This window comes from Phyllostomus discolor, chromosome 14, assembly GCF_004126475.2.
Source record: "Phyllostomus discolor isolate MPI-MPIP mPhyDis1 chromosome 14, mPhyDis1.pri.v3, whole genome shotgun sequence".
Classification (NCBI taxonomy): domain Eukaryota; kingdom Metazoa; phylum Chordata; class Mammalia; order Chiroptera; family Phyllostomidae; genus Phyllostomus; species Phyllostomus discolor.
Window position 1 is genome coordinate 14,474,828 of NC_040916.2, and position 243,793 is coordinate 14,718,620.

Genomic DNA, 243,793 nt, shown 5'->3' on the forward strand with positions numbered 1-243,793 from the left:
CGCCTCCGCATCCTGGCGCCCGCGCCTGCGCTCTGTGGTTCGTCACGCAGGCCTGTCTCGTCTCCCTGCGGTCCGTTCCGGGAGCTCAGTGCAGACAGCAATCATGGGACTTTGCAGGGAGCCCCGGGCCTGGGGTGGAGGCCCAGTTGTCAGGCTCCTCTGGGCTCCGCATCCTGCCCAGCCAGACGGACTCTCCCTCAGTCTGTAGACATGGCCACAGGCAGGTGACAGACGTGCCTCTTTCGGCCACACTGACCCTAAAGAGTCTTCACCACAGATTTATTTCTTGCTTTTTTTTTTTAACTTTTTAAAATTGAGATATCAGCCCTGGCTGGCGTAGCTCAGTGGATTGAGCGCGGGCTGGGAACCAAAGTGTCCCAAGTTCAATTCCCAGCCAGGGTACATGCCTGGGTTGCAGGCCATAACCCCCAGCAACCGCACATTGATGTTTTTCTCTCTCTCTTTCTCCCTCCCTTCCCTCTCTGAAAATAAATAAATAAAATATTTTTAAAAATTGAGATATCACAACTTCATAATATATGAACTTCAGTTTCCAGACACCAGGCTAGGCAAGCTAGAGCCAGACACAGAGACTAGAGCGCCTCCCCACCACCCACCTGAAGGGGCCACCGCTGCCCGTCAACACCCCACTCATTCCACCCGTGTTTATTTTCTTCAGAGCACGGACCACTTTCTGAAACGAACGCCTTGTTTACTTGTTTACTGCCTTTCTTCCCACTAAAATATACCACTAGAGCAGGAATCTTGTCCCAAAGCCTAAGACAATATATGAGGCTACAGATGGAACAGTGAGAAAGAAGAAATGAATGAACGTGGAGTAAATGTGACCCCAAAATATGAATCACCATGACACAGCTCTGGGTGCTCAAGAAAGGAATGAGGTAACACTCGTGATCTCCAAAGCTCACAGTCTAATAAAGAGAGAGAATAAGAAAAATAATTGCAATACAGTGTAAAAAGCAAAATCTCAGATGTAGAAATAGGTACAGAGGTAGTGTAGAGGAAGGCACCTCCCTATTTTTCCGAAAGAAGTGATTTCTGAACTTGGTTTTAAAGAATGAATGGACATTTGCCAGGTAGGTAATGAGGGAAATACTTTCATTTAGCAGGGCCCCTCGGACCTTCACTCTGACCTGAACCTTGGCCTCATTTGCCTTCCCCACAGAAATTCAGGGTAAAAATACCCTTTCAGGTCATCGAGTCGAGCAGTTCTTAAAGAAGCCTGTTGTTTTAAAATATGTCCACAAGATACTCAGTCCTTCTGAGGAGGCCAGTTCTGCTTCCCTTGAGCATGGGCTGTACTTAGTGACTCACTTCTAATAAATAGGACGTGGTGAAATGACCAAGTGTGACCTCTGAGGCTAGGTCATAAAAGACAAGTGGTTTCTACTCTATTCTCTCTCTCTCTGTCTCTCTCATCATTCATTCTGGAGGCAGCCAGCTGCCACATCGTGAGGACTCACAGGGCAACACAGGGAGGCCCCGTGCCCGCAGCCAGTGAGACCCAGGTTCTCCAGCCCCAGGTAAGCCTGAGGATGGTGGCAGCTGTGGTCAAGGTCTTGACTGTAATCTCACGACCCCCAGAATCCATGGCTTAGCGGCTCCTGAACTCCAGACTAACAGAAACTATGAGATGATAACTACGGGGTTGGCCAAAAGGTTCATTTGGCTTTAGTAGCTCTTAGTTGTCTTTAACTTCATTCAAAGCAATTTTGTTAGATTGTATTGTGAAAGCTGTCATATCAGCATGCATTAAAATAAACATCAAAAGTGGCAAATTTTTGTGGAGCCATTTTAATACTGAAGATGGAAGAAACTAAGCAACATTTTTGGCATATTATGCTTTATTATTTCAAGAAAGGTAAAAATGCAGCTGAAATGCAAAAAAAAAAGACTTGTGCAGTGTATGGAGAAGGTGCTGTGACTAATCAATGTGTAAAAAGTGGTTTGTGAAGTTTCATGCTGGGGATTTCTCATTGGACAATGCTCTGTGGTTAAGTAGACCAGTTGAAGTTGATAGCGATCATATTAAGACATTGATTGAGAATAATCAATGTTGTATACCATGCAAGAGATAGCCAACCTACTCAAAATATCCAAATCAATACAGTTGTTTGGGAAAATGCAAAAAGTGTCTTCTATTTTACAGAAGGAACTAAAACTAACTGTTTGGCCAACACAATATTCCTTGTTTTTATTTTTTTAGTTAATTTGTTTATTTTTAGAGAGAAGGGAGGGGAAGGAGAAGGAGAGGGAGAGAAACATCAATGTGCGGTGGCCTCTTGCACACCCCACACGGGGGACCCAGTCTGCAACCCAGGCATGTGCCCTGACTGGGAATCAAACCACCGACCCTTTGGCTCACAGGCCTGCGCTCAGTCTGCTGAGCTACACCAGCCAGAGCCTCCAATATTCCTTGTTTTAGGCCATGAAGTTTGGAGGTAATTTGTTACACAGCAAAAGATAACAAATATCAGGACCTCAAATAGCTTGTGTTTGTGTGAACAATGACTGTTTATATTTACCTTATTAGAAATTAGAACTCAAAAGTGTTGAAAATATTTATGTATTCATTCATTAATAATAATGTAATAAATAGAGTACATGTTAACATAGATGACATTTTTATGAAAAATAGCAATTTTCCAAAACAAAAGTGAGAAGAGTGGCATCATTTTCATTTGTACAAATCTTTTCATTGTCCCATTTCATGGAAGATAACTGGATTCTTAGATTTATTTCAACATTTAATCATTTGTGAAGTCACAGATTATTACGTAGCTCTGAAAAACTCCACAAAACATTAGGAGTGAAAAAAATCACTGATCTTATCAGGGTTCTTTTTAACACCCATGACAAGTAGACACAGGTCACACTCAAACAGGCCCAGGGACTGGAAACTCAGAGTTCCCGTGAAAGCCCACTGCTCCCCGCAAACACCTCTGGTGATGAGAAAGGCCCCCCCTCCCCCACTGTCGCTCTCCCATCAGTTTTTGCATTCTCCTTAAGAGTGCATTCAGAATAGTCTAATCATTCCTTTAAGGCTCAGACCCTTGGGTAGTTTATTTAAGGGTTATTTAGAACTTTCCAGTGTATGGAGCACTTTTGTCCATGTTTCCTTTAAAAAAATCTCTAAGATAATTCAATTCTAAACGAATATCTCAAAAGAATTTACCACGAGTTATGCCCTCCTGCCAATTAGTTTCAAGGACGTCAGGGCCTTTTGCCAGACACAGATATCCCTGTAGGAGCTGTTTTCAAATATCAGACTGGCAGAACACATAGATTAGATGCCTCTGGGATGGTAAAATTAAAAGAACACCGAAAACAGTCAATGCAACCTAGAACAGAGATTTCTTTTTTCTGCCTAAGGCACAGCCCTCTGATTGCATTAGCCGTCCCAGCCCCGTGTTTGAAGTTCCCCCTACGACACTCCGAGAGCTCTGTGCGTGTTTCCACGTGCTTCTCATGAACACCCTGAGCTTAGCCGTTCATCTGAGCTGTCCACTGGGTCCCTGCTTGGAGGTGCCTGGGACATGAGGCCTGCTGGTTTGTGAGGCTAGAAAAGACATTTGTGGTTGGTTCTGAGACACCGAAATGGGTCCAGGAAACATTTCCCAAAAGCTGTTCAGAGAACAGAGAAAGGCGCTTCTCATTATGTGAACCGTACTCTCTGGGGAGAAAGAGCTATGCTCAGCCAGACTTAAAAACTGCATTTGAAATCCTCGTATAGCCACATCAAAACACTTGGCACACTCACGAGAAAGTACACTATTGGTGGGGATTATAAACTGGTAAAACCACTATGGACAAGAAAATGAGGTTCCTCAAAAAATTAAAAGTAAAACTTCCATGTGATCCAGCAATCCCACTTCTGGGCATTCATCCAAAGGAAATCAAATCACTATCTCAAAGAGACGTCTGCACCCCTGTGTTCAGTGCAGCATCATTCACAATAACCAAGGTATGGAAACCATCTACATGTCCATGTCTAGATGAATGGCTATAGGGCACATTATACAAACACACACAATGGGATGTTATTCATCCATAAGTAGGAAATCCCGGTGTTTATGACTCCATGAATGAACCTGGAGGGCATGATAATACAACAGATACTGTATGGTCTCATTTATATGGGGAATCTAAAACAAATAATAAAAGTTTTTTAGTTTTTTTAATTAAACTCATAGAAACAGAGTAGAATGGTGGTTAGAGGGGCAGTGGGGTGAGGAAATGGGAAGATGTCAGTTAAAGTGGACAAGCCTTCAGTTTTAAGTTCTGGGGATCTAGTGTGTAGTGTGGTGGCTATGGTTCACAATAATATATTGTGTACTTGACATTTACTAAGAGAGTAGATCTTAAGTAAGCATTAAGTAAGCACAAAAAAAAAGTATCTCCAAGGTCAAAGAAGTGTTCATTAACCTTACTGTGATAATGATTTCACTATATATATGTATATCAAATCATTATGGTGTACATTTTAAATATCTTATCATTGTCAATCATACCTTAGTAAAGCTGAAAATCACATTAAAAAGTGAATATATAGATATAGAAATCCTCCTGCGTTAAGTATATACGATTTCACTTGTCAGTTATATGTCACTAAAACTTGGAAAAACACATAACTAATATAATAAAAAAGAAGTAAGAGGGAAAGACAAAAGGAACCAGATGTATCTGTAAGCCACTTGCTGGTATTTTCCATCAAACTCAGAAGGATCCTTCCAGACCAGTCACTTCGTCTGACGTTACAGGGTTTGTTAGAACGTAATGCTGCCCCTGAAAAAAGCTTCAATTAATCTCACACGATTTAGAGAATTCATTCAGCCATTTCTTGCCTTCTCTCACTGTATAATAGAGAATAACACAAAATTAGTGTTTTACTCTTAACTGTAATAGCTAACATTTATTGAGAACTTACTATATCAAGGATTGTACTAAGAGCTTTTCAGCTTTAGGTCACTTAATCAGAGTAGATATACTAAGTGCTGTTGCTATACCCATTTTATAGATGGGAATACTAAAAGTTCAGAAAACATATAGCCAAGGTCACAGAACTGGAGAGTGGCAGAGAAGCAACTGAGGGAGACAAGAAATGACCTTTGGGGCATCTGAGGAAAGTGGCCACTTCGACAGTGATCGGAGATGTCTGAAGACTAACAAAAGGGGAAAGCAGCAACAGATGGACTGAGCTGCACAGGACTGGTATGAACCAGAATCATTTGTGTGTGCTCCCATTCACATTTACTGGGCAACAAGATAGCCAATCACACACATTTTGTATGTTTATAATACGTTTTGTCTTATGGCAACAAGCGCTTTCCACCGGACCCCTCAGGCCAAGAGCAAGTGCGAAGGAGCAGCAGACTTGGGCCTTGGGTGTTGCCCGGGCCTGTGTCTGAAACCTGCTCTGCAATTCACTGGCGGTGTGGCCCTGGGCAAGCTGTATGAACTCTCTGACCTCAGTTTTCTCACCTATAAAGCACAGGTTTGAAAAGAATGGGAGGACATGTCTTCAATACTCCACAGAATTTCACACACACAAAGCACATAGTACTTTACTACTATGTGTTTCATGATGATGGTAAGTATGGCCAGACGGTCCGTTTTGAAAACTTGGAGGCATTGTCCTCACTTCCCTCCACTCTGCTGCTGTGCCTCCAATTAATAGTCTCTCTCTCTCTCTCTCTTTCTCTCTCTCTCTCTCACACACACACACACACACACACACACACATTCCCCTGTGGGACTTCTGCATCCTTCAGCAAACAGCAATTTGCTGAGTAGAAAAAAGAATAAAGAAGGCAGAGGGCTGGAGTAACAGAAGAATGAGAATGAAAGGAGGAGGCTACTTTAAGTTTGTAAAAAACTTGCACTGACACGTGGCAGGAGCGGAGCCAGCACGGAAGGTCTCATCCAGTCTTTGGGCAACACTCCCCTCTGGTCACACGTAAATACCCCATGGCCACATGGGTTCCCCCATTGAAACAGCCAAGACGTCTAAATTGGGGCCAGAGGCATCCAAGAAATGGCCAGAGGCATCCAAGAAATTTGAGACAAATTACAAAAATGAAGAGAGGGAATACAAGAATATGAGACATAGATGGAAGCACGGTACGATATCCAAATAACAAAAGGGAAATACCACAATTGAGTTCCGCCACCCAAAGGCGTAAATAAAATTGGAAAGAAAGATGCAAACGGGGGAGGAGGAGTTAAAGTGAAAAAGACAATGTTAAGAAAATCTCAGAAGTTTATTTCAAAAAACAAAAACATGCAGAATTAAAGAAGGAACAAAAAGTAAAGCAGTCACGAATCCGGAGGATGTCCTTTTGGGGTCTTTCTCAATTCATTACATTTTAATTCCTTTTCCTTAAAGAAACAGTTTCAAATTATTGCCCATTTCTTTTCTGATTTTTCAAAACCGCCTTAACAGAGCCACGAAGACAGTATTTGGTTGTTTTAGGGGCAGATGTGAATTGACTAACTGGAGGATGGTGGTCTCTAAGGAGCGGAAGAAAACAGAGCTCAAGAAGCTGAAGAATAAGAGCGTATCTGTTTACCCAGCACCGTCCCTGGAGACAGACACTGGGAGTCATTTCTATCTGGACTTTACATCATTGCCTCAGAAGGTCACCTCAAGGCCAATCAATGAAATGGATTATTTTAATGTGTAACACTGAGTCCAAGTTCCTGGGCCCACTGTAAGGCACAAGAGAGAAGTAACCTTTACATCTCTCGATGGCAGGCTGTGACTGTCCCTGGAGGATTCTACAATGGATGAGGTGTCACCTGCCAGGTGTCATTACACAGCCACTGCTTGCCAGTCCCTGGTACCGACCGCAAACAGGTCAGAAATTCCTTCTATTCCTGGGTGACGTTCTTCCACTGTGCAACTTTAGGAGAAACAGATAAATTAGTTCTTTTTTCAATCACACGCTAGGCAAACTAATAAACCAAACCTACTACACAATTAGCTATAATTATCTCAATTAATTATAGATATTCCAAACACTGAATTTTTTTTCTAATGATACAGGTATCATTTTAGTTCTGGCCAACCATCTCTCTGGCCACAGGTAGCTGCGTCAGCATTTCAGATCGAATCTGTCTGCAGAGTCTTTACGTCTTCATCCATTGTCTGGTCCCAAGCCCCTCTCACACATATGTGTACGCTCACATGTATGTCACATACATACACACAACATTGTCCATCCACAGTCACCTTCCACAAGACCGCTGAGTTTACTTAGTGTCCAGTCACTCCATTTATAAGGCTTCACTACCCTAACTGAAGGGGGTTTTTAACTTTTTCTACTATCCTTTATTTCCCAATTCTGGTCTATAGGATTCATAGAAAAAAACTACTAGGGAACAAGTTAAAAATACAGATTCCTGGGACTCACATCCAAAGATTCAGATTCAGGAGCCTTGGAGTAAGGCCCAGAAATCTGTATTTTTAACACGTTTCCTATTCAGGGTACAAGAAGGGACAATGGACATGCAAATACGGTGTCATCGTGACCAGTACAAAGTGCTGAGTTCCAATAACAGCTCCCACGTTTGCCCTCTGTGTTGGGCAAGCCGCCTCTGCCTTGTACGCCCAACTTGGGGGGAGAGGGAGTGGCATCTGGGGCATTGTCTTGAGGGTTAAACAGGTCATTGTCTCGATGAATTAACACCTGGTAATCTTTGAAACAGGGTCAGTGAGTCCTCAAAAGTCTTAACAATTTCTGGCTTTATGCATGTTTATGTACTGCTTTAAGGGTTTGTGGGGGGTTTCAAATAAGCATGTAACTATTTTTACAACTGTTAAAAAAAGTAACCCTCCCTCCCCATGGGGACAGGGTTGGGCCAGCACTTGCCCCTCCCACCTCCTGCAGCTGGCCCAGGGGAGCTCCCACCCTCAGACCATCCCTGCCTGCTGCACTCCTGCTCCATTAGGGCTGGGCTCAAACCTCCTGGAAAACCGGGCAATGCCACCACTGTACCTGGGGGGGCACAAGGCCACGGGGCTGCTCCCTTTTTCTTCCCTCTTCCTCTCCTGCCCATTCCCTAGGCTCCTGCCCCTCCCCGCCCCATTATGCTCCATTATTCACACTCCTTCGCCTTCCTTGTAGAGCACTTGGCACAGGTTCTAATTACACGTTAGTTTGTTAAATTAACGGAGGCCGGATCCATGTCTACTTGGCTCACTCTTGCATTTTAGCTCCTACCACTGTTCTTGGCACATAGCTGATGCTCAGCAATGCACTTTAAAAGGATGGATGAGCAAACTGCTCCCCCATTCACCAGGCCGCTCCATGCTGTCTGACCCTCCTGACTGTCTCAGGCGACCCACGGTGGTCAGGTGCAGCCTGCACAACAGGAGGATTTATTTATCATTCCTATGGCTGACATAAAGGAAAAATTCACCTGCGCGTCCAGTACCACCAGAAGGGCTACTCCCCCAGGAAGCAGAGCAGCCCGTCTCTGGGCTGGTCCCTGAGATGCCACTCTGCAATTGTCCCTCCCACGGATGCAGGGACAGGAACGAAATCACTGCCCTTCAAAAGGAACCGGTTCTCTTCAACTGTCTCTGTCTCTCGGAGACACTGTCAGCATTTTAAACCCTCTCACTTCTTCCTGCTGCCCCAACCAGACTGACCCTGCCTACGAGGCCAGCGGGCCCACCACCTCCCCTGAGCCTCCCGATGGCAGGGCCTCTCCACTAATGAACCATTCGAATTAGCTACATCTGATAGACTACTGCTTCTCAGAAAAAAAACAAGGAATTTGTTTTCTAACCAAAATAATCCTCATATACCGGTGTTAGTTTCGAGCTTCTTGGATGAGGTGTCCTGAAACAAATATTATCTTTCATGGGAATGCAGTAGTGAAAGGGAAATGCTCCAAACTCTAATCTAAAAATGTAGGTATTTTATTCAGTTCCTGCTCTGAATCTTTAGCTCATTTATTTTCATCCTCAAGAAACTTACTGACTCATAATATCTAGTAAGAGAGAGGGAAGGTCGGCATAAATTCATCCTGGCTTACTGGCCACCCCGGATGTATTGTTTCCTCACCTGTTGAGTTTTGTTTCAATATCCTGAGTTCAACTCTGAGTCTCCCTATTTGGGCCTCAGGTGTTTACATAATTCCCTGGCACGGAGAAAAAAGAACAATTAAAATATGTGCTTGCTCACAAGTTATTCCTCTGATCCTGGGAACTGTCTTTGCTCCTCTTTAATCCTCCCTTCTTAAGTATACCTTGAAGAAGTGACTTCATGCGTCTTGCGACACACCACGCCCTTTACAGGGAGGGCTTCCGTGGGGTGGTGACTAACCCCTGTGCTGCTGTGCATGAGGCTGCCGGAGCCCTTACATAGAAGATAAGCATCGGCCACTGCCTCTTACTCTGTCGGTTACTAACATCACAGAGCATGACCTACATGTTGTGGGCTCTGTAGCAAAGCAGGAAGAGCCTTTACCACGAGATTTTCTACATTTGATTGATATCATTTTAAACTATTATAAATGTGGTTTCTTGACTCAGAAAGACAGCCACCACCACGGAGGATGCCCAGGGTGCCCTGGGACTTAGCCAGGTGACCGTGTCCCCCACCGCTGCTTCCATGCCTGCAGCAGCTCGTCTTTGCACAGATTCCTCTGTGCGAAGTCACCTTTTCCCTCTCGTTGCCCCTCTTCTGCAGCGTGAGTCAGTCTCTTTAGTCTGAGGGAATTTTGCTAGCAACACTTCCAAGTTTTTACCCATTTCAAAAAAAAAAAAGCTGGCAGAACACGGATGGTAACCTGAAGAAAGAATAAATTGAAGCAAATGCAAGTAACAAATTTTAATTTTTAATTTTTAATCCAATTTTTAGCTATGAAAAATATAGCAGATAAAGGGCACAAAGAAGAACAAACAAAAAGAATGAAAATTATACTGAATAATTAGTTTTTACCAGGACCCCACGATTTCTTGTTTTTTCTGATTTCTTGTTTTTTCCCGATACCGGCCACTTCTCCTCAAATATCCTTTACCAAGTGCTCCCTCATCTCTCGGAGTCCTTTTCCTTTCTAATGTATTTTTTTTAACAGCTCAGGGTGCTAATTTCAGGTACAATCTACAAACCATCAGCTTCATGTTTTAAGTTGTATCATTGATTTTCAGTAAATTTACAGTCATACAACCACACTAGTATCGAATTTTAGGACGTTTCCATCACCCCGAAAGGCCCCTCCTGTATGTTTCTTTGACTTCCTAGCAAGGAGCTTAGTCTTTGGACCACTTCTCTTTGTACTCACTTTCGATGATCTCATCTGGCCGCCACACTTAAGGACCAGGTATATTCCGGTGACTCTCAAATCTGCATCTCCACCCTGAACCTCCTCACTAACCCTCAGACTCAGCTCCTCTTAGATGTCTAATAGGCATCTCAAACGGCATGCCCAAAACCCAGTTTTGATCTTCTTCTAAAACTGCTGCTCCCACAGTCTTTCTTAATCAGTCGATAGCAGTCCTTTATTCCAGTTGCTCATGCCAAACCCCCTGGAGTCATCCTTGAGTCCATTCTTCCTTCTCATCCACCATCCAGTTCATCAAGAAATCCTGTGGCTCTACCTGTAAAACAGATCTAGCATCCAGCTACTTCTCATACCGACATGGCTCCCACCGGGGTCCAAGCCACCACATCTCCCAGCTCGACTATTGCAATAGCCTCATTACTCCTGCTCCTGCTCCTGTACTTACTCCCTGTCTCCTGTTCTCAACATAGGAACAGCCAGAGTGATTCTTTTAAAGCTTGTCAGACCATGTTACAACTCACACCCGGCGATGACTTCCCACCTCACACAGAGCACACACAAGCCAGCGCTTATCCAACCTCCTCTGCCCCCCCCCCCCACCATACACTCCGCTTCAGCCTCGCTGGACCACCTTGCCCTTCCCCCAAGCACATCCAGCTCAGGGCCTTTGCACTGCCTGTTCCTTCTGCCTACAAGAGTCTTCCCAGAAAATTGGCTTATTTCTTCACCTCTGATAAGTCTTCCCTCAGGCTGTGTTCTCAACGACTTCTACCTTCGTCACCCTGTTTAATCCCATAAATTTACCGCTGCACTCCCAAGCCCCCGTACCTTGTTCTACTTTTTCTTGTTGCATGAAATTTCCCCTCCTTTCACTTAACAAAGCTGCTTCTAAGATTAATAAGAAAAACGCAAGAAGAAGGATATAACCCCTAACAGATATGAAACCCATTATAAAGCTGCAGTCATTAAAAGGGTATGGCAATGGTAAAGGCATGGAAAAATGGAGCCAATCAAAGAGAATGAAGGGCCCAGAAATAAATGTGTTCTACATAGGAACTTGGGGTATGATGTGTTAGCATCATAAATCACTGAGAAATGAGATTATTTAACACAGGACAATTGGATTTCTATCTGGAAAAAGATGAAATGACTATAGAACACTAGTTTACATCATATACAAAGTAGGTTCCATAGTGATTAAGGAACTAGGTAGAAAAAAGAAAAACTTTCAAGCCTTACAAGAAACTATATGTAACATCTTGGTAGGAAAAAGTTTTCATAAACAAGATGAAAAATGTTCAACACTAAAGGAAAGTACTGAAATAATTGACAACATTAATATTAAAAGGGACCTATATTAAAAGGAGACACAATAAACCAAGCTAAAAGATATGTCACAATCTAAAAGATGATACGTATGGTTGAAAAAAGGACTGGTTTGTAGTATTTATATTTAGTTTTAACTGCCACTAATTTTGAAAAGACAAATAACTCAATGGAAACACTTTCAATGTTTCAAATAAAATTTAAATGTTGAAATAGATGAAGAGTCAATTAATTCACAAAAGAGGAAATTTATCTGGCTCTTTATACATGTGAAACATGTTCAACCTTACTAAATGAAAATGCAATTAAAATGATGATACCCTCCAACTGGCTCCACAGAATTAAAAATAACTCTGACCATACAAAGCATAGTTCATAAGAATGCAGCAGAATGAAGCTGCTATGTGCCCTGATTGGGTGTGTGCACTGGTCCTGACTACTTTGCAGAACAACTTGGCGAAATCCAGTAGAGCTGAGAATGCACGTGTTGTACATCCTAGTAGGTCCGTTTTTGGAGATGGACCTAGAGAAACTCTGATGTATGCACGTAAAGTCATGTACAAGCATGTTCACTGCAGCTTTGCTTCTGATTGGAAAAATAATGAGAAATAGTTTAAGTGTCCATCAACGATAGAATGTATGTAAGTTGTGATATTTTATGTGATATTTTATGTATTATATGTAATATGTATATTATGTATCATTAAATTCATCATAACAGTAAATTTTTAAAACATACTTGTGAGTTTTTTAAAAAACAATGTACAAAGCCACATATTGAATAGGATATTAACTATGTGAATTATTATAATACAAAATTTTATCTATAAGTATAAGCACATCTACTAAAAATGTAAGACACATACATGAAACAATGCATATGCTTTGCAGTAAATCACAGAAATGGCTACAGTTTTCCTCCCTTCTTAGAAAATCACTCCCTTACAATATGGCTTCACCACTCCTTCTACCAAGAAGCAAAGTCTATTTTCCCATCCCTGAATCTGGTGTCTGTGACGCTCCTTCTCACCGACAGAATGCAGAGGAAGCAATGTTTTGCCAGAGGGCTTCTACGCTTCCATTCTGCTCTCCCTCCAGAACCTTGCTGCTACCTGCAGAGTAAGCCTGGGCTAGCCTGCTGAGTGATAAACTCTGGGACTTAACTCTGGGTGATAAACTCCGGGTCAACCCCACTGGCCCAGCCTACAACCGGCTAGCCACCAGACACATGATTCAGCCCACACGAACTCAAGCCAGCACCCAGGTGACCTCCAAACTGACCAGAGACATGGGGACACACCCAGCGAAGATCAGCCCAGCCTACCTCCTATCAGCAGAACCACCCAGTGGACCTGTACACTCAGGGGCAATAATACTCAGTTGTTATTTCCAGTCACTGGGTGTTTGAGGTGATGTTTTTACCCAGAAATAGATACGTGATACATGCACCATCTTCAGAACAGTGCTCACTTAAGAAAAGAGGGAAGGGAGGAGTATCAAGGGGAGGGAGGCACCTTCACCTTTTACATTAATTTTTTAAAAGATTTTAAAGTCCTCAAATCCTGCATTAAATCTGGATCATAGTAACCTGAGAAAGTCCATCCTGTTATTTTCAGAATTATGCTGAACACTTGAAATGTTGCCTAATTTGTTTAAAAAAGCATGCCACCAGTCTTTCCATGCTTGTCATGGTCACACAAATATGGTAGACATAGACATAACGAAACGGCTTCCTTTACCAGTTGGTTCCCGTGCAGACTGGCTGCCGGAGACTTGGAAATACTAGACTGGCCTTATGTAACCGAACTCAGGAGCCGCGGTGACTCAGAGTGAACAAACATGACGGTCACACCTCATTCTGCGGTAGCACGTCAACAAGAGCAGGAGCAAAATATCAAACCCTCAATTAATCAAAACTCAAGACACAAACTTTCTTTCATTTAAAAATACTGCTTTCAGGAGCAAACAAAAACAAACTGCACTTGCCGATACTCTGAGACGTACAGGTTAAGCCCTCGGGTCAGACTGAGTAAAGCTGACCTCTTCATGTTCAATATTCAGGTAGGGGAGCAGATTACACTTCTGGGAAATTTTTTTCTTTTGAATTTTAAAGTAATTTTATTTTTTTAAAAGCATATATGAACAGGCCCAATAAGGCTGCAGGCTGAGAGGGCTGCAATCTTTCTAAAGAACTTAATGTCCAAAAAGACTGATACTTATTGCTGATTTAGCTCACAAGATCCACGCTCACAAGTAGAATGAGGGTCAAGATGGCAGAGCGAGCCAATAACAAAATCACCTATCTCAATATTTGAGAAAACAAAAATAAAGACATGTAACAACATTGAAATGTAAATAGTATGTAATATGTTCCCAGTATTATTTTAAGATTTTGCACATATTCACTCATTTAATAATATACCTTTATGAAAAATGATACAATTATTATCCCCATTTTACAGGTGCGAAAGCTGAAGCACAGGCCACAGCTGGTAACTGGTAGACCTGAGGTTCGATCCTAAGCAGCCTAAAGCCAGAGCTTGAGTCTCCCTTTTTTAAAAATTATAGTTGACATTCAATATTATATTAGTTTCTGGTGTACAGCATAGTAAACATTCATATAACTCACAAAGTGGACCCCCCCCCGTATGTTTAGTACACACCTGTACGTAACCACACACAGCTGTTACAATACCATTGACTATATTTCCTATGCTGTACTTTGTATCCCCATGCCTATTTTGCAACTGCCAGTTTGTACTTCTTAATATCTTCACCTTTTTCACCCAGCCACCAACCCCCTCCCACCTGGCAATCAACAGTGTGTTCTTTGTATCTATGTGTTTGCTTCTGTTTTGTTTGTCCATTTGTTTTCATTCTGCATATAGGAAATCATATGATATTTGTCTTTCTCTGATTTATTTCACTTAGTACAATACCCTCTAGGTCCATCATTTCTCATAATACTGGTTCGGTAGTAATGAACTCCTTTTGCTTTTTCTTGTCTGGGAAGCTCTTTATCGGTCCTTCCATTCTAGACGATAGCCTTGTTGGGGAATCTCAGTTACAGGTCCTTGCTTTTCATCACTTGGCCTACTTCACACCAATCCCTTCTGGCCTGAAATGTTTCTGTTGAGAGATCAGCTGACAGTCTTTTGGGAGCTCCCTTGTACATAACAAACTTTTTTCTTGCTGATTTTAAGATTACCTTTTTGTATTTAGTCTTTGGCATTTTAATTATGATGTGACTTGGTGTGGGCCTCTTTGGGTTCATCTCGTTTGGGACTCTGTGCTTCCTGGATCTGTATGTCCATTTCCTTTGCTAGGATAACAAAGTTTTCAGTCATTTTTTTCCTCAAATAGGTTTCCAACCCTTTGCTCCCTCTCTTCTCCTTCTGGAACTCCTATGACATGAATATTGTTAAGTTTGATGTTGTCCTAGATGCCCCTTAAACTATTCCCATTTTTTTATTCTTTTTGTTGCTGTTGTTGTTCTAATCATGAGTTTTCTGCTACCTTGTCCTCCAAATTGCTGACTCGATCTTCTACTCCATTAATCTGATGTTGATTCTATCTAATGTATTCTTTACTTCAGTTACTCTATTCTTCTTTATTGACTGGCTCTTTTTTAAGGGTTTTATGTCCTTTTTCTAATGTTTACTATCTCTTTGTTGAAGTTCTCACGGAGTTCATCTATTCTTCCCCTAAGGTCCTTGCACATCCTTGTAACCAGTGTTTGAACTGTGTATCTGGTGGAGCGCTTGCCTCCATTTTGTTTAGTTCTTTTTCTGTCCTTTTGTCTTGTTCTTTCACTTGGGACATGCTTCTTCATTTCCTCATTTGGTCTGCCTCCCTGTGTTTGTTTCTATGAATAGGTAGATGTGCTATATCTCCCAGTCTTGGCAGGGTGGCCTTATGTGGTAGGTGTCATATGCACAGTGGCACAGTCTCCCTGGTCACACGAGCTGGGTGCCCTAGGTGTGTCCCTGGTGTGGGTTGTGTGCGCCACCCTATTGGAGTTGAGCCCTGATTGCCATGGGCACATCAGCGGGTGGCACTGCCCCTCAGTCTGACTGGTTGTGAGGACGGGCCTTGACCACAGCAGATGAGCTGTTGTGTGGGGAGCTCACCCCACAGAACGGGATTCACCGCATGGGGGTTCTGGTGCTTGCTGAGTCCACACCTTTTGGGTGTGTCATTTGCAGAGCTAATTGGGTGGGACTCTAGTGTGGGCCCATGTTAGCCATTGCCAATGCCTGTCCCAGGGCCACTTGATAGGAGCCACAAAGTGATCTGTGGTTGGTAGTTGCCTGTGCGGGGCTGGGAGGCACCCGGAAGAGGCTGTGCTGTGAACCGAGGCCAGCTGCCACTAGTGCAGGGCTGGGCTGCTTAGTAAGATGCACAGGTCATGCCAAGGCCAGCAGCTTCTTGTTCAGGGATTGTGGTCCTTTCAGTTGTCTTAGGGAAGTCCCTGGCGTGGGCCAAGTTTGGTCCCTTGTGAGTAACAGCCTCTGAAACAGGCTTTGGCCTATGCACAAGTTGGGTGGAGTGAGTTCTCAGGGAATCACCCATCTCCTTGCTCTGTGTGGGGAGAGCTTAATAAAGAAACAAAACAGTGGAGACAACAGCCCCTCCACCCTTGCCCTGAAGCCAGACAGTTCAATTCCCTCCCCTAGGTCCCTGCCAGTTTTTGAGCTGCTGCCCAGCACTTGCTCAGGGCATGTGAGTCCATTAACAAGTAAATTCCTGTCTGAGCCCTTTAAGAGGAATGTACGGATTCCACCAGCTCTCCAACTCACTCAACAAAATCCCCACCGATTTTCACAGACAGATATTGTGGGGACTATTTTTCCTGGCACCAGTATCTGGGCTGGGGAGGCTGGTGTGGGGCTGGGACCCCTCGCTCCTCAAGGGGCACCTCCATGGCTGAGATATCCCCCCCAATTCTCAACTGCCACGTGTGGGTGTGAGACCGGCCCATGTCATGTCTCTGCCCGCCATAGCTGTCTCTACGTGGCTTCTTCTTTATAACCTTCACTATAAAAGTTTTGTTCAGCTAGTCTTCAGGTGGTTCTCTAATTAGCTGTCATTTTGATGGGGTCGTGGGAAGAGGTGAACACAGACTTTACCTACCCTGCCATCTCGGATGGCAGCTCCAGAGCTTGAGTCTTATCCACCACGCTAACCTCTCTCTCACTGACAAAATAGGCAAATAGGCAATATGAAAAGCAGGAAGAAAATAGCTCTCAGTCACCAGACAAGGAAACAGTCTATGCCTATGCCATAAATTTTAACAAGAGGCATTTAAAGGGTGGGGTGGGGATTGAGAGTGTCTACTAATCCTGTTCCCGCTTATCAGAAACAATATCAAATCAACCAAATGCAGAAAATCCTGGCTAACAACCCCCTCTCCCAAATTTGGAGATAAGTGACACAATGGAGTGCCTAGGCACTGTCAGGAGGAGAAAATGTCCAGAAAGAGTGTACCTACATCAGAGCAAACTAAAGTTCTCTGCAAATTAAAAATGAGCAAAATAAAAATCAATGGCATAACAATGGCAAGCATATATAGAGAGGATAAAACAACAAAATGAAAAAAGAATTGGTAAAGTTAGGAAAACTGAGCACCAGAACCACGCCGCTGGAGCAGGGGGTCCAGAAACTATGACCCGCGGGACAAACGCAGGACACCACCCACCTTATAAAACTGCTGGAACCCAGTCACTGCTGGTTGTTTGTGTACATGTGTGGTGGCTTCCTCACTGTAATGGCAGTGTTGAGTAGTTGCAACAGAAACCAAATGGCCCACAAAGTTCCAAATATTTACCAAGGGGTCCTTTACAGAAAGAGTTTGCCAGCACCTGCCCAAGAGAATTAATGCCGTATAAACAAGCTGGGCTTCCGGTCCTGAGCAACTCTATACCACCTCTGTGTTGCTGTTTTCCGGTCACACCCTGAAATCAAATGTGCATGAGTGCAATGCAGTGTGAGTTGGTGGGTCACACTTTGGCCCTTCCAACCAGGCCCCTGACGGCTTGGAAGATGTATCTTTTCACCCTCAGCTTCAGCCAAGGGTCTTTGATAACACACAAGAAGAGCTAGCATTCGCTCAGCGCTGTATGGTGGGGACCACTGTGCTTCTGTAAGAAAGCAGTCACATGCCACACACCGTCGCCAGGGTCAACAGCAAACAGCATACAGAACAGCAGTCCTGTAAGAATATAATGGAGCTAAAAATTTCCTATTGCCTAAGTGATGTCACGGCATAACACTACTCTATTTTTTAAATAAATTCAGTATAGCCTCAATGGGCACTATTGATAAAGTCTACAGTCGTGTACAGTAATGCCCTAGGTCTTTACACACACTCACACTCACACTCACACTCACTATCTCACTCATGCAGAGCAACTACCAGCTTTGGAAGCTCCATTCATGTAAGTGCCCTAAAGTTACTACCGGTATCATTTTTTACCTTTTCTTTCATATTTTACTGTACCTTTTCTATGATCAGATATGTTAAGATGCACAAACACGTGCCACTGTGTTATAATTGCCTGCAATATTCAGTACAGTAACATGCCATACAAGTTTGTAGTAGAGCAGCAGGCTGTACCATACAGCCTGGGTGTGCGGTGGGCTGTACCCTCTAGGTTTGGGCAAGTACACTCTGTGGTGTTCACACAGTGACGGGATCGCCTAATGACACATTTCTCAGAATGTATCTCTGTTCCTAAGTGACACATGACTGTACAGAAACAACAGGAAGGTGGCATACAAATAAAGTTTAGGCAATATCACTTCAGTGGACAATACTTCCCTGTTATATAATAATCCTCCTTTATCGAGCAATCTAAAAATAAGACAATGAGGAAGGAGAGAAATGGGTCTCAAAGTTTATAACGCTGTGTTCTACTTCTAGAAACATGTTGTACTGGAAGTATCTCTGTTGAAACATTTCAGAGATTTATTTACTTTGTTAACTTTAAGAAAAAAATATCAGGCTATAATCCTGATTGTTGAAGATTTATTTCTTTCAAAAGGTTACAAAATGGAGGGCAAAATTACATGTTACTGGTTTAACCTTGGCTAGGAATGGACGGGGAGCACATTTTATTCTCACTGGCCATTGGGTCGGAACTTACAACTTTGAGGAAACTACCCCACAGGATGAGCCTGTTACCACCTCCTCCTAACACCGGCTTCCACATGCCCCTTGGGTGTTGTTGTTTTTTTAATTGTCAAACAGATCTTAAGTTACTCATTTGACAATGGTTATACAATCTTGTATAGAAAGAATTTTTGTCCAGGAATCAAATTTCTCAAAATGTACATGCCTTGTTGTAAATGGTCACTATTTTGAATATTCTCTGTGATCACTGCATTTCAATTTTAACTGCATTTAAGCACCCAAGACATGTTAGATCATGCTTGGACACTGTGGGCGAATCAAATATCTTAGCGTTTATTCTTCAAATATTTATCCAACCCAAACCACTTTCTCCAGGCACGGTGGGAGGTACCAGAGACTGATAAAAAAGCCCCAGGATTTGGGGAATTTAAAGTCATGATACAGGTGAGCTCTTCCAAGATGGATATGTAAAATAGCATTGGAAAAAAGTGTCTTCTCATGTGCAAACTCAGATCATTTGGTGATTGAAGCATTTTTGAGAATTCTAGGATGGCCTTGAGGAAAGAGAAATATTGCCAAAATCAATTAGCAGTGTCTGCTGTGGGCATGTATGACTTGGATCATGTTGTATGTTCACAATTCCTTGTGGTAGTAAAAGAAAAAAGGACCAAGTGTGAGATAGTGGATGCCAATATATAACATACAGGGGAAGGACCAGGAAGAAAAGCAGAACACTATTCCATGGCAACATCAGGAAGCTAAAAAGAAGGGTTTCCAGGAGGAAGCAGACAAGAACATCAAATGTCGTACTCCTGGAAGGAGGAAGCTTGGCAAATTGTAATTCATTGGTGACTCTCCTGAGAGCAGTTTCAGTTGAGTGGTGGAGTGGAAACAAGTTCAGAGACTAAGGAAATAAGGAAGTGATGCAATCTACATTTCTAGAAATCAAAGATTCTTCACCCTCCCCACTGTTCCTTAATATATAATGTGCATATTCGGTTTGGGGTTATTTCTTTGTTCACAGTTACCTACCCTGAAATTGCAACTTCTAGGCAGTGTTCTGGCATATCCAAACCTCTATTATACTATTTTTCTCTATAAACACATATAATCTTAGGAGTCTGTCTTATTATTCTGATACTATATTCATATACCTAATATTGGTCTCTTTGCTAATTTTTTATTTTTATTTTTGCTAAACAGCAGCATCTGTTTCAATAACATAAACTATACTATTACTATTCAATATCTGTAGCTCCCAGGATGCCAGGTTAGCATTCAGAATGGCTCTCTACAACTAAAGATCAATAATGAGCTTTGGGTCTTTAGCATCTACATCATGAATCAATATTTTAGGTTTCTAAAAATCCACTTAGAATAAATAAAATTCTGCATTTGACTCCAGAATGTCTGTTTCATTAATTCACTAAGAAATACTTCATCCACGTCACATTGCAGTGAAAAAGGAGAAATAAACATAGTTTCTTGGTGTAAATATCCACTAACATTGGAGATAATTTTATACTCAACTTCCAAGAGTCGCAATACGAAAGATATAATGGAGTAAGTACAGCCAGTTCCAATGGCACACCCACAGCCAATTCGCCGCACCTCACTGGGCAGAATCTGGAAATACCAGTTTCCTCACACATCAAGGCTTGTTCTAGGGAAAGGATTGAACACAGTGTTTCAGGTTAATCTGATTTTACCACACTTTTATGCATCCGAACAAAAAAAATTAAATCTAGAGTCAGTGAAATAGAAAGCAGCTGAGCTGGGGGAGAAGGAATCCAGGAGGGCTGACACTTGTGACCTCGTGTGCTCTAAAACTCACGAAAATATTTGACTTGCCTGGGCCACAGTTTTCACATCGAATAACTGAAGCAGCAGAGTTGGAAGGTCTTTCAGGTTCTTCCCTGTTCTAACACCCATGCCACCGTGAGTCCACAATGATGGGAAATCGGAATAAATACTGAGAAAAATTAAAACACAGACGATCAGCTTCAAACTCAGGCCACAGGAGAGGAGGTCCTGTTTTCAAAATTAGATTTGTGCTTAGAACATCAAAGGGAAACGAGCACGTAAATTCACTCAGAAACAGAACTGGTCAGTCCTCTGGACGTTTTTTTCAGCTGCAGGCCTATGATGAAGGTAAATTATGATCAGCTAAAATGTGCTTATATAATCAAATCACTCTTGTGTAAATGAGGAAGAAGGAAATGCCAATCATGAGTCACTGAGCAATTTAGCTATGTTAATAGTTTGTGCAATAAAAAAATCATCTATTATTAAATATTAGGATAAGACTTGTGTCACATAATGTAAAAGTCAAGATCAAAGCTTTGTTGGGGCCCATGCAGACTGTCCACTCAGTACTTCATGATAGTATCTCATGACATTAGTCATGATGTCTAGTGAACATTAAGTCTTCATTTTGGGGACAGTTCTTAAATTGAGACCAGTCTAAAATACCAAAATATTCCATCTGTCAAGCTAGTCATTATTCATTCTCTAACTGAATGTTAAAAGATACCTACCTTTTTACTTCATTCTCAATAACTGGTATAGGATTAATCAAATAAAAGATGGAAGTTTGAATCACTTGTTTTTTTTTTAGAATCACTAAGTGAAATCCAGTTCTGAACCAGTGTATCCATTTCAGTTTGCATTTTCCAAAATGTTGAAAGAGTACCCCCACCATATTTACCATTGAAGTAATAATCATTTATTTGATTTTTACCATGTTCCAATCGTACCATGCATTTTACGTAAATTATCTCATTTATCCCCATAATAATTTAGAGGGTGAATATCATTATCCTCACTTTGCAGACAAGGGAACGAAGGTTTAAGAAAATGAGATGTCAAAGTGGCAACAGCAGGCTTTAAGTCACTTCTTGTGATCCCAGAGGGAGTGAAAGTGTGACAGATGGAAGCTGAGCAGTTGTTGAATTCAGAGCGAAAACTTGCTTGTTCTAGTGAAACCAGGAAAAGGAAAATTCTACTTAGCTGGTGAGGCTTTGGAATACCCATCAAGCCCTCAGTAACAATTCACAGCTGATGTCTCAAGCCAACAGGGTAATTGATGAGAAGAGCTTGGTTTGGTCATGATAGCAGTTGTGTTAGGTAGGCTTAAAGGTGTTATTGCCCTTGTTTTACAAAGAAGCAAACAGAAGCTCAACAAGTAAATAATCGACTGAAAGTCACCCAGCCGGTAAGGAAAGAGGCATGCGCACACATGCAGGTCTTCCAACACCATGTTCTTTCCTCAAGCCCACACAACCTTCCCCAAGACGCTGCTCTGTGCCATGTACCTGTTTTACTTCACTGTTTAGATTCTTGCTAACTTATCAAGGCAATCTTGGACTTTCCTCCAACCTTAAATACTCTGCTTGTCATACATATTCTATATATTAATCTTTGTGACCTTGAAGAGAGCCTTGAACTAGATGTAGCACTGCTCTGTGCCTGGAGAGGAACTGAACCCTCCTGCCCATAGAACCTGGACATAACAAAGTGTTTACCCACGATGAGGCGGTGATGTTAGTAGTGCTTCAATATGACAGACGGAGGTGATCACTCAGAGAGAGCACTCATGGCCTAGAACAGGCCTGCCACTTGGAAGGAACTCTCTAAATATTTGCTTAATAAGTGATTTCACAAGCACACATATAGTGATGACTTTTGGTTTAGCCAGCAGACTCTACGTGACATAAGGAGTATAAATCCCAAGGACACATCTTATGACCCACTGGGATGTGGGAAGAAAGTAGTAAAATGTTTACATAAAAATTTTATCTCCTCTTCTTAAATTGTCTACTTTGTTTTAGACTGTATATGATATATTAGACTAGCGGTACCTATAAATAATTTGAGTAAACACATAAATATAAACATACAGACAGACGTTAGTATTACATTACACAAAAGGCTTTATTGATGATGATGCATAATAAAATCTGTTTTGAAAATCCTGGGTAAGAACAGTTTAGCTGCCTTGCCCTCGGTGAGCCCCATAAGGGCTCCAAAACACCCGTGTGGTGATTCTCAAACGTTAGTGGGCACGCGACTTACTTGGGTGGCTTGTTAAAAATGCAGACTACAGGTTCCATCCCCAAATACACTGACTTAGTAAGCCTGTGGCAGGATCCAAGAGCCAGTTTTTGAACAACCGAGTGGTTCTGCTGCAAGTGATCTCAGGAGAAGGACGACTCCACGAGGCTGCAGTGGACTGAGGAATGTCCCCCGGCCCCACTGTCACCTTTCGAATCTCTCAGTGTAGTTTTGAGAACCAACAGGATGAGGGTTCTCTTAGGTAGGAATAAGCACATATTGGTTAGGCAATTCATCCCTTAAACAAAGAAATATAATGATAATAATGGTAAAATCAGCTACCATTTATCAAGCTCACACTCAGTATGCATTATTTCTAATCATCTCAAGAATCTTCTAAGGTTGCTACCATTAGCCTCATTTGGCAAAGGAGGAAATGGGTCTTCGCACAGAGAACAAACAAGTTGCCCAAGACTTTCCATTATACTTTTTCTAAAAGCTTTGAAGCCCCGAAGAAGAAACTTTCTTTACAATTCCCCGACAACCCACTACCCCATATGTGGAAGAATCAAGTTCATGATCCTGGTCCTATTTCCACATTTAGACTCACATGACTCAGAGATGGCTGAGAATCAAATTTCTGGGCTTTTCCTTGCCAGCCAATATCATGTCTTTGTTCTAGGCGAGTTTGGATAAATCCAGAGATGGCTTATCTATACTCTCCTGTAATAACCTACCCACAACAAAGGTTAATCCGAGATGACGGCTCCTTTAAATAAAAATGCTCTGAAACATTCACGTAGAATTTCACTTCTCATGCCCTCGAGTGCCATCTTTAAACTGGGAGGTTTGAGCTAAACACTAGCTCAAACCTCCCAGTACAACAGTCATTTGTACAACAGTCATTTATTTAAAAGGCATCTCCTGACTTCAGCTCCCACCTTCCACATCTTCCAACGCAGGCTCATTTGCTTCCCATATTAAAGCAAATGAGTCACCTTTAGAAAGTCCATACTATCCCCAACTATAGTGGCCATTAGGGGCATGAGGAAATGCAGCAATTTAGTGGTACGCGACTCTGGAGATCTCAAAAGTCCGATTCTGAACGCCACGTTAATTACAGTCATACCTCGTCCCTTGGATTATTCGCTTCGAAGGAAGCCAGGTGACTTGTGCAGACACTCAGGCAGGCCCACAGGCAGGTCGAAGGCAAAATGGAAGGAACTGAGACCACCAGCCAACAGCCATGTGACTGAGCCATTCAAGTCGATGACGCACCATCTTGGAGGTGGACCCTCGAGCCCCCGTGGAGCTGACGGCCACCCTGACTGACACTTTGACTGCAACTTCCGGAGAGACCCTAGGCCAGAAGCAGCCAGTCAAGCCACTCCCAGATTCCCGAACCTCAGAAATCATGTGAGATGACACATGTTTGGTACTTGAAGATTGAACATACACACACATATACAATGGTAGTATAACTCTTAGCACATACTCTATCTTGCCTCTGAAATAGAGTGCCCAAACTACCCACTCAGAGATTTGTCCTGGAAGGAAATCTGCCCTGAACACACACAAAGTGTGTTTTGTATTGTGTATTCTCGTCTCCTGCTCCTGTATCAGGGACTACCAAATGGTTATCAAGAACTAACACGATTGTCCCTCCTCACTGGTAAGTACTGAAGCAGCTGTGTGTCTGGTTGTTAATCATAAACTCTGTTAAGTGCTGGCCTCTCCTGTCAGATCATTCTGACCCTGAACTGGTTTTCCGGGATTATAGGTAAGTGGCCTACAACTACGCGCAACCCACCCACAATCAAGTCCAAGTGAACACAGGCCTCCAGCCTCTAGGAGCTCCTTAGAGTCTGCAAGGAAATAGGCTAGTCTGTTGGTGTGACAAGCACGCTCTTGGGCCATTGCTTCTATCCTACGCTGTTAAGGTTCCTAGGAATTTACACAAACAGGTGAGGAGATGAGCCATGTATTTCATTTTGGCTCAAAAGGAAGCAGGGACGATTCTAAGTATTCAAACAAGGAATTTGTGAGTCTTTGGACCTTAATGAAACCTCTGTGTGAGTGTGAATATGACCAGTAAGTTCTTTGGCTGGCACAGAATGCAGGTGCAATGAGGTATAAATCAGCCTTGTTTTTTTTTTGTTGTTGTACCTGGTAGCACGCCCTCATCACAGAGTTCACACTCTGACTTCAAAGAGAATTGTGCCGTGAAGGAACAATGCATTTACAGCTGAAGAATGAAGCCAAGTATATGCCATACATAATGATGGCTGAAAACACTCTTTTTAGACTTCCTTGTCTATGTTTTTCAAATCATAGATTTTCAGTCTGAAATGTCTTCTGCCCACAAGAAATGGCCCAGATACAACCCAGTAGCCTTTTTGATAGAGGACACTGCTTTCTGAGCTTCACTGTCCCTCACTTTATGCATTTGCACTGAGTTTCAACAACATGAGTACTCAGTGATTCGTCATCACTGAATTTCACACTCAGAAGGCAGAGTATGCAATAACTTCTGTTTTTAGATTTTAATGGTTATTTTCCTTTGTGCCATAAAACCTTAATTGCTGGAGATACATCCTAGAGGAGGTGAGTTGCTTTCCCTCATCACACTACTGGCCACCCACCCCATTCCAAAGAGGTCCAAGGTAAACCGTTCCACCACAAAATAGCTCCAGGACAGTGAGTCTCAATTTGACCAACTTTATATTGAAAGATTTGGACTACACAGTGTTTAAGCTCTCTTCTCCTGGTAATATTCTATGAACCCAAATCGTTTTTTTTTTAAAGAAAACTGCTATGAAAAAATAACCCTTATAGTTACAGTTACAAAATTTAAGTAGGCCCTGGCTGGGTAGCTCAGTTGGTTAAAGCATTGTCCCGATACATAAAGGTTGTGGGTTCAATCCCTGGCCAGGGCAAATACAAGAATCAACCAATGAATTCATAAACAAGTGGAACAACAAATCTCTCTCTCTTACTGTTTCTCTCTCAGCAATAAATAAAAAAATAAAAAGTAAAACTTAAGTAGAATAAAAAATTCTGGTCCAAGATACTCCTAGATAACCTTCCAATATTTCCTTCCATTTTTTGCATCGTTTCAGAGGACTCAGCCTCTCTCTTTCGCCCTCTGGGTCTCCTGCTGTCCAGGGTGGGGCTCCCTCTCCAGGGTGTTCCCCGGACGAACACAGTTCAGGATGGGCAGCTGGAAAAGAGACCCCTCCGGCACTGCAGCCAGTCGATGACAGTAGTTTCTAACCTGGCTGCAGCCATCAGCTACGGGCTGTGGGGCGAGCGGAAGGGAACCACCGAACGTGCTCTGGTCCATGCAAATACGTGTCCTCTATAACCAAACATCTCCCCCCCTCTGAAAATGTGACTGTGTGAGCCCTGTTCTAGTCTGCTGTCCTGTTCATCAGACCAGGGCAAATGCTGACCACCTACAGACTTTCTTCAGCCTATAGAGTCGGTGTCTTCAGCTCCCACATTCTAGAAAGACGCACTATGCCAGTTTGCCTGGGGCTCTCCCTGTTTTGGCATGAAAAGACCCATGACCCAGGAATCCCTCCAGTCCCAGACAAAACTGGATGAGTGGTCATACTATTAAAAGTGTTAGGCCCAAGAGTTTGTGTCATTGTGTTTTGAATTTTGAATCAGTTGCTAGATTTAAATATCAGGCGATTCACAGAAGAGTCCAGATTTCTGGCTTCTCTTTGAAAAATGAAATGCCTGGCACCACTGGGTCCTCTTTTATGGCAGCCACTGTCAGGAGCTCAGTAACCGCTACCCCACTGGGCAAGTCACCTTATTTCCAGGGACCCACAGGCCCAGCCACTCCAAACTGCTTCCCTGGAGTGAGGCTAAACACCAGCTACTCACCACTGCCCTGGAGCTGTTGTTTGCTATGGTGAAGTGGAAAGTGAAATGTTCCCTGTAGCTGTGCCTCTATTTGAAGAGACAGAGTGAAAGATCCACCGATAGGAGCAAACGTATTTCAGTGTATTTAAGTGAAGAATGTCCCTGCCTGGTCGTACACAGACCACTGGCCCCTCTAGCACTGAAGTCCTGACACACGCAATAGATTCTGTCATTTGTGTTTGGCTGGTGTGGTCAGCACCCTTGCTCAGGAACTGGCAGTGTTGGCCAGTGTACTCAGGGTACCAGCACCCCAGGGACAATATTAAACTATGTCTTAAATACTACTGGGTTGGCCCAAAATTTTGTTTGTTTTTTTTTTTCCGTAAGATGGTTCCAGTAGCACTTAGCTGTCTTTAACTTCATTTGGAATAATTTTGTTACAATGTATTGTGACAGCTGTCATATCAGCATGCATTTAAAAAAACTTATCAAAGCTGGTGAATTTTTACGCAGCCATTTTAATATTGACTATGGAAGAAAATATACAACATTTTCAGCATTCTATGCTTTATTATTTCAAGAAAGGTAAAAACGCAACTGAAATGCAAAAAAAAAGATTTGTGCTGTGTGTGGAAAAGGTGCTGTGACTGATCAAATGTGTCAAAAGTGGTTTGCGAAGTTTCATGCTGGAGATTTCTCACTGGACATGCTCCATAGCCAGGTAGACCAGTTGAAGTTGATAATGATCAAATTGAGATATCATTTGAGAACAATCAATGTTAGGCCATGTGGGAGATAACCAACATACTCCAAATATCCAAATCAATAAAGTTATTGCTGAACATTAAAAATGTATCCTTTATCTTACAAAAAAAAAATGGGTATTTTGACCAACCCAATAGATCCTTCCTGACAGGAACTCAATTTCTACCATTGCTTCTGCTTCATGTAAAAACCTGATAAGCCTTATTTTTCTCAGTAGGGATCATGGGTTTCAGCCTCTCTAATAAACTTCTGTGTTTCATTAATCTTAAAGTCATCCAGGACTCTAAGCAAACACACCTAACCTAGGGCTGGTAATCAATTTTAATATTCTTTCATGTGGGATTATTTATAAAATGGTCATCTCCTACATAAAAAAGGGAGGGGCAGATCTTTCCATTCTTGTCTGTGTTTGCAGGAAGTTAATCCTCATCTCTAAATCCTGAGTGAGCAAGCAACCTGGAAGGAGTAAGAGATTCTCAGCTTCATACAGGCATAAATGATGCCCTTATTTTTGCTCATCATTTTAATCCCAGCAAACAGCACATGCCGGCCCACAGGAAACACTTGAGAACATTAACTGAATGAATTAACAAATGCATGAGTGAATAAATAAATGTTGCAGAAGAAGTCAGCTTTGAGGTTGAACGGATAAGAGGTCAAATCCTGACGTCTAATCCTCGCTCTGCCTCTTCCTGGCCAAGTCTCTCTGAACAAGCAATTTCCCTGAGCCTTAGTGCTCATAATGCCATAAAAGAAATAATATCCACGCCTCATATGGAAGCTATGAGGATTAAATGAGAGTGTGTTCAAGGCCTAGCACACAGAAGGCGCTCAATAAAAAGTAACTATTTAGCCCTGAGCTGTGCTGGCTCAGTTGGCTGGGCGTCCTCAATGAAGGGAAAGGTTGCCGGCTGGATTCCTGGCGGGGCACATGCCGGGTTCTGGGGTTGGTGACTGACCAAGGTTGCTCTCTCACACCCGTGTTTCTGTCCCTCGCATTCTCCCTCCCTTCCCCTTTCTCTAAAAATGAATAAAATCTTTAAAAAATGTTTTAAAGTAGCTATTTAAAAAGTCCTTCACAAGGGAAACTGAGGAGAAAGAATGGAAGAAATCCTTAAGCAATTTTTGAGTGTAAAGGACTTAAAAGGAAGAAGGTAACCATGGCGGAGAGTCTGAAGTCTCCTAAAATTGATAAAAATCACATTCTTAAAAGCACATTCTAAACTTTGTTTAGTTTTTTATATCTCTACACTTTTAATTGAGCAGGGGCTCTCCAATTATCATTTCACACTGACTTTATTTAAACTTAGATTTTGAAGTGTATAAAACAGATAGACCAACATCTTTAATTGCAATGAGACTTTTAAATTCTTAAAAATCATGCAGATGTAAAGTTAATAAAAAGAATTTGTGACTTTTATCCTCCAATAAGTATTAAGAAAATATTTATACATATACATATATACACACACTGCATTATGTGATCTGATTAATGTATACAGTATATTTTATGAAAATAGATTCATTCAAATACATAAGCCCTTATGGATTTCAAATAATGAAAATTAAATCAAGCCATGGATTCTTTCTTAGGCAATATGAAAATGCTCAATGTGAGATTCTGTCCAATTTAAGCCTTTCCCAAAGAGCTGAGTTTACTAATCGCTGCCCTGACTTGGAAATGAACACACAAGGCCGGCTATGAGAAACAGTGTCCGGAATGAGCTGTCGCACTTCCTGGCAGGACTGTAGGTTAGACACAGTCCCAGTCTCCAGGAGAGCTCTGGTCACGGCTTCCTGAGCTTGGCTGGTCTGCGAGTGGTGCTTTAGGAACGGCGATGCTGTTCTGTCACAGGCTATTGCACCTTCAGGGAAAAGTAATTATCCTGAAACCGTAGGAATGCTTCCGATCAGGACTATGTATGAGGGACTCCATTATTTGACTTGAGTCTTTTGGGTGTTGTTGTTGTTGTTTTTTCAAGAGAAGGGAACAGAGGGAGAAAGAAAGGAAGAGAAACATCAGTATGTAGTTGCCTCTCAACGCGGCTCCCACTGGGGACCTGGCCCATAACCCAGGCATGTGCCCTGGCTGGGAATCAAACCAGTGACCCTTTGGTTCACAGCCTGTGCTCAATCCACTGAGCTACACCAGCCAGTGCCTGACTTGGTTTTAATGTAACCTCATTACCTGGAACTTGAAGATTCATTTGCCTTTTTTTTTTTTTTAAATCTCTGTCTCTGCATCCTGTCTTACCACCACACCTGTGTGTGGTGGAGCAGCCCTCCACATCCATTCTAACCTTCCACTGTGCCCTCCTGGGCAGCAGCAGAGACTGGAGAGCTGAAAGCCACACCTCCCAGGCCTCCTGGCAGCAGGGTTTTAGTTTTAACTTCGTCCATTCATCAGCAGCCCTGGCACGACAACTGGAAGATCAAGTAAGCTGGAGGACACGCTTCACCACTTGGCTCTTTCTGCTGGCTGAGAGTGGGGTGGCAGTGTCTGGTTTTGCTGGGGCGCTTTCCTGATCTGGACGGTTCCTGACAGTGCTGAGCTCCTTCTCATGCTAGCTTCCTGATCCTGGCAGAGGTGGTTGGGTCTCGGAGCCCGTAGATGGCACCTTGGCTTCCCAAATCAGGTAGAGGTCTCCCGGTTGAAGAGCAGTATCTCCCTCGGTGGTCCAGGCAGAGCGTACCTTTCAAGGTTGTTCTTGAAAGCTCAACCTTGTCAACAAATTTTGCCACCACCAGTCTAATGCCAACAGGACTCTCCAATTTGAGATGCGCACAAAGGGGAAATTTTATTCAGGTGAACCATGTGCAAACCAAAAAAAAAAAAAAATTGCTCCCCTGAGACAAAGGGGAGGCTGCCTTTTATAAAGAAAGTTCCTGCCCTGATCAGTTTTTATGAAAGTGAGGTTTCCAAATTTGTGCGGTCTGACAGATCGAAATAGCACAGTCCTAATTTGTTGACTTCACACATTCTGATTGGTTGTTATGAGCCACTCTGATTGGTCATTATAGATGCCAGTAGGGATATAGCTGCACAGTTCCGATTGGCCAGGCAGGTCTCAGCCCATTGGTCAAAAGATAATACTAGGAACTCCATTCTAAGGGTTGATTCAGACCCCAGGAACACTGTGCAGGAGGCTGAGGGTTCAGTCTGTAGTTTTTGCCTGGAATGCAGCTTGTGTGAGAGGCCTCCGTCAACCATGTCTGCTAGACTGACAATAAATTTGGGGCCAGTTAAACACAAGGAGTCCTTGGTGGATATACTCTTTCTCAAGGTCCACAACCTGGAGGACCTTGAGAAAGGACCTCCTCAAAGGTTCTATGATCCACACACTATAACGGATCCTTCTCTGTTTAAACTAGCTAACGGGGATTCTGTTCTTTGCAGCTGAACCCTGGCAGACATAACCCTTAGCTCCTATCTATTGGGAATCTCTTTCATGCTGAAGCACAAGGAGGGAGGGTTATTCATTCAATCAGTACACAGACTATGGTCCTGGAATTATTCTAGACATTGGAGATGCCGTGATAAACAAAGCAGATAAGGTCAAGTGCTCAGAGAATATCGATTTAAGAGGGAAAACCAGAAATTCCCCATGTAAATGCACAAGTTAACCTCAGAGGTAAGTGTAATAAAGAAACTAGCTCAGAGCAACACGACAGAGAGGAACTCTGGCAGACAGGGAGGGTTGTGTTGGGTGAGGTGATCAGGGAGAGGCTCTCTGGGCCTTGACATTTGAGTAGTGACGTGAGTAACAAGCTCAGGTCCACCATGTGATAACCCGTGGATAGAGGTTTCCAGGAGCGGAAACTAAAAGAAAAAGGTGGGAAGGTGAGGAGGAGCTCAGGATGTACAAGAGGCAGAAGAAAGGCCAGGGTGATGAAAGCTAAATGAGCGCAGACAACAAAATAGGACTCATTCACTAAATGTTTGTTGAGCCCCTACTATGCACTAAGCTGTAGTCTGGGTGCTTGCATTACAGCAGTGAAAAATAGAGAGGAAAATGTCTTTTCTCATGGAGCTTATATTCTAGTGGTAGAGAAAGAACAATAAACACATAGGTAAGATGCATATTATATTAGATCAGTGGCTCTCAACAGGTGATGAGTTTCCTCCCATGAGACATTTGACAATGGCTGGAGACATTTTCAGTTGTCACAACTGAGGAAGAGAGAGGGGGATGCTGGTATTTAGCGTGTGGAAGCTAGGGATGCTGCTAAACATCCCACAATGCACGGGGTGATTCCCCAGAACAAAGGGTTATCCTCAAACGTTCATCATGCCAAGGTCAAGAGACCCTGTATTTGGTGGTAACAAGAGTTACGGAGAAAAAAAGCAGAGAAAAATGATAGGAAATGCCAGGGGCAGGGCAGAGGAAGGTGGGGGTGGGTCAGTTCAGGGAGGAACACAGTAGAAATATACCATCTGATGACCCGGTTGGGTAGCTCATTTGACTAGTGAGTAATCCGGATAGGCCAAGGTTGCAGGATCGATCCCTGGTCAGGCCACATCCAAGAATCTGTCAACGGGCCTAGTTGCTCTAGTGGCTAGCTGGAAGGTAAGGATGTGAGTCAGCCTGGGGATGTGACTCGCTTAGCCCAAGATTTCGTTCTTACCGTGCAATGAAACAGCCAGCATTGAGAGAGCTGCTATTTATTTCCTTCCATTGCAGTTGGTGCCGCTGCAATGGAAGGAAAAGTGACTGAGCTTTGCCTGGAGACGACAAGAACCGGTCTCCTTCTTGTCCTTGTCGCACAGCACACTCCAAACACACACACATGTGTTTCCATGGAACGAAGAAAGGTGGTGAGGATGGCTAGGGCCCCACTGTGTACACGGGAACAGAAACGTCAGAAGGGGAAGTGAGCTGGCCCAGTCGTCTTGTGAGTCAGTGGAGCCAGAGGCAGCATCCTGTCCTGTGGCTTAGCCACGGCCATATCCCTCCTCCGCCCCGTAGGCAACTGCAGAGAGACAGAGCAGGTCCCAGTGTGGACCAGCCCGGGACTGGGGGAGACGAACCAGGCAGCTTAGATTCGGGCAGTGAGTAGTAACCCAGATGGTACGTTCAGAGAAGGCAAGTCAGACAGCCTCAGACCTCGGCCGTTCTAAGTACACCTGTGTCCTCCCTCTTAGGTGGCATTTGTGTGCCACAGGACAACACCTGGGTAGCTTGCCTTTTGTTCGTCCTGTTTTTAAAAACGCCTGAATAAAAGGAGCTTTAAAAATGTCTCCCTTGGATTTTTTTTTCCAAGAAGGGTTTGGTTTTAGGTTGCTTTCTAGAACTACATTTACTTCCTTTCCTCCTCTGTTCGGTTTAAAATGACTCTGAGAACAGGAAATATGATTTAGTAGGAAACTCCTGTTAAAAAGAGAACTACTAACTTCATCTTTGGGAACAAAATCAAAGGGGGCAAGAATCTGCATTCCCAAAGACAGTCCTTTCATGGAAGGCTCCTCGCAGTTGCCTTCTGGGAAATGAGGTCCTTCGGCAAGTAACAAAAACCCTATGGGATGATTTTCCCTTTACTCCATCAAGGGTGATAGCACTTCGCTTGTTTTCTAGGTCATTCTTGAGAAAGCCTTTCCAAATTTCAACTCCCACTTTCAGGCAAAGTTCACATACTATCTCTTCCCTGAAACATCCCTGATTATTCCTCACAGGAAGTGTGTGTGTGTGTGTGTGTGTGTGTGTGTCTTATCTAAATTCTTCCACTGGAGTGAAATGTCCTTAAAGCCAGCATTCTATTCTAACATTGCACTTGCACTTTTGTATTAAAATAGAGAAATTCCATGGAATAATAGCTACAAAAGAAAAGGTTACCTGGCTGCCACACTGAAGGGGGTGTTCCTGAAGATTACGGACATGTGTGGGGATATGCAAGTATGCCTGAAAGGGCTCGTACCTAAATGGAATTTTGGTGCATTCCCAGTCTAGAAGGTTTTCAAGAAGACAGTGAGTCATAACTCTTCAGAGATGCTGTCGAGTTTGTACGGCAGCGGGGGAGGTAGATCCAGTGACTTCTAAAGCTCTTTCCAACTCTATTTCATATACGTGATTCTTAGAGAGTTTTTCCCTAACCGAATAATCTCATGTAACTGCTGCCCCCAGAGACTCTGCCACTGCCTCAGGCAGTTCCAGAAGCTTCTCCAGAGCTTCCAGAAGTCTGATGAAAATGCGCAGGCTTCCAGCTTCTAAGGAACGCATCACAGAGGACTTCTGACTTTGATGTAACCCCATCCTCGCTTTACGTGGTCGTCACAGAGACCCACGGTTCGGGAATTACACAGAGTGGCTGGAACCTGGACGCCACGACTCTCAACCCCAGACTGAGAAATTCAAGTTTATGCGCCGGTTTTGTATCCACTCGTTCTGCGTGCGCCTGATCTCTCCGAGCATAAGCCAGATCCGGGAAAGTCTGAGAACGATTCTAAATCTTACCAGAGGGGAATACTGCGTGGACTTCTGGCTATTTTTCTTCTTTCCCGGTGATTTTAAGGGCCAAATTAGTGGCACAGAGAAAAATGTGTCAGAAAAGTTGAAAACATGTCCCGTGGATTCGCCACGCCTCCTGATTGTCGCTGTTCCTGAAGGCAGCAGCCTCACTCCCTGAGACACCGGCCCCAAACTCGACTTACTGCAGGGGACCAGGCCGGCACCGCGGAGCACGGCATTCACAGTGGGACGGCAGGCATCAGCGGGGCTTGGGGCTAAGTTAGGAAGTGTGTCTCATTGCGTCTGTGTATCCATCTTCCAAACAGCAAAGCACATAGCACAATAAGATTAGTCTCTCTGTGTTGTACATGGAAATTAATCAGGACTCCAACAGCAATATGTTATACTATGGTAAGCTGTTTCTTTATTCTAACTGTTTTACTATTTTGAAGTAAAGACTGATAATGCCAAAAATACTATGACAGACTTGACACATTTCTTTTCACCAATCTACTTCACCATCTGTCTCTTTGTGAGACTAATACAATTTCCCCAGCTAGAAATCACTCTTACCAATGTAAGAACGAATGCCTACATATTAAAGTCTAAAGTATGAAAGTTACAATTACTTAAACTAGCTGTAATCCCAGCTAGTTGAAAAACAAGTTCTCCATGTAAAATTATTCTGTGGTGTTTGCAAGAGCTTCTTGGCCATCGCTGGGAAAATGTGGTGCGTGTGTCTGTGGAAGCACCCACAGGGTGAAATCATCAAATGACCTCCTACGGTAAACAACCCAACAAATGAGAGCAAAACCATCACTGCCCCAGCTTCTGAGAAGCCTTCTCCCGTGTATCACTGTCAGGTGCAAGAAGACATTGTGTTGATTCGCTGCCTGGATATGAACGCACTGGAAAAGCACATCCTAGCAGGGTTGTAATGAATCCGCTAAAGGCAGGCTCAAACTCCTGTCAAAAGGAGTAAAGGTTGTCTATTCATCTACCTATCTATACACAGCATGGGGCAAAAGTGGGTTTACTGTGGTGAGTACACAAAACACAGAGTTTATTCCTGCATTATTTATTAATTATTGTATTATTTTCCATATGAATAACTGTGAAGCTACTTTTGCTCTACCATATACATATGTGTGTGTGTGTGATATATATATATAAAATTTCCAAACCCTTCCTGATTTCCTTGGAAATATCAAATTGAGGCTCCTACAGTATCCAGCACATGTGATTTATTAAATAGTTGTTAAGTTGAATTAAATCAAATACCCTTAACTCTGGTTAATCAAACACTATGGCCCTGGCCAGATGGCTTGGTTGGCCGAGCATCGTCCTGCACACGAAAGGTCGGGGATTTGCTCCCCAGTCAGGACACACACGGTCACTACTTTGCAGGTTCGGTCCCTGGTGAAGGCGCTCATGGGAGGCAACCAATCAATGTTTCCCTCTTGCATCTATATTTCTCTCTTTTTCTCCCTTCCTTTCTCTCTCTCTAAAATCAATAAACATACCCTGGGTTAAGGATGAAAAATAAAACACTATGAATTGAGACATCTCACCTCAATTGCTATAAATCTTGGGTATTTAAACCAGGACAGAATCAAGAGAGTTTTAGGACCCTCAATAGTGTGTCACAAGGCAATAAAGGAGGAATCATATCCCTTTATTTTCCTGCTGAAAAAATCACCAGGGCATGGAAAAACCCCAAACTCAGCACCTCGGCGTTCTTCAACCGGTCCCGCTGGCGCCCTGGCAGGCCAGTTTGGAAACCATGATTAATCCCCCGGTAAACAGAAAACCTTCTCTGCAGGCAGCCGAAGCCAGACCTGAGTCACTCCCTGGAGACTCAACCCTTGGCCAGCCGAACCCTCGCTCCTCCTCCAGGAGCTGGCTCGCTTGCCTGGTGGTTTCCAGCAACCAGAAAGGCCTTTCCATGGTGACAGAGGAGCCTAAAGAAGCAGGGACAGAAACATCACTTGAAGTGACTGACCACAAGCTGATGTAACCCAGGCATACGCAGGGGTCATTGTGTCCTGCGTGGATCAACTGAAATTGGCTGGAACCCTAACCACCTGGGATGGAAAACTCAATATCCACCCCCCTCCCTCACAAACACCATTTCTGCAGGGATTGGAGGGATGGAGGACAACATACCTAGATTTCTCTTTGTCACAGACAGCGCCACTCGGTTTGGAGTGTGACCATCTTGTCATTGTGTGAGATGATGTTGCCCCGTGACAGGCGTGGCCCTGCGTCCTTCACACACACACCTCCCCTCCTGCGCTCCCCAGACACCTCTGACTCAAGGCTCCGGGTGTAACTCAGGCAAGGGAGAGGATTCGCATGGGAACGCCAAAAACAGTTTAAAAGTAAAAAATATCCTTTTTCTTAAAGGTCCTTCAACCACCCTGACCCCAGAACTTTCTCACCAGCCGTCCTTTCTCCTCAGGCTCTTGCTTCCTTCTCTGCATCTCCCCAGTTTTTCCAGCTAACCTCCTCTCCCATACTCTTACTCGTCGTCATATACATGTTTCTTTGATTTCCCTGCTTGTAAACTGTGCCCTCGCCTTGTACTCTTGAAACAGCTTCCTCAACAAAGATGCCTCTTTTCCTAAGAGGAACTTTATGGCCAAGTGTTCAAGTACACTTACACACACCTGCACGTGGGTGAGCGCACACACACACACACACACACACACATGCGGACCCTCAGAATACCCAGGAACAAAGACGTCAGTTTCCAGGAGCTGAGACCACAGGACTAGAACAGGACAACTGGGCACAAGAACAGGACTGTAAACATCATGTGTTAATTTTTACACGTGAGTACTGCCCCTCCCTTACTTTCCTAGGATGGTGTGTTCACTGGAACTATTAGAGATTCTCAGCTGCTGTGTCACTCTGAGGCTAACTGGGCACCAAGACGCCTAGTTCCTAGTGCTCGCCACGCGTCACGCTGCTTCCGGCAGCTCAGGCCATCTTTCTCCTGGTGTCGCCTTCCTGGGGTCTCATATGTCCTTCCAGCCCCTACACTTCTGCTCATTCTCTCTCACCCCAATACACACACACGGACACACACACATGCACACACACACACACACGGTCCTGTTGCCTCCTCAAATGCTTTTCCCATTTCCCCTCCCTGGATCAGACTGTAGTATTTGACTTCATTCTTTCTCCCACGTGTTCATTTCCTTTATGTTGCCATTTCCTCCCTAAGAGTGACACACATTCTCTGAAGGCCGGGGCTGCGTCCGGCCCTTTCTTTGTGTCCCCGCATTCCCTAGCACAGTTCTTCACGTGCCACGGGTGCTCAGCAAGGGCCTGCTGGAGTGAAGGAAGCAAATGGCAGGACCTCAGAACCAGAGCATGATTGATCACAGACAGGGGAACACCTCACTGAGGGCAGCTAAGGAAACCCGGGGCCCTGGAAACCGCCCGACTCTGCTGTCCGGACCTTGGTAGTTTCTAATCTCACGTCCAATTATCTGCCTTTTTTGTGACCTTAGGCCAGTCATTTAACTTTTTCGAGCATCGTATTTTTAAATCTATGAAATAAGAAAGGTAAAAGCACCTGCCCTGCTTGGCTCACATTGTAGTTGTAAAAATTAGATGGGAATATACCTACCTATATGGATATACATTTTATATATATATATATATATATATATACACACACACACACACACACACACACATACACATACATATGTGTGTATATATGTACATATATATGTGTATAAAATCTGAGAAGCAATGTGTATAAGACAGATACATTATTACAGGTATTATAATATCTTATTATAATAAGATAATATAATATTATGTTATAATATTATTATAATAAGATATAATACTATAATATAATATGATATAATATAATATAATAAGATATAATATAATATTATCTAATATAATATTAGATATCTTTAAAAAATCTTGAGTATTTTACCAAGTAGCATAGATTACAGAAAATCTCATATTTATTACAAAGTATTTTCCTTTAAATAAATGTCACTACTATTTTCTAAGAACATTTACTTAGCCATATAGGAAGATTTATTATAGTTCTCTTATTTATAAATAAAATGTCCCCTGTTTTTTCTCTTCTACTAACAGAATTGGCTTCACTTCCTGCATGATTAGCTATCAGAGGAAAATCAATGTATTTAAAGACCATGTTTAATGCTAACTTATGAATAAAAATCACAGCTCTGTTAGAAAAATGATGTAGCTTACTGCTTTTTTTTTTTTTGGCTTGCTTCTACACTGTATAAAACATTAGACTCAATGACCTTGGTTAATTTATTCTTGATTAAAGTTAACATTTGATTTTTAATTTTTGTGATCCTATAGATTTCTTCAATGTCTTTGATATCCAGGGGTATTATAAAGGTAAAGCTTCAAATCATAAGAATTAACTGGACTTAAATTGCATATGAAAATATGCACACACCCCTGCTTTACATATTTTCTGTACCTAAGTATTGCCTCTCTCAAATAATCTAGGTAACATCAACTAAACAATAATTTTTATAGTACCTAATAAATGCACAAAGTTGATGATTTTTATATATGCTTCAGAGGTAAGGAACACAAAGAGAAAGAAGCAATTATGTTCAGACAAACTGAGTGTAGACTGTAAATCTTGCACCATATATATGTATGTATATATGTATATTCATATGTACATATACATATATACACACATAGTATATAATTCTATTTATATCTCCATATGTACATCTCCACCATCCATTTCTTTCCTAACAGCATCCAGATTACCTTTTGAGGAAAAGAAATGTCCTGAGAAATGTTCAGCCCTGTAAATCCAGGTTCATGCCCCCACGAAGTTGAAGAGACCGTATCATTCCTGGACCCAAAATCACCCCAGCCAAGGAGTCAGGCATGTGAGGAACGGGAGACAGCAGTGGTCAGGCCACAGGAAGTTTTCTGGAGTGCCTAATGTTCCAGCCCATCTCCAAGTCTCGTTCTCCAACATCCTTTAACTCCGAGCACACTATTAGCATCCCCAAATTCTTTGCACCAATAAATACTCTTGAGCTCCAGTTGGTCAGAGTTTTTGTTAAAAGCAGCTGAGGGATTCTCACCATCCATGACCTAACCTTGCTTTTCTTAGCCAGTAATCTTTGTTAAAATGCTAAATGAATGAAGAAAATGCACATAAAATCTACAGGGTATAAACTTTTTTGTTGTTGGCTAGAATTCGAGAGTTCAGTATATGTATTTTAGGTTTCTCCCTTTTTGTTTTCAGATGTAAATATTTTTTATCGGAAACTTTAAACATACTTCAAAACTTAGGTAATTTTTATATCTCTGAGTGATTTCTTTTTATATACTAATTTACATTTTATGAATCAATCTGCATTCTTCAAAAATTAGTAAATATCATGGTACAGAGTCTGCCTCGTACTTTGTCTTTTCCACACAAGGAACCATAAACTAAGTTGCCAACCTAGTTGTTAAAACCAGCAACTCGGCACTGCTAATGGATGGAATTATTTGCCTCTGATTTACAAAGCTTTCCATTTTACAAATTAGCCAAGCAGCAACCACTAGTTGCTAAGCAACAGCTTTCCTCTCAAGGATCAGGAATAGACTATATAGAAGGCCAATTTTAAAAAGATAATATACATGTATATAAGTTAAAGAAAGACCCAGCCCCATAGTCTGGCTGTTGGCCCTGAATGCTTGTCATGAATATTGAATTCATAACGGCGGTGTGTGAATTCCAAATACATTTGATCCACGACTTGTTTAGTAACTATTTCCCCTTGTATTTTCTTCCAGTATCTTCCTTGCTACAGAAAAATCATGAAGAAACATAGAAACCAGGCTTTTGAAGCCACTTTCCTTAGAAAAGTATACTCAGAAACTGTACACTTGGGTTTTGTTGAGCCAAGTCATTGCTACATTAACATTCCTGTAGCAATACTGCTGTCTTGGTTAAAATTAAATGCCCTAAGAGGATATACTCCAAGAGGTTAAAAATGACTACCAGAGGGAAATAACCATTTGCTTTTTCCCTCTACATATTCCTCACAACAAAAGTAACTGCTGCTAGTCGCTGCTGGGTGTTTGTGAAATGCTGAGCACGGGCCTAAGCTCATTAAATGCATTGATTCATATTAAAATTCTCCATTTGGCAGATGAAGAAAGAAGCTTAGAAAAGTTATGTAACTTGCTCAAGGTCACGCATATAAAGCAACAGAGAGTCAGGATTCGAACACAGGCAGTGAGCCTCCAGGTCTCCACCACTCCTTTTTTTTTTTTATAAGGTGGTTCATGCATTCCCTGAATACCCTTTTCTAAGTTGCTCTGTCTCAGGACACGCACATTTTTAATTCCATGTGGCTGTTCAGTTCATTAGCAGCTTTTCACAATTGGCTTCAATCAGCTTTACAGCAGTGGGAGGTAAGGGCAGAGCACAAATCTAACAAGTGCATGAGGATCAACATGTGAGCTGATTTTAGTCAACAAGGAACTGGTGTTGTGCCAATTCAAATGAACCTGTGGTCACATGCTGTGCTTACTTGAAATAGATTGCGCAGTTAAGAAGTTTCTAAGGAATTGCTCTAAATAATTACCACTTCTGGGAATTGATTTCTTGCTCAAATGTATATTTAGTAATTTTTTTTTGAAAGATTGGCTTAATATACTAAAAAAAAAAAAAAAGAGGGAAGAATCTCTTCTTCCTCACTTTTGAGCTCAGTGTAGAAAAGGTGAGCATTCCCCAATAGGCAGAAATTTTTTCCCCCCTCAATTATTCTTACCCCGAGGGGATAGGTAAAGTCTACAACATAAAGAAAAACAGAAACCAGACCAGGAAAGGAGCATTGAAAACTGTGCTGAATAAAACCAGCTTAGGAAAGAAAGAACACCCCAAATACACTGGTTGGTCTCTTTGTTAAAAGTTTTCATCATGCATTTGTTCACTCACTCTTTGTGGGGAAACTACACTGGGTGTTAGAGACACAGGAACGAAATGCAAATACCTAAAGTTCACATGCAAGGAGAGGAAGCCGTCGCATAAACCTGACATTGCAGTGTAATGTGCAAGTGCTGTGATGGAGGGGGAAAGAGGGCCGAGGGGACCTCAACATGCGAGGCAGGAGGTTTCTATTAAAGGGTGCACGGAGCTGGGTCTTGGAGCATGAGTAGGAACTTGCCGTTTGAAAGAAAAGCAGTTGGAGTTCTAGTTAAGAGTTCATAAAGTGCTCAAAGTCCCAGGGAGATAAAAGACCGTGGTACATGGGAGGGTGGAGAGAACCCTTGTCCTGCAGGTTAGGCGGAGGAGATCGGAGGGAGCTCGGTGGGTTGTTAATACTCTACACTAGGGAGCTTGGACTTTATCCCGAGGGAACCAGCAGCCGCCAGGGGTGCTGGCAGACAATGAAGCACATTATAAATGTGGATTTCTAAGCCATGGCAATATAAACATAAAAGCATGACTAGGGGAAATTAGGTGGAAAACCACAGAACAGTGAATAGCTGTGCTAATTTTCCCAACTTTCAAAGCAAAAAGTCAACAGGAACATCTGAAAATCAGTCAGAAAATAGAGACCACCTGGACTACCAGGGTATTCAAGGTGAGCACTGGAACTGAAGGTAATATGAGAGCTAAGGAAATAAAAATATCAGGACGTAAAAGACAGCAATTTAGGGAGAAGTTCCCGTGAGGATTCTTCCCATTCTTTAGAGCAAGGAGTCAGCGTATATTGCCCAGAATTGATAAATCGCGAATTAGAAATTAGCAGCAGAACTTAAAATAGTTGACTCTGCAGAAGGAGGCTTGGGTAGCAAATACTTTCTGTTGGTTTTAACACCTGCAGTTTCCTGTACTTGGCACAAAAGGAGCACAGATGGGCTGGCTTTCTCTTTCACAACTTTCTCCAACTCGCTGCTGCCGCACCTTCACACCTCTGAGAGGCAGCCTCTCACCTCCTCCCTTGGGAGAAGGGCTCCGGAGGGCTGGCTGTTGCTCTTCTGGGTTCACTCAGACTCTGCTCACATCATGAGAAAAGCGGTCTTCATCCCATGTACTGATACTAAAATAGAAATGACTAAAGGCTTCAATGAGCTTCAAATAATTATTCCTAGCGATGCTTCTCTACTTTAGACAAAGAAAATCCAAGGTCTTCCAACCTTGGATTGAAGGTTTAAAGCTATAATCATAAGTTAATTAAGAAAAGACTGTTAGTCATACCGTAGGTGCTAAATTCGCGACTTGATTGTTTTCTATTTCCGCAGTGTTTTTCATGCATCTTAGGGTAGTTCGAGCCTTATGAAAAACTGTCCTAATGACTTAGAATGGAAAATTGTCACAGGGGTTATAACTTTCCCTTGGAAATAACATCTTTGTGACAAAATTCAAAGTACGTAGTTTTTGTAAAACCACATTTGAAAAAAAATCACAAACAACTTGCTAGAACAGTTTGCCGAAAAGAAAAAGAGCCAGTCTCCATTACAAAAAGATCCATGTTGTCACTCCTTAGACAAAAAGAATGGAATCAAGTACACTCTATGCAAAATCAATCTTTCAATATTTCTCGTGGTAGGATCGTCCACACAAAACACGGAAGCATAGCCAGCAGGCCTTCCCCCTGCTCATGCGAACACATGTACATACATGGCCATTTTCTGTGATACTTGGGAGTATCAGGGGCTGACTATGCAAGGCCTGGATTAGCAGCTCAGCTCTGACACTAACTGGACGACCTTGAATAAGTCATGTGACCCATAAGCCATGGTTTCTGAACAGTACCTACTTCACAGGGTTGTGGCGGGGACCACCCACAAGCATGAAAGTAAAGTTCGGAGCACAGTAGATGACACAACGCTAGCTATTATTCTAAGTAACATTTTACTGATTTGTTTTAACAAAAATATTTTCTATGTTAAAAAGTACCTTTAAACACAGATAAATATCCCAGGCTGGCAGTTAACTTGTAATCCGTGCAAACTCAGAGTTTTGTTTGGTGAGATGCTATGGATCCCACAAAGGGCACCTGCTCCGTAAAAATCTGGAACCCACGAGGCCAGTTAGGGCCTCACCCAGCCCCTTGCAGGCAGCATGGAGCTCGCTGGGGTCATTGCCTCCTGCAGGTGAACCCGTTCCCAGGAATGCCTTCTCAGTAGGCTGCGTTCTCACCGGGAAGAAATTAGTTGGCTGTCACGGGAGGGAGAAGAGGGCGGATGTGCTGAGGGTAGCTTTCACGGAACCCAAACACCAACAGGGTTTACCTCGGATGGCTTCATGCTGCCATGGTGACGATTCCAGGACCAGGCAGTCTTCCCTGGGCAGGGACTGGAGGTGGTGGCGCAGAGGAGGTATCGAAAACATGGACATACAGAGGAGATACGTGACTCGCAACGCCTGAAAATATTTACCACCTGGCCCCATACAGAAAAAGGTTGCCGACTCCTGCTGCAGAGTCCAAATGCTAAACTCCGAGAACCCCTGCCTTACGGATTCCAATCTCTATAAGCAGTAGATCAAAACCCGGGTTTCTGCATAACTGATGATGTTGCTCTTGCTCTTCTAGTCATGGTTCTGGGTACCGAATAGAAAAGAGCATTTTCCTCCCTACAGCTATCGGCTTGGGTTATTATAGATGAAGTCATTCAGAGTTAAGCAATGAGCTTATTGGATGAAACTGAGTTGTCGTTCAATTCAATCAGAACGATGTACTGTTTGCTCCATCACTGGGATTGACACTGAGAGCAGGGACATGAACTTGCCTGAAACCAACAGACCTGTGGCTCACACAACACCAACAACAAGCCTAGCAACGGTAACTAGCCCCAGGCAAGGAAAAAACTACTCACATTTTTCCAATTCCAAAAGTCAACCTTTTCCGTGCTTTTGGCATCAAAACACATTTTTGTGGGAAAACCTAAACAGAACAGAAGTGAGCTATTATCTGTATTCTACCCAGTCCGACTGTGGATACTTTTCTTGGCGTAAGTGGTGGTGGGGTGGCTGACTGCGGGACAGTGCCCCACGCTCCGTGAGTCTGTAAGGAACGACGGAGTACATTCTCCCTCCCGAAACCCAGGCGGCGGGGTGTGGGGAGACCTGAGTCCGGGTCAGGTCAGCTGGTCCTAGAGGTTTTCAGTGAGGAACTGTGGACCTATGTTCCATTTGATTATGGTTGCAGCCAAAGAGGGGCAGTGCAGGCACCGCTGCTCTGAACCAGCAGCCCTCTTTCCCACAATGCTCCTGAAACTGGAAGAGTCCGTGTTTGTGGTGCTTGGTACTGCCAGAACAATAAGTAGAGGCAAGGATTGAGTCTTTATGGGAGCTTTACTCAGAGGCCAGTGATCTGAGAAGACAATGGGTTATGTACTCTCAAAAACCGTCTTAACATCTCATCTCAAGCCAATCTACTTAGAAGGAGAAGAGAGGGTAGGTAAGGGGTTCAGAAAAAAAGATTAACTGGATAAGAGTCACAGTCAGCGATTTTCCTGGTACTTCTTTATCAGTGGATCAACAATTCTTTATCTGCGTCACAAATATTCCCCCCCTGAATACATCAGTCCATCTCCATCACTTGCAGACCCCTGAGCCACAAAGGAGACTGAATTGCTTTTCAGTCTCCTAGGGTCACGTGGTCACGCATTCCTGGAACAAGAGCTTTCCACAGGCATTAATCACTTAAGCCTATCAACTATGACTAAAGCTAAAATCGTTGACTCTTGCCTTCCCCTATCACTTCCACATAATACATCCCTCCAATTTTTCAGTATTTGCAAAGAGTGTAAGCCTAACATTTGTTCCAGCACACAAGGGAACACATTTTACCAGTAGGTTTCTTTTAAGGATTCTGTGCAGAATAGGAACACTGCCGCCCCACCCCCACCTTCCAGATACTCTACATACAGACATTAGTATTCTTAAAGTGATACACACTATCCTCATGGTTACCACTCCCAACTTAAATGAATTTAATTCAAAAAATCATTTTTGAGACTCTACTATGTGCCAGGCACTCAGGTGTGTGCAGTGGTGAACAGAACAGACATCTTCTTCAGTAAGGAAACTACGGTTTGGCCCTGGCCAGGTAGCACAGGTGGTTAGAGCATCGTCCCAATAAGCCAAGGTCACAGGATTCAATCCCCAGTCAGGGCGCATATAAGAATCAACCAATGAAGGCATAAGTAAGTGGAAAAACAAACTGATTTTTTTCTCTCTCTCCCTTCTCTTCTCTCTCTGTCTCCAATCAATAAATTTACCAAAAAAACCCTATGACTTAAAAGTGCAAATACAAGATTTATCTACTGGCTCACTCCTTTAATCAAATAAATTTACTGAGCACCTATGATAAACAAAGCACCTTTCTAGGTGCTGGGAATTTAGCAGTAAAAAAAAGAAAACAACAATCCTATCATTATAAAGCTTACTTACAAGCGGAGATAGATAATAAGCAAAATAAATAAGTAAAATATATTAATATAAAGCAGAGAAAAAATAGGAAGTGAGGAAGCAAGGGATGCCACTTTAGACGGGGTGGTCAGACAGGGCCTCACTGAGAAGGCGGGTAGGAATGGGAAAGGCCGGTGTTCCAGGTGCAAAGGCCCTGAGGGTACCCGGCCAACCTGGGTGAATAAATAACAAGGAGGCCAGCGTGGGTGGCTGGAGCAGGTGAAATAAGGAGAAAGGGTCACGGGAGACAAGGCCCGAGAGGTGGGAAGGGAGACCATGCAGGACAAGGTAGGCCGCTGCCAGGACTTTGGGCTTTAGTCTGCATGAAAGGGAGAGGCTCTAAAGGACTTGGGGCAGCTGGGGGCTGACAGATATTGTTAAAGCTTCTTTCGGAGGGAAAAATATCAAGCATGGATGACTATCCAGTAAAGGGATTCACCTAGGCTAAGCGGTCAGTGAAAACGTCACTGAAGAAGCGGTGTTTCGGTCTAGAGAGCTTGTTTATGGTGGGCAGCTTGCTCCTGGGGAAAGGCAGGTGCTCTCCGCAGACCAGAGGGCATGCTGACAGAGGGGAGCGCAGCAAGCTGGGGCTTGTGATGCCACAACAAGCAACCTGTGCTTTATCCGGAAGGCTAATGAGTGGCAAACTGACAGGTTTAAGGAAGCAGCACAATCTGCTCAAGGCTTGATAAAGACGGCCTGATTGTTTTTTGTAAAACAGAACAGGCAGTATTTTTTTTTAAGACAGGTTACCACAATAAATGCAAGGAGTCACCAAATAACTTTTTTAAAAAAGAAAATGGCAAACATCAGTATGCCTGTGGGTTGTAAGTCTAGTGTCAGGAAACTCCTGAGTCTCTATACACATATGGTCATGCACCTGTGTGTCATTATTCAAAGTTGCAAAGTCACTTGATTAGAAGGAAGGACATGTAAAATGGGAATGTGCTGTCATCTTCTTAAAGGTGTCGCTGGTTGCTGAGACGAGAAGAGGGAGAGAAACAAGGCAAAATATACTAAAAGTTTTGGGACAACCTTATACTAAAAACCCAGGTGGTGAAAGACAAATACCATAGGATTTCACCTTTAACAGGAACCTAATCAACAAAACAAACACACAAGCAAAGTATAACCAAAGACACTGAAATTGAGAACAGGCTGGCAGTGACCAGAGGGGAGAGGGGAGGGAATTTCAGGGGAAGGGGGGAAGGGTTTGCAGGAACAAGTATGAAGGACACATGGACAATAACAAGTGGGGGTGGAGACGGGAGGGAGGTAGGGAGGGCTGGGGGTGGGGTGGGCTGGGATGTGGGGGAAAGGCGGAAAACTGTGCTTGAACACTTAAAATAAATACATAAATAACTGTCCTTTGTTCATCTGGAATTCACACTTCACGTGGCATTCAGTACTTGTATCTGGCAACTCTAATCAGCGTTCAAGTCCCTTGAGAACAGAGGCAGATACACTAGTTAGGACACAAGGACAACAATCCAGGCAAGTGGTAGGAAGCCCTAAAAGTACCGTTTCACAGGAGATTCTTGGCTGGAGTAGTATAAATGCAAAAGTTAGAATGTAACATTGAACTGCTAACCTTTGAATTAATTATAAGCAGAACAATGCTCTATGTAAGCACTTGTCCCTCAAGGTCACGATGGGAACCTGTGTGACTCAGATTCACTATGGGCCCCTGGGTCTGCTGCGGCTCGGGGGGTGGGGGCTGCAGTATTTCACAAGACACATATCACTGGAGAGAGAGTTAAGAGCTGACACCCAGTTGGGCTGTCCTAAAGGGACTTATGTGTGGGAGGAAAGTTCCACTTGCATTTTTACTTCAGTAGAGTTTGTTCACAATGTTGAACTCGACATGAAAACGAAAACCAAAAAGGCCATGTAATATAAGTGTCCTCCTGGAAGCATTTTTAAAAATACACACATTTTCAGTGTTGATCCATGATTTGAGTAACTTAGCTTGAAAAAGAAGCCGATAAAAATGGAATAAAAATAAATCCAATGTATCAAATATATACTCTTTCTTTCAAAGCAGCTCTGCTCCTAGGGCCCTGGAGTTTCTGTATATGTGTGTACAAATAGTTTGTGGGGCGACCTCAGAAAGTATCGTGAGGGAGAACCCTGAAGTTTCTTACACTGTAGACTATAAACCGAATTCCTTGGCCTTGACCTATCCGCAAGCTCTGAAGACTACCCATTGTCCTTGGGCTCTGACTCCATCAAGCTTTGGGGAAAGGTAGGGACAAGCAGCTGTAGGCACACACACAAATTCTCAAAGTGGACTGGCAGAGCCCGCCCAGACAGCTGCTTGGTTTCGTACAAGCCCAAGTGCCACGAGCAGACATATCTGCAATGGCAGAGGAATTCTTAACAAACTGTAAGGAGATGCGTAATAGGATAGGACTACAGAAACATCAGTGACAGCTGCCAGTCAACTGCATGACGTTGTCAGCACCCAGATTCGAATGGGATTTGCAAAAAGGGGGGACATGAAGGGTCGGTGCCCGTCAATCACTGTGTGCAAGGGGGTGCCGCAACCACTCAAAGCTTTTCATTATAAGCTTGTCAAGAGCAACTCGGTATCCAAAGGCAGACATTTCAGTTCTTCCACTCAGTCGGAATTGTACACTTGAAAAGGGTTAATGAAGCTCTTTTTGAAAAGTGGAAAAACATAAACAGTTAAGAGAAAAAAAAGTAGAAAGTTAGAATGTACTTAGATACTATGTTTATCCAAGTGGATAGAGGCAATAAAACTAGTAATTTTTAATTAATAAAAACTAGAAATTATAAGCCTAACACAATACCAAAAAACAAAATACAGTTTTAAAAATTGAAAGACAAAAATGTGTCTTTAATTTCAAAGTAAAAACTGATTTATGAGTGTCCAGGGTAAACAAATAAAATGACTGACATAAGAGCGAGGAAAAGCAAAAGATATGGAGAGTCTCTAAAAAAAAAGGTTTTTTAGATTTTGTCGTTATTGATTTTAGAAAGAGAGGAAAGGAGAGAGAAGCATCCATTCATTGTTCCACTTATGTATGCTTTCATTGGTTGATTCTTTCTTGTATGTGCCCTGACTAGGGATCGAACCTACCATATGGGTGTGTGGGAACAATGCTCAAACTGAGCTACCACATCTTTTTAAAAGAAAATGATTTTCAAAATATTAGGAGTAATTTGGAGACAATGTTTTTTTTTTTTCAGTAAAGGCTATTAAAGAGCTGTTGAAACCTTTATTCTACTACTTCGTAGTCTCAAAAAGACTCTAGAAATTTGTCCTATGAATTAACAGGTCATTGTTTTATGAATTACCATATCTAATTAATATAATGGTATGCAGATCTGTCTATGTAAATCAAAGCACTTCACAAGGCTATCTAAAGCCCTACAGGGGGTTAAACAACAGTACAGCAGGCTTGATTCCAGGGGGCACTACCATGGGGTTTTGCAGTAGGGAAAGAGACAGGGCTCCAAACCGAAGAAAAAGTGGGAATACATAGCAAGGAACACAGGATGGGAGGGAGTTGATAGATGGAAAGGTACTAAGAGGCAGCATGAAGACTAAGGAGGGATTCTGGCTAAACTGACCTATTAGGACCCTTGCTGCGGGCGGGTCAGGTTGATCAGGTATCACCCGGGGCTGGTGGAGTCTGACGACGTTGAACAGAAATGATCTACAAAGGCTGAGGTTTCTTTTTAAATCCTTCCCTAATTCACACGCTTAGCAGACCACATCTAGTACAACTAATACCCTTGTGGTAGGGAAACAGAGCTGATTTAGGTACCTCAGTCTGGTTCCTGAGCCCTAGCTAAGGACTGTGAAGGACACACTTAATTAGCAGTGGCAAGATCTTCAGGAAGACAAACTTGTGTAGCAAAGTTGCCAGTTCACTGTAAATGTTCAGCAAACTTGTAGGCCCAAGTTAAGAAGAGCACACAGACCCACCAGGGCCTGTGCCAGACGTGGGGGAATAAGGGGCGTAAGGCAGTGGTGCCAGTAAAGCTGGGTATAAATCTGAAGCATTTCCAGGCGTTCATTCACAGGCATGGATAACAAGACCACCGCTCAGCTCTGCAGCCCCCACAGGTTCTCTCCAAACTCCGCCTTACTGAAGACGGCAGCGCAGTGGCCTGAGGATCGCCCTCCCACATCCCCTTTCCCAGCCAGAGGCTGGGCAGCAACTTTAAGAAAGTGAAAGCAAAGCCTCACCTGGTCCTAACTTTTGTGAGCTAGCTCCAGGGGCCAACCTCCAGGCCACCAAACAGACGGACCAGGTAGATTGCCCGAGGATCTCAGCTTTCCAGAGAGGGGAGCAAGGCTCAGAAAAATACTGTTTCCTCTCTTTATCTCAAGTCATGCTCATTCTCACTTTCAGCTTCAGAAGTGAGGTTGCACAGATGTGCATTTACAATTAAAAAAAAAAAAAAACCATGAAGTCAGCCTGCTTCTGATAGAAAATGTAACATTTGGCCAGAGATTTTGCTCTCTCACTTCAGGAACAATGTCTGACCTGAATGAGGCAAATCTACAACTCTAAGATATAACAGCCTTTGCACAAAGTATCCAGATGTTGATGTGAAAATGTGCAGAGATACAGAATTTTACGAGTCTTTTAAAGCTTTTGAAAGCAAAACATTTGAAGACCACTGGTTGGTCTGAGACACAACCCCAGGAGAGGAGGTTTTGCCAGCTTCTACACTCAATTTAACAACAAGCACGGGCCTCCTGGAGGAAAAGGTGGTTTTTGAATGCAGTGGGATTGCTTCCGTTCCGATCCTCAGGAGCCTTTGCCCATTCCTAGGAAAAGAGACTTAAAATAATGCCAGTAAACAGCATGGGACTTCGTCACCCAGACATCTGTGGGAGACAGCGCAACACAAGCTTTACGGTGGCTGATGACACAAGCGAGGCGTGAGGTGGTACTGCCCATCTGAGACCACAAGGTTGCCAGAGAGACCACAGAAATTCCAAATCACAGAGCGACGAACTTTGGAGACTCCCTGCTGTCACGGGGAGGGCCGGGGCTGGGGGGCTCCCTCTATGTCATCCCGTCCATCGGATCCGCATCTCACTGCTCTTCTGGTGAGTCCCCCGGGTGTGGCCTGGGGAAATCCGGGAACTCTTTGGATAAAACATTTAGAACTCATTAACTATGACATCGCTTCCTGCACTGTCTCCACTTCCAACTCCCCTCTCTTCTCAACTGAAAATATGGGGAGACTGAGGCCCAGAGAAGTTGCATTGCGAGAGGTCCTGAAGCGCGGCCCTGTTCATGGTGGGAAAGGCAGTGTCTCATGGGCCCTCAGATCTCATTTCAAGTCCAGAATCCGAGCCACAGACCCGACACTACTGGAAACAGATGGTCTCAGAGGGGCATAACATTCTTATATGTTCCTCATGTGGTTTTTAATGTCATGTGGCTGAGACACAGTTGGCCTGGATTTGGGCAGGAAGCTGGGTGTGAAGTGTAGCTGTCCCTGACTCACCGGCGTCTCACCCCACTTGGGCGGCAGTTGATGCCCGCTGGGAGTCAGGCTGGGATCTGTCTGGTTGCGTGTGGTCAACAAGGACAGAACGTTATTCTTTTCCTGCCTCATTCCCAGTGGAGGGCTCCTGCCTTTGACAATGTCACCCCTGGCAGGTCCTTTGGGGCTCTGCAGGGAGCCCCAACTGCTACAGGAAAGAAACTACCAAAGACTCTTTACGTTGATAATTGCATTAAGCATTTATAGTCCCCCTCAGCAAAACACGGGTAATATGAACATTAACGCAGGAAAGATCAACTGTATCACCTCCAGCAGAAGTCCTCAGGTGCACACTAAGGGTTTTAGCATCTCAGGGGGACACTACATTCGAACATGGACTTCACGTAATAACAGAGCTTTGTGGGCTGCTGTGTCAGGTACCCCTTTCCGTCAAGTCCAGTGTCGTACCACGTTTCTGCCAAGTTCGCATGTCTGAAGAACTCAATGTAAAATGGTCCTGTGTACACCAGCTTCTTCCAGACCTGTGGGATGTTTACCCTCTGAGTGACCCGACAAGATCTTCTGAAACATTTTCGTAATGACCTACACTTTTCAAATAGCTGTTTCTGACCCAGGCCAGCTCACAGCCCATTTATGACCTAACATACCTCCAAGTATGACGTAAAAGTGGGGGCGGCAACTATAAAGATGGGGAGCTCCAGTCTCTCTCCCCCGACATAAGGCAGATCCTGCTCATTAGTAGCCATGCCTGTTCCACTGTGTTGAGACTCAGTCCAACTCTTCAAAACCAAATGCTCCACGCAACACTGTCAACTAACTGACATCTAGAGTAGAATCTATTTGCAAGGCCAGGATTAGATTAAATCACTAGAAAATCTAACTATTCTTGAGAAGTTTCTTGTAGCATCCCAAATCTTATGCCAGGCAACCCAACGTCACATTCCCATGGTAACATTCTTTTTCATGACTCCAAACTTCCATGTCACTTTGTTTGAATGACACATGAGCATTCTAACTCCCATTACGAGTTTTGACTTGTGCCAGGACGTATCTTCAGGCGGGAAAACTGGAACAGCTTATCCATCCTCTATTCCCTCTTAATTTTTTGACAGGAGTAGACCTGTGGTTCCCGGATGATCTAAGTTGGCCCTTAGGTTGTTAGTTTCAGTTTAAAGCTGCTATATATGTTCATATCTTATCTGATTATTCTTAAATTAAGGACTTTGAAAAGCTATCATTGCTTTTCATTAAATATTGGCAGACTTGCTTGAGAACTATAAGATCGCTTACCTGGAATGGATAAACATTATGAAAAAGTAATTCCAAAATTTAATTTTTTCTTTAGGATTTCAGAACCTAAGGGAAATATCTAATTCAAAGTTTCCCTTGGCCTCCCCAGCTCCCCAGCCCCGGCCTGACCCAAGGCTCAGGCAGCCCCAGCGGGCAGGGAGGGCGTGTGATCTTTCTCTCTCACTTTCTTTACTTTCCACCTACCACAGTAAATGCACCTCCACACTAATCTCCAGGCTTCATTCCTGCCATGTCCCCCCTTGCTTACTCTCTCCAGTCCCATTGGCCTCCTTTCCACCCCAAGCACCAAAGGCCTTTGGGTTTCCTGTCCTTTCTGCTTCAAACCCTTTTGCCCCAGCTATCTGCATGGTTTGCTCCCTCCTTGGGTGTACCGTACAGAGGGGGTGCAGGCAAGCAGTACTCCCAATATACTGTGTGACTGTTGTTATAAGAAGGGGAGCTGTCCCAAGGTGCTGTGCGAGTTCATAGGAGGCACACAGCCCGCCCAGTCTTGGCTGGTCAGGGAAGGCTACCTGGAGGAAGTGAGCTCTACACTGAGGCCTGGAGAATGAGCAGAAATTAATCAGGCGAAGGGTGCTCCAGTTGGTGTGAAACAGCAACGTCCAAAGGGTAGGTGTATTAAGGAAGGGAGAGGTTCGTTGTGCCTGAAGAGGAACGTGAAGGAGGAGATTGCTAGGGCCCAACAGACATACACAGGAAAGAACCTTGATCCCCTCCGTAATTCAGGTAAAAGGCTGACTGTGATTCAGGTTAGTCTAACACTAACACGGTTAGACTCATAGTGAACCATGGCCTTTATCCTCATAAAAGCAAACACAGAGCAAAACAGTTTACCCCCTCACTCTCTGTAACTCTGTAGGTTTCCAGCCTTTCCTCAATAATGGGATAGAACATTCCTTGGACCTGAATCACCAGGAACCTAAGTGAAGAGAGGGTGGAGTTGAGAATCCTACACCCTCTTCTACACCTCTGAGACAGGGAGATGGGAGAGAAGTTATGCACACGGGAGAAACTGGGGGAGGCCTTCAAATAGCTCAGCATTTACTCATCACCCACCATATGCCATAGGTAAGATAATTCTATGAGGCAAGTATTGTGTTTCCATTTTAAAGATTAGAAAACAGAGTCCTCAAGAAGACAAGAAGCCTTCCTTTAAATAGTGAGGTCACCAAGCCTAGATGTAAGTCTAAGCCATCAATTCTAGCGCTCTCTCCATCATGTTAATCCACTTCTCAGTCGTGGCAAGGTGCTCATTGGGTCTTGAAGGCTAGGCAAGGGGAAGATACTGGAGAGAGAAGCGCTGAGAAGGGAGAAGGGTGTCTTGGGCTTGTCTGACCCACAGGGGCATTGGTAGGACACATCGCAGCACCGTTTTTCTTTCACATTTTTCTCTCTAGTAAGACCCCAGGGATGAAAAGAAGACACTTCACTTGGGAACTCTTTTCCGGAGGGCACCGATCTCGGAGAAGCCTGGCTGGGAGGGCTTATTCTCAGCGGCGGGAACTCTTCGGTAACAGCTCTGTGACTTTGTGTGTTCAGGCCTTTGGGAAGCCTGGTTCTCTGGAACCTTGTAAAATTTCATCGTGTTCTCATCACACTTCACTCTTGTCTCCCCCAGACAGTAGGAAACATTAGAGAAGAAGGCAGAAGTGACGTGACAACCCCAGGGCTCAGTCCTCTCTGGTTTTTGTTCGAAGTAGTGTCTGGACTTCATAGGGTACCTGATCAGGTTACACAAGCAACAGTTGTCTGGCTAGTGCGAGGCAGCTACACCGTGGAACTTTCACCCGTCAGATGTCAAGTTCTGGATTTCACACACAACAAAAGTTCTCTTTCTGGAATACACTGTATACGTTGTGCTACATGTCACCACACATTCGTTTACACATTTGCTTTCAATGTTTACACTGAAAACACAGCTTACTATCAAGTCTGCTTATTCTGTGTTTTGTTCCTCTCGCCAATCAAGTTGATTTTTTTAGGATCATTTTTTTACAAAATATATTTTATTGATTATGCTATTACAGTTGTCCCATTTTTTTCTCCCCTTTATTTCCCTCCCCCCTGTACCCACCCTCCTTCCATCATCCCCCCACCTTAGTTCATGTCCATGGGTCATACATACAAGTTCTTTGTCTTCTCCATTCCCCATACTATTCTTAACCTCCCGTCTATTTTGTACCTACGATTTATGCTTATTCCCTGCCTTTCCCCCCATTCTCCTCCTTCCTCCTCCCCACTGATTACCCTCTATGTGATCTCTGTTTCTGTGAATCTGTTCCTGTTCTAGTTGTTTGCTTTGTTTTAGGTTCAGTTGTTGATAGTTGTGAGTTTGTTGACATTTTACTGCTCACATTTTTGATCTTCTTCTTTTTCTTAGATAACTCCCTTTAACATTTCAAACATATAATAGGGGCTTGGTGGCAATGAACTCCTTTAACTTGACCTTATCTGGAAAGCATTTTATCTGCCCTTCCATTCTAAATGATAGCTTTGCTGGATAGAATAATCTTGAATGTAGGTCCTTGCCTTTCATGACTGTGAATACTTCTTTCCAGACCCTTCTTGCCTACAAGATTTCTTTTGAGAAATCAGCTGATAGTCTGATGGGAACTCCTTTGTAGGTAACTGTCGTCTTTTCTCTTGCTGCTTTTAAGATTCTCGCCTTCTCTTTAATCTTGGGTACTATAATTATGATGTGCCTTGGTGGGTTCCTTCTTGGGTCCAACTTCTTTGGGACTCTCTGAGCTTCCTGGACTTCCTGAAAGTCTATTTCCTTTGCCAGATTAGGGTAGTTCTCCTTCATTATTTTTTCAAATAAGTTTTCAATTTGTTGCTCTTCCTCTTTTCCTTCTGGCACCCCTTTGATTCAGATGTTGGAACACTTACAGTTGTCCCAGAGGTTCCTAAGCCTCTCCTCATGTTTTGAATTCTTGTTTTTTCATTCTGTTCTGGTTGAATGTTTATTTCTTCCTTCTGCTCTAAACCCTTGATTTGAGTCCCGGTTTCCTTCTTGTCACTGTTGGTTCCCTGTATATTTTTCTTTATTTCACTTTGCATAGTCTTCACTTTTTCCACTATTTTGTGACCATACACAACCATTTCTGTAAGCGTCCTGATTACCAGTGTTTTGAACTGTACATCTGATAAGTTGGCTATCTCTTCATTGCTTAGTTCTATTTTTTTTGGAGCTTTCACCTGTTCTTTCATTTGGGCCATATTTTTTTGTCTCGGCATACTTGTTACGTGATAAGGGGCAGAGTCTTAGGTATTTGCCAGGGTGGGGCAACCCACGTGGCTGCCTAGTGGCACTGTATGTGGGGGAGGGATCTAAGAGAGAAAAAAATGCCACTTGCTCAGCTCTCAGCTGGCTTTCAGTCACTTACCCCACTACCCACAAGCAAATTAGGCCCTTATGATGCTGATTCCCAGGTGGGTGTGTTTGTGCATATCCTAGGACCCTATGGGTCTCTCCAATGAACTCTCCTGTGAGGCTGGGAGTTTCTCCTGCCACGTCAACCCCCACAGGTTTTTTCAATCAGAGATTTTGAGGCTGCATTTGAGGCTGTAACCCTGGGTTGTGATTTTTTCTTGTTCCCCAGTTGTTCCTCCTGCTTTATCCACACACAATGTGGGACCACCTGGTCTGCCAGCTGCTTCCTCGCCCACCCTGGTCCTCCAGCCCCCGCCTTGCCGTGAGTCCTCTCTGCCCAGCTGCCTGTCTCCACCCCTCCTACTGGTCTGGATGAATGTTTCTTCTTTAACTCATTGGTTGTCAGACTTCCATACAGTTCGATTTTCTGCAGTCCTGGTTGTTTTTGTTTTTAAATTTGCTGTCCTTCTTTTGATTGTGTGAGGAGGCAAAGTGTATGTATCTATACCTCCATCTTGGCCAGGAGTTCTGAAGTTGGTATTTTTTTTAAGGTTTTTTTTTTTTTTTTTTGAAGAAGTCTTTTGGAAAGCTTAGGTTGCTCATTAGAATTCAAGAGCTGACTATACAGTGAGCTGTTGGCCACACAGTCCAAAGCAGCAGCAAGCTTGAAGGTCATATAATGTCACAGGAAGAATGTTTGAATCACATGAGAAGTTTTAACTCCTAAGAAATTTTTGAAAGAGAAAGAGACTGTTACGGGATTTTGGTTGCTGAAAGACAGTTGTTCTCAAAAACTTTAGCAGGGATGACTTTAGAAAACTAGCAAAAAGTCATTAGTAAACCAGTCAGCTTGGCTAATGTAAGAGCCAGTGAGAAAAATGCAGGATAAAAAGCATTCTGATCTCTGGGTTAAAAAACAAACAAATATCTGAATAGTGTTCCCATTCTGGTGCAAGGTCCATATTGAAGTCTTACCAGGAAAATGGAAGATTCTCCCTAGAAGAGAAACAGTTTTTCAGAGAGGCAATCAAGCTATGCCTCGCAATACCTAACCATTTCCAATGAGCTATTTTAATGAAGTTTTGAGATTTCCCCCCGGGTTCTTGTGCTTTTTCTGATGCTACCATTTTCTTGTTTCTGCTCTTGAGACAACACTGATGTAGCCCAAATATATTTTCAAATGCCAAAAGAAAAGAGGAGAAAGAAATGGAGAGAGCAGCAGCACTGACTGCAAGGGATGAGAGCAATGCATGAAGCAGACAGTCAATTGCTCGGAAAACAAGAGGGGCCGGTGCACTGGAGGAGGCAAAGCATGGCTCTGCCAAGTCCCAGGAAGGCTCCGTGCTCGTTAGGCAAACGGCATCCAGAAAACACAGACACCTGATCAAAAACAATGTCATGTGGCATTAAAAGAAGTTTTAAAGTGTAAATAAGCTTCCAACTTTAATATTAATGTTACAGTAAGACTTGTAAATTGGGTAAATTGCTAAGCAGCAATATTTAATTAGGTTAACTCATCATAATTAGAGTGATTCACAAATAAGAGAGGGGACTAAAATGTGGAATGAAATGAAGCATGTTCCTATGCTTAGAAAAGGCTTTTAAAATAAAAAAAAATTCAATTACAGTTGGCATTCAATATTATATTCGTTTCAGGTGTACAGCATACTGGTGAGACATTTATAGAACTTACAGAGTAATCCCCCTAATAAGTCTAGTGCCCACCTGGTGCCATACATACTGTACTTTATATCCCTGCGACTATTTTGTAACTACTAATTCGTATTTATTCGTCCATGTCTATTTTTCACCTGCCCTCCTCCTCAACAATCTGGCAACCATCAGTTTGTTCTCTATGAGTCTATGTCTGTTTTGCTTGTTCTTTTTTTGCTTGTTTTTTAAATTCCACATACAAGTGAAATCATATGGTATTTGTCTTTCACTGTCTGACTTAGTTCACTTAGCATAATACCCTCTAGGTCAGTAAGATTTCATTCTTTATGGCAAGTAATAGTCACACATACCACACCTTCTTTACGCAAGCATCTGCTGATGGACACTTAGGTTGCTTCCGTATCTTGGCTCTTGTATTTGAAATGTCCTTCTTTGCCTCTTATTCTTTGCTTTATTTTGTCTGATATAATTAATTGCTACCTCTGCTTTTTTTTTCATTTCTATTTGTATGATACTCCTTTTTCTATCCTTTCACTTTGAATCTGTGTACGTCCTCCCATCTGAAGTGAGCCTCTGCTAGACGCCATGTGTATGAGTCTCATTTTCTTCTCCATTCAGCCACCTGCCGCCCTCCCCATTTTCTTATTGGAACATTTAATCCATTCACATCTAAAGTAATTCTTGATTGGTATGTAGTTATTGCCATTTTATTATTCATATTTTTCATTTTCTTTTCTTTTTCTTCTTAAAGAAGTCCCTTTGACATTTGCTGGTGATGAATTCCTTTAGCTTTTTCTTGTCTGAGAATTCAGTACTTTTCGAACTTTAGTGTGAGTACCAGATATTGGGATGCTTGGCAAAATGTAGATTCCAGGACCCTTTCTTAGAGATTCTGCCTTGGCAGTTTTAGAGCAAGGGCTCTCGGTCTTGACATTACTGCCACTTTACAGGGAATCCTTTGTTGTCAGGGCAGACGGTCCTGTGCATTGTAGGAGGTTCGGCAGCATTACACATCTCCTAGACACCAGTACCACCTCGGCCCCGAAGATTGTGAAATGTCCACCAGGGGCAAAAAGCACTCCCCTCCTCTGCAAATCACTTGTCTAGAGTGAAGGCTAAGAACCTTCATTTCTAAAAAGAACATCAGGGTGATTGTGACAAACGTGGTCAGGGCCCCAACTTGCGAAACACTGAACTAAAGTGTGATGAGTTGAACGTCCCCTCCAAAATTCATATGAAGTCCTGACCTCAAAATGGGACCTTACTTGGAAATTTAGAAGATGAGGTCATACTGGGTTAGGATGGGCCACTGATCGATTATGATTGATTGGTAGCCTTACAAAAAGGGAAAATTTGGACAGAGGCACACAGGGAAAATCCATGCAAAGTTTGGGGCTAAGCGAAAAACTATCCGAAGCGAGAAGAAAGGTCTGGAGCGGAACTTTCCTGGGTGTCTACAGGGACAGCACAGCCTTGCAGGCACCTTGACCTCATACTTCTCGCCTCCAGAGCTGTGAGACAATAGATTTCTATTGTGTAAACCTCCCAGTTTTGGGTACTTTGTTACAATAACCCTAGCAAATTAATACATAAAGAATAAAATACAAGTCAGAGTTTAAGGCTGGGACAACATTCGAAGCAGTATCAGAGGTGAAAATGGAAAGATTGCAAAAAATTAAAAAACTGGCACCAGTTCTTTATCTTTCGTAGTGCCTGACATAAAATAATGGAAAGTTTTTATTTTTATTAAGCACTCTGCAGATATATTTTGTCTAATTTAAACATTAAGAGCAAAATATCTTAAAATAATTTGTTACTTTATAAGGTTGAAATCACCTACCATATTCCATTTTCAAGTTTGCATTTCGATTATATAGTCATTAGATAGATAGGTTTCCCTATCTGGAAGTTGCCTGGAAGACAAATGGAATGCATACATTAGGTTAATGTTCATAGAGAATGCAATATGTGATATTCCATACTAGGTAAAGATGCATTAACTGACCACACTGTAGCTTTAAGAAAAGTGCTGGCTGTTCCAGGTCAGAAAGGCACTAGTTAGAGTACAGCCAATGGGACCCTGGGAGCAGCAGGCCACACAGTCACACGCTTACCCAAAGTAGGCAATTCATCTCCTCAAGGGCAGTACAAAGCTCATGGTACCAAAAGAACCTAAAAGGTATGTATGTACTCTAGCAGTTTCATTCGCAATGCAAGGGAGCTCTGCTGTCCATTATTAAAAAACAAAAGTCCAGTGGCAAATGTCAGTCTTTTCTCCTTAAGAAAAAATAAGAATCAAAGACACTGAAATTGAGAAAAGGCTGACAGTGACCAGAGGGGACAGAGGAGGGAAATTCAGGGGAAAAGGGTGACGGGTTTGCAGGAACAAATATAAAGGACACATGGACAGTAACGGGGAGGGGGGTGTGTGTGTGGAAATGGAAGGGAGGTGGGGAGGGCTGGGGGATTGGGCTGGGGTGGGGGGAAAAGGCAGAAAACTGTACTTGAACAACAATGAAAAAATATATTCATTAAAAAAAAGAATAAGAATCATTTTAATAGACATCTTGTTCCCCTTTCCTCCCTAAATTGAATTAAAAGAAAAAAAGGAAACAAGTCTTCTTGCCTCAAGATTTTAGAGTAAAACATTGTAAAGCTTCTGTTACAGATGAAGGGCCCCAGCATGTGCTTGCCCTGCTCCTATGGGCATAAACTAAAAAGTCAGCGATCAAGAATGGTAGGAAGCATTGACGGAGTGTTCCTAGAAACGTCTAAAATTAAGCTGAGTAATCAAACGCGAAGAAGGGTAGGTAGGCCTAGACCCCTTAAGTGCTCTCTGGGGGAACCACCATAAGCTAAACAAAACATTAACCTGGAGGCCTTTGCCAAACTTGAAACAAGTTCACCTTACTAAATCCCCTCACTTTCAAGCCGGGAAACTCTCCGGCTTGCCCTTCAGAGCCTAGTATACCTCAGGCTTCACTGAACAGGTTTGCCTCCAGGGGCAAGGTGGGGGGTGGACTGTTCAGTTCAGCACCTGGTGTAGAAGGCCCTGGAAGGTTCAGACAGGGACTACCGATTCTCAAGACAATTTCTGTCTCCAAAAGAGGGCAGGACCGGTCAAGAACTGACTCAGTGTCTCCCGGAGGACAGCTGCACTCAGACAAAATAGAAACCCCGGGGGACGAAAGGTAGAAGTAAACAGGTTTTTACGGCAACACACATTTATGATGCCTTCCTTCTCAGACCTTCCCAATCGTTGGTTGTCCAAGTTACTAAATTTTCGCACCCCTTCTCTCGACCTGCCCCTCTTCTTCCTCGCAGTCTCCACGCCCCTGCCTGCACACCACCACCCACCAAACAAAGGTAAGGGCCCAAGGGCAACTACACACAGACTAGTGTGCTGGGCGGCCAGCTCCAGTCAAGGGCAGTTGTCTAGATGTAAATTTGACGTGGAGAAATCTAATCTCCCCCATGTGATCCCTCTGGCTGCTGTGCCTCTTGTGGGAGGCAGAACAGGTGAGGGTGGCTGGAGGCAACCAGTTCCCGGACGGACTGACGGTCTGAAAGGGCGACGAGAGGGGGCGGGAAGTAAAAGGAGGCGCACCCAGGGCCCGGTGTCTCTCCCAGGGATCACCTTGCGTTGACCTACTTGAGTGGTGCTGGAAGGAGCCAGACCAAGCGAGGGAGAAAGGCGGGGCGGGGCGGGGCGGGGTGGGGCGGGGCAGGGCAGGGGTAGGCGGGGCCTCCGGCTGCATCCTTTCTGGTGCTGGCCTGTGATTCGTGGACAGATTCGTGCCGGAAGCGCCCGCGAGGCGTTGGCGGCGGCGCACGTGGTGACGTGCGAGGGGGTAAGGCGCGAGCTGGCTGGGGTTGCGGCAGTGTCTCTGGGGCGCGCGTGGAGGTCGGTTACTGGGGACCGCAGGGCACAGTTTCTCCGCCTGCTGCTTCAGCGCGGCATCGGTGAGCGAGTGAGGGAGTGAGCGAGTCCCCGCGAATACTCGGTGGCACTCTCTTCTCCTCGCAACCTCCGTGGACTGACCGCGTGTCCTCCCGCTCGATCGCTTCCCCCCTCCGCGGCCTCGAGACGCTTTCCGTTGGGCCTGGTCCCGCCCGCTTCCTGCTGCTGCCCTTCGAAGCTCCAGAGATGAGTTTTTCCATCTCTTCAGAGATGAACCAGGTAATGATCCCCGTTCCCATCTACGGGGGTGGAGAAAGAGGGAGCGGCCGGAATCCGAGCTGAGAGATGGAGTGGTGTCCTGATCCTGGGGGGAGAAACCCTTGCGCCTCCGCCACACTGTGGGCGAGAGGCGAGAGCCTTGAGAGCCCTTTGCTTCGGGCGCCGCCAGGGTTGCTGGGTCGTTGGTGGCCTCAGGCGGGTGCCGGCAGCTTCGGAGAAAGTGGGAGCAGAGGGAGCGGGGAGGGAGGAACATACGTTCCTGTTCGGGGCCTGTGTCGGGCAGGGATGACCTGCCGGAAGCGGGACGCGGGAATCTACGTTCCCGCTGTCAGAACAGAAGCCTAGTGTGTGGGTCTGCCCAGGTCTGGACTCTCCAACGTGAGACCCCCCCGGGACTAGCGCGTGTGGATAGAGAGCTGACCCCGGGCTGCCTTGGTGTCCCGGGCCTGGAGTGAGTGGCCCCCGTGGGCTGCGGGGTCCTTTGTTCCCGCTCCACGTTGCCCGCTTTTCTTGCCAAGCGCGGGGAGGGGGGGGGGCGGGAGGAGGGAGGGAGCGGCTGCCCTGACGTGTCGGCGCTGAATGACTGCCTGGCGGCCAATCCTGGGCTGGGGTGTGCAGGCGCCAGGCTTTGCCTTTCAGCCCGCGGAATAGGCGCCGGCCCTGCTGCTTCGCGCGCGGAGGAAGGCCTGTGGCTGCAGGCAGGGTTTACCAGTCACTCTGGAGCGCTCGCCATTGTCTTTTTTTTTTTCTTTTGCAAGAGAATTCGGCAGAGAGGTGTGCTCTTTTCTGATCTACGCATCTTGCAAAGGGTCTCTGGTTATAAGCTCTTAGCAAGGTATCAGGCAGTATCAAATTGAGAGTTGAATGTAGGGAAACTTAAACCACAAACACTTTAGAAATAGGTTTACTTTTCCCCAGAACGTCGTAGACACATCTTGGTGTGAGACAGCAGATTTTGAAAACTATAGCAAGTAGAAATCGGGTGCCTGAAGGGCGCATTTTTATTTCCTAATGTCAGTTAGTGATGGAGGTTAGAACATCCTGGCCTCGCCTGTAGTGGATCTTCTGTCTAGTAATAAACTTTGGAAGCCTGGTACTACTCGTACAGTTGAACAAGTCCAGTATGAACCAGACTGTATTTTCTTTGAATGATTCTAGCTCTGGCGGTTATTTAAGGATAACTAATGAACAGCTTGTAGGCATAATACTGCTTCTGAAGCTTCTGGCTTAAAGACGCTAAGGCGTTGTATTTGTATATCTGAAGATGAGGCAAACACTGACTATTTAAGAGTGAGATTGAGAACAGTATCATTGAATGTCAGCTGGCAGGCTACTTATCAAATGTCTAGTTTGGTAGCTGGAGTTTGGTAAAACGGACTAGAGTCACCGACCAAAGAGAGGTCCGGAATGGTTTTCCTCTGTATTTTCTTGTTAGAGGACATCTCTGATTAATAGACATAAATTTCTTAATTTATTTTAATTTGTAGTTCTGTTTTTCTAACTTTCCCCCCTACAACAAAGCGTTCCAGGTTTTGATTTAGCTTTAAATTAGTGGGTTTTTTGGCCCCTTACTTTGGGGTGGGGTTTTGTTTTCTTTGCTTTAAAGATATTTTGAGTGGCAACTGAATGTGGTTTTGTAGATAAGGGTTTTTCAATGTAAAAGTTTTCTTGTTAAGCCAATGTCTTAATCATTGTTACTAAGATCAATTACTCCTAAAAATAATTTCATTGATCTTTTCAACAGTATGATTGGATTGTCAAATCTACAAGAAGGAATATTTCCAAGTTGGGGACCCTTCCACCTTTTTGTGCTAAAATGTAAATGGAGTAATTATGAATAAGGGAGTGATTTCTGGGTTTTCATTTTTTGTGTATGTTAGGACCACAGAAAATACATGTTTATCTTTAGTTAACAACTTCAGTTACCACCTCGTAGATGATTTCTGAACCTATACCTAGATCAGTATTCTGACTCTTGTGGTATAAAACTGAACACCCAACAGGTACCTCAGCATTGTAATGTCCCAGAGCAAATTCCTGGGATTCCTCTCTTCATTCCTAACTTGCAGCACGGAACAAACGAAAATGACTGTTAGGCTTTTCATTTAAAATGTGCTTACTGCCTGAGGATAAGCATGGGTGTATAATATCCCTACTTAGTCTTCCTGCTTCCATGTTTTAGCCATTCCTGCCCACCATCTGCACATTTCTGCTAGGGTCCTGTGCTTCTTGCTAAATCCTTTCCAGCTCTCCAGCATTGTTTAAACCTAGCATCGATTGCTGTTACTTCCTCTTCCACTATTCTCCGAATGCATCCTGCAAACTGCAATCTTTTGAGACAGATATAGCTGCATTTTCTGGAATAGGTGTGCTGCCATACTTTCTTCCTTTTTTTGGTTTGACCTATCTTCACTGCTTGGTTTATCTCTGTCTGGTTGGTCTGCATAGTGTTCAAGGCTGGGGGAAGGGAGTTAATTCCACTGTGTCACAAGCATCCCATTCCAGATTGTGCCTGCCATATGTTTGGGACTATAAATGTTTGTGGGATAAAACAATTACAGAATAATGAGGTTAAAAGCATGGGGCCAAGTAAGTCTTGTCTGGTGACTTTATATAAACGGATGGTGATTGTAGTTTCAGAGGTGACATCGGGAATCTATTAAGAAGATTCATTGGTTTACTTTGTATAATTATAAAAATCCTTTAACAAGTGGAATTTATTGCTATTTTGTGTGAGTTGGCTGCCCTCAAAAGACTGCCTTGAAGCTTATAATGTTTGTAATTTGCCTTGAAGTTTTAAGGATCCTTTGAAAGTTTGATGATAAGGTTTTACCTTGCTCTTTCTTGCTGAAGGCCCAGGAAAAATTTGGAGGCAGATAATATTGTGCCTACCTTTTTTAACTCTTTGATAAGACCTGTTGAATTCTATTTCAGTCAAACCAGTCTTTTTGGGGGCTGTGGTAACATGTGAACTTCTGGATGTTACTAAAGAAGTTTAATTACTCATTTATGAGTCTTCTGTCTCCCTTTCTTGCACTGAGTGTATTAAGGAACTGGAGTATATTTACCAGAATATATTGCATTGACCCCAGTTTTAATTTTAAAAGTGAACTGGTCAAATTTTTATTTTAAATATCAAGTTTTGGTTTGGCTTTTCAAAGGAAAAAAGTTCTCTCTTTACTTTTTTATTCCACTAGTTACTGAGTTTCACAAAACAAAACTTTAAGATTTTCTGTGAATTTTCGGAACAGTTTAAAACTCTCAATTTGCCCAGTCTTACCTTAGTGGAAGTGAATGTTAATTGTCAAAGACATGTGTCTGTGGGCAGGAGTTGCTGTGGCCCCCTAACTTGGGGGTGGGTGAGAGAGAGCAGGGACATATGTGAGGATAGTCATTGAATAAAGTAAGTTTGCTGCATTAACTCAAATATCCACTGGACTTGCATTAGCTTTTAAAATCAGGTAGGGTTGCACTGATGAGTAGACATTAAAGTGATGAGATTCATACTAAGATCTTGATGTAATAGAAAATCATCAAGTACTAAGTGTAGTAGGACTCACTTTATTTGCAAAACTAGTAATACTGCACAAATGTATATGCCAAGCTTTGCTCCAAAAATTCTCCGCATTCTCTCAAAGGACTGAAGTGATTTTAACCATCTGTTTTTGTTTTTAAAAATAAAATTTAAGGTAGAACTTCCAATTTATCAAATGTAAATAGATACTGTTTTTATTTTTAGATCAAGACTAGTTTGCAAATAGTTACTGAATAAAACTGGTCAAAGTTCAAAATGTTTATAAATCTCCATATCATAATGGTTTGGGTTTTTCAAAGGGCACACTTTAATCATATCAACAGAACTTGCAGGGAAGTTCCCCTTCAACCCCTGTTTTAAGAGCGGCTTATGCAATTGAAGTGAGGAGTTAACGGCCTGTGTGCGTGAGTGGGCTGCTCCTGTGTATACCATATGTACAAAGATTTTCCTAACTTGCGCTGGGTCTTGGCTAAGAATGTTTGAAAGTTTCTTTAGGAGATAGTGTGTTCTCTATAGAGAAGTGTGTATTACTTGGAAAACATTTATTTTGTTAGACCTGACTCCTTAAGAAAAGCTGAGTTAACTAATCTAGAGGAAGGCACGGAGCAGTGGAAATCAGTATTGTACAAGGGTATGATATAGTTTCTTTGTGAGGATACACATTGACGACAGTCCCACCTGAGGCAGAAGAGTACTCGGGCACAGTTGGGGCCAGTGCGATCCCACTCTCTTACAGATTGTGCGTGTGTTGAATTGAGCGCAGTAGGTTTGTTGACTTAGAACTGGACCAGACTTCAGTGATTATTTATCTTAACAAAATTGCTAGGTTTAGAATTGTGGGTTTGATTGATGTGTAAAGAAAGTCTGGATAATTTTAAGATGTTCATTTAAAAATATGCCTGTTTTTCAAATAATTCCTTCTGGTTTCCTGTAGTGGTGGTGTAATAGCAGTTTAGGTGAACCTTTATATCCAAGTTTTTGGCTAAGTTGTTTTGGTGGGGGGTAGATGGGATAGATAAAGGGATGAACAAGATGGGGGCTTTGCCTTCAAGGGACCTTGAGTCAATGAAGATATAGAAACACAACCCAGAAGAGGCCAGCCAGAAGATCTCACATACTGTTCAGAGAGGGGTCAGTATGTGGAGAAGCTAGTTCTCACCTGGGGGGATTTGGCAGGAGCTCCGTAGAGGTAAGGTTTCATCCGGCAGAGGTTGGACTAAGGCACAGGTGGCAAACACAAGGCCCATGGGTTGAATCTGGCCTTCTACCTTGTTTTATCTGGCCCGGCACCTTGTTTATATCCAGTTGCAGCGCCAAACTCATGCTTAACTGTTAAGGAGTAGTTACATTTATACAGTCCTAAAATTACATTCGGCCCTTTGGAGGCAACCGAGAGGCTGATGTGGCCCCCGGAGAAAATGAGTTTGGCACCCCTGGACTGAGGGTATTTATAAGAAGGCACAGAGGCTGGGAAGTACAGAGCACATTTGGAGAACAGTGTATCTGGTTTGTCTGTAACATTGTGTACATGTCTGGGAATGATGCCCAAGTTGCTTGCTGGCTGGTGAAAACAGAAGGATCACGTGTTTCCATATGTGTCTGAATCCAATAGTAGAGAATAGAATTAACCAGGATTTATACAGGGTTGGCATAAATAACGCCTTTTTATTATAAAATCTCTTAGTACACAATCAGAAGCATGTAATTCTGTAACATAACAATAGCAGATTCAGGCACACCATATGACAATTTAGGTGAAATGTTTAAAGTAAAACCTTAAATCAGCATACCCACATTATTATCCTCAAACCACACTCTGGCAGGCGTTATTTCTGCTGGACCCTGTCTTTGCTCTCTGATCTTGTGCCTGTGTATCTCACTTAAATGGTAAGTATTGTTAGCGCCTCTTGCCTTTGGGGAAGGTTGGTTGGTTTGTTTTTTATTACCTCAGTAGTGGCAGGTTAAATAAAAAATATTCATATACTATATAATCACACTTGTGTTAGTTATTTTCTCTTTGTGCCATTTATGTCAAAATCTCTTCAAGATCAAGACTTGTGTGATATGATCTACCTAGATCATGTGACAGTCTTTGATCCTTCTGAATATCTAAAATATTTCATTGTTACAGATTATGATGCATGATTATCACAGAAGAAATTCATGTCTATAGCTTTTAAGGACTTGATTACATCATCTCCAAGCCTGATAGTTTTGGGATCCCCATTGGAGCTTAAGACACCTCTGCCTTCACTTCAACCAACTGTCTTCATACCTCAATGCAGTGCTGAGATTTAACACTCCTTTGTCTTGGATTATTTAAGACGCCCCAGAGGTACATTTCTCACCAGGATAGTAGGTGAGTGAATGTTCATTGTCCAGTGCACCTTTAAGACACCTTGTTTTTCTGAAGACTGTACCATGTACACTGATAGCCTTTCATAATTTTTTAAAAGGCGAAGTCAGCAATCGTTTGTAGTAAAAAAAAATCCTGTTTTTTTCCCTTTTTTATTTTGGATTTGGATAAATCGGTCACTTTAAGCTGACTCTCCTGTCACTGCTTTAGAATGGCGCATCTCGTGTAGCCCATTAGTCACTTGTTCACGAGAAAAGGTGAAACGGAAACTTTAAAAGAACATACGTCTCTGTCATGTGTTTTTTCTAAGTGATTTAGAACATACGGAGCTTACAAAGGGAACAGAGTTTAAGTTCATCTTACTATCAGTTTTTATCATTTGCGGATGAAGGAATGACAGCGGCCGAAAGGAACCCTGCACTGGAGGACCCGGCCGCAGCCGTCCAGGCAGGCTTTTAGCTGGCTCGCAGGGCGGGGGTGGGCGGGGCGGGGCTTCCATTTCTCTCCCTTGGCGATGAATGTTGATAGACGTGGAAACGGCCCAAACTGCAGACACCCGCTGAGATACTCGCTGAGATACTCGGTGAATCCTTGAAAGGACCACAAAGCACAGGGCACAAGGACATGGACGTTCAGTGCCAGTGCTGTCCCAGCAGTGTTTTTGTAAGATAAAACTTTTGTTGTTGATAGGATGGAATTTGAAAATAAAGATACTGTATTACTTTCTAAAATATGAAAATCGCGACTCACAAGTAAAATAACTCGGCTTCTCTCTTTGCCCTTCAGCCAAATTTACAAGGAAAAATGATTCCCAATGGATATTTAATGTTTGAAGATGAAAATTTCATTGAGTCCTCCGTCGCCAAATTAAACGCCCTGAGGAAAAGTGGCCAGTTCTGTGATGTTCGACTTCAGGTAGATAAAGCTTTATTGGAAACTTACAGAAGTGGCCTTTTATTACTAAAAGCCGCAGAATCTTGGGTTTGCTTATTTTCTTGTTCATAGGAGGCATTTAATGAAATAACTTTTAAAAAAAGAATGACTGGCTGCAGAGACACCGAGCCCACAGCGCTTCTCATCCGAGCCCCTCCTTGTTTCAGGTGTGCGGCCATGAGATGCTGGCGCACCGAGCGGTGCTGGCTTGCTGCAGTCCCTATTTATTCGAAATCTTTAATAACGACAGCGATCCCCACAGAGTTTCTCACGTTAAATTCGATGATCTCAACCCAGAAGCTGTTGAAGTCTTGCTGAATTATGCCTACACTGCACAGTAAGTTCTTTGAAGTAATTCATATAACCAGGGGATCTCATCAGGAAATGCCAAGTTTCTCTGTGTTAAGAACCTGTTTTAAGGCCTTGGTATGTGAAATGATAAAGAACTTTTATTTTTTAATAGGTTGAAAGCTGATAAGGAATTAGTAAAAGACGTTTATTCTGCAGCCAAAAAGCTGAAGATGGACCGAGTGAAGCAGGTAGAGTACCAGGAGTAGCAGACAAGGACTGCTGCTCAGGGAGGCTTACTTTATGATTAAAAGGCGTAATTTGTCATTTGTTAGTCTTAAGAACTTGAAAGACTCTTTTTCCCCCCTAGAGAACAGAATATGCTATTTTAACTGTAGCTCATAGTAACGTAGCAGGGCCACACCTCCTCTCAGATAATGGGGGCCAGAATCATGCCCTTCCAGCAGTCTTCCCTGGAGGGGTGTCTGTCAGTGCTTGGTAGCATGCATTTAAATACGCATTTGTTCACTGTGCTGGCGGGACAGTGCAGGGAGAGCAACAGGAAAATTGGGACAGCTGTAATAGATCGATAAGTTAAAAAAACAAAACAACAAAAAAAGGATCTGTGCACAGGAGAGAGGAAAGTTAAGTGCTCAGGTGAACTTGGGTAGAAAAAACCATGTGGCTGTATGCTTTTGCCATATGGAGGGACTCAGACTTTTCTAGTACTATGCTAGTCTAAGTTTCCATTTTGACACTCTAATTTAAAGAAAACTTCAATTGGATTGTTAAAACCAGGGATCAATGCAAAAAAAATACGTATTTGTTTTTCTCAATCACATAACCTCAATTCTTTGTTCTTTTTGCTTTTTAAAAATTTCTATTTATTGATTTGAGAGACAGAAAGAGGAACACCAATTTGTTGTTCTACTTACTTATGCATTCATTGGTTGATTCTTGTGTGTGCCCTGACCAGGGATTGAACCCGTGACCTTGGTGTATCAGGACAATTCTCTAACCAGCTGAACTACCTGGCCAGGGCAATTCTTTGTTCTCTTACTCTTCCTGGTTCTCTAAAAGTATTCCTTCTAGAATTTAACACCATTGAGAAAGTGCTTAATAATTCATAGGAAGAAAAGCATTTAATCTTCTAATGTAGGGGTCAGTAAACTACAACCCTCCTGCCATAATTATTCTAGTTGAAAGTTGTACTTGACATTTCATATGTATTATCGTCACATTTCAGTTTATTGTTTTCTTTAAATGAGTTACACATTTGTACGGCATTCTTTGATTATCGTTCACATGCATTATTTCTTCTGACAAACTTGTTTTCTCATGGCAGTGAGATTTAATTCATCTTTATCTTCACATAATGCATACACATTGAGTACTAAATGTTTGTTAGATAAAATGTATGTAAATATTGGCACTCTTGTTTTCCAAGGTTTGTGGCGATTATTTGCTGTCCAGAATGGATGTTACCAGCTGCATCTCTTACCGAAACTTTGCGAGTTGTATGGGAGACTCACGTTTGTTGAATAAGGTCGATGCTTATATTCAGGAGCATTTGTTAGAAATTTCAGAAGAGGAAGAGTTTCTCAAACTTCCACGGCTAAAGGTAGGAATAAATCCACAGATGCATAATACTTACTTCCAGTCACAGAATCTCTGTCCGTGTTTTGAGCAAGTAATGGTTATGAAAAAGAGTACAGTGAAATAATACTGTTATTTTTAGCAGTGTCATGGTTTTCTGCCAGTTTACTTTCTTTGTTTTTCTGGCTACTGGTTCTTAATCCTAGTTCACAAGTTAGAGTAAGTGCAAATGGGGCATCTTTATTCACAGCTTTATTATGAATTTGAGAATTAAGCTGAAAATTGGAGGGCCGGCGCTGATCCGTATGTCACTGCTGTTTTCCAACTCTAGCTGGAGGTGATGCTCGAAGATAACGTTTGCTTGCCCAGCAATGGCAAACTGTACACAAAGGTAATCAACTGGGTGCAGCGCAGCATCTGGGAGAATGGAGACACCCTGGAAGAGCTGATGGAAGAGGTTAGTTTTAAAGTAAATGGGATTCAACAGTTCCTAAAAATTATTTTGCTATAACATGAAGGATTCCCTTTCACCTTTATTTTATAACCATGACCCTAAAGAATTTAAATTTTGCTATAGGTACCCCTAAGCTGAGAAACAGGGGGGGTGTCCAGGTGAGCTGAATGAACTGTTCAGTTTGGTCTTCTGCTTTTCTTTTTTAAATTTCTTTGCTTATTATGTGCTATTAACTTTCTTTGAAGTAGCATGTAATTTGCTTTAGAAGTGGGAGGTGGTACATTGAAATTTTCTGTAGATTCTTAATTTTTCTTCACAGGTTTTTGCTTTAAAGTTGACAAGTAGGTAAAAGCTTCTAATGGTTGTTCCTCCCCGTTGATTTATCTCCCCATAGGTTTATTAACAAAACTAGGATACCCAAGACTGAAGAAACAAGAAGAAACCTCAAGTGTATTGACACGTACAGAAGCAGCAGTCCTGCCCCAGTTCTCCTAAGAAAAATCTGCTGTGGGCAGAGAACGATGATGATTTAATGGTGTTTACTCCTTTACAGGATTCCTCTCTCTAAAGCTTTGTGTTTTTCAATGATGTTTTTCGTATATATAGTCAACTCGACTTGGGCTTTTCAAAAACACACAAGAAAAAAATGGAGAAAAAGTGGGAATTAAATATAGGCAGGTGGAGCAGTGGAGTGACCTTGAGTTTATCCCTGCACTTAAGCCTTTCAGGTCCACTAATGGCTTACCAAACCTGTCAGGCCTTTAGAAATTCTATTATCATTATGTTCCGAAAAGGATAACAGGCGATCTTCAAGTCCTGTGTAGTTTTCCACTTGAAAATCAGATGCATTTGCCTTGTGTTTGCATCTGTTAAGGGCAGTATCTCTACAGCTTGTTTGGATTTTTGAATTTGTTTTTCATCTGTTTTTCTTGACATTGCCTACAGGACAGAAATATGTTTATGCAAGTTAGACCACTTACCCTTAGAGGTGTAAACTATATTCAGTATTTTATTGTAAATATGTATATTTTGAAGACCTTATATATTGTACTAGTGCCTTTTTTCTTAATGCTATATAATGGAAGCTATGAAAAAAATGAAGATTTCTTTCATGCCAATCAAGCCAAAGACTCTGCAGCTGGGCCTAGAAGATTCTGTATTTTATTTTTGTTTTTTAAATTTTTACAACCATGACATGTATTTTCTTTACTCCGGGATCCTGCCAGAGTAAGATGTCAAGAAGCTCAAGCAGCACCCTGGAGGTTACCTCGAGGCGGTTGTGTGATCTGCGGACCAGTGGTGTAGCCATGGAGACGGAAGCCACATGGGTGTTCTGTTGCTGTTTTGCAGGTTCAAACCTTGTACTACTCAGCTGATCACAAGCTGCTTGATGGGAACCTACTAGATGGACAGGCTGAGGTGTTTGGCAGTGAGGATGACCACATTCAGTTTGTGCAGGTACACTTTGCACATCTGAGGTAACCTCAGGTTGGATTTGAGTAGAGCATCGTACAGTGTACTGAGATTTTCCTTTAATAAAGGAAAGTGGAAGGACTTCATTGGTATGACATTTGGACAGAAACATTTTTGGGAGAAAACAAGCATACCTTAGAGTTAACTATCACTTTTTTTGCCACATAAAAAGTAGTTCACAAATTGGGAAACCCCAATTTAGATTTTTTTCTCAATAACATTTGCAAACAGTAAGAAAGATTTCAAATAAGATGAAGCAATGTAGAAATGTGTTATTTGGTTTAAAAAATAGTTGTTGGCGACAGAAATGACTATTAAGTAGGCCCAATTTTTTAAGTCTCAGAAACTTTTTTACTTTGTGGACAAATAACAGAGAAAATTATACAAATCGTAAGTGTTACACAGTGAACCCACTAGTTTAAACACCACCCGGGTCGAGAAGAGAAGATGCCCGGGTCGGAAGCTCCGAGAGACTTCCTCTTGCCCCTCCCCAGCCGCTGCCCCACTCTGCCCCCAAAGGGGGAAGCCATTATCCTAACTTCTGAAGCAGCAGGTTAGTTTTCCTGTGTTTAAAGTTTATATAGATGGTCGTACAGTAGACATTCTGGGGGGGGTTTAGCTCAACATTGTATTTATGAGGGATCAAATATAAAGTAGGTGCTGACCCAGCTTAAGGGGTGTTTTCCTTTAATAATTAGAAGACAGCTGGTGGACTCACACGGAACCCGTATGGTGACGTTCTTAGGTGTTCTGTGTTAATAGTGACTGAATATCTTCATTATCAGAAAAAGTTTTTGAGTCTGAAGTACATTTTTCAAAAGTACTCTTTCAACGAGCAAAGACTGAATCCCTGATAAGTGGCAGGCAATGTGTTAGATACGGGGACACAGACCGTTTGTATTTGCAGGACCCTGTAGGAGCTGGGAAATGGCACAGACCTGAGAGGTGTCTACTGAAGGTAGAAAGGGGAGGGCATAGTGGAGTCGAGGGGCGAGAACCCAGGGAAATGTCACGGAAGAGGCAACATTTGCACAGTCTCAGGGTTAGAAGAGTTTGCAGAGCAGACAGCCGTGTGTCCGGCAGCAAAGAAAGTCTGAGCAAGGACAATGCTCTTGGACGTGCGGGTCACACGACTGGGAAAGTAGGTAAATGCCACCTGACTAGGGCTATACTTACCCTACGAGTAGTGGGAACTTTCAGAGAATTTTAGAACAGGGAACAGAGTGGAGGAAGAGATATATTTCACAATCATAGAGAAACAGGTTAAGTTATGGTATTTTTCTTGTACAGCAAGCATCTCTATTAATCGTATTTTAGACAAATGGTTAACTATCAGGTGGCAGCCTCTGGTTCGTGGCATTCCAACTGATTTGTGCTGTTTATTGGTTTTGGTTTTTTTCTTTACACAATGATTGCATTAAACCCTTCTATTTTTATCATCAGTTTCAGCAAGTAGATCAGAGCCCCTGAGACCAGTTTGTAGACCAGTACAAGCAGTGGTTCGGGTGGAAAAATGGAAAGGGCTTCATGTGAGGGCATTAAGGAAAAGGGACTCTAGACACTCAGTTACAAGGATCGAGTCAGTAGTTTGTTTTTTTTTAGATTGTATTTGTTTACTTGTAGAGAGAAGGGAAGGTAGTGAGGAAGGGAGAGAAACATGTGGAACGTGAGAGAAACCTTGATCGGTTGCCTCTGGCATGCCCCCACCCAGGGACCTGGCACGCAACCCAGGCACGTGCCCTGACTGGGAATTGAACTGGTGACCTTTCGGTTCTCAGGCCAGCACTCAGTCCACTGAGCCACACCAGCCAGCTCTGAGTCAGTAGTTCTTCATGCTTGTTTAGATTGGGAAAACAAAGGAAAAGGAAGAATTTGAGAGTGAGTGGGACTCTGAGGTGTGACTCCTTAGGAGGAGATAGTGCCATGAACAGAGATCATGGAGAGAAAAGGTTGAGGGGACACACGAAGCCTCAGGAATAGGAAAAGAAGTTGACAAGAAGCCATTAGAAAGCTAGGAGGACAGTTTTTGCAAAACAAATTGTTTTGTAAAAGCTAGTTAACGCAGGAGGAGGAAGTGGGGAGGACTAAGTTGTCAATGGTGTCATACCATTGTCTGGGAAGTCACGTGAAAGGTTAGGATGTGCCTCCTGCACGGTTTCAGGAAACTGCTCAGTAGTAACCTTGAGTGGATGTAGTTTCTGTGAGTATTAAGGTTAAGACACCCTTAGCTTGCCAAGCTGGAAAAGAAACAGCCACTGGAGACTACCTCCTGGGGAGACAGAGGCAGAGAGAGCAGGGCTGGGTGGTGCGAGTCGGCATGGGCACGTTGGAGGGGACGGAGGAGGGGTAAAGGGTCGTGCTGGAAAATGTTCGGAAGGAATATGGAGTTCACCAGCATTTCTACACCAGGCTGGTTGGCTGCGTAACACCGGCAGTCTTCGTTGTCAGTGTGCTTTTTCTCTCTCACATGGATTTCCTCTCTCTACGTTAGACCAGTTTCTTACTGTGACACGAACTCGTAATGTAAGCATTATCAGTTTGTGATGCTTCGGATCCCTCTTCCCAGAGATCGGGGGAGGGTTTTATGTACCTTGTGACTCTAGTAGCAGAGGACACTGTCTTAGTATAAAGAGTGGCTTTACATGCAGAATGCCTAATCTTGTATTTTAGTTGTTACTGCCTTGGGCAATATGTGTTTTCTCTGAGCTTCCGTATTTTGATCTATGACGTTGGGTCATAGGTAGCATTTGCCCTCACTGGATTAAAAGAGATGAAGTGAAGAAGTGTCTGATGACACCCAGGCACATAATAAATGTCTCAATGGGATGCAATAGCCATTAACATGGTACATTTTCTGCCTTTTCTCAGAATAGCCTACATGTGCTATAACCACACTTGCTGAATGGCCAAGATCAAACTTTTAAATAGTTTTTTCAGAGCTTCAAGTAGCTGCCTAAATCTTTTTCTCTACCATTAGGCGGATTTTTGCTTCTACTAGAGATACAGATTCCCATTACAAATTTTACCTGCCCACGTGGCCCTGGCCCTGGGGACCGGAGTGAGTGGATAGGCAGACTTGGGCCAGGGACTGGGGGGGGAGGGTGACGGCGCCTGTTCACTTGGCAGCGCCTCTCGGGGCAGGCAGCACTGGCTCTTCAGTTCCCTGCGATCACGTCTTTGAGAAGTGGCGTGGGCTAAAGTCCTTGGAAGAAAACCGCCAAAGGGAACTCACACACGAGAACCCATTGTAAATCTCGGAAAGTCATTTAAAATTTGCAACTCTGTCCCTTCCCCCTTTTAGTGTTCCTGGGTATTCTACTTTTGTGAATGGTTGACTCTTTTAGTAGTAGTGTTTCATTTCTAATTACTATTTCTTTTTCATTTCTGTGATTCAATGTAGTTTTACTTGTTTGGAAAATCACTCTATAACACCTATAAGGTAGTCTAAAAGAAATAGACTATAAAGGGTTTTTTGTAATTACACTCTTTTCCTGTAAAGTGCTTTCAGAGGGACTGGTGGCATATTACTCCTCACTTTTTGCTGGCTTTGTGTGAAGGGCTCCAGTACACGGCGACATCCAACTTCTTTAGGTTTGAGCGCCATGGAGACAGTGGGTTAAATGCAGTCTCCATTAATTCATGTCATTTTACATTTATAACATCTTTTAAAATATTCTGTACTTAATATAAATGTGAGCCTATGTGGATTATGGAGTGGAGGATTTCCTTTTTTCCCTCCGTTTAAAGAATTGATACTTGGCCTACAATAGATATTTTTAGTTGTTTAAATTGAGCTTGCCCTGGCCAGGCAAGTTTTGTGAGTGTAGTTGTTACGAAGTGGAGGTGGAAGTAACTTGTGTCCGTTGGAAGTGTTGGTTTGTGTGCAGTTTAGGCATGCTATGTGATGCACCGGTGCAGGATACTAAGTGTTTTTTTCAGTGTTGTGGAATAGCTCGGGAACAAAGGTACACCTGGTATGGTCTTTGGCTAGGTGTCTGTAGCTACCTTTTGATCTTGCAGAAAAAGCCACCACGTGAGAATGGCCATAAGCCGATAAGTAGCAGTTCCACTGGATGTGTCTCTTCTCCAAGTGCCACGGTACAAAGCCCTAAGCATGAGTGGAAAATCATTGCTTCAGAAAAGACTTCAAGTAAGTGTATTTCCCTTGTCAGATTGTCTAAAATTTATTTTTTAAGGAGTGTTAGTGGAGCTATTTTTTAATACTTTCAAATTGACTACTTGAAGAAAAATCTCTAGACGCAACTGAGTTTGGAGTACAGTAGCAGATTGTTCCTGTCTGGAATTGGGCGTTCAACTCAGGACTGCATAGCAACCAAAAGGAATTAGTGCTTGCCTCTTACAGCACCTCTGTGCTTTCACAGATAACACCTACTTGTGCCTGGCTGTGCTGGATGGGACGTTCTGTGTCATCTTCCTTCACGGGCGGAACAGCCCCCAGAGCTCACCGACAAGCACTCCAAAACTAACGAAAAGCTTAAGCTTTGAGATGCAGCCCAATGAGCTGGTGGAAAAGCCCATGTCACCCATGCATTACGCACGGTCTGGTCTGGGGACGGCAGAGCTGAACGGCAAACTCATAGCTGCAGGTAAGAACAAGGGTGAGTGACTGCTAATTGGAAACCTAGCAGCCAAGCCTCCGAGTGGACATATTACACTTGCTTGTGACAGGCAAACTTGGAAGAGAGGAGGGTTCGATACATCTTCCTTCTTGGCATTCTGGTTTACCACACTGTAAAACAATAGGGAAATAACAACTAAATACTGCTGCTTGCCTAACCTTTGATGCAGTGTGTGTTTCTAATTCTTAAACTAATTCAATCATACTGGTAACATTACTATTCGGCTATTTGTAAGCTCTTAAGAGATGTGAACTACTGGGGCCTTATAAGTTTGTGGATACTTCAGCCTTTCTAGACCAGAAACCCTTGTCCAGTTGAATGTTTTAAATATAAATCTTTGTGGTTCTTTCACCAGGTGGCTATAACAGAGAGGAATGCCTTCGAACAGTTGAGTGCTATGACCCACGTACAGATCACTGGTCCTTCCTCGCCCCCATGAGAACACCGAGAGCCCGGTTTCAGATGGCTGTGCTGATGGTGAGTGCATCCGGTTTCAGGGAGACACGGCCCACACTTAGCTTTTTCTAATAACTGGAGGATGGCAGAAACGCTCATCTCTTACTTCCGGTACAGGGCCAGCTCTACGTGGTTGGTGGGTCCAATGGCCACTCGGACGACCTGAGCTGTGGAGAGATGTACGATCCATATGTAGACGACTGGATTCCTGTTCCAGAGCTGAGAACCAACCGCTGCAATGCTGGTAATGCTGCTCTCCTTCTGAGGTAACCGGTGTTTAAACAGGATGGTTCAGTTCTCAGTGTGTGACCTTATCTTCCACTCACGTAGGGGTGTGCGCCCTGAATGGAAAATTGTACATCCTCGGTGGCTCCGATCCATATGGTCAGAAAGGACTGAAAAACTGTGATGTTTTTGATCCCATAACAAAGTCATGGACAAGCTGCGCTCCTCTGAACATCCGTGAGTTTATTTTTTCTTTAAAAAAGATTTCTTTCCCTTGTCCTCCCTACCTCATAAAAAAGACCTCCAAATAGTATGTATAGTACACACTACAATTTTGGGAGATAGAGTGATAATTTTGGTTTGACTTGACTTCACAGGTAGACACCAGTCTGCAGTCTGTGAGCTTGGTGGTTATTTGTACATCATCGGAGGTGCGGAGTCGTGGAACTGCCTGAGCTCCGTGGAACGTTACTGTCCTGTAAACAACACCTGGACTTTAATTGCGCCCATGAATGTGGCGAGGAGAGGAGCTGGAGTAGCTGTTCTGGGTGGTAAGTACTGGGATTCGGAGAGGTGAGGAGCAGGTGGTGGCAGGAGTTTGTTCTAAGATCCCAAGAGAATGTCAGTGATAACTATAAGCTTATTTACATAATTAAGAATTTGGAAGCAGCCATTTTTGTGTTGCAATGGAGTGTGGTGGTGTATCTTTTCGTGGTCTTTCTCAATCAGAAACTCAGTACTTAATATAAATATATTAATTCATTAATCTTTTGATGAGTTCACTGAATTAAGTTCTAAGTCATTTTCTTCCACAAATCATGCTCTCAATGCATCATTTTGGAGCTTGAATTTATTTCCTTAGAGCAAGAATTTTAAATTATTTGATTTGCCAAACAAAGTAAGTGCAAATCATCTAGATCTGGTTGTTATTCTGTCTGCTCTCTGCCTGATTAGAGGTAAAACTTTTTAGACTTCTTTCCAAGGCATTAAACTTAGTTTTATAGAGACACACCTTTCTTTTCACATTTGGTTTATTGGCTTACATACAATTGCTATAGTGACTTTAACTGGCATTGTGTTTGGAACAAAAGCTGAGTGTTAGTAAGCTTGTGGCTCGGCTGGGGAAAGCAAGGGGGTGTGCCCACACCAGCAAGCAGCCTGCCGGCCTGCAGCCCACTGTGAGCCTGGGCAGTTCCTGTCCTTGAGTGACGTTTCTTTACAATGTTGATGAGATTGGAACTCAATGTTGATGAGATTGGCCCTCGGGACTCAACTCTTGTTTATGTCAATTAGCCTACGATGAAACTGGTTTTGTCATATGTTGTTTCACTTAAAGTCACAGAACCATTCGACAACATTTAAGTGAGGACCTAATAAGTAACAGTATTTAACGTTCAAATTGTTTGAAAATAATTTAAACTGTTCTTTAAAGGAAAATAGTCATAATGTTCAACTTTGTTTCCAAGAAGAAATTTCTTTACCAAAATCATTTTATATAGTTGGAAAACTCTAGGAAACACTCAGTTATTGAAATCTTTTGCATCTTAGTTGTTACACACTAGACTAACACAAACCCTCCAGTGCACAAAACTATTGTGGTGGCCACTTACTGTGTCTTTGGCAAGTTGTCTAACATCTTCGTGCCTTGTTTCAGCTGTGAAATGGCAGTAACAGCAACTACCACACAGAATTGTTGCACTTCAGTTAGGTGGTGCCAACACCCCCCCCCCCCCCAAATTGCCCTGAGTTCCATGTGCCAGTGGGTTTTTACTAGTTTTATTCCGTATATATCCCCAGCCTCTAGGGTGTGCTTGCCACACTAGTAGGCATTTCATAAACACTTCCGACAGAATGAAGAGGCATTTCTAAGAGCCACTGATTTTAGCAAAAGACACGTGTAGGGTTTTTTTCCTTTACCTAGATTTATTTCTCATTTCTCTTTTAGGCAAACTGTTTGTGGGTGGCGGCTTTGATGGTTCGCACGCCATCAGCTGTGTGGAGATGTATGATCCAACTAGGAATGAGTGGAAGATGATGGGAAACATGACTTCACCAAGGAGCAATGCTGGGATTGCAGCTGTAGGGAACACCATTTATGCAGTGGGAGGATTTGATGGCAATGAGTTTCTGAATACCGTAGAAGTTTATAACCTTGAGTTAAATGAGTGGAGCCCCTATACAAAGATCTTCCAGTTTTAACAAATTTAAGATTTTTTTCAAACTAACAGGCTTAGTGATGTAATTGTGTGTAGTAGAGGTACATTTGTGAATAAGGAGGGCGGGTGGGTGTAGAGGTTGCTGACAGCAACACAAAGCTTTGCATATTGCATACTATTAAACATGCTGTACATACTTTGTGTTATTAGGGAAGGAATGCAAAGATGAAGATCTGTTTTGTGTATTTTTAGGGCTACTTTGGTTATTTTACTTTTTGGGAGTTGATATTGTAAAAGAATAAACCGAGAATGGTTTGGGCATACCAATTTCAAGAAGTCCCCTCTCCTCCACCTTTGTTTTGGCAATTTGCACATTAAATGGCTCTTTCCTCAAATGTGTATTAGGCGAGAGGGGAAGGGTAATGAGATACAGGTGGTTGGGTTTTTTAAGAACCCTTTTTCAATAACTGGAAACCCTCTATAACAAAAAAGACTTATTTAACTAGATGGCAATGACTATTTTTGTTTTTATTAAAAGAAAGCTGACATGCCTGCCAAGATTTAATCTTTTATGATTGCCTTTTATAACTTTTTATATCCTTAGAGTGTGTTACCTGTTGAAGATGTGGTGGATTCATATTATGGAAGCAGAGGGGTAGTCTTAACAGCTGCAGAGTGAAGTGTTTCTTTTACACACCTAGAAGACAAATGTCTAAGCATTTGCCTCAGCTGCATTTTTTTTTTTTTTGAGAATGAAGTACCAATGTTTATTTGAATAGAACTGCTGAACAGTAACATAGCTTCCAATTTTTATTTGAAACATCGATTTTAAGTGTGACTTTTTGAGGGTATGTTATATCTAGAACATATTTAATATTCAACAGTAAAGAACAGTGAAATACTTTCTCTTCCAAACAATTCCTGTTTTTAATCATTAGCAAAACAATCCCAAATGGCAGCCCTCGATTGCGAAGACAAACTGTATTGAATTTGAGTGCAGCCATTACCAGACTATGTTTCTGTTTGGTGTTTCTATTCGTATGGATAAACATTGCTTGGGGTGACTTGGTATCAAACTTGTAGTGCTACACAGAAAACTTTCGGGGCCAAAATTAGCACGTCCTAATGCCTGCTGCCGATGCAAATGTATTAAAGGTACTTTGCAGGAAATCCATGCACCATGGGATTAATATCCCTGTGTTTTTTGTGTGCCCATTCATTACTAAATGTTTTGGGGAAACGTTTTTTCCAGTAGCGATGAGTGGGAAAAAATACTCACCCAGCACTTTACATCTGAAAGAAAGACTGATAGAAGGTTAACAGTTTCTTCCCTCAGAGAAGACAAAGCAGCACACAAGAATCTGTTCAACTAGCTGAGACAAGATGACTAGTCGGCGGCTAACTAACTTGGTTAAGAAGAAAATGAGGTACTTTTTCCAAATGTTTCACTGGTACTTTCACACCTTATTTGTATCATCCATTCCACAAACACCACCAAGAAAGGGAAATCCGTTCACCTAGTTAGTGGCTAGTTCCTGACTATATCCATTGTGGTTGTTCTGGACTAAAACTAGGTTGGCAAATTTGAGCCTAACATAATCACTTTGTTTATGTTCTATTTAGCATAGGAAATTAACTTTTAGTTGGGAATTCAGCAGTAAAACCCTTGAAAGTACTTCTCAGTTCCTAAGTAACACTTAAATGCAAATATGTGAGATACTTTGGCTCAGAGTTTTCCTGTATTACCATTGATGCCAAACAGGTATTTTGGTGGCTGAAACTTATTTTTAAAGTATGTTTTGAATATAAGAAGCTTCCATAAGGGGGAAAAAACAGTCGTCAGTGATGAATTGTTACTGTTTATCCACATATAAAAGGTATATTTTTTCTTGAGGTAAGGAGACAATGTGGCATAGCCCCAGCATAATTAATATTTTTTTACCAGTATGTGTTTTGGAGTAATTTAGAAATAATATCAATAATAACCACACTTGAGGTTGGTTGTCATAATGCATAAAATATACTAGATCCCTAAAACAGTAGCAAAATTATAAAATACCTGGTAGAATTAACAAAATAATTGGTATACCTTAGACCTGAAAATTTTTTAATTTTTATTTATTTTTTTACTTTCAAGACAGGGCTTTGATCTTTGGCTTGTAGTCTGTTAGACATGCTTTACCGTTACTCAGCGTGTTTTAGCATTTCTCATGTAATCACGTTTTGGCAGGAACCTCCTGGATTCAGGACTGTGATATTGTGCTAGCAATCTTGCTTGATACCTGTAATCTCTCTGGACCGCAGGATTCTTAATTTAAAAATGAAGTAGGAAGAGGGGAAAAAGTCGGATTACGGTATTTTTGCAACTCCAGAGTTGCCTTTAGAAAGGTCACAGAAAACTCAGTCTCTATAGTATTAGGCATTTATTTGTATTCTACTTGGTTAAAAAAAAAAAAAAGGGACTTGAAGAGTCTTTCACTGACTGAGACCAGATAAATTAACAGGGCGTAAAAGAGAAAGAAAAGCAAGGAAATGTCAATATATGACTCTTAAATGGTAAAGCCAAACCACAAATTTTGTTCTGTAAAATAAATCATCCATGAGGAAGGATAACCTTCCATTTGTTACAACACAGATGGACCTTGACACACTGTTAAGCAAGATAAGTCAGAGAAAGACAAGCATTGTGTAATGATACTTACATGTGAAACCTAAAGTTAAACCTGTAAAAACAAGTAAAATGGTGGTAGTTAGGGGGTCAGGGAAGGGCTGGGTGAGAGTGGTGTGTAAGCGTACAAACTTAGCAGCAAGCAGTAAATGAGCCATAAGGATCTAACACACAGTAAAATGAACACAAACAATATTGTATTATAATCGTGTAATATGGTAAACATCACCACACAGCAGTCATTACAACATATAAATGTATCAAAGTAACGTGCTGTACCTTAAACTTACACAATGTTTCATGTCAAATTTTCTGTTTTTAAAAATCAAGAAAAAAAAGTTGAATCATCTGTAGGTTAAAAGATTACCATGAAGCACCAATTTCCTTCATAATTAAAACAAGTTTTTCAAGAGACTTAAAATGATACATTGAGCAACAAGTAGAATTTATAGAGGGGCATAACTCATGTGCATGCCATGGATTCTTCAAACTCCTAGCACGGTGGCCAGCAAAGTATCTAAGCTTCGCTATTAGCTTCATCACTCACTGCAGGTTGAGTAAGAGAAGCAAAAGCTCAGTTACCACAGATACCTCATGGAAATAGAAGAAGCTAAAAAGAGCATATATTTGAATAGGTGGCCAAGGGAGCAATTACATTCACCTAGCAAAGGGAGTAACACAATTTTAGACCAGGAAAAAAGCACACAGCATACCAAACTTGAATGAGAGAATGAAACAGGAGAGGAAGTGAAACATGCAGCAATTTCAGAATGGTTGCATTAAAAACTGGAAGGCATCTACCAAACGGGATCAGCTGTCCACTAAGGCTACTTGCTACTTGCAAGTCATGGCAAGGCCAACCTTCTACATTAAACTAGTGTTATCTAAACCAGCACTGTTTGAAGGTACAGACTTGAAAGAAAATATCTGATAAAGGATTTGAATTCAAAACTCAATAAAATAATCAAGTTTTTAAATGGGCAAAAGATTTGAATTGACACTTCACCAAAGATGGTAAATGGATTCTAAGACGGTCACTCATAATGTAAAAAGCAAAATGTCATACATACCTATTAAAACTGAACAATATACTAAATTCTGGTAAGAATGCATAGTAACTGGAACTCTCAAATTGTAGGAAATTAGAAAATAGTAAGGTCACTTTGGAAAACAGTTTGACGGTTTCTTAGAAAAATACCCTATGACCCAATCCCATTCCTAGGTGTTTTATCAAAGTGCAGTAAAAACATGTTCATGCAGAAACCTGTATGTGAATGTATCAGCTTTATTCATAATTGCCAAAAGCAAATAGCCTTTCAACTAATGAATGAATAAATTCCATCCATATAATAGAATACTCAATAACAAAAAGAACTGAAGTACTGATAACATCATGGATGGATCTCAGAAGCATGGTAAATGAAAAGCCAGCCTCAAAAGGCTCCATTTGTATAGCATTACAGGAAGTTAAGTTGGAAAAAGCTAGTGTAAAATGATGCTAGGAACTTTGATGGAATAATCCTCATGGATATCACTTGTGAAATCACCAGCTCCTCACTAAGGCAAAAGCAAGGACATCATATAGCAGACAGCCCTTCCCCTGGTGTGACTCCCCATCAGTCCAATCTGGTGGTTCATGACGTGTTTATGATGGCCTCTATTCAAAATACAATAGCCATACATATTGAAGAATGGAGATTTTAAAATCTGAAGCTGCTCTTAAGGATCTGTTCATTCTTGCATCAAATGTATGAAAGCAATGCAATACCTATCAAAATACCAGTGCCATTCTTATCAGTACTAGAACAAATAATCCTGAAATTTCTATGGACTCTCAAAAGACCACCAATAGCCAAAACAATCTTGGGAAAGAACAAGGCTGGATATACCACACTCCCTGATTTCATGCTATATACTACAAAGCCACAGTCACTGAAGCAGTATGGTACTGGGACAAAAATAGACACATCAGTGGAACAGAATAGAGAGCCCAGAAACAAACCCTTGCTTATATGGCCAATCTATGACAAAGGAAGCAGGAATTTACAATGAGGAAATGACAGCCTCTTCAAAAAAGCATTGCTGGGGAAAACTGGACAGATCATGCAAAGAAAAAAAAAAGAAATCGGACCGCTTTCTTACACCATATACATTCAGGTGAGACCTGAAACCATAAAGCTCCTAGAAGACAACACAGGTAGCAAACTGACAGTAGCCTCAGTACTGTCATTATGGAGACGTTCCCTCAAGCAAGGGAAACAAAAGCAAAAGTAAGCAAATGGAATATTACTTGGAAATAAAAAAGAATGAAATCTTGTCATTTGCAACAACATGGATGGGCCTAGAGGGTACTGCCAAGTAAGATAAGTAATAAATACTGGAACGTTTCACTTGTATGTGGAATTGAAAACAAAAACAGACTCACAGGAACTGATGGTTGCTGGGGGGAAGGGTGGGGGAGTGACTGAAAAAGGTGCAGGGGAATACAGTCAATATTGTCGTAAGTGTGCATGGTGACAGATGATTACTAGACTTAGTGTAATAAAAATTAAAGTTTAAGATTAGAAAAGGCAAGAAAGGGAGACAGAAAAATTAAAAAAGACTAAAGTTAGAAGAAAACACCTTCACATATCAATAAAATTTCAAAAATGTTGACATAATTGACTAAGGCACAACATAAAACATACAAAATTAAAATTCCCATAAATATGGGTGGAAATATAAAGCAGCAAGCAGCTAACAGGAGCGAAAGATGTTCTGAAATACATAACACGTATTAAAAAGATAGGAAAAGCAGAGCCAAACCCAACAGTAATAACCAGAAGCAATTCGGGGATAGAGACCTGAGTAACGTTCTTTAGGTTGGAAAGGGATGTTTGTTTTGGCTCCTCGGGAAAGAAAGGGAAAGAGGCGAGAGCAGAGAAGCCTCTCCTTCCCCTGGTTCCTGGAACAGCGCTGAGCCCCAGGCGGAGGCGTGGCCCGTGCGCCAACAGCCCAGCGGGGCCTGCGGACTGCTCGGGAGCATCCTGAGTAGGTTCTGTTACTGGCGAGGCTCACTCTTACAATCATGCCTTGCACACAGCTCAGAAATACAGTTTGCAAGGAAAAGTAAAATCTTACTAAACATAATGTATTGCTTTTTTAAAAAATAAATTAATACTCATAATAGAACACCAAGTTAGATTTAGCCTAATGTATTAACAAAGCCATAATATACTCTATTAAACAAGGACTTCCAGCTTGCTCTATACCTAAATAAGAAATAAGTCAATCAGACACTTGGTTTAGTTAGGAGAAAACCTTGGTCACTGCCACCTAACCCCATAAATCCTGCTGTTTGATATGTAAGGGCAAACTCGGCATGGGGTCCCTCCCTGAGACAGGCACAGGAAAGTGCCGAGCTTAGGGAAGAAGAAAGACTTACTGCAAGTTGGAGCTGAAGTAAAAATTCTATTTCCAATACCTTGGGGAAGTGGAAGGGATGTGTACTATAATCACCAGGTCTACACGGATGACACTTGGATCATACGAGAGCCCACGGTAAGACTGTGTGTGTGGAATGGTCATGTCCTAATTGTTTCTTGGAGTTTGGAAGTGCCACTGGTCACAGGCATATTCAGGGTTGAAAGAGATGCCGATGCAGTGCCTTCCTCAGATGCCACAGTGGCTCCTGCCCCCAGAGGACTGACAAGGTGGCTCTCCTTTCCTTAAGCACACTGGCTCAGTATCAGGAGTGGAGGTAGGGAGGTACTGTCAACTTCAGAAGAGCTGACTCCACAGTTTATCCCGCAGTGGATGCGTTAGGCGTTTCAGAGAACCTCAATGAGACTGTCAGTAATGAGCAATCACCTTTTTATACAAATGACACATTTCTTACAAGTCCCTTGGGTTTGGCTTGAAAGCTCCTCTGGCGTTCTAGAGGCAGTCAGACTCCGGTCCCGTTGCTGAGCATGTCTTCACACCACCCCCTGTTTCTGGCCTCTGGGTACACAGAGGCGTGGCACTGCTGCATGGCGCGCTCCAGCTCCTCCAGCTGGCGGCAGCCGATGGTTAACCTTTCCCTAGGGGAGAAACGTCCGTCACTGCACCAGCCGGCCAGGTAAGTGAAAACATCTTAACACAACAGGATGGCACTGGGGTGTGAAACACATTCTTTGATTATTTGAGAGAGAAAAATACCAAGAGTTACGGTTTCTTAGCACAGACAAAACATGGGAGGATAACAGGCACTTAAACTAGTTCTCAGTCAACACAAAGATCTTGATGCAGTTCCTTGAATACAGGAGTAAGGGTCTCATGGCAGACCTGCTGCCAACAGGCAAAGCTGGAGGCTTGAACACAGTCCCCTGTGTGGCCTCTGAAGGACCTCCCCCAGGAGTTGGGCTGGTGTGACCACGTTTTGATCTGAGGGGTAAGCAAGGCCTGGGGAGCGGGTGTAGATCACATTTTTTTTTTGTCTTATTTAGCTTGGGAGTTAAAGAACAGGTAGACTGGAGGATATAAGAGAATGCACCTCCTGCCGGCAGCACACTAGAGAGGGGATAGGACGTTGACAGAGCATCAACTATTAACATGAATTGCTGAAGTATATTACCTAAGTTATGTAACGAGTATTAGTCACTCTAACTGGAGGTGGAAGCAGAGAGTAATGACCAACGTATGCCATGCCCACGCATAATTTTATCTGAGATGAAGCCTACCTGGGCTCTCAAGTGTCTACAGAGTCCAGATCCCATTGGAACCTATTTAAATGTCCTAGGAAGTCATCTATATGAGTTCATGAAGAACGCCCAGCATCTAGCACAGCATCTGGCACATTAGGTATTCAAGAAGTGACAGTTACTTTCATTACGTAAATGAGTTATTACTTCCTTGGCTTCTATGATTGCTCCAAGCCATCTCCATGGTATTGGGGAAGATCACTAGCTACCTCTCCCTGTTCCCCCCAGCCCCCATGGATGCCTCATGTGGGGTACAAAGGAAAACAAAGGCAATCAGTACTCAGGGAACGAGCAGGCTGGGAAACAGTGGTGGCAGCAGAAGTAAATGCACCATATTCTGAGTGGCCTCGAGTACTGAGGATGTATGGTGTGTGTGAAGCTGATTAAAACCTGACTTTTGGCTTTGTGTACTGTAGTCCTGCTTTCTATACTCGGATTGCTTAAAATTTGGTGTTACGCTGCTGCCAGTTCTTCACAACTGCTCATAAAATGATTTCTGGAGGACCCCCAGAGATCCAAAATGAAAGATGTTTTCTTCAAATTTAAAAATGCAACGCATCCCTATTGCTGTTCTTGATTATTCCACATATGAGAACTGCTCCACTGGTAACTAGACTTTAAGATTTGTGTCTTTTCTTTTTCTTCCTGCCTTCTCCTCTCACAGTTATAAGGTGAGTTACTCTGCTCTTCTCATCCCTGTGGCATTTGGTCTCTTTATTTGTAAGTCACCTGCCGACTGTGTTTCCTGCAGCAAGCTGTCATTGCTGACTAGGGAAGTATCAGGTGTTTTTCATCTTGTATATTTGGTCTATCCTGGAGTACAATGACAGGAATTCTTGAGTTCCTTCTGCCTACGGCTTATATGTACAAAGACAGAATAGTAAGCGTGAGGTCACCTAAGCACTTTTGTCTGCCATTCTTCAATAAATCATCTCACCAGGCGTGGCTGTGAGAGGCAGTCCACTCATTACATGTTTTGATGTCTCTTAGTTGCTCAAAAGTCCCTCCTTTATGTTGGGCCTAAAAACCCCAGTGATCTGACCTGAATCTTAAAACAAAACAAAGTCATTATCCCTTTGTCCTCCAAAAGAACAAATGTTTTGTCTCTTATAGTGATCCTATTTCTTTTTTCCAAACCCTTTCTGGAGCAGAGGTCAAAACTGGAGGTGGCTTCCAGTTCTGTGATTCTATGCCGTGTATTGAGAGCTCTGCCAACAGATCAAAATAAGTGGAAAAAAAGTTTAAATCAATGAAAAAAAAAACCCAAAACTCCATCATCTGATTAATTTCCATGACTAATTTTGTCCAAATGGAATGGCAGTGGTGAATTTAAGTGACCTAATTCCAATTTCTGATGCAATTTTTCCAAAATTCTTTGTAGGTACAATGAGGAAAGTCTAAAACGGGTATTTGTTTTACACCTCTCTGCACTTTGGCATACATTTGAAATGTATGCCGGACAGGGATGCCCACATCCTTTCTGCTCAACATAGTATTGGAAGTTCTACACAGAATAACCCTCCCCCATACAAAATAGGCATACGGATTGTAAATAAAGAAGTAAAATTGTAGATCCTATAGAATCCACAAAATAACTGTTAGAGCTAATAAACCATTTCTGCAACACTGCAAAATAAAAGCTCAACACAAAAAATCAGTTGCAGTTCTATGCAACTAGCAATTCACGATTTGAAAAGGAAGTAACAATGGCAGGAAACATTCCATTTACAGTAACATGAAAAAGATCAAACTACTGAGGAATAAACTTAAGCAAAGAGGCACAGACCTGTACATGAAAAACTTTAGTACATTGCCAAAAGAAATCAAAAACCTAAATTAATGGCATCCCATGTTCCTAGACTGAAAAACTTAATGCGCTGGTAACAGACCCCGGGGCAATCAACACACTTAATGCAATGCCTATCAAAATCCCAAGTCTTTTTTGCAGGAATGGAAAGGCTGATACTAAAATTTACATGGAATTTAAAAGACCCCCCAAAAAGCCAAATCTTGAAAAAGAAAAATAACATTAGAGGACTCACACTTCCCAATTTTGAAAACTTATCCTAAATAACTTCAACCAAAACAGTGGTACTGGCACAAAGATGGACGCACAGACCAGTGGAACTGAACTGAAATACCAGAAATAAAACCTCACACACAGTCAACTGACTTTCGACAAGGGTGTCAAGACCATGCAACGTGGAAAGAGTGGCTTCTTCAACAAATGGTGCTGGGACAACTCAACGTCCACAAGCAAATGAATGAAGTTCGACCCACACCTCACACCATACACAAAAATTAAAACAAATCAATGAGATTTGTTAGAGCTAAAACTATAAAAGTCTTAGAAAAACTTTGGGGTAAATATCCATGACCTTGGCTTCGGCAATGGATTCTTAGATATGACACCAAAAGCCCAAGCAACAGAAGAAAAAACTGCACAAATTGGATGTTACCAAAATTGCAAACTTTTCAACTAACTGAAAAATAAAAAAATTTAAGTAAAAATAAAAACGCAAGAACCTATGTAATTTACCCAGCAAAAATTCCGTTTTGTCCCTTTGGGATAGTATCAACAATTCATGTTTTAAAGCAAATACGCAAATAACCCAGCAGCACTTCTGACACAACTCAGTCCCGGTGCGGCGACTGTAGTGTGCTCCCCCTCTGCCTCCCTGGTGCTCGCCCCAAGCACCTGCTCAGTGTGACACTGAACAGCTTTGCAGGGTTTAGTTCCAAGATTCTTCCGCTCTTTGTGTCTTTGATATTTTGTCTGGTTTCTTATCTGGCAATGTTATTTTGGGGCAAAGCATACATAAAATATGATTAAACAAATCTCTCAAAAAATCATTAAAAACTTTGTACATCAAAGGATACTATCAAGAAAGGGAAAAGACAACTTACAGAATGAGAGGGGGGAGAAAAACACTTCAGGCTAGGCCTCCAGAAAGAGGTCTCTGCACAAGTGCTTCAGGCAAAGCCTCCAAAGGAGGCCTCCCAAGGAAGCCGCCTGCATGTGGCATGCAGGTACAGGGCTGGGCATGGCTGCCCAGGGACTAGGCTCCGAGCACGGCCCGCACCCCAACCCTACCCCGGCGAAGGCTGCAGCCCACTGGCTGCGCTCTGAATCTGGGGTGGGGAAGGCAGCGCTCCCCAACGGACGCTGCCAGGTAAAGCCACGTAACTGCCAATGGTCAGGCCTGAAAGACCACACACAGGATTCTGGTCTGGAGCCGGATTCCTCATTGAGAACTCTACAACTCAACAACAGAAAGAAAAACAACCCAACTAACACTGGCCAGCAAGCACACGAAAAGATATTCAACATCACTAGTAAGTAGGAAAATATAAATCAAAATCACAGTGAGGTAGAACTTCACACTCATCAGGATAGCTATAATCACAAAATGGAAAATAAAGGTCGCTGAGGACGTGGAGAAATTGGAACCCCTGTATATTGCCGGCGGGAAGGTAAAACAGTGCAGCAGCTGTGGGAAACAGTTCCTCAAAGACAAGCACAGAACGACCGTCTGACCCAGGAATTCTACTCTTGGGACACCCCTGCCCACCAACTGTAAAGAATGAAGGCATTCAAACAAACACATGTACACCAGTGGCAACACTCCTCTCACGCTGGCCCCAAGTGGGAAACAAACCGCGTGTCCAAGAGCAGATGGATGAACAGGTGAACAAAATGTGATGTATACTGGTACATACAATGGAATACTCTTCAGCCCTAAAAAGGAATGAACAGCTGACTTATGCAAAAGTGAGATGCACCTCAAAACCATCATGCTAGGTGAGCAAAACCGCATACAAAAGGTCCTGTGTTGTATGATGCAACTTACAAGAAAAGCCCAGAATGAGTAAATACACTGAGACAGAAGGCAGGTTAGTGGTTGCCAGGGTCTGGGCCAGGAGGGGGAGAACAGAGAACCATTGCTTCATGGGCAAGGGGGATCTACCAGGGCGGGCGATGGAAGTGTCCTAGAACCAGAGCCAGGGGTGTCCAACCCGCGGCCCGTGGGCCACATGCGGCCCAGGATGCCTATGAATGCGGCCCAACACGGAATTGTAAATTATGCAGGGACCTTTTTCTTTGCTCATCAGTTTTCATTAGTGTTTGTGCATTTAGTGTGTGGCCCAAGACAACTCTTCTTCTTCCAGTGTGGCCCAGAGACGCCAAAAGGTCGGACACCTGCACAGCACAGTGAATGCTCCCGATGCCACTGAATTGTACAGTTTAAAGTTGTTAATTTTGTTATGGAAATTTTACCTCAATTAAGAAAAGTACATACTTTTATTTTGTATTATCTTCTATCACAAATAATGAAGTCAAATTCACTGCAAAGTATTACTGCACCTAGAGACAAAAATAATGTAATTCTTTTCTACTTAAAGCAGAAACATCAAAGGTCTTAAATCTGAGTTCTAGATTCTTCTTCTCAGGCTTTTTTTCAGTCGAGGATTCTAGGACACAGGGGTTCTCAAACTTCGGCATGGCCTGGAGGGACTGGAAAATAGATTGCTGGGCTCCACCCCCAGACCCGATGACTCAGGAGGTCTAGGGCAGAGCCCTAAGGTCTGCATTTCTTCCAAGTCCCCAGGTGACCGATGTTGACCCTGGGGTCCAGGAACCACAGTTCAAAGACACCCTCAAAGCCGTTACCGGGGAGCTGGTTCTGGGGGTTAGGAAGCACTCACTCCTGAAAGCACTTGCCACAGGGAAGGAAAGCTTCTGGTACACGTACCTTCTTAGGTAGCATATTAGCTGGATATGCCAGGTACTTCACAAGGCTGCTGTTACAACTAGTTTGCATTTCATGTAGAAGAAATGACCTTAGGGACTCACCGTGCAAACATGCCAGAACACTCTGTCAAGAACTTACAGGGCAAAGTGAATTAAACACTTCTAGCTTATTTCTCATACACATAAAAGATATCACACAAGATATATGTGTCTGGTATCTGTCTAACAATCTCATTAATTTACCATCTGGGTTCTCTGAGGCAACCCCTCCTCTGCTCAGGGTGCACAGTGCAGACAGACCCCAGCAGCGAGACCAAATGCCACATCAGAGAGTCTACAAACTATGGAAGGCAGGACACTAACCAGTTCATAGTGTGAAGACCAAGGTTCCCCAGTGCCATGGAATTCAACTCTTGATCAAAGCCACTTTCAATGTAAAACCTTAATTTCCTGCTTTATCAGGCCTATAAAGAAGTTTTATGTTCTTCAGCTATTTAATTACATCCCTACTGCAATAAATATGGTGCCGGGCACATGAACTATGTCCTTCCTCACAACTAACACTGTGTAACAAAAACCAAGGAACAGGAAATTCAGACACTTTAAGTAATTGCTTTTCTTAACATTGCCAAATGCGGCCAGCTATGTGAAAGTTCAACCACTCCTCTGTTTGCACCTCCGGACCACAGGAAAACGCTAACACCCTCTACGTACTGCGTTTAACCCTGCGTCTGACAGGAACCACTGACACCAAAAGAAGGTCTTTTGGCAGCTGGTCTGGAAACTGAGCTGGGCACGATACGGGAGGCCGACACAGGAGACACCGTTCACTGTGAACGGGGCGAACAGTTCCAAAATGAACAGCAGGTTAACACATCTAAAAGCTATGAATCAAAAGCCTGCTGAACAGCAATTGCCATTTTTCAACTCATTCAAGATATTATATATTTGGTTTCAAAATCACCCTTCTGGGTATAAGAGTGGGCTTGTTAATACCATAGTTCAAACCCCTGGGATTGTAGGTGGAAAGAAAACAAAGGAGACAAAAACAGGTACAACTGCTTTAACTCTAAAAATTCAACTTTGACCCCTACTCCCTCTCCACCTCCCACCCCACCCCCTCCAAAACCCCTCCCAATTATTCCAACAGTAGGTTGAACTTGAAGTAATTTAGACATGTGAGCCATCCTGCAAGGGACTCAGCCCTCCAGGTTATCTAGAGTGGGCTTTCCACGCTTCTGAACGCACGGCTGAGGCTGAGACACTATTTTTTACACAGATCTCATGTACACAACCTTCAAGTATAAGCTGTCTATAAAGATCTATAAATAAGAGTACAATTGATTAATTGATAGTCTGCAGATGACAGTAAAAAATCATTCTTGCCACCCGGAACAACATCATGCAGGCCCACTGGCTTCAGGTTTTCTTGGAAAATTTTTTTGATTCTAATGAGCACACCTTCACAGCTGTACTGCTTAGTAACATTTGTGTATGATTATCAATCCTAGTGTCTTGATCTTCAAATAAATTCATCAACTGAGAGTTTTAACAGAAGCTCTTTGATCGTCAACTCCGTCCCTGAACCTGTACACAGAATTCCGTTGCAACAAAGGTGTATTTGCACAGTATCAACAGCAAATAAACAGTGACTGAGTGACATACTGGCATATTACCCAGCAGTGGAAAAACAGTTCTGCTACAGTGCCTGTTCCACACACACAGATTTGTTCCAACTGCACTGATATATTCAAGAACAATTTGAGCACATAACACAAGTTTCACATTTTTTCACATGTAATTTCGGCAGTGAGAGATGCTAGGCGAGCAGAGAAAACTGCACCCAGCTGAGCCAAGCTGCTTGGGGACATACAACACACACTCACGCACACACCTCAGAAACGCACCGGCTCCCTCAGCTTCCTGCGGCTGTAGGCCACGTCCACTCACACCTGGTGCTGCAGCTTCACATCCAATTCCAGATGTCCCTCCCCCAGCACATCACATGAACCGACAGGCTGCAGCTCTTCCAACGACCACTTCCACGAGCAATCCCAGCTCTTTTTCAAGGTCAAGTGTCCATTTTATTATAGCATTTATGTATTTCCTAACTATTGAATATGTGCAAATCTGTGATATCATTTTGACTTTTTAATGCACTCCTGATTAGGTTTTTGAGTGACACGCCCCAGCCCATTTGTTCTCGTGAGCCCTGTGATCTTCGCTGCGTGATTCTGCACAGCGCAGGGGTGACAACAGGAACACACACATCACGTGATGACGGGACTGTAAACCACCCCCGGCTCCACGTCCCTACAAGGTGAATCTCACTGCTGACGTACAAGACAGCGTGGGGTGGAGGGGCAGGGGGTGTGAGACTGGAGGGCAACACTGAACAGGTTGAGTAAATGGACTTTTTGCTCCTCAGGGTTCGTCTGGGCCCAGTGTTAGGCCTATACCCTCTCTCTGCATACAAAAATCAGATATAGACTACTTTTTTATTACATATGAACCAATATGAACCAAATTATTTGTTTAAAAAATATATACAGAGTGATTCCACTAAGTTAAAAAACAGATGCAATTTAATTCACATATTTTTAAGTAATAATATGCAGCAAAACCATCAAGATCAGGTTGAGAATTATAAACACAAAGTCACTTGAGAGGATGGAAGAGAGAACACAAACAGAAATGGGTGCAGGTCTCTTTTGTCAGTGGAAAGGGAGGCATGTGAGTGTTCTGTACACCAGCTGTTCTTCAAAACACGGTCCGAGGACTGTCGGCCTCTTTCAAAGGGTCTGTGAGGTCAAAGAGGTCAAAGCTATTTTCTTACTAAGACTGAGACACGGTCCGCCTTTTGCAACGATACACTCACTCTTGCAATGGTGCACAGCAGTTTTCCAGGGACATGTGGTACAATTATGGAAACAGAGTAAAGGCAGCAGCTATGAGAACCCAGCTTGCTCCTACTAAACCAGACACTAAGAGAACTGCCAACACACACAATGCTACTCTTGTCAGTAATATTCTTGTTTGGAAAAAATTCTCTTCATAATTCCATGTTATTTGACATGTACTTAATTGGCTACTGTTATTTTCAAATAAATAAATATTTTAAATTTATCCATTTTTATTTCCAAAACAGTAAATATTGATAGATAAGAGCCACATAAAGTTCTTTTGGAGTCTTCAATAACTTTTTAAAATAAAAAAGAGTCTTGACACCAAAAATTTTGAGAAACACTTTAAACCTCATACCTGCTACACAAACATACACACACGGCCCTTTTGTACGTAGGAAACATATGAAATATTTCCTACTAATAAAGGTAAAAAATCACAGTGTAGTGAAGACATAAAAAAACCCTTCACCACCAGCAGAAGCTTAGTCAATGGCTTATCTGTGCACAGGTTAAGACTTACCGATACTCAGTCTGTGAAACACAATCATAAAGCTCCTGGGCAGTAAATTTGACACTTTCATTTACCTGAAAAGAACCAAGATACAGCATTAAGAAATATATATATTAAATCACATGAGTAGTAAGAGTATAATTAGAGCGGCCCATGTTCTGAGGGAGCAGAAAGTCAAGTTTCTAGTTTTGCATAAAAGGGACAGAACAGTAAGCATCAGAAGCTCAGTGACCATAATGCTAACACTGAACGACGTGTGAAAATATCGCACCTATTGTTAAAGTCTGATCTGTTCACAGAACCAGAAGTGAGAGGGGCCGGGGTCAGCGAAAACCTCAACAAAGCAGATGATCGCTTTGTAGATCAAATGGACAAAAAAACAAACAAAAAACAAACACATACCCCACGCAACTGATTCATGCTTCAGCTATCCTAGCCTCTTAAAATATTTCCAATTTTAAATATTTATCTTCTAGACAAGGTCAATGAAATGTAAAAAAGTAAAATTTAAAATAAATAAAAACTTAAAGGGCTGGAGTGCCCTTGGGGACATGTGGGTGGGCCACTGCAAGCAGAAGCAGCCACATCTTGCTACATCCAGAACATCAGAAAAAATTCAAGCTGAAGGAAAAAGCCAAGACTTCAGCTCTAACAGCACTTGAGTACTATGGCTGACCGTTCCGAAGTTGTTACTGAGTAAACCTTCACTTCCATTTAAATACGAAGGTTGTAAACTATGTGGAAACATCTACCTGTTTAGAAAAAAGTCTGATTTGTAGGCATTTTCTAAAGAAATGTATTTTTCAGACTGCTGAGGTCTAAATCTTTAACATGTTTACATCCATGAATGTGTAATGAACTTAGACAATACGAACAGTCCTTCATCACACACAAACTAGGCGTGGTGCGCAGGCAGGGGAGGCGGTGCAGGGATTCCCTATCTCTTGAGGCTTGCTGGTGATTTAGCTTATAGCTTACTTCTGTGTAGGGAAGACTCTAGAGCTGTAGAGGGAAATTCTTTTTATCAGATAACTCAACAAAGAGCACAGTGCCTAAAGTCTCAGAAATTCTGAATTAGTAAAAAGGAGATGAAATGAGACCATCCTCTATTTGACTTATCTAAAGTATTGTTAGTTGGCATGCACTTTTTTGTGGGGGAAAAAATGCCTCCATCCTGATTTAATTACTACTACTTTAAAGATTCATATCATAAAAGTCTTCTGTAGAGTTAAAGGTATTATTTGCAAAAATTCCATGAGCTTCTTCAGTAGTTTCATAAGAAAGTCACCATATTTGTGTAGAAAATGTTTCATTCATTGAAAGTTAAAACTATATAGTTTTTAAATATAACATTCGAAATGCACATAATCCTAAATTTTTGCTTAATATTTGTTAATTATATATAATACTTAATACATTTAGTGAATGTATTAAGTTGGTATATAATTTATCACAGTTAACTTTTTAGGTACTTTATAATTTTTACTAAAAGTGTCTTCTAAAAACATCCTAAAATATGTATTTAAACTATCAACCAGTCCAATTTCTACTTCTTTTTTAAGATTTATTTATTAATTTATTTATTTTTAGAGACAGGGGAAGGGAGGGAGAAAGAGAAGGAGAGAAACATCAAGGTGTGGTTGCCTCTCTCATGTGCCCCCTACTGGGGCCCTGGCCCACAACCCAGGTATGTGCCCTGACTGGGAATCAAACCAGTGACTCTTTGGTTCATAGGCTGGCATTCAATCCACTGAGCCACACCAGCCAGGGCCAATTCCTACTTCTTTACATGTTCTGCTCTGGTCTCAGGGCCTTTGACATTTTCACGATTGCCCCAGCATACCAGAACCTGTAACATGTCAAACTTGGGCAAGCGAATGCTAACTACACTGCAGATGCCTGATCAGAGGATGAAGGGAATCGCCTGTTCTCCATCAACTGTTGAGGAAAGTCAGCTGAAGGCTGGTTTTGTATGTGATACAATATGAACATGAAGTCGTTCCTTAGGCCTTTAGTAGATTTTTGGAAAAATGAGTACTAGATGACTCTTTAGTTTTAAAAGTGATCACCCAGATCCAGTGGACACTTATCCCTGGAGCTGGATAAGTGTCCACTGGAACACAAGGGTGATGTGGGTCCAAGTCATAGGTGACTTACCAAAAAGGCAATTAATTTGCTACTAACAGGGAAAACTAAAACCAAATTAATGACCTATATGGCAGATTCTAGCCTGAAATATCTTGTTTCATCATATTCATTAATTTTGACTCAAACCATTTTCAACCACACTGGGACATTTTAAATTATACTGTTAAATATCATTCTGTGCTCGCTGTACAATTTTAATTCCCAGGGAGTAATAGTTAAAAGATGCCTTTGTCAGTAAACATTATTAATGTGGATTATGGAATTGGAGTCATTAATTCATTTACTATTACAAAGAATGCCAAATATTACAAAGTGGCTATATTATTTTTAATTCTGAAAACTTCAAGAACAAAAGGTAAAGATTAATATTAAAACAGCCAAACACCTTAAAAACTTCAGATGGTCCTATCACTGTTTATGATAAAATGAGATAAATATCTCCAATGTAGTAATTGGTATAGAAAAGAAAGTTTTGCTAAGAGAAATGACTTAAAAAATCTGGAAATCAATTCCACATATTCTTATAGATAGTGTTAGCTATTTTCTCCCAACACTTTAAGCAACAGGAAGCCCTAAAAGACCTATGTCCCAGATTTTTCCAGGGTAAGTGATTTTAAAATTATGTTATTTCCACAAATATATTTTTGTTAGAATTAATAACTAAATTTGAAATTCAGAAAGAATGATGAAATAATTAAATATATATGAATCATCTCAAATGAGGAAACCCTGATCACATAATGTGGTTAAGGCTGAGTTTTAAAAAAGCACACGTAAACACTGTTAACGCCAAACACTTCCTCTGTGCCTGGTACTGTACAGAGCACTGTCCACAGGGATATTAAGTTCCTTGGGTTTAAAGAAGACTGTAACTTTTATATACTGGTATTATGCTCACTTTACAAGTGAAGAAACTGGACAAAGAGAATTAAACAGGTGGCAGAACCACACTGCACACTCAGTCATGGTTTCTTACTGTCAGGTGTTGCATACAAACAGTTAAATGAGAAACTGAGCAGGAATAAGAGTGAAGAAACACATTTAAAGGAGTTTGACTCCATAAGAAATGTGAGATGTGGATATACATCATATTCCTTCAAGTAGAGCATTTTAAAAATCACACAGACACTTGAATAGAAAGAATATACGGGAGCACGGGCAAAGAGCTCTAGGCAAATGGGAACCAAAGATCAGCAGGACACCTTCCTGGGATCCGCAAGCACGAGGAAAGCGTGCAGGCTCATTTACCAAACGCCCTGGGCAGCCGCCTCCAGGGTCTATGCTGTGGAGGAGGGGGTGGAGGAGGAAGAGGAAACTAAATCACAGCCTTCCTTCTCAGTGACCTGTGCTTCCGGACCAGAGGTGGGTTCTCACCCCCTGGGGGTCAGCTGGGGCACTGAGCTGGGCGGGATGTGTCTGGCTGTCCGGTGACCAGGGAAGCTACTGACAGGCAGCATCTGAGGAGCAGGAACGTTAAAGGACAAGCCGCGTCCACACAAGAAGTAATGTAACCTGTCCAAAAGGCCAACAGCTCCTGACGACAAACAATTCTGCATTGTCGGAAGTGTATTATTATAGGATTCCACTCTGTGTTTTTACTTAGAGAACCAAAAACAAACACATCATGTACTGGGAAACTTCTGTGGCACCCAAGAATTACCAGCAAGTATCAATGAAATAACATTCCATTACGTTCTAGAACTCTACCATGTGAATTTATATTAAAATTTCTGTATGGTGGGAATATGTTAAACATTTAAAAATATTTCTCATACCTCATACTTGATTAAGACATTATAGAGAGTCTCAACATCTTGATAACTACTGTTGGGGACCAAAATCCTAGAAAATAAAATATAATAAAAGAATGAATGGTTAAAAAAATAGCTGAACTTTTTTTCAAAAAGCATATTCATATTGTAAGAGATAACTTGTATAACCATCTTAGAATGTTTACAAAACTTTTTTGGTTGTAATCAATAAAAAATTATAAAATCATGATCTTAATGAAACAGAGCAATTCATTAAAGTATTTTTGCTTATTTACACTGATACTTACATCATCAATTAATCAAGAACCGTAATCATTCTATGAAATTATAGTTCACATTTTGAGTTACGATATTGATTTCTCAAAAGGTACACAGAAATATGAAGTGTGTTTACACTCCGTATCTTTTAAGCTGCAGATAAAGCTGCAAGATCTCCCCCCGAAGTGCCCAACCAATCCAGACAACTGATTAAACTATGAGACACACAATCTAATAAAATCTTTTGTGACTAAATTCAAATAATACTGTCTGAACTATCAGCCTAGCATTATATGAAAAAGCATTAGCAATCAGACTGTTACTAACAGTGACTCATAAAAATAACATAAAATGTAAACATATAAATAACAAAAACACAAAGAATGGAAACAAGGAAAAAATAAAAATAGTAAAAATGATGGCAAAACATCTTTCTCCTTCTAGCAGGAAAGGAATAATTCTCATTTTCCTATACTAAGTATTTTTTAATTCTTTCAAGATGAAGATTTTTTTTTTTTATTTTGAAAAAAGAAAAGGAAACAGTCCTTTCAACATGGTACAGTGGTTATCAGCAATGTCTGCTTGGGTTTGTTGAACTGTGTGACCTTGTTCTGTGTGACTTATTTTTGTTATCTGTTAAATGAGGATGGTAACAGTCCATACTTCACAAGGTTATTGTGAGAATTAAATAAGCTACTATATGAAAAGTCTTTATAACAGTGCCCGATATTCAGCAAGCACCATATATCAATGATAACAGTAACAACTATTAGCATCATCTAATAGTTTCAAGCCACAGAGTAAGTGCATGAAGATCTAACTAAAGAGAAACCAAAACCAAACTACCCCCAATTAATTCTTAAATTCCAAGAACCTTTTAATTATAACAATGTCTCTAAGAGCATTTGAGATCTGGCTCCCAGCATATGTGGTCACTTTGGTTTAAATAAACTCTTATAAAAAAAAAAAACCACAAACAAACGAAGTCTCTAGGTCCTCTCATCCTTGTCAACCCTTGATATCATCAGGGTTGTTGTCACTGTTAGAGTTATATGACCTCAAAATAATCTTATTAGATCTTTAATCTATTTGGCTTTTATTTGACCGCAGGAGACCTTTTATAAATAATTTCTCAGGATATAGTCACAGTTTCAAAGGGCCTACACTCCCTTGGAGGAGACATATACAAAATATCTTTAAGAATATACAGAAATCTAAATAAGAATACCATTTCATGGAAAAAGATTTTCTCCCAACAATCTTAAAATACATCTCCTAATCCTCCCCCCCTCCAAAAATAAAAATAAAAAAGACAGAGGATAGTATGATATATAGGAAGGAAGGGTCCATAAATAATTTGCTTAAAATGGTGAGAACAGAGCTATCTAGGTAAGTTAAACCAATCTTTCGGTAAGATGAAGGAAAAAACAGGGTTTTCTAACTCCGTTGTAAGTTAGTCTGTAAACACACTATCAGCAAAGCAGACTGACTGACACCTATACATTTTTAGTACAGCTTTGGAAATACTCAAAAAGAGGGTTAGAAAACTAGATCAAACGAGATGTTTTATATTAAGAGCCTTATAAATTCCGAGCTGATTAGTGCAAAAGAAAGTACTTCACTAGACAATAAAATTAACATTTCTTTATCCTGAAATGCTTTACAGAAAAACTAGTTTTAGAAAAGTCAGTCATTTATCTATAGCGACAAGTCATAAGCAAAGAAAGAAACAAAAGAATTACATCATCCTAAAATGTTAAACCCCGAGCCTGACTTTATTTTTCAGTTTTACTGAGGTGCAGCTTACATACCACAAAACCCACTCATTTTAATAAATGTACCGAGCTGCACAAAAATCGCCACGATCCAATTTTAGACCGTTTCCTTCACCCAAAGAAAGGTCGCTCCGGCTCATTCGAAGTCATTCTCTGTTCTCACCTCCAACCCCAGTCCCAGGCATCCACTACTCTATGGCCTGTTTTCTGTCTTTAAGATCTTTCCTTCTCACTCTTGCCAAAGCATAGTTGTGACTATAAAGAAGAGAGCACACTAAATACAGAGTCTGTGAGAAGAGCATACTAACTACAGCATCTGCTAGATGAGGCAAACTCTACTTACTGGGTAACGGCTAACTCTCACAGCATCTGTTTTAAGTAAAAATGCAAGATACATGCTGAAAATGCCCAGATCAGAGAAAGACCCCCCATATTCTCTCACTCAACAAATATCTGAGGCCTACTGTGAACCAGGCACTGTTCCAGGCCCTTGGAAACAACAGTGAACAGAAAGGCAAAGATTCGGAATAGACCAAAGCATCATAGTTCTAAAAAGCCTAGAAAGAAAAAAAATCCTGACCCACCCACCACAGGAAGATAGTGAAGAAAATTATCTCGTTTTCATCCATTTAACTTTCTTCTTTGCACTTTTTAATTGCTACTTTGAAACAAACTAGTTTGCAAATTATTTCTCCAAATGTAAACACTTGAGTAGTTGATAAAATAGCACAGAATTATCTTCTAATGAAGAAAGGTCTATTGGTATGTCAGCTATATTACTGTTATAATCTGAATAAAACTATACATGTTACTTCTTAGAACTAGAATATACATCATAAATTTGGTTATAAAATGTTTTATCCTTAAAGAATGTTTTCAGGTAAACTGAGCCACAAATAGACTAGACAACCTTTATTAAAATACATTCAATTTAAGGTTGAATTTAGACTTCATTACATCTTATGAATGTTGTTTATAAGAATGGAATTCTGGCTGTATAAAAAAAAGTTGCCAACTTTTACTAACTAAAAGTACAGCTTGTTGAACATACACAGAAAATAAAATGGAGAGAAACGATTTATGAACTTTCATGCCTCAGTAATTCCCCACACAAAAATTCTTGAGAGGTCAGCGTTCTCTATAGCTTTCTCATGGATTTTTTTTACAGCAGTATGAAAACAAAAGACCCTTTGAATGAAAGTCCTAAAATTACCCTTTGATGGCAATTTTTAAAAAGAGTAACAATGAAAGAATCAGCCTTTTAGAGGAAATGAAATACTTTTCAGTAAATGGTATTTTTTATTTACAAATATATCCACATTTGTTTTTTCAAGAAAAATTCCTAATAAATATTTATCAAATGCATACTATTGTTTCAAATGTACATTATTCTAAGAGCTACAGAATATAAAAGAAAATTATAACACATGGTTGCCTATCTTTAAGTTGATTATCTTTGAAATTTTTTTATTTTTTTTAAAGATTTAATTTATTTATTTGTAGAGAGAGGGGCAAGGAGGGAGAAAGAGAGGGAGAGAAACATCAATGTGTGGTTGCCTCTCATGCACCCCCTCCTGGGGACCTGGCCTGCAGCCCAGGCATGTGCCCTGACTGGGAATCAAACCAGCGACACTTTGGCTCTCATGCCAGCACTCAATCCACTGAGCCACACCAGCCAGGCCTATTATCTTTGAAATTTCACTTTAGAATTTTGGAATCAGAATTGGGGAATAGCTATCTGAAGCAGCATTTAATCTGAAGCTCCCAGACGATTTAGAAACCAAGTCTGATCTGAATGTACTCTGGTTTGTCTTACAACAGCATCAACAATAAAACATAGCGTCTTACTGAACACTTACTAAAGTCTGACACTCCTTTGAACACCCTGATTTTAGTTATGCAAACTGGATGATGTTACCTACTTTCCTGCACCGCAGTTCACCTGTGGAGTGAGAAAGTAATACTTCATATGTTAAGTTTTATATATGAACTAAACGAAATAACACATCTTAAGTGTTTTAGCACAATGCCTGGCACATGTCAATAAATACTGGCTGCTATGAAAAGCAGTTTTCAGATGTAGAAACCAAAGGTTAGAGCTGCTAAGACCTTTCCCAAGATTACCACTGCCATCTTCTTGCTTCTAAACGATTTCATTAAATCAAATAAAATAAAGTCCTTTTAAAATAAAAAGAATTCTACAGGTAAGCAAAATCTGGCGAACTACTCTGTGCATGTTTGAACACGAAATCTCTGTGGTTGTTTCATGTTTCTCAAGGCACAAAGGAAGGTGGCAGAACCATCTCTCAACTACAAATCCTGATTCTTCACCACAAAGCACTTTGAGTTTTCTATTTGCATATGAGCAATTAGCATTAAGTAAGCAACATGATAAACGGAATTAAACAAGTTTCATTCCCATCTCATCTAATACTAGGTAAATATCAGTGTATCTCTTTAAGAAAGAAGTTATGCTATTCCAACTTTAAAAAAGAGACAAACAGGCACTTCCAGCCAAGATGGAGGCAGACACACTGTACCTCCTCGCACAAACAAAATAAGGACGACAATTTGGAAACAAAAAACAACCAGTACTGACAGAAAATCAAACTGTATGGAAGTCCAACAACCAAGGAGTTAATGTAGACACATTCTCCAGACTGGCAGAAGGGGCAGGGGCAGGGGGCCGGGCAGAGAGGGGTCTCGGCAAAGCAGTGGCTGGTGGACTCCGGGCTCACAAGGTGGCAGCGGGCAGACCCAGTGAGGCAGGAGATTGTGGAGGGGTGCAGTGCACAGGCGGCTGGCAGACCAGGCGGTCCCATGTTCATACACAGATAAACCAGGCAAAACTGGGGAGCGAGACAGACTGCACAACCCAGGGTCCAGGCATGGGGAAATAAAGCTTCAAAACACCAACTGAAAACACCTGTGGGGGTTGAGGTGCCAGGAGAGACTCCCAGCCTCACAGGAGAGTTCGATAGAGAGATCCACAGGGTCCTAGGACGTGCACAAGCCCACCCACCCAGGAATCAGCACCAGAAGGGCCTAGTTTGCTTGGGGGAAGTGAATGAAATCTGGCAGAGGGTGGAGCAAGCACCATTGTTCCCTCTCAGACCCTCCCCCACATATGGTGTCACAAACCAGTGATGCAGGTTGCCCCGCCCAGGTGAACACCTACAGCTCTGCCCCTCATATGTTAACAGGCGCGTCAAGACAGAAAAAAAAATGGCCCAAAGGAAAGAACAGATCAAAGATCCAGGAGAAATACAACTAAGCAACAAAGAGATAGCCAACCTATCACGTGCACAGTTCAAAGCACTGGTAATCAGGATGCTCACAGAATTGGTTGAATTTGGTCACAAATTAGATGAAAAAAATAAAGGATACACTAAGTGAAATAAAGGAAAATGTACAGGGAACCAACAGTGATGGGAAGGAAACTGGGACTCAAATCAATGGAGTGGACCAGAAGGAAGAAAGAAACATCCAATCAGAAAAGAATGAAGAAACAAGAATTCAAAAAGATGAGGAGAGGCTTAGGAACCTCCAGGACATCTTTAAATGTTACAACGTCCGAATTATAGGGATACCAGAAGGAGAAGAGGAAGAGCAACAAGTGGAAAAGTTATTTAAACAAATAATAAAGGAGTACTTCCCAATTCTGGCAAAGGAAATAGACTTCCAGGAAGTCCAGGAAGCTCAAGAGAGTCCCAAAGAAGTTGGACCCAAGGAGAAACTCACTAAGGCACATCATAATTACATTAACCAAGATTAAAATGAAGGAGAGAATCTTAGCAGCAAGACAAAAGGAGAAAGTTATCACAAAAGAGTGCCCATAAGACTGTCAGCTGATTTCTCAAGAGAGACCTTACAGGCAAGAAGGGGCTAGAAAGAAGTATGCCAAGTCATGAAAGGCAAGGACCTACATCCCAGATTGCTCTATCCAGCTAAGCTTTCATTTAGAATGGAAGGGCAGATAAAGTGCTTTCCAGATAAGGTCAAATTAAAGGAGTTCATCATCACCAAGCCCCTATTATATGAAATGTTAAAGGGACTTATCTAAGAAAAAGATGATGAAAGACATGTATAGCAAAACGATAGCAAACCACAATTATTAAAACCACACCTAAAACAAAAACAAAAGCAAACTAAGCAAACAACTAGAACAGGAAGAGAATCACAGAAATGGAGATCACAGGGAAGGTTATCAGCAGGGGAATGGGAGGGGGAGAGAGGGAGAAAAGGTACAGAAAATAAGTAGCATAGATGGTAGAAAGAAAATAGGGGGAGGGTAAGAATAGTATGGAAAATGTAGAAGCTAAAGAACTTATAAGTATGACACATGGACATGAACTAAAGGGAGGTAATGTGGGTGGGAGGGGAGTGAAGGGGGAAAATGGGACAACTGTAATAGCATAATCAGTAAAATATATTTTAAAAAAGAGACAAATAGAATAATCCCACTAAAATTAAAAAGCAAATAATATGTTAAAATGATTTAACGTCTAAAGTAGGATTTTTAAAAATTTAAGTAAAACTATTTTCCTGCTAAGGAAAACTAAAGCCACAGACTCGGGAGTAGGGAAAGTCCAGAATATTTCAGCTTAATATCTAAGTCTAGAAATTCAAAGGAGAGAAAGTATGTTCTTAGATACTTATAAATCATAACTTACATCCCACAGGGCTCAATTGATTATGTTCCCTGCTGGTAAGACAAAGTTTTACATTAAGATAATATCTAAAACAGTGTTTTGAGAGTGTGAGAAAAACTAAAGTTTAAGAAGTAACCACGTGGCGTATTTCACTCAGTGTAATGGCCTCAGGGTCCAATCATGGTGTAGCACGTGTCAGGACTGCCGTCTTCTTTAAGGCTGGGCAATACTGTATTGTATGCCATGTACCAGTTTGGCTTATGTGTTCGTGGATGGACGCTCGGGCTGTGCCCACGGCTTGCCCACTGTGAACACTGATGCTGTGAACGTGAGCATGCAGATATCTCTTTCAGACACTGTTTTCAATTCCCCTGTGTATGTACCTAGAGTGGTCAAAGTCACAGACAGTGAGTGGTGGCTGCCAGGGGCTGGGGACAGGGGGAAATGGAGAGTCGGTGTGTAATGAAAATCGAGCTCGGTTATCCAAAATGGAAGGGTGATGGAGAGGTTTGGTGGTGGCGACTGCACAGCATTATGAATGTATTTAACACACGAATACATTTTTAATACACTTGAAAATGGTAAAGGTAATCTTTTTTATGTATATTTTATCACCATAAAAATTGGAAAACTTACATGAAATGAAAATACTCATTTTAGTATCATTTTAAAAACTCATTTTATTGAGGTAGATCTTCTAAAGCTACAAACTGACTAGAGACTTAATTATTATTATGAACACGATAACACCAGATTCAGCATCTTCTTAGTGCCAGTGCCAGGGACTGAACAATGCTATCTCCTTTAGTATTTGCCACTATTATAAATTAAAGATTAGGACACAAGTACAAAAAGGTTAATTAATGTATTTAGGTGACAGAGCTAATGAACGGATGGAGCTGTGATTCAACTTCGGGTCATTCTGACACTCAGTGCCTTGGCTGTTATCATTTTAATATGGTGACATGCCTGGTTAATACTATCAAACTGGATTTTGCTAATGATGAATTTAAGTGTTATACTGATAAACTGAGTGAAGATTTGTCAAACCAACAATGATGAAACACTCAACAGCAAAAATATCTTAGATCTTAAGAGTGTCTCTTTTTTTGCTCATTTATTACAAGTAAAATTAAAATCATGTTTTCTATAGTTGATTTGGTGAAATCTGCTATGCAAATGAAAGATATCTATCAGCCCCAGATTTTGAAAGAATACCATTTGTAACTCAAAATGATAAAAAGTCAAAAATCAAATTAAACAATTTAAACAAAATAGTTATTTTATGTTCATGTTCTTCCTTTGGAGACAAATAATTTTGCAAGCTGATTATACTAATTAGATATAATTACCAAGTACAGAAACTTTTGAGTAGCTTACAGAAAATTAATAATTAAATTTAATCTACTCAGAATAATGGAAATCTTTTTTAGGTGGGGCCCTGGCCAGGTGGCTCAAAGGGCTGGGGAGTTGTCCTGCACACCCACCGAGAGACTGAGGGCGGGGTCCCCGCTTGGGGCCCCGCACAGGAGCCAACAGATTAATGTTTCTCCCTCTCTCTCTCCCTCTCCCTCTCTCTCTCTCACCTTCATCTCTCTCTAAAATCAATACACATATCTTTGAGTGAGGATTTTTTAAAAAGTGTGGGAACAAGAAGAGTGTATAGGTAAATTTCATTATAAAATAAATTCTATAGAAAAAATATTTTGATAGAGGAAAAAACGTATATGGCTTACATGTGTGCCAGACTTAAACACAGTACAATTAAAAGATACTGACAAGTACTATAATTTTCTCTTAATTTTGCAAAAAGGTTAACACTATATATACCCCATACACTTCTCACTAACCTTATCTCTTATCTGGGTTGCCAGCCCCTCCTCCAATGATCTACATTGGCATGTTAGCACAATAATACAATGGTGATGGTAACGGTCTGTCTGGAGTCAGCCCACTTGAGTTCAAATCATAGTTCTACTACTTACTAGTTGAGTGGCATCAGATATAATTTACCTCTCTCTGTCTCAATTTCTCATTTGTAACAGAGACAACATCAGTACTTATCTGACAGAACTGTTAAGAGGACTGAATGAGTTAATAAACATAAACATAATATACTTGGAATAGTTCTTGAATCAATAAATGTTATCTGCTATTACTGTTGTTGTTATTATATTATTTATCATATCTGTCATCTTAAAAAACGCCCCCTATTATCACTGTAATCTTGTCAACTGAGAATTAAATGCACACTCAGTTCAAACTGTCCAGGGACTTGTTCTCTTCTTATAGGGCCTGTCCAGCAGGAAACTTTTATGTGATCCATATGAAAGGCTATGGTCTTGTCTCCTTAGTCCTGGATGTTGATGAGAACAGCAACAGAAGTCAAGAAAAAAGAAAGGCAGATTTCCAATATGTACCTAATAACATCTTCAATCCCTCCTAATTATTGTAAATGAGGTAAAAGTGGAGCCAAATTCTACCAATTTTTATCAACACAGAACCCAAACTATAAAATATACTCTAAGTATGGGGGAACATGGGGTCTATGCTCTATCCGTTGGCTACCCAGTAGATAAGAACAGGCTCTTTCACATTGCTAGGGTCCATGAGCATCTGCCATGTTATTGAACCCAGGACAAAACATGAGTAGTTCTGATAGGGGAACTCAAGAGTTAAAGACTGTCCAATAGTTCCAGTCACAGTTGATAGGCTTCAGTGATAACTGCAGGTGGAAAGCTGTTATTCCAGGATCTACTTAACTCCAGGGGAAGTCAAGGATTCAACCTCTGTGTCCCAGGGGGGAGACGGTATCTGAGCCACGTGCTCCAGGGAGGGACACAATGATACAGACAAAGAATGCAGATAACCAAGTACTAGGAAAATCATCCCAGGGCTGCAACTCTTATCCAATTAACTTTTTTTCTAAACCCTTCACCTACCCTTTCTTCTCCTCATAAAAAGTCTAGCTTGAGATGAGATTTTAAGATGGTTTTGAATAAAGCACCCTTAAAGACTCAGTCCTCGTCTCTGCTTACCAGTTCTGGTAGTGACAGGCAGCACAACCGCTGACTTTTCAGTTTGCATTCTAGTCTCGGTTTTATCTTTATGTGGCTTTGAGTTAATCTATGGGAACTGAGGTCAATGCAACAATTTATCCCCAGAAAAGTCATGGGAAGAGAACTTGAAATATTTGGGATCTGATGAAAAGACAGATTGTATTAGTAACAAAAATCCAACTCTCTAATTATGTTTAGTGTTCATGTAGAAACAACCTTCAGAAAATCTTAAGTATGTCCACAAAGCAGCATATTCTTATCTTGGCTAACAAGTCTATGAAGGTAAGGTGTTTTTGTTTTGTTTAGGGCATAAAAACTTTTAAATTTTATTTAAATATATTTTTTAAGATAAGGTGTTTTCTAACTGCCAATTCAAGCCTCTGTCACATCTTCTGTGATACACTAGTTGAGTACTATATGGACGGATCTTCATTCATAATGAAAAAGACATTTTTGACAAGAGGTCTGGAATGGGCTGGTGAAGCAGGGTCAGAAGACCTTGGGACCCCACACCATTATTCAGGAAGTTCTGAAAAAAGCCAGCCATTGCTGTCCCAAGAGGTCTATCACACCAATCTTGAATTTCCTCAAATCCACCACTTATTTTTGTTTCTGGGCCTTGGCTATTGTTACTGGCTGAACTGTGTTCCTCTAAAATTCATTATGTCAAAGCCCTAACCCCAGAGCCTGAGGATGTGACTACATTTGGAGATGTCTATAAAGACGTGATTAAGTTAAATGAGGTCATTTGGGTGGGCCCTGAACCATTAAGATGAGAATTATGGACACACAGAGACACCGGGGATGCACACACACAAAAGAAAGACCATGTGAACAGGCAGCAGGAGGGCAGCCATCTGCAAGCCAGAGGAAACCAACCCAGCCATCACACCTTGATCTTGGACGTCAATCTCCAGGACGTGAGAAAATACATTTTTCTGTTGTTAAAGCCACCCATTCTGTGGTATTTCATTATAGCGGTCCAAGCCAACTAATACAGTTGCCGTCCTGAAATACTGATAGCCCAGCTTTTAGGAAGCCATGGGCCTCACGGTCAAAAGACAAAACATGTCCCAGAATATGAGACTAACGTGCAATTCACCGAATAGCTAGTTGCTAAATAACTGCACTATTTGCTTTGCTTCGTATCATTATGCTTCCTGCTGAATGATAACCGTTCCACCTGAGATGGTGCTGCCGGAGACCAGTTCCATGCTCAGCACTGACAGTGTGCCGCAGGGGCCAGAAGGAGCACGGCAAATGGGCCCTTCTCTCTCTTCTCCTTAGTGCGGAGGCCCCCATGGGGTCAGTCGGGTCTTCAGTGAGTCCCGTACAGGCTGTAAGACCAGACACTGCCAGCTAAATCCACACCACAATCACAGATTCACCTGATGCTGTGTGCGTGTTATTCCCTGATTAATCCCACCTCACTACAGGGTACTTACTATCTTTCCTCGTAACAGGGCACACAGGATCACAAGAAAGAAGCCCAGCAGAGGTAGAAGCTCAGGGTAAAAGAAACAAAAATTGAATTACCCGGTGTTCCTACCATTTACTGCTGTAAGATCTTAATACTGTATACCCGTCAGGGCTGGGACACAATTCTGTCACTGCCTCACTACAAGCACACCTCACTAGATGCAGGAATTGGTGACCTTCTGCCAAAAACACCAAAGAAGTGTTCTGTTTAGAAGAACCCAGAGGGAAAACAACTGAAGAGTAACCCTTTTGTGATTATGGTACCAATATGTTTGCCTGCATTTGATCAACAACAAAAGTACACCTTTTAAAATATATTAGACTTTAAAAAATCAATAAAATAAAATATATTAGACGTTTTATAAAAAGAGAGCAAACCAAATCATGAGACACTATCTCACACCCATCAGGATGGCCACTGCCTGGGCATACATGCCAGAAGCTGGAAGCTAGGATTCAAAGAGACATTTGCACACCCGTGTTTACAGAATTGATACTCACAATGGCCAAAAGGGGAATTAACCTAAGTGTCCACCACAGAATAATGAACAAAATGTGATATATAAATGAAATAAAACATTACTATACAGCTTTAAAAAGAAAGGATTCCCATATATGCCATAACATGGATGAACCTTGAAAACAGTACAGTAAGTAAAATAAGCCTGTTACAAAAGAAAAAAAATGTTGCACCATCTCACTTATGAGAGGACAAACCTTGGTCAGCATAAAGGCCATTCTGAGGAACCAGAAGATGCTTTAGAATTAGTAGAGCAAAAGAGTTGAGAATAGCTTCATGTGTCGTTATCAGAGTCCCTTTTTTTTGTAACTCTGATGTTTACTTATAATGAATAGTTTTGTCTTTTCATATATTATCTAAGAAACAGTTATACTGATTTGGCCCTTTGTTTCCTCAAGGAAATCTGAAATAGCCTCTTCCCTAGCCTTGTGATCTCTGCTAGCTACATGTGCTTCCGCCATTCCCAGTCCTTGCCTCCAAGTCCCACCCGAGCCCACTGACGCCTAACATCTGCGCCCCACACGCTCGTCAAACATTCATTCAGTCAGAAAGTTTGTGCATTAAAAACTGAGTTCTCTAGAATCAGACCAGTTCCAGTAAGTCACTCTGCAAAGTACAAACTGTGTGACCTTGGGTACATCCTCCATCATTATCTCAATTATAGATTTTACTTATCATCAATCAAAAACCAAATCTAGCTTTATGTCACATAAAAAAATAAATAATGACCCATAAAGGTGGAAGATAAAGAAAAAATACTAACAAAAAAGGCCATAAAGAAGAGCTCATCTAGCAGTTTATTAAACTTATTTATTACAAAATAAACTTGAAGGCAAAAAGCACTATTAGCAGAAGAGAGGACCCATCCACCAGAAAGACACACCATAACCTCAGAATATACAGGGTCCGGCAGAGGTAAGGCCTGCTTGAATGTGGTTGGTAGGGCAATAATTCGGATGTAATAATTTATAGTTTTAATTTGAATACTACCTAAAACACTATATGGTATGCCTGAGTGTGATATTATTATCTTACAGAATAACATGCTTACGATTTTGTAATAAAAAAGGGACATTATTTGTGCCACACCCTGTGTAAAGCAAATGTTGAATGTTTTACAAAGAAATTGAAAAGCTCACAATTACAGTTGGGAATTTTCATATCGATCACAGAACTAGTCAGACAGACAAAAATTAACAGGCATTTAATCTAATGGACACAGAGAATCCTGTGCCTTAAAAAAATAGAAGAAAACAGAAAGGAATCAGATGATACCAGTTTAAATGATGAGTTTAGTGTAAGAGAGTATGAGCTGAAAATTCACAACTGAACCAAGAAGAGAGGTAAGACTGAAAGTAAAGTTCAGAGAGTTTAAAGTAGATGAGATCGCAGGAGGAGAGCATATAGGGAGGTGGTGGTGATAGAATACACCTAGTGATAAGTCTGGAAAACTTGTTGCAATAGCATTAAGTACACCAACAGTCCCTGAAGTAACACTTCATTTACCCTAGGTCAGAAGTGTAAGTACTATTCAGTATTTGCCTTTAACAGGTGAGGCAAGAAAACATGGTTTAAAGGTAAGAACAGCAGCATTACTGTAAAGCCTTTTGCTGCGACCTCAAAAAATTCTAAGAGGTGCCTTGGAGACTTCTCCAGAAACACAAAAGGCCCCTTAAGGGGCTTAAGAGCATGCTTCACAAATCTATCAAACAAAACTTGCAAAAATGGTAAGGGCATTGCCCACAGCAGTTCCACAGGGAAACCATGGTGGTAGAGCGGGTTTATGTCAGAGTTTTGTCATTGTGGCTTTTGTCTAATTGGTGAAGCCCAATACAATTCAGAGAAAACGGCTGTTTAGAGGAATGTTCTGGTAAGAGCACCACCACCTGAACTAAACAGGAGAGCGGTAATCTAAAATGGAAAGAGGTCTTTGGACTCCCTACCTTTTACGGGCAGGAACAGGCCGAGGAACCTCCTTGGCTGCAGCTTGCTTTTTTTGTGGTAAAAGTTCGGAAGCCAAAATTAAGGACCCAGAGAGCAGAGTCCAGAGCAGCTGTAAATAATTCCCAGGCAGCAGGACCGAGCCCCAGTCAAGGAAGCGGCAACACGTGCACGGCCAGATCTTAGCTTGGCTGGAGCTCCCTGTGATTGTTTCCCCCCATTCCGAATGCGAAGGTGCAGAGGCGCCATCTTGACATTACATGCTGGGAGGCGGGGCAGGGGACTGATTCGCCTCTGGTTCACAGGAGTTAAGACAGAGAGGAATGGTACTCGAGGAGCTTTGCTTCCCCCACACCTGGACCTAATTTAAATGATGAGATCCTAGACTTTAAACTGATGTCATATTGGGATAAGACTGAGAGGCCTGGGAAGAAGGTATGAGTATGTTTTGCTAGTAGAAGGAGTGTAAACTGTCGTGGCCACAGAGTAGACTACGTTAGATTGTATCTTCCAAGATGGCTATACAACAAGATCCTGCATCTCACACGATCTCCTTAAAATGTAACAGAAGCAGTCCTCCTCCTGTCAGAAAAGTAGGTTCTATGTTCCCTCCCCCTGAGTCAACATTCAGTGGCTTTTTAGTGAAGGCTCCTTCTATAAAGTCCTGCTACATCTAGCTGAACTAAAAGAGAATGTTTTCCGTATCTCTCAGCATGCAGAGAGAAGGCAGATCAGTACTCCTGTGGGTGGTGAACAGCTGCGAGTGGCAGCAGGAACCAATCACCCCAGAGTCCAGGTAAGACACAAACTGGAGGTGGAGAGCAGAAACCCACAAGGAAAAGGTGTATAAACAACATTCCCTTCCCACATGGGTCACTCCGTCACAGAAAGAGCTAAGTTAAAGAATCATCTGCCCTGACTGATGTGGCTCAGTGGACTGGACACCGTCCTGCAAACTCAAGGTCACTGTTTGGATTCCCAGTCAGGGCACACGCCTGGGTTGCAGGCCCAGTCCCCAGTTGGGGGTGTGCAAGAGGCAACGGATCAATGTTTCTCTCCCTCCTTTTTCCCACCCTTTCCCTCTCTCCAAAAATAAATAAGTAAAATCTTTTTTTAAAAAAATGTGATCTTTAAAAAAAAGAATTATCAATTAAATTTCTGAACATGAAATTAATTCTATTGTAAATGACTGTCAATAAAATGTTGAAAATGCATGGGTATGAAAAGTATGTTGGCCCAGGTTATAACTTACACCTCTGCAACTTCTCTGAAAATTTATACATTTAGGGAAAAAGTGAATTCCTAATTAATGGTACTGAAAATAAGCTGAATTTTCTATGCTTTTTTTTTTTTTGCTTTGCTTGAGGACAGATAGATCTTTGTACATTAGGCCCTAAGCTTGACTACGGTATGTAAAGGAAAAATAACAATTACAGCTTAATTGAATGAAACACACCAAAGAATCCTTCTATTTCCATATGTGAAAAATTTCATAGGATCACATCCACTTACTTCTCTTCATTGTTTATTTACAACTATTTCCAAGCAATCTGGAAAATGTAGGGTTTGGTGGTTTTAGCATTTGTTAACATAAGACTTAATAGCAGGGAATTCAGTATTGTGTTAATAAAATACTCTCTCCCATGCAAACATCATACTCTATGAAGCAGCTAAATCATTAGTGGGTCCGCAAAGCTGCTGTGATCGCAGGGTTCCTTTCTCCAGAAGTCATGTGTGGTTACGCCAACTTATGTTTTGTTCTTATATTAAGATAGGGTGAGAGAGTAGCAGGAAAACTCAGTTTTTAGAGGCTTAATAAGCAAAATATATGTAAATAACAAACACACAAAATTCCAAACTTCATGCACTGTAATTGTGCTTAGAAAAACAGCTCTATAAAGTATTTCAAACCAAAGCCACAGCAGTGTAAGGGAATTTACTGTAGTTTGGAAGATACTGAAAGCCTTTGAAGAGGATAAAAACCAATCACCTTTCTTTCCTAAATACGAGCAGAAGTCTCATTTTCCAAAAGCACATTCTACAATCAGGCACCAATGCCCATGCACAATGCGATCATATCCAACATCCGTCACCTCTTCTACACCAGGCAGCTCACCATCTACTTCACCGACACAAAAACATACTGAGAACACTCTCATTGTTGGTTTGAGAGTAAGCTTTCAAGGTAAAGCCGACTACATTCACAGTATGCCTCAGAGTTGGATCACATCACCTGTTTCATTACCTCTGTGGAGAGGCCCATTCAAGCACAAAGCATCTGCAGACAGTTAACCATGTTTTCTGATATATGTACAAGCAGAACTATTCTTACTTTTAGAATATGCCATATGACTCTTCATTTAAAATGTTATAATCTCTGGCTGCTCTGCCTGTGAAGTTGCCTGCTCTGTCTCATTACTTCACTAATAAACTCACTTTCACTTTAAAAACAGAACTCTATAATCTTTATATACTAAGAGAAAGGCTTTTGTGATCCTGGGAGTAACCTGATCTAGACCGAAGTTTACTGAAGTACAAAATGAGCCTAGGTAATACTGACCTAAAAAAAAACCTTAAAACACTTTTGTCTATGTGCAAAGAGTATTAACCCTGGTTCTACAGCGTTTATATAAAGAAACCATTGACAAAAGTGCACAAATTATACATGTAAGCGGAAAGATGAGAAAGAGAGAAGCAATTGCTAAACAATAGCAAGTAAGTTAATTCCCTTTCCCAGCCAAGAAGAAAGTGTGCAGAAAGTGTAACAATTGGCAATATCCCTACCCCCATAACTTTTGCAGAATTAGGTATTCTGCTCACAAATGTGTAACTGTAAGGGCAAGTGCAATCTTAATTTTCCTCAATCATGTTTAGAAACCCACTAAAACTGAAATACGTATTTTAACTGAAATACAAATTTAACATACCAACATTAAGGAGAAAACAAAGACTAACGCTTGTAGAGCTGTTACAGTTTAAAAATGCACCATCTCCTTTATTCCTCTGAAGGCTTGAAGATTCACACTGAATAAGGGAAGAAACTGTGGCTTTGAGAGGGTAGATGACATGCCCAAAGGTTAAATGTGGAACTAGAAGCCCAAGCTCTTAGTTTAACAAACACATTTTCACTCACTCCTTTAATTGAAGGACCTGGTTAACAGGTCACCTTATTATTGATTCACAACGTAACACCATACATGACTTGCTTTGATAAAAAGAACTGGACTTGACATTTATTCACTAAGCATGTACCTCCAAAAATAAAACTATTCCATTTTAACAAGCATCAAAAAATGCTAATGAATTTTAATGCACTACAAAGTTGAGTGCATTTTTCAATGTTTAAAAACTTAAAATTCTACCCAGAGTTAGCCAAAAATAAATTTTAACAGAACTCATTTTGATTTAACATGACTCTTTAAAAACTTAAGACCACATATACACCTAACAAAATAATTATGAACTTTTATTAATTTTGACCTAAATGCCTATTGTGTAAAAAGGGTGGGGAACTGCAGTTTTAGTTTCCCACTGATTGGATGAACGCTGAAATGAGACAACTTTTTATTAATAATGCCCTCTACTGGCAGTTCAAGGGGTGCTAATACACTGACTGTAGGAGACTGGATTCTCTCCTTGAGGTGTGGTCCCCTGCCACCTGCACACAAGTCCCTGGAAAGCTCTTGAAAATACAACTTCCCCCTTTGACAAAATATCTACAGATAATTGTGATTTCAATAATTCTGGGGTAAGATCTAGAATTCTGCATTTTTAACAAGTTCCCCAACAAGTAAGTGGAGAATCAATGGTTTGGTTAGTTAAGCCAACACCTGGCTTTTGAAGGACAATAACTTTCTGAAAAGCTCTGGAAAGGCATTGTTATACCTTGTATAGATAAAGACTAAGGCTCAAGACAGTCTACCCCAGATCATATGCTAAAAAACAGCAGAGCCACTAATATTTTCTTATTCCTGGAGGTATGTGTCCTTAAAGGAGAGAAAAAGAAAACTGTATCAGCCTTAAAATCCAAGTAGTAATTTCTTCAGATGCAGCCACGGAGGCCGTACATGCATCTGTATAAACCTTCTCCACCCTGGCTCCACCTGAAAATCACCTGGGGAACTAGTAACAATGCTTATGCTCAGGTCTCACCCCCAGCGAATCAGATTTAATAGGTTTGGGGTAGGGCCCTGACTTTGTTATTTTTTTTCAAAGCCCCCAGGTGATTATAATCGGCCACCTGTGCTGAGCCCCACTTAGGCCAGTGGAGCTAGGTCTCTGACTGCACAGAACTACCTGCAGGACACAGGCTGCTGGGGCCCAGCCCCAGAGTTTCTGATCAGTACATATGGTAGGTATGGGTAGAATTATATTATTAACAAGTTCCAGAAGGTAATAATGGTGCTGGTTCTGTGGTTAAGCATACTGGATAGCGATTCTCAACCTTGCCTCCACATTAGAATGGCCTGGAGCAATTTTTAAAATTGATAGGCACACCCTCAGACTGATTATATCAGAATCTCTAGGGTAGGGGACATAGGCATCAATATGTTTAAAGTTCCTCAAATTAAAAAGGTTTGTAGAGCAAAGGCTTATAAAACTCATTACTATGTTAACAGACATCTAGTGGTTTTCCAAGAAATAGTGTAGTATTCAGTATTTCCAAAGCTTTTTGGGCCAGCAACACTTCTGTCAAGGGATATAATTAATGGCATGAATGTATGAAATCCCAGCCTATAGAGTACAGTGGAACCCAACTTGAGTCACCTACAATACATTCCCCTCCAACCTTGATCCAGCCTCATCTTTGGCCAAACCTTTCCTTCCTCCACTGTAGAGGTCCCTTTTAAAATATTAATTATTCTATTGCAATGATCTGTTTTCACATGACTGTTTGTACTATTTCTGCAAGCTCGTAGGAGTTGGAGGTTGCATTTTATTTATCTTTTGTTTCCCCAGAGCCTGCTATGATGCCAAGTGTAGCTGGTGCTCAATAATTTGTTGAACTGAATACAGATTGATACCCCTACGATCCACAGAAAAGGGAGTATCAAGCATGGCTTTTATGCGACCTAGAAAGTGCAACACTTTTTACATAGCTGAAGTCAGAATTGAATACTTCTCCCTCATAGAGCTACTCTTATTTAATATTGCTTTAAATTAAAAAAAGGGGGGATTCTTTGCACTTAGAGATGATTTTTAACTTATCCTGGGATTTGCCACATATTTAATTCATTAGTAATTTAAGGGTGCAAAAATCTTAGGTAATTTTTTTATTGTACGCATCAGTCAACTGTGATCTAAAAAGAGTTACAAATGCTTTGAACATTAACAAGAAGATAGAGATTCCAAAAACCCTTCAAGAGGAAAAAAACCCCCAGAACTACTGTTGTTTTGAAAATCTAAGTTCTTCAAACTTGGACATACCTAAATCAGTTTTTTTTTTTTTTTAATAAAGAATGATATTCTGTCAGCAAACTAATTCAGGTCAAGCAATTTTGGTATATCCAAAAAAAATTGCAAGATTTAGTTTAGTATTTTCCTTCACTGCTACAAGAGAAAACACGTGACTTCATGCACTAACAGTGCTTGGTCCATGCTATAGCTTTCTGGCATTGTGCTTTCTTTATGCTTTGCAAATATTTAAATAATCACATATGTGTATGTCTCCATACATCGTAAGACTATGCTGTTTTATATATTATATGTATGTTGTTACATATACAGGGTGGGGCACAAGTAGATTTACAGTTGTTCATATGGGGAAGTAATACAATAATTAATAAACAACAATGTGAAAATAAATTGTGTGCTTCATGTACTCACAACTGCAAACCTACTTTTGCCCCATCTGTGTGTAATACTACATTAGTTCATAAAACTTGCTGGAAGATGCCCAGCAACTTTGAAAAAGCTGATAAACCTACAAGAAAGAGAAAAGTAATAAATAAAACTTTAAAATTAATTCATATTTACCTCTGAATTCCTTCAAGAATATTCTTCACAGCTGCCATTAACTTTTGAAGGTAGATAAACGCTTCTTCAAATGACGCTATTTTTGAGGAGGTCTGAGCTGAATTTGAGCCCAATCTCTGAAACACATCTGTGCTGAAATAGAGAAAAAGAAAAGATACTCTTCGGTACACATGCATACTTACTATAATACAAGTGTTTCCACTTCTAATGCATAAAGTAATAACATTTATAACTGGTCTCTTATAATGCTGGTCTATTTATTGTTTTCTTCTACGAGTTTTATAGTTTTAGCTCTTACACTTAGGTCATCTATCCATTCTGAGTTAATTTTTGTGGGTAGCACAAGGTCAGGGGCCAACTTCATTCTTTTGCATGTAACCGCTGAGTTGTCCCAGCACTGTTTGTTGAAGATGCCATTCTTTTCCTAGTGAATGTTTCTGGTATCCTTGTCGAAATCAACTGACCACAGTCCATTTTTCTGTACTTACAATTCTATTCCACTGATTTATTTTCCTAGATTTATGCCAGCAGCATGCTGTTTTGACTACTGTAGCTTTGTAGGAAGTTTTGAAATCTGGAAATGCTCTGAGCCCTCCAACTTTTTTAAGTCTTCAATTCATAAACACTAGATTTTTTCCATTTATTTAGACCTTCTTTAATTTCTTTCAGAAATGTTTTATAGTTTTCAGAGTAAATATCTTGCACTTCTTGGTTAAATTTATTCCTAAGTATTTTATTCTTTTCGATGATAATGTAGGTAGAATTATTTTCTTTATTTCCTTTTTGGATTATTCATTGCTGGTACACAGAAATACAACTGGTTTTGTACATTTATTATTTTAAACATAAAAATCATATACTATTTAAAATGCTTTTCTTTTAAAATTTTATACATTTAAATTCCTAGTAATTATGTAAAATATGAAAAATTCAGGAATGTACAAAGAAGGAAATATGCAATGTCCATAGTCCAGCAACTACAGATAAGCATTATTAATATCCATAAGGTTTTAATCATTAATAGTACCTGACATTTACCTAAATTCCTCATAAATAGAAAAGACACGGAATCCTCAGCGGGTGTGCTGTAAGTTCACAACTGATTACTGAGTCATGAGCACACAGGGCAAGAAGCGGCATTAACTGCTGGGTGCCAGTGCTCTCATGGTTTCAGGCGAGCAACGGTGTGCGGGACCTAACAGAACCTCAGACGAGCACCTGTACATGACAGGGTCGAGCACAAACAGCTGGGAAGTTCTGCAGTGACTCAGGGACACAGTCAGGCATGAGAAACACGGAAGGAGGCTCTAATAGCTTTACACTGACAAAGCATTATCAGCATTTTTCACTTACTGAAATACTACTATGTGATGTAAAGTCTAATATCCAGAACTCTACAACACCCAACACTGATGTACATATAAGTCAGCTCTAAGGTACAGAAAGTACTCAAATGTTTTCTAAATGAAAGGAAGATTAAAACATTTTAATATGGTTTTAATCTGTTTTTAAAAAAGTGATAGCATCTGCCTGATATATATGGTAACTCTCTGCTAACCACAGTATGTGATTAGCCAAAATGTTAAATATCCATTAAGACAGGACAAAACCAACGAACAAAACCTTTCCTTTAGGTGAAAATACAAATTTTGAAATATTATTTTCTTTAGCTCACATGTCAGGTATGGATATTTCTTTAGTATGACAAACTATAAATTTTTTTGAAGAAAAATTTTAATTATAGTTAAGGACGAAAAACGGCTGCAAATCTAGCATTCTACTAGATGACTGACTGAGAACAGAGGTCCAACTGGACTGCAAAGGTTACTTCGCTGCTCACGTGAACAGCAAGCATCTAAGGCAGAGATGATCATAATCCAAAACAACAGTCATACCAGTCCCTTTAACCAAAATCATACTATGAAGTGTATAGTATGACTGGCAAATTAATTATGTAAAGATTATGGGCCTTCAGAAAAGTATGGGAGAGAGTGTTGGCCTAGTTTAAAATCAGTGGCTTTCAATTTTTTTTTTTGCTTGTTCAGTAAGTTTATTATTTTTATCTGAAAAATCTTCATAGAAAGTTACGGTTAGGTTTATTCGCTTTCAGCAGCCTGTTCCTGAGCTCTGAGGAAGCTTGCTTTCTTCTGAGCTACCCGATCTTTCTTCTGCACAATAAACATTTTGGGACGATTCCACCTCTTCTTTTTAACTTCTTACACTTCTTCTCATAGACTGGATTCTCTTGTTTAGCAGCATGAGCCTTCTTATACATATCCTCCATCATGTCTGGAGTTACACTGTTCTGTATGTATTGAGAGAACTGTTTCTTATAAGCATCTTCATCTTTCTTCCATAAGGCAGTGCACATAATCTGCCACATCCTGACCCATGATGTGCTTCCGATGCATTTCTGCATTGAGTTCCTTTCTTTCTGAATCATAACCAGGAAACTGTTTGGTACTGTGGGGAATAGACAAGCCTCCATCCACAGCTCCCTTCAGGGCCCCAAACACTTTATTTCCAGTAGCAGTTCTGGCAAGCCCTGTATCCAAATAGCAGGTGAAGGCACCAGGTTGATCGTCAGTGCTTTCCACACTGTATTCACCTCCAGTCACCTCCACTGGGCCTTCATGTACCTTGCCCATGCCAAACCTACTGAGAAGCTGCAGGCCAGCAGCAGGTCAGTACAAGATGCTGCACCATAATTCATCCGGCCGACCTTCACACCATACTTCGGGAGTTCATGAGCAGAAGCTGCACAAACTATCGTATCTCCTTCTACACGGGCAGAAGCAATCTGACAAATGACATCTCTGTTGGCTTCACAAACTATCCTGTATTTGGGTGTGTTCTTATTTTTATCCTGGATTACCAAGTGTTTCCAGGCATACTAATCAGTTTTACCCTCTCATCGTCTTCTAAATTTCACTTGGTATCTCTTGAAGCAGGCCTTATTTTTGACAACTTTTACAAACCCCATCCTGTGAATGAAAGACCCACGTCTGCAGCTGGCCACAGGCCTACAGGCCCAGCAGAGTTCCAGTGGTGGGGGCGGGGGGAAGCTCAATTATTTAAGTGACTCTAGCAGAAGCCTATTAAAACAACTACTCTCAAATGGTTTCTACCTTTTTATTTTACCATTACTTTACCAAAAGTAATAAAAGTGTTTCTTCCTTTTAAGTAGAGTAGCTCCCTTTTTAAAAAATCTCACATGAATTTTCCCTAACTATGACTGATCTCTCCACACACTATTTTAAATGTTATTAATGCCTGGTGTCCTGCTAGTTTGTCCAGCCAACCTAGGTAACTGTCTTTGGTTCCACATATGTAGGCAACGCTTCTCATCAAGGTTTCACAGCTGAATCACCTGGAGAAAGATTTTCATTTTATTTTTATGCACTATCTCAGCCACACCTCAGCCCTTCTGAGTCAGAATTTCTACAGATGCAACCCAGGCATATATATTTTTAAAACTCTTCAGGTAATTCAGATGTACACCCCTACTTAAGCATCACTGTTTCTAAGGTACTAATCTGACAAAAGACCCTCAAAAAAGATAAGCTTGTATATTAAACTCACAGCCCAAACATACTGTTCAGTGAATAACAGTAATGATGAAAAACTCTAAAATTCAAAAATTCTCTGAAATTTAGTACCTGTTCTCATATATTGTAATCCAAACGCTCTCTAAAACAGACCAGATTTCTTGATGCTTGTTGGGTTGGGGTGGATGAGAACCTGAGAAAATGGTGATTTCTTGGTTGTTAGACTTCAATGGAGAATCAGCTTCTTGCTTTTTACCTGCTGTCTTTTCTGAAGCATTCTGATTAAGTTTTGCCTTGGCCTGGGGAAATAAGTACTGGATTAGATAAAATGCAGCTGGTCCTTCACCAGTAAGTGAGAGAAAAAGAATGCCAATTGCGTTTTCAAATGTTTTAGCTTTCTGGGAAGTGCTGACTATTCTGTCCTTGATTACATACAGAATGTTCCCAGGAACGTATCAGAGCTAAAAAAAATAAATTTTCCTTTTCTATTTATATCAAACATATTTCCAACCTATTTTATTGCAGTGACCTTTCTTAGCTAATATGCTAATATCAATTTAAGAATACTGCTTGAACTCTTCTACACATACGTTATTGACCTAGAGGTAGGACATCTAGGATACACTGAAGGTTTCTCAAGAAATGATATACTCAGAACTGCACTTGAAGACAGACTGGAACAGAAGAAGAAAGTGGAGGGAAGAAATTGTTCTGAAGGCTACTGAAATAATCCCGGAGAAGGGGCCTGAGAACATAAAGTAGGCAGGAAAATGCAGCAGAATAAAAAGAGACAAAAGTAACGCAAGCAGTATTTTTAAAGACTTGGCCAAAGACTAAATTTAAGGACCGCACAATTTTTAACCTAGATTCCTCAAAAAATAATAACACAAATAAGAAAAATTTAGGGTGTCTATAAAGTCTAGCTATGTGTTTTAAATAGATTGAACCTCCTTGATTACTTCTCCAAGGAAATGTAATGACAGCTTTACTCGGTAAAAGTAGAACACGAATGTTTCCAAGCAGCACCTCTCAGAAACGTGCGCAGGCACTGATGGAAATGTTCACTGGAACGTGCCGCACGGGCTGCAGTTTTAACGGCACAGGATACTCTGCAATGCTGACAACGGACAACACATGGAACGTATCATGTGTTACACAATATGACAGCAGTAAACCATTTAATGTATGTTCATCTATGTTTCTGGACTTTATGGCCACCATTAGTAAAGCAAGAAATAAAGGCTGGTTGTAGAGAAGGGAAAAGGATACAAGCATTACAAGTAGGTGAGACTGTTAGGAGAGAATATAGCAGAAAAGGTAAAAAAACAAACTGAAGAATGAAAGGTGGAAACTAGCGAGAAGAAAAAGAGAGACCAACAAGGTAAGGGAAGAGTCAGGAGCGTTCAATAGCAACAAAAGTCAAGAGAGGTTTCAGGAGAGCAAGGGTGGAGGACATCAAGTGCTGAAGGAAGGCTGAGCAAGAGAGAAAAAGGCAGATTTGATCATTAGAAAGCAAATGATAACCTAATTCTTCTAATAGAGTGTGGAGGCAGAATTCTATTTGTAAGGGGTTATGGAGTGAGTGAAGAAATGGTAACAATGGCAATAGATTGCTCTTTTAAGATGTTTGGTAGTTGATGGAAGGAGACAGTATAGTTAATAGGTCATAAAAGTAATTAAGACTAGATCTGAATACATCTTAAAGCAGAATAAAAGATTGAAGTGATTTTTGTAAACAGATTACCTTGGGGAAAAATATCAACAAAGGTAAAAAATAAGTCTGAAAGAATAGAAAAAAAATTTAACTGTAAGTTTAAACAATTGGGTTTTGGTCTTGGCTGTACTGTAACTTCTTTGTGAACTTATATAAAATCACTCGCTTTCTAGCCCTGTCTGGGTGGCTCGTTTGGTTGGAGCATCATCCTGTACACCAAAAGGCTGCAGGTTCAATCCCAGGTCAGAGCACATACCTAGGTTGTGGGTTTGATTCTGGGTCAGGGGGCACATAGGAGGCAACCAATGGATGTTTCTCACATCAACATTTTTCCCTCTCTCTCACTCCTTTCCTCTTTCTCTAAAATTAGTGAACATATCCTTGGGTGAGAATTGAAAAAAATCACTCTTGCTCTAGATTCCCTTGATGATAAAAGTATAATTTCCAACATTAGTTTCATAGGTTGTTAGTTTCATGCTGTAAAATTGAAAATAAAACTTCAATACTATCAGTAATAACAGTTCATAATTATTGAGCATTAAGTATGCATTAGAACTCTCTAAGAACTTTTTATCTACTAGTTCACTTCCTCTTCACAACTACCTTATGAAACAGATACCACAATTACCCACACTGTATACCGGAGGTATTTGCTGGGTGCCTCATGCAAGGTCACACAGGAGAGCGGAGGCACTAACAGGATCTGACCTTCAGCAACCTGACTATGAATGGGGTTGTGATCGTTCTCCAACTGTAAAGGTTACCCTTTTCTATCATTTGAGGAAGGAAGAAAAAAATTATTCTTCCTAGTTTGCCTGCTTACCTTAATTACTTATGAACTTAATAAATACACTTGGATAGAAGGGCTATTTGCTCTAAGATAAAATTTTTTAATCAGCAAATAATGCTTTTTTAAAAAATTGTTTATCCTATTACAGTTGTTCCCATTTTTTCTCCCTTCCCTCATCTGCGCTCACCCTCTCCCCTCCCTCAGTCAAGCCCCGTGTTGTTGGCTATGTCCATGGGTCATGCGTAAATCTTCTTTGGTTAACCCCTTCACTGTTTTTCTTTTCTTTTTAAATTACTGAATTTCTTTTTTATTGTACTTTTTCCCATTACCATTTAGTCCCATTATGCCCTCTCCCCCTGCTTCACCATCTTTCACCAGCCCCCCAGCTCCCCTCCAGCCCCGTCAGTCTGTTCATGTATCCACGCTTCCGTTCCCATTTTGTTCTTCAGTCTACTGTGTTTGTTACACATAACGGTTTTTGTCCTCAGCTCTCAAACAGCAGTGTTACAACAAGGCAAGTGGATTTCTTTATCACACACATTTTGCTTATGTGCTAAGTACTTTACAAACATTAATTACTTCTCATGTCAGTTCTGAGGCAGAGATTTTTATTATACTCTCTTTACAAAAGAGGGAATTAAGGCTCACAGAGGTTAGACAAGCAGAGGTTAAAATACAGCTTGTCTGGATGGGAATCTCAAGGCACAAAAGCCTGAAGTTTAACAACAGGACCGATTTTCATTATCCTATCATCCTGGTAGAGCAAGTCTTATTACCATTGTTTTTTGATGGTTAGAAGGCTTATAAAAGATAAATGTACATATTCTTTTCCTGTTCCCACCCTGTTTATATAAAAATGTAGAAAATGACTGTTAGTTGACTTTCCATCTTGGTTTCTCAGAGCCTTTTTCAAAAGCAAATAATAAATATTCCTCTGTTCCTGATTTCCTACACTTAGTAAATTAAGATTAGGGGGACTTTTTCTTACAGTTATTACATTTAGATACTCTATCCCAGGGGGTAACCAATTTCCTTTTATTGCTCAAGTTACTAAGACATGACTGAGTACTTAGGTCATACATCAAATCTGATGCCTTTAACAAAACAACTCCTATTAAAAGTGTATTTTAAAAGCCCAAGCTAAATCACAATTCCTGGCTGACTTAGACAATGAACTTGCAATCAAACTAACGCCAAATGTTGAGGGAAAAGCACCACTGAGGATGCAACATTCTTCACCACTCGCCTTCATGAATCTTTTGGTAATGCAGCAACTGGAAAATCAGGACCCAGGAATGAATAACTTACAAATAACAATTCAATATCTTTAAACACTCAGTGGGCAGTATATAATGGGCACACCATTATGTATGCATATATACCACAGTGGTATGCCCATTATCTGATAAATGACACTAAGCTTTAACATCACATTTTCATAGTACTTCCCATCTCTATGTTTCCGGTTGATGATAGGATCTAAAAATTTGACATTCATTATTAGTATTTGGGGGTAAAGGGGGATCACATCTGCAACATACTCTCGAAGTCTTCAGAAAAAAATGTGGAAGTTAACTAAATGGAAATGTAGGCAGGAACACAGGGAAAACAAGCAAATGTGATAAAATGTTAACACTGGGGGATCTGGGTAAAGGATATAGATATATATAGTGATTCTATATATTACTCTTACGGTGTTTTTAAAGTTTGAAATTATTTCAAAATAAAAATAAAAGAAGAACAACATTTCTGAACACTATTCCCAGAAATCTGACTCAATAAGGTGTGGGAGGGACTGGGCACCTGCATGTTAAAAAAAATTCCAAAGAATTTCAATGCATGTTGTGGTCCGTTGGTCTACAGCCCTGGGAAATGAGTAGTCAAACAACAGTTTGTAGCTGTCTACTATACATAAATAAAATAATTAAATTCCCAACAACTGCTATGATACCACTTCCATAAGAGAATGTGTTTTATAACTTGTAATAAGAACCGTTACTCAATATTCAATTCACTTAATATTTTACTTAATGCCTTTAGTACGTTAAAATAAGTTTACCTATTATCCTTTACCTATACGTTGTCTGCTAACTACATTCAGAATGTGTGTGATTAGCTATCTAAATGGCATCCCAAAGACATCTTACCTCTGCAAACGTTTGAAGTAGTGTGTTTACTTGAGCAAAGGCCTGCGGAAGAACACCATCATAATTTGACCTTGTACTGAAGGCATGTAACAGGCTTTGGGAATCCTGGAGCAGGAATTTCACTGTTGTAAAATCTACTGCACTGTTAGCTGGTAACAGAAAATTAAGAAGGAAAAAAATTACATAAGAATGAATATACAACTAGAGGTTGTCTTTGGAATACCAATCTAATATTAATTATGAGATTTAAGAAGAGTATACATTTACACCTACAAGCCACTCCTGATTCATCTCTCTGGTGTAAACAGCAACAATTAAACTGACTTAGCTACAGACATAGTTACTGGAGCTGATTCTGGTATTCTGTGGTATTCAGATTCCAGGAGTTCCCTCAACATGGTCAGTTCAAAGACATACTCTTCAGAAAAGAGAGATAATCCACCAAAGGAGTTAAAGCGCAGATTTTCCAAACTGAGGCTGTCTCACAGCAGATTACTGTGGAGGCATCAGAAGAGTCACATTTGGGCGGTAATCACCTAAGTAACACGTGGTACCTCTCATAATCAACTCAGGATGCAGTGATTCAGATTTACCTTAAAATATAACGTAATGTAATGAAACATAACACTACATTTATTGAAAATAACCCATTTTCTCTCTGTGTACAACACGTTTAGCTAAAAATAAAGAATTTAGGTAATAGTGCGCTGGGGGCAAGAGAAGCTAGCAGAATTTTGTCCCCCTGCACATTAACAAAGTGAGTTCATGTATAAGTAATAATTTAAAGGTATGCTTTTCTCTCAAGGAACCAGAATTACATTAAGTTCTCAAACCAATTAGGAGATGTGGTGACAATAATTTCAAAGATTCTAAAAGTTATGAACAATTAAGTTAAATAACTTTCTAATGTCATCAAAACTCAAAGTAAAAAAAATTGTCTTCCCATTAGGATAAAATGCTACTAACAATTTTCAAAGGCCTACAGAATAAACCATACTACAATGCATTTTATTTTCATGTTCAGTTTCAAGGACTGTTAAATTCCAAAACAGCAGCATGGTTTTTCCCCCAGTACTATGGGTTAAATAAAAAATAAAGAATTCCCCTGTATCACTTACACAGCAAGTATTCACTTATGAAATACAGAAAGGTCAAATGAAAATTAAAGATAAATTTTAATAATTACACAATATTCAGAAATTCTAATCTAATGTGATGGTTACAGATGAGCTTCTAGCTTTACTTTTACCAAACAAATAGTATATTTCTTTACAAGATACTTTTAGTTACTATGGAAGTCAATGCCTAGTTTAAATTAGATGAGAGAGAGATGCTACACACAAGACAGAGTGGAAATTCGATGAACTCAGTAAATGTCCTGAGGAGGAGAAATGGCGCATAGCTTTTTTTAAGGGTGCTTCTCCACTGTAGTCTATGTTCATTAGGGTGTATATCTTTGAAATAATCTCTTCATTTTGTTTTGCAAAAATTCTTTATGAAGATTATGAGCAAAAGGCAAATAACATTGATAAATTCAGAACCTAGACACAACATAAAAAGAAAGCTCCCTGGCTGGCGTAGCTCAGTGGGTTGAGCTCGGGTTGTGAACCAAAGTATCACAGGTTCGATTCCCAGTCAGGGTACATGCCTCGGTTGCAGGCCATGGCCCCCAGCAACCACACACTGATGTCCGTCTGTCTCTCTGTCTCTCTCTCCCTCTCTAAGATTTATTTTTTAAAATAAATAAATAAAATCTTAAAAAAAAAGAAAGCTATGTGACTGAAATAATCTAATGCTTACATAAGAACAATAATTACGTAAGCTAAAGTTAATATGGAAACAAAGTCAGAAAAGGCTACTAGTCATTTTCCCCACAATTTTCTATGAATTGATCTAAGGATTCCCGTCTGGTATACTACAGTTAAACACACACGTATAATTCAACAGCAAGAATACTATTAAAGAGACTAAACCAAATCATAATTTATTATTCTTCTAATTCAAATTATCTTAGAGCAGAAGGCACTTTTACAATTCTATTTACTATTCTTCACAAGTCAGGAATATTAGGCATCAGATTCTTCTACACCAAGAATCAATAAATAACGCACATAATGATTCCAAAAATAGTTTTTTAGCAGAAGAAACACACGGTCACCACCTCTGCACTTCTATTGCCAGTCAGAGCTGCTGCCTACTACCTCTAGGTTGCACGTAAGAGCAAAATGCTGCCTACCCCTGGAAAAAACAGACAAATGGAGACAAATGGTGGGTAACTCAATACCCCCTTTTTTGAAATTAAATCTTGTTCCACATCATTCATAGTTTATGGACTTTCTCTTTCTGATAAAACCAACTAAATTATGCCCTTAGTAAAATTTATGAAAAAATGTTTCTATATATCTTGTAAAACTGCTTTGAAGCCATGTCCAAAATGTTGTTCTTCTATGTCTCTTATATAATAATACCCCTAATAAATAACATTTATAGCTAAACACAATGCCTGGAAAGTGTCTTTAACAATGGAAACTGTGAAAAACAGATATTCACGCAACATCTACCCTGTATTAGTCATAAGGCACTGGTACACATTTTAAATCCTCTGGGTTTTTACTTTGCTTTTTAGAGGGCTAGGAAGACAAAGCCAGCTGCTTGACTTTGGACAAATCGCTGACCCCAGAGGGCTAGCTTCTTTGACCACGAAACACGGACTTTAATAACATTAGGTCAGTGTTTTCCACATCTGTTTCTTCTTATCAGAGAAACATTTTTTCCAGATCCTACATGGAAGCTCCATACACCGACAGCGGAAAGAAGGCTGCTTGGCTGAAGCTGGGGTTGAAGGCCCAAGGCCCAGCACCTGCCAGACTGCCATCGACCCTCGCCCCCTCCAGCTGGTGGCAGCTCCAGAGGCACTTCAGAAAACCCGAGGCTCTGCACAGCATAGTTCAAAAACCACCCACTGAGTCGCTGACCACAGTCTCTTCTGGCTCCAAAATCCACTATGCACCAAAGCCAAAGATTTCCTATTCCTTATTCATGTTTTAGATAGAAACTCTGATACATTATTCTTAAAATTAGTATGTGAAACATGGTCAAAATTGTGATAAACACAGTTAGAAATGAAAAAAATCTAAATAATTCTATTTGTGCACTAGAATAAACTACAAAATGTGGTTTAAAAAGTTTCCAAACATTACTAAAATTACATATTCACAATATGAAGGAAGGAACACCAACAATGACACTATTAACAGTCATAAGCTCTGTGAGCTACATCCATTCATCCACCTGCCACAAATTCCCTTTGGAAGGGATAAGTACAAATGATAAGGAGCTAACTGATAACATTTTTATTAATTTATCTTCACATTCCACGGACTGTATCTGCTAGTCTTACTTTAATAAAACACAGGTAAAAACAAAATGAAAGATTCATACCTTTACAGAGATTTTCATATAAGCTTTCAACAGTTAAAAGCAAGTTCTTTTCCATAATTAATCCAAATACAGCCAACCAATGTTTTTTAAAGCACTGTATTAAATGCATTAGAGTCCATGGTGGTTTCAAGTACAGCATCTAAAAAGTATTTAGAAAAAATTAGTATCTACTGATTTATTATTCCTATTATTTTTTTAAAAAGTACAGTTTTCCCTTGAACAACATGGGTTAGAACTATGCAGTCCAGTTAAATGTGGAGTTTTTCAATAAATACATATGGTTCTGTAAGTGTATTTTCTTTTCTTTGATTTTCTTAATAACACTTTCTTTTTTCTAACTTACTCTATTGTAAGAACATAGTATACAATACATATAACACACAAATTCATGTTAACTGACTATTTTGTCAGTAAGGCTTCTGATCAACAGTAGGCTATTAATAGTTAAGTTTTGGGGGAAGTTATATGTGGATTTTCAGCTGCATGGTAGTCAGAACCCCAAACTCCCAAGTTGTTCAAGGGTCAACTGTACCTATTTAGGAATGCTTAAATATATTTCTGAGAAAAATATAGTTATTGGAATTCACTTTATTAAAAGTTAATCATAATCTTAAAATGCTTCCATTACAAATTCCTTTGTAAAACTGACATTAGTATTAATCCTTATAGTTTCAGAAACTACAAGTACAGAAAGAATACATAGTTCTAATCAGAAGAAGCACATTTTAATTAGCAAATATCATCAGTCTACTTTTCAACATGGTCATTTCTGCAAGAAAAATCAATCTAATTTCTTATAACTGGTGGAAAAGTCGATAGAGAAAAAAGTTGTCAATTATAATTGACACTTGCTATACTCTCTATTACAAAGACACGTTTATAAAGAGGTTCGATCATTTAGTACTACAAAATGTCAGCATGTCCTGTTTTGAACATTCACATAAAATTACTGTCTTAGACTCACGAAATACCAATTTACATCAACCCCCCTAGAAACTTTTGATCATTCTTCTTCATCTTGATAAATACAATCAAGAGCAAACACACTTTAGGCAAATATTAGTATCTCACTGAATATCTGGAATCAAGACAATCTACAATTAATGGGGATTAATGGTTCTCCTAGTTATAAGCGTGAAGAGCAAACAAACATTAAACTAAAAAGGCCACAGCTGACAAATGTGGTGTTTTACTGATTGTAGAAAAGTCATGAATCTAAAGAGAATTCAAAATATCTTGCTAATATGATCAAACTTATACTCTGATTCTCATTTTTATATGACATAAGCCAAAATATATCTTTCTTTTTCTGAACACAGCTTTTAAGGGGAATTCCCTATACTAGACATTAGGACTCCAACTAAGTATGAGAGTTTCTCTGAATTCGACTTAAGCTTCATGAGGGCAAACCACGACACACAGCAGACTCACAATAAGTATCTGCTCACTGTAAAAACGACTAATAAAACACAGTCCTCATCTTTTGGAGATGTCCATCATTTAATTTGCAAAATATTATTTCAAAAACTACAAGACACAAATATAATGTGATATAGATTACTGTAATAACGCTTACACGTAATATTTCTTAAAAGAAGGTAACCAATCTTTAGCAATAAAAAAGAACTCTTCAACTAGTAGAGTTGAAACACTCACCTCCATCCACAGGTTTCCAAAAGCGATTTTCATTTCTGTTTCTAATATTGAAGATAAAGCTGTTCCAAGAGATTTTTCAAGATCAGATACTATGCCTTCAAGTAGAATGAGTAGTCCTGAATTTGTAGATTTTTCCTGATTACTTTCTCCCAAAGGTGTTGCTTCTTTAAAACAATTATAAGCTTTATTTAGGACACTAGTAGTAAATATTTTACATATGTAATTAGTATTTGGCCATAAACAATAAACATTTTATGTTTATAATTGGTATTTGAATTACCTAAAAAACAAACCAATACTTTATTTTAAAAACAGTATTTAGAAACATGTATCTCTAGTATAGTTGTTTTAGATGCAACATAAACATATTACATTAACAAATGCTTTATGTTTTTGACAAAGGCAACTAAATAGCTTCACTAGAATAAAAACTTAAGAATTGTGCATGATACCTTAACTACAATTTTAATTTTATTATTTTCAAAAAGGAGAAAAATCATGAGGATGCTTCGATCTATGTAAAATAGAAAATTAAGAACTATGGATCAAACTGTGTATTCTGCCAAAGAGTATTAATAGTATATTCTTCCAAATGAAGCTCACATCAACAAATTGTTTTGAAAGGTCCAAAATCTCTGACTTAACTACCTTTATGCCCAACCCTTCTAAAAGGAGTTATTGTTTTAATTGACATCATTTCATTAACATTATTATTTTGATAACTAAAAACAACTAGAATTTCTTCATGGTAAAACTCAAAATATTAACTGGTTTATCTCTATTAAGGATTTAAAATAACAGTAACTTATTTTAAGCAAACTAAAACCGTGTTACCCCTGAAAAACTATAAACTAGAATATCCTGTTGCTCCTTCTAAATGCCCTTTTGAATATTAGGACTAAAGAAATTTATCACTTTAAAGGTCAAATAAGTAAGTAGCAAGTGTATACATGAATTTTTATACAATTATGCATAAAAGCACATACAATATTAGAGACTTTAATAATTATTTTCTCCACGGAAGGAAAAGGTGGTATGTGTTCTTTAAATTATGTCAGACTTAATATAACATTCCATCAAAGGTCAAGCTCTATTATAATAGCACAGATTATTCTGGGGAATAAAGGATTATTCTGGTGAAAATAAGCCTTTCGCTTTTTTAACCATTAATTTAAAATTTAAAAAGAATTAGTACTGGAGTCACTCAAGTTTTTCTATTGAGTTTTTACAGTATTAATAGAAGGTTATGAAGATAACTTGAAAAAGAAACTAAAAATTTCTCTCTACTTCAAATGAATACATTCAACAGCCACCATTAATTTAAAAGGTATACTCTGTAAGGTACAAAATAGCATGCACACAATGATTATAAATATGTAAAACTGTATGTGAGTAAACAACACAAATTCAAATTAATTTGTAAAAGTATATGTAGAAGGCAACACTGTTAATTATGCTTTCTTTTGTATTACCATTATAATTTTCATTTATTTTTCCCATTTATGTGTAAGCAAATATTCCAAACAATGTGATTTTTAATGTACACGGTAAGAATTTCCTATTAATTACAATTACTATCAATAATCTTAGTGTATAAAATCTGATACATTTCTAATTATTCATAGTAAAAATACTACCTGCTTTCAACTGTTGCTTAGGCACACAAGACTGATGACACACAGCTGTGCTCGGGGACAAGCTTAAGAACTCTGCACTCAGTTCTTCTTTACTGAGTGACTTCACACCACTTATTAGGCCTTTGTTTCTTAAATTTCTATCATCCCTAAAGTTGGTTTAGGAGGAAAAAAACTTTATTTTTTTATAAGATAAATCACGTGGCAATTCAAAACACACAGGATCTAATCAGAGGTTTGTAATTCTCAGCATATATATGAACAAAATTGGACAACTGTTTTAAATAGAGAAGACAAAAGCGTTAACACACAATAGTCACGTGAAATGAGCTGCAGAGAATACTAATAATTATTACCTATTGCGTGTTTCCCTGGTACCAGGCACTGTTTTAAGCACTTTGTGTATATATCATTTCATTTAATTCTCATAACAAACCTCTTAGGTGAGAATGGAACTAATGTTATCCATTATTTCACAGATGAGAAACAGAGGTGTGTAAAGGAGATAAGTAACTTGTCCAGAATTACACCTGGTAAGTAGGAGATAGATTTGAACTCAGGAATATGATCCTCCAAAGAGAAGTAAACAGAGAGAGCCATAGTCAGAGAAATAATTTACACAGGACAGGCAATTATAATTTTCTTGAAGTGAGCATAAGACAAATGGTATGAATTTGCTATTTACTGAAAGAAGTCAGTATAATTAGATCATAGTGTAGAGTCTGGCTTGAGTGTGGTTGGTGGGGTAATAATATGGGTGTAATAAATTTATAGTTTTAATTTGAACATTTCACCAAAAATGTCACATGGTGTGCTTGAGTGTGATATTGTTATGTTACAGAATTACATGCTTATGATTTTGTAATAAAAGACTGTCTAATAAAAAAGGGGCGTTATTTGTGTCAGACCCTGTACATGAGACTGGTTAATGTGCCTACAGAGAAAGGCAAGGGCATTAATAAACAGAAAGAGTTTTAAGGGCTTCAATGGGGAAGCGACATGACCAGATCTATGTTTATTAAATCATTCTGGAGTTCAGCAGGTTTTTAGTTTTTGTTAATGTCCCAGTAGCTTGGCCAAACTAACCTTCCAACAGATGAGAATTAAAAAGATCTGAACCCCTCCCTGACCAAAAAAGCAAAACATTTAAAGGCACTGGAGGGACAAAAAACTGCACCGGTAAAAGATGCAAGTTTTTATCTTTTTGCCTGAGAGTATTCCTCAATTCATCAATGTCTTACACAGAAAGCCACAGGCTTAACAGCTTGGAATGTCAGAAGACAATGTTCAGGACTGGCCAGAGCAGACAGAAAGTTAAAGGGGAAATGAAGAAGGGAGGAAAGCACGGAGCAGAGGAGCCATAAAATCTGCACATAAATTCTGCCTGGAAAAAAACAATAAGCGGGCAAGAGACAAAGCCATCAACAGAACCAGACTCAGCTCTGACACAGAGGTTGAAGCCATCTGAGAGAGAATTTAAATTTTGATTAATATGTAAAGGCTCTAATGGAAAGGGTAAATAGTATGCAAAATCTGGGCAGTTTCAGCACAGATGAAAATCTTAAGAATCAAATGGAAGTGCTAGAAATAAAAACACACAAAAACAGAGATGGAGAATGCCTCCAACAGGCTCCTCAGTAGACTAGATATACGTGAGAAAAGAAATAAAAAAAAAAGAACTTGAAGACTGGTCGAAAGAAATTACTCAAATTGAAACAAAAAGAGAATAAAAGGTTAAAAAAATACCTAAGGAACTATGGAGCAATAGCAAACAAACTAACATACACACATCTATTAGTCATCTATTGCTATGTAACAATTTATACCAAAATTTAGCATCTTAAAATAAACAAACATTTATTATCTTACACCATTCCTGAATCTGAGAGCAGCTGGACTGGATGGTTCTGGCTTGGGGTCTCTTACAAGGCTGGAGCATGTAGCCACTCAAAGTTTAACTGGCACTCGTGTATGTGGTTGTTGGAACACCCCTTGCTGGTTCTTGGGTGGAGGCTGTATTTTCTCACCATGTGGGCCTCTCCACTGGGCTACTCAGAACATGGCAGTTTGCTCCCTATAGTAAATGATCCAAGAGACAGGAGGAAGCAAGAGAGTGCCCAAGAAGTTCCTGCTTTTATAACCTAATCTCAGAAATGACATACTGTACCGTAACTTCTGATGAATGCTATGTGTCACACAGACAGCCAATCCTGGTACAGTACAGGAGGGGGCTACACAAGGGCATTATTATTGGAAAGACAGGAATCATCGTGGTCATCGAGGATGCTGGCTACTACAATGTAATTCTGTAATACCAGAAGGAAAAAAGAGGGAACAGAAGAAATAATGACTGAGAATTTTTTCCAAAACCAAAGACAGACACCAAACCATGTATCTAGGAAGCTCAGAGAACATCAAGCGGCATATTTGCTTTCCCCTAATCACCTCCAACATCCCCCACACCCAAACATCTGACCATGTCTGCTAAAAACTGCTAAAACAAACTGCTAAAAAAGCAAAAGACAAATCCTAAAAGCCACAATAGGAAAAAAGACACATTACACACAGAGGAACAAAGACAACATTTGCAGCAGACTGCTCATCAGAAACCATATAAGCTAGAAAAAATGGAGCAACATCTTTAAAACACCAGGAAAAGGTCAACTCAAATATCGTTCAAAAATAATTAAGAAATAAAAACATTTTACGACAAAACTAAAAAATTCACTGCCAAGAGACTTACACATGTCTAAGAAAGTTGTTTAGGCAGAAGGAATATGACATCAAACAGAAACTTGAATCTATTAAAAGAAATGAAAATGCTCAAAATGGAATGCAAGATTAAAATATTATTTTTTCTCATTTTTATTTCTCTAAACAGTAAATGAGTCAAGTAAAAAAATTGCAAAGTATTATGTGTTTATCATCTATATAAAGGTAAAATCTGTGACAACAGCACAAAGAATAGGAGGAAGAAACTGGGAATATACTATTGTCAGATCCTTATACTACATCTAAATAAATGTAATATTATTTGAAGGTAGACTTTAATCAAGTAAAAAATGTATATTATAAACACTAGGGTAACAAAAAAGCATTTTTCAAGAAGATATAAATAAGGCAAAAATGGAGACAGAATGGTACCTTAAAAAGTTTACACTTAAAGAAGGAAAAGAAAGAAAAACAGATGAAACAAATAGAAAATAACTAGCAAAATTGCAGATTCTAATCCAACCAATTAAATATGAATGGTATAAATTCATTAATTAAGACAATAATTGTCAGAATGGACAAAAAAAAGAAAATGCCAACTACAAAACACTTTAATATGAAGACAAAGGTTGGTTAAAAGTAAATGGATGGAAAAAGATATACCATATAAATACCGCCCAAAACAAAACTGGAGAAATAATACTAATGTTTAACAAAGGAGACTTCAGAACCAGAAATATTATCAAGGAAAAAGAGAGACATTATATGATTTTCAAATAAGACCAATCTAAATGATCCTAAATGTGTATGCATCATGTCATAGAGCTTCGTAATACACAAAGGGAAACAGAACTGAAGGAAATGGACAAGCCCGCAGTCACAGGGGGACACCTCAATACTCCTCTCCCGGCTATCATAGGACAGTAGACAGGTAATCAGTGCGGATTTATAGAAGACTGGAACAACACTACCAACTGGCTTGACCTAACTGAAATGCACAGAATACTGCACCCACAAGAACAGAATATATATTTTTAAAGATTTTATTTATTTATTCTTAGTCAGAGGGAAAAGGAGGGTAAAAGAGAGGGAGAGAATGTGCAAGAAAAACCTGATTGGTTGCCTCTCACATGCCCCCAACCAGGGACCTGGTAGGAAACCCAGGCATGTGCCCTGACTAGGAATCAAAATGGTGACCTTTTGGTTCACAGTCTGGCACTAAATCCACTGAGCCACACCAGCAAGCAGAATATACATTTTTTAAGTGCATATAAATTCACTGAGGTAGACCATAAAACAAACTTTAACAAATGTAAAAGAACAGAAATAACATAAAGTATGCTCTCAAGTCATAACAGAATTAAACTTGACAAATCAGTAACGAAAAGATAACTGGAAAATGTGTAAATACTTAGAATTAAGAAACAATAACCTATGGATCAAAGAGGAGGTCATAAGGAATATGATAAATATTTAACCAAATGAAAATAAAAATACAACATATCAAAATGTATGGGATGCAATTAAAACAGTGTTTAAAGGTAAATGTACAGCAGTCTCAAATAAATGATCCAAGCTTCCACCTTAAGAAACAAGAAAAAAGCAAAAGTACTCTCTTTTGGAAGGGTAACAGAACAGAAGGTGTTCTTTATGTAGAGTGATGTGTGCCACACTAGTGCATCCGGTGTCCACGCTATAGTTAAAATGTGTGCCCTTCATGTATGTACATATTCCCTCAAAATACAAAGAACTATATAAAATAATCATATAAGAGGGCAGAGAATGGATGGAGATATAGACAGACAACACTAATTTTGATAATTGCTATAGCTGGGTACTTAGGAGTTTTTACAAACTCTTCTTCACTTTGAATATTGTTGGAATTCTCAATAATGAAATGCTTTAAAAATAAAAATAAAAAAACACATTGTAACTTTTTGAAGAATTAATGAAGGAGAACAAGTGTGGAAGGAGAGGAAGTAGTCTTAGAATAGAAAAGGAAGAAAAGAGAAAAAAAAACATGGCGTGACATGGAATTGTGGCAAGAATGATAAAGAAAAGAAGCCCATCCAGGACCCACTAATTAACTAGACATAGATTATGAGGAAAATGAAAGGCAAGTACCAAAATGATCCCTAGGTGTCTGGCTTTCAAAGCAAATGAATAGAAGGTAGGGCCTTTTAAAGATCAGAAAGAGAACAGTTTAGAAGGAAAGATCAAACAAAAAGAGTTTGTTTTTTAAAATGGTACTTTTCAGATGTCTATGAGAAAACCAAGTAAAGATATCAAGTAAGTGGATGAGCATACTAGTCTAGAATTCAGAAGAGAGAAATGGACTAGAGACATCAACTGTGGGTTGCTGGACCATACTTGGAAATGTTAATGTAAGCAAAGTACTTAAAATAGTGTATAGTATATAGTGTTATAGAAGGTTCTCCTATTACTGTCATTGTCACTTAATATTTTAATCATCATTCATTTAGGTAATGCCAATGTACCCTTACAATAAATAAGTGACTCACAGCAGGCAGGCTTACTACCTTTTATTAGCGGAAAAATAAAAATAAAAAAAAAAACAGGCTCATCTAGAAAGTGATAATGTGAGAAAAATAAGATTTGACTACAAATTTTCATTTCACCAAAAAATGTCACATCTATTAATCACAAAAGAGTGACAGCAGAAATAATAAAGAATTGATTAAGTCTGACCAGTTTAAATTTCATTCAGAGTTGAACTAAAAAAACAATTACACAAGAATTATGCCTCATATTTAGCTGATCTAAAATTTAAAATGATTAGCATATTACTAATTCTATTTCAGCCTTCAACAATCTTTGAGATATGTTCTAGATTTTTAAAAAAATTTAAACATAGAGATAGATATCTCCAATATTTCCTTTAACGCTGAAAAGAATAACATTATCTTTGAAGACAGCTGAAATGATCATTGACCAAGCCCCCTTAACAAGAAAATTCTTAGGGCCACTCACTTCCATAACAGCTCCATTTCACAGAGAATTTAGGCATGATCGTAAAATTGTGAAAACTCTATTTTGCAGTGATTAAAATTCAAACTAAAAGTGCTCTTCTTGATTCCTTTAGAGCCTTTTTTCTCTCTTTTTAAATTTTTTATAAAAGCTTATTTGAGCCAAACTGAGGATCACCTGGAAGCAAAATCTAACAGAGAGAGAGATGCTTCCCAGAGCCTTCTCTCATACATGATGAATGCAGTCTTGGTCAGCACTATGGCAGGCTCACCTTAGAACTAAGCTATGAAAATATGAGTTGGAAATGGAGGAAAGGAAGGAAGAGGAAGGGAGGAGGGAAAAAAACTCTGAGATCATACTGTGTACGAGGCACTAATTCCTTCATATATAGTATCTGATTACATACAATAACCCCATAAGACAGGTGTTATTATTCTCTCTTTATTTTACACACGAGGAAACTCAGTGAAGCAACTTTCTAAAGTCACAAAGCTGGTAAGTGGTATATACAGGACTCCAATCCAGCTCCAAGGATACAACTACAGCATAAATGGCCCCTTGCCCAGATACTAATTAATTAACCTTCTTTCCTCATAACCAAAAATGTCAGATTTTTATTTCTCAGCTATTTCATTGGATAGTAAACTTATATTGTCTTGGTTTTCAAAAGTTTTCTGAATATTACATAAATAAAACTTTATCTACTTGAGATTCAAATCTTGTTCTTCCATAGCTTACACATAAGAAGGAGAGATAGTGTAGCACGGTGAATGTAGTTAATAGTACTCCATTGCATAGTTGAAAATTGTGAAGAGACTAGGTCTCAAAAGTCCTCATCACAAGAAAAAATATTTTTTATAACTATGTATGGTGATGGATGTATTAACTAGACTTAATTGAGTAATCATCTAATAATATAAAAATATCAGATTATGATGTACACCAGAAACTAATATGCTCTGTCAATTAGACCTCAAAAAGAAAAAAAAAGTAGGAGAGCATTTCAGATCTTGGTCCCTTGCCTATGTCATCAGTTTGGCTCAAATAAACTCATTAACATTTAAGAAAAGAAAAGAAAAAGTATGAGATATGACTGAACACGTTCACTGGCAGATTTATAAAGTACTGTATACATGTTTTTGACCCTTGGTATGGTAGATAAAGTATAATTTTTTAAAATTCTTTGGTGCCCTGATCGAGTGGCTCAGTTAGTGTGTATCATGCCACAGACATCGATGCCTCGATGTCTCAATATCTCGATGTCTCTCTCTCTCTCTACACCCCTCCTTCTTCTCTAAAATCAATAAACATCCTCAGGTGAAAATATAAAAAAATTATTTGGTATAATTTTCCATTTTAAAAATAAATAAATAAAATGGCCATGAAACTCACGTGCACAGAATAACAAGAGAACTAGGGAATAATTCCTGGTACTGAAGACAGCATTTTAATACTCGATCATCATTGTTCTCATCACTCAATCCATCTGCAAAGTTACCAAAAGCAATTATCAATAAGTGTACTAGAAATCTGAGTACCATATGAATAATCTAGGCTGTACTTACATACAAAAAACATCTAAAACAAGCAATGAAAAACCTTTTTAAATAAGAAGAGGAACATAAGACACAGTAAAACAACACCCTGAAAATTTTGGAATAGAACTCAGGTAGCATATAGTTGTGAGTATGAAAAACTGATTAGTCTTCTACTAACATGGATAGGTTATGTCCATCAATAAACTCAGGCCTCCCAGTGCTTACCACAGGCTGTGTTCTTACACTGCCTATACAGAAAGAGGAGGCAGAGTAAACCCACCCCAGGTACACCTCAGCCCAGGCCCTTTGCCTGGTCTGTATTGTGAATAGGGAGACATGGGGGGGGGGGGGGAATAAAACCCTCAATAAATGTGATCAGTAGGTCAAATGTCAGAGTAGAAACCAAAAGCTATGAATTCTAATCTCAATTCAGTCACTTAGTGATTATTAGTAAATTATGATTACGGCGTGCTTAAAATGATCTCAACTTGAAAGAGATCTGTAGAGATCATGAGCAACTCTTCTACCAGCAAGAGAACCACTCTCAAGTGTCTGCTTTTCCTTACTCTCTAATGCAGTAGGACAGGAAAAGGCATTATGGGCCCTAGGCAGAGAACACAAAAAATAACCTTTAACAAATGTTAATCAGTGGCTGATAGGTTGTCCTCTGGCATTCTCCAAGCTTTAAAGCAGGTGGTGGAAGTTTGGTTTTTGTGCAAATAATGCACTGTGCAGAAAACAGGAGCAAAGACAGTGTTTCTCCTAGGACCTTACACGACCTTCCTCAGAACTCCCAGGGTGCTTGTTAATAATACAGATTGCAGGACCACACTCCCAGACCCACCTCTGGATAACAATCTTTGGACCCTGGACCCAAAGACTGATTTCAGCCCTTGGGGAATCCCTTACACACGACAACTCAAAACATAATGGCCAATGAGCAATATTCCTAGATTATAACGTTTTTTTTTTTCCTTCAAATTTTAGCCTGTATTACTTAATCCTCTAAACATTCGAATTAGAAAACTCACTCATTCCTACAATGAATACTTTTACAGGACTGAATCTGTGCCAGGTCACTGCACTACATAATTGGAGATGTAAAAACAAACTCTTCAGGAGCTCACAATCTCATCATGAAGTCTAGACAGAACGCAGCTGATCTCAGAGCATGTGCCTGGAAGGTATTTAATTCAATTCTTTCACCAGACAACCAGTGAGCCAACCAAACAGACATATATTATTGCAAACAATTTTCCTTATTTTAGCTCACAGAGTAAATACCACAATAATGCAAAGTAGAAAGCTCAAAATCATGAGTTAACTTTAAACAACTCAATTCAGCAGACAGGAGGAGGTTTAAAAGTTATAATGCACTGCTCTAAAGGTATCAGATTTCAAAAATATGTTTGATTACTTTTTGTAGGATACACAGGACTGAAAAACACACTTAAAACTACAAGAATATTCATGAAATATTTATTCAACAAATTTTTTAACATTACATGTCATTAACATTTTTCAAAATATAGTAAGCTCTCATATGTCTATAGAATTACATGTAACCTCTTTGTTAGTGAAGTTTCAAATTTTTTGCTGTATAAATGATGCTGTGACGAACATTTTTATACAAACCACTGTAAGCATCTGTGATTATTTCTTTTAGGTGTATTTCTAGAAAGAGAATGATATCTTTAGGCTTCTTGATACACACTGATAAGCTGTTCTCCTAAAAAGTTACTAACTTATATTCCCAAAGCACTAGAGCAATGTAAAGTGTTTCTTGCAGATGTTGAGAAAAAGTAACTTTTTAAATTTAGAGGCAATAAAAAGAAATAAAGAAAAAAGTGAAAGATAAATCTAAAAATTGTTATACATAAGAAATTAACAACATTAAAATTGGTCATCAGACAGGAAACTATATGCAGTGACCAAAGGACTGACTAGCTAGCTGTATTTCTTCCTTTTGTGAATTTCCTATTAATAATCTTCATCCATTTAGGGGAAAGGGATATTTAGTTTTTCTAATCAACCTGTATAAGCTTTTCACATAACAAAGACATGAGAATTATAACCTATTTCAAGCCATCAACTATTAAGTACTTTATATATTATCTGACATAGAGAACTATACAAATACTCTATCATTGTACCTATAACCTTATAACTAAAAGCAGTTTCAGTGATTTAACAAAAACAAAATCAAATAGTAAGATTTAAAGTGAAACACAGATTTCCAGGAAGACACAGACAAATTGAAACAACACAGAAATCTGAGACAACTACTGTGATTTATCCTCCTTAATCATCAAAAAACAGACTAAAGAAGTCAAAGCAGCAAAAAAGCACATGAAAATAGAAAAATCAATGGAACACTATAAGCATCTAAAAATAATAAATGTGCCCTGGCCAGGTAGCTCAGCTGGTTGGAGCATCGTCCCAATGTGCCAAGGTTGCAGGTTCAATTCCCAGTCAGGGCACATACAAATTTCAACCAATGAATGCATAAATAAGTAGAACAACAAATCAATGTTTCCCTCTGTCTCCCTCTCTCAAATCAACTTTAAAAAATAAAAGTAAATAAATAAAAATAAAAATGTGGCCAAAATAACTATTCTAAAATAAACTCTTTAACGCAATTTTCAAAGCTAATCTACTGAAGGAACACCTATCTAGGACAAATGCTTCATCTCTCTGTGTCTCCACCTTCTCGCCAGTATGATGAGGCTGATGAAAGTGTCTTCTGCAGGACTGTAGGTCTGAATGAGATATCAGCCGTAAAGCATTTGGAAAAAGGTCTGGAGAATAATGGCCATAAAAGTGTATGTATTATTATCATAATTATCTATATTATTATGTAATAAAATATAGTTTGTATCAACAAACTGAAAAAAGGATGAAAAAAGCAAAATTTCTACCTCTTTTTAAGGACTAGGGCTTTACTGAAATAATGGCTTGAATTAAGGGTTAATTTGGTTAATTATGTAGTTGTAAAAAAAATATCTTATCTGTTAGCAACACATACTGAAGTATATATAGGTAAAAATGATACGATGTGATATTTGGAATTTACTTCAAACCACTGCGGAAGTTCCAGGAGTTGGGGGAGAATAAAAAAGGGAGATGAGAGAATAAACAAGAATGGCAAATGTTACTAATGACTGAAAATGAGTGATAAGTACAAAGGGGTTCATTATATTATTCTCTCTCTCCCTGCATTTGATATTTTACATAATAAAAAAAGACCATCTAAGGTGTTCAATTTAATGTGTTTTCAAATACTTTAATATTTTTAACTCTAGTAAGTGATATTTGTGGTTTTCCTCTAAAAACTCTACAAATCACATGAAGTTCTTACTCAGAATACATAACTATTGTAACTGGAGTATACTGAGAGCTACTAAATATTTAAACATAGAAGGAATGAACGAATGGTGGAAGCTCTTTTTCTTCAAATGCATAAGACTAAGCAGCTGTGCCAAAATCCCTCTCAGCACTAATACGATAATTATATTCATCTGAGGCTGAATTCTTTCACATCTTACAGTGAATATGGGCACTGTAGATAACATAAATCCATGATATTTAAAACAGCATAAATCTACATATATAAATAATTCTGAATTGAGAGAAACAAAGTTTTAAGGAATTAAATAAATCCTCTAAATGGATGTATAAACTCCACAGAGGCAACAGTGTGGCTCGACAGTTTTTTTTTTCCCAAGAAAGTTATATAACACATAAAGAGCATACTTAGGTTCTAAGACCAGAGTGATTTAAAAAGTGAATTAAATTAATATGGGAAAAGATGAAATCAGGAGAAAATCTATAGACCTTTATTATAAAAACCCCTCCTTGTTACAGAATCTGACAAACTAGAGGAAAACAATGCCTGCCTCTGCACTACAGTCACTACATGTAGTGATGGATTAGAAACTTAGATCATTTATGGGTCTCGTCACTCAATGGCGGTATTCTGAAAAAGAATCCAATGTAGTGTTATCATATACAACTATGCACACAGAACTATAGTCAGTATCTGTGAAATACAGACGTGAAGTCTAGGAGAAACATAAAAATAAAAACCAAAAACCCCCAAACCAAGCCTTATAGAATATCCCAACCCATCACTATGACCTGCCATTTCACATTTCAATGGTTATAAATTTTCCATAAGTTTTTCATCATTTCCCTCCAATGAGTCAGTACCCAAACAAATCTTAATCAGGAAGCACAGCAGGAGAACAATACTTACAAAGTTTCTGAGATGCAAGTTGTATGGACTGACCCCATAGTTTTTTATCTTGATCTCTGAGACTGTCATTGATAAAACGGACCGCAGGTATGGCTTTGTGCTGGGCATATTTCAGTAGTTTTCCTGCCTTCATACGATCTAGCTCTTGTACCACAACCCAGGGAATTATTAACACAAGTCTGTCAAAGCCTAAAAAATAAATAAGATGTCTCAGAAATCAACAAATATCTAGAGCTACTAAATCTAACTGATGTTGGAAAATTGAGTTATAAAGTAAGTAATACAAAATCTAAAGGAAGAGATAATACATACAAAATGAAAATTAAAACCAGATGTGTCACAAGAATGTCACAACAATAAATATTATTGGAGATCAAAGAAAGTCAGCTTAGATAGCTAGGTTGACCTCTGAAGGCTGTTTTATTTTCTTAATCCATTATACAAATATATTTTATAAGTACCTGGGATTTCTGTTGTCTTCAAAATTCTAACAAATTTGAGATGATTCATCAGAATATTTGTATCAATAACAATTAGAAGTTGTTTGTCTGAAGCTGTATTTGCTAAAGAAAAAGAGCAAAGTTAAAATTTCATGACACTTGGTAACAGACTTCTTTCCTAACTAAATTTTGACATGATACAACTTTAATAGCACTCTTAAGAAAAGGCAGTCCTTCAGACAACAAAAACAAAAATGCATTTACTCCAGTTCCTAAGAGAAAGAACAGTAATAATGAATTACCCACCAGCAGAATATTATGAATTGCTCACCAGTGGATTTAAATCATAAACTGACTTTTCCCAGCAGTAAACTATGTTGCCAAACTGTCTTGCCTCACTGGTAGTTGTGCACTTAGGAATTATAAGCTAATTTTAATATACTCTGAGTGAAATATGATTGAAAAGAAAAATATATGTAAAAGAGAGAAAACAGGTAATACTAGCACCATTATTTTATGGTACTAGTGCGAGAATCAGGTTAATGCACATGAAAACAGTAAACTGAAAAATTCAGTGTGAATATAATGCAGCATTACTATTCTTATAAATACAATTCAAAAGAGTATACTAGCAGATTTTGGATAATATCTATCATTATCTTCTCCCACTAGTAATGATGATCAAATTTTTTTTATATAAATGAGAAATCCAGGCATATAATACCTTTGAGCAATCTGCATTATTTCTGATCAGTGGTTTGGTTAGTTGAAATTGTTAAAAGCGATGATTAAAAGCAGAAACAAAAGACAACTCATAACTCTGATTACTGCCCCTTGGCAAAAAGAAAAACAGAAAATATGTCTGCCTAATAATGTAATATATAAAAACAAATAATGATAAGACAAATATATAGCTACTCCTATAGCTAAAATACACCAAACTTTATTATTTCCAATGAGCACATTTTAACCTTCTTCTAAATATCATAAACACTGCATGTTGACACATTCATTCTTAAGAAAGCACAGGACACCCTAGACATTGTCATGTGCAAACAGAGTATACCAGCAGAGCAATGCACATCATCTTCCACCAAGTCTATCTCCATACTGGACAGCTCTCCAGGAGGGGGAACCACGGGCAAGTCCACACTTTTCCCCACACGTGCAGCGTGAAGCTCTTCCACTATCTGCATCTAGATTGGAAAAGACCCGCAGTAAAATATTGTTCAATTCTTTAGTCTGAAGATTAATAAGAAGAAAGCAATTAAGTGAAATAGTTTGTGGAAAGAAAAATATTTACAAAAATATTTTGGTAGCATGGTAAAAGAATAGACTTATAAACATACACAGTGTTTTTAAATAGCTCTTCTCTTATTACTTTAGTAACCTTAGCCAAGGAAATTATTTAACTACCCTGGGTCTCAGTTTGTTCATCTATAAAACAGAAATGTTAGATATGCTTTCCTAGCAGTATTTTGTGAGGATTAAATGAAATTATGAGATACTGTGAAGCTCCTCGCACAGAGCCTAGTGTGCAGTAATAGACCTTCAAATTAAATTAATCCTTATCCCCACTCTCACTTCACAGTAGTTTAGAAGCCAAATATATTTTTATCTGGATGATAAGTGTTCTTATTGAGATTTCTAAGGTTGTTTATGAACCATCAAAAACTCAAATCCAAATCTAGCTTTAAAGCAGAGGTGAGAAGTCTTTCTTCTATCAAGGGCACATACCCACAAAACAGAACAATACAACTGACTATCACAAATAAAAACTTGTCACAATCAATATGGTTTTAAAGTCTTCTTAAAAATAGAAAAATACAAAGTATTCTATAAATCTAATTTTAATTCAGGACCAGTGAACATAAAATTCTATGCCATAATTCTATGAGGATCAATCAAGAGATTCTAGCTGGGAAATGAATGATGCAGCAGGTAAAAAATATAACACTCTCTCTCTCTCTCTCTCTCTCTCTCTCTCTCTCGCCTTCATTGAATAATATTCTCATCTTATTGCTGATTAGAAAAAATGGGCCAAAAAACATATTAGTATCAAGCTGCATTTTGGCAAGTCCAGGCATAAGTGTGCAAATGCCTGACAACGTTAAATCAAAATTTATGTAACCTGTGGGCCATGTGCTCCATGCTCATCAAAACATATAAGAAACAAAGGCAGAAAGGTGATCAAGTAAATGTAAGTACTTTTCCAAATAGTTTTTCATGACCTAATAAAACTTAAGTATTGATTTAAGTACAGATATCGGTGTTATTTTCATATTACCAAGGTTTTTAAAGTCATTATTTTTATTGAAATGGGAACTGTTTGACTTAATTTCATTAACAATATTCAACATAAATAAGTATAGCATTAACCTCTTCATCTGTATCTTGAATAATTTCATATGACACTGAAGAGCATCGTGCTTCAAAAACCTGAAAAGAAAAGTGATTTTATTAGTTTAGAATGAAGCATACACCCACTGCGAGGTCGTTCAACCTTGGCAGTAAGGGCACTGTGGTCGGATAATTCTTTGTGCTGGGGCTGTTCTGTGCACTGTAGGATCCTCAGCTGTATCTCTGGCCTCAATCCACTAGATACCAGTAGCACACCCCCCTCCCAATCTTCACAATCAAAAATGCCTCTATCAAATCTATGCCAAATGCCCCTGAAGGGGGTGAAATTGCCCCCAGATGAGAAATTGCCCCTTAACTAGAAAAGCCTCATTCTTTTAAGTCATGAAACAGAGTACATAGTCTTTAGGATTTACTCATTCACATATTACTAAAAATACTCATATTCGAAGAATGAAACTACTGCACATGCCTTCCGTAAGAAATAGAGAGAACCATGCAAAGGCAAACGAGCTGGTCTTTGGTGCTGGGAAGTTCGCATCCAGGAGTAACTGAGCCATTTCTAAAAGTGAAATGACATGACAACAAAGGGACCTTGAAGGTTATAATATAACTGAGGGGGGAAGGCTGAGAAATGTGTAGTTAATACTGTCTTCTGGCAGAGTTTGAAAATCTCTGCACTAATCCCATTTTTCACTGGCACTTTTGCTGAATGGATGAGACCTGCCTGGCCCTCTGTACAGATAACAGGGAACTCAGCAAAAGCCACTACTGAACCAAATCATCTTCTGAGAAGTCTCCAAGATAACACCAAGCTCACATGCATATTCTAGGAAACTATATAGGGTATAAATTACATTGCTCTATTGGGAATTCAATTTCCACCCTAACGTCCCAACACCAATCTTCCACCCTAACTTCCCAACACCAATCTTCACACGATATAAAACTATACACATCTCACACGTAGGCCTGTTATAGCTTAACATTCCAGGATTGAGGATTTTACATTGCCTTCTCTACCTGACATTAAATCTCACTAGATCTTTAAGGTTTTCTTCAACTAAGAAATGCCTAGAGAGCTATAGATTATTATCAGAACTCCCTACAACTCTTGACATTCAAAGTCTTCTTATTCTTTTTGCTTAGGTCAGTGCAACCCTACACTTTCTTGGACCACAGGCCACTTCCAATGACTTCAATAAATTTTATATCACCCCAAAATTCAGAAAAGTTCATGTCAATTGTCCCTGAAAACTTCCTCCCTATTAAAAAAAGTCTTAGTAGGCATTTAATTGCCTTTCCCTACCATGCTTCATTAAATACCTGGACTGGGATAAAGCCTGAGGAGGACAAAGGGAATATCAGTAACAAGGGTAACAATGGTCTTACCTATTGGAGTGATTCAAAACTGGGAACCTGATTATGCCACCTCCTTCATTACATTTCAGTGGCTCCACACCACTTACAGGATACAAGATAAAACTTTCCTCATGGAATACAAAATAATCCCTTGTCCAGACCCTGGCTTCCTCTCCTCCTTCTCCTCCAACAGACTCTCTACACATCTCACCTGGAGTGCCCACATCCGCCCTTGCCATGAAACTTTACAGCTCCGTGCCACTGCACACACCGGGCCTCCACCCTGGCAGGCCAGCATTTTCGGTCCTGGCTCTCTTCACCCTTGAATGCCAAGCCAAAGAATCTCCACTTTCGTGAGCCCTTCCTCAAGTTACCCCCAAATTTATCCTGACACCAGCCCAACTCTTAGAGCTCCATCTACACTGCAATTGTATTTGCTTACTAATCTGCCTCCCTGCGAACTTCTTGAGGGTAAAGATCATCATATTCACCTAGAAACGTATCTGATATATGGCAGGTACTTTTAATTAATGTTTGATAAACTGATGAACTCCTACCTCACAGACTTGTAAGTACTGAGTTTGAAAAAGTGGCACGATCCCAATGTTCATAGCAGCACAATTTACAATAGCTAGATGCTGGAAGCAACCTACATGCCCATCAGTAAATGAATGCATCAAAAAACTATGGTACATTTACACAATGGAATTCTATGCAGCAGAAAGAAAGAAGGAGCTCCTACCCTTTGCAACAGCGTGGATGGAGCTGGAAAACATTATGCTTAGCGAAACAAGCCAGGCAGTGAAAGACAAATACCATATGATCTCACCTTTAACAGGAACCTAAATAACAAAACAAAGAAACAAGCAAAATATAACCAAAGACACTGAAATAGAGGACAGGCTGACGGTGACCGGAGGGGAGAGAAGAGGGAATTTAAGGGGACAGTGGGAAGGGTTCACAGGAATAAACTTAAAGGACACATGGTCATAAACTAAGGGGAGGGTGGTAATGTGAGGGAAGTGGGGAAGGTGGGAGGGGGGACTGGATTGGGAGTAAAAAGGAGAAAACTGTATTTGAACAAGGATTAAAATAAAAAAAAAAAAAAAAGAAAAGAAAAAGTGGCATGAAAGCCATGGTTTCTAGAACCCTAACTTGCAATACTGGGAGTGGGAGCAGTCCGAGAGAGGTCTGTATCACGGGGCTGTAAGGCCTAGGCAACGAAAGGAGTTATTTTCACTTAGGAAGGCACAATGGGACTATTAAATCCAGAAACCACAGTTATTTCCTTGTAAAGTACAATAATTATTTTAGGGAAATAGTCATCTACTGAAAATTTGTGAGGAAAAAAGAACTAACATAATATTAAGATGATTCTCTACCGTCTACCACGGGCTGAAGATAATGTGCCCAAGATAAGAACAATATTCACCGGCTGTGCCTGTGTCTAAATGACTTGGTCAGATAAGGCTGCTATCAAAGGAACAGTTTATAAAGAGCTTTCACTCCAGTAACTGACAAGTAATCATGCAAAAACTTCTTTCCCTACAACTTAATATTCATGCTCTGTACTTCTTTAGGCTTGTGCAGTAATTCTGAAGAGACCAAAAGTAGCCATAAGAAGCACACAGGCTTTTTCATACTGTTCCTTAGATGTGCGGCCCAAGGGACTACAAAGCAGTGATGGTCACTGAACACACTGGCAAGCTCAGCTTCCTTTCTTTTACTTTATTCTAGGAAACTGGTTATAACACAAGAAATCTGGAGGTTTCTCCTCTAAGAAAGCAATAAAGATTTCTGGCCACGAAGTCAGTATAGGTGAACATGGTACTTGCCTCCTCCCACAACCACATCAAAATTACAACTAAACAATAGAACAGTAAGCATTCAGAACCATTTGAAATCTGGCTGAATGGAAGTCCTACAGCTAGGGAATTAAAGAAGCCACATGGAGGCTGGTAGAAGGGGAGGAGATGTGGAATCGGCTGGTCCCACACCTACCAGTGCCGGGGGAAAAACTGGGAGGGATATCATAGCTGTAAGGTTCCCTCTGAGGAGTGAGGGGTCTCAGCCCCACATGAGGCCCCCCAGCCCTGCATTCTAGCACCAGAAAGAGAAGCCCCCTAGCTGTAAAGACAAGCAGCGACTGAGGCTGAGGGAGAGGAAGGCTTCTGGAGTCCCAGGCAGTTCTTTTTAAAGGGCCCATGCATAGACTTACTCAGATTCACTCCCTCAGAGCTCCAGTGCAGAGGCAGCAGCTTCAAAGGCACCGGAGACATATGGGGAAGAACTGAACTGTCCAGCATTGGGCGAGAACTGGGGAGGCAGCTTTCTCCCAGACAGAAGTGCTGGTAGAGGCTACTGTTCCTTTGATGAGCCCTCACCCCAAATAGCCTGCAGGCAGGTACCATATCTGAGACTCCATCAACTTGGCTCATACTGTTTGCCCCACTCTGGAGATTCCTTGAGGCCCTGCTCCACCTACTTTCGGCGCCAACAAGCTATTTCCAGTGAATTCTCCATAAAAATGGCCTGTCTCATCTCATGCCTCAGATTTCCCTAAAATCTCTTCAACAAGCACAGCATCTAACCTCAGCGAGTCCCGTACCTCTCACTTACCAGTAAGTGGTCCTAGGCCTGGTCCTAGCAGCAGCCAGCCTTGGTTCACAGACAGCTTGGCCTTGCCTGGACACCTCTCAGCCCAACACAAGTAGCAGCCATCTGCAGATCACTTTGCATCTCATGGTGGCTGGCCCCAGGCAGAGGTGGCTGACCTTATCCTGCACTTTTTGGGGGGCACCTGAGCCAGTGCACCCAATGGACAGCTTCAGACCACACTGAAACACAACCACCCCACAAGCGACACACTCAAAGGGCAAATTCAGCAGCCACCAGAGCCCTGTTGAATTAAGTCCTGTTTGTGGGGTGGGCCCCAGCATGACTGATACTCTGTGGCAGTCAATGGTCACAGCCAGTCCTTGTAGCTGATCAGCCTGGGGGTAAATCCCTCCCACTAACAGGCCAACAGCAGTCAAGGCTCAACTACAAGAGGAGGTGTACACAGCCCATATGGGGGGCACACCTCAAATGCCCTGCTCAGGTGAACAGGGAGGCTAGGCCACTGGACCCTACAGGACACCTACTATATTAGGACACGCTACCAAGCCTGGGAGATGCTGCAGCTCTACCTACTATATAGAAACAAACACAAGGAGGCTGCCAAAATGAGGAGACAAGGAAACATGGCCCAAATGAAAGAGAAGAACAGATCACCAGAAAAAGAACTAAACAAAATGGAGACAAGCAATCCACCCGCTGCAGAGTTCAAAACACTGGTTATAAGAATTCTCAATGAGCTTAGTGAGAACCTCAACAGCTTAAAATAGATCCACTCAGAAATGAAGGATACACTAATTAAAATAAAGAACAATCTATAGGAATCAACAGTAGAGTGGATAAAGCCAAGAATCAAATCAGCAATTTGGAATATAAGGAAGCTAAAAACCACCAATGTTCAGAACAGCAAGAACAAAAACAAATCCAGAAAAATGAGGACAGTGTAAGGAGCCTCTGGGACAACTTCAAGCACACCAACATTCGAATCGTAGGGGTGCTGGAAGGAGAAGAGAGAGAGCAAGAAATTAGAAACATTCGAAACAAAATGACAGAAAATTTCACTAACTTGGTGAAGGAAATACACATACAAGTCCAGGAAGTGCAGAGTCCTAAACAAGATGAACCCAAAGAGGCCCACACCAAGACACACCATAATTAAAATTGGAAAAGTTAAAAGACAAAGAGACAGTCCTAAAAGGAACAAGAGAAAAACAATTAGTTATCTACAAAGGAGCTTTCATAAGACTGTCAGCTGATTTCTCAACAAAAACTTTGCAGGCCAGAGGGGACTGGCAAGAAATACTCAGTGATATGAAGCAGGAACCTACATCGCTCTACCCAGCAAAGCTATCATTTAGAATAAAAGGACAGATAAGAGCTCCCCAGACAAGAAGAAGCTAAAGAAGTTCATCATCACCAAACCAGTATTACATGAAATGTTAAGAGTTTTCTTTAAAAAGAAAAAAAAGATAAAAATGTTAATGATAAAATGGCAATAAATACAGATCTATAAAAAACTGAATCTAAAAAACAAAATAGGCAGAACAGAAGCAGGGTCATAGATACAGAGCACATTTTGATGGTTGCCATATGGGAGGGGAGTTGAGGAAGGTGGGTGAAAATGATGAAGGGATTAAGAAGCACAAGGTAGTTGTTACAGAACAGTCATGAGGAGGTGAAGTATGCATAAAAAATATAGTCAATAACATTCCAACAACTATGTATGCAGCTGGGGTGATCATTTAGTTATGTAATGTCTAATCACTGGGGTATACACCTGAAATTAATATGATAATCTGTGTCAACTGCAATTGAAAATAAAAATGATATATAAAAATAAAGAAAAAGGAAAGCAAAACAAGAACAAACTCAGTTCTTTTCCTCTTTGGAACCCTTTCAGTACACTGAATGAACAGTTCTCTCTGTCTCAAGCTCTTCTGGCCTCCCTAGTTATTATCCCTCCATTTTAAACTACCATAGCAAGTGCTTTACCACTGCAATCTATAGTCCCAACAGCTAAAAGCAGGTAAACTCAACCACTCCCATTTATAAGCAGTCTCCAAATTTCAGAATTCTGAGGTTCTAAAATTCTAGAAGTTTTCTTACAGGTAAATAATTTTGCTATAGAGAACAGGTTCTCAAACTAGTTCACAAATGTCAATCTGTTCCAATTATTTAAAAGGAAAACAGCTGTGCTGTGCTCTTCAGCCTGCATCTCTGCACGTGCAGTTAGTTCCCTTTGCCTGGAACATCCCTCCCTCTCCCATCCCATCCCACCTCACCTCGTCTCACCTCCCCCGCAAGTAGTTCCTATTCATTCCTTAGTTCTCAGTTTAAATGTAACCCCATCTTGGTAAACCTTCAATCTTCCCAGTGTACCAAGGCTACATTCATTGTCTGCTGTGAATTCCCATATTGAGTGCGAAGTACTTATCAGACTTAGGTGAGTGTTGTGCATCTTCTCACATGCATAAGCTCCTGAATACAGAGGCGTGTCCCTTCTAGTTTATCGAAATGCCTGGCACAGAGTGGCACCTAAAAAATAACTTGCTGAAATAATAATAATAATAAGCTATTCAGAAGACTAAAACCTGGGTGTTCCACAGTACCCGGGGTCAAAGGAGAGCCTAGGAGACTGCCACAGTCTCCTTTTTGTAAAGGACTACCTGTAACTGCATCCTGCTACATTTCTACCCATTCTCTTCTTTTACGGATCCTTGATAGGTGCCAGGATACCTTCCTAAGGAAGTTGGAATTGAAGGGGTAGAATAAAGAAACCAGTACATATCTTCCTGACTAAATTTATACCAGCCTCCTGTGATTATTATCAGTCATGGGAACTATATTAGTCTCTGCTAAAACCTACAGTCTGTATTTTACAATACTTTACCTGGGTCAGGTTTTCACTTGAAGTTGAATCATTACTTTCTTGATGCTCATGATGAGATTTTCCTCTCCACTCATGAACCATATGCTTATAAGTAGAATCTGAAAATAAATGTTTACTTTTGTGCCTCATCAAATTTGATGGACCCTGAAAGTTTTCCAGGCGCCCTTTTTTCTTCTGCTTACTCCTTGACTTGCTGGAATCTGAAAGGAAAACATTTTCTTCTACAAGTTTCTGATGGGGATCGTGAGATTTTACTGGAATTTTGAAACTGACTTTCCTTCTTCTGGATTCACAGGGTTCTTTAATTATCTTGTTGGAATTATAATCCTGAGAAAATTGAATTCTCTTGCACTTTTCCACAGCACGTTTTTCAGAACTGTCTCTATATTTACTGTGCCTTTCTTTCCTGGGCTCCTTCATCTTCTCCCTCTGAGCAAGTACACGAGGCCATGCTCTTTCACCGGCCTGGCCTTCGGCTTCAGGTTTCACATCTTTGGCAATTTTAGGACTGCTATGGTTTTTACTTCCATGGTCAAGGTTGCTCCTAACATTTGTCGGTTTAATATCTTTCACTTTCAAATCTACACATTTACTCTTATGTCTTTTAGTTCCATCTGAAGAATGACTTTGTGAAATCATTTGATTATCATTAGAATATGATGCTTCTTGGAGTGTAACAGGTCCTTGGGATGACGAAGTGAGTTTTGGTCTCTTCCTTGGAATGTCAGGGTCTACATTTGGCCTGTAAAGCGACACAGAAACCCAGGTTACATTACAATTTGCACTGTACCATTTTAGTTAGGAAAGGATAGAACTAGCCTGACACAAACTTCCTAAAAAGTGGAAATGACTACATTAAGAATGAAATGAAAAGGATTATTCCACAAATGGAGTAATCCTTTATTATTCTATTTAGAATACTTGGTTTGCCATTTGGGGAAACAACAAAAACAAATTTATAGCTTTGTAAAATATCAGACACTTAGATTAAACACTTAAGTGCAAAATAATTACTATTATAATAATTGCTATATTTCATACCAAATCCTTAAAAACCACAGGGGAAAAAAGAGAATATTTATTTAATTTTTTAACAGAGAGCTTTCTAAATTTAAAAGCTGTGGGAAAAATCACAAGAGAAAATAATAAATGTAAATGACCATTTACTTTCAAACTTTAGCATATTAACCTTTTGCATAGCATAAATAAAACTCAAAGAACTGGGAAATGGCATTTTATATATGTGTATGTGTATATATATATATATACATATACATATGACAGCTTATTAGCCTTATTAAATAAAATGCACATCAAAAAGCACAGCAAAAATTTGTTAGCATTAACAAAATTTTAAGAACTGGGAAATGGCATTTTATATGTTTGTGTGTGTGTGTGTGTGTGTGTGTGTATACACACATATATATATGATAGCTTATTAGCCTGATTAGATTAAAAGCACATCAACAAGTCCTAAGACTCCAGAATATCCCGTAAACAGAAAATTAGTGAAAAAGGGAAAGCTAATAAACATCTGAAGAAATAAATCTCACTTCCCTACTAATTATAAAATGCTCATTACAACATACCGTTTTTCTATCAAATTAGCAAAGATTCTAAAATATCATTATATATCGGCAAGTTGTAAAATGGATCCCCTCTCATTTGTTGCTAGTGGAAATGTAAAATGATTACAGTTGCACAAAGGAATTTGAAATTATAATTAAGAATTGTAAAAAGTTCATATTCTTTGACTTCTTAATAATTCCCATTTTAGAATATCAAGATGAAAAAAATAAATAAACCAAAAAAAAGATTCAATTCAGGATTACTTTTAGCAGCAAAAAGTCAAGTACAAGGAAGGTAAATTGTAAAAATTTTTGAAATGACTAAGAACCATTTTATCAATTATAAGAAAATATCATAGTCATTTTAAATGATCTTTTGAAAAGTTTTCAATGATATAAAACATACTGACATACTATTAAGCAAAAAACAATCAGGGCATAAATCTATATACATAATGGGGTCTCAACAATTTAAATAAACATAGTAAAAAGGTCAGAAACAATAAATCTTCTAAAAATATTAGAAGATGCAATAGCTACAGGTTATAGTAATATTCTCCTGCTTAATAAACATAGATAATACTAGTTTGTAGTCAGAAAGAAAGGGGAAAAAACTTGTACATAACACAATCCATTAATTTATATTAATAAATCCTAGAGCACTTTCCAAGCGCCTGTCACATGTCTAGGCACTGGGGTGTCAGTGGAAGACACAACAGGTGGAGTCCTTCCCCCTAATTAGATTACAGTCCAGCATTACCAAGAGATGGTAATTAAGTGACTTCTCAAATACTTATGAAAGAACAAATTATAAACATCTCAGAGCTTTTACAGGAGTTAAACCTGACTCTTCACCTGGTTTTATTTACTTTGCTATCTAGTCCTACAAAAAGACTGCCTATCATTATTTATCTGTTAATAAGTAACAATAAAAAAAACTAAATTGTTATTACTCTTTTAAAAACATTCTTAATTTTTCAATTTCAGTTAACACACAATATTGTATTAGTTTCAAATTTACAACATACTGATTATACACTTATGTAACTTATGGAGTGGTCATTTTAATACAAAACTTTAAATTTTATTGGACCTTGACTAGCACTTAATGGTATATCATGTAAGATGTCAACCATATTAAAGAAAAATCAGGAAAACAACATGCAAAACAAATAAAATTTTTAACAGGAACTTGTAGTTATCTGAGCATTTCCATATTCCTATTTTATTTGTTCTTCACAATAGCCCTGTGCTGCATATTTCATGGAAATCTATGCACCATGTTTTATATGGTCATAATTAAATAAAAACTCAACATTATCATACCTTTTAAAACACCAACAAATTAAACTTTAAAATTACCTCTTATCAACTAGTTTTGTGAAATGCTATAATGCAATAATTCAGGTTTATATTCACAACCCAAAATACTAAAGTTCTGAGATCTTTTTAGATAAATTAGACATACAGCAAACATGCATTTTTTTACAAATGAGTATAACATCAATATTCACCCAAGGCTGAATATCAACATCCTAGATTGAACTCTTGCAATAAAGAATGTGAAATTTTGTAAAAAATTAATTATTATAATTAGATTATTTAAAAATTTAGTAACCAACATTTTAAAATATGACATAGTGCAGAACAATAATTTCTCAATATTATCAGTGGCAAGATTGCTCTGTTGTGTCAAAATCAAATCACTTGAGATAAAAATCTACATTTTATTTGATAGTATATTTTATGTATAAAGAATTCTGATATGTTTTTTTTCACTCAACTTTTCCTCAAATTTATATTAAGAGAATTCAAAAATCATAAAATGTGATGTAGCTAGAAATACCTGCATTCAAAACAGTACTAATCACAGTAAGCAAATGATTTTGCAAGTCTAATTATTTAGATTCTCAATTCTAGGCCAAAAAAGTAAAACGTACCAAGAAAAGGGGGGAATTTACCTTTTCAGATCTTGTCTTCTTTTTATATTACAGTTCGGAATGTCTATATGATCTGATTTCTGAAAGAAAAAAATATACCATTTAACAAATGTAAGGTGTGCAGTGGCACTATAGTTACAGGGAAGGAGACTAGGAGACTATTTGTTTTTCCCCCTATTTACGTTCTAGTGAATAGGTTCACACAACAATTTAGTCAATCCTTCCAATAATCTTTTGAGACAGATATTATTGCCATCCCCATGATACGGATAAAGTACCCAAGACTCAGACAGAGCAAATTATCTTCCTCAATGTCACACAGCAGGTCAGCAGCAGATCTGTCTAATCTCTGCTCTCCCACCCTTTCTCTCTATGTGTTCTGGGACACAGGCTAGGCACAAGAAAAATAAGAGAAGAACAGGATATAGCCCCTGTCCTAAAGAGCTTAAAGTAAAAAATAAAGAGAAGTAGAGGAGTATGTACGAATAACCTAATGTAAGGACACAACTAAGCACCGAAGCAGAAGAGTAGACATTAAGCTGTAAGACTGTTTAAAACATCAACCACCAAAAGTTAGAACATACCTAGGAAGAAAAGTGGACAAAATAGATGCTAAAGGTTGACTATAGATTGAATAAAGATTAATGGGTAAAAGAAAAAAGGCATTCTCAGCTAAGAATTAGAGTGTGACCAAATATAAGAGCGTCCTGAATGACAAACTGAAAAGGGAGTAAAGGTTTTTTAACAGAGAGGAAATATGATGAAATCAGTGTCTGAAGAAGGTTAATATAGCAACAATAAGTTGAAACAGCAGTTTCATTATATGAAAACAAACAAGTTCTTAAAAAACAGTTCTGCATGCAGGGAACTTCCACTACTTTTTCTTATTACCCACAACTCTGTGTCTATCCTGACATAAACCTAATTACAACTTGAATGTGTAAGTGCTTCACCAACCACCCGCGCACTAGCTTCATGTGTTTAGTTTGCTGTCACTGCTTCTAATTATTTGTGTGAGAGTGGAAAGAACTCTGGACTTGGCTTTGTTGCTGGACACAGCAGGTCCCTGGATAACACCATTTCCTTTATCATTTCATTATAACATTGATGAAATGCTATAGGAACTTAACTCTTATTCCTAGCAATTAGCCTACAGTAAAATCAGTTTCATTAGAAATCACTTGGCATAAAGGTCACAGAACCTATCTATGACATGAAGTGAAAATTTACTGTATAATTTTGTGTCCTTGGACAAGTCACTTAACCTTCTGGATCTTGATTTCTGAGTCTGAAAATGCAAACACCATATCCTCCTTGGCTACCTCAAAAGAAAATTGTAAAGACAAATATAACAATATATAGAAAAAAACTTTAAAATGTCTAAATTTAAATCCATGTTATCTAATCCCAAATGATAGGGTTTATCAGCACAAATAAATAAGGAACTTGATAAATGGTTTTTGGTGAATGAAAGGAACTAAAAAAAACAACCCTGCTGTCTTTCCATTGGCTATCAAAAAGCAAGTATAATACAAAGAAAAAAACTAATGAAACAGCAGTGGAGGAATTTACATCATAAACTTTCTAACTGTACATACAAACTCTAATATAAATAAGTTTCAGAGCTAGTTATAGTCACTTACCAGTTTTCTCTTCTCTGATGAACCATATCTTCTAGAGGAAGATGAACTCATAGAACTTGCCGAGGTCCTTTTATCTTTCTTATCCTAAGAATGTCATTTGAAAAAAAGGGAAAGAAGAGCACAAAATAAAGCACAGTATAAGACAACATTATTTCCTCACTGTTATAAATCAACATTCCTTCTACATTAATAATAAATTTCAGCAGGGAAAAATGTTCAAAGGCACACAAACTGGTAAGAGGAAGAGAAGTCCAACTCGAAGGTAGATTCAACTAAAAATCAGAAAATCAAGGTTCTCTTAAATTAGAGATGAGAATGGATACAGGTGTCACAGACAGCCAGATGACAGCTTGGGTAAGGGCCCTAGGAGGTGGCATGGGCATGGAGGAATTCGGTCTTCTACAGAGCAAATCCATATACCCAGTTATTTTTCAGTGGGTCCTGAATTCCACAGACCCAGGACAAATATATTCTCAGTACCTACCATGTGCCAATGATATTCTAGACAGTGGTGACAAATTAATGAAAAAAACTATCAAAGTCCCTACCCTCAGGGAAGTAAAAATCTAGTACAGGACTTTACACATAAGTAATATATCTGGTGTGTCACACTATGCTACGGAAAAAAATAAAGCACAGAAAAGAATCAGGAAATGCTGGCAGGTGGGGGTTGAGGCCGTTGCAATTTTAAAGAGTAAAGACCTAGAGAAGGGATGGAACAAACCATGAGAGTAGGAAAGTATCTTCAGTTCAAAGGAAAGAGCAGCAAGGGCAAACCCCTGTGGCAGGAATGCGCCTGGCTTGATGGAACACAGCAAGGAAGTCACGAAGTGGAGAAAGCAGAGGGGGAATGAGAGGGAGAGGAGATGTGGAGAGTAGGTCACCATGTCCGCCCCAGCAAGGACCGTAGCTTTCTTTGACTCCGGATGAAGGGGAAAACCACTAGAATGTACTGAGTGAAGGGGTGACGTGATCTGACTTACCTTTAAATAGGATCACTCTGGCTGTTGTGTTGAGAACACAAAGAGGCAAAGGCAGAAGCAAGGAGATCAATTTAGAAGCTACTGCAATAATCTAGAAAAGCAAGTCCACCACCTTGATCAGGGTGATAGCAGCGGGGGAGGGAGTCAGACTCCGAATACATTACTGAGAGAAAGAAAGCTGATAGAATTTGCTGATAGAGTGAATGCAGGTAGAGGATGAAGACCAGGGTTTGTGATCAAGCAACTGAAAGAACGGGATTGTAATTTACCAAACTGGGAAAACTGAGGCTGGGCCCTTGAAAGGTTATCGTTTAAGAAGATGACACTGTGAAGAAGTCACCAGCAAGGAAAGAAAATCAGACCTGAAATCAGATGAATCCGATTTTCTTTCCTCACTTAGTCTCAAAAGCTAAGTGAAGAAAGTGTTTGAAAGAGAAGGTGAAATGAGTTTGTCAAATATTGCTGATTGGTCAAGTCAGATGAGGCCTTAAAACTGACCAATGGATCTAGCAACATGGGAACCACTGCTGGCCTTAATGACAACATATTTGGAGGAGTGATGGTGAGAAAAGTCTAGTTCAAGTAGGTAAAGGAGAATTGCACACAGCATGTCAATTCCTAGTGTCAAATAAGGTTGCATAGATCAAGGCCACACTCCAGGGTCCTCTTTCCAATTACTAGTATACCTGGGAGGCCAAATTAGTAATCAGGAAGTTAATAAGCAAAGAACAAACACCAAAAAATGTAATACTTCATTCAATGATAAAAAAAAAAAAAAAAAAAAAAGCTGTATGAACTAACCTGCTACCACAGAAGTGACTTCTTTGGTGAATACTTACCTTTGCCAGACTGTTATCTCTCATCTTGGATGGTAATACAGCATGAACACTATCTAACTCTGATGATGCACTACACAGAGTACTGAGTCTACAATAAAACTGAATGCAGGGGATTTTGCTTGTTTTGGTTAAATCAATCACGTGGCAGCCTTGCTTCCTGGAGACAACACCCAGCTCAATTATTTAGCTATCCTAAATTTCACCCACCAAAAACACTGCTTAGAGTACTGTGCTGACAGTATCAGGAAAAGGAACAGGGTTAGCATGCATTCCCTACCCTCAGCCTCCTCCCGATTTTGACTGGTGAGCACATGATCCTACCCAATGCAGAGTAAATGCAGAAGGGAGAAGAGGTGGGAAATGGTCTAATGGCATTTCTATGAAAAGGAGGATTCTGGGGAGGGTTAGAATTGAAGTCAGAAATGCCTAAGCAAATTACTTACCTCTGTAAGCTTCGGTTTCTTCGTTTGTGTAATTGGGACAATAACATTACCTACCTGATAGAGTTGTGAGGAATAAATAAAATAATGCAAGCAGAGAACAGGAAAAACAAACTACTTCCCCTGGGCCAAAAGGGCAAAACTATATGCTTACATATGTCATTGGAAAACAAAGGAGTATTTTTTGCATTACACAAAAATAAACTGTAAAGAAGAGTGTCTTTGGGTTAATAAATCAAAATTCTTACTTCTTCATCAAAGTTGGATAATGAGGTGATGTCTTTCCTCTGAGATGTCTCTGTTTTTCCACAAGAGTCTTTGTTGGACATTTTGAAAAGCTAAAATAAACAGTAAAAACACATTATGTGTTTTTCATCACCACCACAACCAAAAATAACCTTAGAAATTATTCTTTCAGTTTTTTAAAGGTTGGAGTTTTACAAACCAATTTCCAGTTTCTAACCACCCCTAAGATGACAGGATTCTCTCACTGTTCCATTTTATTTGTTATATTCTCCCTCAGAATCCTCTGATCCTTTCCTCTGGCTTCATCTATCACCTTTTCAGGAATGACTCTCAAGTCTGTGCCTTCAGCTCTGACTTCTTTCTCAAGCATCACATCACTATTTTCAACTGCCTGCAGGACAACTACATTTTGACCCACCCACACCTCAAAACCAATTAGTCATAACGCCTTCATGTTCCCGACACACCCTCTCTGTCACTCATGGAGGGAGTCTTTGGGCGAATCACATTCATTTTTTGAGCCCATTCATTATGTGGAAAATTGAGACAACCCGTCCCAGCAGGGTTTTGAAGGACTTGAATGAAACAATGGATATTAAAAATACCTTGCACAAGGTAGAGCATAATAGAATCTAAATAAACACTACCAGACGTGACTGTCTTTCTACTAGCTCTCTAAAGAGCAAATTACTCTCTATTAAAAACTTAGGAGATGCTCATAAATGCTTGCTGAGTGAAAGAATAAATTATTATTTTCTTTTTCAGAAGATTCACTCTTTAATTCTGAGCCATACCAACACCTGCCCACTGCAGATCTTCTGGTACCTTCCCATACCAGTCTCACTTTTCCAGCCCTGCTCTGGTCAACTCAGTACTGTTGGCTGCTTATCCCTGCCCACTCGCTCCCCCACACACAAAAAAAGCAACTAAGACAAGCATAGTCATTCCATATGGCAATAAACACTGTCGAGTTGGAGTATGCCAAAAGCATCCTGCACTGGAACACAGAGGCCAGAAAGTGGGAACATCACCAGGACTGCTGGGACAGGAAAATATAAAAGGGGGTCTAGAAGCAAAGCCCCAAGGAGAGTTTATTGCTGGTAGTAGCACATACTAAGACTATGAACATAAAGGCTAGAAACCAAGCAGTTGTAAATACTCCTGGTCATGCTCACTGTCAGGGAAGTTCTATGAAAGAATGATCCACTATATAAAATCAAACTTTTAGAATGCTTCGATGAATATGAAGAGAAGAAAAATGCTGATAGCTAATACAGACTCTGGTCAGCAGTGTCCACAGTGTTGTGGATGTGATGAAAAAAATCACCCGGACTGCATAAGTCCTGTGGAAAAAAGGGACTGAATGGCCACTCTCTGAGTGAGAGAGCACCCCGACTCTTACCTGGACAAGCTTTTATTGCTTTCTGGGAGCATTATGTCAAGGAAGGTCCTCATTCATTATTCTTGGGTTTGCTTTAAGTGATTACTTCTTACAGACAACAAAGAAAAGAATGTTGCAAATGCAAGGGAATGATAAAAGTGATTGGTCTGGTTACATTCCATCCTTGGAATGCTTAGCACAGACTTTAAGGAGTCACTTCAAAGATATACATTAAACATCTGCTGTCTTAACTCAGAGTGAGGGAGTCTTAGCAAAAGTAAGCTTCACAGCAGCCTAGATACAATGCAGGCCTGGTCCCCCATGGGAACACTGATCTGGGGGCCTGGCTCCTGTGTGCCCCCTGGCACCTGTCAGTTTTCCGAACCAGAGCTAAGCTACATTCACCATTGCCATGTGGACCAGTTCCCTATAGATAGCTAACAAAAAATATAATAATAAATATTATTAGAGAATGCTCAATATGGACTTCTAAGAGCAGATTCCAAATTACCCAGGAATTTGGCTTTGCAAGATAACTTATGGCAATATTTGAATTCACAGTTGAGCTTCCAGATTAATCATCTTTTTGCTATAAAGATTCCCATTCCACTTGGGGTAGGGGTGGGGCAGGCACAGTGCAAACAATGCAATAAAAAAACAATAATTTCCATAAAGTGAATTGCTTAGCGGCAATGGACTATATAATGGTTATATAATTCTTTTTATAATTTAAACTCAATTCATGTTGGTCTGATATTGCTTTGGATACAAAATAATGCTAATTTAAAACTCTTATCTGGAAAAAAAATAAAAATTTTCTTAAATAAACCTCTTACCCCCAAAACAAATTGGAAAAAAAAAAAAACACTGCAGAGAGTGGTCTACTGAAGGAAAAACACCTCTATGTTTACTATGGCAAGTGCTTTACGTTATGGCAAGTGAATTACAAAGTGTGAAATTCAAATTGATTTTATGAAAATCGAAATATAAACTAAATGGGGAGACCTCCTGTGCTGCCCAGCCTCCAAAATGGCTCCTGATGATCTCTGCTGCCTGGTAATTACAATCTTCTGTGGTCGTCCCCTCTCACAATAAACAGCGCTGCCCTGTGCTTCCAATGAGATATTGCTAAATGGCGTATGTGGCTAGGTCACACAAGACATTGTGGCTCGGCCCTTCTCTGTCTTGAACTGTCCATTCCAGAGAAAGCCGGTCACCACGTCATGGAGACGTTCAAGTAGCCCACAGAGATACCTACCAGCAAAGAACTTCGGCTTCTCGCCAAAAAACAACCCAGTGCCAAGAACGTGAGTGAGCCACCTCTGAGGCTCATCCTGAAGCCCTAATCGAGCCTTCACACTGGCAGCATCCTCGCCAGGTATTTTCACAAGCTCACAAGAGACCCTGAGCTAGACACATCCAAAAAGCCACTTCTGAATTCCTGACCGATTGAAACCATGGGGGAATAAATGTTTATCGTTTTAAGCCACTAAGCTTTAGTATAATTTAGGCAGCAATAGACTAGTAATACTCACTTGCCGTGCCTTCGTGTGCATTATAGAAGGGATTATTATACCCGCGGTATGAAATCATTATACCCATGTGTAATGCGCATCCCTATTTTTTCCCCTCAAAAATTTGGGCAAAAAGTACGCATTATACACAGCAAAATACGGTAATTCTTCAAACTAGGAAGATTCCTTCTTTAGGGCGTCTCAAGAGCGGGACCGTGCCTGGACATTCTCGCTAAAATTCCCACAGAAGGCACATGCTCAAATCTAACCCTTCTCATCTTGATTTCCAGCTGGTAATAAATGATGAGATCGACACGCCGAATCAAGCTTTCATTAACCATCTAGTTTTCAGAAGTAAAAAAATAAAGGATTCTTGGCTGATGGACAAATAGCCACTACTCATTTCTGTAACTATTATGTATTATTATCCCATTTTTAATTGTCTTCCACCTGAAACTAAAAGAGGCTTCCCCCTCCTGTTGCCAATAACGTTCGGGCCCGTCCCAGTCAGAGAAGCGAAAAACTTTTTTTCCCCGTGCCCGTCCCCGCGGGCTCGCACGACTGCGACTTAAATTCCTGCAGGCCTAGAGTAAAGGTAAAAGAAGTACTACGGCGGGGCTGGGGTCTCTCGGCCATATGCCTTAGGGAATCTGAACTGCAACAATCAAATGCCCAAAGCTCCACGCACTCAAGAGTTCTGGTATTAAAAGCCGGGACAACGGCGGGGACCGGAGGGAAGGGGGCGGGGACCGGGCACTTTTCCACGAGACGCTTACGTCCACCAAGCAGCGCTGAAGACACTGGGAAATGTGTACATTAAAGCCGAAATAAAATTAGAGTGTTCGGGTCACGGTGTGGGTAAGGGTGCGAAACGAAAAGCGGACCCCAACTCCAATCAACCGGACTGACAGGCAAGCTCATCAGCGGCTCCGGAGTCGCGGGGACCCACGGCGTTCGCGGGACGTGACCAGCCCCTACGCAGAGCGAGAGACAGCCCCCAGAGGCAGGGCCGGGCCAGAACCACACCCTTCACCGACACGACTCGACTCCGGGTCCGCCCACAGAGTCGCCGGCCGCGAGCTCCGGTGGCCCTCGAGTCCCCGGTCCGGCGAGCAGCCGCCAAGGTCCGGGAGTAAGGGGAGGAAGCTACCCAGAAAAACGTCTATGAACGTCCCCAATTCCCCAACCTTACCAGCGCCGGGGGCAGGGGCGACTCCGGAGTCCCGGCCGAGAGAAAGAGACCCCTGAGCCCGAGGCCCGCTGGGAAATGTAGTTCTGTACTCGGACCCCGTTACCACTCGAAGGCTCCAGAGCGACCGTTTAGCTTTGCATTGACTTTCTTCTAGGCTTTAGAACTCCGGCTCCGCCCCCCGTCGGCGCGGTGCACCCTGGGAATTGTAGTCTTGGCTTGGTTTAGTGGTTGACGGCTGGAACGGAGACGCACTGTGGAAACAAAACTCTCTTACCTCATTGGCCGCCTTCGCTAGTTCGCTTCTGCGCAGTGTGTGGTGGCGGCGTAACGCCTCAGGGAAAGGGAAGCGGATGGGACCGCAAATCGCTGCCTCTGGCTTTTAATTTTTCTGCCGACAGGCTTTGGTCACTGATCCTTCATCTTTTGTTTATTGCACGCATCCCGCCCTCCCCACTTGCTTTCCCACTCCTTGGATCCAGCCCTCTGGGCATGCACGCCTGTTCTCTGACCCCGCCGTAAGCCCCTCCTGGTCCCCGGGCGGGTCTGGCACGGAGGCGGTAACTATGGAGAATATGGCGGAGGAGGAGCTGCTTCCCCTGGAGAAGGAGGAGGAGGTGGCCCAGGCCCAGGTCCTGATCTCGGCCCCGGACTCGGCTCGGGTCCCAGCTCCGGCCCCGGACTCGGCTCCGACTCCGGATTCGGCTCCGACTCCGGCCTCGGCTCCAGCCCCAGCCCCTGCCCTGGCTCAGGCTCCGGCCCTGTCCCCGTCCCTAGCCTCTGCCCCTGACGAGGCTGAAAGCAGTAAGTGCAGGAGGCCCAGGTCTTTCTGCTGCAAGAAAAGCGAGAAAGTGCGTCTTACTGGGGAGGCCCTTCTTCAGTGGGATGGCTTTTCTGGGCAAAGGCAGGTTTAGCGGAATGAGGGCGGCAGGAGGGACCCGCGTAGCTGGGTACACGGCCACAGAATGGGAGAGGTCATGTCCATAAACCTCGCGGACGTCGCGATGAAGGTTATGGGGAGGCCAGGGGTGCTGCAAAATCAGTCTGAGGGCTTCTTCATTGAAAGGTTTTTAAAATTTTTTTTCCTGGTACACAAATAGGAAGTTATGCCTAATCTGGTAGTTTCCCTCAGCTTCACACCAAGTCCTTTAAAAATGTGACAGTAACCGAGGCAACCCGTGTTTACTGTAGTAGATCCTCGCTGCCAAGATTTAGAAATAATTGCTTTCAACTAGCTTTTATGCTTCGACATACACAAAAAGATGGGTTTTTCTCATTTCATTTTCTATAAAAGCTTGCTAACGAAAAGAATTTGAGGATGATGAGTAGTTTAATAGTCGGCCAAATTATGGATGTCTTCCCTCAGACATAAATACCAACTGAGTATTGTACTTCATTCCATCAGAAGTCAGCTGTTGGAAAATTAATAGCCGATGTCGTCTGTGCTTCTGAATATGCTTGCGTATTTTCTAAATGGTGATTTATTGGGCCATAAAGGGCTTTAAAAGATTAATTAGTAACATTTTCTTAAGAATCTTCTGAACATTTTTTAAACGTAAGGTCTAAGAAAGTTAAAAAGAAATTATGATCCATAGATTGACCCTTATGCTCTTTCTGTAACAAAACATCTTAAATTCATTATCTTTCCTACTTCTAGGCTAGTTGTGAGTTTAATGTCATAAAACACTTGGATAGTAATCTAATAGAATTATTTTGCTATTTTACAAGATGTTATAGTAGACTCAAGAGTAGGGCTGATCATGGAAAAGACAAAGTCAGGTAGGCCTTCATAGCTAGTAGGTGCAAATAGGTAAAAATAAAGCCAGTTGTTTCTTTACCCACAACTGCAGTGGGGGTAGAAAGGGTCCACTCTCCTAAGTTAGTTATTCTCCCTACCTCACTTCTGTGTATATTAATCAGACGAGGTTTAGCAGCTTTAGGGAATGCATGCTTTCGCTACCTCCTCACCATCAAGAATATATTAAAACAGTTTAAGGAGATTTATTCATGTTTTTTAAAATTTTCAAGTATGTAATTTGAAGAATGCAGTGTTTGAGTAACCTGGAAATGCCTTACTGGGACAAATACATAACAATTGAGAAATCTGAAATGCATTAGAAATACATATTAATTACATTTTAAGAATTATTTCTAGATGGTCTAATTAGTCCTTTGAAATCAGTCGTAAGTAGGCACGATGAAGATGGCATATCTGAAATAGAATTGAAAATAGAGGAAAAAGTAACAAAAGTTGTGAATGAACCTCCTAGCATTCTGGACTCCTCTGATTTAATGAGATTTGTCTCTTGACTTCTGGATTATTAGTGTGTTGCAACAAGGTTGAGTAGATTCAAGTACAGATTGATATCTACTATCTTGAACCAGAAAGTGATTTCAGAGATGCACATAAGCATATCATGAATCTTTAGACAGCTCTTTGGAAGTGTTCTTCAGTAGTGGACCACAGGATTTTCTGTTTCCTCTTCTAATTTACTAGGCCCCTTTCTCTTATTTTGTATCACTTAGTAGTTAGAATGATTTCAAAAAGCACATCTTTATACAGTACTGTATATCTTGTTTTATATACAGATCTTTGAACCATGGACACCAAAAGACTTTATGATTACAAATTAAATAGTTTGGTTTATATACATGGATTCATCGCCTGAATTATGTGACCCGGCAATTAAAATGGGAAAAAAAATTGCCTATTTATAGAAATTGTATCATAATTCCTTTGAACAATCCCTGAATTAAGTAATAATGCGTCCTGATTTTCTCATGTAAAAATAAGGTAAACATTTGTATTTTAATAAATTTGAGCATAGCTGATGGCACTAAATTGAATTCCAAAATTATAGACTCGTGCCGCTGCATCCAAAAAGATCAATGATTTTAAAAAATTTAACAGACTTTACTGCCTGCAGTTTGCAAGTTACTGCATAGCCATTACAAAGATAAATAGGACCTAGCCCTTATCTTCTTACTACTTATTGATGGGGGAGACAGACAAGGACACAAATTATATAGAAGGGTAAACAGAGAAACTGGAAGTGAAGCTGGAAATGGAATTAGGCAGAACAGTAACAGTGTCAAGAATAAAATTTAAAAGGCTGAAGGTTCTAAATTGTGTAACTTAATCAAATAGTGAATATTAGAGAGCCTTATGGTTTATCCCATCATCTCCTGTCTCGTTGAGGATCTTTTCCTAACAGTTATGTCCTAGTCTTATGTATTCAGTCTCCCACTTTGTAAATATACTTTTCCAAAATTTAGAAGTATGTCATTTGAAGTTTATGAAATATTTGAGAAACCTGAAAATGTGTTACTGAGACTGATTTATATCTAGTCCGAATTCAGCCTGAGATCCAAATACAATTCAGCTGGCTACTGGACTTGACTACACAAATACCAGTAGTACATCAAACCCATTATGTCAAGAACTAAATTCCCTTTTTCTCTTCCTTCTCCTTTCTGCCAGAATTGTTTTCTTCTTCATTGGTTAATGGCACCATTATTCTCAATGATACAAACTCAAAATCTTAGACTCGTTCGTGAATTTACTCTTCACCCTTACTTTACATCCACATCCCAAGTTCTTTGCTGCTTTACTTTTTTTTACCTTCTGTTCTCCTATACCTTTCCATTCTCACCTCAATTATTGATTCTTGGTATGACACCCAGAGATACCCTTCTGAAACACATTCCCATCATATCATCCACTTCCTCAAAAACCTGGAAAGACTTAACATTGCCCAAAGAGTAAAGGCCAAACTCACTTGTATAAATTGTATGCCTTTTTTTTATCTCTACTACATTTTGGCTGCATATTTTTCTACCAGCTCCAGTCAGCCGGGGGCAGGGGGGGGATAGAAAAGTCTGTATTTTTTTTAATACCTCATGCCTTTGTTTATGAAGTCACTTACCTTCATAAGGCCTACCACCGATTCTCTACTTAATTGAATTCTGTTTATTCCTTAAGTCTTCAGTCAAATGCCTCTCCTTCAGTGAAGACATTCTGAAAAGGCACTTGGAATTAATTACCCTTTGCTCTGTATACCTACATTATATTTACCCTAAGTGTTCATTTCATTCTGCCTTGTGATGTAGTTAGTAGTTAAATCTCTCCTACCTGATTGAAAGTTCTTTGAAAATAGGAGCATGACTTAATGTCTCTTCAGTGTTTTGTACAGAACAGAAACACTTTTTTGTGGAATTATATTGAATAATTAAATTTTGAAGCTGTGAGGTTACACAAATGTTTCTTCCCCCAACTTTTTGCATCCTGAGGCACACTTGTCATCTTATAAACTGAGTCCTAGCAGTATTCCCCATCTAGGTATCAGGGCGTTAGGCTACAGGAAATAAAACAAAAACTCTGTGAAGCGATGAATAAAAAGGGAACTGGAACATAGATTGTTTTTTCTTTTTTTTTAATTTTTTAAACGTGTTCATATATTGTATATCTTGTTTTTTTAATATAGATTGTTAAAATGTAATTTTCTAATTCTTAAATTTTTCTTTCAGAGAGACACATCTCAATTCAAAGGCAGCTTGCTGACCTAGAGAAGTTAGCTTTTGAAACTGAAGATTTTGACTCTTCTAGTTCATTGAACTCAGATAATCTTGACGCAGGTATTTCCATGTCAGTGGGTTTTTTTCCCTTAATTTCTAATGGCTTGTCATCTTTCAACTCATGAAAAGTCTAGGAATAGTCTTGTATGTCCCATGGAACTAGAGCACTAGTACTGGTTAATACCTTTTATTCAGGAAACTGATATGCAAAGGTGATGAGTGAATTAGTTACTTCACAACTGCTCAAGGAAGTTACTCTCTCATGGGTATATGTATTCTGAGTTAAAACTTGCGTTTGGCTATGAATAACAAAAATCCCCGAAAAACATTGCCTTAAATAATACAGAGTCTTATATTCTCACATGTAAAATAAGTACCAAGGTGGGCAGTTTAGGCTGGGCCAAGAGTTCTACAATTCTGTCAATGCCCCAAGCTCCTCTCTTTCTGATTTGCCATCCTTGGTGCTTGGATTCCATCCGTAAGATGACCTCATGGTTTTCTGAAGTAGAGTGACTTTTTTTTAATCCTCACTTGAGGACATGTTTATAGATTTTAGTGAGAGAAACACTGATGTGAGAGGGAACCATTGATGGGTCATCTCCCATATGCACCCCAGCCTGGGATCGAACCCACAACCTAGATATGTGCCCCAACCCAGGGATTGAACCTGTAATTTTTTGGTGTAAGGGATGATGCTCCAACCAACTGAGCCACCCAGCCAGGGCAAAGTAGGCTGAGTATTAATATTAAAGTAAATTGCATCGAATAGTGGGGGGGGAAATGGAGACAACTGTACTTGAACAACAGTAAAAAAAAAAAAAAGAAGAAGAAGAAGAAATCATGTCTATACTTGCAGTGTGCTATATATGAAAGGTATTTATTGGATTAAACTTTATTAAATGGGTTCTTGATTACTTCTATATATTTCTATTGCTTTAAATCTGAATTTAAAGCTTTGTTTTGTACACTATCAAAGTTTTTATTTGAGGTACATTTCTAATTAAATAAGACTTCTATTTTGATGATCCAGAATCTTTCCAAAAATATGCTAATAAAGAAGGAAGACTTTATAAATTCAGTAATAGGATACAGTGTTTCTGTATCCTATTTCTGTTTCTGTCATGCCTCCAGTCTCGGGACAGCAATTATATGCAATTCCTTCTACTGCTTTGGGTTCCTTCTTCCAGTTTTCTAACTCCACATATTTACTGCCAGAGTACTTATGCTCTCTTCCCAACTCATGTCCCTCCAGGAGTGTGTAACAACTGTACCTTTTCCCCTGTCCAAAGTACAGAGTGATTCTCTGCCAGGCATTTTGGCTGGAGGGATATATTAGATTATCACTTCCTCATCCTTTCTGTTCGAAGTGGCATCAAAGATAGCAGCTAGCCACAGAGAGAGTCGTTTAGGGTAAAAATCACTGACCCTGTGCCAAAACAATTGCTTTTAATTACCTGCTGAGATAGGGTGTGACTTCTCCCCAAAGTTAGGAAAGACATCTAAGCAGGTGGGGTGGGGCTGGGGAATCCCCTGTGACTTTTTTTGTAGCTGAATCTCAGCACTTACAGCTGGTATGGTCTGTGCTTCATTGGTTCCTTTTTCTTTATCAGGAAACAAACAGGCTTGTCCATTGTGCCCTAAGGAGAAATTCAGAGCTTGTAACAGTCATAAGCTTCGTAGGCACCTTCAAAATTTACACTGGAAAGTCTCAGTTGAATTTGAAGGTTAGTATTTTTGTGCTTGCTAAAAGTGCTATAAATGAAATTCAAGATTTGATACAGGTTTTTGCATTTAAGTGTGAACTTAATGAAGTATTTTAAGTTTAAAATTATGAGGGATTCATACCCCTTTTTTTAATGTGTTGATTGATATTGCTCTCGAGGCAATAGCAGTATAAGGCACAAGTATTTTAGTTTGCAAATATTTATTAGACATCTGTTCTGTACTGAGTACTCTGCTTGGCCCTGGGGGTCCACATTTTGAACAATGTCACCCAAGGAAAAGTCAAGTTGGCAGTGAATAGATGATAAAATTGAGTTCTAATGAAGCTTAGTGGCTACTCCAAGATGGCACAAGATAGTCTTTGCAAAACCAGTATTCAAACTTGGATCGCCTATGTTTGTTTTTATGCTATACTAGATATAGCAAGTAAATTAAGGCAGTCTCATTTAAATAACTTATGACATTACAAATAAAGAATAGTTCCAGTTACTCTTATAAAATTTGCTAATTTTTAGTGAAAATTGAATATCTAATAAACTGATATGATGAACAGCCACTCCTTGTTCTAGGTTACAGAATGTGCATCTGTCACTTACCTTGTCGCCCAGTGAAACCGAATATTATTGGAGAACAGGTAATCAGATGTTAGATTTATTTTTAAATTCAGCCCTCTTTAGAAAAGGTGTAGTTTTTACTTACTTTAAAACTATAATGTTCATATTCAGCAGTGAGATTTACTTTAAGATTTTGTAACTGAGTGCTTTCAGGTTATCATATGAGGAAAAATATGAAGTGCGTGGAAAAAAGTTGCATGTATTAAATTGTTTTTATAGTTCCAATTTCAGTGAGATGAATTGCTGTGTTCAAAAGTGAAATTAACTTATTTACTAATTTTAGAATGGAGAATTTAAATAAAAAGTAATTTTTTCTTTTAAAATAAATTTTCATCATGGAATGAGGGCCTTCAATTTCTGTGATTTAATAAATATCTTACTATGTGTGGATTCATTCCCATCATCCTCCCTATGCTTTTCCTTTTAATTTGTCAAAGGACAGAATAAGAAACTTGCTGAAATCTTTGATAGCTTTTTTTTTATAAGTACATTTGTTCATTTTAGAATAGATTTGACCTTTGGGGAATAAAAAGTATAAAATATTTTTAGTGATACTATCCTGAATACATGTTAGTTGAATGAGTCTTTATTATTAATTTTTCATTTGGATCACTAAAGAGAGTAAAGTGCTGGTGGGGGGGAAAACATCTCTCCAGCAGGAGTCAGGGCAGTTCTTGGTCCGTGCACCTTATGCGAGATATTTCGAATATGAAACCCGCAGTACCATAAGGAATTCTGTGCAGTGTCCCTGACTATTCTCTCCGTGCCATATGATACCAAGTAATAGGAGGGTGAAGCATCAAAAGTAGGAAGGAGCCATTGGAGTAGTCTTTTGGTTCTCAGCTATGTGAGAAATTATAAAGTGAGAATTTTTTACTTGGAAAAATAGACTTTTCATCATGTCTCTAAAATTTGGTTTGCTGGAACTAGCCCAAATTTCTAGAAATTTTGAAAGCTGGTTATTAAATGTAGTTATCATTAAAAATTAAATTATATAAACTCAAAAGTGAATAAGTTATATTAAAAGCAAAGGTAATGAATACTCAAAGCTCACTATTTCCTAATTATTTTACTACATTTTTCTGTTATCTGTGCTCTTAAAGTTATTTATATAATATCTACATGGTGTCAATGCTGTCTTTTCCCAAATACTCACTTAGCAATGTCACACTGGTAGTTTGAAATCTGTCACAATTGTAGCTTGTAATTGCAGAGTATTTCTTCTTGAAATGGTAGGGTATTTATACTACACAAAGTTGAAAACACTAAATCAGAACCTTATTTTCCTGGAGAGCCAGTTAAACCTCTACTACTACTAATACACCATTTGTAAGTGCTGTTTGTAGAAAAGAGGATCTAACCAGCAGTTATTTGCTGGTTAGAATGAATGGGAAAAATCTAAAAAAATAAAGTTGCAGCCTATTGTAAAGTAAAATTAAAAAGCATTTATAAATATAAGGAAGTAAACATCTCTTCAGTCACAAGGCAAAATTACTACTATCTTCTATACTGTTAAACCCAAGACACACTAACATATGTAAATTTGCAACCTGAAACAAACTTCTACTTCATTGTCTTAGTAACTTATTTAAATACTCTGTTTGATAGATATCCAGTAAAATGGGCGCCCATTATCATTGTATCATTTGTTCAGCAACAATCACCAGAAGGACTGATATGCTTGGACACGTTAGGCGCCACGTGAATAAAGGAGAGACTAAATCCAGGTATATTGCTGGTAAGTCGAGCAGTCTCATTAACATGTTAATAAGTAAATCCTTAAACAGTAGTCCAATTATTCTTTTTAGACATCAGGGAGATAAAGAGAGTCACCTAAATCACTTAGTTAATTACTACTTCATTACTTCAGGTTTTCTTTTCTTTCTGTGAGGCTTCCACCAACATTTATCTGTCCTCAATTAACAGATACATTTAACACGGGTAGAAAAAAGCAATTGATGTTTAAGTAAGTGTAATGATCTTAATGAAAGAGTGTAGGGCTGTATTACTAACCATGGCTCCTGCACAAATAGCTGTTATACTTATTGTTGGAACACACTGGAAACAGGAGGGAAAATGACGTGAAGACCCTTGATACCATCCTGAGTGGTATCAAGGTATTGGAAGGTATCACTGAGGGAGCCCTTCTCAAGAATTAAGCAGTAAGCCCCTCACGCTCTAAGGCACCTACTGTATACAATGAATTAATTTCTCTTCTGTCTGTCTAGAATGGTGCTACATACCTTTCTTTTAAGAGTTGAGAAAAAAGGCACTGAAATAATTTTCTCACAGAATCTAGTTTGAGAAAGACTGATCCTGTGAGGTTTGTGATGCCACTTTGGTGGCTATAGAAGAATATATAACACAATGCTAGGAAAGGTTACTATTTTTTGGCATTGTAAGAAGAGAAATAGGGTTGTCATTTACTTAACATTCTGATATACTCTCATATATTTTCCCACACATATTACATATGTCCCATTTCTTAAATATGTAAAACATTCATACATAAATACATCAATATTTCATTTGAGTTCGGAACTAAATGACTCTAATGTATATTAAATGTAGAATCTCTTTCCCCTTTACTTCATATCTGTTTGAATGTAATTTGTGATTTAAATCATAATTATGAGAAAGTGTTCTAAAATCCAGCAAGTTCAGGAAGTACAGTGATTCTTTGTCATCCATGCCGGCTAATGAAATGTAACCATACAGAGATCGTGCTTTTCTAGTCATTATCCCACAATGACATATTTAGCAGCCAACCTATGTAAGCATAATATGGTATTCGGTGAGTAATAAAGGTGTTCAGGATTCTTCACTATCTTAGGTTCATTGTTCTTTTGCTGCATTTTCTTGTTTGTTTTTAGGTTGATTGTTCTTAACTATGTATCATGTATTCATGTACTGATCTGCTAGGCAGTTAAGATTTTAAGTTGATAAACTTTAATTCACTGAATACTTAACTGAGTACTACTCTTTTCCAGAGACAGTGCTGAGTAGATCAGTTTTTAACACCTACACAACTAATTACATCAACACATGATTATAAAGGGAAGTTATTTTCTAAATGTGTATTGTTTTAGGTATTGAAAATTATTTTGTATTTAACTAGAAATCTTTTTTCATCTTAGCTTCTGCTGCTAAACCACCTAATGAAATTTTGAAAGAGGCAGACACAGATGTACAAGTTGGTCCTAACTATTCCATACCTCAGAAAACAGATTCCTATTTTAATCCCAAAATGAAACTAAATCGGTAAGCTAAATTAAGAAAAGTGTCATGAAGATATTTTAAATCATTACAAATGTACCCTCTCTTAATCCTTATGTTCTAATGTAGCAAGTTTCCACCTGTGTGCCCCAGCACACCGGTGTGCCACAAGAATTTTCAACACCTGCAACACCTGACTAGTTAGTTGGGGCACTGACAGTGACCTATACAACAATAGCCATCTGGTGCAAATGAATCAAAATCATACCTATTTTTTGTTAGATTGGCAAAAATATTTTCTTGATGTGCCACAGAATTTTAGTAATTAGTTTATGTGTGCCATGGGATGAAAAAGGTTAAAAATCACTATTCTCATGTATTGAAATTTAAAACTAGGTACAGAATGAAAATGATCTATTTTAGTGTTTTCTCAGACCTATTTCTTCCTCAGAGAGTAAAGTACACCTAACTTTATATAATTAATGAACAGTGCTTTTGTGGGCAGATTTTATTTATAAAATTTGTTTCTAAAATCATTATTCACAGTGCATACTTGTTAATAGGACCCAATTAACTTCATAGTTTAATTTCACAAATTTCTACTTTGTGTGTTATCAAATAGTAATATGTTGTTAGGTCTGTTTTCAAGTAGGAACACTAGTTCTCACTGTCCTTTTTTTTTCTCATATTCTTAAATAAAATAAAATCTGTAGTGACAAAGCCATGGTAGAGGACAGTTGTTTCAGATTATTGTACTTTCTTCTAGGCAGCTGATATTCTGTACTTTGGCTGCTCTGGCCGAGGAACGAAAACCACTGGAATGTCTAGATGCCTTTGGAGCCACTGGTTAGTAACGAAGCTTTCTTAGAACCCAGCTTTATCAGATGTGTACTGTATTTTTTTCTTAGAACATGTATGTGGATATCATAGAATATTTTAATATTTTAGTGTAAATTTTTAATATAAAAATTGAAGATCCAAGGTAAATTTTTTTTTACTGTGGAAAAGTTTCTAATATGTAAAAAAGTAGAAAGTATTAATGAATGAATCCCTTTGTATCCTCACTCCACAAATTACCAACTCCCTCTCAGACTTGTAACTACCCCGTGCACTGATCTCAGACCTCATGTCCCCATCCTCTCAGCCATTACAGTGAAACAAATCACGGATGCCATTTCATCTGCAAACATTTCAGTTAGAGCTCTAAAAGATAAGGACTTTGATACCAGTACTATACCTTAAAAAATTAAGAATAATTCTTTAATATCCTTAAATGTATATGTGCCCAACTATCTCAGTTTCTTATTATCAAATCAGAATCCAGACAAAGACTATTTCAGTTGTTTAGTATGTCTACTGAGCCTCTTCTCCATCTGTGTTACTGTCGTGTGTGTGTGTGTGTGTGTGAGATAATTATTTGAATGGCAATCCCCGTCCTGTTCCTGATCTCAGAGGAAAAGTTTTCAGCTTCCCACCATTAAGTATGATGTTAGCTGTGGCTTTTATTATGTTGAAGTACATCCCTTCTATACTTGCTTTGTTAGTTTGATCATAAATGGATGTTGAATTTTGTGAAATCCTTTTTCTGCATCTATTGACATGATCATATGATATTTATCCTTTATTTGTTAACTGATTGTCCTTTATTTGTTGGCTGATTTTTGGATGTTGAACCATCAATGCATCCTTGGAATAAATCCCACTTAATCATGGTGTGTGATCCTTTTAACATATTTTTAAATTCAGTTGGCTAATATTTTGTCGAGAATTTTTGCATCTATGTTTATCAGGAATATTGGCCTGTAATTTTCTTTTCTTGTGGTGTCTGTGTCTGATTTTGGTATCAGGGTAATGCTGGCCTTATAAAATGAATTTGGAATGGTTCCTTCTTCCTCTATTTTTTGGAAAAGTTTGAGGATTGGTATTAATTTTTATTGGAATGTTTGATTGAATTCACCAATGAAGGTGTCTGGTTCTGGACTTTTATTGGGAAATTTTTGGTTACTGATTGAATTCCTTACTTGTCTGTCCAGATTTCTGTTTCATTCTGATTTAGTCTTGGTAGTTAGTGTGTTTCCAGACATTTATCCATTTTTTCCTGGTTGTCCAATTTGTTGACATGTAATTGTTTATTCTAGTCCCTTATGAGCCTTTGTATTTCTTTGGTATCAGTTATAACTTATTCTCTCTCATTTCTGATTTTATTTGTGTTCTCTTTTTTTTTTAAGTCTCTCTTTCATTTAGTTTTGCTATACTTTTTTGTTATTTCTTTTTCTCTACTAAGTTTGGGCTTTATTTGTTCCTTTTCTACTTACTTAAAGTGTAAAGTTAAGGTTGAGACTTTTTTGTTTGTTTCCTGAGACAGGCATTTATGACTTAGAGCTGCTTTTGTTGCATCCTGTAAGTTTTGATATGTGACATTTTCATTTGTCTCAAGGTAGTTCTCGATTTCTCTTTTGCTTTTCTCTCTGACTCATTGGTTTTTCAGTGGCATGTTTCAGTAGCATGTTGTTTATTCTACACATATTGGTGGATTTTCCACTTTTCTTCATGTAATTTTCTTACCATTGTGGTCAGAAAAGTTGCTTGATATGATTTCAATCCCATTAAACTTATTAAGACTCGTTTCATGCCCTAAACTGTGACGTCTGTTGGAAGGTGTTCTGTATGCACGTGAGAAGAATGTAGATTCTGTTGCTCTTGGATGAATGTCCTATAACTGTCTGCTAGTCCACCTGCTCTCGTGTGTCATTTAAGACTCATGTTTTCCTGCTGATTCTGTGCTTGGATGATCTATCCGTTGATGTATTGAATAAGTGGAGTATTATAGTTTCCTATTATTGTATTGCTGTTTCTCCCTTTAGATCTGTTAATATTTGCTCTCTCTATGTATTTCGGTGCTCATATGCCGTGTGCATAAATATTTACAAACATTCTATCTGTTTGTTGGATTGACCTCTTTATGATGATGCAGTGGCCTTCTTTGTCTCTTATTACAGTCTTTGTTTAAAGTCTGTTTTGTCTGATACAAGTACGGCTACTCCCATCTTTCTTTTGGTTTCCATTTGCACGGACTATCTTTTTTCATCCCTTCACTTTCGGTCTGTGTATCCTTGTATCTAAAGTTATTCCCTAGGACACAGCATATAGATGGGTCTCATTTTACTTTTTTTATTCATTCAGCCACTCTATGTCTTTTGATTGAAGGATTTAGTCCATTTACATTTCAAGTAATTATTGACATACATGTACTTACCACCATTTTAAATTGTAGTTTTCATAGTTCCTCTTTCTTACTTTCATCATCTCTTGCTCTTTTCCTTTGTGGTTTGATGACTTTCTTTAGTGGCATGCTTATATTCCTTTTTTTTATCTTTTGTGTATTGACTCTAAGTTTTTGCTTTGTGGTTACCATCAAAGCTTTTTCTGTAACAATCTATTTTAAGTTAATAACAGGTTGAGTTCAATCCCATTATAAAGCTCAACATTATTACTATCCTCCAACCCATTTTTTGTTTTTGATGTCACATTTTACATCTTTTTTATCTTGTATATCCCTTAACTAATTATTATAATTGTAGTTATTTTTATTACTTTTGTCTTTTAACCTTCACACTAGCTTTATATGTGATTAATCTACTATCTTTACTATATAATTATCTTTCCAGTGAGATTTAATCTTTCTTGCGTGTTCTTGTTACTAGAGATTTTATTTGAACAGGAATCATAGAAAAGTTTTGTAAGAAATAGTAATGAAATTCCATAAGACATTTTTTTGTGATAACTTTTCTTCAGAGGCTTTGTAATGAGAAAGTAGAAAAGAATGACTCATGAAAATACTAAAATATTGAAATAATTTCTTTGTTATTTATGGAATCATATTCTATATTATTATACTATTTTTATTTTTTAATTATTACAATTTAGAAACTTATTTTCCTTCCCATTTCTCCTAAGGGATAATGGGATTACAATGGGCAAAACATCTTGGAAATGCAGTCAAGGTTACAATTAACGACTTGAATGAAAACTCTGTGACCTTGATTCAGGAAAACTGCCATTTAAACAAATTAAAAGTGGTGGTGGACAGTAAGGAGAAAGAAGAGAGTGATGAAGTTCTTGAAGAAGGAGAGGAAAAACTTGGTAATATTCAGGTGACCAGAATGGATGCCAATGTGCTGATGCATTTGAGATCCTTCGATTTCATGTAAGTGGAAGAAAGTTGCCGTGTCTCTTCTAAACTGACCTGGGTTTTTCTTGGGGAGCAGGGGAGAGTTAAAAATTAGACAGTTTATTGTTGCTTTTTATCTATTTCACTTAATACAGTTTTTCATTTTTAGCATTGCTCTAAGGAATGCAGTAAGAACATTTTCCAGCATTTGAAATGAAGTGCCTGGGCCTGACAATTTTCCTCTAAATCTGATTTATTTTTGCATATCTAACACATCATATGATCGTTTTATTCTTTTAAAACAGAATTATCTATTTCAAATAGATTTGTAAAGAACTAATGAGCTAATGGGATTTTTGTCACTAGAAATGACATTGTATAATTTTGGTTACAAGTATGATTTTAAATATGTCTGTGTTCTTTCTGATTTCAGACACCTAGACCCTTTTGGAACCTCAGTGAACTATCTTGATTCTGCATTCAGAAATATAAGAAACCTTGGCATAGTGTCAGTGACTTCCACAGACATCAGTTCTTTATATGCCAAGGCACAGCACGTCGCCCGGCGTCACTATGGCTGTAACATTGTCCGGACTGAGTACTACAAGGAACTAGCAGCCCGGATTGTTGTGGCAGCATTGGCAAGGTACTGAGTTCCCAACAGTGTGTCTACTGTGTTTGGGTGTATGATAAAAACAGATCCAAGAAAACTTGTCTTATTTTTAAAATATGTACAAAATAGAAATTCTGTATTCCATATCTGTAATCTTGACTTGCTTGGTAATCTTATACTGTATTTTTTAGAATTTGATTTGAACGCTTGTGCTTAAAATATTTACTCTCCAATTAAAAATGTTATTAAAATAATGTAGTAAGAAAGAAAAGTTAAAAATGGAAAGTTAATTTTAAATCAGTTACTTCAACAATGTAGGGTAGATGAGAGGATAACATAAGGAAAAGGAAAGGCAAAGATTATCTTCAGATAATTAGAAACAGTCATTGTTTTATGTTCGTTTCATCTAATCTTCTTTAGTGAACAAATAATTTATATAATGATGGCTTCCCCTGGCTGGGTGGCTCAGTTGATTAGAGCATCATCCAGATACACCAAGGTTGCAGGTTCAATGCCCAGTCAGGGCACATACAAGAAACAACCAATGAACGTGCATAAATAAGTGGAATAACAAATCGATGTTTCTCTCTCCCTCACTTCCTCTCGCTCTCTCTAAAATTAATAAGTAAAAAAATATATATATATGTATAAAATAAGATACAGTGATGGCTGATTAATTTGATTCTGCAAAATGATCTTACCTATAAAAAGAAAGTTCTTTTATCAGGATTTCTAAACAATTGAGGAAAGGAGGTTTTTTGAGCCCCTTTTATTCAGAGTATTATGCTAGAAAAATAATATAATAATGTAAATGGACATCAAAAGTAATGGATGATCAGCCAGCTCACTTAACACTAGTCTCACAGCATTTAGGTTGGATTTCCTACCTCAGCATAAATAGATTATTAGACTTCATAGACCTTAAGGGTTATTCCTAATTAATTGAAAACTCTGATATACAGTTTATACGTGCCAAGGACCTACTTAAAAGTGCTTATAACACTAACAAATTCAAGTTAATACATGTGAGCTAAGTTTAGTGTATAACACTCAGTAAACATTGCTTGGAAGAAGGTTTTTTAGAAAATACGGAAGAAAAGGAAGAAACATGGTGGTCATGACAAGGAGACGTTGAAAACCAGAGACTAGAACCCTATTGAGAGAAGCCCTAAGGGAAAATGTCTAGTTACTAAAGACGCTAGCAAGCATCATCATGTCCTGTGTTTCAGTTTGTGCAAAAGTTACAGCAATGATCTTTTAAAAGCACTGCTACTAAGAACTGAATTTTCTCTCTTTTCCCCTTTACCCACCCATAGCTTAATATTCAGGTTAGTATTGTCAGTATAACATCAAACAAAAAAATGGAAGGCACACTAAATAAAACTTTTTTGCAGAGCTGCAGCTCGATGTAACAAAGGCATAGAAGTGCTGTTTGCAGTGGCTCTGGAACATTTTGTCTTGGTGGTGGTGAGAGTTTTGAGGGGCCCTACTTCTGCAGATGAAACAGCCAAGAAGATTCAGTATCTTATCCATTGTCAGTGGTGTGAAGAGAGGATTTTTCAGAAGGATGGTAATATGGTAGAAGGTAATTCAAGTTTCTTTTGACTGTATATTGTGTTTAATTTATGTATGATCCTCCAATACATAAGCCTTTATCACATCCCTAATTATACATATTGTCCTTTGATTTTAAAGGACAGTGCTAACTTTATTTCCTTTACTGGATTTCCTTTCATCAACAGACAAGACATTCGTGTGAGTTTATTAAAGTTATTTACTCATGCTATACAATTTATGCTCTCTAGTCCTGCCCTCCTTTATTGAAACATCTAGAAATAACTTAGTTTCACTGTCACTAATTTTAGGAACATAAGTCAGATTACCTCTTTGTCTAGACTCTTTCAAATCATTAATTTTATAAAAATAACTTTAATGTTTCTGGCTGAATGTAAAGTTGTCAGTTATAAAATTCATTAAATAAATATTTACTGAGCTTCTGCTATATGCCAGGCCTGGAAACCAAGGAAAATTTTGTGGCTTATGCCTTCATAAAGCTGTTTTTACTTTTGCTTTCTAGGATATAGAAACACTTGCCCATTGTTTCCTTAGGTTCTTGACATTTTTTAGTATGGATTTTTAAGAACTCACATAAAAAGTTCTTTCTATATTAGACTTAAACCCTTGTGATATGAATTGCAAATAGTCTCATTTTGTCACTTGGGTTTGCAAGTCCATTTCTTTAATCTTTGATCGTTTTTTCTTTGTTGTCGTTTGAAGTTAAGAGAACTTTTATGTATTCTGGATTTTGTCTATTGTTAGACTAAGCTTTCTGTTCAACGTAGGTTTCATTTTATTGAATGGTCTACCTTTTTACCAGTGATGTGAGAATACTATCTCTTTCTTATACTAAAGTCTCACATGTATGTGAGTCTGTTTCTGGATTTTCTATTCTGTTCCAGTAGTTCGATGAATATTTATACATCTCTACCACACTCTTTTGCATACAGATTTTTAGTGTTAATATCTATTAATACAGTCCCTCCTCAAAGCTCTATTTTCAGGCCCTGGTCGGGTAGCTCAGTTAGTTAGAGCATCATGCCTATATGCCAAGGTTGCAGGTTCAGTTCCCCACCAGGGCACATACCAGAATCAACCAATGGCCCTGGTTGGTATGACAAGGTGTATTGAGCACCAGCCTGCTAACCGAGAAGGCACCCGTTCAGTTCCCAGTCAGGGTACATGCCTGGGTTGCGAGCCAGGTTCCCAGGTGGAGGTGTGCTAGAGGCAACCGATCACACGTCCATGATGTTTCTCTGCCTTTCTTTCTCCTCCCTTCCCCTCTCTCTAAAAGTACGTAAATAAAATCTTAAAAAAAAAAAGGAAAAGAACCAATGAATGCATAAATAAGTGGAACAACAAATTAATGGTTCTCCCCCTTCCTCTCTAAAATCAGTCAATAAATGTTTTTTTAAAGTCTATTTGCAGAGTGTTCCTGGGCCTCCCAGACTGATACTGGGCCTTTATATATACTTTATATATATGTATATATCTTATATATATTATATACATATTATATCGTATATATACATATCTTATATATATTATATACATATTATATCTTATATATACATATCTTATATAATATACATATTATATATATATAATAGACCATAATAATTAAAGGAGGATATTATAATTAATAATAACTAAAGGAGGATACCGTTTTGGTTTTGAAGCCTGCTAAGAACCTATGCGCTTTGCATCGGCACCTTCGCTGCGGCGTTACCTGGCGGAGGGGCAGACAGCACCGTGCCGTGCGCCTTCTCCAGTTGCCGCCGGCGCTCTCCGGCTCCGGCGCGAGTCTGAGATGCCAGTCGCTTACCGTGGTGTCCTTCATTTCCTGTTCTACTGTGTTTTATTAAGGCGTTGAATTTTGCAATATTTTTTCAGCATTTGTGGAAATTACATGGTATTTCTCCTTCCAGTTATTAATTATAATAAAATTTCCCAATATGGAACCGTTGTGACTTTCTAAAAGAAACTACTTAGGAAGTGTTCTCAATATAGATTCTGTTTGCTAAGGTTTTTAAGGATTTTTCTTTCAATACTTGTATAGTTTTCCTGTTTTAGGTTGGGTTTTGGAATCAGTTTAAACGCCCTTCAAAAAGAATTTGGAACGTCCCCTCCTTTTTTTTCAGTGCTTGGAAACAGTTGAACTAGCATCATGTTCATTAAAGGGTTAGCAGTGTTCACCCAGCTCTTCCAGTTTACTCACACACAGGTGAGCCAGGCAGTGTCTACTGTTCCCTTCTAGTCCCCTTGGTTTCTGTGCTTATAGTCTCATTTTTTAATGTTTAACATTTGTCCTTTCTGCTTTTTTTCCTTGACTGCATTAGATACTGGTTTGTCTATTCTATCACTGTTTATTTGTTACCTTTCTTAATGTTTACTTTTGTTGTAGTAATATATATATTTCTATAATTTGGATTTATCAGTTAAAGAATATACTTTGGCCTCTTGGTATCATAACAAAGGTCATTGGCTTTCCATTTTTATTTCCTAGTCTTTGTTCATTATACCATTTGTGTATTAGAATACCATTTATATTGTTCTGCCAATGTAATCTGTATATTAAATATATTCAGATTCATCATCAGCCTTTTTGCCATAATGTCTCTACTCATCTCTTAGTTGGTTAAATGTAGCTTTAGTCAAAAGGGTTCATGGGGAAAATGCTCCTTGCTCTCATGCATGTTCAGAGCTCACCATTTATGGCCTTTGTACTGAAAGGGTTTACAGAGTTTCTTGAGTGCCTTGTCAAAGTTCTTCTAGTCTTGTATCACTGAATATTAATGTAATTTTCCTTCTTCCATGTGACATGATCATTTTGTCTGGCTGCCCAAAGGAATATTTATTTTTGAAATCCAGTACCTTTACTCTATGCCTATCCTCTTACGATCCCTGTTTCTGGGTCATGGTGTACCCTTTCATCATGTAGTTTCAAGTCCTTTATTTCAAGGAAGGGCTTTTATATATACTTAACTCTGAGATTTGTCTTCCCTTTGTACTGTTTATGCCTGTGCTAGGTCCCCTTGGCCTGTCTTCTTTTACCTTTCATTTTATCTCTAAAAATGCTCAGAGAGATTTCTGTTGTTTTCTTCATGTATGGGTCCTTTTTTTAAAAAAAAAAGTATGTGTTTTTTAGAAAGGGGAAGGGAGAGAGAAACAGGGAGAGACACATCAATGTGTGGTTGCCTCTCGCATGCCCCCTACTGGGAACCTGGCCTGCAACCCAGGCATGTGCCCTAGACTGGGAATCGAACTGATGACCCTTTGATTTGCAGGCCGGCGCTCAACCACTGAGCCACACCAGCCAGGACCATGTATTGGTCCTTTTATCATTATGAAATGTCCATCTTTATCTCTGTGGCATTTCTTATCTGAAAGCCTGTATTATCTAGTATTAATATAAACACCACTCTTGTAGTTACAATTTACATATTTTTCTCATCTTTTTATTTTCAGTGTGTCTTATTGGAACTTGCCTTTTTTTTGAATATTTAGTCTAATCATTTCTTTCTGCCTTTTGATGAGTTTTTAGACCATATTTAATGTAGTTATTAAAATAGTTGACTCTCTTATCATTTGTTTCATGTCTTTTTCTCTGTTCCTCTTTTGTTGCACTCTTTAGTATTGAACAGATATTTTTAGTGCTATTTTCTGTGTTGATTTTTTAAAAATATTTTATTTATTTCTTTTTACAGAAAGGTGAAGGAAGGGAGAAAGATAGGGAGGGAGACATCATTGTGTGGTTGCCTCTCATGTACCCTCTACTGAAGACCTGGCCCACAACCCAGGCATGTGCCCTGACCAGGAATTGAACTGGTGACCCTTTGGTTCAAAGGCCAGCACTCAATCCACTGAACCACACCAGCCAGAACCTGTGTTTATTTTTTAGCTGTGTGTTTTTTCAGTTACATTTTTTTTCTTAATGGTTTCTCTAGGGATTACAATATATGCCTTTAACTTTCCTTGATCTCAGGTTAATAATGAGGTAAGACTGGCAAACTTTAGCAACTTTGCTCTAATACAGTTCTCTCTTTCCCTCCTATGCTAATTTTGTCTTAGATTAATTACATTTATATACACCTAATCCAACAATACAGTATTATTTTTAAGTACACAATCTTACAAATTCTCAAGTAAATTAAGAAAAACACGCAGGTCTTTCATAGTTACCCACATGAGTACCTTTTATTGTATTTTCTTCTCTCTCTGTCGGGGTGGGTCTCAGATGTCTTTGGTCGTCCCCACCGAAAGTTGTTTGGAAACACTTGGGACAGGCAGGGGTTTTACTGTAATGAGAAGGCTCCAGTGCCTTCCCATTACAGGGGTGCCTTTTCATTAGAGGTGCCCCTTCCCCCCTTGCCAATAAATATATGTAGGTCTTTCCTGTTGGATTGCTAAGGTTTTCTAGAGAAGAATCTTCTAGTCTTCTCTCAGCTTTCTGGGAACCACAGTGATGAAGGAGACTGGGAGGTCTGAGCACCATCCACTCACTCCTTTACTTAGTCCCTCTCTTCTCTGGAATCTCCTCACCCGTGACCAGTGCCCCTGGTTTTGTGTCCTCAGTGGTTCAGCTTCACCCAAACTAACATCTCTCGGGGCAGGGAAGACACAGAAGCCTGCCTGTGGGTTTTAGAGGGGAACCCCTTGTAATTTTTTACCCAGGCCTCCTTTTCGCAGTGGCAGCCTCTAACCCTCCTCGGAGACAGTCAGTGTCTTCGGTGCGCAGCCTTCCCAGGGTCCCCCAGCGCCGTGCGCCTGCTCTTGTGTCGGCAGGCTGTCTGCCCTTTGCGGGCTCGGGCTTCAGCCCTCCCTGGCCTGAAAACTCAGTTATCCCTGGTGTGTCTGAATCCCTCTTCCAAAACTTTATTGGCATTTCTCATCTTTTTTTTTTTTTACCACCTCTCCCATCTTATTTATCATTGGAGTTTGACTTGTATGCCATTGCTCTCGTTTTAATCATGCTTTAAAAGATAACAGAGATAAAGTGTGTGTTCAAGTCATCACATTTAAATAGAAGTCTCAAAATATCTTTCAGTTCCTCATCTGAAATTGCCTTCATAGTCCATATACCAGTGACATGGAAATACTACTTTTCTTTCTTTATCCTTTCATATTTTGCTGTTACCTTGGAATGGTCCCTCTGACCCCTCAGAGAGGGGATTTGCTGGTGCTGCCCTAGCAGGGAGAAGCCCTAGGCAAGGGGCTTGAGGACAGACAGGTTAGGAGGGTGGGAGCGTTTTGCAAAGTGCATCGGGAAACAGCCTAACACAAACCCATGCGTGCGCTGCCTGCCTGTGGTGAGTGGGCATAACTGACAGACTGTCGATGTGAATCGCCCTCATTTGGGCAATTCTAACTGTGATTTTGTAACTTATCTATTTAATGGTTCCAGGGAAGTCTTCTTGAATATACTCATAAAACGTTTGAGGACATAGTTTTCAATAAAGCTAAGCAATGATAACCCTTAAGGCTTACAGTTAAATAATACTGAAAAGTAGACCTAGAAAACACAGCGACAGAGACCTTTTTAGTAAATCTAAAATAAGGTCTCACGCTGTATATTATGCCATTTAACTGCACTGAAGAATGCCGATGGGCAGCAGGCAGCTGTAGACCTATGTCCCTACCGGCACAGCCCTGGATATACCTGGGACTCACCGACCAGATCTGGCCATTCTAAGAGAATACCGTATTTTGCTGCATCTACAGCAAACATTTTTGTGCACAGTGTACATAGTATTATTATACCCATGGTATGTAATCATTATACCCATGTGTACTGCACATCCTTATTTTTCCCTCAGTAATCTGGGCAAAAAAGTGCACATTATACACTGCACAAACTGATCCACCCAGGAGTAGCTTGGGGGGGATTAATTGGGAGACCGAATCTGATTTAAAATGACTATTCTGGACCTTAAGTGAACTGAAAAAGTTCATGCTAGAATATTGCCCCATTTTGGAAACCAAGTACATCCCCAGTTTCCTTATAAGTCTGTCAGGCCCTACTGTTCTCCTACTAAAATAATTTTGTGTAGTAACTAAGTGTTAGTAAAAGGCCTCTAATAAGCTGTTTGACATGGAATTCTATAATCTCACTTCAGCTTTAATCCTCTGATCTGTATAATTGAGATTTTTACAAAAATACTTAGCATGATACCTGGCACATAGTAGATTCTCAGTATACAGAAGCTGCAAATTATCATTAACATAACAGTCACTGCTCTGTACACTGTCATGTCTGCTTTCATTTTTCTCTCTCTTTTCACAGAAAACCCGTACAGACAGCTGCCCTGTAACTGTCATGGAAGCATGCCCGGAAAGACAGCGATAGAACTTGGACCTCTATGGTAGGTGTGCCGAAGCATAACAGTATATTCACAATTGATTTGTGTATCGGTTTGGTTGCTGACTTGATGTAGTGCGGTAAAGGACGAGCAAATTCTGGCCCTGGGCAGATGGCGGCTCGTTGGTTAGAGTGGCAGTGTCTTTCCACTAGGCCAGTGTTACGGGATGATCCCAGGTCAGGGCACATATGAGAGTCAGTCAGTGAAGGCATAAATAATGAGAAAACAAATCCATCTCTCTCTCCCCCCCCCCCCCCCCACCTTCCTTCCTTCCCTCCATCGCTCTGTAAAAAATAAAAAAATAAATTAAAAATAATTAAGACAAGCAAATTTTGATTGAACTTTTTTTAAGTCAAGGCAAATAATTATGACTCTTCTCCCTCTGTGAACCTTAGGTGTTTGCTGTTCTCAGATTTTTCTGTAACGCTTTCCCCCCATCTGTGGCAGTGCTAAGAGGCAGTGAATTAGAGAAGCCTGGGGGATCTGCAGAGTTGCCAGTTCATTTCTCACTACTAGCAATGAGTCTTTTTTTTAGTTGATAACTGTAGGACTCTAGGGTGTGCTTATAAAGTGATCACAGTAACTTTATAGAAGAGTCAGCTAATCTGAAAGGTCTTCGAGGAATTCATTTTAAGAAAGGCATATGAAGGAGTCTTTTGAGGGAAAAGTTGTTCATTGGGCCTCAACTGCAAATTTTTAATGTATGTGTGCTTTGCATCATTAATAACTAGAGATTCGTGACAACATTGCGACAAGAATCATTGCAGATTTCTACCTCATTAATTTACTAGATCAAGGTGTAGCCATCTACTAAACCTAAAAATTAACCAAAATGGTAAAACTGTGTGGATGCCCATTTTATTCTAGTTAATTTTATTTTTTATTTTAATTGAATTTATTGGAGTGACATTGGTTAACAAAATTACATAGGTTTTAGGGGTACAGTTCTATAATACATCATCTATATATTACATTGTGCTCACCACCCCATCTTTATCCCATGTTAATACCCTTAGATTGAGAATGATCTGGCCAGCCTTATCTTCTGCTGATACTGCTCCTGTTACCTGTATCAGTTGCTACATGTTAATCCTACTCACTGACCTCAGAACTAGAGAAATGAGCCCTGACCGGGTAGTTCAGCTGGCTGGAGCGTCGTCCCCATATGCCAAGGTTGCATGTTCCATCCCCAGTCAGGGCACGTACAAGAATCAACCCATGAGTGCATAAAGAAGGGGAACAACAAATCAGTGTTTCTCTCTCTCGCTCCCCTGCCTTTTACTCTCTCTCTCTAAAACCAATTAAATATTAAAAAATTAAAAAGAACTGGAGAAATGAATTATTCTTACCAGACCACTGGATCCAGAAGGAAGATCTTCTAGCCCAACCCCTCATTTTACCAATGAGAAAATTAGGGCACAGCATTATTAATTATTAAGTGCTGGCTAAAACTGACCTCCAAAACTTAGCAGCTCAGGCGGGGTTCTCTCAGCACTCAGGTTTTCTCACTCCCAGGACTGAGCTCTGAGTCCTGGGAGTCAGGCCTTAGGATTTCCTCGCCCAAAGCCACAGTCATCTCTGTCCTCTCATCCCGATTCTCTCCCCCTTCCCAACCTCCAGTGCAAAGTCTGCGTCCTTGTATAAGTCTCTCCCTAGTGCTTCAACCCAAATTATTTCTAAACTCCCTTTTAGTATTACATGGATCACTCATTTGACACTTTAAGTCATATATCTTTCCTCATGCAATTGCTAACCCTGATAATAATTGCTACCATTCATTAAGGATATTCTTTGTTCTGGAGATGTTATGCCTGCCATCCCATTGAATTCCCACAAGTTCGTGAGAGGTTTTGTTTTCCATTTTATGATGAAGGGTATGGGACTCAAAAGCAGTAATTTCTCAAGGTTACACAGCTAGTCAGTGGCGGAAGCCAGGATGGGAATCCAGGCTTATCTGACCCGGAATTTCATATTCTGTGCATGGCAGCTATGATTCTCAGACTCAGCGGGAGGCACGCCAGTCACCCCTGGGCCATTCTCATCTGTTTTACCATAAACACATGGAATTGATAAGACTTACTCTCACCGACAGGAACATGCACTGTGAAAACCCATGCATTACGTCCCCGTCTGCATTTCCAGGGTGAACATTGTAGTTACACATGGGCGTATCCCCCACACCTCAGTGTAGCCAGGGCTGCACATCTGATGAGGGTTCAGTGAACTCCTGTTGATTTAACTGTGAACGGAATTTCCTTGACTAGTCTCACGAGTTGGGAGAACTGACAGGATAAAAAGCATTGGGGAAATGGTAAACAATTTTAAATTAAATCATAAATTCTTTTTAATTTCAGTACTTTACCATATAATGCACTCTATATCTCAGTTGTGGTTAAATTATGGAAACTTATTTTTATGACAATGAACATGTCTCTCAAATCCAATTCTCTGTATTTTCTTGGGTTTGTTTGTTTGTTTTGTTTTGTTTAGGTCAAGCTCCCTCTTCAACACTGGATTTCTAAAAAGAATGCTGGTGGGGTCTCTTCACCACGGCCTGGACGACATCCAGCCGCTGGTCAAGACGCTCATCTTCGAGTCGGAGTGCAGCCCCCAGAGTCAGGTTGCAGTTCACTCTCCTTCCAACCCCAGCAAGCAAGGTAACTCACTGGAGTATCAGTTCACTGGCTTACAAACGGGTCACCAAAATACTCTGCCTTACTTGATGTTTTAATCGAAGGCAGCGTGAGTATTGTGCTTTAAATCCTCTCTAATGAGTCTGATCATAATTTGGTTGTTAACTTTCATTTTTAATTGAATAATTTTCTTCAGGCTTATATTCAGGGCCTGAAATAATGACTTTATTAAGATAAAATACATATTTTTTTAAATTTTAGTAGATTAAAAGAACTAAAAGTTAGTCATAGTTTTATTACCCTATGTCTGCTTTCTTGAAAGAGAAATCTTGGGGAATTCTGAGTGGCCAAATTTTTGATAATACCCGCTGAGACACAGAAACTAGGATTTATACTTAACACTCATTAAAACTAAGGGCTTTTCTGTTTTTCTCTCATAGTTTTTTTCTGGCCATTGACCTAAGGGGGAGCCTACTAGACACCCTAGCATTTCTTGTGAGTCATTAGAAGCAGCAGCAGTTGTAGAGTTAAAAATGTAATTCTTGCCATTTTGCCACAGAATCTATCGTATATTCATAAAAGCCATATGGGTGTAATTTAGTAAGCTTTTATTTAAACTTTGAATTGTTAATAGCATTCTATAAAATATTTTGTTTTTATTTTAGAAGAATGTGGTGTATTTATTAAAACCACAGATGATACCACAACAGATAATTATGTGGCACAAGGTATGTATGGATGTGTGTGTGTGTGTGTGTGTGTGTGCGCGCGCACACACATGCATGTATCAGTGCAGAAAGGCAGACAGCAAGACAGTAAGAAGAAATTTCTGTGGTAGCCTACTTCCAAGTGCATTTTTATCATTCTACTGACCACATAATTACAGTAAGTCATGTGTACCTGGAATCTGCAGTTCACCATTTCTGTTCACATGTACTCTGTTCGCATTTCTCCTACATGAAACTCCCTTTGAAAGAACTGTAAGATAAAATTCTGTTTGAGTTAAACTTAAATTTTATTCTTATTCTTTTAAACTTTCTCATCAACATATTGTAGGAATTCCATTGATTAACCAGAAGACCTATTCTGTAGCCATAAGAATTTATTATGGGCTGTGTGCATACTTTAGACTTTGGGCTGTGTGCATACTTTAAGATGTGGTTGTATTTAGGCATTGCAAATTCATATGAAAAAGCTGTTAAGATTTATAATGTCAGTGCCTTAATGTCTGTGGTTTTGTTTTGCTTTTAAAAGACAACTTAAAAGGAAGAAAGTAGTGTTAAGGTTGAAAGAGCAGAGGATTATAATTACAAGCTGTAATCTTGTATTAGTTGGTCAACATTTTAGGGTTGCTCTTCAAAGACAAGAAAACTTCAACTCCTGTTAACAGCATGTGGTTTAATGACTGCTGTATGCTCTAATATCACGTTCGTTTGGCATCTTCAGCTAATGTGCTAACATTCAAATCACTTTAAAACCATCTATTCCACTTAATTTCTCTGTCAGAGGTAAGAAAAAGGCAGTATGGCAGACTATAATGAGCACAGACTTCACAGTAATTTTCTTCTTCATGTCCTGGAACCTTGGCCAGGTTTTGTGACCATTAAAGACCTTCTATTGATCAAACATCGGCATTCAGTAGAGAGTACAGCCACACAAATGGAAGGACGTTATCCCCAGGAATTTAGAATGTAATCTGGGAAGCAGAGATTTACACACACAAAAGGCCTACGGACATCCCACAGCACAAGAAGAGGTGACAGAACTTAATCAAACTGAGGAGCACACGGCATTGACAGCAGTGACGCCTGTGAGGACACTGGCCCAGAATCCATAGCTTTCTGTACAGGAGGTGAAACTAGAGTGGAGACTCAGACTGAAGGAGGTAGAAAGTTAAATTCTGACTCAGCAAACAGTTACACACTGAAATTACATCAGTAAGGGATAGTGAAAATACGAGTATCTTCTTCTTACGAGTTCTCTAGGAATTAAGATTGGATAGGTTGAAATGATGTGTTGAGAATTGAGACTTGAGGTGACATGTAGTTATAAAAGTACTTGGTTTGTAATTTTTAAGAGAATGCTAACTTTGTGTGTGTGTGTGTACGTGTGTTTCAGGAAAAAGAAAAGGTAGTGAAACAGTCACCAGTTTAGCCAAGAAGCAAAAGACCGACGTCAGTACTGAACATCCTCCCTTTTATTACAACATCCACAGACACAGCATTAAAGGGATGAACATGCCCAAGTAAGCCAGCCAGTGAATGGCAACGTGTGAATTTTATATTTTAAGGATTGTGATTTAAATAAAAAATACCACCTCATTCTTTTTTCTTTCCTTGCTGCAGGTTAAAAAAGTTTCTGTGCTATCTTTCTCAAGCAGGCTTTCGAGTAAGCCGAACGCATTTTGACCCCATGGGTGTTCGTACAGATGCACCTTTGCTGCAGTTTAAGTCCATCCTTTTAAAGTACAGCACCCCCACCTACACTGGAGGACAGTCGGAGGGCCACGTCCCGCCAGCACCGGAAGACACGGCAGCTGACAGGGTGGAGACGGCAGTGAATGACAAAGCAGAGGCCAGCAGCTGTAGGAGACGGTGAACGCAGAGAAGGCCTTACTCCCAGACGTCTGCATAGCTGGCCCGAGAGTTCTCCATACCACCTGTAGCTCTTTTTTATTCTTCCAAGTCAGTGGTGTAAAAATAAAATAAAAACGTGCTGTTTTCATTCAGAAAATGAGCAGTTTTTACTTAACTGGTTTGGGAGCTATGCTTTCCAAGTTTTTCTTACTTTAGAGAAAACTTAAAATTGTAATGAAAACATTTCCTATGAAGCCAAGGTTATGAGTGAGATCACCCTGTTTAACGACTAAGAAAATTTCCACATGCAATGTGTTTGGGGTTTTACGTATGTCACGGAAGCCATTCTTTACCATTCGGAATGGCATCTCGGCTTACATTGATGCTGAATAGGAAGAACAATGTCGTTTCAGGTCACTGATACATTTCACACTCACCAAGTTAAAAATCATTCCTGATTTTAAGAAACCATAATTCTCCCCACACTGACCTTTTAATTTCTAGCTTTTCAGAAATTTAATACTTGCCTGAGATAGACATTTTTCTAATGTTTAAGGTCTATATGACTAAACTTCAGAATAAGATTTCGTCAAAGAAAATCGACACCATGGTTCTCATTAATCAGTAACTGTACCCAAGCACTGAACTCAAGGAGAGAGTTTTAATATATTCAACAAGCTGGGCGATCTCAAGTGCCTCAGCTAATACACATACAATATTCACTCGCTTGGTTGCTACCTCAGATGTAAAAGGTGCCACCTTATAAACTTAGGGATTTATTTTAGTGAGTTTTTTTTTTTACTTTGGGGGGTGGGGGTGTGTATGTGTTATTTTTTGTATAAGTAGCCCAGGCTAACATAACTAGGAAAATTAGTTGAAACTAAAATCGTGGTTTCATCAATAAATACTGTTCTTGCGTCATTTGAATATGTTTCAATGAAAGGATTTAGTATAAGCTTAGATTTCTGTCTCAAGGATTTAATCTATATTTACCCTAAAGTATTTGTTAGAGGAAGTAACTTCAGAAAAACTACGCTTGGGGGCTGGAGGGGGAGTCATAACTGAAGGTTTCACATGCACCAGCTATGAAAAAAAGCACCCAAGGGCATATGCAGAAGTCCAGGGAGGGTCACTGCCATCAATCACATAGATTATTAATTTAGAATAAAAGAAAATCTGTTACAATATAGTCCTAGGAGGAATTTTTTTCCTTCACTTAATGGAATCTTTTTATAAAATTTAAAGAGTATGTTAAGTGTAAGTTCATTTCTATTATGACCATAATAAACTGTAAGTCTTGCCAATTAAAATTAAACTCACAAATGAGCACAAAAGCAAGTTAGTTACTTTTTTGGTTTGTATAGTTGAAATTACTATAAACCCAGAGGCAAATCAGTACTTGGACCATCTGACTTAACAGTGAGTATCAGTCTTGAATTTTGCTAAATGCTTATTGGCATGACATATCTTAATGATGTTTAGTTTTATGCCAGAAACCTAATTTGATAGAAAATATGTAAATTACTTAAAATATGTTTATCTGAACTAACTTCATATGTACAGGCAGATTTTCTGAAGAAAGTTTGGTAGGAAGTAGTTTGGAACTGTTGAAGTACTGTATCAACCTAACAAGGAACTACTTTTAAAATCCCACCTAAATCGCCCTCGCTGCTGTGCCTGTCGGCAAAGGAAAAGGTCGAAGAGGTCTCTAGTTCGATTCCCCATCGGGGCACATGCCTGGGCTGTGGGCCAGGTCCCCAGCAGGGGGTGCAGAAAGGCAATTGATCATTTCTCTCACACTGGTTATTTCTTCCTTCCTCCCTCCTTCCCCCTCTCTAAAGATGAATAAAGTCTCTTAAAAAATAAAAATAAATAAAATTTCATCTAATTCTACATTGCACCTTGTTTGCATAACAACCGTAATGTGCAACACGAAATCTAAAATTCGGGAAGCACGAGAAACGTTCTCACCCGTCGGGAAGCAGTGTGTTGACCACGCTAGTTGCTCGTGTTCACACTCCATCCACTTTCAGGAATGTGAGGAGTAACCACAGCAGGTTTGGGGGCCACTGGGTGCACTGGGTTAAAACTCCCGTTAGCACCTGCCGTCCTGGTCTGCAGAAATCAGACTAACACCAGTTCAGTGATCTCCGAGTCGAGGAATTCCTGTCCTCGGTGGGAAATAGCTGCTCGGGTTACCCCGCAGAGGGCCAGCAGGGGCAGGGAGAACACAGGCCTGCGGTGCAAGGGCGGGGTCCCCTCTCAGAGGGCTCTGCGAAGTGAACAGAATCAGACCTGGAGGTGGACAAGGGATCGTGACCCTTGGGAGCCAGTGGCTCTCATCAGCCCCGAAACTTCCAGTTACACAGACCACACAGGCCCGCCTTGAACCCAGGACAGCCACGTGACGCGCCAGCCAGGACCCAGAGGTCCCGTCAGACCTTTCCCAAGCGCTGCTCCTGCCCCAGGTACTTCCCAACGACTCGGTAACCTCAGTCCATCAGGCTCTTCGGAGCGGTGGGCGCAGACCGTAGTAAGTAATGAGTCCTCTCCAGAGCCCCCTCCTGAGTCTTAGATTTCCTTTCGTGGTGTGGTTTCCAGGCATTTTTAGCAACTCACCTCCAGCTTCGAGGAGGCACTGCAGAGTGGAAACTTCAGCCAGTGACCAGCAGCAGGCCCAGCTGTTCCAGCTCACAGGGCCAGACCAACTCTCAGGTATGAGGGTAGTCATATCGGCAATTGGACCCAATTTAAAATCATGTTCCTCCAGGATCTAATCTCCACAGATCACACGGGATCAAAAAAGGCATTCTTTCAGGAGGCACTCTGTCCCCAGAACACGCTGCGATCTGACTATGTCCTGAAGGCAAGGATGGCAGGGATAAAGCATGTGGGCGGCTTTCTGCAAGGTAACTAAGCTCCCTGAAGGGCCATGCACCAAAGCAGCGACCACCTAAGGAGTTCCCTCCACTGTAAGTGAGGCTGGGCGAGTTAGGGGTTTAGAATGCTGACTGACCCACATCTTCCCAAAACTCTTACTCCCCTTTGAATGCCACACTCCTGAGCAGCGTCTCGCTGCGAAACCCAGAAAGATAGCAAACTCAGCCAATTCACAGGATCACACTCCCAACCCCCGCCCCCGCCAGCTACCTTGACCTTAAAGCTACAGGGAGGCTGGACAAGTGAACATCTCACAATTTTAGTCTCCATACGGTGAGTGGTAACTCTCCCTCATTAGGGAAGGAAATTCACAAAGACCAGGAAGGGGTTACAAAGGCTAAGCATCTATAAAAAGAAGGCCAACGTCTCCATTTGTCTACAACGTCTTACCACCCGCAGCCATCTGACCCCTTTCTCTGCTGCCACCCTTTCCCCACTCTGCAGGACCAATGCCACCACCTCTAGCCCAAGAATCCTTCCACAGTTTGGGGGGGGGGGGGGCAGGGCACGGAGGTGACACGAGTGTTAACTCTAAAATGTGAATAAATTGTGAACGTTATTCCCCAGCTGCAAACTACTCCCACCAAGTTTCTGCAGCTGAAGTGGACTGAAGAGAACTGGAGATCACACAGACCAGAGAATAAAACTTGCGAAGTAAAAACATTTCCTAGGAAGTGAAGAGCTTGTATTTACAGATTTACCTCTGCAGTGTTATCTTTACACAGATTATATGGTATAATCTAATGTATAACAAAGGTAAATGAGATTAACTAATTTATCCAATGTTGTTCTAAACACGGCAAGTGAAGAGACGGGATCCGATCCCAGGCAGACTCCAGTGCTCACAGACAGACACACATAAACATTTAATTATAAACAGGCCACAGGCAGTGCACAGCAACTTCTGAAACAAGTATTACAAAAATACAGTTAATCCCTGGCCTACTGTCCACTCTCCATTAACTGGGCCCTCTTAACCAGTATACTTTGTACTCAATGATCTATGCACATGCAGAAAGCACTAATTTTTCCAGCTTCATTCCCATGGCCAAGATTTTCCCAGGACTTAAGTTTTTGATTGATATCAAAATCATTGCAAGCTACAACCCTTTAAATAGATGAAAACTCTAGATCTCTCAGTAATCAGTGACAACTTGGAAATCTCAATGCACTTGATGAGAATCTACTACCTTAAGTGTTCCCGATCCTATGAAGCTGAAGTATTCATGTCTTCGAGAAAGAAGACTGCAGACACCAACCCCTCCACCTTAGAGAAGCAGGTGCTAATGGGGTTAAGAAACTAAGACACGTGGCCAAGGTGACACCATCTTCAGGTACAGGATGTTTGTGTAACATCATTGTGGTTCACACTTGCTTACTGTCCATGTTTCTCCCCATCCACTTACTTTCAATTTTTCTTTAAAACTAAAGTGTTTCTTATGAACAAGATACAGCTGCATCATTCTGCCAAAATCTGGCTTTTATGTGTTTAATCCGTTAACATGTCATGTAACTAATGGTAACTGAATTTGTATCTGCAGGATTGCTGTCTTCTCCTATGCCTTGTTTCTCTACTCCATGATACCTTTCCTTTGTGTTAAATGCTATTTTTTCATAAACCACTTTAATTCACTTCTTTTGCTGTCTTTTGGAGTTATACGTTTAGTGGTTGTGCTAGGGATGACAATTAAGTTACTAATTTACAGTAATTCATATCAGATTACTACCAACCTAAATTTGAAGACTGCAAAAGGTCTGCTCCAATTAGTTCCTTGCCATCCTTTTATGCTATTGCCATACAAGTTGTATCTTTATATATAAGCCACTCAACAGTTTTATTACTACTTTGTGCAGTTTCCTTTTAAATTAGAAGACTAATTAAATTAAAAAGAGAAGTACTATTACAGAGTGAATGCTTGTATCTCCGGCAAACCCAGTATGTTGGAGCTCTGACCCCTAATGCGATGATATTTGAAGGCTGGGTTTATGGGGGTAGTCTGAGATGTGGTTGTGAGGATGGGGCCCCATGATGGTATCTATCCTTGCAAAAAGAGAAACCAGATCTTTCTTCCTCTCTGCCAGGAGGAGAGCCCTCACTAGGAACCAAATCTGCTCAAACTTTGACCTTGAACTTCCCATCTCCAGCACTATGAAAAATAAGTGGTGTTCAAGCCACCTAATCTATGGTATTATAGCAGCCCAAGCTAATACCAATAGTTACACCACTTTTTATACCTGTTGACTAGTGCTACCTATTTCTTCATCTCAATTTGCATTACCATCTAATGCCGTTTCATTTCTGCCTAAAAGACTCCCTCTAGTATTTCTTTAGGTCAGATACGCCAGTGGCAAATTCATTGTTTTTCTACACGTCAGTATCTTTCATTTTTGAAAAATAATTTGCTTCACGCAGAATTTTTGGTTCACTGGCTTTTCCTTTCAGCACTCTGAATGTCCTTCATTACCTCCTGGCCTCCATGACTTCTTATGAAGCGAGCTGTTAATCTTATCAAAGTCCCTTGTATTCCTGAGTCACCTTCTTTTGCTCTTTCCAATAACGAGAGTTTCTTGTGTTATTTTGCATTTGTCGAGTTTCTTGGGTGTAGATTGTTTTTCACCAAATTTTGGAATTTGGGGCAATTACTGCAAGTACACTTTGTGCCCCTTTGCCTCCTCCCCTTCAGGGGTTCCCATTGTGCGTGTTAATACACTTGATGGTGTCCCCCAGGTCTCTGCAGGGTTTTCCCCTTCGTTCCTGTTTTTCTGGTAGGACGCTTGCCACTGGCCGATTAATTTAAAGTAATATTTTTTACTGTGTTCAAGTCTGTTAAATACTTCTACCAGTTCAAATCTACTATTCACCCTTCTATTGGATTTTATTAATTGTATTTTTCTCAACCATGTGTTTTTAAAAGCTGATTTAAATTTTTTTTTAATTAAGTAAATATCAAGGCTTCCTCACACTTTCCTGTTTCTTTGCATGTTTGGTAAATTTTTGTTGAAAACTGAACACTTAACATATATAATGTGGCGACTCAGGATAAGAGAGTCCCTTCACATCCTTGGGACTGGTTGTTTGCTCTTTGTTCAGGGACCTTCCTGGACTAATTCTGTGAAGTCGTACAGAATTAGTAAGACAGTAGTCCTGTCAAGTCTTACTAATTTCCTGGCTGTGAACGGCCACTTAATTCTATTTTGTTAGCTTAAAGGCCAGGTAATGGTTGGACAGAAAATTCCCTAAGTGCCTGAAACAACTCTCCAGCCATCAAGTGCTGTTAATGTTTTGGGATCTGCCTTCAACACTCCAACGTGTTTACAATTCTGCCTTCGCATCCACTTCCTGCGGGCAGAGCCTCGAGTTCTGCCGCAGCTTAGCTGTGGGGCCTTCAAGTCTGTCTGGGCATGCACACAGCCTTGCACACGCCCGTGGCTTTCTATTTATCGCCAGATCCCCAGGAATATCTTGGAGCTTTTCCAAACCCTCTCACAGATGTGTCATTCCCTCAGCCTTCCCGTTTGTGTTTCGGTCAGCCTCGTTTTAGCCCCGAATGGCATCACTACCTAAAAGCAGCTGCTGTGTTAAACAACTGCTGCTGTTCCGGACAAACAGGCTGAAGGTGGCGCTGTCTGCAGACAGCGAGGGACTTCAGGTCAGGTAAAGACAAGCTCTGAGAACGCAGCTCTTCAGCGAGGCACCCAACAGGCCAAACCATGACGATTCCCTGGGGGAGGGCTTTTTTTTGGGGGGGGGGGGGGGGGGGGGGGGTTGGTTTGAAGCCCCTTCCCAGGCTACTAAAGAGCTGGTTTTCACAGCTGGTACAGTTACAAGGCTGTTCGTTTTCAAGTCTACCCTGGAACTGGGAAATTTAAAATGCTACAAAACTTGTTGATTTTTACCGAATAAATGCTTTTTGGATTGTTAGAAGATTTTAGTTAGTTTTTAGACTTCTTAAAAAGTTTATTTTGACAACTTTTACAATTCTCCTTGTTTTTATGGGAGAGCAGGTTGCCATAGTTAATTTCCTTAATCGCATTAACATTCCAAGGAAGCCATTTTTACAGTTAACAACAATTGCATATGAATGAATACATTTTTATGTTTTTAAGATTGAAAAAAGCAAATATTTCTAAGTAGAAATGTCACAGGGACTTTAAAAAGGCTCCTTTTCTCAACTGGCATTTCAATTATTTTGTATTTAGTTATGAGAGCCAGAATCCTGAGCCTCAGTTTTCTCAAATGTACAAGGGAAATACTGTCTTCCTCACAGGGTTCAGGGGATTTAAAATACGTAAAGCTATTGCAAAGCCACAGAAATAAAAACGGTATGGTGCTGGCAAAAGAAAGGCCATATAGACTAATGGAATCCCGAGTCCAGAAATATATAAACCCTTACATATATAGTCAATTAACTTTTCAATAAGGCTGCCAAGACAACTGAATGAAGGGCAGTTTTTTCAACAAATTTTGCTGGGAAAACTGGATACCCAAATGCAAACAAAGTTGAATCCTTACCTTTCACCATACACAAAATTAAAATTGATCAAAAACCTAACTGTAAGAGCTAAAACTATAAAACTCCTACAAAACCTTCATGACACGCAATTTGGCAATGCCTTCTCGGATATGGCCCCAAAAGCACAGGCAACAACAAAAACGGACAAATGGGACGTCAAGAATTTAAAAAATTCTTCAAAAATTTAAGATTTTTGTCCACCAAAGGACACTATCAAGAGAAAGGACACAAAAAAGAGAAACTATTTGCAAATCACGTATCTATATGGTAATAGATTGCTATTCAAAATACATAAAGAGCTCCTACAACAACGACAACATAAGTAAAACAACTAAAAACAGGCAGAAGACGAACAGGTATTTCTCCACAGAAGATACACCAATGGCCAATAAGCACACGGAAAGATGCTGAGCACCACAAGCCATCAGGGAAAGTCAGATCACACCACAATAACGTAACACCAGACACCTATTAGGCCAGCTTTCAAAGACAAAAACAAGTGTGGGTGAGGATGTGGAGAAACTGGAATCCTTGTACGTTGCTGGTGGAAATGTAAAATGGTATGGCCACTCTGGAAAACAGCTTGGGGTTCTTTAAATTAAATACAGAAGCACGCAATCCAGCAACTACACTCCTAGGTGTATACCCAAAAGAATTTAAAGCAGAGACTCAAACAGATGCACAGACAAAATGTTCACAGCAGCATTATTCACAATAACAAAAGAGGCCATCAACCTAAGCATCTATCAACAGATAAACAAAATGTGCATATACATACAATGGAGTATTATTCAGCCATAAAAAGGAATGGAATTCTGATACATGTTACAACATGAATGACACCTGAAAATATATGCAGACGGACACAAAGAACAAATATTGTATGGTTCCACTTACATAAGGTGACTAAAATAGTCAAATTCAAAGAGAGAAAGTAGAACAAAGATTACCAGGGGCTGGAGCTGGGGAAGAAACGGGGAGTTCATGAGTATAGGGTTTGTCTGGAGTGATAAAAAAAAGTTCAGCAAATAGCGATGGTCATACAATATCATGAATGTACTTAATGCCTCTGAACACTTACAAACGGTTACAATGGTAAATCTGGTTATATAGATTTTACTCTTGTAAATTTTAAAATGGCCCTCACCACATTTGGTGAGCTTTTTGCTCCTCAGCTGAGATGGCAGTTACAGAATGTGTTTAGGTAATACTCTATAATAAAGTCTTGGTTGCTAGTGAGGATAAGCAGTGCCCACCCCAAAAACACACACGTGAGCGCGCACACACACGAAACACGGCACTCAATGCACTACCAAATATCTGTGACATCTTATCAAGTGTCTACCGCTACATTCTGCCAAGGACCACACACATCCAATGAACTCACAGTGATGCGGAGTTCACAGCCTCCCATCACGACAGATTAGACACACACGGTCTCAAAGCACAGAGCTTATATTCACAAGTAACTTTCTGCTTAAAGACAAAATTTCAGTTAATAATCACAATGGGAATTCAGTTATTTAATGCAACAACTAATCTAATGTCACCAATAAAATCTAAATAGTTATATCGCAAAACCAGAGTTATATTGAGTGGACATGCAGTAATAGTCTATACAATGTTAACATTACACCAGAAGAAAGAAATTGAATACAAAATTTCAATGCTTTTTGGTGGTTTTCAAATTTCATGGCACAGATTACCAAAAACAACTGTAAAAACAGGTTTTAAGTATTTTCAATAAAACGGTAAAAAACTGAACTGGATAAGCCTTTGAGGTTTTCACATGGGGCCGAAGCTGCAGAGCATCAGGGTGGCCCCGACCTCCCCAACACGACAGACAGCTCCGACCACGGGCCAGGCCTTCGTTCCAGCGGTTCTGGGGGGCTAGCACCCCTGGCAGAAACCCCTCGGGGTTAATCTCTCAATGCGAACATGTCTTTGTAAGTACTGTGACAATACAAACTTGCAAACACACCTGAAATTAGAACAGAGATGAAAAAGAACACACAAGTCCAATCTTGTTTCTGACCTGCCAGCACAAAGCCTTCTGGGCCCCAATGCTGAACATTCAACTGTCCCTCAACATAAAACTGAATGAACAAGAACAGAATGACTTTTGCCCTACTGGCTGACATTCTTCTACAGAATTATCTCCTACTACCTATCAAGGCAGGTCTCAAGCTCCATTAACTTGTTTCTCTAGAGTGTAATTAGCAGAGCACCAAACACATAAACTGATATACGGCAACCCAAAATACAAAACACTTTCAAACAGAAGCAAATGTTTTCCCCCCACTGTTAGTTCCATGTGCCATGTTCTCCGTAACTCACATAGCTACCAACAGAAAAGAACTGCGGAAGCTCTGAACATATCTTGTACTTTTCATCAAAGCTAAAGTGCAAAATATCTCCATATCTCTGGTATTTTAATAGAAAAAAATCATCAAACATACATAATACAGGAACTGAAGTGACAGCAGAACTAATACAAAGACTTTTTAAATATATACTTGAAGACTACATAAGACCAATATAATATTTCTTCAGTAAAATCTATAAATGAACCAAGTCCTTATTGAACTTGAGATTCTGTTGGATTCTCTTTCCCAGGATCAGAAATTCCAAAATCAGGGGGGGCGGGGGGGGGGCGCGGCGGGAGAGAAAATAACACTGCATGACAATGGTCACTACCTTCATAAAGAACCTTTTTTTGAAAAAAAGAATGAGATATTATGGAAGAAAATACCATGAAAACAATAATCCTATGAGAATGGACTTTTAAGCACAGTAAATTTGAGTCTTGGTCTTCATGAAGATACTACTACGGCCTATATAGAAAACTATAAATATACAAGACTCCAGGAAAAAAAGTCAAAATACAAATTCACATTCTGTAAGGCCTAAACTTTGAGGGAGGGGAAAAGATGGCCAACTGAATCTTAAGAATACAGAACTCTGAAAAATTCCTGGGTCAAAGGGTGCTCCAAATGGAACCACACTTTGTGAAGACATAGAACTTAGATATATTTTTTTTAAAAAGAAAAAGTTCTGAATAACTGCAATCCCTTCCAAAAGGGAAATCTTAAATTAAGGGGAAAAGATTCTAATAGTGTAAACGAATCTGGCTCAGGAAGAAAACTGAACAACATATCCAAGATTCTGTCCATAAAAGTAATGATGATACATCTTTGATAATAAAGAAATAGGCTATAAAAAAGTTCATTCTCCGAACTGGTTTTGTAAAAGCTCATTTGTGCTCCTTTGTGGGTGCATAGTAAAGTTCCATGGGTTTGTTCACTTTCCAGTACTTCTCACTGACCAATTCCAAAGAAAAAGAGCCATTTAATACCTAAAAGAGAAAAAGAAAGGATGGATTATGAAAGCTGCTCAAAGCACAGTAATAGTGAGACGGGGAAAATGATAAAATTCCACTTTAAAATAAAACCTTAGGATTAACTGCTTGCCATTTATACTATTCATAAAAGATACCTGAAAGTTAACTACCACGTTCTCTCTCTTGGGTACCAGGGCCCCGCCCTGCACCATTTGATAAGGCCCCACCCATCACCTGCCACTCCCAGATGGTTCCGGTGCCCTGAGTTTTCAGGGCCTGTTAATTTAAATACTCACAGTGAACTGCCCACTGGCAGTTGCTATGTAGATGGTATACTGCTTCTCACTGGCTGTATCAAGGTTCATCTGGTTCGATTCTCCTTTGCTTCGAAGTTCTTCTAAAGCTAACCTCACAGCCAGATACTTGGATAAGTGATCAACAGTGGCATTACCAGAAGTCTTTATGTATCTGGATAAATAAATCATTAGAAATTTAATTGCTAGATTAATGATGAAAATGTACTTAAGTTATAGAACTAATACATTTCTATAAAATGTAAATGTCTCACTTATCAACACAATAATATCAGAAATTTACTCATCTATTATCTAAAAATTTATTATTGAAAGTAGACTACCTGTCTATCCAGGCCACAAAAGCACCCATAAAATATGATATAAAATGACAAAAATCAAACAGAAATATACACAGTACCGAGGAAAAAGGGCCTACCCCCTTGACCCCAGTGATCAGAGGTCTGCTGGCCACAGCAGTAAGAAAATGACCAATCTCTTACTGTCTGAGAGTTCATCAATTTTCTGGTGTTCGAGACTAAGCACAGAAGTGCTGATCTTGGGATGTTTTTAAAAACGCAAGGTATACTCATCAACGATATCACTCACTGAACAAATATTTGACGGCTATCTGCCCCCGACGGCAGGGGATGTGGCAGGATCCCGCAGTAAGGTAGCCGCCCTCGCCAGCACGAATTCTGGAGCCCACTGGCACCCCAGTATTACTGTGAAGAAATTTAAATGATCTTTTTCCTCCTCTACGGGGCAGGGTGATTCTTTTCGGGTGTGTGAGCGTGGATGCAAAGCATGTGAGGACGGAACCAACAACCTAAGCAGCAGGAATATACATGCAAAGCCTGGTCGTCAGCAGGGTAACAAATATTGCCCTTTTTCCTCATGAAAAATTGCCTTTTAATTCCCAGTTATGCTCCTTGAACTCGGATCACCCAAGACAACCCGCACACTCACCTCGTCTGCGCGCTGTCATCCTTCTCCATGAGGGTGGGATGGGGCCTGAACACGAGCTCGATCTCACTGGCCCCGTCCATCACCGGGTCGATGGCCACCGCCGCGCTGCTGTTGTCCAGCTCCAGCCCCGAGTCGTCGGACGTCTTGGTCCGCTTGTTGCTGGGCCCCGCCTCCTGGTTGCTGTGGGTGGACGCGTTGCTGCAGTGAGAGCTGTCCCCGTTGTCCTCGGCCCCACTGCCGTTCTCGATCTGCTGTTTCTTGCCTCGCTGTAATCTAGCGAAGGGCACAACAAAGGGCGCAGAACGTTTAAGCGTAGGCACTTTCAATAAAGCAGTTTTGAAGCAGCATGTCTACCGAACTTTAGAATCCTAAAAGATCTTGATAACCGAATGTGCTTCAAGTTGGATAAACGGCCTTTATTTCTCACGTGTCCCTGAAAGGCACGATTCAGACATAAAAATTTTGAAGTTCTGAGGGAAAATGATGCCTTTTTAATTAGAAATTCTAACGAAATCCAAGAGGAATGATAAGGAAACCCTCCCTGCTGACCTCCCCCAGAGTCGGCCAACGCGATGCAGTATTATTGTAGTGAGGAAAACGAGACGGCACCCAAGCACAGAAGCGGCTCTCTCTAACGACCTCAAACGATGAAAACCCACAACTGGGCAGGGCGTTCTGCACGGACGTCTTCCTCGTGCACCCAACCACCGTCAAGGCACAATCACCTGTCACATGGCTGAGGAAATGAGAGACTGAGACCTAAGGCCCGCGGCTAACTAAGCTAGCAAGCACCGTGACAAGGGCGAGGGTGGGATACACACTCATTCTCTCTACCACACTGCCTCTTTCTCTCCCCGCATATACAAGGAAAAAGGAGGGATGCGTGATGAAAAAGGAATGCAAAGGATGATATGCACTTCTGAAAACAGTGTCGTTATCAAATGTTTATGTCCAGAACAAGGAAGTAGCCCACTGCTTGGGAAAGATGCTCCAGAAATCTTCTGCTTCCCCCCACCAAAATGAAATATGGCTTATGAAATCTATAGCTAATTTCAAAAACTAATAGGGGATGACTAATATGCTAAGCAACAAAACTACAATTCAAAGAGATATGAGCACATACAGTAGAATATTATTCAGTCTAAAACAACACGGTACAACATAGATGAACTTCAAAAACCTGATGCTGTGTGAAATAAGCTGGTCACAAAAGGACTATGATCCTACTTATACGAGGCACATAAAGTAGTCGAATTCGTGGAAACAGAAAGCAGAACGGTGGCTACCAGGGCAGGATGCAAACTGCTGTGTGTTGGGTGCAGAGCTTCAGTTCTGTAAGATGAAGGGTTCGAGACACTGGCTGGGTGCACAACGTGAATGCCCGTCTACTACTGAACTGCGTATTAAAAAGTGTCAAGATGGTTAACGTCTTAAACAAATAAATAGGGAAAAAACAGTAGCTAACTTTATGGTAAGTGTTGTTTATCACAATTTAAAAAAATACAAACAGGCCAAAACAATAAAACAGAAACTCAACAGTGAAAACAGAAAGGCTATATTTAAATGGCTTAAAATTTACAACTAAATTTTTTACAAACTAAAGCTAAAGTTTTTTTCAGTTCACTGTAATTTCACAGGGTTACTTGTCCTAATGTATTCTACACTTCTTTCTATTTGAAGTGACAAGAACTAGATTAATTTATTTCAAGTAGCTTTCATAAAATGTATGGAAATGAAGATTAATAGCCTATTACATCCTGCATTTATTAAACTGTATCTATAATGCCACATACTGTTCTAGAGGTAGCAGTTCAAGAATTGTACCCAAAGACTCGAATGTCACATGAGGAACAATCGATCAGAAATGTATTTAGCTTTAGAGAAGCGTAAAAATGTATGACTGCTATGAAACTGTTTGAAGCCCTTGTAGGTAAAAGCAGGACCTGAAATAAACACAGAATCCAACCAAGGTATTTTGACAAAGACCAAGATTGCTGCACATAAGAAACTAATTTTATTTCAATATAAAGAAAAAACTTTTAAAAATTCATGCACTGAAAATATTTACTGAGCAGCTACTCAAGCCAAGCACGGTTCCATGTCTTGGTGTTACAAGAATCACTCACGCTGACACAGTCTCTGCCATCTTAGGGCTTACGGGACTCCAGTGCAGCGGGCAACAGACAGCTGTCAGAGCATGAAGTGCTGCAGAGAAAGACAAGGCACGGAGGGTAAAAAAAGGGCGGAGTCCCGGGGCGAAAGATGGGAACTCAGCAGACACCTGAAGAAAGTGAGAGAGTGTGCCAGGTGGATCACGCTAACAGTAGGGTTCCTGAAAGATAGCGTAAGGCCAAGGCCCGAGGCAGAAGGTGCTGGAAGAGTCAGAAGAACAGTAAGGATGTTCTGATACAGTTGTCAACGAATGAGAGGTGCTCCCTCCTCCTACCCCCACCACTAGAAATGTCCAAGCAAAACCGAAGGACGGGCTGTAAAGGATTTTGCAAAGAGGATTCTTTCTCCTGGTAAAGGACTAATAACTATTAATGTCTAATTCGTAGGATTGTGTAACTTTTAATATTCAAAACATAATACCTTATAAGTATGTATGGTGCAAGAGAGGTTCTAGAAATGGGGGGGGACTACTTTGTAAAGTATGCAGTTATCTAACCACTATGGGCTGTACAGCTGAAACTAAAACAAAATTATACTGAATGTAAACTGTAATTGAAAAAAATTTAAAACCTTATTACTTTCTTTTACTTTGCTAAATACAACTGCAGGTCAGTTTAGTATAGTTAGAATGGAGGAGCCCATCTTTCAACCTCCACGCCAGGGGCTGAAGGCTGCACTTGAAACCACCCCCGGAGCCTCGGAGAACGATGTCTGGGTCCAGGCAAAGACTCTGATTCACCGCACGCGGTCTGAGGTGTTCCTGAAGCCCCGGAACAAAAAGCTTTCCAAGTGACTCTGATGTTCAGCCAAGGTGAGAGCCACTGGATACGGATGGGATCTCCTGCTGTGGAAGATGATGAGGCCTGAACACATTAGGAAGATGTCAGAAAGGAAAACAGAATGGGGGTAAGAAGGTGCCCACATTATCCAGGGTCTTAGAAGTCATTGTTAAAGGTCTTTTATCCCAAATGTTAACAGAAGCTATTGGAGACTTTGAAGCAAAGGAGAAACCACGACTGACTTTCAATTTCACGAAATCATTCTGGCTGCTGTGCAGAGAATAGACTATGTGGGTTAAGTATGCAAATACAAATACCAATCATGAGGTTTTTTCAGTACTTCCAATGAAAGACAGTGGTGGCCTAGACCAATCTAGATATATATAGAGAAAGATAAAAATGTATTTATTAACAGACTGGAATACAGAATGTGAGAAAAAGAGAGCTGTAAGGGTGACTCCAGAGTCTTTGGCTAAAGCAAGTAGAATGATGGAACTGCCATCTACTGAAATGAGCAAGAGTAAAAAACAGTAGGGGGTGAAAAAAAAATGTTCAGTAGGAGACATAGTTAAGTTTGAGATAAGAAACAGCTAGTAACATACAAAGGGAAGCAGGAAGATATGGTCTCCTGGAAGCTGGGTGAAGAAAATTATTCAAGAAAAATTAACTTGTCAAATTCTGCAAGTAAGATGGGGTCTGAGAAGCAGCAGTCTGATTTCACCACGGGGTCCCACCGGTAACTTTCGACAGGGGTGCTGCGAGGGACGAAAGCCTCACTGCAGAGGTTCAGGGGGTCGGGGGGAGAAGCGGAGAGCGAGCACAGCCAACTCTTCCAAGAAGCCCTGCTATAAAGTCAAGAGGAGAAACAGAACTGTGGGTAAGTGAAGGGAGAAGTGGGTATAAAAGAGGGTTTTCAAAAGTTCTAGGACAATATTTCAAATGGAAACCCAGGCATGTATGACAGGTGGAGACATATAACATACTTGAATGAAAAAGTAATCATGCAGAACTACTATTTGTTACTGCATTTTGTCTTTTCAAAATGGAGGCGGTTAAGCAAAAATCCAATATTTAATGAAGTATTCAGAAAAGTGGCCGCCCACCCAGCCTTCCACCCCATTACCTGTTCATGGCCTGTATCTTCAGCCCTTCCTCAATGCTGTGACTGAGTGCTTGCTGGTTATTGTGCTTGTTGATCCTGGCTAATACTCTCTCTTGATGAGCTTCGTACTCATCACGACTTGGATTAAATTTTGCTGATGAGTGCATCGAAGTTTGGTCTGGCCTTAGTGATCTTTTGGAAACTAGCTTTTTCCGACATGTAGGACATTCTTTATTGCTAAATTTAAAAACAAGGAAAAATGTGAACAATACCAGTATCTTTAGGCTACAGAAAAGAGTATCTAACTTCGGGAATAGTTATTTTTACTCTAATACCATTACTAAGTCACAGAAATTGAACTGATTAACTTAAACTTTCTTTAAAATCTGATAGTGGGTAAGCAAGAGTTGGAAACCTCAGATACTCCATACTACTTGCCCATACGGAAAATTTTAATGTTCCCAATAATTTACATATAACCATTTTTGAAACAGCAATCAATGCTTTCTTAATATAAATTTTCCCTTTCTAATATCCATAACAAGCAAAGAAAAACGGACCACCTATATTAATTTGTTATCAATTCTTTATTAAAACCACATTCAGCCCTGGCTGGTGTGACTCGGTGGACTGAGCGTCAGCCTGAGAAGCACAAGGTCCCAGTTCGATTCCCAGTCAGGGCACGTGCCCGGGCACCTGGGGTGTGCAAGGGGCAACCAATCAATGTTTCTCTCTTTCTCCCTTCTTTCTCCTCTCTCTAAAATAAATAAACTTTAAAAATAAAAACAGCACTCCTAAGGATATATTTTGTATACTTAAGAAGTAGAAAAACCATGGCTTCATGTTTTGTAATTTCCTCAAAACAAATACTCATCCTTCTAAAATTTCTAAAATTGTGTCAAATCAAAACAAAGATTCTCCAGTAATTAAAATGTAGACTTCAGAATAATTTCCAATTCTCAAATGAGTACTTCTAGAGAATGTATTTCTCAAAACCCACAGAGCACTGTCCCGGTACAGCTGAAGCACTGAGTATAGCTCATTTCCAACATACCCACTTCTGAGGGCCGTGATAATGCAGTCTGCACAAAACCGATGCAACACTCCTTTGTAGTCATGGTGTTCTTCAACATATCCAAACAAATTGGGCACATAATTCACTGTGTAGACTTCGAGGGTGAAACAACAATTTCCAAGCCATCTGTTATTGCCTCCTATAAAGAGGGCAATTTAAAATTTAAATGCTAAATGCTATATTTTATTATAGATAAGTTCAATTATACCAAAGTACTGAAAATGACAAAAATGAAGATCTGTGGACCAGTCACCCAGCCACTACCACTGTAAACTCACAGCCAGTCTCGTTTCGGCTATAATTTTCCCCTATCCCCTTCACTTTCCCCACCGCTGCATTATATAAATGCTCGTAATTTAATGTTGAAGATTAATACAGTAATGTGTTTAAATTAATAGTAATTAGCCTGATATCATTTTTAAAAGCATTCAATTTGGAATCAGATGCCTTAGGTTCTACTTCTAGCCATATTATCTAGTTCTGTGGCTCTACTCTAAATAACTATTTAACATGGTTTCTTACCCTGCTAAATGAAGAAGTTAGGGCTAACTAAACCCTAAGAATTCTTCCATCTTAAAAAAAAAACACATCATTTTGCTAATACAATGCCCCCCCCCCATCTGCGATTTCACTCTCCGAGCTTTCAGTGACCTTTAGTCAACTGCAGTCAACCACAGTCTGAAAATTAAGTGGAAAATTCCAAAACCAAACAATTCAGAAGTTTTAAATTGTGCACCATTCTGAGTAATGTGATGAAATTTTGTGCCGCCCTGCTCCAACCACTTGGGATGTGAATCATCCCTTTGTGCAGAGTATCCACGTTGTATACGCTACCCATACCTGGTGGCTTAGGAGTCTTCTCAGTTATCAGATCAACTGTCTCAGTACCATAGTGCCTGTGCTCAAGTAACGCTTACTTTTACTTCTTAATGGCCCCAGAGCACAAGAGTAGAAATGCTGGCAATTCAGAAAAGACAGAGAAGCCATAAAGTGCTTATTTAAGTAAAAAAGGTCAAAGTTCTCTAAGGAAAGAAAGTATCATATGCTGAGGTTACTAAGGTCTATAGTAGGAAGGAATCCTAACTATGCATGTATAGGAAAAAACACAGATATATATAGGGTTCAGTACAATCTGTGGTTTCAGGCATCTACTAGGTATCTGGAAAGGTAATCCCCATAGATGAGGGGATTACTATAAATTACATATTTCGTGCCATCCAGTACAAAAATTCCAAGTATTCTCTAATTTATAAACGTTTAACAGTATTTCATGTTAAAATCACTTCTTGAACTCTAAAATGTCTTGGTCCACAGAAGCAATTTTTCTACACAAAGTGTGGTTGGATTCTCGGGCTAACCTACAAACTGACTTAAACTACAGTACATCTAAAGTGTAAAAGTACTAGTATTTCTACTTGTCATGTCTAAAAATGTTACAGTGAGACAACGCATTTGGAGCTCCAATGTACACACCTCCCAGCTACAGGGAGATTAGAGACCCCTACTCCATCCCCACCACCACTATCTACTCATTGTTCCCACAAGGCGGCATTCAGAACAATTACCTAGCTCTAAAGCCACCTATAGATTAAGAAAGAGGTCCAATAAGTGACAACGGAAAAGAAAGATGCAAGAAGAAATAACACGTCCCGTACGTTAATGACGCTTCCTGTTCCACTGGTCTCTCCATCCTACTTGTTTTCTCTACAGGGTCAAAGATGGATGGCTCCACAAGAAAGACATAAAAACCATAGATATTGTCCATGGAGAACTCGAGTGAAATACATTTACATTTACAGTATCTATCACTATTATCAAGTTACTGTTATAGTTCAACCTCTCTATATAAAGCACTTTCTATATTTTATTTGCTTAGTTTAATATGAACAAAAGCTTTTGATTTAGTAATTGTAACCGCTGAGGAGGGAATAATCAGAGAGAGTGATGATTCAGCTAGTCCTCCTCTTCCTGCTTAGAGAGCACCTGCCCAGCAAAACCCCAACCCTGCACACACTCAACCAGCCGCATCCTCCATGCCTGCACCTGTGCAGGTGTGCAGCACGGTGGAGGGGACCTCGCAACCAGAGTGGGACCACGAAAAGTTCACCCAGCTCCAAATGGGTGTTCAACCCTGCCCTGCAACCAGTTCTCTAACAAATTCATTCTTCTTTCACTGCACTATTGTTCATCTTTTCTTCTATCTGCTGACCTTCTCTGCCTGAACATTCAATAAATTACCTTACCTCAAATTTCATTAAAAAAAGAGCTCAGTTTCTATGAAGTCTCTACAAATCATCTCCTTTCATGCTATGAAGAGAAAGTCTGCCTCTTCCTATCAAAGTACATTCCTTCCTACCTTCTCGAGTGTGTCACTTTTTACTACGCCATGTGCTCACACTGCAGTAACCCCTCCTGCACTGCAACAGCCTAGAGCAGTATCTCCGCAGAGCTGCTGCAGAGAGAGAGGTGAATAATGCGCCTTCGAGCTGGGGGGGGGGGGGGGGGGCGGGAGGGGTGGCGAGGGGAAGAGGTCCACAGGGCTCTCTGCCCCACCTTATAAACACAACAGAACTTAAAACCTCCCAATTCCAGTTCCCCTCCAGCTTACGCTCCACTTCTCTGCTCCTCTGCAGAGCCAAACTCTCTGAAGAACTGACTGTGCACCTCACTTTCCCCTCCTTCAACAGAGCAGCATAATCTACTCAGGTGACTCCCTTGTCAAGGTCACCAATTACACACTGCTAAGCCAAATGTGCACTTTTGTGATCCTCATTTCGTCATCTTCGGAATAGTGCTGGACACAGTAACTGCATCCTCCTCCTTGAAACACCTCCTCTTCGATTTTGTCCCCTCTCCCCCATTTTTCCTTACTTTTGACTGGCTGTGCCTTCTCTGTCTCCTTTGCTGGCCCCTTGTCCGTTACCTGATTCTCAGTGTCGAAGCTCTTCTGCATTGAGTTCTGGGCCCTCTGCTCATCTTTCTCTAGGTGACCTTACCCAGTCACATTGTTTTATTATAAATGTACTGACAATCTCTAAAATTTTTTATTTAGTCCAGACCCCTAGTTAGCATCTCTGCCTATCTTCTAGGCATCTCGAACTTAAGTTCAGTTTTAAGTATGCTTACCTCCTTCAAGCCCGCTTCCTCACCAGCCTTCCCCATCTTTACCTTCTCAAATAGTCTCTCCTAGTTCCCCAGTTATTTATTACAGCACTGAGGACTTTTCCTTTACCCAATCTCTCAAATGTTTAATTCTACAGATATTTACTTTTTTAATGTCTATAAACTCTAAGGCAGAGGGGCATCCAACCTGCAGCCCACAGGTCACATGGAATCCAGGATGGCTATGAATGTGGCCCAACACAAAACCATAAACTTACTTAAACATTATGAGACTTTTTTGTGATTACATGCCACAGTATATTTAATGAGTGGTCCAAGACAACTCTTTTCCTTCCAGTGTGGCCCAGAGATGCCAAAACATTGGACACCCCAGCTAAGGGCTGTTGCTACAAGTTTTATTCACTACTTCACCTAGTGTGTAAGCTTAAGAGCTGGTAGAGTATGCACTGAAATTATTGAATGAATGAATGAAGTGTCAACCAAACATCCATAAGTCAGGACTATTTGCAATAAATTTATTATTACTGTTATGTTCTTTCAAGTTTCCTAAAAATGTATGTCAATTTACATACGTTTCATATTTCCCCTAAGTTATTTAGTTATATTTATTACCTGAGGTGTTCGTTGTAATTCATATAAACTGAGTTCCCATGTTTTGCTTAATGGTTGAGTTCCATTCGTCTGCACAGCTTGAGACATTGCTAGGAATAAAAAGAAAAATAATTTTAGTATCTGAAGGAGAAGTAAGCCTAAAAAATGATGTTAGAAATTATAAATCCTGAGAATAAAATAATAAGAAATTATACACTGGCTCCTTAAAAATTAAAAGCTCAAGAATCTCTCCGTTTAATAAATATGAGCTACTTGAGGGCAAAAGAGACTATCATTGATTTCTGATGTCCAAAAGCTGCATGCAGGAAAAACTTAATTACTAATGTATAGAAAACTATCTTAACCCAAAACACTACTTTTTTTTTAAAAATTCATGGTCATCGAACTGAGAACTCAATCAGGAAATTTGAGGCTCTACATCATGGCCATCTAGTCCAACTTTTGCCAAAAATACAAAATTCTGCTTTCTAGCACTTTAAGCCACTGGTCATGCTATTCTTCTTAACTAGCCCCGCCCTCAGGAAAACTGGTAACCAGAACCTAAGCTGCTGGGACATTATCCAGGACCTAGGTCACCTGGGAAGGGAAATATCCACCTCCTGCCCATTCTAGCCATCCTGTCCCTACCTAGTAGGTAGGTAGGTAGGAGAAGCAGGTAGGGAAAAACTAAGAACCACTTGTGATGTGCCCACAGTCCAGAGGCATAGGCTCACGCAAGACTGAGACCTAGTTATAGGACTATGGAGCCCTTCCCCACTCCCTACACCTCACCACTTACTGAAGGCCCATTTATAGCAGTTCCTTTTGCATGGGGACATCATGTCCTGCTATGTAGAAAAAATACAAGGCATACAAAAAAGGCAAAAACAAATGTGAAGAGACAAAGCAAGTATCAGAACCAGACCATGGCAGGGATTCTGAAATTATCAGACCAGGAACTTAGGACGACAATGATTAACATGCTAAGGGCTCTAATGAATAAAGGGACAGCACCAAGAGTACATGAACGATGTAAGCTAAGAGACGGAAATCTAAAAAGAACCAAAAGAAATGCCAGCGATCAAAGCCACTGTAACAGACATGAAAAATGCCTTGATGGGTTGTCAGCAGCCTGTATAAGGACACAACCTCTGAGCTAGAGGACACACCAATAGAACCCTCAAACACTAAAAAGCAAAAGAACAAAGACTGGGAAAAAAAGAACAGAATATCCAAGGACTAATAACTACAAAACATGTAACTTTCTGTATAATGAGAATATCAAAAGGAGAGAGAGGAACGAGTATCTATCTGAAACCATAATGACTGAGAATGTCCTTAAATGAATGTCAGACACCCACCTACAGGTCCAGGAAGCTCAGAAATCACCAAACAGAATAAATGCTCCCAAAACAATACCTTGACATACCATTTTCAAATTACAGAAATTTAAGATTAAAAAGAAATCCTGAAAGAAGCCAGAAGAAAAAGATTATACTTTGCTGGAGTAGAAAAAAGTAGATGCAATGTACAACATATGTCCCAGGCTTTGGACTTCCTTGTTTTTCACTGATTATGGGTGCCTACACGCCTACCCAAACCCAGTGTCTTAAATAACTTCATATGCCTTGTGCTTTCTCCTACAACCACAAATGAGTCTACTGTGTAATAAGCCTGCTTTTCAATAAAACTTAAGTAAATGAGCGAGGTAAAGCATTTAGAAAGGAAAAAAATGAACCTTACATGATACATAAAGGGGAGAATTACTGCTTACCAATGCTGTTCTTACATGACTTAACTGGGATCTTGAAAGTGGAGTATGTAAGTGTTCTCCTGAATTACACAAAAGCTTCTAGGGGGCTATATATAGAACTTGGTTAGTTTCAGGGGAATTTAATTTCCAGAGTCTCTCAGTTTTCTTGAAGCAATTTGCCATAACTGATCTGCCTGAGAACAACCCATTTAGCCAGGTAGGTTCCCTCTCCTTGCCCTAATCTTTTCATAAGATTACTTATCATTCATTTACTCATTTAAATACTAATTATCTACTGCAGTGTATATGATACTAGAAGAGCAACAAACAAAACAAATATGTATACAATAAATTTTAAAATGTTTAAGTGCTATATAAAAGATACTAAAAAAAGACCCTTGGGTTAGGGAATCAAGAAGAAAAGGAGTGACTTAAGACAGGGGCATCAAGGAAGGCCTTTCAAAGAACTTGACATGTTAAATGGAAAGGGTCAGTGTGGCTGGTAAGTCAAGGGGAAAACATGTAAGAGGTTACAAGAGGCCACAATGGTGATGTTCCCAAGAATCAAATGGAATTCAAGTAGAAGGGCAAAAGCCGCACTAGAATGGTTAAGGAGGGAAATCAAAACTAAAATGGTAAGTTCTTTGTAAGTGAATGAAAATACTGCCTTGTTGAAATATATGAGATGTGTAATGAGAAATCTCCCTCACATTTATAAACTCAATTTTTAAATAAGAAAACCATAAAGACTCTAAAAAATGAACCAAGCATTGGAAATTAGAACATAACCCTAAAGAAAGGGGGGAAATGATCACAATAAAAGCACAATCAAAAGAAACAGCTAAAATATAAAAATAAGAAACATAAAAAAATGGCTTATTCATAAAAGCAAAACTCAGTTAAATTTTTGAAAATTCTTATTAAAAGTCAGGAGCAAAACAAGATTGCCCTACACCACTCTGCTGAAAGTCCTAAAATGTGCCACAAAATTTTTTTAAAAGAGAGAAAAAAGGAAATGACAAAGTATCAGCTGCAGACAACATAACCTTGAAAATCCAGTAGAATCAATTAAACATGCCAAAAAAGCCACAGATTTCCCATAAACCACAAATAACCATTTAGAAATGTATTAACCAAGGGAAAGACATCATGGGCTATTTAAAAGCTAAGCAATAGACAGGGAGAAAATATTTATAACATATTATAACCTAAGGCCATAACCTCTACTGAATCCTCCCCTAAGTCAATTTAAAAGACAACTCCACTACAGGCAAAATGATAAATTGGTAATTAACAGAAAAAATACTAGTGGCCAATAAAATTGAAATGTGCTTGGCTTCACTGATAATCACTAAATTGTTCTATTTTTGTGTGTGATGGGGACAAAAATTAAAGTGACTAATAATTATCCAGTATTAGCAGGTTGTGCAGGAGTAGGAATTCCCATCGTTGCTGTGCACAATGGCATGGCTATGGGGATGGAGCAATTTGGTATTTAAGGCACAATTACAGTATTTGGTATGAGAAATGGCCTCCTTGACATGGAGGCTGATTCCATCAAGCTATGTAGCATATTGCAGAAATCTCTGTGGAACTGCATTCCCCACTTTTATTATCTGTGATCAACATATACTTAAGAACTTACTGGATGATGTCATTTTATCCATGTTCTTTAGAAGTGTAATAGAAAATCAGCTCCTAGAACTTCAGTACAACTGTATTGATATTTAACACAAAAAGATACCTTAAACGCTAAAATAATCCTATATATCATTTAAAAATTCAATAAAAGTAGACTTCCAGCCAAGATGGAGGTGTAGGTAGATATACTTTGCCACCTTGCACAACCAAAATTAGGCAACGAAAATAACCAGAACTTCAGGAAATCAACTGTATGGAAGCCCCACAACCAAGGAGTTAGAGAAGAAACGTTCATCCAGACTGGTAGGAAGGGCCGGTGATGGGCATCCAGGGTGGGAGGACTGCTGGCAAGAAGGCGGCAGCTGGCAGAGTGTGGCGGTCCAACAGTGCATGCAGACAAACCAGGAGGAACAACTGGGGAGCGAGACAGATCACTGAATCCATGGTTCCAGCATGGGCAAATAAAGCCTCAACCTCTGGCTGTAAAACCTGTGGGTGGTTACAGCAGCAGGAGAACCTTGCCAGCCTCACAGGAGAGGCCACTGGAGAGACTCACAGGGTTCCAGAATGTACGTACACAAAACCAACGCACTACACCCAGGAATCAGCACTAGAAGGACCCATTTTGCTTGTGGGTAGTGTGGGAAGTAACTGAAAGCCAGCTAAGGGCTAAGCAAGCAGCACTGTTCCCTCTCAGACCCCACTCCCACATACAGCACTACAACGCAGCCAAGTGGGCTGGCTGCCCTGCCCTGGCCAATACCTAAGGCTCCACCGCTTACAAACGTAACAGGTGTGTGAAGACAAAGAAATACGGCCCAAATGAAAAAAACAGATCAAAACTCCAGAAAAAAATACAACTAGCAATGAAGAGATAGTCATCCTATCCGATGCACAGCTCAAAACACTGGTAATCCGGATGCTCACCGAATTGGTTGAGTATGGTTGCAAAATAGAGGGAAAAGTGAAGGCTATGGCAAAGTGAAATAAAGGAAAATACTCAGGGAACCAACAGCAATGGGAAGGAAACCAGGACTCAAATTGACAGTTTGGACAGAAGAAGAATAGACAGTCAGCCAGAACAGCATGAAGAAACAAGAAGTCAGAAAAAATGAGGAGAAGCTTAGGAACCTCTGGGACCACTTTAAATGGTCCAACATCTAAATCAAAGGGGTGCCAGAACGAGAAGAGGAAGAGCAAGAAATTGAAAACTTACTGGAAAAAATAATGAAGGAGAACTTCCCCAATCTGGCAAAGGAAATAGACTTCCAAGAAATCCAGGAAGCTCAGAGAGTCCCAAAGAAGTTGGACCAAAAGAGGACCACACCAAGGCACATCATAATTACAGTACCCAAGATTAAAGAGAAGGAGAGAACCTTAAAAGCAGGAAGAGAAAAGAAGACAGGCACATACAAGGGAGTTTTCTATAAGGCTATCAGCTAATTTCTCGAAAGAAACCTTTTTAGGCAAGAAGGGGCTGGGAAGAAGTATTCAAAGTCATGAAAGGCAAGGTCCTACATCCAGGATGACTCTATCCAGCAAACCTATCATTTAGAATGGAAGGACAGATAAAGTGTTTCCCAGGTAATGTCAAGTTAAAGGAGTTCATCATCACCAAGTCCTTATTATATGAAATATTAAGGGACTTATCTAAAAAAAGATGATCAAAAATATTCATAGTAATATGACAATAAACTCACAACTATCAACAACTGAACCTAAACCAATAAAAACAAAACAAGCAAATATAGACAGACACAGAATCACAGAAATGGAGATCACATCAGGGTTATCAGTGGGAGGGGGGAGAATGGGGGAAAAGTACAGGGAATAAGAGCATATCTGGTAGAAACAAAATAGACAGGGGGAGGTTAACAGTATAGGAAATGGAGAAGCCAAAGAGCTTATATTACCCATGGACATAAATTAAGGGGGGGAGGGGAAATACATCAGTAGGAAGAGGGGTGCAACTCAGAGAATATAAAGGGGAGAAAAATGGGACAACTATAATAGCATAGTCAATAAAATATATTTAAAAAAAATAAAAAATAAGAAGAATAACCTGGCTGGCGTAGCTCAGTGGATTGAGCATGGGCTGGGAACCAAAGTGTCCCAGGTTCAAGTCCCAGCCAGGGTACAGTCCTGGGTTGCAGGCCATAACCGCCAGCAACCGCACATTGATGTCTGTTTGTCTGTCTCTCTCCCCCTCCCTCCCTCCCTCCCTCCTTTCCCTCTCTAAAAATAAATAAATAAAATCTTAAAAAAAAAAAAAAAAGAAAAAGAAAAATTCAATAAAATTAACTGTTGTGAATCAAGAGAGTATCTGAAAAATAGATGCCAATGAAGAGACTACAACAAAGAACTGTCTCTGCTCTTTGGCCAAATCAAAAACCAACACCCATAGTTCGGTACTGGCTGAATCTTCACTTCTCAGAGTAGTTTCTGTCCAAATAAAAAAAATTTTTTTGTGAAAAAGTTTAATGCGCTTAAGTTTTGACCTCACGATTCTCTTTATAAATCTATCCAAAAAAATTCTCATACAGATATGAATATACATACAAAAATTGACAGCATTACTTGTATTATCAAAAAGTCATAAAAGCTTACAGATGTCTGACAAGAATATGGCTAATTATGCTATATCCACAGTACAGAATACTATATAGGTATATGTCTGATGTGGAATTCAACACATGTACATAATATACATTGTTGTTTTTTTTTAAGATTTTACTTACTTTTAGAGAGAGGGGAAGAAAGGGAAGAAGAGATGGAGAGAAACATCAGTGTGCTAGAGATACATCAATTAATTGGTTGCCTATCGCACACCCCCACCTGGGGACCTGGCCCACACCCATACACATGCCCTGACTGGGAATTGAACCAGTGACATTTTGGTTCACAGGCTGGCGCTCAATCCACTAAACCACAGCAGCCAGGGGTTAAGATTTTTTTTTGAAAAGCAAATTCTTGAGCAAGATGTGTATCATGACCTTATCTTAGCAATTACAATAGAAATCCAAACACCTAAATCTTTGTGATTTTGAGTTCTGTTCACCATGTCTCTGCCACGTGACACAGAGAAGGGTGTCTTCAATGGCAGCTTTGCAGAACATTCACAAACCTTCAAATGGATGATTCTTGGACTACCCCTCCAATATGCCATCTCTGAGGGGACCAAGGTGATATGAGCCAGGACGCACTGTTCTCTCATCATTAAAAATCTAAAGCTAAAGTGTAGAGAACCTATGTGGCCTTGATCCTTCGGTGAGACTCACAACAGACCAAACTCTCAAGGGAGACCCAGGCACGTGCTGGGGCACAGCGGACCCCTAACTCGGTTCTCAGTACGAAGTCTAAATTGTGCTCTGACGAGAGTGGAGCTATAAGAAAGCAGCCATGAGGGAGCTTCCGGACTGGATAAAACGTTTCCCTCCCCCCAAAAGCAAGCTTTAAATATAACTTATTTTGAGCTAAAACCTCAGAGTTCTATGCCTGAAAATGTTGATCCATTGCTTTCATCATAAACATTGCCTGATCTGTTCAGAAAATTTGAAATACAACTACAATCCAGTATGAGTGACCTACAAATCATACACCCTCCCAAAGGAGAATTTAGGTAAATGGGGTTATTTAGAAATGTCCATTTACACTTTGAAAAATGACTGCTATAACAAATTACCACAAGTTTGGTGATTTAAAACAGAAATTTATCTGTCAGTTCTGGGGCCAGAAGTTCTAAATCAGTGTGCTGGGGCCAAAACCAAGGTGCTGGCAGGGCTGCACTCGCTCCGGAGATGTGACGGGTAGCTCCCGCCTCCTCCAACTCCGCCCGACTGCGGGCCTTCCTCGGCGTGTGGCCACACCACTCCTATCTCTGCCCGAGGCCACACAGCCGCCTCCTCTTCTGTGGGAACCATCTCCCTCTGCCTCTCTCTTGTAAGGACACGTGATGAAATGTGGGGCCCGCCCAGGTAATCCAGAGTAATCATCTATCTGCAAAGACGCCCCCCAATAAAGTAACATTCCAGATCCCAGGGAGAATTGGGGTGTTTTCTGAGGGCCCACTTTCACCCTACCACACTCGCCAAAGGTAAGGGTACCACAACCAACTCCTCACAGCCAGCCCAGCCAACACTTTATGTCTCTATCCTGTATATTCTTTATCCTGTAAATGATTTGTTCCCTTAATTCGTCTTTTAAACTGTGAAATATAGGTCATATATCAGAAATATAATCACTTTTAAATGATTTAGATTATCCCCTTTTCCTACAAAGCACTTTTCTTCTTCTGTTTGAGACTGCTCCCCTAAGCACTATGAAACAAAACCAAGAGACGCCTTCCCTCCCTCCCCCTCTCTTTTGTAATAAGAAATGTATCTTTTTCTTCCATGGTTATTGTCCCCTGTGAACATAAATTAAATAAAGGTCACATCAAATTAACTCTTCCAAACTTTAGCATCTTTCTTTTCTTCTAGCATTTATTATACAACACATGAATGATCAAACGATTTGTTCCTTAATTAAAACACTGCCTGCTTACAAGATACAGGTGTTGCTGTTCAGAAATTTATTCAAGACCAGGCAAGCCAAGGAGCGACACTGAGTTCTGAGCAAGCAGCCCAACTGCCATCCCCTACTGCCCGCGGTGTCGCCTCACGGACACCCCCGGCAGCTGTTTCATCTGGAGCTCCAGCTGCAGGGCAGACACTCAATTCTGTAAGCGTCCAAGACACAAAGACAGTGTTTTTATTGAAAAAGTTGTTACTGCACAAAACATCTGGAACACTCATCAAAATTACTTTTGTTCATCTAATAGCTTCTTTATTTAAAAAGATAATATAATCAACTCCTAATTGGATTATATTTTTTTCCACATTGTGGAACACAGAGCAGAAACCCTTCAAAGGTGAATTACCAGATCTTCATTACCCAGTCTTAATTAAGTTTTTTCATACTGGTAACAGACTTAATGTTTTCTAGTCTCTACATAATTAAATTATTGTTACAGGAAGAATGTTCTGAGGTTTTTTCAAGTACTGTTAAAATGTAGACCTAGATAATCTAGATCACGTGCCCTCTTACAATACTCCCCATCACTCACCACTATTTCATCTCCTCTAACACCACTCCTTTGCCCCGCCTGCCCAATTCGTACTTTCTTAACGGTCCCTTTCAGTCTTTCCCCAAAGCTTCAGATATGCCTATCAAGGTCTAACATCAATCAATACCAGTTTATCAGCAGCAGCTTTGTTTTCTTTCTGTCCTTTGTTCACCAATATTAGAAGCTAACAGACCCATAAGGAAAACCAGTTGAGTTCACCAGTTTACAAAACCACGTTTACTGAGAGCTACTACTATGTGATAGGAAATGAGACCCTCCAAGGGTTTTTTGGCTAGTGGGCCCTGAACATGTTTTTCCACAATTCGATAAATGCTACAAAAGCACAAAGAAGCAGTCAAAGGGGGGGAAAGAAATCAGAACAGGTTTGAAACTCCTCCTTGGAAGAAGAAAGTCCAAAGTGGAAGTTAACCAACTGAGGAAAGGAAAGCAGTCCCAAAGGACAAACACAATAAGCAAAGGTACAACTCAGCGTGGGATTTTTGTGAAGCTACTGTCGCTCACTATTAAATGAGTGACATGTGAAAAGCTGACATAAGTGAAGTCATTTAAAACTGGAGCCAGTGCAGCCATTCCAGAGGAAGTGCTTTGCATGTCTTGGTCCCTGAACCTTTGGAATACTTGAACTGGGCAAAATAAGCGTTGGACTGGGCAAACCAACACTGCCTTACAAACCCTTTGCAAAGCCAAAAGAAAAGCCGATGGACATCCTGAACAACAAAAGTACCCTGGTGGCTAGACTCTCTGAAGACAGAGTCAGTTACCAGTCACATATGGCTAAAAAGTAACTCAGTTTGAATGTCTTTCTTCTATTCATGTAATTATTCCCTTCCTTTTCTCATAAAAAAAAACCCTTGCCTTCACCCTGTAATTAGGACATTAATTAGGTCTCTGCCTGAATCTGTGCTGCCCGAACTGCAACTCTTTTGATCCCAAATAAATGCTTTTTGCCTCTCCTTTTTGGCTTTTCATTTTTAGGTTAAGAGAAAAGAGGGAGTTTGGGAGTAGGACAGAGTCTAAAGAATTAAATTGTGGACCAGATCACGGAGACCTCCTATGCCACGCAAAGGTGTTGGGAAAAATCCACAGTGGAATGACAAAATCAGATTTGCATTTGAGATACACAGATCAACTCTAGCAACAGTGAAGGATGGACTCAGAAGATAAAATACTAAAGACCTGTGCAATAATCCAAATTAAAAAATACCTACAATGGGACAGCTAGAAGTGTGTGTGTGTGTGTGTGTGTGTGTGTGTGTTAACAAGTACGAATTAGGAGGAGCAGAGCTGAAAAATACTTAGGAGGTAAAATACATGGGATGCAATAAATGAGAAAAAATAAGAGAGTAAGCTACAAGCTCCCAAGCTTGCTGCTGTCTAGTGGTTGATGCTTTAAAACAAAACAAAACAGAACAGAACAAAACTGAGACAGCAAAATAGGGAATGGCACTTTTACCACTTCTGTTCAACATATTCGCATTAGAAGTTCTAGCCTGATTAGGCAAGAAAAAGAAATGAAAGCTATCCAAACTGGAAAGGAAAAAGGAAAAATTTCTGTTTACAAATGACAACCTTATATGTAGAAAGCCCTAAAGACTGCACAAAAAATGTTAGATACTGAATTGACAAATTAAATCAGCAGCTGTGCAGAGCCAGGGCTGGGGTAAGGAGGGTCAGAGAGGATGGATTCAACACATGAAAGCCAATTGCATTTCAATACACTGACAATCAACAGTTTAAAATGGAATTCAAGAAAACAGTTTCATTTACAGAAGCCTCAAAAAGTGGCAATTTATACTTAAGAATAAATTAAACCAAAGAGGCAAAAGACCTGTACACTGAAAATTACAAAACACTGCTGAAAGAAATAAAAGACAATGCAAAGATATCTCATCCCTTGTTCATGATCAGAAGACAATATTAAGATGACAATACTACCCAAAGCAATCTACCCACTTAAAACTATAAAACTCTTTAAAGAAAACATATGGGAAATTCTACATGACATTGGATTTAGCAGTGATATTTTGGATATGACATCAAAAGAACACGCAAGAGAAAAAATTGAAAAACTGGACTTTTATTTAAAAAAGAAAACTTCTGTACCTTGCAGAACTAGCGAAACTGAAAAGGTGACTCACAGAATGGGAGCAAATGTTTGCAAGTAATATATTTGATAAATGATTAATACCCAGAATATATAAAGAACTACAACATCAAAATCAAACAACTCAATTCAAAAATGGGCAAAGGACTTGAACAGACATTTCTCCTAAGACATAAAGATGGTCAATGAGCACATGAAAAAAATGCCCAACTAATCATTAGAAAGATACAAATCAAAACCAGAATGAGATACCACTCCATAGGATGGCTATATGGCCATCCATCAAAAGCAGAAAATTAACAAGTATTGGCAAAGATGTAGCAAAATTGGAACCTCTGTACACTGCAAGATAAACTGGAAATGTATATAAAATGGTATAGCCATTTTTGAGTGAAGTATGGTAGGCCTTTCAAAAAATTAAACACAGAATTACCACGTGATCTGGCAATTCCAATTCTAGATATACACCTAAACGAATATATCTCTAACATATCTGTTTTGAGTTGCAGGGAACAGATATTTGTATAGCTATGTTCGTAACATTATTCTGATACCTGCTACACACAAATGAACCTTTAAAACACTACACAGCCCTGTCTGGTGTGGCTCAGTGGACTGAGTGCTAGCCTGAGGATCAAAGGGTCACTGGTTCGATTCCCAGTCAGGGCACACGCCTAGGTTGCAGATGGTCTTCCAGTGGGACATGCCCTTGAGGCAACCACACACTGACATTTCTCTCCCTCTCTTTCTCCCTCCCTTTTCCCTCTAAAAATGAATAAATAAAATCATTTTAAAAAGAACACTATACAATACAAAGTAAGATGAGCCAAATACAAAGCGACAAACAATGTACGATCCCACTTATATGAAGCACCAACATGAGTCAAATTCACAGGAAGAATAATGGTTACAAGGGGCTGGAGGGAGTGGGCAGTAATGAGAAGTGTTATTGAATGCAGAATTTCAGTTTGAGATGATGACAAAATTCTAGAGATGGACAGTGATGATGGTTACAAAACAGCATGAATGTACTCAATGCCTCTGAATTGTACACTTGAAATGGAAAATTTTGTGACAATAAAAAACTTGCAATGTTTTAAACAAGAAATGGGATGCATTTTCAAGGAAGGGGTGGTGAGAAGCTGAATTCAGTTTTGGATGTGTTTGCACATCAGGTACATGCAGGTGCTCCAGAAAAATAAACACATCTGAAGTAGGAAAGGTTCTGATGTGAAATTTCAGCTTACATCTCAGCTTACAGTAACCAAAACTGTAACAGAAAAGAACATGCAGTGTGAAAAGAAAGCAGGGAATGAGAATGAAAGGAACCATGACTGGTATGGCTGAGTGGGTCGGGCGATTCCCAGTCAGGGCACAAGCCTGGGTTGTGGGCCAGGGCCCTGGTTGGAGGCGTGTCTGATGTTTCTCTCGAACACTGATATTTCTCTTCCTCTCTTTCTCCCTCCCTTCTCTTCTCTCTAAAAATAAATAAATAAAATCTTAAAAAAAAAAAAGAATCAAAGGAAACTCTGGGCTTGCTAACTAAACCACAGGTGTAGGAACAGTATTATTCAAAGTTATCCCACCATATACCAATGTTATAGATTATCTGCATCTGGTTCATAAACAACTGGTCAGCAATACTACTGGATAGAAAGACATCTACTGGTGAACCACAACTTTGTGACATCAACTACTCTTCAGAGACACTACAGAAATTAAAGTATGAAATCCTACCAGGGTGGAAATAATTTACCTATTTTATACGATTCTGTGAAGAATGTATGATAGCTATAATTGTTGTAATAAAAGGGCCAAATCAGCATGTTCTATCCAACTTATATTTCTAATAATAAAAAAATGAAGATTGTTCCTGGGGGTAATAAATATTAATCACAACTTACTGTAAAGAAGCTAATTTATTCGGGACTACTATATGATATCAATTTAAGATACACTAAAATATTCCATTTGTAAATTTTTAGTGGCCTTCTGAATTAAGTCTCCAACTTAATGGTATACTGGGCCCACAAAGGTGTCCACATCCTAATGTTCAGAATTTGTGAATTCACTACCTTTCAGGACACAAAGAAGTTTGCCAGTGTGACTAAATTAAGACTCTTTTTCACGGGAGATTATCCTACATTATCTTGTTTGGACCAATGCGATTACAAGGGTCCTGGTAAGAGAGAACGGGGTGTGATAAAAGGACAGGATAATTGTCAGAGAGAAATCTAAAGATGCTGCAATGCTGGCATGAAGATGGAGAAAGAACCCACGAGCTACAAGGGTGACGGCCGGCTCTAGAAGCTAGAATGTGGAAGGACATGAGCTCTCCCCTAGAGCCTCCAGAAGGAACACAGGCATGCCAACACCTTGATTTTGATCCCCACAGCATTTACTGGTTAGCTCATCTCCTCTCCACTGATGAAGGTACCATGCTATCTTTTTTAACTCATAAGGGAAAAAATTATACATGTAAATATACAAATGTTAACATAATATATATGCTTATGTGCATATATGAAAACTCTAAAATACAAGCTTAACACACCAGCTTCTCACAGTGTCAACAAATGTGCTGCTGAGCTGTAACTGTAGAGCTTACACATTCCTTAGTAAGGTTACGAAATACGAAAATAAGCATTAGGCACACTGTCCCCTCTTTTCCCTTTGCCAAAGCAACACAACTGCTCACCAAGCTGACGGACTCGTCCTCAAAAAGAATGATCAATAAAGTTCCCCCTAACAAAGTTATTCCCCATGTTTGTACTCAGCCTTGCAAAATGCGTGTTGCCACTAGGTGGAGACAATTTGACAACAGGAATGTCCGTAACTGAAATAGTAGCCACAAATTTTCTACAAATATACGCACATGGTAAAAAGAGGAGGGAAAAAGTTCTGCTTCTAAATTCTTGGGTGAACTAGGGCTAATCACTTTATCTGAGGATCTGCTTTCCTTATTTTTAAATAAAAATTTACATTAAGTAGCATCAAGAGCCCTCTTAGCTCTAATATTTTGTGTTTTGTGGATCAAAAGCTTGCTTCAAGATCCTTACCACTATAATGTCTAAAGATGCTATTCTTTACCTAAGAAGGTATTCTACCTTTGGCAATTTATTTCAATTTAACATTTCAACCAAACACAACCAGTCATTTCCTCCAATCCTTTCTTTTCAAATCAGGTCAAAAAGAAGCATATTTTGTATTGTATTTCACACATCTATCATTCAAAGCCAAGGCTTTCTGCACTTTTTTGGTCCTGAAGAAAACTGCTGACAGCATACTTCTCCATGTCCATCTGGCCTGCCTGCATATATATTTTTAATAAGCTAGCTACGGATTTTCCTCTGAGCTGGTGGTGTGCTTGGTGCTACAGGGTGTACCCTGGGAGGGTGAGGGTTTTATCTGCTGTGGACTCTCTGCCACAGAACACATGGCTGGCCCCCAATAAATATCTGCAGACTTAGCGGCACAGACAGATCGGCATCTCTATGACAGGGAGATGTAAAATATAACTAAAGCATAAAGCAAGGCTTAACGATTTACATAAGCACATTATTAATGACACAGCTAAAAAGAGAAATCTAGTAAGTACCGACTTGGAGTCCCATATGCCAGAACAGATGTTAATCTGAAAAGTGGTACACTGCGGCGGCTGTCATCCTTTCCTGGGAAGACAAATGCCCATCAAGGGTAGATTTCTGCCAGAAGCAGCAGAGGTGCTGATGAACACACATTAGCTTTAGCATATAACAGCGTAGAAAGTCACAGCAACATTCCCTTATGTCACCAAAAATACAAATACCATCTCTGGCAAGGGCATACTCTACTGAAAAGTCTGTGGCGAGGCAGTTCATACAAAAAGAAAAAAATTCAGATTAAGAAAAGAAAGCTGAAAGCTGATGCCTCCACATTCTAACAGCAACTGGAATAACCCTTTCAAAAAGCATCCAGACAACTGATTCCCACGGATACAAAAAAAATTAACATTCCTTCCCCCAGTTATCCCAGTCCTAGGAAATAATGCTATTAATAATAAGTAACAGCACCGGCTGGTGTGGCTCAATGGACTGAGCACTGGACTGCAAACCAAAGGGTTGCTGGTTTGATTCGCAGTGAGGGCACATGCCTGGGTTGTGGTCAGGTCCCCAGTAGGGGGCGCACAAGAAGCAACCACACATTGCTGTTTCTCTCCCTCTTTTCCCCTCCCTCTCCTCTCTCTAAAAATAAATAAATAATTTAAAAATAAGTAACATTTACAGAGTATCTACTACTTTACACAAAATCTTGCTTTATCTTAATAACCCTATAAAGTAGATACTATAATTGCTCTCATTTAATATATAAGGAAATCAAGACAAAGTAAGTAAACAACCAAGCAACTTCTTCAAAGTTCAGAAGGGTCAAAGGCAAAACTCAAACCCACATCCGTTTCATTAAGGCCCATGCCCTTAACCACTCACTACACCCAACCACACTACTATTATTGCTAATACAATAATAATACCACCAGTATGGTAGTATCAACAGGAAATTTCTCCCATCATTAAAAGTAACAATTATTAATATCATATCCAGTGACTAGTAAGGTAAAGTGATGAGAGAAGCCACTAATTTGCATGTACGCTACAATTACAGCTATGTCAAGCTGTTTTAGAAGTTAACAACTGTTTGGAGTTTGTGGGGAGGCAAGGTTGCCTCCATTTTTCAATTCCTATTACAGTAAGTACAGATTTTACCAAGCAGTTTTAAGACAGCAGCTAAGAACAGAGGAGGGAAGAATGTGTTTTTAGTGTCCCTCTGTCACACAGTGTAGGCTTTCTCTTGTAAAAGGAAGAAAAACAACCACTACAGGGAACAGTAGCAGTCAGACTGAGGTTCAGGAGACCTCACTCTCATTTTGGGCTCTGGAAACACTCCAAAAGGTAAACTGATTTAATCTTTTTTTTCTCTGGAGGCCTTCCTTGTCTCCTGGTTTGTGCAACACAGATCAAAAAAGTTTAAAACCAGAAAAGCAGCTCCTGTAGTTTTAAATGCCAGGGTCTTAGAAGGATGAAAAAGAAACCAAAAACTTTAGGGATAGAAAGAAGTCTTATAGGTCTGGTAAATCTAAAGATAAGCATAAAGTTTAGGTTCATGAAAGCAGCAAAAATATGGCCAAACTCCTATATACTGGAAATCAATATGACTTGGAGTGAGTCAATATATCTGAACCTCTTTATCGATAAAATGAGCATGCTTTAGAATATATATTTAAATATGTATATTAATTGCTAATAAGATCTGTCCTAATGGACATCCAGATCTTATTAGCAATTAATATACATATTTAAATATATAGATACCAAAAGCAACAAAAGCAAAACAAGTGGAATTATAACAAACTAAAAAGCTTCTGCACTGCAAAATGAAACCATCAACAAAATGAAAAGCCAACCCACTGATTAGAGAAAATAATTGCAAATCATATATGTGATAAGGGACTAATATCCAAAATAAATAAAGAACTTCTACAATTCAGTAGCAAACAATCTGATTTAAAAATGCACAGATCTGAATAAACATTTTCCAAAGAAAACATACAGATGGTCAACAGGTGAAAAGATGATCCAATCACCATGGAAATGCAATCAAACCACAATGAGGTATCACCTCACACCTGGTAGGGAAAGGGACTCTACAGTGTCAGCCAACTTAGGAAAAGTAGAATTATAGAACATCCACAACTTCTCCCACACACCATTTTCACCCTAACAGCTTTCTTTTAAATAGGGAAACTCAAAAACTTGAAAGCAGACACAAAACTATCCCAAAGACCATGCCATAAATCAATTGGTCTTTCTTCACATACACCCCTTAAATCATACTAGGCTTTGCTATTTACAAACCCCTTTTACCTCTTATGTCTTTACAAATAACCTGCAAGGTCAGCAAGGGTGTTTTTTTTCCTCTGTAAAATAATTTTATTTTCTGACACACAAACATCTTAGGTGACATTACTAGAACCACATGTTTATGGGGTTTTATAGCTTGAGGTTAATACATTGTTTTAAAGAAAACTTCTCTCTATCGCAGAGTCATGATATAAAAATGATTTATAGGCTACAGTTTTCAGGGTTAGCAGTCAGACTAACCCTGCTTTAGAAACTTTCCTATTTAAGTCTATAATAGGGAATGAAAAGCACGATTTAAAAAATATCTTTTGCTCAAAAAGCTTGAGATCATCAAGGGAATGTTTACTGTCCTCAACAAAGAGCCACAGGATCTTTCTACACTCTCCTTTGGCTTCATCCAGGGTGGCTTGGCAGAGAGAGATACCACAAAACTTCCCATAGTATGCTTTGATGCCATTCATGTCAATTTCAGAACGAGACACCATAATCCTGGTCAATGTCTTATGATGTGTTCCAACACCCTTCACCACCTGATGAAGCTTCTCTGCAAAGAATACTTTGTAATGTGTTCCCGACAGTTGTAAAGCAACTCTCCACATCACATGTCCAGACCCAAAATTCTGCTCATGTCAGGCTGACTGTACTGCGTGTACTTCTGAAACACTCTGTGAACATGGGGATGGTTTCTGGTGGTAAGAGTGGTATTAAATAGCTCTGGCCAGGTGGGTCAGTTAGTTGGAGTGTCATCCCACAGACTAAAAAGCTGCACATTCCATTCCTGGTCAGGGCATACACCTGAGCTGTGGGTTCCAGTCAGGTCGCGGTGCACATGGGAGGCAGCTGGTGCTCCCTTCTCACATCACTCTCTCTCTTTCCCCCAACTCCTTCCTTTCTAAAAAGTGGTAAAACATATCCTCCATGGGTGAAGATTAAAAAAAAAAGTATTAAAGACATTCACATCAGTCCCTTTTCTCCTTTCCCTTGCTTCATATAAAGCCCTGGCATCTAAATCTGTCATGTCCTCATTTATGCCAAGATCCTCAGTTCAGTCACGCCTAACGAAGAGAAAGCAGTCTCCTGATAATCTCCAGGTGTGTCTGAGGTGATGCCTTTAGCCAGGTCTCTCTTCAATTCTTTGCTATAAACTGTTAATTTGTTAGTTCTTGATGCCTGAATTTCATTCAGAATATCTTCATTAGCTCTAGGACCCTTCATGGCAGCATGGAGTTCATCAGCATGCAATTGGGCTGAACATTTAAAGCCGAAGCAACTTCCTTAAGGTGACCTGTAAGGGCTTTCTCAGAGATTCAGCCAGGGGATTTTCTTTTTCCTGGAGATACGCAGCTTTGATGCCTGGACACTGTGCTGAGTGTTGTTTCTCTTAGTTAGCATGTCAATGATGATAACTTCATCCACTGTGTGTTTGCTTTTTTTTTTTTTTTTACAACAGAAAAGTCAACATTCAAGCTAGTAATAGAACCCGATCTAGAAACCAAGTCTCCTGCCTTCTACTATAGTCAATACTACCCCTTCTGTAATTATACAGTAAAGGCTTCTATAAAACGTTTGGCTAGATTCCAAGACAGCCATCCCAGACTGAATTAGACTCTGTAGTAAATAGCATAATAGTGAAGGTTTAATGCAATTACTGGCATGGAAGCATACATCTTTTTAAAAGTGAAAAATCAGTTGATTTTAAGTTAAATCAGCAAAGTGTACAGTGGGGAAACAAGCAGAACACTTCTAAAAAGTCAAAACGAAATACTGCAGTTTGCACATTTTACAATAGCTCCTATAAGTAGTGGTAATCAATATAGGGGGAAAAAGAAGGACATAAAGAGTACACAACTAAAAAGAACAACGTAAAAAGGAACTGCATGATATTTCTAATTTTAGGAAATAAAATGAGGGACTTCTGTCTTTTCTTACCCTGCAGAAATAACTGTGAGATTTTAGAACATTACGCTACAATAACACAGGTAAAAGAGGATTTCAGTTAGCCATCAAACCAAATACCTGCCACAAGGGCTGGCTCTAGAATACAGCACATCAGAAATCCAAAGTCCTATTTCTAAATCAGCTATTGAATTTAATTGGTACTATCTAATTTAAGTTAACCAATTATTTTACTCTTTAATTTCTCACATCTGTAAATCAAACAACATTTTACCCAAATTACGTTTTATGACCTTGGAATGAGCAGACAACATATGCAAAAGTAATGATCACTGGTTTAATCCCCATTATCCATTACAAAAATAAATATTTCAAAACGTCCTCTTTGTGCACAGTACTTGGCTGGGCTGAAAGTGATGGTCTTCCTAATCCAGATGAATAAAGCACCGAGAAATGCTTACCTAATAATGATTACATGAAAAAATCAAAGCACCTTGGAAACAATTTCATAGGCACTGGGCTGAACACAGGAGCCAGAGAGCATGAGGCTGGATTTGATCAAGAGACCACATAAAAAGAGTAGGCATTAAGCTGAGATAGGCAGAGCAGAGGCATGTAGGTTGCTATGTCCTTTGGGTTCCCAGAGCACATCATTCATGTCACCGCATTTAATACACTGTACAGCACATAGTTTACTTGTCATCCCCACTCAGAATGTAAATTCCTCAAGGACAGAAACCTTGTTCAATTCATTTTTCTATGCCTAATCCTTAGCACAGGGTCTGGCACAGAGAAGATAAACCTAGGCTATTTGTGCGCCAAGTCATTTACTCAATGATTCTCATCTTCTAAACCTCCATTCTAGTTTCTGCTTTCTGGTGTTGTAGCTGAGACTATACAATTATATGTAACTACTCTTCTGCCAGCGGGCTCCTTGTAGGCTTTGCCAATGGAGGTAGTAAATGAAGATTCGGAAGGAGGAAGGGGGCAAAGGGACTTCATGCCAACTGCTGGCATCAGCAATTTGTTCCAGCCTCCAGCTTCTTTCCGTCCTCCCAGAACTAGCCATATGGGCAGCTAAACAACACCGACCTCCTCAAAAGTTCGGAACCAGGCCCACGGAACCTCTTCTCTGCGCTCTCAGGTTGACTGCTGAATTGTTCCCTTTTTGTTCTTACGTCCACCTAACCAACTCCCTTCAGTAAATGCCCACTATTGAAATTCCTCCTGACATTTGTTTCCTTTACTGGACACCAATACATTATTGAACACAGAGATTTTAACTGCTCTCCTCCGTCTGCGACATCCTCTTGCTACTTCACTGAAAGGTAAAGAAAGTTTGGAGTTATTCCTACAGATAAAATCTATTTTCCAAAGGATAACTCGAAACTTTACATTTGTGCCTGTTAAGTTACAGCAGAAAAGTCACTTAACTTTTGTGATGTAAACCGTCCAACTTGAAAAGACAAAATAGACAGGACATGAGAAATATTTCAGCAGCACAGGCTGTTCCGAGCAGGCACAGCCCCTCCTTTTACTAGAGCACACCGCCCAGGGAAACGTGAGATGGCAGAGCCGCTCCGCCGTTCCTCAGTGGTCTCAGTTCCCACAAGCCTCTCCAGGGTGAGCATTCCGCCATCCTGAATGTGATTCTTATATTTAAAGACTTCTTTTTTTTGCTGTTCAACATGGCCCCTAAATGCAAGCTAACTGCTTCATCTAGTGTTCAACAAAGAAACAGCAATCTGTTCCAGCACTGAAGCTGAGCTGAACTTACTGGCATGTTGTTCCCCCTTTTTAAGGGATTTTCGAGTATAATTTTTTACAACGTGTGATTTTCATTTTACATACTGACTTTAGAATTTAACTTCTTCATAATACTCAACTCCACTGTACAACAGAAACAAAAAGAAATCCCTCTCGCAGGAGAGCCCACAATCAACACATCTTTTGAAAACAAATGACCAAAATGCTCTGATATTTTTCACATGGTCTATTACATCACTTAACAAGATGACTTCATTAGACTATTCTGAGATTAATTTCAAAAATAATTTTTCATCATTGTACTTAATAAATCGACTTGCTACGTAGAAGCAGCAAAAGTGGTGTTAACCCTTTCCCTAAAAGACATGGCAGAAGGTAAATTCAAGCAACAGGACTCCTGAGAATTTTCAGCAATGTGTGTAGATGCTAAGCGACCAACAAGAGATATCACTAGGCCAAGCCATCTACTAGTCCACTTCAGATGGCCAACATTTGTAAGACAAAACAAGTAAAAAGAATCTCCAACTTGAAAGTCCACAGCCAGTTCCATGGGAGTTCCTCCACAAAGCACAAAACTGGGTAACAGCCCACCTACTCCCTGCCAAGGGACATACTAACACCAGCTTCTGCTTCAGTGCCAAGAGTTGCATCGCCACAGTCAGCATATCCATGTGAAATCAACCAAGCTGTACTCTTACAACAAGAGACACCAGAGGACCCATCTGACATATTAGGGAGAAAACATTAGGGGTGGTGAATAGACAGGATATATGGACCTTCAGGGAATGGACAGGGTAAATGTTACTGTACCTTTATACCCCAAATTATAGCAGGATCTAAATTCAGTAAGTATGATAACACAGACTTTGGAGAAATGAAAAAAATCAGGAAATTAAATAACTGGTTTCTGATGACAATGTTGTAATAAACACTAAAAATCAAGCACAAATCTATATACGTGCAGAACATACAGTCTCACAGTATTTTTCCTTTTTTAAAAACTGCACGCTGTGATGCACTGTTTAGTTTCTCCAGATTTAATAAATGAGACACTACCAAATTATGAGGTGCTTTAAGTCATATTAGAAATGCTGTTATAATTTTCATAAAGTGCTTTTCAGTATTAACTCACTTCTCTTGGCTGGAAGGAATTATACTTTCTTGCTGGTGTATAGAAATGAAACTGTCACTGAAACATCTGGTTATATATTATTCATTAGACATCTATCACCTTTTACTCCAGCAACTGCATAATATAAGCATAAACCATGAATAAATCAGATTCAAGAGACAGACCTGACATCCAAAGATGTCTGCTGACCTGCTCTACATTTCCGTCCGTACAAAACCTGGGAGCTAGCTGCCTGCGTGCTCCTCACAGGCAGAGGAAAATTCAAAATTCTCCAAGTCGACATTATGCTAGTGGTTCTCATTTGAACATTTTCCATGCAGCACACTTAAGAACCATTAGTGTATTTTTCAGATACCTGAAAGGACTAGCCTACTGGACAGTTTTCTTTCATAAATTCTCCATTTCACTCCCTCACCTATTAAAATTAGCCTCAAATGTGGACTCCACAAGGGTACCTGAAGGAAGTAACTCAAATCCCTAGAAGAAGTGAGAGGCCATATTTGCTCTGCTATCCCTGGAAAATGGAGTCTTATATAACTACCCATTATTTTACTAAAAAGTATGTTCGATGTACCATCAAGATTTTTAAAAATACCTGTTGATTGTGACAAGCAGAATTTCGGGCGGGGGGGTGGAGGGAGGAATAACCGAGAATCATGCTGCTGCCATTTAAATTTTTTATAAATCAAAGCATCAAATATTCATCTTGAACCACAATCTAACACCAATGTAAGTTATTAAATATTCAACAACTATACCGTAAGACAAGTGGGGAAAGAAGATTAACTACCAATTACACTAAGTATTTCAGCTCATCATCTTGAAACTACCAAAAGTAGATTTATGTAACGCCAATCACTCAGACATTAGTTTTCAACACGATTCTCAGTCTAAAACACTGAAACCATGCCCCAATTTTAATTTTTAAAAGCAATAAAGCATATTACTGAAATAACTGAATGCAGACCTATCCTTGTCACAGCAAATCTCTTTACACACCTCAAGGCAATTTGACATCTTCAAACCATTTTCCCACGAAAAGGCACACACAGTATCGGAAACTTCTGACAGCCATGCAGTCGAGACCCAAAAAGACTTCAAGGAGATGAGCCCTCACGGCCGTAGCGGACAAATAATGGGAATGAAGCTCAAAGTGGGAGACCAATTTTTTACTAACAGTACCTCCGGGAGTAGGGAGGTGACTTCTGCGAGAAGGAAACGATCCTGACGAGCAGATCCGAGAGCTCCCCGGCGACCCGGGTACCGAAGATCTCCGCGTCAACCACAGGATTCAAAGCGCGAAGCTTCCAGCAGAAACCAACCCAGACACCCCCTCCCCCCACGACTCCTCCAGGGCAACCTCGCGGTTCAGAAAGCAACAGATCCTCTCGCGCGGGCAGGCGGACGGCACTCCAGGAATGTTTTCACCGAGAGGGGTCTCCCCACAGCCTGCAGGGAACCCCCGACGCCGAGGAGCGCCTCCGCGCGAACCCCGACTCCGACACCCCGGCTGGAAAGGGCTCTTCGCACAAAGCGCCCCCGCCCCACCCCCACGGGTTAGACACACGACAGGCTGCGAGGGGGAAGCCCAGAGGAAAAAACCCGAGTTCCACGCCTTCCGCCTCCGGAAAGGGGCGGCAGAGGGGCTGGGGCCCCGGCCGGGAGGAGGGGGCCGCACGGCAGCCCCGGCCTCCGCGCAGCAAAGCCGGCAGCGAGGGCTTCGCAGCGGAGGCAGGGGTCCCTGAGCTTCGCCCACCGGGTCCTCCAGGAGCCGGACGCGCCGTCCCCGCCGAGACCCTCGAAGAGACGGGAACAATAAGAAGCCGCCTTCCCCGCCCCGAGAGCGGCTGGGGGCGGCGACGCCATGTCCCCTCACACCCCCACGGACACACACCCCCGGGCCGCCGTCGGCCGCCGGCTCGGGCCTCCGCACGGCCGGCCGGGCCGCCGCTCCCGCGCCCTTCGCCTCCGCCCGCCCGACTCACCGGCTCCTGCCCCAGCCCGGGACTCCGCTGACCGCGGCCGGAGCGAGACTCGAGTACCAGCCGCCGCGGCCGCCGGCGCCGCCGCACAATATGGCGAGCCTCGGCTTCCGCAATGGAGCTCGGGAAATACAACAGGGGCCGCTCAATATTCATGAGAGACCGAGGGGAAGCCGGCTCGGCCAGCGCTGCGGGGAGGGCGGGAAGGAGCGAGCGAGGAGGCGGAGGCGCGGGACGGGGACGGGGACGGAGAGGAGGACGGGACGTGCTCGGCGCCGGAGCGCCGCCGCGTGCTGGCCTGGAGGCCCGAGCCACCGCCCCTCCCCGGCCGCCGGCCCCGCCCCCTGCGCCCTCCGCGGGGCCCACGTAGCCCCCGGCGACGCCCGGTGACGGCGGCGGCGCCACCTCGGTCTGGCCCGACTGCCTCCGGGAGCTCTGTGCCGGGGCCCGGGCCCACGCGGGGCCTGTGCCTCCCCGGCCCGCTGCGGGGGATTTGCGCTCGGAGCTCAACTCCCCCGTGACTGCCCCCAGCTCTTGCACCCGTCCCGTCCGGTAGAAACCCTCCTGGGGTCTTCACCTCCAGAACTTCACCTGAACTTCAGAACCCAGCCACCCCTTTCAACAAAGACTCACTTTCCACCCTGCACACTGAACCCACAAGGTTCAATTATTCCAGGGAAGATGGCCTTCAGTTCTCGCATTATATTGTTGGGCACCTGTATGCGTTCTGCTTGTTCTCATCAGCTCTTACTATTCACCTGGCGGATCTATTTCTACGCATCTGGTCCCTCCCAGTATTAATACCTTCTGAACTTGAGAATATAAGCATAGATTAAATACATGTAATCATTATCTAAAACATAATCAATTAGTCTACCAAAGATTATATGCATGCATAAAAATTAAGCTATAAACTGAAAAAGTAACAACTGAAAGAGTTCCCTGACCTCAAGATGTAGTATTGATGAGGTGTCGACTTTTTTGAAAAAATCACGGTAACAGGCAGGGGTGTTCTCTTGGCGTAAAAGAATAGACTGCACTGGGAATTCTTGGGCAAGCTAGGTTTAGGGCCTCCAGTGTGTCTATGTGACTTACATAAATTAGTACATAAGTCCTCTGGATTTATTTTTCTTATTTGCAAAATGAGAGGATTGTGTTGAATGATTCTTAGGTCTTTTCCAGCTTTGGAACTCTCCAAAGCTCTCTACAAGCAATGCCAAATAAGTGGTATGAATTTACTTAGTATTTTGGAAAAGCAAAGGATCAATTCCAGCTGGTGTGTTCAGAGATGATTTCCTGAGGGGCTAGGATTTAAGTATTTAAAATACTGAAGACAACGCATTAGCTATCCTACCTATCAATCCATTAAAGTAAACAAGAGTGAAACATTATTATTTTTCAGTGATTTGGAAACTTTCTTCTACTATCTATAGGTTTTAGTTAGAAACTATAATACTCAGATTCTACAAGGCCTTCTTCCAATGTGGAAAAATAAAATAAAAATAATCATTAATGCTTCTAAGTCTTCCTTCTGGTAAGGGTCTCCTTTCTGGAGATGATGCAATTGCAGAAGCGTCTCCCATCTTTAGAATGGGAGGATATGAAGGATATAGTTCATAATTCAGAACCTTTTGCTCTGTTAAAATGCTTCTGAAAATAATATGTGTTTAGATTAAGAAATTCAGTTGATGTTGAGAAAAGCAATTATTTGTCGAAAGCACAGTATCTTTATGGATGAAGGTTAAATGTAGTACTTAAAAATATTCACAGGAGAATTAGTGGGAAAATGGAAAACTTATGGGATATCTGGATTAAATGTGATTAAAAAGCTAGACCTCGGGCTAGCATCCTTAATATGGAAGATACTACTGACAAGTTAATGGAACCCATATAATCTATTTTATCTCTTACTCAAAAACTTGACACTTTGAGAGTACTATGGGCCTTCCTGACTATAGCAATTCGGAAAGGTTATGTTATGGTGTAGTGGTAAACATCTTCAGAATCCCCATGCCTTCACAGAAGTTTATTGCTTGCCCATACTTCATGTGGATCAAACTCATTCCGGACTGACAGGCGATCCACCATCTTGAAACTGTATCACCCAGAACATGACAACCGAGTTTCCATAGCAGAGGAAGAAAGTGACTAGAGAATCCCCATGGTCTTTTCACAGCCTGAATCTGCAAATAAATCACTGTTCACATTTCATTGGCCAAAACTAGTTACACATAGCCTTCTGCAAGGGGACTGAGTCCCTGAACTTAATCCTTGAACCCAATTCAGGAGAAGTGGGAATATGGTGAACAATACTTATATCGACCACCCAGACCCCCTCATTTAGCTCCTAGGTATTAGGAAAACCTCCAAAAACTTTTATTTCATAACATTGGATCTCTTGAGTGGCTTCCAGAGAGTTATGCTTTCAAAAATAAACTCTCTGTACTTGTTAAGAGTTGACTATTATGTAAATGGAACAGACTTTCCATTTTCTTCACTTTTGTTTTAATTGTATAGTAAATCAAAGGCGAGTCTATAGCAGTCTATCAATAGTGATTTGACACCTCCTGCCTATTTTCTTTTGGCTAACTTTTTGCCTTGACATAAAGGATATCACCCTAAAAAACATTTTCTAACACTCTGCCCCCACTTCTTAAATACACTTATTAGAATGATGATCATATTTTAAGTAGGAAAATAATACATTAACACTACATAATATAAGTATCATATTATAGGTGGATGACTAGATGAACTCTGGTTAAAATAGCTATTTTTTCCTCCAGACTTCAGAAGTAGTACCCTGTTAATCACACGGTGAACTAGGTAGGCATTTCTGATCACAAAAATCACCTCTTTACTGGCCATCTGCTATGTGTAATGCTACAAAATTAGATTAGTTCAGCTCAATCAACTTTTATGGAGTATTTGGTTTGTGCCTACACTTTACCGAGTGTTTGGAATAAAGATATTAGCATAACTAATATCTTTAGTTACTAGTACTAGTAACTAAATTTACACGAATACACTAGTGACTAGTTACACTAGTTATAATAGTGTAACAAGTGTGTAACTGGCGTAGTTAGGACCTAAGTTCCTCGAGAGCAGACACCTCGTCCGTCAGTGTATACCTAGAGACTCTCACAACGTTTGGCACACAGAACAGACGCTCAAGAAATACATATTAAGAGAAGGAAAGACTGGGAATCTTTGACCCCATGTGACAGGGTGAGCTTGTTTGGGCTGAACATTATCACTCAAGAACAGAAATTTCTATCAAAATCGCATTTAGTCCCTCCAGAGGCTTTCTGTATAAAGGCAGTGTGTCTTAAATGGGAATTCACACCTGCCTATTGTATATCCACCGCATGGATTTCTTTCCACTTGTGCTCTGAATATCTGACTGTTACCTGCTCACCTGAGGTGAAGGCTGCAAGCTACCAACACATAAGCTATGTATATATCCCAGTTTATAGAGCACTTTTATACCCATTATTTCACTGAATCTTTGCAACAACCCTCCAAGGTATTATTCCTACTTTATAGACGGGAAATGTGACTTCTGTCACATTGAGCTCAACGTGGCAGAACTGAGGCTCAAACCTAGGTCATCTGATTCCAAGTCCAAAATACCTTCCATTAAGCCATACGTGCCTTCTGGCTCAGCGCTGTATACACAATTCCAGCAATTTTTCTTTTCTTTCTAACTGGTAAACAGTATGTGAGACAAACATCTCCGGAGCCTCCGCTCAGCACTAGTTATTTTTCCAATCCTCAGTGTGGTTTATTTTCCAGAAGCTGGAGATGATGCTAACTATAACAGTATACAAACCTGACCCATTGACAGAAAACCAGCAGGTTTTGCTTTTGTTTTCTTACAAAACTTGCTTTAAGAAAACAAGACAAAATAAAAACTGAAAAGTAGGTTGAAAAACTAGAATAGCTTGGGATTTAATCACTACATAGAAAAATCTATATACAACTCTCTCTCTCTCTCTCTCTCTCTCTCTCACACACACACACACACACACACAAATATATATTCTACCAAAACCTTATTTAGCATCTTACAGGTGTGTTATGCTTTCTTTGAAAGGGTCGAGGTAAGTAGAGTTGTATAAGAAAAGCCTAAAAAGACATAATTCAAGGTGACTTCAGGAAGCAGGCAACTGAAGATTTACAACCTCTTTACCTTAAAAAGAAAAAGTACAGCTCTACAACAAGCTTTAGTGAAGTTTCATGTGTATTTCAGCATACTGTATTTCTTTTTGTGACACTTCCCTTGGTGTTCTATTTCGTTGTTCCTTTTTTATATTCCCAAGACAACCAAAACAATGGTGCTCCTCTTAACTATCCAACCTAAAGGAGTAAAACATTAAATAAGATTGGCCAGTTAGACTTTAGGGGAGAACTAAACAATATTGCTATTTCCCTCCTATGGGAACTTCGAATGGTATTTTTATATGTCCCAGATGTGACTACATTCTGCCTAACATCTGTTAGTACATTGTATTAAAATAATGAACTAGCATGTGTTTGAAAAGTCAAAAGAATGAATAAAATGTTTCATTCTGTTGCAGCACAAATAGTCAACCGTTTCTTTGCAGTTAATAACGGGGTACATAAATGGGAGAGATTACTGTGATATCAAATTTCAAACATAAAATAAAGTATAATTCAGTAATGAATGGCTTTAGTTTTCTAATATGAAGAAAGTCTATTCCATTCAAACACACTTTGATGTGTGCCTTGGCACTGGTCTGGGAACACCAGGAATCATCCTGGAAACTCACAAGGGTTACAAAATCCAGATCGATATTCAGACCAGAATGGAAACTTCTCCGGGATGGAAGGTTGGAAGATCCCAGAGGGGAAGCACAGATAAAGAACACAAAATATTTAAATCAAGTGACAGCTTGCTCATCTGCTTTTGTGGATATTTTCATGTTTCCTACTTAAAACAAACACATGTGCTAGAATGGTTTTTGTGGGGCGAGAGAGTGGAGGGTAGAGACATCTCTCAACTAACACATTTCTCAGAAACGTTTTTTAGTAGAGAATTTAAATGAACTGCCAAATCC

At 40.0% G+C, this 243,793-nt stretch overlaps 4 protein-coding genes, 1 long non-coding RNA gene, 1 other non-coding gene and 1 pseudogene across 11 annotated transcripts; 4 read left to right on the forward strand and 3 right to left on the reverse strand.

Moving 5' to 3' along the window:
* Window positions 1-60,547: 60,547 nt before the first annotated feature.
* On the forward strand, window positions 60,548-81,954 carry LOC114511816 (influenza virus NS1A binding protein). 2 transcript variants are annotated; one of them, XM_036014999.1, is made up of 15 exons: window positions 60,548-60,584; window positions 67,065-67,292; window positions 68,076-68,204; window positions 68,390-68,559; window positions 68,686-68,761; window positions 69,958-70,131; window positions 70,438-70,563; window positions 71,911-72,018; window positions 76,054-76,183; window positions 76,416-76,640; window positions 77,029-77,150; window positions 77,247-77,373; window positions 77,460-77,591; window positions 77,732-77,905; window positions 79,300-80,080. In XM_036014999.1, the coding sequence occupies exons 3-15, from the start codon at window positions 68,094-68,096 to the stop codon at window positions 79,551-79,553; spliced, it is 1,929 nt and encodes a 642-aa protein (XP_035870892.1). In that variant the 5' UTR covers window positions 60,548-60,584; window positions 67,065-67,292; window positions 68,076-68,093; the 3' UTR covers window positions 79,554-80,080. The 2 variants fall into 2 exon arrangements, with proteins under 2 accessions (XP_035870892.1, XP_028386367.1); XM_028530566.2 differs by lacking the exon at window positions 60,548-60,584 and adding an exon at window positions 61,009-61,398 and having other exon boundaries at window positions 79,300-81,954.
* Window positions 81,955-85,330: 3,376 nt separating this feature from the next.
* On the reverse strand, window positions 85,331-166,793 carry SWT1 (SWT1 RNA endoribonuclease homolog). 4 transcript variants are annotated; one of them, XM_028530629.2, is made up of 19 exons: window positions 166,485-166,793; window positions 162,400-162,489; window positions 159,890-159,973; window positions 158,268-158,326; window positions 154,739-155,480; window positions 147,892-147,951; window positions 146,579-146,708; window positions 145,534-145,635; window positions 145,073-145,261; window positions 140,672-140,765; window positions 133,583-133,728; window positions 131,946-132,109; window positions 130,290-130,428; window positions 126,849-126,997; window positions 122,309-122,496; window positions 118,650-118,781; window positions 98,993-99,059; window positions 95,079-95,143; window positions 85,331-86,239 (listed from the first exon to the last, which is right to left on the reverse strand). In XM_028530629.2, exons 2-19 carry the CDS (start codon window positions 162,478-162,480, stop codon window positions 86,104-86,106), a joined length of 2,727 nt encoding a protein of 908 aa, XP_028386430.1. In that variant the 5' UTR covers window positions 162,481-162,489; window positions 166,485-166,793; the 3' UTR covers window positions 85,331-86,103. The 4 variants fall into 4 exon arrangements, with proteins under 4 accessions (XP_028386430.1, XP_035870890.1, XP_028386428.1 ...); XM_036014997.1 differs by lacking the exon at window positions 85,331-86,239 and adding an exon at window positions 91,228-94,118; XM_028530627.2 differs by lacking the exon at window positions 85,331-86,239 and adding an exon at window positions 91,228-94,453.
* LOC114512070 lies at window positions 119,536-121,760 on the reverse strand (annotated as a pseudogene).
* On the forward strand, window positions 141,026-141,157 carry LOC114512217. The gene has a single exon (XR_003685792.1). It is a non-coding gene; the product is annotated as a small nucleolar RNA SNORA51 (small nucleolar RNA).
* A 9-nt stretch (window positions 166,794-166,802) lies between the features above and the next one.
* Window positions 166,803-195,375, forward strand: TRMT1L (tRNA methyltransferase 1 like). Of its 2 annotated transcripts, XM_028530631.2 has the most exons (15): window positions 166,803-167,285; window positions 171,009-171,116; window positions 172,667-172,780; window positions 173,348-173,412; window positions 175,001-175,130; window positions 176,530-176,653; window positions 177,375-177,454; window positions 180,566-180,815; window positions 181,213-181,425; window positions 182,787-182,977; window positions 189,233-189,311; window positions 191,799-191,965; window positions 192,607-192,669; window positions 194,060-194,186; window positions 194,287-195,375. In XM_028530631.2, the coding sequence occupies exons 1-15, from the start codon at window positions 167,048-167,050 to the stop codon at window positions 194,537-194,539; spliced, it is 2,202 nt and encodes a 733-aa protein (XP_028386432.1). In that variant the 5' UTR covers window positions 166,803-167,047; the 3' UTR covers window positions 194,540-195,375. The 2 variants fall into 2 exon arrangements, with proteins under 2 accessions (XP_028386432.1, XP_035870891.1); XM_036014998.1 differs by lacking the exon at window positions 192,607-192,669 and having other exon boundaries at window positions 166,845-167,285.
* An 8,098-nt stretch (window positions 195,376-203,473) lies between these two features.
* RNF2 (ring finger protein 2) lies at window positions 203,474-238,839 on the reverse strand. Its single transcript, XM_028530728.2, is given in 8 exon segments — window positions 203,474-205,326; window positions 205,608-205,779; window positions 206,574-206,846; window positions 210,648-210,863; window positions 211,681-211,726; window positions 211,729-211,840; window positions 215,437-215,525; window positions 238,716-238,839. Coding segments are annotated over 7 exon segments (1,008 nt in total). The 5' UTR covers window positions 215,524-215,525; window positions 238,716-238,839; the 3' UTR covers window positions 203,474-205,224.
* LOC118498076 lies at window positions 227,490-230,808 on the forward strand. Its single transcript, XR_004900603.1, has 2 exons — window positions 227,490-230,080; window positions 230,292-230,808. It is a non-coding gene; the product is annotated as an uncharacterized LOC118498076 (long non-coding RNA).
* Window positions 238,840-243,793: the final 4,954 nt, after the last annotated feature.

Bases quoted from the DNA above. Each gene is read 5' to 3' on its own strand.
- SWT1 (XM_036014996.1), bottom strand. From the start codon at position 162,480: ATGTCCAACAAAGACTCTTGTGGAAAAACAGAGACATCTCAGAGGAAA. The intron at 133,729-140,671 runs GTGAGTTTCATG...AACCAACTTTAG, and splicing joins TCTCTTGTTATTCTGTGCAC to GGATGATAGAAATTTAAGAA. The intron at 118,782-122,308 runs GTACTAAATTTC...TCTCTATTTCAG, and splicing joins ATTACAATATATGAGAACAG to CACAGATGTGTTTCAGAGAT.
- TRMT1L (XM_028530631.2), top strand. From the start codon at position 167,048: ATGGAGAATATGGCGGAGGAGGAGCTGCTTCCCCTGGAGAAGGAGGAG. The intron at 173,413-175,000 runs GTAATCAGATGT...TCTGTTTGATAG, and splicing joins CGAATATTATTGGAGAACAG to ATATCCAGTAAAATGGGCGC. The intron at 176,654-177,374 runs GTAAGCTAAATT...ACTTTCTTCTAG, and splicing joins CCCAAAATGAAACTAAATCG to GCAGCTGATATTCTGTACTT.
- LOC114511816 (XM_036014999.1), top strand. From the start codon at position 68,094: ATGATTCCCAATGGATATTTAATGTTTGAAGATGAAAATTTCATTGAG. The intron at 76,184-76,415 runs GTAAGTGTATTT...GTGCTTTCACAG, and splicing joins TGCTTCAGAAAAGACTTCAA to ATAACACCTACTTGTGCCTG. The intron at 77,906-79,299 runs GTAAGTACTGGG...TTTCTCTTTTAG, and splicing joins TGGAGTAGCTGTTCTGGGTG to GCAAACTGTTTGTGGGTGGC.